The sequence below is a fragment of the Neoarius graeffei genome, chromosome 11, assembly GCF_027579695.1.
Source record: "Neoarius graeffei isolate fNeoGra1 chromosome 11, fNeoGra1.pri, whole genome shotgun sequence".
Lineage (NCBI taxonomy): Eukaryota > Metazoa > Chordata > Actinopteri > Siluriformes > Ariidae > Neoarius > Neoarius graeffei.
This window is the reverse complement of record NC_083579.1, coordinates 11576844-11865201: the sequence shown is the minus strand read 5'-3', so window position 1 is coordinate 11865201 and position 288358 is coordinate 11576844. Positions and strand designations below refer to the sequence as shown.

At 43.2% G+C, this 288358-nt stretch overlaps 4 protein-coding genes across 13 annotated transcripts in view; all 4 read right to left on the bottom strand.

Annotated features, from left to right (window-relative positions):
• peli1b (pellino E3 ubiquitin protein ligase 1b) overlaps nucleotides 1-50327 on the bottom strand; it is a 159088-nt gene extending 108761 nt beyond the window's left edge. Inside the window, exons 1-2 of one of the 4 annotated variants that reach the window (XM_060933422.1) lie at nucleotides 50000-50327; nucleotides 42944-43074 (exon numbers count right to left, since the gene is read on the bottom strand). The gene's annotated coding sequence lies outside the window, so the exon portion shown is untranslated. Of the gene's footprint in view, nucleotides 1-38799; nucleotides 38950-41718; nucleotides 41779-42943; nucleotides 43075-49999 lie in introns of those variants that run through there. The other 3 variants (XM_060933423.1, XM_060933420.1, XM_060933424.1) reach the window with 3 other exon arrangements.
• Nucleotides 50328-75965: 25638 nt separating this feature from the next.
• On the bottom strand, nucleotides 75966-200338 carry abch1 (ATP-binding cassette, sub-family H, member 1). 2 transcript variants are annotated; one of them, XM_060933418.1, is made up of 20 exons: nucleotides 200044-200338; nucleotides 180341-180489; nucleotides 174461-174620; nucleotides 171978-172132; nucleotides 165053-165160; nucleotides 158930-159023; nucleotides 149574-149648; nucleotides 149245-149422; nucleotides 149064-149160; nucleotides 148758-148926; nucleotides 122724-122824; nucleotides 120391-120461; nucleotides 120240-120289; nucleotides 113491-113547; nucleotides 100167-100237; nucleotides 97368-97456; nucleotides 97024-97127; nucleotides 84108-84267; nucleotides 81977-82081; nucleotides 75966-78658 (listed from the first exon to the last, which is right to left on the bottom strand). In XM_060933418.1, exons 2-20 carry the CDS (start codon nucleotides 180469-180471, stop codon nucleotides 78552-78554), a joined length of 2082 nt encoding a protein of 693 aa, XP_060789401.1. In that variant the 5' UTR covers nucleotides 180472-180489; nucleotides 200044-200338; the 3' UTR covers nucleotides 75966-78551. The 2 variants fall into 2 exon arrangements, with proteins under 2 accessions (XP_060789401.1, XP_060789402.1); XM_060933419.1 differs by lacking the exon at nucleotides 200044-200338 and adding an exon at nucleotides 181654-181723.
• Nucleotides 200339-226339: 26001 nt separating this feature from the next.
• Nucleotides 226340-277673, bottom strand: aftphb (aftiphilin b). 6 transcript variants are annotated; one of them, XM_060933412.1, is made up of 10 exons: nucleotides 277516-277673; nucleotides 262423-264051; nucleotides 261252-261376; nucleotides 260892-261012; nucleotides 257071-257127; nucleotides 256797-256889; nucleotides 253369-253402; nucleotides 236495-236587; nucleotides 231721-231844; nucleotides 226340-227296 (listed from the first exon to the last, which is right to left on the bottom strand). In XM_060933412.1, the coding sequence occupies exons 2-10, from the start codon at nucleotides 264016-264018 to the stop codon at nucleotides 227164-227166; spliced, it is 2376 nt and encodes a 791-aa protein (XP_060789395.1). In that variant the 5' UTR covers nucleotides 264019-264051; nucleotides 277516-277673; the 3' UTR covers nucleotides 226340-227163. The 6 variants fall into 6 exon arrangements, with proteins under 6 accessions (XP_060789395.1, XP_060789396.1, XP_060789397.1 ...); XM_060933413.1 differs by having other exon boundaries at nucleotides 253369-253399; XM_060933414.1 differs by lacking the exon at nucleotides 236495-236587.
• A 2006-nt stretch (nucleotides 277674-279679) lies between these two features.
• LOC132893762 (uncharacterized) lies at nucleotides 279680-281268 on the bottom strand. The gene is made up of 2 exons (XM_060932892.1): nucleotides 281185-281268; nucleotides 279680-280986 (listed from the first exon to the last, which is right to left on the bottom strand). Exons 1-2 carry the CDS (start codon nucleotides 281218-281220, stop codon nucleotides 280051-280053), a joined length of 972 nt encoding a protein of 323 aa, XP_060788875.1. The 5' UTR covers nucleotides 281221-281268; the 3' UTR covers nucleotides 279680-280050.
• Nucleotides 281269-288358: the final 7090 nt, after the last annotated feature.

Genomic DNA, 288358 nt, shown 5'->3' with positions numbered 1-288358 from the left:
GTGTGTGTGTGTGTGTGTGAGAGAGAGAGAGAGAGAGTTAGACTGTAGATCTGCGTTTCTACTTAAATAATATATACACAATCCACACGGGCCGGGACGCGTAATGTAGAATTAGGACAGCGTAACTGACAGTCTGTCCAAATCGCACTGCTTCGTTACACACCCTTGCTATAAAAACACATCACAGTGCACTTTTATCTAGGAAATGAATCACCATACAGTGTTAACACAGCGTGACAGTCCTCAGTCTCGTCCTCAGTCTGGGCCAGGTGTGATAATATCATGGTGCACATTCACAGAAAACAGTGTTACACAATGAATAACTAGTATAAATTTGACATTCTCTCAGCTCTCTCTATTGTGAAAACTGTAGGCTTGGGTCACTCCCAAAAGTGAGGGAAAAAAAAAAAAAAGTTATGAAAAATTAAAGTCGTCACAGGAATGTCAAGAACGTGACCAGCTGTTTCGCTAAAACGAAGCAGTCCAGCAATGAGGAAATCATACCTAGATATTGAGGATTTAGACATCTCTGCACAGACGTACTATGTATAGATGGACGTATGGATGTATGCACGGACAGATGGATGGATGGACGAACGAACAGATGGATGCATGTAGGTACAGATGGACGGTTGGATAGACAGCTGTATATATGTATGGATAGATGGATGGATGCATGTATTGATGGACAGACATGTACGTACGTACGTATGTATGCATGGACAGACGCATGGATAGACAGATAGACATGGATAGACTGATGGCTGTATGGATGGATAGACAGATGTATGGACGCATGTATGTATTGACAGACAGATGTATGGATAGATGGATGGACGGACGGATAGACAGACGTGTATGTATGCATGTACAGACGTATGGATGGATATGTACATACATCCATGGATGATGGATAAACAGTAGGGTAACAATATGCGTATCGAAATCGCGATATGCAGAGCCACGATCCGTGACGCGATACAAGAAGGCAGAATCGCGGTACACCCTTTCAAACTTCTCCTCAGCCCAAAAACAGAGGCGCTTCCAAACTTCAATTTATGAATACTTTACTTTTTATTTAAATTACATTTTAAACTTACTTAAATTACTTTTATTTTTTATATCTATTAGTAAGTCGTTTTTTCACCAACCTGCGACAATCTTCTGCGAGTCACGCAACGTCCACACTCGCCACTGGCAGAGCATTCATTTCTTTTAAGTGGGCGCCATTCTGGTTGCGACGCGGGGAGCGAATCTGTAAACAAGCAGCTCATTGGCTGGCTAGGTGTGCCACAAGCTAATCACAATCACTTGACCGGAAAGGCATGCAGTGTTGCCAGATTGGGCGGTTTTAGGTGCTTTTTGGCTGGTTTTGAACATATTTTGGGGTGGAAAACGTTACAGTATCTCGCAACACCGAGCATCTGCTTGGGCGGAAGCCTTCTGCGGCAGTTACATTTTGACACGAGCAATGTTTCACTATAAAAATTCTGTAATTTCCATCTGTTTTCCGCGATCACAGAAAATCATTGGCCCTATGAGAGTGAGAAAGCCACCCCCCCAAAAAAAATCATAACGGATTTACACGATTTGGAAAAATGACTTTTTCAGAACCGAAAAAAGACAGAGCTTCCGGCTCAACAGTATTATTTTGAGAAATAAAACAATCTTTGGATATACATTTGTTCATTTTTGCATACATATTACTCATTCTCTGCAGTGGTCTGAATTATTTGTTATTAAATAGTTAAATGTAAGTAAGTAAATGTTAAGTCAAATTTACTACTTTAAAAAAACATTTAAAAAAAAATTTTGGGTGTATCGAATCGTGGGTCAAAAATCGCGATACGAATCGAATCGTGAGTTGGGTGTATCGTTACAGCCCTAATAAACAGATGTATGGATGGATAACACGCTTCATTATTTTTGGTAAAATACATTTAGGGTTTCTTAAAGCTGAGGTACCTTAAAGTGCATTATAGGCAGAAAAACCCAACTGTGTCCAAAATGTATTTGGCTAAATCGCTGAAGTTCATCCACAGCAGCATCTGATGGGTTTTCCTGGACCGCCACACATTTCTATTCGTTCTGGTCAGCTTTTACAGAGTTCCTTTAAAGATACGACCTATTGTACTGGAACGTTCAATACAAGACTCTTGGTTTCATACACTAGACTACACACACTATTTTTCATGGATGCAAACGGCACGCCTTTTGGCAGATGCCGCCTTTTTCACGGCTGTCTGCGTAACTTGTGTTACGTTGTGCGTGCAGTGAAGTGCAGCCAGCAGCAGATAATGGCGCGCAGCCAATTGGCTTTACGTGCACAGCTTTCTGATTTACTGTTTTCTTCTCATACTTACACTTCGTATGTTTCATGGACTGTAACGGCATTTGCTTATTTAGTAATTTTAATACAGAATTTACTTTGATGAAATTATAATCAGACACTCCAACGCCCCCCCCCAAAAAAAAAATCGGATCTGCACGATTCACACAAGTCCCCCAGACAGCCGTGAAAAAGGCGGCATCCGCCAAAAGGCGCGCCGTTTGCATCCATGATTTTTAGACTATTTTGCATAAAATACAGCTTATATGATGTGTATTCAACATTTAAACTTCAATCAAGCTCAAAAAGTACCTCTCTCTTCATCTCCCAATCAGAAGCAGCTACAGGGGTTTAAAGGTTTAAATAATATGCTCCTCTTCGGCATACCGTCCTTCATGAAGTAACATGCGAGCTCCTCCGTTCAGCACTTCGGCTTTCTGTAAACGTTACGATGCTGAAGGTCAGCGAGAGGTGGACCAAAATGTTACGTTGTGCTGAATCCAACAAATACACACAGACCTCATGTACGTTTAGCCTGAGAGAAGTTCTCAGTGATGGGAACCCATTCTTATCTAATGAGCATCTCCCTCTCTTGACAGATATTCTGCGTGTTTTTACACTGCGAGCTGTCGTTCCGCAACCAGAGGTGAGCGTCAGCATCGAGAGTGACGTATTTGCATGTGGGAAATATAAATACCCAGATCATACCAGCGATGCTTACAGAACAGCAGTGGGTGAACTGAGCATCATATGAGCATGTGATCACTTCTGTTAAAGAAGTGAGTCACCTTTATGGGAAGGAACAGCCTTGATATATAAGCAATTACACGTTCGTGTTGTTTAGCCGAGCGGCTTTTCAGGGGAAGATAAAGTCCGTCACAGAAAACTGCATTCGCTTGGGGGGGGGTAAAGGAGGAGAGAGAGGAGCATAACGAGAAAGAAAGGGAGTGGAGAGACTTATACGAAACATGTTTGTGCGATCAGAAATAATGTTGGAGGAGAAAGTGAAGAGAAGTCGGAGGTGACTCGAGGCAGAAAGGTGCACGGATCTTAGATGCTCAAAGTTGCGCTGCTCTCAGAAAGAAGAATGTCAACGTCAAAAAACATCACATCCCTGTTCCGTCGTTCCAGCTGTCCCTTTGACACAAACGTCGATTTCGTCTCTTACTACCATTCGCTCCGGCTCGGAGACAGAACACAGACCCCGCCGTTCTGTAGTCGAAGGTTTTATATAGAACAAGAGGAGGAATAAAAGTGTAAGATTTATGCCTTGAACAGGCTGTGTAAAAGAAAAAGGGTTTCTCTTGGTGTCTCTCATGCCAACCTTTAAAGTCACACAGCAAACCCAGTCAGACCTCCAATTGCTGATGGGTAAGCACATTCGAAAAACAAAAAAAACATGAAAACAAAACCTAACCAATGTGTGCCATCAAAGAACGAGAGAAACATTACAACGGAAGAAAGAAAGCTCTTTGTAGTAGTTAGAAGAGCTCGGTGGTTTCCAAGAGGCAGCTCCAAAAAACAAACAAGTGCATCGGACCTCCCACAACACATATCCACAGGTGTGTGTGTGTGTGCGCGCATTTTTTTTGGTTCCTTATTCAGTTGCCAGCTAGCAATCCATTATGAGAAGCCAAGATAACTACACACACGCGCAAATCCACTGCCTCTTGAAGGCAAAAGACCTGAGTGATGTCTTCAAACAGGATGTTGAGAAAAACGCAAATAACAAAACTAAAATACATGAACCGCGCAGGGCGGCACGGTGGTGTAGTGGTTAGCGCTGTCGCCTCACAGCAAGAAGGTCCGGGTTCGAGCCCCGTGGCCGGCGAGGGCCTTTCTGTGCGGAGTTTGCATGTTCTCCCCGTGTCCGCGTGGGTTTCCTCCGGGTGCTCCGGTTTCCCCCACAGTCCAAAGACATGCAGGTTAGGTTAACTGGTGACTCTAAATTGACCGTAGGTGTGAATGTGAGTGTGAATGGTTGTCTGTGTCTATGTGTCAGCCCTGTAATGACCTGGCGACTTGTCCAGGGTGTACCCCGCCTTTCGCCCGTAGTCAGCTGGGATAGGCTCCAGCTTGCCTGCGACCCTGTAGAACAGGATAAAGCGGCTAGAGATAATGAGATGAGATGAACCGTGCACCCACGAACAAAATCACAAGAAAGTCCCTCCAGTTCACGTTTAGCTTCACTGCACTGTCCGGTTGCTTTCTTGTCACTTTTGCAGACCATTCTGCTGGAAAACATAAAACTAACACGCTTGGGGGGGGCATTTTAATCAAATTATAGTGTACTTTTCCACAGGCCTTCCTCATGGACTAATACCTTGCTGTGGCAGGAAGGCTCACGTGCCTCAGCGACCCCTAGAGCTGTACTGGCGGGAGCGTATGCTCCTGGTAGGGTTGAAGGATAGAGGCCTTCAGTGAGGTTGAAGGGTAGAGGCCTGACTAAAAAGTTAGTCCACCCCTACAAGCCAGGTGGAGTTGTTTTAAGGCGGACCTAGGGCTGCACGATTATGGAAAAAATGATAATCACGATTATCTTGATCAAAATTGTAATCACGATTATTCTTGATGTTAGGGAAATCACTTAAATTTTATTTCACTATATTCAAACAATATGAACAGCTTTCAGTGCAGAATGAAATTTAAAAGAGAAATTCTGATTTCCAAATGACAAATAAATGAAATTTATCCAAGAAATTACCAAAGGATAAAGGAACTGAAAACTCAATTGCAACAATTACATAGCATTATACTGAGGCCTACCAGTTTTTAGCTAGAAAGACCAGCCTATCAACATGCTCTGGCTTTAAACATGAGCGAAGGCAGGTCACAACATTACCTCCAGCGCTAAATAGTCTGTTGTTCCGACATAGTTAGCTTTTCTCTCTCACCTCAATCTGTTACCTACTCTCTATCACCCCTTGAAGAAGATACCGCTGCACTGAAGCTCTGCGCACTTGGCTTGCTTGCTTATTTAGGCGGAGTAATGAAACCTTACATGCGTCGGTTCGCCCCCTAATGGTTTGGCGGAGTACTGGTCAAAAAGTGCTTGATCAGATATGCAGCAGAGCTTGCATTTTAAATGGAAATAAATCGCGATTTTCATTTAATTTAATCGTGGCAGCCAAAATCGCTATTTTCGATTAAATTCGATTAATTGTGCAGCCCTAGGCGGACCACAACAATAAGTGAATCCAGCACTTCGCTGCAGTCTCCCTAAGGATCCCAGTTGTCCTGGAACTCCTCCTTGCCACTGGAACCTTCCTGGAGAGATCAAGATGGTGCAGATGCTACGGATTGTGCAACCTTCTCATCACCTTCAACAATTCTCTTTGCACAGGTTTCTCTCAAATACATTCTCTCACAGAGTACTACAAATATCTTCATCATTGCAAATACTGTATTTGTGAACGAGGAAATCAATCACCGTGTTCAAGTTGCATCTGCTGCCTTCAGGTGTCTCCGGTCAAGGGTATTTCTGAATCGAAATTTGCTCCTAAGAACCAAGGTCAGTGTGTACAGGGCAGTATGCCTCTCCATTCTCCTATTTGGCGCCGAATCATGGACACTCTACCGACGACATTTGAAACAACTGGAAAGCTTCCACATTAAGTGCCTCCAAAAGATCTTTGGTATTACACGGGAAGACAGAATACCACATGTGGAAATTCCCCGTCGTACTCGACTACAGAGCACTGAAGCTCAGATGGCTGGGTCATGTTATTAGAATGTCTGGGAATCGGCTTCCGAAGATTATCCTGTTTGGAGAACTCGCAGAAGGAAAACGTTCTATAGGAGCGTCCAAGAAGAGATATTGTGATTACATCAAGCAATTACTGAGTAACTGCGACATTCCATTTAATGAACTGGAGATTTTGGCGAGCGATCGTAGTACAACCCCGATTCCAAAAAAGTTGGGACAAAGTACAAATTGTAAATAAAAACAGAATGCAATGATGTGGAAGTTTCAAAATTCCATATTTTATTCAGATTAGAACATAGATGACATATCAAATGTTTAAACTGAGAAAATGTATCATTTAAAGAGAAAATTTAGGTGATTTCAGGGGTCGAAATTTACTTTTGAAATGTACTGTACTTGCCCTCAGAGCAACCAACCCCAAAAATTTACTTGCCCGCATGCATGTATCAGTTGCCCTACTTTTTTTGCAGGTTGACTGGGTAAGTAATTTGCATAAAAAGCAATCTGGATGTATATTATAGAGCAGGGGTTCCCAAACTTTTCCATGCCAAGGCCCCCCAAACAGCATTAGCTTCTGGCCGGGGACCCCCTTTGCAAACCCACAGACAATGCTACAAAATATGTAAAGAAACATCAACTTTTAGAATGTTTTCTCTCTTTTATTCAATATTTGTTTAGCATAAGAACATTATTAACTAACATGTTTTCAACACAAATATTTTCGCACGGCGGCACGGTGGTGTAGTGGTTAGCGCTGTCGCCTCACAGCAAGAAGGTCCTGGGTTCGAGCCCCGGGGCTGGCGAGGGCCTTTCTGTGCGGAGTTTGCATGTTCTCCCCGTGTCCGCGTGGGTTTCCTCTGGGTGCTCCGGTTTCCCCCACAGTCCAAAGACATGCAGGTTAGGTTAACTGGTGACTCTAAATTGAGCGTAGGTGTGAATGTGAGTGTGAATGGTTGTCTGTGTCTATGTGTCAGCCCTGTGATGACCTGGCGACTTGTCCAGGGTGTACCCCGCCTTTCGCCCGTAGTCAGCTGGGATAGGCTCCAGCTTGCCTGCGACCCTGTAGAAGGATAAAGCGGCTAGAGATAATGAGATGAGAGATGAGATGAGATATTTTCGCACTGAACAATAAACTGTATAACCTCCTGTAGTACCTGATTCAACTCGTTATCCATCCTTTTTGCGACCAGTGCCTCGCGATGGAGCATGCAGTGTGTGGCCACTACATGCCGGGCCTTCTGCTTAATGAGAGCGGTCACTCCACTGATCTTCCCGGTCATTGCCGCGGCTCCGTCCGAACACACCCCCACACAACGGGTCCAGTCCAAGCCGTTAGACTCGATGTAATCGTCCAAAACTTGAAAAATGTCTTCCCCAGTAGTTCTTCTTTCAAGTGCTTTACAAAATAGTATTTCCTCCACAAATCTTTCCTGTGAAATAAATCTGATGTACACAAGCAGTTGGGCCTCATTGGATAAATCTGTGCTCTCATCCAGCTGAAGCGCGAAGTATTCGCTGGCTCTCACCTGCTCCAACAGCTGAGCAGATACGTCTTGAGCCATGTCACCAATCCGTCGGCTCACGGTGTTACAGTATCAGAGAGTAGGACAGCATCAATTTTTTAAAATTTTTTTTGGCAGCATCCTCACCAAGCAATTCTCGGACAATGCCTTTGGTGGCTGGTAAAATCAAATCTTCAACTGAGTGAGGTTTTTTAGCACGAGCAATGCGGTACGAGGCTAAAAATGATGCCTTCAGGGCCCACTCAGGGACAGTAGCTTGCTGGGTTTATGCAGCAGATTGCCTGACCAAATGCTCTTCTTTGCGTCTGAAGAAATCTACTGTTTTTTTCGGCATCTGTCGGATGTTTTTGTACCAAGTGACGCTGAAGTTTCGAAGGTTTTAAGCACTCGTTTGACAGGGTCTCCAGACAGAGGTCGCATTTCGGGCAATCGTGGCCATTTTTCTGTACGGCTGTAAAGCCATACTTAACGTATGCTGCCTCATATTTTTGGATTTTAGTTGGCCAGGACTTCTTAGTTTTTTTTTTTCGCAGCAGTGTCCTCCACAGCAGGGCTGTTGGATTGTTCCTTCGGTCTCTTCTTCAAAAACCTGTCCATTTTGCGCTAGCAATATGCTAGCTTGAGGAGCAAAGCAGCTTGATAAATGGCGCAAACCGCAACGTCACAGGCAATCGGAGAGATGAGCATGGCAAACAACGTTTTGATATGATGTATTATTAATAATTATATTTTATAATGATTAAAAAACTAATTACAATATATTTAATAATTTTAAAAAAGTATATTTTTTTGCAATTTTATCATCGTCCCTCCAACTTTCTGAGGCCCCCCTAGCGGCCCCCACTTTGAAAACCACTGTTATAGAGTATGCAATAACATATTTCAACTTGTTTTGCCATTGTTTGATTACTGATTGATAGAAATAAAGTTATAACCCTCATACGTGCTTGGTGTTTATTTCATCATGATGAACAGTAAAACAACTAGGTATAACTAGTAGTATCTTCTATTAAACATGCTAAACAGTCAGAAAACATCACGTCATCATGGTCAAGTGTAACTGATCAAATCAGAATTAAAAATCAGTCCAAAAAGATGCTTCGTTCGTTCTAGCCTACGTGACAGTGGCGCCTCGTGTGAATAATCATATCATGTAGCGCCATCTCGCGAATGGAAGCGTCAACTATCGCAACGCACCAAAGTCAAAGACAAACAAAAGGGAAGACGGGAAAAATAAAGTTTTACTTCTGTTTCTGTTAGGAATCACAACAACTTAATTTTTCTGGGTAAAACAGACATTCAAACATAGTTGTCCGACGGACAACTAGTGATAATTTTATTGGTGCCCGAGTATGAGAATGACTTGCCCATGTCCGTCGGTACATGCTTAATTTTGACCCCTGGATTTTAAATTTCATAACACATCTCAAAAAAGTTGGGACAAGGCCATGTTTACCACTGTGAGACATCCCCTTTTCTCTTTACAACAGTCTGTAAACGTCTGGGGACTGAGGAGACAAGTTGCTCAAGTTTAGGGATAGGAATGTTAACCCATTCTTGTCTAATGTAGGATTAAAGTTGCTCAACTGTCTTAGGTCTTTTTTGTCGTATCTTCCGTTTTATGATGCGCCAAATGTTTTCTATGGGTGAAAGATCTGGACTGCAGGCTGGCCAGTTCAGTACCCGGACCCTTCTTCTACGCAGCCATGATGCTGTAATTGATGCAGTATGTGGTTTGGCATTGTCATGTTGGAAAATGCAAGGTCTTCCCTGAAAGAGACGTCGTCTGGATGGGAGCATATGTTGCTCTAGAACCTGGATATACCTTTCAGCATTGGTGTCTTTCCAGATGTGTAAGCTGCCCATGCCACACGCACTAATGCAACCCCATACCATCAGAGATGCAGGCTTCTGAACTGAGCGCTGATAACTTGGGTCGTCCTTCTCCTCTTTAGTCCGAATGACACCCCGTCCCTGATTTCCATAAAGAACTTCAAATTTTGATTCGTCTGACCACAGAACAGTTTTCCACTTTGCCACAGTCCATTTTAAATGAGCCTTGGCCCAGAGAAGACATCTGCGCTTCTGGATCATGTTTAGATACGGCTTCTTCTTTGAACTATAGAGTTTTAGCTGGCAACAGCGGATGGCACGGTGAATTGTGTTCACAGATAATGTTCTCTGGAAATATTCCTGAGCCCATTTTGTGATTTCCAATACAGAAGCATGCCTGTATGTGATGCAGTGCCGTCTAAGGGCCTAAAGATCATGGGCACCCAGTATGGTTTTCCGGCCTTGACCCTTACGCACAGAGATTCCTCCAGATTATCTGAATCTTTTGATGATATTATGCACTGTAGATGATGATATGTTCAAACTCTTTGCAATTTTACACTGTCGAACTCCTTTCTGATATTGCTCCACTATTTGTCGGCGCAGAATTAGGGGGATTGGTGATCCTCTTCCCATCTTTACTTCTGAGAGCCGCTGCCACTCCAAGATGCTCTTTTTATACCCAGTCGTGTTAATGACCTATTGCCAATTGACCTAATGAGTTGCAATTTGGTCCTCCAGCTGTTCCTTTTTTGTACCTTTAACTTTTCCAGCCTCTTATTGCCCCTGTCCCAACTTTTTTGAGATGCGTTGCTGTCATGAAATTTCAAATGAGCCAATATTTGGCATGAAATTTCAAAATGTCTCACTTTCGACATTTGATATGTTGTCTATGTTCTACTGTGAATACAATATCAGTTTTTGAGATTTGTAAATTATTGCATTCCGTTTTTATTTACAATTTGTACTTTGTCCCAACTTTTTTGGAATCAGGGTTGTACATGGAGCAGGCTTGTAGTCACTGGAGTTGAATACTTTGAGACCCAGAGAGTCAAACTTTCACAAGACCGGCAGCAGCAACACCAGTGCCGTAAAAAAACAGGCACATAATCTGGATGATCCAATGTGGACATGCCAGTTCTGTGAGAAGCAATGCAAATCCAGAATTGGCCTGTTCAGTCACGAGAAAAGTCATAGAAGAGATTATTTATGAGAGATGTCGTCAGTAATGGACAACCATAAGCAAGTAATTTTCCACAGGAACAATTGTTTTCTAAAAAAGGTCAGTGCTGAATGGTGTTGTGACAATTTAGTTAACCTACTCTACAAGCATTCGAAGAAATGTTCTCGCATCTTCAATGTGATGACATCAAGACTGACAGCATACGAAGATCCTTCACAACAAAAATTAATCGTCTTCGAATTATGAACTACTGGAACAGACTTAAGGCTCTCAACTTCTTTTCCTTACAAAGGCTCATGATGACATATCGCTCAGATCGTACATCTTGATCTGGAAGATCCGGAACATCCTCATCCCTAATCGTATCAATATTGAGTTCAATGAATCTGCTAGAAGAGGAAATGACATGTTTCAGACCTCTGATGATAGTTAACTCCTTCATCGGTCGCACCAGCTCTCGACAATGCGGTGCCAGCGAACATCAAGTCCATCCCGACCCTGATGAGGTTCAAGACAGAACTTGAGTGGCTCAGATCATTTCCTGACACCCCACCTACACCCGGGAACCTTGGAGCAAATAGAAACTCTGTTGGAGTGGGTTGGTACGGTAGTAAGTGTTGCTAAAGCACTCAGCTTTACTTAGCTATGTCACCTAATGACTATGCCCCTCGAGTCTCTTCATAGATGCATTGACCAAAATGGATGTCTCACAATTTTCTTCAGCTGAACGCAGATAAAACTGAAGCAATTATATTTGGCAAAAAGGAGGAAAGGCTTAGGATTGCCACTGTTCTTGAAACTAAGGGGCTTAAAGCAAAGGATACTGTCAAAAACCTTGGTGTCCTTATTGACAGCGAACTTAACTTCAACAGTCATATGAAAGTGGTAAAAAAAGTCTGCATTCTATCACCTAAAAAACATTTCTAAACTCAGGGGTCTCATGTCAAAACATGATCTAGAAAAACTTATTCATGCTTTCATCTCCAGTAGGGTTGATTACTGCAATAGCCTTTTCACAGGTCTTCCAAAAAAGACCATCAAAGAGCTTCAACTAATCCAAAATGCAGCAGCAAGGGTTCTTACAAGAACAAAAAGGGTAGTCCATATCACTCCAATCCTAAGGTCTCTGCACTGGCTCCCAGTGAGCTATAGAATTGACTTTAAAGCATTACTTCTTCTATTTAAAACATTAAATGGGATGGGACCCAGCTACCTACTGGATATGTTTCAATTATATGCACCAACTAGGTCTCTAAGATCACAAGAGAAAAACTTGCTAGTAATACCAGCTGTCAAAACGAACGTAGATTTTGTCTGCGGGACGATTTTATTTGGTGATCCTCGTAGATTGTGTCTGCGGGACGATTTTTGGTGATCCTCGTGGAAGAGCCACGGGAAGAGCGTGCTTTATCCTCGTAGATTTTGTCTGTGGGACGATTTTTGGTGATCCACGTGGAAGAGCCACGGGAAGAGCGCGCTTTATCCTCGTAGATTGTGTCTGAGGAACGATTTTTGGTGATCCTCGTGGAAGAGCCACGGGAAGAGCGCGCTTTATGAGTTAAACCCATAATAATAATTAATCTCGAGACTGATTAACTTTATTTCATTTTATTAATTTAATTTCTACTATTGTTTAATTCTTATTATTTTTCTTCCCCAATTATTTTATGTAAATTTTATTTTCTATTGTTTACTGTTCTGCTTTTACTTCTGTAAAGCACATTGAACTGCCACTGTGTATGAAATGTGCTATATAAATAAACTTGCCTTGCCTTGCTAGCTGCTACCTTGGGAATCGGCGGTGGAGATACGAGATGAGATACGCTTGGCCTGAGTGATCAATCTCAAAGCCGATCCAAGGTATCCAAGGTAAGGTAAAACGTTACTGGTTCCAAAAAGTACGAAGCTCGTTCCGTACAGAGACAATGTCCAGCTTGGAAATACATATACCAATTAGCCATCAGCGTATAAACCAGCACTCGAGACCAATGAGAGCGACACTCTGCTCAACCCTGACAGAGACTTGGGGATAGTAAAACACGGTACAGATAACGTAGCTTAAATTTCACGACATTTGTGAACAAACGGCTCCTCGAGGTCATTTCTGTGTTACTTTGTCACAAGGGTTTTGGGAATTTTTGGTGTTTAATCAAATTTTTTTTTCCCACCCAATATAGCAGGTATCCAGCTGACAGGCGATGAGTTCACGCCATCATGAGCTGTCCGTTATCCGTCCGGCATCGTCCACGTCAGAGGTGGACAGTAACGAAGTACACTTCTTGAGTATCTGTACTTTGTAGCGAGACAGAGATTCAGACTACCTGATTAATCACAAACATGCTCTTTTTTTTTTTTAATTACCTTGCTCCATGGTGCCAAAGCTGTGCAACTACCGGTACATGACACAGAAAACTGCCACATCTCCATTGAAGCGTTTCACTTCCTGTTTACAACCACCCCTACCACCTTGTATGATGGGCACGTAGTTCTGAAAACCATCAAAACTTCAAAGCGTTTAGAAGTTTCGATCTGTCCCCAAAAGCACTTCTGAGAAAGCAGAAAACGGATCTGGAGCTTTGGCTGATCTAAATCGCATGTACTTAATATTCAAAAAGACTGCTAAATGCTGTTAGGAGTGCAGTTAGACCGTTAACTGTGCGTCTCCGCATGTTTTGAGCAAGTGAACATTTCGGAGATGAAACCGTAGATGTATTCAAGGGGACCGTTTTATTAGCCCTCAGAGCCCACTTTTAGCTCATTACTGCTGTCTCCTTTCATCTGTCCATCTTTCTCTGTTTTTAAAGCCTTATGCCTACAGAAAAATAAACTGCATATAATTTGTCCATTTTGTGGGCCTTATATCGATCGGAGTCAGCAGGAGAAATATGTAGATGAGAGTATTTCATGTCAGTTCCTCAGTTCCAGCCATACAGAGAGAGAGGACAAGGTTCAACATCCTTTTATCAATTCTTTTTTCTTTTAGAAATTTGTGATCCTGTGTTCCTCTGTGTGTGTGTGTGTGTGTGTGTGTGTGTGTGTCCGTCCGTGTCCACCACTATGTCTGATGAGGGGTTAGTATGCATGGGCCTCAATGCGCGCGCACACACACACACACACACACACACACACACACAATACTGCTTCCACCAAAATCAACAATGACTTACAAGTAGATAAATGAGTAGTGAGAGTGGTGTGCGTGTGTGTGTCCCTTGTAGTGTGCAAAAAAAAAAAAAAAAGAGAGGAGATTGAAAGAGCCCGTGATGTAGGAAGAGAAGAAAAAAAAAGATGGAGACAAATGATATCAGGAGAGAATAGAGAGGTGTGTTTCCCATGTGATTTGGAAAAAAAGAGAGAAATTGAAAGAGAGCACGATGTAGGAAGAGAAAAAAGGAGATTGAGAGAATGATGTAGAGAGAAAAAAGAGAGATTGAGAGAATGATGTAGAGAGAAAAAAGAGAGATTGAAAGAGAGCATGATGTAGGAAGAGAAAGAGATAGAGAGAATGATGCAGAGAGATGCATGTGTCTCCTTTGTGGTTTGGAAAAAGAAAAAGAGAGAAACTGAAATGGAGCGTGATGCAGGAAGAGGAAAAAAAAAAAAGATGAGAGAGTGATGTATGGAGAATACAGACAGACAGACAGAGATGGTGATGTAAGAAGAGAAAAAGAGAGATAGGGAGAGAGGTGTGCATGTGTCTCCCTTGTGGTTTGCGCAGAACGCGAACAAGCGAGACAGAGAAAGAGGAAATAAGAGAACCCAAGTGATATAAGTAAGGTGGCAGGGAAACAGGAAGTAATATCCAGACCGTCAACGATTGTGTAGCTCACTCCAGCCCCATGAGAAATCGAATCTGGGTGCAAGTTATTTGCCCCCGAGGTCGCCCTACCTTCATGCCAGAAAGAATCAAAATCAGTGAAGAACTGAGAGAGAACTGATGTGTGGAAACTGCTCATTAGGGATTGATTAATTACTCCATATCTTCATTATTAATTGCAATTATGCAAATTTGCATAGAAGCCATATGCACCCCAGCCAGACCGACCTTCCAGCCAAAAAGAATTTTTAAAAAATCAGTGAAGAATTGAGACAGAAGAAGCGATTTTCGTGAAATGTGGACGCCGCCGGACAGACGACAGATGGCTCACGATGGCAGAAACTCATCATCCGTCAGCCGGATGAAGTAATAATGAAGAGTTCGTGCTGAGGCCCAGCTCACCGTTCAGGTGTCGGTCGGAGCTGAAAAGTTAATCCGAGCTGATTCTTATAGGGTGTTCACACGGCACATATTTGCATCGATGCTGCACCGATGTATTTTGTTGCGATATATCTTACACCGGTGTAAATTTTGCGCAGCGTTCACACGTCACAACCCTGCTTACTAGAGAGAAGCGTGTTAGCACCGCTGCAGCCCCACTTGCGGTCACACGGCAGTTTCTGCGACCGTGTTATAGTAGCAAAAACTTTATTACTATCATTTCCTTTGATAGTAATAAAGTTTTGATATTTCCTTTTATTACTATCATTTCCTATCATCATTTCCGATAGTAATAATGCGGAAATGAAATATGCGCATGCGTGAAAATGTACTTCTTTTTCCCGGTTGTCATGGCATCACCAAGCGTCGGGAAAACAACGTGGATGAAGACACCAGTGTTGCCAGATATTGCTGACGTTTTCCATCCCAAAATATGTTCAAATCCGTCAAAATGCACTTAAAACTGCCAAATCTGGCAACACTGGAAGACACGCAGTTCTGGTGTTGATATTCGCCATTTTGGAAGCGCAAAATACCAGGATGCAAGTTATGCAATGCCCGTATGTAATCAACTCTCCTCACGCGTAGCGAGTCTACCCCTGTAGCGTTCAGACGGCCCATTTTATATCGCTGCTGCCCCGCAAACTAGCATTTACTCCGGAGTAAATTTCTTAAACCACCTCCCGAGCAGGGTTAGATTTGCACCGGTTTAAGCAGCTTTCAGGGGCTACACCGGTATAACTTTGTACCATGTGAACGCTCTACCGGGGCAGCCCCGGTGCTACACCGGAGTAAAAGTTGCCGTGTGAACACCCCTTTAGACTCGTGCTGAACTGTGATATGAAGCTCTTTTCACACCCACACTGGGAACATGGCTCCTTCAACAGGAAGTGAGTAAAAAAAACAATGCCAGAGTCGCAGATCGATAGATAAACAGTTCTAAGGAAATCAACACGGATACTTTAAAATCCAGTCGCTACACTGGGAGGAGGCTGTCCCAGATAAAGCAGGCAACACGAGGGCAACAGTCTTCCTGCACTTCTTTCAAAACCCCAGAACTGCTCATACCCCTTTTCCACCAAATCGGTTCCAGGGCTGGTTCACAACTCATTCAACTTGCGAGCCAGCTGAGAACCAGTTTGCTCTTCCATAGTTCGCGGTGCTAAGGGAAGCCACGTCATAACAGGGAGTGCAGAATTATTAGGCAAGTTGTATTTTTGAGGATTAGTTTTATTATTGAAAAACAGCTATGTTCTTGATGAACCCAAAAGACTCATAAATATCAAAGCTGAGTATTTTTGGAAGCTGGAGTAGGGCTTTCTTAGTTTTAGCTATCTTAGGAGGATATCTGTGTGTGCAGGTGACTATAACTGTGCATAATTATTAGGCAACTTAACAAAAAACAAACATATACCCATTTCACTCATTTATTTTCACCAGGGAAACCAATATAACAACTCAACATTCACTAATATACATTGCTGGCATTCAAAAACAAAAAAAAAAAAAAGTCAGTGACTAATATAGCCGCCTTTCTTTACAAGGACACTCAAAAGCCTGCCATCCATGGATTCGGTCAGTGTTTTGATCTGTTTGCGATCAACATTGCGTGCAGCAGCAACCACAGCCTCCCAGACACTGTTCAGAGATGTGTACTGTTTCCCCTCCTTGTAGATCTCACATTTGATGAGGGACCACAGGTTTTCTATGGGGTTCAGATCAGGTGAACAAGGAGGCCACGTCATTAATCTTTCTTCCTTTAGACCCTTTCTGGCCAGCCATGCTGTGGAGTACTTGGATGCGTGTGATGGAGCATTGTCCTGCATGAAAATCATGTTTTTCTTGAAGGATGCTGACTTCTTCCTGTACCACTGCTTGAAGAAGGTGTCTTCCAAAAACTGACAATAGGACTGGGAGTTGAGCTTGACGCCATCCTCAACCCGAAAAGGTCCCACAAGCTCATCTTTGATGATACCAGCCCATACCAGTACCCCACCTCCACCTTGCTGGCGTCTGAGTCGGACTGGAGCTCTCTGCCCTTTGCTGATCCAGCCACGAGCCCATCCATCTGGCCCATCAAGACTCACTCTCATTTCATCTGTCCATAAGACCTTAGAAAAATCAGTCTTGTGATACTTCTTGGCCCAGTCTTGACGTTTCATCTTGTGTGTCTTGTTCAGTGGTGGTCGTTTTTCAGCCTTTGTTACCTTGGCCGTGTCCCTGAGTATTGCACACCTTGTGCTTTTTGACACTCCAGGGATGTTGCAGCTCTGAAATATGGCAAAACTGGTGGCGAGTGGCATCTTGGCAGCTTCACGCTTGACTTTCCTCAGTTCACGGGCAGTTAGTTTGCGCCTTTTTTTTCAACGCGCTTCTTGCGACCCTGTTGACTATTTTGAATGAAGCGCTTGATTGTTCGATGGTCACGCTTCAAAAGCTGGGCAATTTTAAGAGTGCTCCATCCCTTTGCAATATATGTCACTATTTTTGACTTTTCTGAGTCCGTCAAATCCCTCTTCTGACCCATTTTGCCAAAGGAAAGGAAGTTGCCTAATAATTTTGCACACCTGATATAGGGTGTTGATGTCATTAGACCACACCCCTTTTCATTACAGAGATGCACATCACCTGGTATGCTTAATTGGTAGGAGGCTTTCAAGCCTATGCAGCTTGGAGTAGGCCAACATGCATAGAGAGGGTAATGTGGTCAACATACTCATTTGCCTAATAATTCTGCACTCCCTGTACGTCGCTGTATACGTCAGTTACGTCACTACGTTTGCATAAACCTTGGCGCGAATATCGAAGCAAAAACAACACGGAAGAAGCAGCAGCAACAACAATAAATAATAGATGACTGCGCGTTTGTACAGCTGCTGCTTCTCGTCGCTTAAAAATGGCGATCTTTCGCGGTCTTGTTATTGTTGTTGGTCTTAACAACTCCGCCCCCCCCCGCTGACGTAAGCGGTTCTTTCCTCTGGCCCAGCAGAGAGTTGGTGCTAGCCTGGAACCGGTTTTTCTGGCCCCAGAGCCAGTTCTTTGTCAGTGGAAACAGAAAACCCGGTTCCAAACTAAGCACTGGCCCCGAACCAGCCCTGGAACTGCTTTGGTGGAAAAGGGGCATCAGTGTTTCTCTTTAGAGAATGGTTGGTGTAACGGTGTGTAATACACGACTGAGAACACACCAGGTTTACACACAACGGTTCACCTGGAAAGATGAAAGAACCGTGTAACTTTATCAAAATGGAAGTTGAGGAACTTTTCATAGCTCTTTTAACGTAAAAGAAAAACTTAAAAAGGGGGAGGTGAGCCTGCTGGAAAGATCCGTTTGTTCTGCAGAGAGAGTTAAAGCACTTAGGAACACGTGTGTGTGTGTGTGTGTGTGTGTGTGTGTGTGTGTTCTTGCTAACGTTAAATAATCTTGCTCTCAATCTCACAGGTCCACAGAGAATACAGACACGACTGCTGTTCTACCTGCTCCCCGTTTCCTCTCACAAACTCACTGCGTTTCTGTTTATCGTACATGTTCTCAGAGTGAGAGTTAACTGCACCTGGCTGTCATCGCGTTTATCCGCCGTTCTGTCAGTGTCAACAGTGCAAGTCGGGAAAAAAAAGCTAAATAAGAACCATACTTATGTACTATACGAGACAGTTTTTGATTTCCATAATGAATCCTACTTTAAAAAATCCATTTTGCGTTCCAGTCACCTGGATTCTCTCGCTTAGCGAACGAGAACGTGACGTCATATAACGCAAACTGGGACATAGCTCATGACAAAACTTTCCAAAGATGGTGCAAAGCTTGAGAGAATCTAAAAGAAACCTCATCCATGTATTGAACAGCCACAGCTAGCACGTGCAAAAAAAAAAAAAACCGCAAAACATCCACTGTTGTCGATATAGCTATTATTATTCTATCCACATTCACTGGATATGAGCAATCGCATGCTCTGATTGGCTACTCTACGACCAGGCTATCAGCTCATATACTGTGAGTGGAGAAAAACAAAAATGTCAGAGTGTATCAAGTCAGATATTTCACTTTATCAACTATTTAAAAAAAAAAATAGCTAAAAGAATATCCTTGACTTTCAAGTGACGTCAAACTAAAATTGAAACCCGGATGTCGGCCATGTTGGTGGAGATACAAATGTATGGAATCAATTTTGTGCCAAAATGTTCATCCAATATTTTTGAAATATCAAACAAAAACGACAAATCAAAATACAAAAAAAAAAAAAGTCAATTTTTTTTAGACTGGCAAACAAATTGTGTAATCGTGCAAAATATCAGTCTATTACTCTTCAGAAACCTTTTATTTTTGTTCCGCGTCTTTCTCAGTTTTGTTTGACGTAATTTATTTTGGTTGCGATTCCAGCTTTCTCGTTTGCGCTCCCTGACTTTTTGCTTGCAGTTTTGGCACAAACTTCACGTGTGGGTGGGCTGTCCAGGAATGCATTCCCATTGGCTAACTTGTGTTTGACTGACAGCTACGCTCAGCCATTCCCTACTCGGATTCTGGCGGACTGTTTGACGAGTGACCGATCCATTGACGGTAAACAAGGATCGAGTGGACTTCAGTGGCGACTATGATATTGAATTTACACTTTGTTGAATTAATTCAGTATCATAGTCGCCACTGAAGTCCACTCGATCCTTGTTTACCGTCAATGGATCGGTCACTCGTCAAACAGTCCGCCAGAATCCGAGTAGGGAATGGCTGAGCGTAGCTGTCAGTCAAACACAAGTTAGCCAATGGGAATGCATTCCTGGACAGCCCACCCACACGTGAAGTTTGTGCCAAAACTGCAAGCAAAAAGTCAGGGAGCGCAAACGAGAAAGCTAGAATCGCAACCAAAATAAATTACGTCAAACAAAACTGAGAAAGACGCAGAACAAAAATAAAAGGTTTCTGAAGAGTAATAGACTGATATTTTGCACGATTACACAATTTGTTTGCCAGGCTAAAAAAAACTGACTTTTTTGTATTTTGATTTGTCGTTTTTGTTTGATATTTCAAAAGTATTGTATGAACATTTTGGCACAAAATTGATTCCATACAAATGTGGGGTCAAGCGACATCCCATACAAAACAGTCACGCGCATGTAACTCTCGGTTTTTCCGCTGCTTTAAGTGTTCTTTTAGCTCTGCGATATCTTTGTGCTGTATACGATTGTGGTCACAACAGGACTTGTGGCCGTGGCATGTTCCGATTTTTTAGAATTCTGTCCATGATTCGGAAAGAGGGCGAGGAAACTCTGAGGCTTAGTACGGAGAGGAGACGAGGGGGATCAGGACACTTCGTCCAAAGCCTTTTACAGACACGTTATCAATTATTTTAGATTTCAGGTGTTCCGGTGTTGGTGAACGAAGCCCCCGTGAGAGCGCTGCTCTGCGCTTAAAGATTTAACACGATCCAGCCGGCTTTAAAAATTAATAACTCTGCCAGGGGAGCTCGCTCGCAGCGAAGCCAAATTTTACAGGCGCCTCTCTCCAAGACTCCTCCTTCGAAAAAGCATGGTCTCGGGTCAGTAGGACCGCGCCTCCGCCCGGGATTCGTGAACAAAGCCCCTACAAGAGCGCTGCTCAGTGCCTTAAGGTTTAATATGATCCATACTATAGCACTCATTTGCTTTACAAAAAATGTGTTTTGCTTCGGTTAAAGTCCATTGAGAAGTCCTCCTTTTTTCAAACAAACAAATACCTGAAATATATTTCAGGTATTGATTGTGCGTATGAAAAAGGCATTGGATGAAATGACCTGTATTCGTATTCGATGGTCAGTAGAAGTGTCTTTATCGTCAGAAAAGTCAGACTTTTTAAAATAATATGGGTCAAAACCCACACCTATCTATCTTCGCTTGACTGTTCAAACTGTGGTAATACTGAGAAAATTCAGCATTGTTTACAGACACGCTTTCAGCCGCTGCCATCTGAGTTTCTTTGTATATCCACCATCATGGCGGACGCTCATGACGTAGCACATTTTGATCACATGGCTGCAAGCCATCTATAGTCCCCCCCCCCCCCCCCCCCCAAAAAAATAGGAAAGTTCGGCGTGACGTCAACAAATGGTCATGTGACGTTTTGGTTGGCAAGAGGTTACCGTATTTTCTGGACTATAAGCCGCTACTTTTTTCCTAGGTTTTGAACCATGCGGCTTATACAAAGGTGCGGCTATTCTGTGGATTTTTCTTCCACCGCTAGGGGCGCTCTTCTTCTTCTTGGATTTTTATGGCTGTTGGCAACTTAACGTATGAGGTGCATTACCGCCACCTGCTGGACTGGGGTATGGTTCAAGAGCCTATTCTACAACTAACCTGGGTGACTTTAAAAAAAAAAAAAAAAAAAAAAAAGAGAGCTAGGGGCGCTCTAACCGGAAGTAGAATCAAAAATAAGATAGACGAAAAATCAATGCAAAGAAGAATTAGCAGATCTTTAGCAGATAGAACACGCACGACAAATTACTAACTGGTAATTATTTTCAAATCCAGTGAAGATGATTAAAGTGACTTGTGGTTTCAAACACAGGAGAAATGAAGGTAAATAAATACCGGTTATTTTCTCTTGGTTCTGTTTCGTTTTAATCAGCAAAGTTGCTGCCGTGTTAAAAGGCACTGTTCGGAAAGAATCTGTTCAGGTACATACATGTACATTTACAGTACAAAATCGTTCTGTACATGCAGTAAATATCTAATTTTTCAACATAGATATCTGCGGCTTATAGCCCGGTGCGGCTTGTATATCTTTTTTTTTATTTTTTAAATAGAGCGGATGCGGCTTATATACAGGTGCGCTCTATAGTCCAGAAAATACGGTATTTATAAATGGCCGATCAGAGTTATCAGGTCATTCACACTTGTACGTTAATTAATTATAGCCCAGGTCACAACCGGACGTACGATTTTTTGGCCGTGCGATTTTTGGCGTTTCCCAAATCGCTGTGTTTTTTTTTGTTCGTGGAGAAAGACGCACGTTGGCCGTAAGTTTGTCTTGCAACCTGAAAAAAAAAAACGTCAGCGCCCGTAGAGTTTGTTTGACATGACAAAGAACCTCTGCGGCCGGTCTGCGGCTCGAAAATCAGCACGTCACACGCGCGCCCTCCGTGCGTTTCTTGCACGTAGACCGGCCATAGGAGCACGTACAGCCGGTTGTGACCGAGGCATATGGTAGTATTGTGTTATCGGCTGTACGTACAGATTTGATAAGAATGATCCCAAGAGGTTTTACCGCATACCAAAGAAACCTGAAGCTTGCCGAAAACTTTGGATCGCAGCAATTAAGCGTGACAAGTGGGAACCTACCGACAACGACCGTGTTTGCTTTCGACACTATATCTGGTAAGACACATGATTTTTTTTTTATTATTTTGTTTTGCAGTTTAATATTATGATATTAGATAAAATTCCTCATCAGAAATAATTTGTTGTTTTTTGACATTGCTTAAATATCAACCAAAAGATGAGCAAAAACGCACGAACAGCTGATTTGTATGCAGTACACGAGTACGATTTCCGCAAACGCACTCGCGGAAAATTTATGTACTTTTTGCAATATAAATATTTGACATTAGAAGATTGGTCGAACTTTTCATGATATGTATTTGACGATAAATAGCATAACCTGGATTTAAAACACTGCTTGTGCATTCTAAATGTAGAACTTGAAGTTTAGTACTGTACTGTATATCTTTGGTGTGTGCGTGTGAAGCAACAACATTAACTTATGTTTCAAAGATTATATTGTGCCTATTTAATCTTTATGTCTTTTTATTATTAGGCACAAAAAGCAAATGATGAAAGCAGTCCAGACTACACTCCATCTGTAAATATGGGTTACCATGCTAAACGGGTCAACAGCAGTATGCAAGGTACCAAAGAAATCTTATATCAAGCAATTATAACCAGCTAAAAAAATATATATATATATATATATATATATATATATATATATATATATATATATATATATATATATAAATGAGTATTTCAATAAAACAACTGAATAACACTTATTTGTATGCATCAAGAGACTTGTAGGCTTTCATTGATTCTTTTGTGTATATTGAAGGCGTGTCAATCACATACAGGTAGATTATCGCCAAAGGTCAGGTCAGGTGCTTGGATTTGGGTCCCATTTGTCCGTAACTGCGTAAGGATCAGGCAAAACTTTGGTGCCACTGTTGTACAGAAGCTTTGCTGCATATACTTGCTTAGCATCAGCTGGCAATGAACTTGCATACTGCGATAAATCGCTACGAAAACTAGGTGATGATGCAACTTTGTCGGCCATTGTGAATGGTTCTTGCCAACCAATTTTATGCGCAATATTACATCGCGCTCTAGTTTGGCGAACTTTCCTAGATCTCCTGTTCCACACTCCAGCCCAGTTGGTGGCGGTAATGCACCTTTAAATTGGTTTGCCAACTGCCCAAAAAACAACCCTAACAAAGAAAAACAAAATGGCCGAGCGTGCTGCTGAACCAAAATAAAAACTCGACTCGAAAACATCCCCCCCCCCCCAAAAGCAACAAAATATGGAATGAAAATATTTGATGGTAAGTTTTTTTTTTTTTAAAGAATTATCATTATTGCATTTTTCACAAACTGCTCCTGTCATTTTGCCGGTTTGTTTACATTCATCTTTAAGCATTAAAACGTGTTGAATTTTTTTTAGCCTAGTTCAAAAGCTCAAAGTTGTTTGAAAATTACAGAGCTGAAATGTCCAAGAAAGAATTAAATAAACATCCAAAGCTGTTCTATACCTCGGCACGACAGCGAGATGGCACGTTCTACAAAAAAACCCCAAAAAAACACTAAATTCAGTTTGTGCAGCCATCAATAGGTTTTTAAGAAGTCCGCCGAAGGGGAAATTATTGCGTCGGACGCTTTGTATAAAGTTCTTATTTATCGAATTTGCAAAAAAATAAAAATTCTCTGCATCTCAAAATCCAGTGAATGCGGATAGAATAATAAAACTATTATTCCGCTCAATCTCGTCGTACATGGCTTATAGCTCATGTACGACTCGATTTTGTGGAATAACTGTTAAATGCTCCAGATGTATAAGAGCTACACAGGCGACTATGTAAGCAATAGCACTTACGAAGCCATTACATCCTCACATGCCTCATAGCTAGGGTGGGACATCATGACAAATAATTAAAAATAAATAAATAGATAGATCGCAATAGTTAAAGATGGCTCAATGGTATGTGGAGTTTCACACATACAGAGACTCAGATTGTTGGCGCGCTATGTTGGCGCGCTAAGACGGACTATTTCGAACATCAGACATTTTAGCCCGCAACAATCACAAAAAAGGCCCGCGGAATCTTGGGGGGACTGGTATTACTTGACTTCATGGTCTCAATATCGAAAATCTTGCACAAATATGCAACTTCCAACATAATTATCTGGATATTCAACAGATTTCAGCATCGGATGAATTTGTTTTGACCGCCGCCATATTGAATATACAGTACGTTGGACCCGTTCGTGTATTTCCGCCGCCCCGTTTGTAGCGTCCCAAGCGAGTAAAACCTGATCCAAGTCTTTCGCTAGGTGGCGTCTTACGGTCTATGTACGAATATTCGAAAGAGACAAGAAAACATGGATAAGAAAAAAAAGAAACACATCTATTTTGTCATTCTTCGGCAGAAAGAGAGTACATTCACCTGAAAAAACTGATATCCCTGATACCCAAGGTAATTAGTCATACTAGATTTACAACAACTACTACTGCAACATCAACTACTACAACTACTACTACTACTACTACTATAGACCTACACCAAACTGAAAACAAGTTAATAAAATAAATTATAATTTACAAGCAGGAGATAATATAGACGTGATATATAGTGGCCTGTGGTTGAATTCCAAAATATTGCCACTGATTAAACAATCTCTCAATATATTTGGTTGAAGCATTGATTTTTGTCATCTACATTGCTTCATATGGCTTCTAATACACAAAAAAAAAAAAAACAGAATTGAGAAGGAAAAAAAACAGCCCCTGGGCTGCCCCCAGCTGTTCATTGGGCTCGCTTCGCTCACTAGGTTCGCTTCAACTGACGAATAATCACTGGGCCCCCCATTGTAGAAATGGGACCCTGTTTTTTCCCCAGGAGGGGCCCTGTGGGCCCCTTGACCTGCAAAACAACCTGAGTCTCTGCACATACTGTATATACGAGTAACAAAACAGTTGCTCGGCATTTAAATAAAAAAAAAAAACCTGTGAAAACAGACTGTCCTACAAAAATTGGACTCTACAAACATTGAAAATAAAGGCCAATTTATGCTGACAACCCAGTCCTCGCAGACGGTGTCGCAGACAGTGTCTGCGTAGCCCCCCCACCTTCGCAGACGCTCTGCGCGCACCTCCCAAAAATTGTGACCACCGCAGAAGCCTCGCAGACAGCGCCGCAGACAAGAGGGCTCTGATTGGTCCACTCTACATCCGCTGTACACGCTCTTCCGCTTCCCTACTTTCCCAGTTTTTGTTTTCACGACCGGCATTTTTAAAAACACGAGCGAAGATGGAGCAGCACGAAGAGTGGTTGATTGAGGAAGTACGTACATCTATACGACTCCAGTTCTAGTCATTCTAAAAAAAAAAAGTTCTAGTCATTATAAGTAACCGGAGGATAAACACTCCACTAACCACACCCACCAACTACTCCTAGCGATTTCGCGACTTCGCGCCCCCTTGTGTTGTGGCGGTGAATAACATTGCGCACGCCTATTACTCCCCGCTCAACAATAAATTACAACTGTCTGCGAAAAGCTATCTGCGAAAGCCTTGTCGCAAGAGCATGCAGAGGCCTTAAGCAAACATAAAAATAAAAACAAAAAACCCATATACATTTAACTAAAAATTCAGTAGACATTTAACCTCTAAAATCTAACTGCTGCTTCTAATAAGATTTTATTTTTTTCGCGGTCCAATTGCACTCTGATTGGCTGGCGAGCGGGTCCGTATCCTACGGTATGGACGCCAGTTACAGACCTCTGGCGACTCGCTCGTTCGCAACAACAAACATAGTAGCATTTTTTGTCAACATTTATCTTTTTTCCTAAGATTTATTTATAAGATTATCAAAAATCTTATAAATGTTTGCCAGCATTTCTCAGGAGAATAGCGTTAATTTTACAGCATGGATAGCGATAACGACAGTGTTCACTGCGAAAGCGAGTTTTACTACCCTAAGGAAGAAGAAATAAAAGAAAACATTTCAGGAGAAAGCTAAAAACCTCTAACTGTTGCCAACGCAGAGCAAAAACATGGCTGAATCCTGAATGACTCCTATTTGTATAAATAGGGGACTACATAGGCAGCAAAATGTAATTTTTTTTCCTGCCATGGAAGTGCACTTGTATACCGAGGAGGAAGCAATTTGCATTACAGCCGTGAATGAGGATTCAAAATGGCGGCTCGGCTTTCCCTTTCGGGCGCTCTCATTTTAATTTACCAGCTTAAGGTCGGTCTGTATGGTGAAATACCGTGACCTCGGCCCAGAGGGCCTCAGTCAGTACTTTCAAGACCTCAGTCACGGTATTTCACTATACGGACCTCCCAGCTGGTAAATAACAATTGTTAGAAAAATACTGACTACATCCACAATATCTCAAATTACACTGCAATGCACTTTATTAGCTGTGACTATTAGCAATTACATTATTAGCTACTTATTAACTGAGCAGGAGGTCTTTAAGGGAAAATACCAGACGGCTTGGTATGTACAGAAAGACCTCGCGTTCAGTTAATAATGAGTTTATTATCTGGCTTTTTTCATTTCTAAGATTAAAACAGATGGTCATGATAATGACACGTGACGCTGCTTTCAGACACGTCATATTTGTAACGTAGTTGAGTCACGCGTGCAGAATAAACGGCTAGCGGTTTCAAAACTGAATTTCCGTTAGCGGTTACTGAATGCTCTTCCGTTGCTCATTTCGTGAATAACTCCGTGGCTCTTTGTCTTTCGGCAGTTTTTGATTCCGTTTTGATTTCCAATTCATCTTTTTTTGTTGTTTTGCTTTTGCTTGCTTTTTGCAACATTGAAAGCCAGTCCCTTGTAAAGAAATTCCATCATCACCCACAGGCATTATGGGACAAAAATACTGCCAGCCAAGGAACCAAAGTGCACGATTTTACCGGAAGTAGCTCATGCCATATAATAAACTGGCATACTGCCCAGCCTTAATTCATAATCACTCACAGTAGAATTAGGAAAAGGCTGTGTGCTGATTAGATCCACACATCTACTTATTAGACTTCACAAATCTCCGAGATAACACTTTGTATACTCAGTAAATAATATCAAGATTTAGGGGTTATACCTGGACATCACTGCCAAATTGAATTACTCTCACTGAGTGAACAGTTCACAGGCACGAACATAATGAGCACTCATCTCTAAAAGGTTATTAATAACAAAAGTACAGGGATATTTATTAATAAATGTGTCTTGATTTAACTACTGTTGTTTGAAATTGTGCCTTATGGTTTTGTACAAATTTCAAAGCTCCCAAGACCTCACAATTTCCTTCACCAGACCTGAAAGGCATCGGAAAAAAAAAAAAAATAGATAGATAGATAGATAGATAGATAGATAGATAGATAGATAGATAGATAGATAGATAGATAGATAGATAGATAGATAGATAGATAGATAGATAGATAGATAGATAGATAGATAGATAGATAGATAGATAGATAGATAGATAGATAGAGCGCAAAGAGACTGCTGCAACAATAGTGCAATCCATGGTTTGGGAAATAATTGGGATATTAAAAATGTACGTGTGGGGCGGGGATGCAACTCATGTAGGGAGTTGAAAACATCTTCATGGTGGTTGCCAGATTGGCTGGACTGCCTCTGTCTTATTCATTGAGATCCAGCCTCAATATGATGCAGATTTCAACATCCACAGTCCGGATATTAAAAATTCACTTTGAAAAATTCATTTTAAATGCTGGTCTCCTTTAATAGAACCACCAGGAATTGGTGAAACCTAATACACACTGCTAGCCTAGTAAACTAGACCCACCCGCCTAGCGGCCAAAAATATTTTTGCCTAGCGAGTGGGTCTAGCCTCGCACCATATAAACAAAAACACCCCGGGCATCAAATCGTGCCCGCCAATCACAACGCAAGGTTTTTGTTTGGATTCTTTGGGCGGGCTTTTGCAGGAGTGACGACAAAGCTGCGCGACGCTGGAGAAAGCGCAACAGGAAAGATGGCTACGGCTATTGAACAGCGCGCGTTTGACTCCGCTTTGGAATCAGTTTTAGAAGAATTAGACTTGGAGTTTTCGTTGAAACATGAGCAGGAAGAGGCTCTCCGCTCATTCCTTTTCAAGAAGGACGTTTTCACTGTTTTGCCGACCGGCTATGGCAAAACTCTGATCTACCAGCTGGCTCCACTGGTAGCCAAAAGGATGGGCTAGTTTGTGCAGTACGAAGAATTAATAAACAGCTTTGAAACATTACTTTTTGATTGTTTCTTGTTTTCCCGTTATTTTAAATTTAAGGGAAATTATTTCACCAAACACCACTAAATAAAAACTCTCAAAAACAGTTTAACCAAACCCTTGGGAAAAAAAAAAAAAAAAAGAGTTATGTGGTACAGACTCCAAACTTGTGGTCATTATCTCCAAACTTCTTAATATCTAGAACCTGTTTATTAATTAATACACATTTTGAAAAATTATTTATTTCAAGGTCTCCCCCACTGCTTTCTGTCGCTCTGACTACGTCACAGTCACTGTTGCGCTGATTGATCAGAGCGTTGGCCTATACACACAGAGACAGTTTGAAAGACAGCGGTTTGTTCCTCCTACCCGCTTCGGAAATGTCTACGGATCGAGGCCAGACTAAATATTCACATTTAGTCTGGCTTGCCAAGCTAACACACTGCACCAACGTAATGAATGAATACTGCAATTAACATGAGTAATGACTCCCACTACAATCATATAAGTAGCACAGGTACATTTATTCACCAACCACAGTGATGTTTATCTTAGAAACCAATCAGAACAAGTTTAATGGTCCCATCATTCTCACGCATGCACGCTCACCTCACTAAAACCCTGTCAGTTGGGGCCCGAGACAAAAAGTGCCTGTCTATCAGAAATGGGTGAAACCCATAAGGACACACATTTTCCCTCTCTCTCCAAGTTACTGATTATAGAAGCAGAAGAGCTTCAAAACTACTGCAGGTGCTGAAATAAATTAAAAAAAAAAAAAAAGAGAGAGAAATGCATGCACACAGATACGTCACACACCTGCACTTGTACACAGTAGGCCCGAGAAGGTGAGAACATCATGTTCCAAACACAGAAGCGTACATAACATCTGTTTGTCACTTCTGTTGAAATTTCTCACCCTCTCTCACACATACGGTACACACACACCTATCAGTGGATAATCAGAAGGCAACGGTGACAACCAGCAATGCACTCCACTCTCTTGCTTCTGCCCCAGGAAAGGAAAGGTCCTTGCACAATACAAAGGGAATGAAACAATGCAGAGAACAGTGGTGTTTATACACGTCCCAATAAAGTGAAAATGAGGAGAGAAAAAAAAAACAAATAGCTGCCATTCTTTAAAACACCAGTGCTCTATTGCCCCTTTTCCACCAAAGCAGTTCCGGGGCTTGGGGGGGGGGGGGGGGGGCGGAGTTGTTAAGACCAACAACAACCGCAAGACCACCATTTTTAAGCGACGAGAAGCAGCAGCTGTACAAACGCTAAGTCCTCCATTATTGTTCTTGCTGCTTCTTCTTCTCCATGTTGTTGTTGCTTCAATATTCATGCCAAGGTTTATGCAAATGCAGCGACGTAACTGACGTGGCTCCCCTTAGCACCACAAGCTATGGAAAAGCAAACTGGTTCTCAGCTGGCTCGCAAGTTGAACGAGTTGTGAACCAGCACTGGCCCCGAACCAGCCCTGGAACTGATTTGGTGGAAAAGGGGTATATGGGGAGACCAAATAAGGGCCAAGATCAAACTGAAAGCAGGGTTTCTTACACATCTATATTGTGTACAGATGCAACACAAGGGCACACACACCAAAAAAAAAAAAAATCCACCATACTTCCTGTTGTCTCACTGATGCACATGATGCAATCAAATGTATCTGAAGGCATGGTTATAGTCATACATCACAGAAAAGAACAGTGTTACTTTAACATGGTTCATTTGGGAGGAGGACCCCGAGAGCAACGCCTGGTGGTTCATTTGGGAGGAGGACCCCGAGAGCAACGCCTGGTGGTTCATTTGGGAGGAGGACCCCGAGAGCAACGCCTGGTGGTTCATTTGGAAGGAGGACCCCGAGAGCAACGCCTGGTGGTTCATTTGGGAGGAGGACCCCGAGAGCAACGCCTGGTGGTTCATTTGGGAGGAGGACCCCGAGAGCAACGCCTGGTGGTGCTTGGGGAGGAGGACTCCCCCTCCCCCTGAGAAGAATGCTTGGTGGTGCTTGGGGAGGAGGACCCCCCCCTCCCCGAGAGGAACGCTTGGTGGTGCTTGGGGAGTAGCAAGAAGGTTCTGGGTTTGAACCCAGCGGCTGATGAGGGCCTTTCTGTGTGGAGTTTGCATGTTCTCCCCATGTCTGCGTGGGTTTCCTCCCACAGTCCAAAGATATGCAGGTTACCTTAATTGGTGGCTCTAAATTGACCGTGAGTGTGAATAGTTGTTTGTGTCTCCATGTGTGTATCAGCCCTGTGATGAGCTGGCGACTTGTCCAGGGTGTATCCTGCCTCTCACCCATGGTCAGCTGGGATAGGCTCCAGCTTTCCCCCTGCGACCCCGCACAGGATAAGCGGTTACAGATATAGCAAACAAAACAAACAAGATCAGCCCTGCCGATGTTGTTCAGCCATGCTCATCTCCTCTCCGTACTAAGCCTCAGTCTTTCCTCGCCCTCTTTCTGAATCATGGACAGAAGTCCATAAAATTGGAACATGCCACGGTCATGAGTACTGTTGTGAGCACAACTATATACGCAGCACAAATGTATGGCAGAGCTAAAAGAATGCTTAAAGCAGTGGAAAAACAAAGAGTTGCGCATGCATGACTATGCTTTGTATGGAATGTCGCTTGACCCCACATTTGTATCTCCACCAACATGGCAGACATCCGGGTTTCTGTTTTGCTTTGACGTCACTTGCAAGTCAAGGATTGGTGTAATGGTCAGGAGTGCACAAAATTTTGACCATGTTATATAGTGCATCACAACGGCATTGCGTTGGGCAATATTGCGTAGAGCAATCCTAAGATCAGTCACAAGATTATTCCACAAGTATATGACAATGACTTTTTTTAAAATCAAGTTTTACTTACTAAAATAATTTTAACATGGATTTCTTTTAAAGCTTACATGAAGCCATGGGGAAGCCATGACCTAAAGGTTTGAGAAGCAGTTCTGGGACCAAAAGGTTTGCCGGTTCAATTCCCTGGCCCAGCAGGGATGGCTGAAGTACCCATGAGCAAGGCACCGAACCCCCAACTGCTCCCCAGGCTGCTCTAGATAGGAACGTCTGCTAAATGCCAGTAATGTAATGTAATGAAGCAACCTGGTTAATCCTTAAGGCCAATTTATGCTGACAACGCAGTCCTCGCAGATAGCGTCTGCGTAGCCCCCCCCTTCGCAGACGCTCTGCGCGCACCTCCCAAAAATTGTGACCACCGCAGAAGCCTCACAGACAGCGTCGCAGACAAGAGGGCTCTGATTGGTCCACTCTACATCCACTTCCACACTTTCCCAGTTTGGTTTGTTTTCACGACCGCCATTTTTAAAAACACGAACGAAGATGGAGCAGCACGAAGAGCAGTTGATCGAGGAAGTGAGGAAGTACGTACATCTATACGACTCCAGTTCTAGTCATTATAAGTAACCGGAGGATAAACACTCCACTAACCACACCCACCAACTACTCCTAGCGATTTCGCAACTTCGCGCCCCCTTGTGTTGTGGCGGTGAATAACATCGCGCACGCCTATTACTCCCCGCTCAACGATAAATTACAACTGTCTGCGAAAAGCTATCTGCGAAAGCCTTGTCACAAGAGCATGCAGAGGCCCTTAGTAGAATCTCAGCAAACAGCAAAAACTGAGGAAAAAAAAAATTCTGGTTTTGGCCAAAATACAGTTTAGGGTTTTCTGTACAACACATTTTGAGACCGCAACTTTTCAACCCATAATTGGGGGGGGAATTTTAAACATTTACTTGTTACATGTATATTAGAGCACAGTGAAATTCTCTCTGCTATTAACCCATTTGGGGATGTGAGAACACACACGTACTCGGAGCAGCAGGCAGCAGTGCTGCAGCATCCATCCAGGGAGCAGTTGGGGGTTAGGTGCCTTGCACAAGGGTGCTTCAGCCATTCCTGCTGGTCCAGGGAATTACCTTCCACCAATCTGATGTATAAATGCTGCATTTTCTTTTTAGGCCCTGTCCACACGGCAACGGATTCAGGTGACTCCGATACAATTGCTTATCGTTTAGGCCTGGCGTCCACACGGCACCGGCGTTTTGGGTGCCCAAAACGCAATCTTTTTGAGAACGGGTTCCAGAGTGGAAAGATCTGGCAACGTTGCCGTTGTGAAGTCGTCTGGATGAGTAGAACGGATTTGTTTACGATGACGTCACAACCACATGACTGTGAGTGCTTCACGCCGGGTAGAAGTGTAACGAACTTGATGCGAGTTGTCAACAAATCCTATAACTTGGTTCATGAAACGCGCTTACAAAATATTTTCACTGTGAATATTTATTGTGTAATGGTGCAAAGTGAGAGAGAGAGAGAGAGAGAGAGAGAGAGAGAGAGAGAGAGAGAGAGAGAGAGAGACTCTGCCCTTAGGGCAGAGTCAATCCCGCCAGCAAAAATAGGGGAAAAAAAAAAAGGAGCGATCTCACCTCTTCAGATGTGGATTTAAGTCCTACAATACATTCCTCAAAAAGGGCGTAGAAGAAATTAATCCATCAACGTGTATCATTCAATTTATTCCGGACCATTAAAGACGCCGCCTTCCGCGTAGAATCATACGTCATCCTCGTCGCCATATTGGAGAGGTCAAAGCGGAGAATAAAGATTCATGTGCTGCGTTTAACTGTACCAACAGGTTTACCGTCCAAACGAGATCATATGGGATTACCTTTCACAGGTGAGAAACAACAAATTAATCCATCAACATGTATCATTCAATTTATTCCGGACCATTAAAGACGCCGCCTTCCGTGTAGAATCATGTCATCCTCGCCGCCATTTTGGAGAGGTCAAAGCAGGGAATAAAGATTAGCTGCGTTTAACTGTACCAACAGGTTTGCCGTCCAAACGAGATCACATGGGATTACCTTTCACAGGTGAGACTGGAAAAATACTTTTCATTGTATTTGGTCATTATAACATAATTTTACAAACAGATTTTTCTGACTTTGTGGCTAATATGAAGTCTCGCGCATAATAGTTTATACGCATGCGTCCTTACTTCTATTGTTCTGGTGTCTCCGAAGGGACCGTCTTACAGCGCCCCTAGAGGTGTGGCATGTGTATTGCATCGTTTTGCATGCCTTAGGCTACATCCACACGACAACAGCAACGAGATGTTATTTTAAAAAATATCGCGTCCAAATGGGCAACAGTCAGTAAAATATCAGGTCCATATGGCAACGCAACGCTTGCTGAAAACGATGCAATACACATGCCACACCTCTAGGGGCGCTGTAAGACGGTCCCTTCGGAGACACCAGAACAATAGAAGAAGTAACGACGCATGCGTATAAACTATTATGCGCGAGACTTCATATTAGCCACAAAGTCAGGAAAATCTGTTCGTAAAATTACGTTATAATGACCAAATACAATGAAAAGTATTTTTCCAGTCTCACCTGTGAAAGGTAATCCCATGTGATCTCGTTTGGACAGAAAACCTGTTGGTACAGTTAAACGCAGCTAATCTTTATTCTCTGCTTTGACCTATCCAAAATGGCGGCGAGGATGACGTATGATTCTACGCGGAAGGCGGCGTCTTTAATGGTCCGGAATAAATTGAATGATACACGTTGATGGAATAATTTGTTGTTTCTCACCTGTGAAAGGTAATCCCATGTGATCTCGTTTGGACGGTAAACCTGTTGGTACAGTTAAACGCAGCTAATCTTTATTCTCCGCTTTGACCTCTCCAATATGGCGGCGAGGATGACGCATGATTCTACGCGGAAGGCGGCGTCTTTAATGGTCCGGAATAAATTGGATTAATTTGCTCCTCTACGCCCTTTTTGAGGAATGTATTGTTGGACTTAAATCAACATCTGAAGAGGTGAGATCGCTCCTTTTTTTCCCTATTTTTGCTGGCGGGATTGCACCATTACACAATAAATATTCACAGTGAAAATATTTTGTAAGCGCGTTTCATGAACCAAGTTATAGGATTTGTTGACAACTCGCATCGCATCGCAATGAGATCATTGGCACTACTGGTGTTAAGAATCAGACCATTTCATAAATGAATATTTTGCTGTAGAGCTGCAGTGTTTGTACAATTGCATGTTTTTGCTTCACTATTACTGTCACTATTCTGCTTCCTGCATTACTACTGTGAACTAACACTGAACATAATAATAATAATAATATCCAAGCTCGTGTTTCACTCTCACTAGTGCTCTGTAAGGCTTTTTCCTGGTGATATTCGTTACACTTCTACCCGGCGTGAAGCACTCACAGTCATGTGGTTGTGACGTCATCGTAAACAAATCCGTTCTACTCATCCAGACGACTTCACAACGGCAACGTTGCCAGATCTTTCCACTCTGGAACCCGTTCTCAAAAAGATTGCGTTTTGGGCACCCAAAACGCCGGTGCCGTGTGGACGCCAGGCCTAAACGATAAGCAATTGTATCGGAGTCACCTGAATCCGTTGCCGTGTGGACAGGGCCTTAATCTTACCCAAACATTGTTTAACAAACAGTCAGTCTGTTTACAACTGACTACGATTTCCTCACACGATGAATGTCACGCTTTAGTCAAGTTGATGATCATGAAACACAACCTAATGGTTGTGATACATGCGAAAAGGAAACATCCTACAGCTCAGATTCGTCACAACTACATATACTACCAAGTTTCACCACGTGAAGGGTTTTCCCAGGCTGCCACACTTGCACGAAAAGACAGAAATGTACTTTTACTGCACTCTTGGGGTTTTTTTCCCCCAGCTACATTTTTCCTTCATTGGCTGAATATCAAACAGCGTGCACTACATGCTCGAAGGCGTACGAGGTGAAATACATTACAGCCTGTGCAAGATATGCAGGTCTCGTATTGTCTGCAATACAACTGAAGCAGCGAAATGCAATAACCTCTCACTGTTATTTATGTTGAGGGGTTTTTTTTTGTTTTGTTTTAGGGGCGGACAATATTTGCTCCGAGAGCAATATCCAATATTCTGACTGTTTCAAGTTCAATCGAGGACCCCTGTACAACACTCATCTTGAAACTAGTTTGGCAGTGTGCCAGCTCACACACCACACACTCGAAAATAAACAGTTTGAGCGAGACTCTTTGATTGAGGAAAAGGAGAAAAGGCAGCGCGTTTACATGCTGCTTCCGTTTTTGCTGTCGTGTTCTGTGGCTGTGCGGTGCAGCGACAGCGATACCGCTCATTAGGATCGGCGCTCGGAGAGCAGCGGAAGTGCTGTTATAAACAACACAACACGTGTTATCGCTGATCCTCTCTGTTAGTTGCTGTGCTTCTGTGCTAACTTTTAGATCAATTTCCAAAAAAAGATCAACAACAGGTGCCTTCTTTAAACTATTATTGTCATAAATGTACTGGAGAAGAAGAATGAACAAGACGGCATCAGTGCACCATGTGAAATCATGAATAGTGCTTTGATGAGACCTTTTGGATTTTAGTCTCCGTAATTATAAGCGCAGACGGTTGAGATCCGTTTGACCTGCCCTACCTACCTCGGGTATTTGGACAAAGAGTCATCTGATTAACTCGGCCCGTCTGGATTTAGACACGTATCTTCTTTCTGTGCCAACGCTGACACCGAATCAATTAGGTCAATGAGCCAGAAACCATTGTGGCCTTTACTAGAGAAACAACCATCAGCTAAATGACACACAAACCCAACACATCTAATAAATGAAAATATATTTTTTTGAGGTCTGGTTTCCATCAAGTCCTGCGCTCTGATTGACTGGCGAGCGGATCCGTATCCTACGGTACGGACCCCAGTTACGGACCTCTGGCGACTCACTCGTTCACAACAACAACAAACGTAGTAGCAATTTTTTGTCAACATTTATTTTCACATTTCTCAGGAGAATAGCATTAATTTTACAGCATGGATAGCGATAATGACAGTGTTCACAGCAAAAGCGAGTTTTACTACCCTGAGGAAGAAGAAATAAAAGAAAACATAAAAACCTGTAACTGTTGCTAACGCCGAGCAAAAACATGGCTGAATCCTGAATGACTCCTATTTGTATAAATAGGGGACTACATAGGCGGCAAAATGTAGTTTTTTTCCTGCCATGGAAGTGCACTTGTATACCGAGGAGGAAGCCATTTGCATGACAGCCGTGAATGAGGATTCAAAATGGCGGCTCGGCTCTCCCTTTCGGGCGCTCTCGTTTTCTGTTAGAATTTGGTAAAGAAAAAAATAAATATATTATTTACCAGCTTAAGGTCGGTCCGTATGGTGAAATACCGTGACCTCGGCCCAGAGGGCCTCGGTCAGTACTTTCAAGACCTCGGTCACGGTATTTCACGATACGGACCTCCCAGCTGGTAAATAACACACACACACACACGTATACATATATACACATATATATTACGATGAATACCAATAACAAGACTAAATGCTACTTCTTTTTCCCCCAAAAGGGTGTGAGAAATTAACCCCACCTTAATTTGGGCCCGAGCACTGGAGGCGCAAGGCCCTATTGTTTTCCTAAGGATTATTATTATTGTTATTATTATTCAAGACTCGGCCATTTTTGAGGTGGTTCCCATTAGCGAAAACTCATGAAACTTGATACACACCAATCCTGGCCACTGCTACTCAGGGATAGAGGCTTGGCCCCAGGTGCGTCCAGGGAACTCCATAGCCCCCCCATATCATTGAGACTTTTGCCCGGTATATAGTTTCACCTAGCCATGTCAAATCTGGTAGGTGTGTGGCAGGCTTGTAGTACTTGAATCCGACTCGTGCCCTAATTTTAAGGACTCGTGACTCGACTTGGACCTGAGCACTGATGACTCAGACTTGGACTTGTGCATTAATTGCATTCGGACTCGTAAATTGGAGACGAGGACTTTATTTTCTGCAACATGCCATAATAATTTGCCATAAGATATTTATATCTACATTAATTTTATACTAATTTTGCGCAAGAGAATGCACATTCACCTGTTCATACGTCATGTTCAGGAACAAACTAACGTTAATGGCGCTAAAATGCCTGGATGGAACACCCCTAGGATTGTCCACTTTGCTTATACAGACTTCTTGTGCAGTGGGGGAAAAAGAAAAAATGCACTGCTATGTGTTCCATATGTAGAACTATCGAGGAGACGACGGGGACGACCTCGAACTTCAATCGTCATTTGGCAAGACTCCACCCAGAGAAGGAAGTGACACGCTATGTTCATTGCTCGGTTGATAGCGGGGTTTGCTTGCTGAGTGATGAACTCTAGTGTTAACCCGGTCTCGTTATTTGCCCTGTTGATAGTGGGCGGGGCTTGCTGAGCGACGAACAAGCCTTTTATCTGTAGCCTATTAACTAAAATGGGGCAGTCGAGCAGGAACGTCAGTCCAACACAGTAGCAGAGACGCTTTCACATAAATGCAGCAACAGCCACCGTCAAATAGTGTGGGTGGAGTCTTGAGTACATGTGTGTCAAGCCACGCAAATAGGAAATGTGTGCCTAAAAGCACAATCACTGGTGGTGCACACGTCAGATACCCAGGCGTTTTTAGACATCTCAGATGCGTGCGCGTTGTATGATGACCATATGTGACAGGTTGCCGAACTGGAGGTGCTCGGGCCCCTCATCACCGCTTGCAGCTATATTTAAAGTGCATATCACGGGTAAATTTGGAGCAAGATCAATGCAATTCTCCTATTTTATATTAAACTTTGGTCAAATGTCTGTCACATTCTGCATTCTCTGCAATTTTTTTACCTTGCGCAATACCAGAAAAATTCAGTTGAAATCAAGCCATTTGAGGCGAATTGGTCCGCCTCTGAAAAAACTTTGCATTTGGATTTCCCGGGAAACGTTGATTTTCGTGACGTCGCGTGCGGGACGCCACCTTCTGAATCCTTCGTCAGCGCTGGCTTGTTTATGAAAAAAACGACCTGGTGGTTTTCTGCAAATTTCTTCAACGTTATCACGTAATTATTAAAATGGTTAACAGATGTATCGTAGGAGGGTGTAGCAACACCAATCTTGATGGGATTAGTACTCATCGTTTCCCAAAAGACCGGACAATGAGAGAGAAATGGGAGCGCTTGGTCTACACAGGCTGTGCACTGAAACTGCGCAAGCTCGCGCAGCCTGCTCGCACTTCCGCAGGTAACGTCACGAATCTGGCTCCAGACTCCCTTGGGATTTTTCCAGACATTTTATTTTTTTTCTGCTGTAGACAGATGACCTTGTGCAAAATTACCCTTCTGGATGAGTGTGTAAAGGGACATACTTTCATATAAAAAAACCCCACTAAATTGGTCCAGAATATGCACTTTAAACCTTGCGTTTAATTCAGGATATTTAACAGATTAGTGTCCGGGGGGGTGTTTCTACAAACGAGACCCTTCTCCATCAACTACTCAGCTCTACGCTTGCACTTGGTTAGGCTAGTCTCAAACTGAGAATTTAGTTTTTAAAATTACGCAACAAAATGTTCAAATCCAGCCATTAAACTAACTCTCTTACCTCTTTTTAGATCATCCATCTCGCAGGACAAGTCCAATGGGATACTGCCTTGAACAAACCCAGCTGCAAAAGCTGCTCGGCTGGCTTCCGGTTTTGCTTTTTATCCTATGCTACGTTCACACACAATCCTCAGTCCGTATTTCTGAATTCCTACAAAAGTGGATGAGACGATTTCAGTCAGAACAGCGTCGAGTTTCTTAATAAGCATCAGGTCAGCGCTCTTATCCATTTTTCACCACGGAAAGTGACACCGTTGGCTCGGCTCGTGTTTATTTCATTGGATTGGAGGAGAGCGAGAGAGAGAGGCATGCTCCTCCTTTAAGGCTCTGGAGTGTAAAGCTGAGCGATAATCGAAATTTATAAATATCAGAGCTGACAGGTTATGTTTCATTGACGTTTCGGAAAATCCGATACTGTTGATGTTTTGTGTGCAGCTGTTGTGAGTGCAGTCAGTCGACTGGTGAGCAACATTAATAAAAGTAGGATTGATGTGTCAGCTGTGTGTTACGCTCACTTTTCTTTCAACTACAGCTCTGTGAGATCTCATCAGGACAAAGCAATCCATCACGATCAAGGGTCGCACCCAAAAAAAAAACCAAGTGTTTCAGCGTGCATCATGGGAAATGGACGACTCCTAAACTAATCAATCGTTCACGAAACGTTCAAGTCGTCCTCTTTTTATGCCATGTTAAGAACAAAAGCAAGTGCACCAAATGTTCAAAACTTCCTCTTGCCTTTGTCACTTTATTTACCTCGTCACTGCACCTCCCTGGTGTTTCCTACCGCCTCTGTTCCTCTTTTCAACATTTAGATACATAGATCAATCAACTTTAATTCAGCAGGGTGGCCCATTCAGCACAGCTGGTATCCGTAGGGGCCCTGCAAAACCATACCGATCCACAACTTCAAAAATGTTACACAATGCAAAACTACACTAATGTACTATTTCAAATACATTACAACAATCTTTAACGAGCACTCTGAGAGCACAATATCCCCCGCTGGCAACTCTGGTAAAATGTGGCTGAATTGAACGAAATTGCAATATGCGTATTACCGACATATAACAAAAGAATCGGGTCAGGTTTCGTGAAATTCCTACAAAAATTGTGAGAGGAGTTGATTTCAGAAGGCGAGTACCCTTCCCGGGACGGACGGACATCGCTACGACAATCTCCCTTCGGGCCTTTCGGCCAGCGGGGGATAAAAATTGTGAGAGAAGTTGATTTCAGAAAGCAAGCACACCTTGATGAAATTGCCAAAGTACAAGTTTGTTAATAATCAAGGGTATAACTCTAGGAAAATTTGCCCAAATTAAACAAAATTTCAATATGCGTATAACTGTCATATAACAAAGCCTTTTGCCAAGTTTGGTGAAATTTCTCCAAAAATTGTGAGAGAGGTTGATTTCAGAAGAACGTACACCCTCATGAAATTGTCAAAGTACAAGTTATTTAATCAAGAGTCAAAACTCTGGGAAAATTTTCACAAACGAAATTAAACCGCAATCTGCGTATTACCGTCATATAACAAGGGCTTTTACCAAGCTTCGAGAATTTCGTCCAAAAATTGAGAGGAGTCGATGTCAGAAAGCAAGCACACCTTCATGAAATTGTCAAGGGCTGGAACTCTGGTAAAATGCGACCGACTTGAACAAAACAATATACGTACTACTGACATACAACAATGCCTTTTGCCAACTGTGGGTGGTAGAAATGGGCAACTGGACTTGCTTGAAAATTCTTGAAAACATTTCACCTCTCATCCAAAAAGCTGAAGAAGCCTTTTGGACGAGAGGTGAAACGTTTTCAAGAATTTTCAAGCAAGTCCAGTTGCCCATTTCTACCACCCACAGTTTACTATGACCTGGATGATTGAGAATCTTCACAGACATGCCTTTTGCCAAGTTTTGTGAAATTCCTCCAAAAATTGTGAGAGGAGTTGGTTCCAGAAGGAAAAAAACACACTCTAACGAAACTGTCATATTACACATTTTGTTAATCAAAGGCTGTAACTCTGGTGGCCCAATTTAACAAAATTGCAATATGCATATTAGCAACATATGACAAAGAATCCTGCCAAGTTTCGTGAAATTCCTCCAAAAATTGTGAGAGGAGTTGATTTCAGAAGGTGAGCACCGTTCCCAGGACAAACGGACAGACGGATGGACATGACATAATCCCCCTTCGGGTCTTTTAGCCAGCAGGGGATAAAAATCTCATTAACATGATTAATCCAAAAAATTCAATTAAAACCAACACCATGGTCTCGAGAGAAAGAAAAAAAAAAAAAGGATATGAAACTAACAAAAATATAATCATAATATAAATGAGACTATGAAAAATATGACCTAATGAGCCTTTAAGTTGATTTAGAGACGATTTAATATTTGCTGGCAATGAATTAAAAATTATTGAACCCAAATAGCTAAAAGTTCGTTTACCGAGCGTGAGCTTAGGTTTGGGTAAATCCAGGTCAGATTTACGTTGAGTGTTATAGCCATGAATACTTGAGTTCCTAGTAAAATAAATCGCTAAAATATTTAACAACTAAATTATAAAAAGACATTTAAATACTAGCAAACATTTATGAATTTTTCTAATTCATTTCTATATCTCATCTCCCCATAATTCCTTATAATAACGCTCCGTTTCTCTTCTCAGACTCTGTGTCCATCCCGTGTCCTCTCGTCTCAATTCCTCCTCAGTGAGTGCGTTTACATGCACATAGAGAAAATCGAATTTCTGCCGTAGCTCCACTGAAATCGAAGTTCTAAATGCCATGGAAACGCCTTAGCTCGGCTGAAATCGAAACGAACTGGATTTCTCGTAATCGAGCTACGCGACCTAGATTATGCGATTGTAGCCGAGCTACTTAGTGCATGTAAACCCTATCGAGCTACGTAGTCGAGCCACTTACTTCCCTTCCGCAAGTGACGAGTGACGAGACCACAAGCAGGAAACACAACAGCCTCGGTCGGCATGACAACAGTAGTAGTAGCGAGCAGCAGAAGAGGTCAGGAGGAACAAGGAGACAAAAAACAAACAATTGAACTTTTTGTGTTTATTAAGACATAAGTTAAATTGTAAGCAAAAAATGGACTTTAGAAAAATATACAATTGTGCAAAATAAGTTGTCTTACAAAACAGTGGTCTGCGCAGGACAGTTTGTAGCCAACAGGTGGCAATGACGTGGTGTGAATGTAAAGTGGACCAACACGATGGGGCGTGTAGCGCCACCTGTGGCTCGGGTGCACAATGTACCTCACACAATAGCTCGATTTCCTTGTGTGCATGTAGGATTGGATTTCTCTGGCACCCCTGCTGGGACCCTTAGCTCGATTACCGACAGTAGCTCGATTTGGATGTGCATGTAAACGCACTGAGTGCGTCATCCTCCTGTTCTCTGCCTCCTTAACCATGTCCCTGTTTCCTTTTATCCATGCCCTCTTCCTCTTCAGTGTTACTCCCTTCATATCCACTTCACCCTCGTCATGTCCCTTTCTGCTTCCTGTTCACACGTTTCTTTATGCCAGCCCCTCCACCCTGTATCGGTCTCTGTCTCCTTAACCCGGTCTCTTTTTGCCACCATTGCTCTTCTTTTTCTCAGCATACCCTTCCTGTTACTCCCTTCATCCTGTCCTTATATCCACTTCACTCTCATGAGACGACAAAAAATAAGTTTAAAGTGAATTTAAATGTTCCTAAAGCCCACTTTTTTCTTTGTACAAAGCAAAAATCGTTATGTTGATTGACCATCTGTTTTCAGACCATAGCTGATCCAAAAGGCTATAAATTAATGGAAAATCAATAAAATCAGCCAATTTTCGCGGAATCTGCCGAGACTGAACCGGAACATCCCGAAGGGGTATGTGATGTCACACGTGTAGCAATCCAGATATCAATTTCATTCCTGTGTACAGCCGTGGTTAGACCAGTCTCGATATGAAATCACGTTTTGGAGAGAATTCTGATTAGTGATTATGCGTCAGCCCTGTGATGACCTGGCGACTTGTCCAGGGTGTACCCCGCCTTTCGCCCGTAGTCAGCTGGGATAGGCTCCAGCTTGCCTGCGACCCTGTAGAAGGATAAAGCGGCTAGAGATAATGAGATGAGATGAGATGAGATGAGATTGGGATTCTTACATGTTAGACGAAAGGGCAGAAGATTATTAAGGATATTCCAGAGTAAATGGTTCTCTTTTCAAACCCCCAAGACGAGAAACCGATGCCAGGTCACTCGGTTCACGACAGTCCCGCTCGCCGCCGATAGCGCACTACCAGCCAGAGAGAATTGGAAACACAGATTAGTTTGTGGATTTTTATTCTAAGCTGGCCACTGCAAAATACAGGGAAAAGATTTACACATACCCCAATAAATGCAGAAATATAATCTTTAAAACGTACACTTATTCAGTGTAATTACTGAAATATGAAGCGGGCGATAATTGGGGAATCGACGAACTGTCCAAATGTCAGATCAAATGTCATTTATTAAATAAATGGGTTTGTTTTTGCGCCAGTAATTCCCATGTGGTCGTTCTGGTGGTGGTGAACACTTGATGAATCAGATTTATTATTAGTAGGCGACACAAAATCTGCCTGCTTCGTTTGCACAAACCTCACCCACTGTAGCTTTCATGTCATTTCTTGGAGATTCGTGAACTGAATGTCCTGTTGTATATGGATTTGAACATCCAAACACAAATCAGCACTTTCCCAATGTTATTTTTGTCAGATTCCATAAACAATATCCAATTTCAGCACGTAAACAAGCAGAGTCAGATGAACCGAAATGACCCGGATAACCGCGGTTCCACGCGTGACGTCGTGCAAGATTAGCCCTGAAGCAAGGCTACTTTTTTCTGTGACCCAGACGCCGCGATTTATTAATAGTTTTGTGCAGGATAATAACAAATAATTAATATTATTTTCCCCCCTGCTTTATTAAAGGAGAATTGAAGTCATTTTTAAACTTGCTTTATTTCTTAATTAACGTGTTATTCAATTACGTTTTCGGTTTTAGTAACCTTATATCGTGACTCGTATTGGCAACTAATTGCAGTTAAATATTATACTTATCGGCCTATTCGGTTTTTAGCCGTGTTGAATTTAGTTTGTTTGGTCCACGGCAGGCGTCGCTTATCCGTGCAATCTTCACGAGCCTTGTGCGAGACTTCGAAATGTGAAGTGTCAGTGCCGCCATTTTGAAAACTGTTTTCCAAATGAAATATCGCACAAAAACGAGTTTAAGTGACAATTACTGCCGACTTTTTTCAAACCTTCCTGATCGCCATCAAAACAAACAAAACTTCCGGCTTGATTACATCAGCATTCGAAAGAGGGCGCGCGCGTCTTTTGACAACGTTGGCAGATGCTGCCCTGTGTCCGAAATCACTCCCTACTCACTATGTAGTGAGGACACCATTTTGTAGTGCTGTCTGAAACCTTAGAGAGGATTATTTACACCCTATATAGTGCACTCAAAGTATCCCACAATGCATCACGACAAATAGTGTACAACGATGGTCACTAACCAAAGCAACAGATCTCATCATGCACTGCGGTCGCACTGAAAGAAATCAAATTAAAAGTCTCAGATTTGATTTAATAAAAGGTCGTGGCAAAGAAGAAGGTATTCAGACTTGATTTAAACAGAACTGAAAGCTGCAGGTACTTTGTATTGATTAATGTGGGAAATGCGCTCAGTATAATATGGATTTATCACAAAAATACATGCATGTGTTTATTATTTTGAAAACCCACCAGCCGACTGATCCGGCACGTTTTAATTGTGCGACAGTAATGACGTAAATACCAGCGCGACTGAGTAGTTTCCGAAAGAGAGTTTTTTCATTTTACCAATGAGCTCACTATATAGTCCTCTATATTGTAATTCCCTATATAGAGAGTAGGGAGCAGTGAACGAGTGAGCGATTTCAGACACAGGGTTGGTCACTTTGATTTCCGCTGTACGTTTTACTTCCATCCTACGATGTCTCGCACAGGTCTCGACGAATTGCGTTTATGGCCTTTGCTTTGACATATGGACTGATGTATTACAGAGCATGTTTCAAACACTCATAACTTGCTATAGCCGTGACCAAAATAGCTATCAAAAATGCATTCCTATATTTAATAAAATGAGATAAATAGAATTTTGATGATAATAATAATAATATTTTAAAAAAGCTTGCCCTCAGTTCTCCTTTAATTCATTGTGGTTGTTACTAATGATGTATATTCATTTGAAAGCATTACAATAAGGCATTACATACACTTTAAATAACCGTTTCAGACCTGCCAAAGTTTACGAAAACAGAATGCAAAAATATATCAAACACAGCAGTCGTCTTTTTTCCTCTGATAAAAATGGCAGATAAGGATGTGAATTGAGAAATGATTCAGAAGTGTGCATGTGTTTTGAGCTTTTGGGTCTTTAAAATAAATAAATAAATAAATAACCTGACAACTGGGGTCATGAGGAAAAAGTTTCAACATCTCGGTCTTACACCTCGTCCTCTTCTCCTCACGTCCTTGTACCCAGGTGCTCGTTTGCTGATGTTAAATATGAATAATTCAAGTTGAGCTTTTACACAAAGCAGGCGATGGCGTGCCATCCAGACGGCCTGAGGTCAGGGGAGGGGAGGGGGTGTCAATAAAAGCAATACAGTCCGTCATGTCAACGCAGGACAAAAGGTCCCATTCGCCGGGCCAGATGCCGGGCCGGGAGGCTTGATCTGTCTATGCAAATCACCCGAGGCACTTCGAGTCAACAGAACAATGGTCCAACGCAAGCAAGCCAGAATGCAATGCAAATAGCGATAAGCCAAATCAAAGAGCAATTTGTAAAATGCGTCACTGCGTCGCTTCATAATACAACGCCGTGATCATCATAATAACAGTCATTGTTCTAGACCAAGTTCAACAGGTCTGTGCCAGGAAACAAAGCCAAACTTCAAATCTGTGCACTGAAGGAGGAGGGGGGAAAAAAATCAAAACTTTAACACGAGATTGGAGTGTTACAGAAAGACGACACAACCGTGAAACTCATCTGGAGCAAATCGTTTTAAGAGAAAGCGGAACAAAAGCACAGTTTGTTCCCACAGGCCAAATTCAAGATAAACTGGGGGGGGGGAATAAAAAAAATTTAATTTCACAACTTTCAGAAAAGCATTACAACCTTGAATCACAAAAAAATTCCCACAAACCCAAATCCCTTTAACCCTTTCACCGCTACATCGATCTGGAAAATATGGAATCTTTCAACACGACAGATCGAAAACGTGATCTCGTGTATTGGTCGCCATCATCACAGCAGACCGCGAATCCGGTCTCACCCTCGTGTCTTGTACATGTCGAACGCCCCAGGATTTCCAACGTCATAATTTAAATAAGCACAATGTTATGTCACTTAGAACTACGCATCTTTCTTTCAGTAAATATTAGTTTACAAGATGCAAATTTCCTTATTAACATTTAATTACAAGGCAAAATAAAATTGCACCTAATTTTAAAAAGTATTAGATTTTATTCGATCCACATTCACTGGATGAGCAATCGCGTGTTCCGATCGGCTACTCGAATACTATATCATCAGCTCATATACCGTGAGTAGAGAAAAACAAAATGGCGGCGCATGTTGCTGAACCAACCGAGGATGAAATAAAAACTCTACTCGAAAACACCCCTCCAAAAAAAAGCAACAAAATATGGAATAAGAATATTTGATGGTAAGGACATATCTTTTTTTTTTTTCAACAATTATTATTATAGCAGCATTTTTCACAAATCGCTCCTGTCATTTTGCCGCTTTGTTTACAACCCAAGCGGAAATTATTTTGTCGGATGTTTTATAAATAAAAATTTTTATATCAAATTTGTAAAAAATAATGCTCTGTTTCTCTAAATCCAGTGAATGTGGATAGAATAAAACAGTTATTCCACTCAATCTTGTCATACATGGTTTATAGACAACTCGGTGCTACACGCCTCGTCAGCTATCAGCTCACGTACGACTTGATTTCGTGGAATAACTGTTAAATAAATATTTTATAATAGAAATTGCTAAAATGTCAAACTAGGATAAAATGTGTTTCATTCAAATAGCATCATTTGATTTAATATACACCTGGATGGAGCAAGTGAGAAGAAATTTATGAAATGATTTCTAACACGCAAATTGTTATTATGGTTGGTTTTTAGCAATGTTTAGGCCAGATTATTATTATTTTAAAGATAATCGATCAAAAATTTACCTGTAATTTACATTTGTACACCTGTGTTTCGTTTACTGTCATACGCCTTACATATTCTCTAAGCAGAATTCCTCTCGAAGCAGTTTCCAACGGTAATAAATACGTCACTAAGGCACACACTTGAGTTCACTATAGATTTTCTTTTAAATTTGTGTACTGGTTTATATTATACAGACAAGTGTTTTACTGAGAAATACGCCACTCGTATTTTCTATCCGAGCTCCATCCGGGACATAGAGAACCAAAACCGTGACATAAATCTCTATACAGGTACATCACTTGTGAGGAAATCGATGATAAATTTGGGGACTTTGTTTGTGAATGTGTCGATATAATAATAAAAAAATAAAAATAAAAATAAAATAAAAAATCACACGTGTTGAAAAATTCACATTTTCATACGAAATACATCGCGGATCTGAGTGACATATTGAAATAATATTGGCTGGCGCTGAGTGGTAGATCAGATATATTCCATTCAGCTAGCATGATACTGAACAAGTCGAAGATGAGTAGCTGAATGGAGCATATATCTGATATACCACGAAAAAAAGTCAGCCAATATCATCATCCATACACATTCCTTTCAGGTGTTCAACATATCTTTCTCTTTCAAAATTCTCAAAATCTTCTGTATTTAACGAAATAAACCTGGCGGCCATGTTTGTTTACAAATTGTCACAGTCGCTTGCTAGCGCGGAAGTTTTACGTCTGACACATGACGTCATGTTGTCTTGACAACCATGCAATATCGTAAACCATATTCAACGCTCATTCTCCATTGGGCAGAGTGACGTAATACACGTACGATAAGCGATACGCTAACAATACTGCATCAAATCAAACCAAATGAAGGGAATAGAACACATTTTTATTCCATCGAAAAAAAGTGTCCTGTATGTATGCATGTATGTATAATAATTCCTGATATCTCACTCCGACGACATTACGTAGCGTGTTAAGCAGTCCGTATACGAAGTCACACACTGATGAAAAGGTTCAAAGGAACGTTCCACCCAATTAACATCCTTACTTTTTAACATTTAACAGCATCGAAGATTCATTCTGTAACGACGAAAACATCTTCAGCGTTCCCTACATGACACAACGCTGCTTGATTAGTGGCGTTTCATCTCATCAAAACATCTCTAAGGGCCTCTGCATGCTCTTGCGACAAGGCTTTCGCAGATAGCTTTTCGCAGACAGTTGTAATTTATCGTTGAGCGGGGAGTAATAGGCGTGCGCGATGTTATTCACCGCCACAACGCAAGGGGGCGCGAAGTCGCGAAATCGCTAGGAGTAGTTGGTGGGTGTGGTTAGTGGAGTGTTTATCCTCCGGTTACTTATAATGACTAGAACTGGAGTCGTATAGATGTACGTACTTCCTCACTTCCTCGATCAACCGCTTTTCGTGCTGCTCCATCTTCGCTCGTGTTTTTAAAAATGGCAGTCGTGAAAACAAACCAAACCGGGAAAGTAGGGAAGCGGAAGTGCGTGTACAGCGGCTGTAGAGTGGACCAATCAGAGCCCTCTTGTCTGCAACGCTGTCTGCGAGGCTTCTGCAGTGGTCACAATTTTTGGGAGGTGCGCGCAGAGCGTCTGCGAAGGTGGGGGGGCTACGCAGACACCATCTGCGAGGACTGGGTTGTCAGCATAAATTGGCCTTAAAGGCCTCTGCATGCTCTTGCGACAAGGCTTTCGCAGATAGCTTTTCGCAGACAGTTGTAATTTATTGCTGAGCGGGGAGTTATAGGCGTGCGTGATGTTCTTCACCGGCACAACGCAAGGGGGCGCGAAGTCACTAGGAGTAGTTGGTGGGTGTGGTTAGTGGAGTGTTTATCCTCCGGTTACTTATAATGACTAGAACTGGAGTCGTATAGATGTACGTACTTCCTCACTTCCTCGATCAACCGCTTTTCGTGCTGCTCCATCTTCACTCGTGTTTTTAAAAATGGCGGCCGTGAAAACAAACCAAACCAGGAAAGTAGGGAAGCGGAAGTGCGTGTACAGCGGATGTAGAGTGGACCAATCAGAGCCCTCTTGTCTGCGAGGCTTCTGCAGTGGTCACAATTTTTGGGAGGTGCGCGCAGAGCGTCTGCGAAGGTGGGGGGGCTACGCAGACACCATCTGCGAGAACTGGGTTGTCAGCATAAATTGGCCTTATGTCCACAAGCCAAGACTCTATTGGAACTCAAAGCCTTCTGGGACTTGGAGTCCAATGTGTTTTTGCACCAACGTCTCGACTGCTTCTCTGGAGTGAGAGATGATGATCTTACTCTTTTGTTTGTAAGAGTTAACAGCGAAACCCAATTGTTTTAACATTATGTTGGAGATGATCTTGTTTAAGAGAAGGAAAAAAAAAACAACTGCCCCAGCTAGCAGTAACAATGTCGCCCTGTGACGTCATCACAGGACACTTCTCACAAATAAATAAATAAATAAATAAATAAATAGGAACAGATTCACTAGAAACACAAATATAATGAATATTTCAGTTTTTTAAAAAAAACAAGTTTCAGTCTGGTTTTCCTTCAATATTAAGAACTAAGAGTGTGTTAGTCACAAAATAGGTTGTTTGTTTGTTTTAATGAGGGGCACACAATACCTTCACCGTGCATAAAACAATAATAATATTTTAAAAGTATATACACAAACACACTGACACTGAGGGAAAAAAAAGAAAAAAAAAAAAAAAACTTTTTGCTCCACAAAATCATCCCAAACAAACAAAGCATAAGGAATGATTAGCATACAACACAAAATGCTATTAGCATCTTGCATTAGCCAAAATAATTTCCTTGTGAGTTCAATTTAATTCAATTAAAATTTTTTGATAAGGATGTGGCTGCACCAAATTAACACCACACACCTCGGTTAGAAATAACATTCCCCCCCTAAATCAAATAAACAAACACAAACAAACAACAGTTCACAGGACACTTACCCTGACAACGGGGTTTGGGTTTGTTTTTCCAGAAGATTCGATTCGTTTCGTTAAAAAGACTCGGAACCGGTCCGTTAGCTCCAGTGGTTTCGAATAAACACACACACACTGTGTGCTAGCTAACAAAGCCACCTGCTAACAAACAAAGGCAGGGGTGCGAATATTTATAGTAATTTTTTTCAGGGTAAAGAAAATGACAGGGAGGATTAACGGACTGCAGGAATAACGGCCGGTCTCGCGCACTAAAATTCAAAAAAACACAGTTTTCAAAATAACTGACACGACGCTCGTGCGCCTCATCTCATCTGGTCTCATCTCCTCTCTCAGGTTCTCAGGTCTGAACATAAACAGATGGTGGTGTGGCGTCTAGTAGTGGGCGGGGAAAGAGGCCGCTGCGTCACTTACGTCTTGGCATGCTGGGAAATGGAGTTCGCTGGAAGAGCTGTGCAAGCTACACTCTCAGAAAATAAAGTATATTATTGTAACTTTAGGAATACAATGGCTTGTTACTGGGGCAGTACCCTTTAAGGTACTTATTTGTACCCTTTATATACTGCTTGGGAACATATATATACCTTTTTGGCCCTCGAAACCTTGAGGTCCAATAATGAACCCTTGGGGGTACATTCATCATCATCATCATCTTGGGTTTCCCTGGCCAACCATGAGCTCTCGCCACATGCTGCTGTCCAGCATGCATGCCCTCAATTCCAGAGTGGACTCAAGACCGGTGTCCTGCTTAAGTTGGTCAACGTATGTTAGAAATTGACACCCCCCACGGTTCCCAGAGTACCAGTGGAGTTCGCTGGAAGAGCTTCGCAAGCTACACTCTCAGAAAATAAAGTATATTATTGTAACTTTAGGAGTACAATGGCTTGTTACTGGGGCAGTACCCTTTAAGGTACTTATTTGTACCCTTTATATACTGCTTGGGAACATACATATACCTTTTTGGCCCTCGAAACCTTGAGGTCCAATAATTAACCCTTGGAGGTACATTCATCATCATCAGCAGCAGCATCGTCTTGGGTTTCCCTGGCCAACCATGAGCTCTCGCCACATGCTGCTGTCCAGCATGCATGCCCTCAATTCCAGAGTGGACTCAAGACCGGTGTCCTGCTTAAGCTGGTCAACGTATGTTAGAAATTGACACCCTCCACGGTTCCCAGAGTACCAGTGGAGTTCACTGGAAGAGCTTTGCAAGCTACACTCTCAGAAAACAAAGTATATTATTGTAACTTTAGAGGTACAATGGCTTGTTACTGGGGCAGTACTCTCTAAGGTATTTATTTGTACCCTTTATATACTGCTTGGGGAGGTCCAATAATGAACCCTTGGGGGTACATTCATCATCAGCAGCAGCATCATCATCTTGGGTTTCCCTGGCCTACCATGAGCTCTCGCCACATGCTGCTGTCCAGCACGCATGCCCTCAATTCCAGAGTGGACTCAAGACCAGTGTCCTGCTTAAGCTGGTCAACGTATGTTAGAAATTGACACCCCCCATGGTTCCCAGAGTACCAGTGGAGTTCGCTGGAAGAGCTTTGCAAGCTACACTCAGAAAATAAAGTATATTATTGTAACTTTAGGAGTACAATGGTTTGTTACTGGGGCAGTACCCTTTAAGGTACTTATTTGTACCCTTTATATACTGCTTGGAAACATATATGTACCTTTTTGGCCCTCAAAACCTTGAGGTCCAATAATGAACCCTTGGGGGTACATTCATCAGCAGCAGCAGCAGCATCATCATCATCTTGATTTTCCCTGGCCAACCATGAGCTCTCGCCACATGCTGCTGTCCAGCATGCATGCCCTCAATTCCAGAGTGGACTCGAGACCGGTGTCCTGCTTAAGCTGGTCAACGTATGTTAGAAATTGACACCCCCCCACCCCCCGCGGTTCCCAGAGTACCAATGGAGTTTGCTGGAAGAGCTTCGCAAGCTACACTCTCAGAAAATAAAGTATATTATTGTAACTTTAGGAGTACAATGGCTTGTTACTGGGGCAGTACCCTTTAAGGTACTTATTTGTACCCTTTATATACTGCTTGGAAACATATATGTACCTTTTTGGCCCTCGAAACCTTGAGGTCCAATAATGAACCCTTGGGGGTACATTCATCATCAGCAGCAGCAGCATCATCTTGGGTTTCCCTGGCCAACCATGAGCTCTTGCCACATGCTGCTGTCCAGCATGCATGCCCTCAATTCCAGAGTGGACTTGAGACCGGTGTCCTGCTTAAGCTGGTCAACGTATGTTAGAAATTGACACCCCCCACCACCCGCGATTCCCAGAGTACCAATGGAGTTTGCTGGAAGAGCTTTGCAAGCTACACTCTCAGAAAATAAAGTATATTATTGTAACTTTAGAGGTACAATGGCTTGTTACTGGGGCAGTACCCTTTAAGGTACTTATTTGTACCCTTTATATACTGCTTGGGAACATATATGTACCTTTTTGGCCCTTGAAACCTTGAGGTCCAATAATGACCCCTTGGGGGTACATTCATCATCAGCAACAGCAGCAGCAGCAGCATCTTGGGTTTCCCTGGCCAACCATGAGCTCTTGCCACATGCTGCTGTCCAGCATGCATGCCCTCAATTCCAGAGTGGACTCAAGACCGGTGTCCTGCTTAAGCTGGTCAACGCATGTTAGAAATTGACACCCCCCACGGTTCCCAGAGTACCAGTGGAGTTCGCTGGAAGAGCTTTGTAAGCTACACTCTCAGAAAATGAAGTATATTATTGTAACTTTAGGAGTACAATGGCTTGTTACTGGGGCAGTACCCTCTAAGGTATTTATTTGTACCCTTTATATACTGCTTGGGAACATATATACCTTTTTGGCCCTCAAAACCTTGAGGTACAATAATGAGCCCTTGGGGGTACATTCATCATCATCATCATCATCATCGTATCTTAGGTTTCCCTGGCCAACTGTGAGCTCTCACCACACGCTGTTGTCCAGCAAGCATGCTCTCAATTCCAGAGTGGACTCGAGACAGTTGTCCTGCTTAAGCTGGTTCTCATGTCGCATGCAATGGGCAGCCAGTTTCAGCCTACGGGATCTTATTTTTGCCAAGAGCATGGGTAGGTTTCCATACAGGTCCACGTTACATGTCATGTTGATGTCAGGTTAGAGTCCTGGAGGACTTTGATACTGGTAACACTGTAACCCAGTACTACCTGCCGCATGGACGGGTGGTCGGCGTCTAAACTGTCTCCCCCACTGGTGCAATACCGGTGAGGAGGGTGGCATGACACCCAGCAGGATGAAAAACAAGACCTGTGAAAGGGCAGATAACCTCATCCAGAGCCAACAGCCATCATGCAAACCCTGGGCTGGGTAGGAGTGGCGACCCCCATCCGACACTAGCTACAGAAAGTCAATATGGCTCAAATCCACAAGACAAATCCTACCGTATATGGCTACCAGCTCTGGGAGTGAGTAGGAACAAGTGCATGCCCCAAGAGGCTGAATGATGCTTTACCTCCAAACCCTAATCAGTGTGGGCGAGGTAATACCGATCAATGTACAAGTCCCAGAATTAACCTTTTGTAATGTAAGAGGAAGGGAGTACATTAGTGTAGATTGTACCTTAGGGGACAGAAATGGACTCCTACTGTACCCCTATTTCTGACAGTGTAGTGACTGTTTGTATGATTAGTATTATTTTTGTGGGGACCAGAAGATCAAACATTTCCATAATCAAAATCTTAACCTGAATCAACATTTTAAGGAGACCCAAGTGGCTCACTTCACAATGAGCTGGCCTAGTGGTTAGCATGTCCACCTCTCGACCAGGAGATCACGGGTTCTACCGCGAGTTTGGTTGGGCCATACCAAAGACCATCAAAAAAATGGTATCTCCTGCCATCTGGCAAGGCACGCTGCAATACAGATGTGAGTAGGGAGTTAAACTCTTGCGGTTACCAGAGGACTGTAACTCTAACTATATAATAAGCAAGAGGCGGAGGGCTATAGATTAGAATTGCACCCATGCACTCCTTTCCTCGTCAGCTAAGATTGGCTCCAAGCTCACCCATCAGTAGATAATGGCTGGACAGTGAACAACTAGACAAGACAAGAGAAACATGTTGAGTGGAAAAATGTGGTGATGGTACAGGGGTTGTCTTTCTTCACATTTCTTACAACTTGTGAGGAACTATGATCAAGCACCGCTGGGTGGTTAAGAGGCTAAACACCTTGGGTGAGACCTTAACCCCCAGCCTACTGATCAGAAACCCAGAGCCTTTAACCACTGAGCCACCAACAACCACTTAGCCAATGTTACTGTGCTCAGATAGCATTACTGCAACTAGCAAGCTAATCTGGCTAGCTTTCATAAACTCGGTTATAGTCTGGAAGTGCCTTCAGTGTACTGATGGGCAATTAAGTCTATGGGCAAACCTAAAGTGTCCTCCTCTGCGAATCGGAGTTCAGCTGATTGAGAAGATGTCATCACTGCTGATTGGGAAAGGTTTTCCACCTTTCTGGTGGTAGTTGGTAGTTGTGCCACCACATTATCAGGACTTTGCTGTTTCCATATTTAATTTGATGACAGAAGATGCATTGTCGGAGGAGACAAAAAATCTTCTTTGGAAATTACTCAAAACTAGTTACAACCATAAAACACTTAGGAGGTGTGCTTAGGAGGTGTCCCTCACAGTCCAAAGACACACAGGTTAGGTTAATTGGTGGCTCTAAATTGACCGTAGATGTGAATGTGAGTTTGAATGGTTGTTTGTCTCTGTGTCAGCCCTGCGATGACCTGGCGACTTGTCCAGGGTGTACCCCGCCTCTCGCCCATAGTCAGCTGGGATAGGCTCCAGCTTGCATGCAACCCTGTAGAACAGGATAGGCGGCTACAGATCATGGATGAATAGATGGATGGATGGATGGATGGATGGATTGATGGACGGACTTGCTTATGAGATTTTATTAGTATTATCTACAGTGGTGCTTGAAAGTTTGTGAACCCTTTAGAATTTTCTTTATTTCTGCATAAATATGACCTAAAACATCATCAGATTTTCACACAAGTCCTAACAGTAGATAAAAAGAACCCAGTTAAACAAATGAGACAAAAAGATTATACTTAGTCATTTATTTATTGAGGAAGATGATCCAATATTACATATCTGTGAATGGCAAAAGTATGTGAACCTCTAGGATTAGCAGTTCATTTGAAGGTGGAATTAGAGTCAAGTGTTTTCAATCAATGGGATGACGATCAGGTGTGAGTGGACACCCTGTTTTATTTAAAGAACAGGGATCCATCAAAGTCTGATCTTCACAACACATGGTTGTGGAAGTGTATCATGGCACGAACAAAGGAGATTTCTGAGGATCTCAGAAAAAGCGTTGTTGATGCTCATCAGGCTGAAAAAGGTTACAAAACCATCTCTAAAGAGTTTGGACTCCACCAATCCACAGTCAGACAGATTGTTTACAAATGGAGGAAATTCAAGCCCATTGCTACCCCCCCAGGAGTGGTTGACCAACAAAGATCACTCCAAGAGCAAGGCGTGTAATAGTCAGCGAGGTCACAAAGGACCCCAGGGTAACTTCTAAGCAACTGAAGGCCTCTCTCACATTGGCTAATGTTAATGTTCATGAGTCCACCATCAGGAGAACACTGAACGACAATGGTGTGCATGGCAGGGTTGCAAGGAGAAAGCCACTGCTCTCCAAAAAGAACATTGCTGCTCATCTGCAGTTTGCTAAAGATCACGTGGACAAGCCAGAAGGCTGTTGGAAAAATGTATTGTGGACGGATGAGACCAAAATAGAACCTTTTGGTTTAAATGAGAAGCGTTATGTTTGGAGAAAAGAAAACACTGCATTCCAGCACAAGAACCTTATCCCATCTGTGAAACATGGTGGTGGTAGTATCATGGTTTGGGCCTGTTTTGCTGCATCTAGGCCAGGACGGCTTGCCATCATTGATGGAACAATGAATTCTGAATTATACCAGCGAATTCTGAAGGAAAATGTCAGGACATCTGTCCATGAACTGAATCTCAAGAGAAGGTGGGTCATGCAGCAAGACAACGACCCTAAGCACACAAGTCGTTCTACCAAAGAATGGTTAAAGAAGAATAAAGTTCATGTTTTGGAATGGCCAAGTCAAAGTCCTGACCTTAATCCAATCGAAATGTTGTGGAAGGACCTGAAGCGAGCAGTTCATGTGAGGAAACCCACCAACATCCCAGAGTTGAAGCTGTTCTGTACGGAGGAATGGGCTAAAATTCCTCCAAGCCGGTGTGCAGAACTGATCAACAGTTACTGGAAACGTTTAGTTGCAGTTATTGCTGCACAAGGGGGTCACACCAGATACTGAAAGCAAAGGTTCACATACTTTTGCCACTCACAGATATGTAATATTGGATCATTTTCCTCAATAAATAAATGACCAAGTATAATTTTTTTTGTCTCATTTGTTTAACTGGGTTCTCTTTATCTACGTTTAGGACTTGTGTGAAAATCTGATAATGTTTTAGGTCATATTTATGCAGAAATATAGAAAATTCTAAAGGGTTCACAAACTTTCAAGCACCACTGTATATATACTCACCAGCCACTTTATTAGGAATACCCAACCACCTGCTGTTTGATGCAGTTCTCTGTTCAGCTGATCCCTTGATGCTTCAGATAATGCAGATACACATCAAGAGCTTCAGCTAATCAATGCTCACTTTATTCAAACATCAGAATGGGAAAAATGGTGATCTCAAAGTGTGACTTTCTTTCTGTGGCATCATGGGTGTTGGTTTGAGCCACATTGACTGGTCTGAGGATTTCAAAAACTGCTGATCTCCTGGGGTTTTCACACACAACACTCTCCAGGGTTTACACAAAATGGTGTGATCATCAAGTGAGTGAGCAACAGTTCTGTGGGTGGAAACAAACACCTTGTTGAGGTCAGAAAGAGGTCAGAGGAAAACGAACAGATTGGTTCGAGCTTTTTTGCCAGGAAGGATATAGTAACTCATAGCAACTCTTTGAGACTTTTTTTTGAGCAGAAAAACATCTCAGCATGCAACAGCAGAAGACCACATTAGGTTCCACATTCCTATTAAAGTGGCCAGTGAGTCTAAAACTATACAAGCTGCTTATGAAGAAAGTTAAGAGCCTTAGGATTTTCTTTACAAAAATTTACACAAAGTCGGTCTGATGAAGCTAATTTGTTGTGCTGCATTAATCAATGTATGCTTCACTCTAAACATGCGCTGTTATTTTGTTCATTCTCATCTCATTATCTCTAGCCGCTTTATCCTGTTCTACAGGGTCGCAGGCAAGCTGGAGCCTATCCCAGCTGACTACGGGTGAAAGGCGGGGTACACCCTGGACAAGTCGCCAGGTCATCACAGGGCTGACACATAGACACAGACAACCATTCACACTCACATTCACACCTACGGCCAATTTAGAGTCACCAGTTAACCTAACCTGCATGTCTTTGGACTGTGGGGGAAACCGGAGCACCCGGAGGAAACCCATGCGGACACGAGGAGAACATGCAAACTCCTCACAGAAAGGCCCTCGCCGGCCACGGGGCTCGAACCCGGACCTTCTTGCTGTGAGGCGACAGCACTAACCACTACACCACCGTGCCGCCCCCTGTTGTTTTGTTTTATTTATTTATTTATTTATTTTTGGGCCATTATCTCTGTGTGAGCAGGTGAAAGCTCATTTTTAGTCCCCATTTGTCAGGGTCTTTATGATGTGTGTTGCACACGGGGCTGTGAAATTGTTTTGTTTTGGTTGGAGAATGTTCAGGCAGCAAGTACAATACGTGTCATATGAGTGGGACGTTGGTGTGATGTTCTTTTTTGTGAATATAGAAAATCGTAGACATGCTCAGACCACCTTCTCATAGTCCTTCAAATCTTCTCATAACACCTCTGATCATATTCAGGTGGACAAATCAAGTTATTAAATGAACAACGAATACTTGTCTCCTGATGAAATTCAAGCTGACAGTCTTCTTCTTCTTCTTTCGGCTATTCCTGTTAGGGGTCACCACAGCGGATAATATCCCTCCATCTCCTCCTGTCCTCCGTATGTTCCTCCGTCACACCAACTGTCCTCATGTCCTCCTTCACCACATCCATAAAGCTCATCTTTAGTCTTCTTCTTTTCCTTCTACCTGGCAACTCCATCTCCAGCACTGGTTAGAGAAGCAGCTTCGAGACCAAAAGGTCACTGGTTTGATTCCGTGGACTAGCAGGAATGCCTGAAATGCCCTTGAGCTGAGCAAGGCACCAAACCCCCAACGACTCCCCAGGCTGCTCTGGGTATGTTGTTAAGAGCATCTGCTAAATGCCTGTAATGTAACATCTCCCTCTTTTTCTTCTACCTGGCAACTCCAGTTCCATTATTCTTTTCCCAACATGCCCTGAATCCTGATGAAATTCAAGCTGGCAATAATTGTACCAATACTTCGACACATTCAGGAGCGACCTCTAGCATTTAAGCTGAATATTTTATATTAAAAATAGTGTATTTTGATGCATTTGGTGTTATTAACTCACTGATTCATTGATTCTGGGCTCCTTCGCTTAAAAAATTTCACTTTAATCAAATTCTGACAAGCTTTCATGTATCACACCTCTAAGTGAAACACTTTTTGTCGTCTCACACCATCTGTTATCACATCACGACTCGAAATATGCTAATCATGCACATACATTAACACATTTGGGCTGTTACAGTTTGTCTTATTTTAAAGTATGTCATGTCTTGTTCTCTTAAAAAAAAGGTCAAAGAAGGACGCTTTCTTTGCTGGAAATTGATTTGCTGAAGTAACTATGATACATGTATGAGTTAACGTGAGCTAGCTATTGAAACCCTAACCGCATTTGTTTAGGGTTTTGTAGTTAACTAAAAGTATGATATCTAGCTAGCTAGACAGCTCGTGTTAGTTCATACAGGTTTCTTGTTACATACTATAGATATCGAGCTACACTATGTAACTAGAAACCTGTATGAATTAATATGAGCTAGCTAGCTAATTAACTTTGCAAGCTAGCTAAACCCGAACAGCATTTGGCTAAGTTAGCTAGCTGCCTTTGTTTATATGTTGTTGTTGATAATAAAGCGGTGGTTTTCATGTCAGCATGGCTCACTTATCTAGTTAACATAAGACCAGAATAGAGAGTAGAACATTTTCTGATTTGTGTGACATAACTTGTGAAAAGCTAACTTATAAAGGAATCACTCAGGTTGGGTTTCACCACATGATGTATTTCCTGATGACTACTTTTATTTTTACTCGAGTGTAAAAGAACAGATGATGTAAGCAATTTCAGTGATGGTTGCTCGGGTGCAAAGAGGTCAAGTGGGTGGAAATGAGGTTTCTTTCTTCGCTTTCCGTGTAGGGGGTATAGCTCATTTTGGATTTGTACACGGGCTTACCGGATATCACCTACTCCCTTTATAGTCCTGCCCAAATGAAACCAGCCAGTAGACAAATTGTTCAAATCCCTCAACTGAAGGATCAAGGTATTTTTATAGCAAATTTGAAAAAGGAGTTATGGATAAGATGAAAATAAGTTGATATTCCACATTAAAAAGGTGAAGGACTGTGTGGTTTAGTTGTTGTTGTTGTTGTTTAATTTTTTTTCAGATGTTCTTGGATTATATTTTATCTGACGAACAATAAATCAGACTTTGTGAAATTCTGCTCTGATCAGCAGAACATTGCGATATTAAATTATACAACTGTCACATTTCACTCTGAATATAGTTACATAAACTGATAGGAACGGCAATAAATAAACAAGCTAACATTCGTTCTCCTGTCAGCATGTTGCGATAAAATGAACACACACACACCACATAACTTCACTGACAATGATAAATTGGTGTAAACCTGACTGCGGTCCATATTTAGGCTACTATAGCAACAGCACCAACATCTCACCAATACATTTATATTGGCCCTATATTTGGGGGTTAGAATGTATGAACACACACACACACACACACACACACACACACGCATTTGTCTTGCTATTCTTATGAGGACCTTCCAGAGGTGCCCTTGAGCGAGGTACCGAACCCCTGACTGCTCCCCGGGCGCTCTGGTGTGGCTGCCCATTGCTCTGGGTGTGTGCGCGTGTGTTCACTGCTTCAGATGGGTTAAATGCAGAGGATGAATTTCACTGTGCTTGAAGTGTGCCTGTGACAAATAAAGCTTTCTTCTTTCTTCTTTACTGTCGATAAACCTAAATCTAACCCTAACTTCAACTTCAAGCAGCAGTAGGAGACATTTTGTATCTTTTTATTATTTATTTATTTCAATAATAGCTGCGGCAGTACTCAATGTCCTCACAAGATCAAGACTGTCAGATATTCTTATCCTTGTGGTTGACGTTTGGGTTACACCAAGCTATAAAACCATGCTCACTCTCACACACACATGATTGTCTTGCGATTCTTATGAGGACCTTCCACTGACATAATCATTACTGTACTGCAATCTAATCCTAACTTCAACTTCAGGAACCAATTGGAGACAATTTGTATATTTATTTATTAAATAATAGCTGCAGCAGTACTAAATGTCCTCACAAGATCAAGACTGTCAAATATTCTTATCCTTGTGGCTGACGTATGGGTTACATGAAGCTATAAAACCATATTCACACACACACACACACGTTTGTCTTGCTATTCTTATGAGGACCTTCCACTGACATAAACGTTACTGTAGCTAAACCTAAATCTAATCTTAATTTCAAATTCAGGAACCAATAGGAGACAGTTTGTAGCTTTTATTTATTTATTTATTTATTTATTAAAATAATAGCTACAGCAGTACTCAATGTCCTCACAAGATCAAGACTGTCAGATATTCTTATCCTTGTGGTTGACGTTTGGGTTACATCAAGCTATAAAACCATATTCACATACACACACACAGGGTGGCACGGTGGTGTAGTGGTTAGCGCTGTCGCCTCACAGAAAGAAGGTCCGGGTTCAAGCCCTGTGGCCGTCGAGGGCCTTTCTGTGCGGAGTTTGCATGTTCTCTGCATGGGTTTCTTCCTGGTGCTCGGGTTTCCCCCACAGTCCAAAGACATGCAGGTTAGGTTAACTGGTGACTCTAAATTGACTCTGAATGGTTGTCTGTGTCTATGTGTCAGCCCTGTGATGACCTGGCGACTTGTCCAGGGTGTCTCATCTCATCTCATTATCTCTAGCCGCTTTATCCTTCTACAGGGTCACAGGCAAGCTGGAGCCTATCCCAGCTGACTACGGGCGAAAGGCGGGGTACACCCTGGACAAGTCACCAGGTCATCACAGGGCTGACACATAGACACAGACAACCATTCACACTCACATTCACACCTACGGTCAATTTAGAGTCACCAGTTAACCTAACCTGCATGTCTTTGGACTGTGGGGGAAACCGGAGCACCCGGAGGAAACCCACGCGGACACGGGGAGAACATGCAAACTCCACACAGAAAGGCCCTCGCCGGCCCCGGGGCTCGAACCCAGGACCTTCTTGCTGTGAGGCGACAGCGCTAACCACTACACCACCGTGCCGCCCTGTCCAGGGTGTACTCCGCCTTTCGCCCGTAGTCAGCTGGGATAGGCTCCAGCTTGCCTGTGACCCTGTAGAACAGGATAAATCGGCTAGAGATGATGAGACAGAGACACACACACACACACACACACGTTTGTCTTGCTATTCTTATGAGGACCTTCCATTGACATAATCGTGACTGTAGCTAAACCTAACCTGAATTTCAACTTCAGGAACCAATAGTAGACATTTTGTATCTTTTATTTGATCTATCTATCCATCCATTATCCATAACTGCTTATCCTATACAGGGTCGTGGGCAAGCTGGAGCCTATCCCAGCTGTCTATGGGTGAGAGGTGGGGTACACCCTGGACAAGTTGCCAGATCATCGTGGGGCTGACACATAGAGATAAACAACCATTCATGCCTACGGTCAATTTAGAGCCACCAATTAGCCTAACCTGCCTGTCTTTGGACTGTGGAAGAAACCCACACAGACACGGGGAGAACATGCAAACTCTACACAGAAAGGCCCTCATCGGCCTCTGGGCTCGAACCCAGAACCTTCTTGCTGTGAGGTGACAGTGCTAACCACTACACCACTGTGTCGCCCCCATCCACAATCCGTAACCGCTTATCCTGTGCAGGGTCATGAGCAAGCTGGAGCCTTCTATCTATCTATCTATCTATCTATCTATCTATCTATCTATCTATCTATCTATCTATCTATCTATCTACAGTACCTCACAAAAGTATTAATCCCCCTCGGTGTTTATCCTGTTTTGTTGCATTACAGGCTGGAATTAAAATGGATTTTGGGAGGGTTAGCACCATTTGATTTACCCAGCATGTCTACCATTTTAAAGGTGATTTTTTTTTAAATTGTGACACAAACAATAATTAAGATGAAAAAACAGAAATCTGGAGTGTGCATAAGTATTCACCCCCTTTTGTATGAAACTCCTAAATAAGAGCTGGTCCAACCAATTCACTTCATAAATCACATAATTAGTTGATTAAGGTCCACCTGTGTGCAATCAAAGTGTCACATGATCTGTCACATGATGTCTGTATGTATAAATCAACCTGTTCTGGAAGGACCCTGACTCTGCAATGCTACTAAGCAAGCAACATGAAAACCAAGGAGCCTCCAAACAGGTCAGAGACAAAGTTGTGGAGAAATATAGATCAGGATTGGGTTATAAAAAATATCCCAAACTTTGAATATCCCACAGAGCACCATTAAATCCATTATAGCAAAATGGAAAGAATATGGCACCACTACAAACCTGACAAGAGAAGGCCGGCCACCAAAACTCACAGACCAGGCAAGGAGGGCATTAATCAGAGATGCAACAAAGACACCAAAGATAACATGGAAGGAGCTGCAAAGATCCACAGTGGAGATGGGAGGATCTGTCCAGAGGACCACTTTAAGCTGTACACTCCACAGAGCGGGGCTTTATGGAAGAGTGGCCAGAAAAACGCCATTGCTTAAAAAAAATCACATTTGGAGTTTGCCCAACAGCATGTGGCAGACTCCCCAAACACATGGAAGAAGATTCTCTGGTCAAATGAGACAAAAATTGAACTTTTTGGCCATCATGGAAAATGCCATGTGTGGCGCAAACCCAACACTCTGAGAACACCATTCCTACAGTGAAGCATGGTGGTGGCAGCATCATGCTGTGGGAATGTTTTTCATCTGCAGGGACAGGAAAGCTGGTCAGGACTGAAGGAAAGATGGATGGCACTAAATCCAGGGCAATTCTGGAGGAAAACCTGTTTGAGTCAGCCAGAGGTTTGAGACTGGGACGAAGGTTCATGGTCTAGCAGGACAATTACCCAAAACATACTGCTAAAGCTACACTGGAATGGTTTAAAGGGAAACATTTAAATGTCTTGGAATGGCCTAATCAAAGCCCAGACCTCAATCCAATTGAGAATCTGTGGCATAACGAAGATTGCTGTACACCAACGCAACCCATCTAACTTGAAGGAGTTGGAGCAGTTTTGCCTTGAGGAATGGGGAAAAAATCCCAGCGGTTAGATGTGCTAAGCTAATAGAGACATACGCCAAGAGACTTGCAGCTGGAATTGGAGCAAAAAGTGGCTCTATGAAGTATTGACTTTTGGTGGGGATACTGTTTTTTCATCTTAATTATTGTTTGTGTCACAATAAAAAAAAAAAAAACAATGTGCACCTTTAAAGCGGTAGGCATGTTGTGTAAATCAAATGGTGCTAACCCTCCAAAAATCAATTTTAATTCCAGCTTGTAATGCAACAAAACAGGACAAACACCAAGTGGGATGAATACTTTTGCAAGGCACTCTATCTATCTATCTATCTATCTATCTATCTATCTATCTATCTATCTATCTATCTATCTATCTATCTATCTATCTATCTATCTATCTATTTTAAATAATAGCTGCAGCAGTACTAAATGTCCCCACAAGGTCATGACTGTCAGATATTCTTATCCTTGTGGTTGACATTTGGGCCACAGCAAGCTATAAAACCATGCTCTCTCTCTCTCTCTCTCTCTCTCTCTCTCATACACACACCAATACACAGACCTGATAGATTGCTTCAGATATGATTCATGCAGGATGAATGTGTTCCCCCCCCCCATACCTTACAGCTGTACAACACCTGGCACAAGCTCAAGAAACTTCAACTGTTTCAAATACCATCCAAGTCTTTGATCTCTACTTACGACATCATGTTTTCATGCCTTAATATTTCTTGAAAGTTCTACACCCCCCCACACACACATCCATAATAAGTAATAAAATCCTTTTTTAAAACTCTCCCTTCTTGCTATAATGACCAAGCTGTGTGTTCCTCCTCCGAATGCTCCAGAGGGCATTTGTTTGAGCCGAAAGATCATTTCAGGATGCGATTAAATGAAAAACATAGCAACAGCTGTGTGCGAACACTGAACTGAGAGGTCGAGAAGAGGGCAGTGCGAGAGAGTAATGTGGAAAGAAAAAGGCCAGGGAGGAGACTGGTGTGACAGTAATTGAATCTCATGGTTAAGAGTTCATATCCTAACCTCTTGGTGTTTGGGAGCGGACCGCGCACTGTTGTCGGGCTGCTCTGGCAACGGTAACTATGTACACAGATATGTTTACTCACTGCTTGTAATATTGCAAACATGGAAGACCTGGGAAAACAGAGTGGCCACATTCCATAAGTATTTTACTTACACAGGTGCACGGTGGTTTGAGACCGCATGCAGCTGGCTGTATTTAATTTTTTTTCTTCCTATGATGGCCAACAAAGATTTGCACAAGATTTTTGTTTTCTAAAATCAGATTACAAACAAACACAAACCGATGCTTTGAGAACTCAAACCTCTTTGGCTGTATATTATTTTTTTTTATAAAATCACAACATGTAACTGACATACAGTACTGCACAAAAGTCTTAGGCACATGGAAAGAAATGCTGGAGAACAAAAACGGCTTAAAAATAATGAAATTAAATGTTTCAACATAAAAAAATACTATAAACAGTAAACAGGAAGCCATAAGAGGGGTGGCACGGTGGTGTAGTGGTTAGCACTGTCGCCTCACAGCAAGAAGGTCCTGGGTTCGAGCCCCGGGGCCGGCGAGGGCCTTTCTGTGTGGAGTTTGCATGTTCTCCCCGTGTCCGCGTGGGTTTCCTCCGGGTGCTCCGGTTTCCCCCACAGTCCAAAGACATGCAGGTTAGGTTAACTGGTGACTCTAAATTGACCGTAGGTGTGAATGTGAGTGTGAATGGTTGTCTGTGTCTATGTGTCAGCCCTGTGACACTTGTCCAGGGTGTACCCCGCCTTTCGCCCGTAGTCAGCTGGGATAGGCTCCAGCTTGCCTGCGACCCTGTAGAACAGGATAAAGCGGCTAGAGATAATGAGATGAGATTATTAGAGATTAATAATGTAGACATTGCACTAGAGAATATAGCCATGCAAATAACAAAGTTATTAATTTTCTTTTTCTTTTTTTTACTTTTTAAACTCTAAATTAGGATAGGTTTTGATTTCTTAAATTTACATATTTACATATTCAGATTTTTTAAAACACAATTTCGTATTTCTTTATAGTTTTATTTTATATGTATCCAGCCAAATTTTAAATTATTAATGTACCTATGTACACAAGTCTGAGCCGTGCCTTTGTTACATTTGCATGCTGCTTCTGAAGTTTGAAAATTATTATTATTATTATTATTATTATTATTATTGTCATCTTTAGAGATTAATAATGTAGGCATTACACTAGAGAATATTTCTTTATTTCGTATTTCTTTATAGTTTTATATATATATATACAGCCAAATTTTAGATTATTAATGTACCTATGTGCACAAGTCTGAGCCGTGCCTTTGTTACATTTGCATGCTGCTTTTGAAGTTTGAAAATTATTATTATTATTATTATTCTCCTAACATTTTTTAGGATGCTATTTCTCTCTCAATTCTCAACCAATCATCGCCAAATTTCACATGAAAAATACCTCTGGGCTGAATTACATTCCTATGACTTTTGGTGGTGATCCGGATCATTGATCCAGAATGATCCATGAAAAACATTTTTTTTCAATCACATCCAACCCTGTCAATTTTCATGCTTTTTCAATCAGGTTTTTTTGTTTGTTTGTTTTTTTTATTTTTGTTCAGGGCAGCAGAGCGTAACATTTCCTCACTAAGCGTCATTCTCTATCGCTTACCGTTCTGGACCTATAGGTTACAGTGACCAGATGTCCCGGTTTGTAACAGCTAGCGCAAATTACTGTGACTTTAGTCACAGTCTCTGTTTAGTTAAGTTTTCTTTTTCAATCTGAAAAGTGGTCTCTTATGGAATATGCTGCTCAGATACAAACTTTTTTTTCTCATCTCATCTCATTATCTCTAGCCGCTTTATCCTTCTACAGGGTTGCAGGCAAGCTGGAGCTGTATCATTTAATTTTGTGCTGGAAAATGAACAAACGTTTGGAACTCTAAAATGTTTTTGTATTGACTCGATAATGTAGAAGTCTCATCTCATTATCTCTAGCCGCTTTATCCTTCTACAGGGTCGCAGGCAAGCTGGAGCCTATCCCAGCTGACTACGGGCGAAAGGCGGGGTACACCCTGGACAAGTCGCCAGGTCATCACAGGGCTGACACATAGACAACCATTCACACCCACGGTCAATTTAGAGTAACCAGTTAACCTAACCTGCATGTCTTTGGAGGAAACCGGAGCACCCGGAGGAAACCCACAGGGAGAACATGCAAACTCCACACAGAAAGGCCCTCGCCGGCCCTGGGGCTCGAACCCGGGACCTTCTTGCTGTGAGGCGACAGCGCTAACCACTACACCACCGTGCCACCTAATGTAGAGGTCATAAAATAGAAATCTATAACAAAGTTTGTATGGAAAAAAGGGGGGGCAAGACTTTTGCACAGTACTGAATATTTCATAATTTAAACAGATTCCAATGGTTGTCAGTGTTCAATGACTTTCTCTCTCTCTGTGTAATTTAATTTATCTTCTACCAATCTACTTCCTTGTCATTCCTTACTGTTAAAGCAACTCCTACTCAGGCTGAGGAACTGTACAGCTATTTATAGAACTGTTGAGTTTAATTACACACGGTTGAGGTATAATTCTGAGCTGTTGTCAGCTCTCTCCACACCTCCATTGATCAGAGGTTGTTTTTTTTTTTAAATAGAGCAGTGTAGGTTTAACCCAACCCTGCTCCTTAAGCCCTACCATCCTGCAGAGTTTAAGTCCAGCAAGCTTGCTCCTGGTGGTGTCTTAAAACACACACAAAACACAATGTTTAAGAAGTCAGGACTCTGGAGTGAGCAAAACCGAGCAATGGCTACTGAATATCTGAAATAGGCATGCAGAGGAAAAACGGAGGGTGTGGGGACATGAGGTCGGATGGCGTGCAAGACAAAACTGTGTAGTCGAAATGTGGTAGATGATGTAGTAGGTGGTCTGTTAAGTGTTCAGTCACTGAGATAGCAATTCTCAGTCTTGGACTGAAGGGATCTCTGGTTTTGTTCCTGGTGATCGACCACCCTGGAGGGTTTAATCCCAATCATTGAATTTTACTTCCAATTCTCAGTGCAGTTGAATTGTAAGAAACACCTTAGCTAACTGTGGAGATCTACTACATGACAGAGTTGCTTTTGGAGAACCATCTCCATGCAGAGTTTAGCCACAACCTGGTTTGGAATCTACCAAGTTCAGAAGCTGCTTTTGGAGATTTATCATAATCCTGAACCCATTCCTCCACCAGTCAGATGTTTAATTCTTGTAATGTTCCAAGAACATGGGGGCAGCCATGGCCTGTAGGTTAGAGAGGCAGCCTTGGGTTCAAAGGGTTGCCGGTTTGATTCCTGGGACTGGAAGGAAAAAAACCATGAAGGTAGTTGAGTGAATGAACAGCACTTACCCCTCTCTCTCTATCATGGTTGAAGTGTCCTTGACCAAGGCACCTAACCCCCAAGTGCTCCCTGGGCTCTGTAGCATAGCTGCCCACTGGTGTGTGGGTGTGTTCACTACTTCAGATGGGTAAAATGCAGAGGAGGAATTTTGCTGTACTTGAGTACATGTGACAAATAAAGGCTTCTTCTTCTATGAAAAAAATTGATCAATAATATAATCCAATATTCTGAAGTCATGGTCTAAAGGTTAGAGGGACCAGAGGGTCACTGGTTTGATTCCCTGGACCAGCAGGAATGACTGAAGTGCCTTTGAGCAAGGCACCTAACCCCCATCTGCTCCCCAGGCTGCTCTGGGTGTGTTGTATGTTGCTCTGGATAAGCCTGTAATGTAAAAGTGGTGGCATTTCGTTCATAGGGGAAGTCCTCCTTCACAACTCTGTACATTTTAAATTCCATTGAAATACCTAGGAGCTCTTTTGAGTGACCAACAATTTACAAAAATGTGACAGATATAACCAGATTGCCCACAGATTTGCTTGCCTTTTAGATGTTGCGTAATCATGGGCAGGATGTTTACCATTCCATTTGGCTCCATCAAGTTATTATTGCATCTAGTGGCCAGAAATGGGAACTGCAATAAGTGCTAATTGAGGTCCATTGGGATAGGAATTACTCTGCCCAGTGCTCAATCTATGAGCATCATCAGCAGAGAGGGATCGGCAGACAAGACAGTTTATTACAGTGTTGTCAGCAGAGTGGAACCGTCAGGGCCTTCTAGGGCTTCAGAGAAGTCCAAACATATCAGCATTTCAAATGTTATGTTTAATTTCTTTCATAATTTCATTATAATTATTCTTTTCTAATTTTTCTATCAAGTTTGCTTCAGAAATGAAAGGGTAACTGTCCTGAAAACATTAAAATCAAGTTACCCAATGAGATTGTTTTTTTGTTGTCTCTAGGCTGAGAAGAGTTTAGAACTGCTCACTCACTGGTTAGAAATTCACTGCCAGGACAGAAGGCCATGGCAGTGCATGTTTATGTAGGAAGTGACAGATGAATTAACCAATCAGATTTTGATTTATAATAGGAGGGACCAAAAATGTATTGCCCTTGGCATTCTCGAAGGCCAATCCTAGCTTTACCGCGAGTCGGCGCCATCAGTGCAGCAGTGAAGTCATGTTCCAGCCAGTGTAGCGTTCATCAGGAGTGTTAGCGAATGCTAATAAAGCAGTCAAGCCAGTGCTATCTATCGAGAGCAAGTAGCACAGGCTAACGACCAAGAAACTAAGATTTCTGTCTTCGGATTCTTTTTTCACGCAGCTTGCTACAGTATTTTTCACTCAGACTTAAGTATTCATTTCCCTGTGTAATTTACTGAGTTATTTATAAAATCAACATTGACAGCGGCGGCACGGTGGTGTAGTGGTTAGCGCTGTCGCCTCACAGCAAGAAGGTCCTGGGTTCGAGCCCCGGGGCCGGCGAGGGCCTTTCTGTGTGGAGTTTGCATGTTCTCCCCGTGTCCGCGTGGGTTTCCTCCGGGTGCTCCGGTTTCCCCCACAGTCCAAAGACATGCAGGTTAGGTTAACTGGTGACTCTAAATTGAGCGTAGGTGTGAATGTGAGTGTGAATGGTTGTCTGTGTCTATGTGTCAGCCCTGTGATGACCTGGCGACTTGTCCAGGGTGTACCCCGCCTTTCGCCCGTAGTCAGCTGGGATAGGCTCCAGCTTGCCTGCGACCCTGTAGAAGGATAAAGCGGCTAGAGATAATGAGATGAGATGAGAACATTGACAGCTACACACAATGAAGCAATCTGACAGCCTGTCACTAATCCCTTACAAAATCCTTTCCCCTGTTGCTTTTTTGGTGTCTGGCTAAATTTCGGCTGAGCTCAAGTCACAGCTCTAATAGTAACAGGTCACCACTGGTTGCCAGGGTTTCATTTTTTTTTTTTTACACCAAATTTAAAATACTCTACGGTCCCCAAGAGCTTGTTTTCTAGCAATAATTGGAATTAAATCTCATAAATGTCCACAAATGAAAAAGTCCAGAAAGTGTGTACATGATGCACAGAACCACTTCCACTGTAAATTATATTAGGAGAGAGAAAGGGGATTATAGAGTGGATAATGTTTGTGTCTAAGAAATGTATGTAAACCATGGTAACCTTGTTTCCCACGCAAACGTTGAGAAAGAAAAAAAATCCCGTTTCCAGTGCCTGAATTTGTGAGTTAGAATCAAGATGTTTGTGTGTTTTTTCAGATGTAGCTGGCCTGGAAATTAGGCAGAAACCTGACAAACACGGTTAATGATATTAGCTCTTTTGTACCGTATGCACATCTAAAACCGCTAAAAACGAACTGCTCGACGACTGTATGTTCTTGACACTCAACTGCCTATTACTTGTTCACGCTAAAAATCCACCAGACTACAGAGTAGACGGGAGCATAAGTGAAGCATGACAGCCTCTCGACTTAATTTTTAACGTCTTCATACCCCACCGAAATCTATGGTCACGAGCCACTGCTTTTCAAAAGACAACATCTCATCTCATTATCTGTAGCCGCTTTATCCTGTTCTACAGGGTCGCAGGCAAGCTGGAGCCTATCCCAGCTGACTACGGGCGAAAGGCGGGGTACACCCTGGACAAGTCGCCAGATCATCACAGGGCTGACACATAGACACAGACAACCATTCACACTCACATTCACACCTACGGTCAATTTAGAGTCACCAGTTAACCTAACCTGCATGTCTTTGGACGGTGGGGGAAACCGGAGCACCCGGAGGAAACCCACGCGGACAACATGCAAACTCCACACAGAAAGGCCCTCGCCGGCCACAGGGCTCGAACCCGGACCTTCTTGCTGTGAGGCGACAGCGCTAACCACTACACCACCGTGCCGCCCTTCAAAAGACAACATTTAGCAAAAAAAAAAAAAAAGGGTGGAAAAGTGGTAGCTCTTGAGTAGAATGGCTGATTGGCTTTAACGTTGGTATGAAGACTGGTTTTGACTTTTGCTTTAATTATGGAATGCGTCGTCTTATCTGTAATCTTGAAGTTTTGCTCTTGACACTGTTGATTGATGACACTCAAGGCAGCAATTTAGCTAATTATAATTGACCAGAGGACTGGAAAAGCGAAGGTGTGCTCATTTACTATTTAAAAGCCAACTTTTTGTGAGAGCACTTAACATTACCTATTACCGTTTATCCAGAGCAGAGTAGTAATGTTAGCATTTTTTTATTTTGTTTTTGGATAAGGATAAGAAGTGTTTTCCTTTTTAGACTCACATGAACGGTAAGGTAATTAATTAAGGTATTACCAAGCCACGCTGAAAGAAACACACACTTAGCATGTGGGTATGATTTGGGTAAATGTCAAACATGTTTAATGTAAAAGTTGCCCCAGATCTTGGACCAGGGCCACCCTCCCACATTAACATTATCATAAAAAAGTCCAAGACGAATCCTCAGGCCAGCATAAAAGAGCAACGCCTACGACCAGACCAAGAAAAAAAAAAGTTGCAAACATGCACGTGCAGCCACCAAAATAATTTCCAAGAGGGCCAACATGTTCTCACATACAGAGCGGCTCGTTGCGGCTAACCTGATTTAATATGCTTTCATGTTTTTCTTTTCTTTAATCTCCGTTTGATCTTCCACCTCTGTCTTTCATTTTCTCTCACCTCCTTATCACTGGCCTCATTTATATCAGGCTATACTGTATATCTGAATGTGTAAAGAGCCTGGGTTTGGTTATAGTGATCTAACCCGAGATCATCACTCCCACTCCGTATTGCTTTGAGATGGCCGAGTAGGATGTGTTACAGTCTCACAAAACAAAGTGTTTAAAAAGTCTCGTCTCTGGATAGAGCAAAACCAAGCATGTAAGTGGCTATCGAAGAAGATCAGAAATACAGATGTAGGAGAAAGAAGAGGCGCATGGGGACATGAAGTCAGATAGAGTTCAGGATGAAAGCGTGTGCAGTTGGTGTGTTTTATCCGTTCTAATTATTGCATGTTCAAACAGTAGTTCTCAGACTCGGAAATAACTTCCACTCTGCATAGTTTAGCTCCAATAACAGAGTTTAGTTAACTTTTGGGGGAAGCCATGGCCAAATGGTTAGAGAAACAGCTTTGGGACCAAAAGGCTGCTGGTTTGATTCCCTGAACCAGCAGGCCTGGCTCAAGTGCCCTTGCGCAAGGCACTTAACCCCCAACTGCTCTGGCATGAGTGGTGGTGTACCTCGTGTCTGATTAACCAGAGAAAAACTGATGATGTCATTATCAGTTTGGGCAAGAACCCAGCCATAGCTAAAATAAAGTTAATAACATTCTTTACATCTCAGAGCATACTCTACTTCTAGGAAGCCTAGGGTATAAATAATATCAAACACTGCATATTACCAAAAAGGCGTATTTATTTTTAACACTTTCACAGCATGTGTCAATTTTGCAGTGTGAGTTCCTGCTTGCAGACTCGTAGAAAAAAGATTTGACACAGATTTTCCTGACGTCGCCATATTTTCGAAAACCTGCCTATAGCAGCTATGTAAAGTCATATCTTCCATTATTCTATCCACATCCACTGGATATGAGCAATTGCGCTCTCTGATTAGCTACTCTACTACTAGGACATCAGCTCATATACCATGAGCAGAGAAAAAAAATGGCGGATCGTGTTGCTGAACTAACCAAGGACGAAATAAAAACTACTCGAAAACAAAACCTCAAAAAAATACAAAAAAAAGCAACAAAATATGGAAAGAAAGTATCTGATGGTAAGAACGTATCCTTTTTTTTATTTTTCGAGAATTATTATTATTATTATAGCATTTTTCACAAATTGCTCCTGTCATTTCGCCGGTTTGTTTACATTCTAAGCGGAAATTATTTTGTCGGACGTTTTGTGTAAAGTTTTTATTTATCGAATTTGTAAAAAATGAAAATGAAAACGCTGTTTCTCAAAATACAGTGAATGTGGATAGAATAAAACAGTTATTCCACTCAATCTCGTTGTACATGGCTGATAGCCAACTCGGTGCTACGCGCCTCATCAGCTACTGTATCAGCTCATGTACGACTCGATTTCGTGGAATAACTGTTAAATAGCCAGGTATACAGGAAGTGATGAATTATGGACAGGAAATTGGGCTTACTGGGAAAATGTTAGGCTATAATATCTCATCTCATTATCTCTAGCCGCTTTATCCTTCTACAGGGTCGCAGGCAAGCTGGAGCCTATCCCAGCTGACTACGGGCGAAAGGCGGGGTACACCCTGGACAAGTCGCCAGGTCATCACAGGGCTGACACATAGACAACCATTCACACTCACATTCACACCTACGGTCAATTTAGAGTCACCAGTTAACCTAACCTGCATGTCTTTGGACTGTGGGGGAAACCGGAGCACCCGGAGGAAACCCACGCGGACATGGGGAGAACATGCAAACTCCGCACAGAAAGGCCCTCGCCGGCCCCGGGGCTCGAACCCAGGACCTTCTTGCTGTGAGGCGACAGCGCTAACCACTACACCACCGTGCCGCCGCTATAATATCTTATAAATGAAAAAATGACAGTACTAGCCAGTGTCCAATGAATAAATTGCCTTTATTTCCCTGTAATCCCTGGTTCCAACCTTTTGTAGATGTAGTTCTCTGCAGGTTTAGGGCCACATTTGGTCGCTCTTCAGAGTTGCTCTTCACTGGCAGTCCCAAACCTGCTCCTGGAGATCATCTTCTTTATCCATCCAGTGTGTTCTGGGTTGGGTCCCTTTCCTAGGTTTTCTTGGTTAAGCAAATACAGCTGGCTAGCCACTCTTCTGCTGCACTGCTTTTTGGTCATGGACAATTTAGAGTAACCAGTTAGACTAACTGCATGTCTTTGGAGGAAACTGGAGCACCCAGAGAAAACCTATGCAGACACGGGGAGAATATGCAAACTCCACACAGAAAGACCCCTCATCAGCTGTGAGGTTTGAATCCAGAACCTTCTTGCTGTGAGGTGACAGTGCTAACAACTACACCACCATGCCACCCTCTGGAGATCTAGGAGCCTATTTTCTAAGTTCAGTCATGAACCTGCATTTGGAGAGTTATCCCATTCATGGAGCTCTTCCACTATAATCCAATACTTAGAAGACCATATTGAGGGTGGTCGATCTTCAGGAGCAAAGTTGGCCCTTAAATGACTCAAAGTTGGTCCATGATCGTTGATTGACTTTAACTTTGGTATTAAGATTGATCTTGACTATTATGTTAATTATAGAATACTTCCTCTAACCTTTAACCTTGCAGTTTTATGACACTCAAGGCAGCAATTCAACTAATTATAATTAAGAAGTGGACTAGAAAAGGGGGTGGCGTAGTGGTTAGCACCGTCGCCTCATAGCAAGAAGGTTCTGGGTTTGAGCCCAGTGGCTGATGGGGACCTTTCTGTGTGGAGTTTGCATGTTCTCCCCGTGTCCGCATGGGTTCCCTCCAGGTGCTCCGGTTTCCTCCACAGTCCAAAGACATGCAGGTTAAGCTAACTGGTGACTCTAAGTTGACCGCAGGTGTGAGTGTGAATGGTTGTTTGTCTCTTTGTGTCAGCCCTGCGGTGAGTTGGTGACTTGTCCAGGGTGTACCCTGCCTCTCGCCCATAGTCAGCTGGGATAGGCTCCAGCTTGCGTGCAACCCTGTACAGGATAAGCGACTACAGATGATGGATGGATAATTAAGAACTGGGCTAGAAAAAGGGTGTATTTGCTATTAAAAATCCAGCTAATAATAAAAAAAACCCTACATGAAAGCATTTAGCTTCACCTTTTTTATCCAAAGTCATATTACCATTTATCCAAAATAGCAACTGGAACCAAGGAATGTTGGAAAACATTAGCTAAGGTTAACTAAGAAGAGCTTTATATCAGATTACAGCAAACAGTATTAGGTTTTATTCTTGTTTAAAGTTTAACAGTTAATAGTTTAAATTTGTTAGCAATTTCAGAGTTTAATAATTAATAAACTCCATGAAGCTGTCTGATGCTAAAAAGTCACCTTTAAATATGTGATTATTGAGAAATTGTGAAATATATGAAAACGGAGCTGTCCTAAAACGTGAAATGTTAAAAAAACCCAAAACTTTAGATATTCAGTACTTAATATCTGTTAAAACAAGATCACCTGTGAGCTCCTGCTCACTTACATATCCCCCTCGCTCTCGCTTATATCAGAACGCAAGCAATCGAAGGAATAGGGCACTTATTATGAATGTTGACTTCAACAAATAATTAACTCTGAAACAAGTAAGTAAAGAGCAGTGTTCTCCCCAGGGATTTCAATAAAAAAAAAAAAAGCATCCTGGTAAACTGTCATTTTGCTTCTTGAAATAGCGTCAAAATCCACCCTATACGTTTCGTAAATACATTCAATCAGTAAATAGGAAGCTGATGTGCGACAGACCTGAAAATGGTATACATGGTATAGAACCCCAAGCTGAAGCTCGGTACCAAATATCAAGCAGTTGTGATTTGTAGTTGCTGAGAAAAATTTTACGAAAATTTTGTAAATCCACGCTATAGGTTTCGTAAATACATCCAGTCGGTAAACAGGAAGTAGATGTGCGACAGACCTGAAAATGGTATACATGGTATAGAACCCCAAGCTGAAGCTCGGTACCAAATATCAAGCAGTTGTGATTTGTAGTTGCTGAGAAAAATTTTACGAAAATGTTGTAAATCCACGCTATAGGTTTCGTAAATACATCCAGTCGGTAAACAGGAAGTCGATGTGGGACAGACCTGAAAACGGTATACACGGTATACAGTAGAACCCCAAGCTGAAGTTTGGTACCAAGTGGCTATGATTCATGGTTGCTGAGAAAAAGGGTGTTACAGACGGACAGACAGAGGTAAAAAACCAGTATAAACCACCCCCCTTTCGGAGCGGGGGTATAAAAAAAACACACACACACACACAATTAGTTCATATTATGAGACCAAACCCATCGGAGTATAACAGCTTCTTGTATAGACACCTTTATAAAAACCATTCCTTCATAGTACATCTTTCAACATACAGTAAGATGCCACAGTAGTGATTGTAGCTGGCACAAGGCTGGTATCTTTGTGCAGGCAGCCCTGGCAAGCTCTTTTCAGTCCACATGCATTGCCTCCTTGCATTTCTCCTTTTTTTTTCACAGCTCACAATGATTGCAGGTTCGGTCACAAGAATAATGTAAACGTGCACATTTTCCCCCCACAGTTCACAACACTTGACGCAATCAAGATTGTTAAAACAACCTCAAATATAGCAAAAAAAGATCTTCACATACATGATTAGAGCTCTTGAGGTTGATATACAGCACCTCCTTTGGCCAGCATGAGGAGGTACAAGAAAAGATAGCAACATCGCAACATACATTTCTATTTTATATGCAAAATAAAACAAAATAATGGTCGTCTTTAAAACAAAATCCTTCATAAATGAATACTTAAATGCAATTAAATTAAAATCTTAGTCGTTTTTATTTCCTTCCCTGTTTAAGATCAGCTGTCAATCAACTTTGGTGGGCGGCACTAGCTGTTCTTTTTCATGATTTATGGACGATTGGTAAGTCTTGCGAATGCGAGTGAGCTTGTTCAAGGTAACTGACAGTTCAAAGGTCAATGTAGCAAAGCGCTTTGCTGAGTGAAATCAAGAGCATGATCGTGTATCTTTACAGTGCTTGACCAAGTTCGTTAGCAATATTAACTGTTGTTAACTAGCTAACATTATTATGTACATATTACGCCATTTTTAAATAGATCATTACTTGTCGCACTGTTCCAGGCTGATTTCGATTAATCATCATGATCTAGACCTGTCAAGAAAATGAGCTCGCGTACACAGAAACATATTTCAATGTAAGCTTGAGGTAATAAGGATGTTTTTCTGTCCTTTAGCATGTTTTACCATTGACAATACCGTATTTGTTGCTGTCCTGTGAGTTTCGCATAATCCTACTGGACGAAAGTTATAGCGGCGTTCCGTATCTGAGATTTTAAACTGGGTGATCTGGCCAAAAGATCATATGACGATATTTTGGACTACAATCATGATCCATGATCTGAATCCTGATTTAGTTGAACTCATGTGATCACATGATTCGTTGTGCCTGGATACAAAGCCGGTCACTTTAACTCACAACTCACAAATCTCTTCTTGTTCTAAAGTTCTGACAGGAAGTGATTCGTACCGGTATTTCCGCCGCTTCTTTCAAAATGATGGTCTACTTGGCGCTATTCTTCGTCCACCATGTTGTCTTCTGTTTACAAAATAAGCTACACCTCCAAGATGCGTAGCACGTCCGCTGAGCGTTGTCCGAATTCTGCAACAACCAATCATGCTTTTGCGAAGTCCATGTGGAGTAGGAATGTCTGGACAGCGCCGCTGTCTATCCATCTATCTATTGATGCAATTTATACCATTCCTCTGAAAAGCAGATTGTATTCTGAATTAAGATCGTCCACAATATAAGATCATTAGATCGCCCACCCCTTTTCAAACACTGACAGAACTTTGTCTTTGGTCGCAATGGGACCGGTGGTCATCACGTCACATGCGTTCTAAAATACAATATGAGATAGCAAAATTGTCAAGCGTAAAGCTTTAGGCCCTACATAGAGGTCATCTGGTTCCGATTGTGACTCAACTCCTTATCTGGAAGACATGAGGGAAACGAACGTACAGTCTTCACCCATGACTCGTGAACTTCGGTCCTGAGACCATGTGCTTTAGAAATATTATTGATCTTATTCTGTCAGAAGCTAATATTCACAGCTGATCCCACTCACTGAGTCTGAATGACAGGTGAGCTTATCATGAAATAAACACCACAAATAACAAGAACATAACTCACACGTACGGTAAAGCCCATGAATAAAGCAACTAAAGGGTTAAACTTGATTATATAATACTATAAAATTGACTATATACTGTAATACTTCAACATTACAATACGATAGCTGTGAATGAACCAAACGACACAAACAGAAAGCTTTAAAATGCATCCAGATGATGGATTGTCCATCCAGAAGACGTATGTCAAGGTTTCTGAGTTCTTGAAGTTCAGGAAAGTTCAGCACAGGGTGACGATCAGTACTTCATGTGATTGTTTTTGGCAGAGTCTTGAGTGTAGTCAAGAGCGTGGTCTGTACTAATGAGAACACGCGCATATAATAGAAGTAAATTCCATGAATGAACATATCATTGAATTTGAAGTATTACACTTGCTGGTGGAATGCTATGGATGCAGAAACAGAATCCATTCTTTCCCTGAGGTGACTGGTTCTGGTTCTGGTCCTCATTTAAAAAAAAAAAAGAACCTGATCGGCTACTCTGACGTAGCCTTCAGGTTAAAGTTGAACTCTGACCGGCAGCCTTAGGTGATCATTATTCTTCCACTCATGAGAGCTCCTTCATTTAAAAAAAAAAAAAACGAGAGTGAGAGAGAGAGAGAGAGAGAGAGAGTGAGAGTGAGAGGAAGGCCTGGTCTTCTCCACGAAGCCTAGGACTCGCCTGATGCCTCTCTCCATGATCTGAAGCTCCTTCACGTAGCTGGCGTCCCTCAGGTCCTCAGCTTGAGGATGATGGTGGCCAGCATGAGGAAGAACGTGTTCCAGCCGAGCGTGACGGCGAAGCCGCGCCACACCATCATGCGAGACAGACCCCATCCTGAAGAACATCACAAGCACTCACGTTTCATATCAGGCTCAAATCCACAATGTCTCACAATGTTTAAACCCAGTCAGAAGCATTTGCCATGCTTGGAGACAGTGTTGTAGTCGAGTCGCTAAACCTCGAGTCCGAGTCCAGTCTTGAGTCCCCAGTGTTCATGTCCAAGTCATTAAAGAAAATTTCGAGTCAAGTCCTTGATAGTTCTTCTACATATGGAACACATTGCAGTGCATTTTTCCCCACTGCACGAGAAGTCTGTACGGTATAAGCAAAGCGGACAATCCTAGGGGCGTTCTCTCCAGGCATTTTCGCGCCATTAACGTTAGTTTGTTCCTGAACATGACGTATGAACAGGTGAATGTGCATTCTCTTGCACGAAATTAGTATAAAAATGAATGTAGATATAAATATCTTATGCCAAATTATTATGGCATGTTACAAAAAATAAAGAAAAAATCTGACTCTTCGTTTCCAATTTACGAGTCCAAATGCAGTTTACGTTAGAGTCATCAGTGCTCAAGTCCAAGTCAAGTCACGAGTCCTTAAAATTAGGGCACTAGTCGAACTCGAGTCCGAGTCCCGGACTCAAGTACAACCCCGATTACAAAAAAGTTGGGACAAAGTACAAATTGTAAATAAAAACGGAATGCAATAATTTACAAATCTCAGAAACTGATATTGTATTCACAATAGAACATAGACAACATATCAAATGTCGAAAGTGAGACATTTTGAAATTTCATGCCAAATATTGGCTCATTTGAAATTTCATGACAGCAACACATCTCAAAAAAGTTGGGACAGGGGCAATAAGAGGCTGGAAAAGTTAAAGGTACAAAAAAGGAACAGCTGGAGGACCAAATTGCAACTCATTAGGTCAATTGGCAATAGGTCATTAACGTGACTGGGTATAAAAAGAGCATCTTGGAGTGGCAGCGGCTCTCAGAAGTAAAGATGGGAAGAGGATCACCAATCCCCCTAATTCTGCACCGACAAATAGTGGAGCAATATCAGAACGGAGTTCGACAGTGTAAAATTGCAAAGAGTTTGAACATATCATCATCTACAGTGCATAATATCATCAAAAGATTCAGAGAATCTGGAAGAATCTCTGTGCGTAAGGGTCAAGGCCGGAAAACCATACTGGGTGCCCGTGATCTTCGGGCCCTTAGACGGCACTGCATCACATACAGGCATGCTTCCGTATTGGAAATCACAAAATGGGCTCAGGAATATTTCCAGAGAACATTATCTGTGAACACAATTCACCGTGCCATCCGCCGTTGCCAGCTAAAACTCTATAGTTCAAAAGAAGAAGCCGTATCTAAACACGATCCAGAAGACATCTTCTCTGGGCCAAGGCTCATTTAAAATGGACTGTAGCAAAGTGGAAAACTGTTCTGTGGTCAGACGAATCAAAATGTGAAGTTCTTTATGGAAATCAGGGACGCCGTGTCATTCGGACTAAAGAGGAGAAGGACGACCCAAGTTGTTATCAGCGCTCAGTTCAGAAGCCTGCATCTCTGATGGTATGGGGTTGCATTAGTGCGTGTGGCATGGGCAGCTTACACATCTGGAAAGACACCATCAATGCTGAAAGGTATATCCAGGTTCTAGAGCAACATATGCTCCCATCCAGACGACGTCTCTTTCAGGGAAGACCTTGCATTTTCCAACATGACAATGCCAAACCACATACTGCATCAATTACAGCATCATGGCTGCGTAGAAGAAGGGTCCGGGTACTGAACTGGCCAGCCTGCAGTCCAGATCTTTCACCCATAGAAAACATTTGGCGCATCATAAAACGGAAGATACGACAAAAAAGACCTAAGACAGTTGAGCAACTAGAATCCTACATTAGACAAGAATTGGTTAACATTCCTATCCCTAAACTTGAGCAACTTGTCTCCTCAGTCCCCAGACGTTTACAGACTGTTGTAAAGAGAAAAGGGGATGTCTCACAGTGGGAAACATGGCCTTGTCCCAACTTTTTTGAGATGTGTTGTTGTCATGAAATTTAAAATCCCCTAATTTTTCTCTTTAAATGATACATTTTCTCAGTTTAAACATTTGATATGTCATCTATGTTCTATTCTGAATAAAATATGGAATTTTGAAACTTCCACATCATTGCATTCTGTTTTTATTTACAATTTGTACTTTGTCCCAACTTTTTTGGAATTGGGGTTGTACTATGATCCTGCTTGGGGATCCTCTGTATGGCGTGTGGGAGCGGAAATGAAAGATGAAAATGTTTTTCACAGCGACTGAAAAACATTTTTTTTTCAATTCGAATACAAAATTTACGACACATGAAACAAACGGATAATTCCTTACACGCCTAGGGTCATAATTACTAAGCAGCATTTACATCGACCATATGTGTGGCGGCCTGGGAAAATTCTTCACGTGGGGAAATTCTGATGACCGAAAAACCTACAGAAGTTCTCTTTTGCATGTTTTTACATCAATTCCACTGAAATATTGCGTGCCCACCTCTACATCTGTCTACAGGGAAAAACAACATTCAGATCCATTTTACAATTCGTAATTAAAGTGGATCATTTTTACCTAAAGAGGTCATACAATTTACGGCCATGCAAGTGAGTCCGACAGGTTTTTAGTAATAATAATAGTAATAATAATAATAATTTATTTCAAAGCATTTCACAGAGTCTCAATTCTCTAACAATAAAAATAATCATGATATGAACAAATAATAAATTATAACAATAAAAGCATATGTACATTAGCGTTTCCACGTATTAAAAATTATGAAAACAAATTAATCAAAATGAAGATTAGTATTCAAATCGTAAGAAAGTTATAAAGGTTTTTCTTCATGTTTCTGTGACTGTTGCAGTCGTTTTTGGGAGGTTTTATTGTTTATTTCCGAAATTAACCCAGTTAAGCTGTAGAGTGCCAGAGAGAAGATGGAAAAGGTTCAACAGGGTTGATTGGGGTTTCATTTGAGAGGGACGTGCAATGAGACGCTCGGTGAATAATTGAGGACGAGAGACACACGCAGAGAGAGAGAGAGAGAAAGAGTGAGGACAGATAAACAGAGAGAGAGGCGGGGGGGATAGTCAGGGAAGGGTCGATTGTCTGGTGCAACATGAGCTCAAGATCATGGAGCAAAGACGAGACATGAAGATCCTCTTAAACATCAAACATACTATCTGTGTGTGTGTGTTTACTTCCTAAAGCCATAGGGTGTGTGCGTGTGTCTAAGGATAAGATTACCAATAAACATGATGCCGTACCGTAGAGTGCTTTATGAGTGTTTGTGTGTGTGTATATGTGTGTGTTCACCTCGGTACATAATGCATCGCAGGGCTTCAGATGCGTACGTCTGAGGCAACGCCAGACTCAGGTATCGCAGCGGATACGGAATACACTCCACTGGCCAAATGACACCTACAGGGAGTTCGATAAGGAACGAGAGAAACATGTGAGGTGAAGAGGATCCAAAAAAAGATAAAGCGCATCCTTCCGTGCATGTTTGTCCATGTTGACACCGCACAAGGTCATAACCTCAGACTTCCTCCTTCCTCCTCAGCCTGTCATCTTGAGGCTTTTAGTGCATTTCCGTTGTGCTGAGCGTCCCCTCCCTCCCTTCATCCCTCCCTCCCTCTTTCCATTCCTCATCACTCGATCACTCCATCTCCCGATCCCAGTGGACCAGCCCAGATCAAATTGCACTAATTGTCTTTCCTCATCAATTAGTGAAAAAAAAAATATAAATCTTCCACCAACATTAAAGCAGCGGTAAGAGACTTTCCTGGAAATTTACAGTTTAGCTGAAACTGAGACTGGGTTTGAATGGATGCGTCATCGCAGGAATATCAATCTGTATCGATCCTGGGGTTCATTTTGAAAATGGATCCTCGTGCATGTAAAAATGATTATTCCCAAATGTTCGCCTTGAAGAAACCTCCAGGTTTTTTTTTTTAAACCTAATCTCTACTGACCTCACATGCGGTGTATGTTGCATTACCATGGAATTTCGCTGTACTGGAAAAAGAACAGAAAAACTACTGACATAAAACTCATGTATAATGGAAATCTACTGTATGGGCAGGTGCTTTATTCTGTCTATAAATGTTTACGTGAAATTTTTGGACATTCTTAATTCTTCGGTCAAAGCTGAAACATGGCCTTGACAATGCCATTGGGACTTGCTGGAACATTGGATATAACTTAATAAAAACACATTTGATAAGACTCTCTCTCAGGTCTCCCTCAGCTCTCTCTCAGTTCTCCCTGACTTCTCCCTCAGTTCTTTCTCAGCTCTCCCTCAGTTCTCCCTCACTTCTCCCTCAGTTGTCCCTCACTTCTCCTTCAGTTCTCCCTGACTTCTCCCTCAGTTCTTCCACAGTTCTTTCTCAGCTCTCCTTCAGTTCTCCCTCACTTCTCCCTCAGTTGTCTCTCAGTTCTCCCTCACTTCTCCCTCAGTTGTCTCTCAGTTCTCCCTGACTTCTCTCTCAGTTCTCCCTCACTTCTCCCTCACTTCTTTCTCAGTTCACTCAGTTCTCCTTCAGTTCTTTCTCAGCTCTCTCTCAGCTCATCCTCAGTTCTCCCTCACTTCTCTCTCAGCCCTTTCTCAGTTCTCCTTCACTTCTCTCTCAGTTTGCCCTCAGTTCTCTCATTCTATGACTTTTTCTGTTTGAGAGTCAAGGTTTCATGATACACATTCAAATTGTGTACCGTAAGTACTTATTTTTCATTCAAGTGAAACATATATATTGAAATTCTCGTCTCTGATCTCATCTCATTATCTCTAGCCGCTTTATCCTTCTACAGGGTCGCAGGCAAGCTGGAGCCTATCCCAGCTGACTACGGGCGAAAGGCGGGGTACACCCTGGACAAGTCGCCAGGTCATCACAGGGCTGACACATAGACACAGACAACCATTCACACTCACGGTCAATTTAGAGTCACCAGTTAACCTAACCTGCATGTCTTTGGACTGTGGGGGAAACCGGAGCACCCGGAGGAAACCCACGCGGAGAACATGCAAACTCCACACAGAAAGGCCCTCGCCAGCCCCGGGGCTCGAACCCAGGACCTTCTTGCTGTGAGGCGACAGCGCTAACCACTACACCACCGTGCCGCCCCTCGTCTCTGATCTCTCTTATAAAACAACTTCCTGATATCACTGACATTACTGCGTGGAAAAAAACCCCAAACACATCTTCACTTCATGTTGTGAAGATGTGAAGAAACCACAATTCTAAATAGTTTTTTAATTCGTTCATATGGAGCATCTGCTATAGAAGATATTATGCACGTTAATATACAGTAAATGGGTAATGTTTCTTGCAGCTGGAACGATTGTCCGAGTTGCAGTTAAAGAAAATTAATCAACACCTTCTGACCAATCAGAATCGAGAATTCATCATAGACGTGATGTTATCCAAACTGGTGACATGGCATCACATACCACTGATGATGAGATTGGGGTAGAAGATGCCGAGAGCGGCCTGATTGGCCGATTGCTCGTCATCAATGGCGGAGGAAATGACCAATCCAAAGGAGATTCCAGTCACACCCTGGAGAACAATCAGGCAGATGACTAGGACCAAGGAGCCCTCGTTGGGAATCTGAGCAAGAGAGATAGAGAGGGTTTATATTATAAGGCTGAATGAACCTTGTATTGTTTAAGAATGTATTCTAAAGAACCATGAATTAAAATAATTGACCTCATGCCTTCACTGAATTAGTATTTGAGTGTGAAAGTGTGGTCTCAATACAACTCTACAAATCACTCAACATCACTGCATTACCCACAATGCCATTCAACTACCTGATGATAGCAGTACCAGTGAGATTCAGACCACTGTGATGAGAATCATGCAGCAGCGCTTTAGCCCTTAAGTCTGTCTAGCTCCTTCACCTCTTCACCTGGACACTCTGCTCAAACAGATCAGCTTCCAAAGCTTCACCTTTCATACCATTACCTCCATCAACACCATCACCATCATGCTCGCCGTCTCGTAAATCACTAACAAGCTGAGCTGAGTCTCTGCCTTCAATCAGTTTTGTCCTATAGCTGCACTGCTTTCTATTCTGGGACTCTGAGTCCAGCAGATGCACCACCATCTCGACTACTTCTTAATAATATGATACTGAACATCATTGTTGGAAAATGATCGTCAAAGTCCTTCCCATGCCAGGACTTGGTCTTCCCAGACAGTCTCCTATCCCAGTACTAACCAGGCCCTTAAGGCACTTTGAGCGGCGTTGATCTCCATTTCCGTAGCCCTCGGCCTCTTGCCTATACAGCTAGGGTTACAGTGGGGGGCTAGTCCTCTGGTAACTGCGAGAGTTTGACTCCCCACTCGCATCTGTATTGCAACATGCCTTGCCAGTAGGTACCATTTTTATGATGGTCTTTGGTATGACCCGACCTTGAGTAGAACTCACAATCTCCCAGTCAAGAGGCAGACAAACTAACCGCTAGGCCAGCTTGCGGTGAAAATGGTAGGCATGAAAAGAAAAGAAAAGAGAAGAAAAGAAAAAAAACATCCAAAGCCCTTTGGCTCTTCTAAAAAACAAAACAAAAACAAGCTAACAGACATCAGAAACTTCTCAAAAGGAATAATGAAAATACAACACCATCCAACGAATTAGCACCATAATCACGAAAAACATAATTCTTTCATTATGAACATATTTAATGTGGATCAGGTTGGAGTTTCACTTGAAATTAATAAATATGGAATATTCTAGCTATTTGAAGGATGATATGTATTTATGACTATGAGCTGGCCTAGCGTGTCTGTCTCTTGATTAGTAGATCACGAGTTCTACTTGTGGTCGGGTCATACCAAAACCATCATAAAAATGGTACCTACTGCTGTCTGGCAAGGCACACTGCAATACAGATGTGAGTGGGGAGTCAAACTCTTGTGGTTACCAGAGGACTAACCCCCCACTGTAACCCTAGCTGTATAGGCAAGAGGCTGAGGCCTATGGAAATGGAGATCGGCACAGCCCTATGTGCCTCAAGGGCTTGGTTAGTACTGGGTTGGGAGACTGCCTGGGAAGACCAGGTTCTGGTATAGGAAGGACTTATGATGTATTTATGAAAAAGGTTTCAGGCAAATTCCTATTGGCTACATGGGCACAAAACTTTTTTGGTTTCATTTAATTTATTTAGTTTAGTTCTCAGGGACCATGTACGATAAAGATTACTCTCAAAAGAGATGCGAGTCTGTGCACCAGTTAGTATGGTCAGAACTAGATATGATTACTGTCTTTTTCTGATTGGCTCCATCTGGTGTAGATGGGACATCATGCATTTTTTTTTTTGACCAAACTATAGACCCTTCCCACTGACGTCACCAGAAACCGGAAGTAAACAGACCCTGCGCCATATTGGAAGACCAACAAACTTGTGATCAGGGGGAAATAACGGCAGCGCGCGGAATTTAAACCCACGAGGCACTTGATTCATCATAAACCTACAATGGTAAACTTTTGTGCTGTGTTAGGGTGTTCCAACAAAGCTGATGGGAAAGGTGAAAAGAAGTCTTTCTTCAGAATACCAGCTGTGATTGAGACACAAGGGGAGCAAACTAAGGAGCTTTCTGCCAGGAGACAGAGAATAAGTGCATTACTGAGTGTCTGTGAGCAAAGGAGAGCCTGAACGTTGCAACCTCCCTATTGGCTGTTTATTGGCTGGTTGTAAAAATGTATCAATTGTTGCCCTTCATCGCAGACTCGAGAGACGAGACCTGATGAGTTAAGGCCCGGTCCCACTGGCCGATGGACACAAAACATATGCAAAAAGGACACAGCGGACGAGCAAAATTTCGGGGGTGGCTCTATCCGTTTTCATCCGCTCCAGAAATGGACAAAATTGGCGAAAATTGGCGAAAACAGAACGGAAAAGAACGGACGTGGGTAGTATATAGCGGGGATGTTAAACGCATGTTCATAGGAAGCCTAGCGGATGAAAGCGGATAGAAGTGGATGACAGCTCCGAAGGGGTTACCGGTGATAACTGAGAAGCGGACGCATAGCAGAAAGAGCGGATGAAGGGGATGCATCACGTACGCCTAACGGAAACAAAGGGGATGTTGCGCGGATGTATATCGGATGCAGACCGTTCACTGCGCATGCGGGGGGTATGAATTGCGTCTGCTCCGCGGATATAAAGGGATGCAGCACGCACGCCGTCAGCATAAAGCGGAAAGACGTGCTGGCGGCTACATCGATACATCTCTACTACTAGATGATTTTCTCCCCCTTTTCATACAAAATATCGATTGTCCGCTAGGTGTCCTTCTACATACTCTAGACATACTCCGGACATCCTAAATATATGAGATACATCCCAGATATAAACGCTTTGTCCGTTTTGAATACTTTATATACGAGATGCATACGCTTACATCCTTTCTATTTCCGTGCTACTAACGATGAATAGACGTTTCATGTACCTTATCTTTCCTCCCTCTTTCCGTTTTCAGCTGCAGTGGATGTGAGTTGCGAGGATGTCCAGAGGATGCAGAGAGGATACAGCAGACGTTTAACGGATGATAACGGACATAGAACGTTTGTTGCTCGTATATGTCGCGGATTTACATCGTACACGGCGGAAAGTTCATCCGTTCTAAAAGTTTTGTGCAGCTCAAAACTTCTTGCGCGGATGAAATCACAGTGGACGGATGCTCGATGGATAGAGCGTTTGAAGCACGTATGCAAGGAGTACACAACGGATGCATAGCGTTTTCCAACGGATGGCAAAGATTTTTTTACGTTTTACATCCTCTTTGCATCCGTAAGTGCAGTGGGACCGGGCCTTTAGATCGTTGGTAGCAGGACAAAATGTCTGGACACAAATTGGGTTTTCAGAAAAGGAAAGAAAATAAACGCAGGGTCGAAAATACAAAAAAGGAGGCAGAAAATGCAAAACGAGTTTTAAGGTAGGACAAATGGTTACTTTTCTGAGGCAGCCCGCCGTGGCTGCCTGCAGGCTTATTTATTATAGCCCATTTAGTTAAAATAGTTGATCTAAAATGTTTATAGTTATAGTTATGTGATGGTTGTCCTCAGTGTTCGAACTATGCCGATATTTTCGGGGGGTCCCTTTTTTTCCCCGGGGGGTGCTTGCGCTTGTCTCGGAGCGCAGATCTCCAAACACATGAGAAGCCTCTCTTACGCACATATCACGCGGACTCCACACACGCATCGCATCTGAAGTCATAACTCATCAGGGGAAATCGTGTCCGCATTGGCATGTTCAAAAAACAACCTCGCGTCAACAATGATACCACACGCAAGAACAAAAAAAAACAGTCAGGCTACTCAACAACCAACCTGGCAGCAGCAGTCGTTGTCATATCGGTTTATTTTATCTTTGATGTAAACACAACACTTCGGATATGCAAATGCTTCCCGTTACACACGATTGCTATGTCAATAAACATCATTTTGCCAATATTTTAGAGACCCCCCAACCATGTTTTCAAGGGATCTCATGTCTGTTTCAGGGGATCTCGGATCCCCCGAGTACCCCCGTAGTTCGAACACTGGTTGTCCTGATTTAGACTGGTGTTTTTTTTTTTGGGGGGGGGGGGGGGGGGGGGGTGTTTGCGCGATGTTGCGTCCAGATTAGGGCAGAACCGGCCCTGGCTACATTTCAGGTGTAGTTTGTTTTATGTATGTATGTACTTGCATAGATGTGTACTTGGTCTTCCAATATGGCGACTACCGAAATCTCGCGGCGCGATGACGTCATGCAGGAAGGGTCTATTCCTTAAGGTTGTCAAAGCTTGACTTTTCAGATTGTTGTCATTAAAACAATCCTGGTTTTGTCATCTTTTGCTCGTCAAATGTGTCCTTGGTACACAATTAGTTGCACATGGCATGTGCCAAGATCACAAACACTGAATATTTCAGTTATATATTGTATTTTGTGATATGATGGCCATCAATCACTCTGCTAGACTCGATGGTGGAAGCCACGGTAGCCATGATGGTAGTGATGGAAGACGCCGGTAAAACCAATGGAGGCAGCAACGTATGACCTTATGGCAATGATGGTAGTGTGTACAGTTTTCACGTCTGCAGAACGGCATAGCTACGACAAGACTAAATAAGTCACATGCCCTAGGCAAACATTTATTTTTCTGTAGAATGTTGTTCCATGGGCGGCACGGTGGTGTAGTGGTTAGCGCTGTCGCCTCACAGCAAGAAGGTCTGCGTTCGAGCCCCGTGGCCGGCGAGGGCCTTTCTGTGCGGAGTTTGTATGTTCTCCCCGTGTTTGCGTGGGTTTCCTCCGGGTGCTCTGGTTTCCCCCACACTCCAAAGACATGAAGGTTAGGTTAACTGGTGACTCTAAATTGACTGTAGGTGTGAATGTGAGTGTGAATGGTTGTCTGTGTCTATGTGTCAGCCCTGTGATGACCTGGCGACTTGTCCAGGGTGTACCCCGCCTTTCGCCCGTAGTCAGCTGGGATAGGCTCCAGCTTGCCTGCGACCCTGTAGAACAAGATAAAGCAGCTAGAGATAATGAGATGAGATGTTCCGTGAATATTTTCAGCTTGATGGTTGCGATGAAATGCTACAGTAGCCTCTGGCAGCCCACGTATGGCTCCAGGATACTCACGCATGCCTTCATGCTCCAACACTTGATCCACGGCAATTTTCAACACGACCAAACTTTCCGGGGATGGAGGCCATGCCCTCCTGATTGTCAAGGTAGCTCTCTGGCTCTCACATATTCCAACGGAAGGGCCCGGAACGCATGCCACTTGACCCCCGGAAGGCTCAAAATCATCTACCGGTGTCTACTGTGAAATGATTCTGAGGCATTAACAAGCTGCTCAAGATGGGTGATACTTGTATAAACATAATCAGTCTTTATATTTGAATTATACCATGCTAGTCCTTTAACAAGAACACAAATGGACACCACTTTTTGACCAAAAGGGTATGGGTTCTTGAACCGGTTCTGTTCAGGATCCTTTGAACCTTGGTGCCAGCTGGTGAACCAGCCCACATTTCCACCAGTTTTGAGGAGAACCATTATAATGAAACATGTGTCATCAACAGAGGGTGTTGTACAATTTGCAATGGGAGTAAACAGTAGTCACAAGATGGCAAATCGCACTGATTACCTTTGAGCTTTTGTTCTGTCATTGAAGATTTTCTTTCCATCCAAAAAACAAGTACAATATGGACCGACTACTAATGATTAGGAGATGTAGAAGCTCTCCAAACTAATGACACGCCCACTGATGTTTGTCAGGAATGGAAGCGACAAATGGATGTAAAAACGGCAGAGAGTTTATTCATGGCAAAGCTGGCAGACAAATCCAAATCGTAGAACAAAGGGATAGTCAACAAACAGGCAATGGTCAGGCGAGGCCCAAACAGGATATCACAGGTGAAGACAGACAGCGTAAACCAAAATATAAATGTCACTAACCAGATAAACAGCATGAGTAATTAGGCTTGATAAACTCAAGCAAGGGAACCTTGAGCATTTACTTCACAAGGTTTGTGTGAACTGAGAGTCCTTTTACATACAGTGGTAATACGACTGTGATTCGGAACAGGTCTGAGTGATGATTAGTACTCCGGAGACTGAGAGTGGTGTGGGGCAGTGTGATTGTTGTAATCCACGGCGGCCATGTTTGAAGGCTGCTGCGAACTCAGGGAAGTGGAGTCTTGAGTGTGAGCAGGTACAGACATAACAATGTCATCATGGTTAATGTCGCGCTGGAAAAACTAGCTATCTTTTGGTTCCAGATGGGAACCAACTTTTCAGGTTCAGAACCAATGTAGTTTTGGTCGAAATGCTCCAAACGGTCCAATGGTAAAATACTCAGCCATTGGGGTTGTACAAGACAGTGCATACTTAGTGCCAGTCCCAAGCCTGGATAGATTGGGGAGGGTTGCGTCAGGAAGGGCATCTGGTGTAAAACCTATGCCAAGTCAAATATGCGGAACAGATCTGCTGTGGCGAATCCAAACATATGGGAGCAGCCAAAAGAAAAAGATGATGAAGAAGCAGCAGCTTTGAACGGTCCAAAATTTGGTGCATGAACCAGAACAGAATCCGTTCCCTGTTGGTGTAAAAGGAGTAACAGGTGCTTTTGGACTGGAAGAACTTAGGTGCTTTTGGACTGGAAGAACTTTTTCATAGTTCTTAGAACTGTTGGAGGACTTAGTGTCCGCACTGAGAACGGCTGTACACTTGTTTAGCTTCTACTTCAGGATAGGTTCTCTCCCAGCACAAGACAAACCATGAGTGACGCAAGTGTACAGTGAGTGATCCAGATGTAAGTGTACATTGAACATGAACATGAGCCAATGCAGCACCGTCAACCACCATTTTTAAAAATTCGTGTAAACGACAGCTCTTAAAGTTCATGTTAAATAATGAAGAAAAAAATCCCGGCCCAATGGCCTGACACAGACATCCAGGCTTTATTGAACGTATACTGTATGCGCTGAAGGAAAAAAGCCCTTGAAAGTCTGTAGTTATTGGGGTACTTCCCCAGTGGGTAGTTCCTCTCAATAAATCCGTAGAACTGTTTGGTCTGAAAGTGCCTATTAATGAATCCTGAAATCCTATGGCACCCCCTGTTGGATGGATGAAAAACGTGAAGTGCCATTATGGGTCAAGCCCCCTCCAAAAGTCAGTCATGTTAACAGCACTATCATCATCCAGATTAGAGTACGACCTTTATATTATTCCTAAGTGTCTATGAAACGCATTTGAAGTGAACATCATGTCGATTACACCACAGCACTGCTGAATTCTTGATTCTGATTTATCAGTAAGTATTAATTCAGTTCCTGCAGCAGCTCTGACAATAGCTGCAAGACTCATTTTCATACACTTGTCCTAATACACTGTCAGGCTATACAACAACTTACATGAGGATTTGTATGGCGGATATGTTTATTTACAAGGGTACTTCAAAAAGTTCTCGGCCTCTCTCACCCAGAAAACGTCACAGGAGAAACTGTTCTTGCATTATTTTTCAACATAGTCTCCTTTAACTTCAATGCACTTGGTCCACTGATGTTCAAGCTTTGCTATCCCTTCATGGAAGGAGGTCACATCTTGAGCCTCCAGACCCTCCTCGATAGCATGGTTGACTTCATCATCATCACTCTGAAAATGGTGACCATACACACATGGGATTTCAGTTTGGGGAACTGATAGAAGTTAGACAGTGCCAGATCGGGTGAGTAAGTTGCATGGGGCAACAGATCAAAGCCACATTTGGCTGCTTCTGCCCCACCACCTGTGCTGCATGGACGGGCGCATTGTCCTGGAGCAACAGCACGTCAGTTTGAAGCTTTCTTTCCTCTCCTTTTTTCTTTAATTGCTTCTTTCATTTGAGTTTTTTGTGGACAGTGATATGTGGCTTCATAGTAAACAGTTATGCCCCAAAACGGGAGTTACATCCCTTGTTTCCGGGTGAGGCCGAGAACTTTTTGAAGTCCCCTCGTAACATTTACAAAAGAAGAATTCAATCAACGGGTGGCACGGTGGTTAGCACTGTCGCCTCACAGCAAGAAGGTCCTGGGTTCGAGCCCAGCGGCCAGCGAGGGCCTTTCTGTGTGGAGTTTGGATGTTCTCCCTGTGTCTGCGTGGGTTTCCTCCGGGTGCTCCGGTTTCCTCCGAAGACATGCAGGTTAGGTTAATTGGTGGCTCTAAATTGAGTGTGAATGGTTGCTTGACTCTATGTGTCAGCCCTGCGATAACCTGGCGACTTGTCCAGGGTATAGAGGATTTCAGCCTACGTCATTGTTTCCATAGCGACGATATTTATGCCGCCATTTTGACGGTCACAAATATGGCGACTACCGGTAGCGATACACTGTTGATCATGACGAAGTCTCATTGTCGAGTATTTTATCCGACCTAGATGACACGAGTAAGAAGCGATATCACCAGAAAATCAATGATGCTGGTGTACGTGATCCGTACACGTTACCAGGCTATCTTTTTCTGGCTTTGCAGCGCTGCAGCGCGGGTGATCTTCCTGACCTGCAGTCAGGCGTGTGGGAAATACCAGGGAAAAAACATAAAAGAAAAAGGAGCGAGATGCAGAAAACACCTTCACTATTCAGCGACATAGGGCATTTACAGGGCGAGCAGAGGGAGAGGTATTTGCAAAAATTGAGGTTAGCAGGCTTAGAGAACGACGTTTACCTGCTTCCACCAGGATTGTTCACTGACGTACGGAAGTACACAAAGCCCTTGTCTTTACCTGACTTCGGCCCACATGATCTGTATACCTATGTCGTTAAAAACCAGGCTGGGTAACATGCCTACATCAGCGGGTCGTCCCTGGAGCCGGTGGTCGCCATCTTATTACAGCTAAGGTTTGTTCACATTTTCATTTACTTTCAGTCCTCAGGATAAACAAAATGTTATTAAATGTCATCGAAATAACTTCTTAGTCTGTTGAGACATGGCCCGTTATAAATTTGCTGTTACCAGGCAATGACCAAGAACTGTATTATTAGGGTCGTTGTAGTTGTAGCAGTGCACTAGCAGCTAGCTGTTAGCACTAGCTAATGTCAACAACATAGTAGCTGGTATGTTACTGTAGCAATGTTTACGTTCAGTCATTTGGATGACTGTTAAAACCTTTCAGCCTCAAGTTTTTCCTTTACTGTATTTACTAGTTTACTGAGCTAGCGCGCTCGCTCCCAGCCTGCCCAAGCTAGCGCGCGCGCTCCCAGCCTGCCCGAGCTAGCGCGCTCGCTCCCAGCCTGCCCGAGCCAGCGCGCTAGCTCCCAGCCTGCCCGAGCTAGCGCGCTAGCTCAGTAAACTAGTAAATACAGTAAAGGAAAAACTTGAGACTGAAAGGTTTTAACAGTCATCCAAATGACTGAACGTAAACATTGCTACAGTAACATACCAGCTACTTTGTTGTTGACATTAGCTAGCTTGACCTTCAAAATGGCGGACACCGGGGCGTCACGTGACCCTGTGACATCACGTCGAAATCCTCTATACTCCGCCTCTCGCCCATATTCAGCTGGGATAGGATCCAGCTTGCCTGCAACCCTGTAGAACAGGATAAGCGGCTACAGATGATGGATGGATGGATGGATGGCTGGAATTCAATCAACACTCTGAGCAAAAATAGTTCCTATTCTTAGGTCCTGAATAGACTATTTATAGCATGATCTAGCGTGCCTCCAGGATGTTCTGTAGCTGTAATTTTTTTAAATAATTAAAAAGTACAACATGTTGTTCTTAATAAATAAAACAGTTAAACTGTTGATCATTGTTGTCGTATAAAAGAAATAAAACACTATGAGATTGGAAAATAATCAGCCCTGGGGTGGAGTTGATTGTTTTCCTAGAACAGCTCGCCATCTATTTATCAAGCCTGTTTTCTCCGACACCACCAACCAGTCTTTTACAGCCCTTTGATACTCATTGTTAGCTTAACAGCTTTATTGAAATAAGTGTTTGTTTAACTTCTGCTGTTTCTACCCTAAGCACACGACGTTAACCTAAAATATAACCCTGGGTGACCTCTGAATTAAAAGCCCTATTAAACGAGAAGAAGAGGGTTTTTAAATCTGGCAACAAAGAGGAGATGAGGAGAGTGCAGAGGGAGCTGAAGAGGGGGATAAGGAGAGGCAAGGACAGCTACAGGAGGAAGCTGGAGGAGCACCTCAAGGGGATCTCTGGCCACACAAAGAACAGTGGGAGGGGCCCTGTATCTGGGGGCCAAGACTGGGCAAATGAGTTGAATCTCTTTTTCAACAGATTTGACTGTGCCACCCCACCCTCCCCCACTCACCATAGTCCTGGCCGGTCTGTGATATCACTCCACCCCACCCCCTCCCCTCATAATACCTCTGACACCAACAGCTCCCTCCTCACACCACATCACCCCCCTCCGATCCCTGCCAGACCAATCCACACACTCCACCCCCGACCTCACTCTACAGGACTCACACCTCGGCTACACCCCTCGCCTCTCCATAACAGCTGATCAGGTGTTGAAGGAGCTGAGGAGGATCAAGCCAAGGAAAGCTGCTGGCCCTGATGGTATCAGCTCCAGACTGCTTAAAGACTGTGCAGATCAGCTCTGTGGGATTCTTCTGTACATTTTCAACCTGAGCCTCAGTCTGGAGAAAGTTCCACTTCTGTGGAAAACATTATGTGTGGTTCCAGTTCCCAAGACCGCGCACCCCAGGGAGCTCAACCACTTTCGGCCAGTAGCTTTAACGTTTCACCTAATGAAGATCATGGAGGGGATTGTTCTCTCCCACCTCTGACACCTGGTGAACAGCGAGATGGACCCCCTGCAGTTTGCATATCGACCGGGGATTAGTGTGGATGACGCTGTCATTTACCTGCTACACCGGTCACTTTTGCACCTGGAGGGCACTGAGAGCACTGTGAGAATCATGTTCTTTGACTTCTCCAGTGGTTTCAACACAATCCAGCCATCACTGCTTAGGGGGAAGCTGGAGGAAGCTGGTGTCGACTGCCACCTGGCTGCATGGATCATCGACTACCTCATTAACAGTCCGCAGTATGTGAGGCTCCGCGACTGTGTGTCTGATGTGGTAGTCTGCAGCACAGGGGCTCCACAGGGTACAGTGCTCTCTCCTTTCCTCTTTACACATCTGACTTCAGCTACAACACGGATAGCTGCCACCTCCAGAAGTTCTCAGATGATACAGCCATTGTTGGACATGTGTCAGAGGGGGACGATCTGGAGTACAGAGAGGTCATCACCAACTTTGTCGCCTGGTGCGAACTGAACCACCTGCGCATCAATGCCAGCAAGACAAAGGAGGTGGTGATCGATTTCAGAAGGACGGTTCCTCAAATTGCACCAGTGAACATCCAGGGTTTGGACATTGAGATCGTGGAGGAGTACACATACATGGGTGTTCACCTCAACAACAAACTGGACTGGACTAACAACACAGATGTCCTGTACAAGAAGGGCCAAAGTCGTCTCCACCTCTTGAGAAGACTGAGGTCTTTTGGTGTGTGCAGGACACTGCTTAGGACTTTTTATGACTCTGTGGTAGCATCAGCGATTTTCTACGCTGTGGTCTGCTGGGGCTGTGGAAGTTCAGAGAGGGACAGGAAGAAACTTAATAAACTGGTCAGAAGGGCTGGCTCAGTCTTGGACTGTCCTCTGGACTCCATTGAGGTGGTGGGTGAGAGGAGGATGTTAGCCAAGCTGACCTCAATCATGGATAACCCCTCTCACCCCCTACATGAGGCTGTGGGGGCTTTAAGCAGCTCGTTTAGTAGTAGACTGCTACACCCACGGTGTAAAGGCCTCTGCATGCTCTTGCGACAAGGCTTTCGCAGATAGCTTTTCGCAGACAGTTGTAATTTATTGTTGAGCGGGGAGTAATAGGCGTGCGCGATGTTATTCACCGCCACAACGCAAGGGGGTGCGAAGTCGCGAAATCGCTAGGAGTAGTTGGTGGGTGTGGTTAGTGGAGTGTTTATCCTCCGATTACTTATAATGACTAGAACTGGAGTCGTATAGATGTACGTACTTCCTCACTTCCTCAATCAATCGTGCTGCTCCATCTTCGCTTATGTTTTTAAAAATGGCGGTCGTGAAAACAAACCAAACCGGGAAAGTAGGGAAGCGGAAGTGCGTGTACAGAGGATGCAGAGTGGACCAATCAGAGCCCTCTTGTCTGCGACACTGTCTGCGAGGCTTCTGCGGTGGTCACAATTTTTGGGAGGTGCGTGCAGAGCGTCTGCGAAGGGGGGGGGGGGGGGCTTCGCAGACGCCATCTGCGAGGACTGGGGTGTCAGCATAAATTGGCCTTAAGAAGGAGAGGTACTGCAGGTCATTCATACCTGCTGCTGTCAGACTGTATAACACCCACAACTTGTAACGTAGCACCAATAACCTGTTTGTCGTTTAATTTGCACTACTTCACCACTACTACCTCTGCCATCTCTCATCGATGCAATTATTATGTGCAATAATATAGACCCTAAACTATTTTTATGCATATATATATACATATATATATATATATATATATATATGTGTGTGTGTGTGTATATACATGTGTGTATATACAGAGTCTACCTGTGATGTGCAATTTTTCAGAGCCTCTCAATAAGGCAATTTTTCTATACTTTTTCACGGTAGATAATGCAAATAGCCCTCTGTATTTAATCCTTCGTTTGTCTAATTTTTATTTCAGTTTTATTTATCTGTTTGACATTTTTCTTGCTACTGTAACACGTGAATTTCCCCGATGTGGTATGAATAAAGTGAATCTAATCTAATCTAATCTAATCTAATCTAATCTAATCTAATATCAAAGCTCTAATCTCATAGTATATTCATAAGACCCACAGTTACCTTAAAGACGAGCAGGATAAAGAGCAGGAGCAGGATGATCTGGACGCTGATGACCAACAGCTGAGAGAAGAGATGTGCCAGCATGGTCTCTAAAGAACTCACGCCTACAGGGGAGCAGAAGAAAGAGGATAGGGAAAAATAATGTGAAAGAAAAATGTAAGTGGAGTAAACAATATGTCACTGCCTCCATCTAGTGGTTTATAGAGGAAATGGATTTTTTTAAAGAAAAGTGTGATAAATTCTGCACTAAAGGCCCTTATTAGTACAAGAGAGCGAGTGAAGAATGAATTTTAAAAAGACTTATTTAGTGACATACATCTCAAATGCCCTGGAAAGTGTCTCACCTGCAACCCAGCACCTGTCCAACAGCCCCTCTTTCCTCTCCAGGACAAAGGACAGAGCAGTGAGTCCCACCGCCAGGTAAAAAGTGATGCTTTTTTTCCGGATGAAAAAAAGAAATGTACGATAACAATATATTATTAATTCATATCGGACATTTTCACCAAAAAATAAGCTGCCACTGTATCTGAAAATGAACGACTCTGCTCCAAAATATGTAGCAACATGCCATCGTGACTTATTATTATTATTATTATTATTACTATAAGTACAAGTAGGTCCGAAAATCTGAGACCACACTGAAAATCTGGGATTCCCCCCCCCAAACACACACACACTTAAAATTGTACATAAACCATTTTTGGTTCAATATTCAATATTTTAAATCTTTAATATTAAAGATTCTCTACTATTTCTCAGCCCCAATTTAAACCTGTTGAAATGTGTGATACTGACCATGCTAGCTGTTTTGTACAAAAGGTCTGATTTTCCTCATGTCTAATCTCTTCTATTGAAGCTTGTGTTCAGACAACGCTGATAGATTTGATCTAAAATGGATCATCAGGTTTCGCACAAATCTGTGGCATCCATGCAACCCGAGTCACACCGTCATTAAAGCTAGACTGCCTTTCAGATTTTACAAGTGTAGGTCATAAAAAGAATTTTCCCCAACACCCAATTATTTTTGTTTAGTGGACCAAAAGCTACTGAATTCGAATCACAGACTTCCAACTTTATTATGTTTTTTAAAATAAAACAATTAATGAATTTAAGGTCATGTGGCCCTAAATTCTCCACTATTTTTTCCTGCTTCACCATGACCCAATTCAAGATACTACATCATGCATCACGTGGTGGGCTTTCCCCGTTCGCGCAAGGCATTGTGGGATATAAATTTAAAACAGGAGAGAAAAACGGAGGACGTGAGTGTGCGAAAGAAACGTGAAAGACTGACTACAGTAACGGAAAGCGAGAAGAAAAGACGTTATGTTATATACAAAGGAAAGAAAACGAATAAATATCGGCGCTCAGTGAGCACCTTGGTGTGATGAGCTGTTCGTTTAGCGACAGAATGATGGAACTGTCAGTGCACAGTCAAAGGTAAACCTGTAGATGGCAGTAATGCAACACTGTGGATGCCAGCTGCCATAAAACCCAAAAGAAGAAGAAGAAGAAGGTAAACCTGCGAATGCGCACACACACGGACTTCCTCTGTCTGCTTGACTGCATGAAGCGAGCGATTTCATGCACATTATTTGCTTTAATCCCCTCAAATTAAATAATTTCCCAGCCGCAGAATGGCCTGTTTTTTTTTTTTTTTTTAAATATTACAGAAATAGTGTGGCATGGTGGTGTAGTGGTTAGCGCTGTCGCCTCACAGCAAGAAGGTCCGGGTTCAAGCCCCGTGGCCGACGAGGGCCTTTCTGTGAGGAGTTTGCATGTTGTCCGCGTGGGTTTCCTCTGGGTGCTCCGGTTTCCCCCACAATCCAAAGAGATGCAGGTTAGGTTAACTGGTGACTCTAAATTGACCGTAGGTGTGAGTGTGAATGGTTGTCTGTGTCTATGTGTCAGCCCTGTGATGACCTGGCGACTTGTCCAGGGTGTACCCCGCCTTTCGCCTGTAGTCAGCTGGGATAGGCTCCAGCTTGCCTGCGACCCTGTAGAACAGGATAAAGCGGCTACAGATAATGAGATGAGATTACAGAAATAAACATATATCACAATGACCAAATTTCAAAGGGAACTAAATTTCACCGATTTTATGACATCAAAAGGCCGTCTAGTTTTACAAACAAACAAAACGGCACAAACCAAATACAATGAAAGTCTGAAATTCATGTAAATATTTAAAAGATTCCACTTTTCACTACTGTTATAGTACTCAAGACCTGTCTTGGTTTCAAGACCACTTTTTGAAGGTCTTGAGCTTGTCTTGGTATCAACTGCATTTTTACTCTATCTCAGATATAGAGGACTCTGGATTTTATTTCAAGACCAGTCAAGACCACAACTATGGGGATTTCACCAAATTGCCTGTGCATTGTCTGATTTATTTGTGAACATGGTTACTGTGATTGGATGAAAATTTTCCTGCGCGGGCAGCACGGTGGTGTAGTGGTTAGCGCTGTCGCCTCACAGCAAGAAGGTCCGGGTTCGAGCCCCGTGGCTGGCGAGGGCCTTTCTGTGTGGAGTTTGCATGTTCTCCCCGTGTCCGCGTGGGTTTCCTCCGGGTGCTCCGGTTTCCCCCACAGTCCAAAGACATGCAGGTTAGGTTAACTGGTGACTCTAAATTGACCGTAGGTGTGAATGTGAGTGTGAATGGTTGTCTGTGTCTATGCGTCAGCCCTGTGATGACCTGGCGACTTGTCCAGGGTGTACCCTGCCTTTCGCCCGTAGTCAGCTGGGATAGGCTCCAGCTTGCCTGCGACCCTGTAGAAGGATAAAGCGGCTAGAGATAATGAGATGAGAGATGAGATTTTCCTGCGCCAATTCAACCTATAACGTGACTCATTGCTAATTTGAAAATTTTCTTCCTGTTAGCGGCTGTCGCCCCTCCACCACCTCGTCACACCTACTGGTCTGGTTCTGGTCTTGAATCGGTCTTGCCCTGCTTTGGTCTTGGTCTTGATTTGGTCTCAACCCCTCAAAGTCTTGGTCTTGTCTTGGTCTCGATACACTCTGGTCTCGGACCGGACTTGACTACAACACTACGTTTCACTCAACTTCAATACAAAATAGCAGTATTTTCACTTTAGTGCTCTCAGACTTTTGGACCCTTATCTATGAGTAGTATATAATTTTACCTCAGAACAGCTCCTGGAGTCACAAATGTAGTGAATGTAGTGTTCTGACTGCCGTATATTGGCTCCTCGAACTAGAAGAGACGAATAATAACAATACAAATACCTCCGACAAAGAATTGCGTCACAAATGCATATTTAAATATCTATAATATCATTTCCTTCAGCATAATCTTTAAAATTAGCCCAGTGTGCTCATATGATGGATTAGTAATTATGAAAAACACCCATGTGTGCTCCATTACGCTTTTTATACACTTTCAACTCAGAAGTCTGTCACACACGTAGTTACTTGGAGCACAATAACATCATCATGTTATTGACGTCATAACAGCTTGATAATTCACTCACTGGCTAGCTAGCATACTAACATTCTGATTTAGATGAAGTCAGCTACATATAAAAATATATTGTTCATGTAATACAGAATTCTGAAGACTAAGTACACCAGTACAGTATGGAAAATAACTCTAGCATGCTAACTACACTACCGTTCAAAAGTTTGGGGTCACCCAGACAATTTTGTGTTTTCCATGAAAAGTCACACTTTTATTTACCACCATAAGTTGTAAAATGAATAGAAAATATAGTCAAGACATTTTTCTGGCCATTTTGAGCATTTAATCGACCCCACAAATGTGATGCTCCAGAAACTCAATCTGCTCAAAGGAAGGTCAGTTTTATAGCTTCTCTAAAGAGCTCAACTGTTTTCAGCTGTGCTAACATGATTGTACAAGGGTTTTCTAATCATCCATTAGCCTTCTGAGGCAATGAGCAAACACATTGTACCATTAGAACACTGGAGTGAGAGTTGCTGGAAATGGGCCTCTATACACCGATGGAGATATTGCACCAAAAACCAGACATTTGCAGCTAGAATAGTTATTTACCACATTAGCAATGTACAGAGTGGATTTCTGATTAGTTTAAAGTGATCTTCATTGAAAAGAACAGTGCTTTTCTTTCAAAAATAAGGACATTTCAAAGTGACCCCAAACTTTTGAACGGTAGTGTACATGGCTTGCTAACTATTTCATGTGCTACATAGCTAGCTCACAGAATTAGCTCGTTTAGTGGCTACAGACAATTTTATCCACCCTTTTTTCCCCTCATCAGATCTCAAAGCCTTCATTCTGTAAAGTTTACAGGTTAAGCTGGTTTTTATTTTTAGCTGAGTAATGGAGAACTAAAAAAAAAAAAAATTAAAAAAAGCAAGTGGAAATGCCTTGAATATATTCAAACTTACAGTATTTCCTATTATAAGATAATAATAAACCAAATAAAAGCTTACTAAAACTATTTCTAGGCTTTTCTTTTTTTCTAATTTCAAGCTCAAAATAGTCTTGCTCGATTGGCAGATAATTTTTGCTATTTTTTAGCATTTTTTTTAGAAAGAAGAAAAATCTGCAAGTCTGAATAAGACAAGAAGAAAATGTAAAGCTTCAACTTAAAGATGAAAATACAAATATCTAGAAATAGGCTTTAATCATCTTATATTCAGTTTATTGCAATCTTATAATCGGAAATTTTGATTTGATAAAAGTTTATTTCAAACATGTAAACAGTGAATAAATAAACAGAAAACAAGAAAAGCAAAACAGCACTTGCAACAAGAACACGTGAAAAGCCACTAAATTAGAAAATAAAACATAAATAATATAGGTAATAATAATATAATATCAAAATCAAAACAAAAGAAAACAAAATAAAATTACAAACAAGGACGCACTAAGCAGTTTTGAGTTTACGTATCCGAAAAGGAGTGGGCTGAAGTAAAACCGTATTTAATCCCACCTGTCTTCGTAAGTCAATATAAACTGATTTTATATATATATATATATATATATATATATACACACACACATATATATTCACACATACATACATATACAACCCCGATTCCAAAAAAGTTGGGACAAAGTACAAATTGTAAATAAAAACGGAATGCAATGATGTGGAAGTTTCAAAATTCCATATTTTATTCAGAATAGAACATAGATGACATATCAAATGTTCAAATTGAGAAAATGTATCATTTAAAGAGAAAAATTAGGTGATTTTAAATTTCATCACAACAACACATCTCAAAAAAGTTGGGACAAGGCCACGTTTACCACTGTGAGACATCCCCTTTTCTCTTTACAACAGTCTGTAAACGTCTGGGGACTGAGGAGACAAGTTGCTCAAGTTTAGGGATAGGAATGTTAACCCATTCTTGTCTAATGTAGGATTCTAGTTGCTCAACTGTCTTAGGTCTTTTTTGTCGTATCTTCCGTTTTATGATGCGCCAAATGTTTTCTATGGGTGAAAGATCTGGACTGCAGGCTGGCCAGTTCAGTACCCGGACCCTTCTTCTACGCAGCCATGATGCTGTAAATGATGCAGTATGTGGTTTGGCATTGTCATGTTGGAAAATGCAAGGTCTTCCCTGAAAGAGACGTCGTCTGGATGGGAGCATATGTTGCTCTAGAACCTGGATATACCTTTCAGCATTGATGGTGTCTTTCCAGATGTGTAAGCTGCCCATGCCACACGCACTAATGCAACCCCATACCATCAGAGATGCAGGCTTCTGAACTGAGCGCTGATAACAACTTGGGTCGTCCTTCTCCTCTTTGGTCCAAATGACACGGCGTCCCTGATTTCCATAAAGAACTTCAAATTTTGATTCGTCTGACCACAGAACACTTTTCCACTTTGCCACAGTCCATTTTAAATGAGCCTTGGCCCAGAGAAGACGTCTGCACTTCTGGATCGTGTTTAGATACGGCTTCTTCTTTGAACTATAGAGTTTTAGCCGGCAACGGCGGATGGCACGGTGAATTGTGTTCACAGAAAATGTTCTCTGGAAATATTCCTGAGCCCATTTTGTGATTTCCAATACAGAAGCATGCCTGTATGTGATGCAGTGCCGTCTAAGGGCCCGAAGATCACAGGCACCCGGTATGGTTTTCCGGCCTTGACCCTTACGCACAGAGATTCTTCCAGATTCTCTGAATCTTTTGATGATATTATGCACTGTAGATGATGATATGTTCAAACTCTTTGCAATTTTACACTGTCGAACTCCTTTCTGATATTGCTCCACTATTTGTCGGCGCAGAATTAGGGGGATTGGTGATCCTCTTCCCATCTTTACTTCTGAGAGCCGCTGCCACTCCAAGATGCTCTTTTTATACCCAGTCATGTTAATGACCTATTGCCAACTGACCTAATGAGTTGCAATTTGGTCCTCCAGCTGTTCCTTTTTTGTACCTTTAACTTTTCCAGCCTCTTATTGCCCCTGTCCCAACTTTTTTGAGATGTGTTGCTGTCATGAAATTTCAAATGAGCCAATATTTGACATGGAATTTCAAAATGTCTCACTTTCGACATTTGATATGTTGTCTATGTTCTATTGTGAATACAATATCAGTTTTTGAGATTTGTAAATTATTGCATTCCGTTTTTATTTACAATTTGTACTTTGTCCCAACTTTTTTGGAATCGGGGTTGTATACACACACACACACACACATATATATACACACATACATATATATACACATACACATACATACACTGTATATTATTACTTCAACTATTCAGATATCAATTCTCTATGACTATATCATATAATTAATTATACATGTATATCCATATGTCTACAAATAAGTTTACTACGAATACCACACTCACAATGGAAAAGAGCAAAATAAAAACAAAACAAATAGACGATGACTCAGAAAAGAACAAAATTAAAAAATACACAGTAAACAGCCAGTTATGATTAATCCCCTTCATCCTTATACCTCGTGAAAATAAAATTTTTGTACATCTTTTTAAAACGCTTCATGTCTGGACATCCCTTGAGGTCCTCATTTAAACTGTTCCACCGCTTCACCCCACAAACAGAAATACAAAAACTTTTCTTGGTTGTGTGCACCCTATAATTTTTAAATTTAAATAAACCCCTTAAATTATAACTCCCTTCTCTTTCAGTGAACAGTTTTTGAATATTATGTGGTAGTTGATCATTGTTTGCTTTGAATAATATTTGTGCCATTTGATAACCCACCAGATCTGCAAATTTCAATATTTCTGACTGTAAGAATTATGTATTTGTATGATCCCGGTAACCAGCCTTGTGTATAATCCTTATTGCTCTTTTTTGGAGAATGAATAATGAATGTATTGTATTTTGTAATTATTGCCCCATACCTCTGCACAGTAACTTAAATAAGGTGAAACCAGGGAACAGTAAAGAATCCGGAGTGAACTGTGATCTAGAAACTGTTTGACTTTGTTTAATATTGCAATACTTCTTGATACTTTGGATTGTATGTTTTTTATATGTGGTTTCCAGCTGAGTTTTTCATCAATAGTTGTTCCAAGAAATTTGATTTCCTTAACTCTTTCTATAATAACCCATCTATTTGAATATTTATTTGTGTGTTTGTTCTGTTGTTACCAAATAATATTACTTTGGATTTGTTCAAGTTTAATGATAATTTGTTACTGTTGAACCATATTATTAATTTACTTATTTCTGTGGTGATCTCCTGCAATAGTTCCATTAAATGATCACCAGAAAAGAGGATATTTGTATCGTCAGCAAACAAGACAAGCTTCATTACTTTAGATACACCACATGTGACCCCTCACCGAATCCAGGGACACATGTCGGCCGAAACGAATCCGAGATAATTGCAAAAGAAGCATTTTTTTTCGAAATTTGTGATTTTTGTTTTTTTCCATCATGTGCAAGTTGAGATATTGAAGAATGCAATCAGTATTTCAGATAATAGATTGTTTTGTTGGAAAAGCATACATTTTTTGTTGCAAATTGTCTCGTTTTTGTCAAGACTGTAGCCTGCTGGGGGGTGTGGGTAAATTACCATATGGGCCATTCACATGATGATTTAAGTCTTTTTTTTTCCCCGCAAATCAGCTGTATGATCCAAGCTGAGCGCATGGCTACTTAACTGCATACAGGCATGTAATTTCACTATGGAATGAGTTACTAAACAGAGCGCAGAGTAGCTGACACACCGCGAAGCAAACAGACACAAGGTATTTACATCGGAGATAACCATTTCTAGCAAAAAAACCCACAACCTCGTTTTCCAGATTGAATGGAACACTTGAATGATCGGATGATACACGGACCGTTCTAGGATTACATTCCATCGGAGGCATTGGTGTGTGCAAGGCGCCGTTTCTCTTTCTGATGGGGTAAGTTTATTAATCTAAGGCTGTGTGGTTATTTTTGCATGTAACGGAGAGTGTTGTGGTTTGGTTAAGCCTAGGTCACAACCGGACGTATGATTTTTTGGCTGTGTGATTTTTGGCGTTTCCCAAATCGCTGCGTTTTTTTTTTTTGTTCACGGAGAAAGACGCGCGTTGGCCGTAAGTTTGTCTTGCAGCCTGAAAAAAACGTAAGCGCCTGTAGAGTTTGTTTGACATGACAAAGAACCTCTGCGGCCGGTCTGCGGCTTGAAAATCAGCACATCACACGCGCGCTCTCGTGCGTTTCATGCGCGCTCTCTGTGCGTTTTTTGCATGTAGACCGGCTGTAGGAGCACAGTACGGCCGGTTGTGACCGAGGCTTTACATGAAACTAGTGTTGTGTTAGTTGTGTCATCATCGTGCTATCTTTCTTTCTTACGGTGTGAGTAATTTTTCAACCACAAAACGTTAAAGTATACTTTAGGACTTATTTTTGTATTTCATAATTGTGTTGGGCATACTTTGCATGGAAGGAAAATTGATGTGGTGATCTTTGTTTACATGAAAGTGGCATCATGCTAGCTAGTAGGGGGTAGAGCTTTCCTTAATGTCATGCAAATGAGCAGCATTATGTGCCCGCCCTACACCCAGAGTAGCTGAGATGGAAAACTTTGAGGGCGACTTTCTCCCTTTTCTGTTTTAAGAAGTATACACTTTCAAAAGGCCACACATTCTTCAAATATTGTCAGATCTCCACATGGAAGGCATCATTGGAAAGCTTAGAAACTGTACTTTCTGACTCTGTCAATAACTCAAAATGCCCCTGGGCCGACATGTGTCCCTGGATTCTGTGATCTGCCACATATGTCGTTGATATATAGTATAAAAAACTTTGGTCCTAACACTGAGCCCTGGGGAACACCACAAGTTATGTCCAAACATGAGGAAGAACAATCTCCCAGCTTCACAAACTGTCTTCTGTTACTTAAGTAGCTTTTAACTCAGTTTAAAACTAAACCCCTGATGCCATATCGTTCCAGTTTTTTTTTATTAATATGTCGTGATTTATTGTGTCAAATGCTTTCCTTAAATCAATGACTATTCCAACTGCATGTTTTTTCTGCTCTATGGAATTGGTGATTTCTGCAATTAATTCTATTAAAGGCAGTGATGTTGATCTATATGCTCTAAATCCATATTGACTGTCACTGAGTAGTTTATGTTTGTCAATGAATTTATCCAAACGGTTATTGAAAAGTTTTTCGAGAATTTTTGGAGAATTGCGGAAGTATTGAGACAGGTCTGGAGTTTGTGAAGTGGTGTTTGCTCTCAGATTTGTACAGAGGAATGACTTTTGCTGTTTTCATTCTGTTTGGAAATGTACCGGTTAGAAATGACAAATTACATATATATGTGAATGGTTTGGATATTCCATCAATAACATTTTTCAATATCATCATGTCAATGTCATTACAGTCGGTAGATTTTTTTGTTCATACATTTCCCAACAATATCAACAATTTCTTTTTCTTCCACTGCTGTAAGGAACATTGAAAAAGGATTATTATCTATCAAATTGCCCAGATTTTCAACAGACGTTCCTGGATCTGGGATTTGTTCTGCTAAGACTGGTCCTACATTTACAAAGTAATGGTTGAAGCTATTAACTACCACATCCATATTATATTCATCTTTGTCATTATTAAGAAAGTACCTTGGATAATTTATATGTCTTGACCCATTTTTTATAATACTGTTCAAAGTGCTCCAAATTCCTTTGATATTATTTCTGTTTTTGTTTAATAATTTCTTATAATATTCTTTCTTAGCAGCCCTTATAATATTAGTTAATTTATTTTTATATTTTCTATATCTATCCTCTGCCTCTTTAGTTTTCTGCTTTATGAACTCTCTATACAATGTATTTTTCTTTTTACAGGCATTTTGTGAACCCCTTGTAATCCATGGACATACTGTATGTTTGACTTTTTTACTGTATTGAACAATTGGGCAACTTTTATTATATAATGATGTAAATATCCTCAAGAATTCCTCATATGCTTTATTTATGTCTTTTAGTCGGTATGTTTCATCCCAGTTTTGTGCCAGCAAGGCATTTCTAAGGGCGTATTCACACCTACGTTGTTTGGTCCGGACCAAACGACCAAACGAACCAAATTTCCCTTGGTCCGGACCTTTTGGGTTGGTCTGAATACAAACCACCGAACTCTGGTCCGGACCAAACAAGCGGACCGGGACCGAGCTGCAAGGTCGGACTCGGTCCGGACCAAAGGAACCCTGGTGCGGATCTTTTGGAGGTGTGAAAACAGACCGGACCTAATCCGACAGTTTTGCTTTTTTGTACCTCGGGAGCTTCCGTCGTTTGTCGAGCATTATGGGAAACAGAGTCTTGACACTCTACTGCAAAGTGCAAACACTGTTTCGGTTGTCAAGGGTCGTTCAGTCACCAGTGGTAGGCGAGTACAAAAAATGAGTAGGGGGCAAACGTGGGCCGAGGAAGAAACGCGCACCCTTGTGGATATATGGGCAGATGTCCACATATCTGAGCTTTTGGAGAGAACACACAAAAATGCCGACATGTTTGCTGTATTCAGTGAAAAAATGAAGGAGAAGGGGTTCACGCGCTCCCCAGAATAATGTCGGCTAAAAGTGAAGAAACTCCGTCAGACCTACATTAAAATCAGGGACATTCTTTCAAAAAGTGGCGGTACTAGCGACGCAAAAAAGAAATTCATCTATTGCGTGAAGAGCCAGAACTGTCACAACATGATGTGCGCTCATCAGCGCTATCCTCCGTAGCCGCCTTGCCCTTTGTCGTCGTTGTTGATAAATTACTTGTACAACAGCATAGTAATCGCACAGTTGTGAAAACAGTAAAAACTGGAAAAAACATATAGCTTTGATGACATTAAAAAGAATAACAGCACGGAAAGCCTCCATGACTATTTTTGAACTTAACGCTTTGTGCGCGTGTCGTCTCTGACCAATAGCTGAACGACCTCAGGGCGCGTGGCTTTGTTGACAGATTTTGGTCCGCTTACTAAAATGTACAGTGTGAAAGCGAACCACACCAAAATTAAAAAATAAACAAAAAAATTGGTTCGGACCAAAGCAAGTGAACTATCGAACTATCCTGGTCTGAATACACCCTAAAAGTGTTCATTGATTCCTCTGATCTAAGTCGTCTGAAAAGTTTTGTGTTTTCCGGTTTATTATTCCCAATTTTTGTTTCATAAACTGTGAAAACTGGTAAATGATCACTGATATCATTTATCAATGGTCCACTTATTAAATTGTCATTAAAACTGTTAGTGAATATATTGTCTATTGCCCCTTTTCCATCAAAGCAGTTCCAGGGCTGGTTCGGGGCCAGTGCTTAGTTTGGAACCGGGTTTTCTGTTTCCACTGACAAAGAACTGGCTCTGGGGCCAGAAAAATCGATTCCAGGCTAGCACCAACTCTCTGCTGGGCCAGAGGAAAGAACCGCTTACGTCAGCGGGGGAGGCGGAGTTGTTAAGACCAACAACAATAGCAAGACCGCGAAAGGTCACCAATTTTAAGCGACGAGAAGCAGCAGCTGTACAAATGCGAAGTCATCTATTATTACTGTTGTTGTTGGTGCTGCTTCTTCTTCTCCGTGTTGTTGTTGCTTTGATGTTCGGGCCAAGGTTTATGCAAAACGCAGTGACGTAACTGACGTATACAGCGACGTAACTGACATATACAGCGACGTAATGACGTGGCTCCCCTTAGCACCCCGAGCTATGGAAAAGCAAACTGGTTCTCAGCTGGCTCGCAAATTGAACGAGTTGTGAACCAGCACCAGCACTGGCCCTGAACCAGCCCTGGAACTGATTTGGTGGAAAATGGGTACATGAGGGTGGCTCCGTGTGAGGTGATTCTGCTGGGTCTAGTAATTTTCGGGAATAAGGCCATACTGTACATTGTGTTGATAAAATTGTCTGTCATTTTGTGTTTATTTGGATTGAGCAGGGCAATATTGAAGTCTCCGCATATGAAGACTGTTTTGTGACTCACTTTTGAAAACATTTCCTCTATCCAGTTGTTGAAGACCTCAATACTAGAGTCTGGAGCTCTATATACTGTATACACACAACTAACAATTACATGTTTATGTTTCTCTCTGCAAATTTCAACTGTTATGCATTCCAGTGTGTTGTCAATTACTGTTGATATACTTTCCATCACACTGAATTTCAAGGCCCTATCCACAAATATGGCCGCTCCCCCTCCACTCTTGTTTTGTCTATTTATGTAGTTGAATTCATAGCCGGGCGGCACGGTGGTGTAGTGGTTAGCGCTGTCGCCTCACAGCAAGAAGGTCCTGGGTTCGAGCCCCGGGGCCGGCGAGGGCCTTTCTGTGTGGAGTTTGCATGTTCTCCCCGTGTCCGCGTGGGTTTCCTCCGGGTGCTCTGGTTTCCCCCACAGTCCAAAGACATGCAGGTTAGGTTAACTGGTGACTCTAAATTGACCGTAGGTGTGAATGTGAGTGTGAATGGTTGTCTGTGTCTATGTGTCAGCCCTGTGATGACCTGGCGACTTGTCCAGGGTGTACCCCGCCTTTCGCCTGTAGTCAGCTGGGATAGGCTCCAGCTTGCCTGCGACCCTGTAGAAGGATAAAGCGGCTAGAGATGATGAGATGAGATGAGAATTCATAGCCCTCCAGCTCAAAGTGTGTGCCTTTGACGTTATGTATCCAAGTTTCAGATATTGCTACGATGCTGAATGGATGCGAAAACTGATGTAGATATTCCTTGATGAGATTGAAATTTGCATACATGCTTCTGCTATTGAAGTGGATAACTGAGAGTTTGCCATCTGATTTAATGCTCCGATTGAACTGTTGGTCAGTGTAATAATAGCAGTTGTTGTTAATGGCAGAGAAGAAATTATTGTCCGGGTCTATATCATATTCCAAGTCCTGTGATTTGTAATCAGTGTACTCAAATGATTTTAGTTCCAGTAAATCCTGCTCCGTAATCCTCTGAGATGTGTGGCTTATGGTCCCACTCATGATGGTCACTGATACTTTTCCAGGTCCTCGATGTTTTTAACAACCAATACTCTGGCCTCCTCAGGTGTACCGTTAGGTTAATAAACACCTTACAGTTTGTAGTCCAAGTGTTCTGAATTTTCCTCTGTTTCTTTAAGACGCGTGCACTCCTGGCTATATCCGCATTTTGTTTGGTCAGATGCTCGTTTATGTAGACGTTGGATCTCTTTAACTTGTACCCTTGCTTTAATAGTGTGGTCTTATGTTTCCTGCTGACAAACCTCATGATGATGGTCTGCTTGTCGCTGGTGTTCCTCCTTGGTAGCGGGTGGCAAGCCTCGATGTTATCGCAGCCTAGGCGAATTCCCTTGGACTGCAGGAAAGCAGCTACCTGCTGGTCCATGGAGCTCACATCCAGCTCCCCGGGCTCCCCCCCGTTGATAGCGTTCACCGCCCGAGTGTATGACCGAGGTTTTACCTAGAGCCCGGTGACGAAAATGTCATTCATTCTGGAGTATTGCTCCAGGTCGGCCACTCGGCTTTCCAGGTAGGCAATCCGCTTGTCTTTCTCCACATTCTGGATCCGCAGCGTTTTCACTTCCTCCACCAAGTCCAACATGCTCTTCAGCTGCAGCCTGACAGCAGAAACTTCTTCAGTTATGAAGTCGAGTGAATTTTTTATGTGTCATCGACTTCCTCAGCAGTGGGGATCTTCTTTGGACCCATGTAGCCTGGTAGCAAGTTGCTGGGACAGCCAGCTTTCGCCGGTCAGCTGTTGATACTTGATCAATTTGGACTGTACTCAAAATATTCAAGATATTTTCATTTGCGGAGATTAACAATTCTCATTTTGCTGTGTGTTATGAATGCATGAAAGTTGAGCCAAACCTTACGATCACACCAAACATGCTGAGAGTGTTAAAATGACTGGAAGTCATTCCCTTTCTATGTGATCCAGCGTCTTTTGGCAGTGGGATAGTTGGTGGCGTGTTTTGGGTGGTGGAGGCTTCAGGATAAAGTTGAGCTTCAGGCAACTTCGACTGTAAGCTGGTCTAGTGGTTAGCATGTTTGCCTCTTGACCAGTAGGTGGTGAGTTCTACTTGTGGTTGGGTCATACCAAAGACCATTGTAAAAATGGTATTTCTACTTGCTACGATATAATTTTTTTGCAGTGTAGTAATACAGAGCTGTTGATGGATCGTGATTTTTTTTAGTTCTCCATTTCTTAGCAAGAAATAAAACCAGCTTAACCTGTAAACTTTACAGAATGAAGGCTTTGAGATGTGATGGGGGGGAGAGGTGGATAAAATTATCTGAAGCCACTAAATTAGCTAATTCTTTGAGCTAGCTAGCACATGAAATGCCGCTTTTCCACTACCAACGCGGCTGAGTTGGGCTGAGCCGTGCCGTGCTGAGTTGGGCTGAGTCGAGCTGAGTGGGGCTGTTGGAGTTGCATTTCGACTACAACCGCGCTGAACCGTGCTGGCTGGAAGTGGGTGGACACATTGGGTGGAGTTAGTGAAAGTGGGTGGACGTCACGTGATGTCGTTAGGCGGCGCAAACAGTGACATCAGTGAGCTTTTAAGCGGTAGTCTCACGACCCGGATAGTAAACAATAAACATGGAGGACATGGAGTCGTTAGTGTTGCTGGTCTTGGTGCTGTGGCTTGTTGTCACCGACAACGCCAACAGATACTGGCAAGAGCGTATAGATGAGGCGAGTCGCATAAGGCTTCAGAAATTCTCGTAATTCTTCTTCTTCCGGGTTTACGGTGTTTACAGATCCCAGCGTGCTCGCGGGGCATGTGAGGACACTCCTCCTCACCAATCAGTGCACAGGGGAGTGTCTCCTCACGCCCCTAGCCCCACTTGGCTCGGTTTGGCTCGCTTCAGCCCTACTCCAAAACCGTGCGAGTTTTGGGTGCTGAGTAGGGCTGAAGTGAGCTGAGTCGTGCTGTTCTGAGGTAGTCGAAACGCGAGCCGTGTCGGGCTGAAGCGAGCTGAAGTGAGCTGAAAAAGGGTAGTGGAAAAGGGCCAAAATAGTTAGCAAGCCACGTAGTTAGCATGCTAGAGTTATTTTCCATACTGTACTGGTGTACTTAGTCTTCAGAATTCTGTATTACTTGAACAATATCTTTTGATATGTAGCTGACCTACTGCCATCTGGTGAGGCACACTGCAATACAGATGTGAGTAGTGAGTCAAACTCTTGCGGTTACCAGAAGACTGGCCCCCCCACTGTAACCCTAGCTATATAATAGGCAAGAGGGGGAGGGCTATAGAAATGGAGATAGACGCTGCACCTCAAGAGCTGGTTAGTACTGGGACAGGAGACTGCCTGGGAAGACCAGATCCTGGTGCAGGAAGGATTCTGGCAACTTTATGGTGATGAACTATGACGTGGTTCAACGGCATTTCGAAGTGCTCCAATCTAAAGAACCTCAAAGATTTTGTTTCCGTTCAAACTGTTCCCAAGTAGCTAACCATGGAGGAGAAACTGAAATTGTGGTGGTGGCTTTCCTCTTTATTTATGATGTATCCTTGTTTGCATACAGGATTTTCTTTTTTGTAATGTAACAAAAAAAAAGTAAAAGTCTACCAGGCCTCCCTAATGGTATTGTTAACCAATTTTTAAAAATTATAAAAAATTAATTATAAAATTATAACATTTTAAAAAAATGATTTTTATTAAGATATAACACTCCGGTTGACATGTTTACTTTGAGGCACTTTTAAATAAACTTTGCAAGACGAAGCATTCAGAACAACCTTGTAGCCGCCTGTTTCATCTACGTCACAGCGCGTCCACGAAATTATCAGTCATTGGGCAGCCAGAGCGAGGTTTGATGCTCGCCTCGTTTAATGTGAATGCACAGGGGAATTGTAAGCATTGGCATAAAACTATTATACATACACACAATAACACACTCACCGAAATACAGATATTCATGATTACTATTTATTTTGTCTTTGCAAGTGGGAAACTTCAGTCAGATCCAGGCTTGTAAACATGTCATGTCTTCTCTTTAACACCAGAAGACACTATCGATAACACATAGTACACACAGAGTGAAGCAATCTTACCTTGACTGGAACAGACACTAGGTAGGCCTGACTGCCCAGCTTACTTTCAACGAAAGCCTGAAACAGAAACACACACACACACATATATATATCAGACTAGGCCTTTTTACTAAACATATTAAAGACCCACAATTATCATTTCTAGTCTGTACTAGAAGTGAGTATCTCACAGGACTGGGGTCCCAGGAGACCTAGGCCCTGTCCACACGGCAACGGATTCAGGTGACTCCGATACAATTGCTTATCGTTTAGGCCTGGCGTCCACACGGCACCGGCGTTTTGGGTGCCCAAAACGCAATCTTTTTGAGAACGGGTTCCAGAGTGGAAAGATCTGGCAACGTTGCTGTTGTGAAGTCGTCTGGATGAGTAGAACGGATTTGTTTACGATGACGTCACAACCACATGACTGTGAGTGCTTCACGCCGGGTAGAAGTGTAACGAACTCGATGCGAGTTGTCAACAAATCCTATAACTTGGTTCATGAAACGCGCTTACAAAATATTTTCACTGTGAATATTTATTGTGTAATGGTGCAAAGTGAGAGAGAGAGAGAGAGAGAGAGAGAGAGAGAATAGCCCTTAGGGCAGAGTCAATCCCGCCAGCAAAAATAGGGAAAAAAAGGAGCGATCTCACCTCTTCAGATGTTGGCTTAAGTCCTATAATACATTCCTCAAAAAGGGCGTAGAAGAGCAAATTAATCCATCAACGTGTAGCAATCAATTTATTCCGGACCATTAAAGACGCCGCCTTCCGCATAGAATCATACGTCAGCCTCGCCGCCATATTGGATAGGTCAAAGCGGAGAATAAAGATTCATGTGCTGCGTTTAACTGTACCAACAGGTTTACCGTCCAAACGAGATCACATGGGATTACCTTTCACAGGTGAGAAACAACAAATTAATCCATCAACGTGTAGCATTCAATTTATTCCGGACCATTAAAGACGCTGCCTTCCGCGTAGAATCATACGTCATCCTCGCCGCCATATTGGAGAGGTCAAAGCGGAGAAAAAAGATTAGCTGCGTTTAACTGTACCAACAGGTTTGCCGTCCAAACGAGATCACATGGGATTACCTTTCACAGATGAGACTGGAAAAATACTTTTCATTGTATTTGGTCATTATAATGTAATTTTACGAACAGATTTTCCTGACTTTGTGGCTAATATGAAGTCTCGCGCATAATAGTTTATGCGCATGCGTCCTTACTTCTTCTATTGTTCTGGTGTCTCCGAAGGGACCGTCTTACAGCGCCCCTAGAGGTGTGGCATGTGTATTGCATCGTTTTCAGCAAGCGTTGCGTTGCCATATGGACCTGATATTTTACTGATCGTTGCCCATTTGGACGCGATATATTTTTAAATAACATCTCGTTGCCGTTGTCGTGTGGATGTAGCCCTAGTGAGGGTTTATATTTCATGTAGCTAGGAATGAGTAGTGTTTTGCATTCACATGGTCAGGAGCAGGTTCTCAGATATGAAGAAAGGTCAGGCAAAGGAAGTATCAGGCATTGCTCAACACATTTACTTCATTCGCTGATTAACTCTCATTTTTACACCTTTATCCAGAGCAACATACAAAAATGAAAGCTACACTGATGCCACTGAGCAGATGAGGACCAAGAGCCCAGCAGTGGCTGCTTCACAGCACTAGGATTTGAACTCACATCCTTCTGATCTGTAGTCCAACGACTTAACCACTGAGCTGCCACTGCCTTCTTTAGCAACCTTTATTCTATCCACATTCACTGGATATGAGCACTCGCACGTGCTGATGAGCTACTCTACTACTAGGATATACTCATAAACTGTGAGTAGAGAAAAACAAAATGGCGGAGCGTGTTGCTGAACCAACCGAGGACGAAATAAAAACTCTACTTGAAAACAAAACATACAAAAAAAAAAGCAACAAAATATGGAAAGTGTTTGATGGTAAAAAATGAGCTTTTTTTAAAAAATAATTATTATCGCATTTTTCACAAATTGCTCCTGTCTTTTCGCTGGTTTGTTTACATTCTAAGCGGAAATTATTTTGTCGGACGTTTTGTATACATTTTTTATTTATCAAGTTTGCAAAAAGTAAAAATAAAAATGCTGCGTTTCTCAAAATCCAGTGAATGTGGGTAGAATAAAACAATTATTCCACTCAATCTCATCGTACATGGCTTATAGCCAACTCGGTGCTATGCGCCTCATTGGCTATCGGCTCATGTACGACTCGATTTCGTGGAATAACTGTTAAATATTTGTTCAAGGTTGCTGTAGTGTAAAATGATTTATTTACAAAGCTTTTTGTAGCTCACAGTCCTACTGTATAAGCAGCCCTTAAGGGCCACCAAGCCAGCAGAGGGCGCTGTATACACACTTCAGGTGCTGGATGTTGTGTACTGCCCCAAAGGTTCAGAAACAGCTTAATTTTTTTTATACATTTTTTAGAAAATAAACCAATTATCAAATATCATTATCAAATAAAAAAATGATCTGAAGGAGTAGCCAGGATTGGTCAAGAGTGTTTACAGTAAAAGGGTCATTCCATGTCAATTCACACACCCTCCCCAGTGACACCTCTTCAATTTGCCTGATATTTATTTTCTTAGTGCCTTATGATGTCAAAAGAAAGAATCCAAAATTTTAGCTTCCTAGCTGGAACGGTTTTTGAATTTTGGCCCTTCAAAGTTTGGGTGCCACGCCCACTTTTGGGGTCCGGGAATTGTACACTTAATTTGCAAGCATTTTTGGAGGCCCATATTTTTAGTTCTAAGGGGAATATAGACCTGTAAATTGCTATATCTATGCATTCTGGCCCTGTCTATCTGATTCTGCACCTAAAAATAGCACAGGTTTACTAACTTTAGAGATATTAACCCCTTAAAAGTGGATTTTTTTAATGACACAATTTTTTTTTTTGACATTTCAGGGGTCCATATCTTGGAAAGTTTTTGTGCTGATAGGGTTTAAACTGATTTATCATCATATTTGGGAACTCTACTGTGTACTTAGAGAGTTTCAGGGCACTCAGAGCTTTGGTGGGGGTACAGGAGGGACCCAAATATGGCTTCGGGACAAAATTACCATTTGGTACGCCCGACTTCAGGCCATTAGTTGGCCATGTGGGCACATGATGACTGGAATGAACCTTTAAGTCTATCAACAGACACCTTTTATCAAACTTTTAAGCCAATAAAAACTTTGATTATCCAACTCCTTCAATATAAACTAAACATTTGTATATGGTACTATTTTTGCATATTTTCTGAAAAATCCTAAGTCCGGAAAGTAGGTCAACTGTTGTTTTAACTGCCAATTCAAATCAAAAGGTACTATAACACATTCAAATGATAAAATAATAAGATTAAAACAAGGATAATATCACTGAACACATTTGAATATATAAACTGACAGTTTACATTTATTAACCCTTTGCACACTGTACACACACACGTAACTTAAACTACACTTACTTAAGAATAAATTAGTCATGTGATCAGATCAGACAATTTTAATGAGGCATGGACGCCATTTCAAAAGTCAAAGTCCTTCCCACACCTTACAGTACCTGGTATTCCTAGGCAGTCTCCCACTCAAGTACTAACCAGGCCCAACCCTGTGGCGCATCGGGCGGCACCGATCTCCGTTTCCATAGCCCTCGGCCTCTCGCCTATTACATAGCTAGGGTTACAGCGGGGGGCTAGTCCTCTGGTAACCACGAGAGTTTAACTCCCCATGCACATCTGTATTGCAGCGTGCCTTGCCAGATGGCGGTAGGTACCATTTTTATGATGGTCTTTGGTATGACCTGACCATGAATAGAACTCACGATCTCCCAATCGAGAGGCGGACACGCTACCACTAGTCGGTCCCATGGACGCCATTTACTGCTGTAAAATACATGTAGGCACAATACAAAACGATTCAATTCAATATAAAACCATAACCAGGCTTGCTGACTGACACTGACAGTTAAGCATGAATGTACTCTATGGCAGTCATCATTTAGTGACAAACCAATCTTGCAAGTATTTTGTTCCATCTTCCATGAGCAGGGGATTTTTTGGTTAACAAACTGACACCAGTGGTTAGCGCTGTCGCCTCACAGCAAGAAGGTCCGGGTTCGAGCCCTGTGGCCGGCGAGGGCCTTTCTGTGCGGAGTTTGCATGTTCTCCCCGTGTCCGCGTGGGTTTCCTCCGGGTGCTCCGGTTTCCCCCACAGTCCAAAGACATGCAGGTTAGGTTAACTGGTGACTCTAAATTGACCGTAGGTGTGAATGTGAGTGTGAATGGTTGTCTGTGTCTATGTGTCAGCCCTGTGATGACCTGGCGACTTGTCCACGGTGTACCCCGCCTTTCGCCCGTAGTCAGCTGGGATAGTCTCCAGCTTGCCTGCGACCCTGTAGGACAGGATAAAGCGGCTAGAGATAATGAGATGAGACAAACTGACACCAAATATTGGTGCCTTCCCCTCCCTACAATGACCTTATTGAAACAATCCTCTTTTTTCTGTGAATTCAGTTTAGATATTTATAAGCAAGCAAATACTCAGCTTGGGAGCCTTTGTGTGATGTCATAGTTTGTTACAAATTAATTTTACTTTGTATACAAAGTAACTGTTACAAAAGTGAAACATTTGTTTACAGATATCTCTTTGATTTTTTAATGCTAACTGTTCATGAAAATACCAGTGGGTTTGTGTCATATGCTCAAGACTTTGATATTGAAACAACCAATTATTGTAAGTAATGAACACATAGCATAAAACTGTTAACACTTAGATGTCTTTATGATCAATACTTTAAAAACAATTGTATAGAAGAAAGGTATGTATCAAAAATATATAGAGTTCCTCATGAATACCCTTGCCCCCTTCATGTTTATAATGATTATAATAAAATAATCTTTATATATAATTTCCCCTTTTTACTAATTGATATGCTAATTTTCCCCACATGAGTGGCTAGGGGCCCCTTCCCCTTTTCTTAAAAAAAACAAAACAAAACCCTGATGAGTCTAGGTTTAACTTCCAGATTGGATGTCAGAACAAATGTAGTAAAGCAACCAGGATGTTTTTCTTGGGATCATCCCCTTGTTTGCATCTTTCCCTTTCCTGTTTGAAAGATGCATTTAACTATTAAGTGTATAGTGGTCAAAGTTTGGTTGGATACAGGGAAAGGTGTCAAATGTAAAAAAAAACAGCATCGTGAAACAGCCGGGAAAGGGTTTATCCCTTGTAATTGTCAATATAACTAATGGGGTATTGGGTATAAATATCTTCCCATAGATTAAAATCACTATATGGGTGTGCTTTTACTACCTTAAACATGAATAGGCAGTCAAAACAACAGTTGACCTACTTTCTGGACTTAGGATTTTTCAGAAAATATGCAAAAACAGTACCATATACATATGCTTAGTTTATATTGAAGGAGTTGGATAATCAGTTTTTATTGGCTTAAAAGTTTGATAAAAGGTGTCTGTTGATAGGGCTAAAGGTTCATTCCAGTCATCATGTGGGCGTACCAAATGGCAATTTTGTCCCGAAGCCATATTTGGGGCCCTCCTGTACCCTCACCAAAGCTCTGAGTGCCCTGAAACTCTCTAAGTACACAGTAGAGTTCCCAAATATGATGATAAATCAGTTGAAACCCCATCAACATAAAAACTTTCCAAGATATAGACCCCGGGCGGCATGGTGGTGTAGTGGTTAGCACTGTCGCCTCACAGCAAGAAGGTCCGGGTTCGAGCCCCGGGGCCGGCGAGGGCCTTTCTGTGCGGAGTTTGCATGTTCTCCCCGTGTCCGCGTGGGTTTCCTCCGGGTGCTCCGGTTTCCCCCACAGTCCAAAGACATGCAGGTTAGGTTAACTGGTGACTCTAAATTGACCGTAGGTGTGAATGTGAATGGTTGTCTATGTGTCAGCCCTGTGATGACCTGGCGACTTGTCCAGGGTGTACCTCGCCTTTCGCCCGTAGTCAGCTGGGATAGGCTCCAGCTTGCCTGCGACCCTGTAGAACAGGATAAAGCGGCTAGAGATAATGAGATGAGATGGGGGATACAGACCCCCAAAATGTCAAAAAAATTGTGTCATTAAAAAATCCACTTTTAAGGGGTTAATATCTCTAAAGTTAGTAAACCTGTGCTATTTTTAGGTGCAGAATCTGATAGACAGGGCCAGAATACATAGATATAGCAATTTACAGGTCTATATCCCCCTTAGAACAAAAAATATGGGCCTCCAAAAATGCTTGCAAATTAAGTGCGCAATTCCCGGACCCCAAAAGTGGGCGTGGCACCCAAACTTTGAAGGGCCATAACTCAAAAAACGTTCGAGCTAGGAAGCTAAAATTTTGGATTCTTTCATTTGACATCATAAGGCACTAAGAAAATAAAAATAAGGCAAATTGAAGAGGTGTCACTGGGGAGGTTTTGGGCATTTGTGTGAATTGACATGGAATGACCCAAATGTCAGGTCAGAATTCGTTTAGCATTATTTAAAAAAAAAAATCCTGTGTACAAGACTATTTTTGGGTTTTCTTCCATTTCCTTGTCTACCTTTCTTAATCTACAGACTCCCTGTGGTCACAATTATGGCAATCATCATTATTCTAAATTCCATCCATTTTACAGATATGTATCATGGAAACGTCAAGTTTAAAAATAAGAAGAAGAAGAAGCAGAAGAAAGAAAAGAATAAAGGCAGAATGATGACATTGCGATGTACACTAATCAGTTTTGCCTGCACTATGGCTTAGGTGTACCTGAAACGCTTCATGCAGCTTCTTTTGTAGCATTATTCCTATCTGTCGATCTAAAAACAAGAAAATACACACAAAATAAAATTATTCACAAGTATATTTTCAAATCTGTGTCAAATCACACGATGACGTCAAATCAGAACCTCAAACTCACTGGTCAAGTCGAGCCACACGTGGATGGACCCCCCTTCGACAATGTCTCTGGAGACTTTCGGTTGTAATATCCTGTCCACACACAAACAAATTATTCAAAATGACACCCAGGAAATTATTCATGATTAATCAGGGGCTGAAAGAATCCAAAATCCTGGAGGAATACACGAGTCAAAAATAAACTTAATATATTTTCTTCAAGACGTACTTCATATCTGAATTTTGCTTTTGCAGTTTCAAATTGCAGCTATCTAGCAAATGTTGCTAAGACCTAAGTGAAGCTAACAGTTTAGCACTGTGTAAAATGCATGCCAAAGCCAACACACATGCCTCGAATGACAATGAGCCTCATTTGTCATGTTGTGCATACATGTTTTCACTGGACTAAAAATTCTTGCCAGAGTTAGTTACAAAAATCATTGATAAAGGCCAGTCAGTATACTGGATTTACATTTAGCCACGCTCACAAACATACTCAGCACAGTAACTCATCAGGACCTCCAATTTGAAGCCAATCGAGGTTCACATAAGGAGCTCTTATGGGATAGTTAACTGTATTCTTATGAATAGTACATTTTGTGTGTAAATCCACCTGCAAACAATTTATAAACAAACTAGAAGGGCACTCGGTAGAGAGCATACCTCCACCAAGCTACATGTTATCAACATCAAAAACAAATCACTTGGCCTGAGGATAATACTAAAGCTGTCCACCAAATTTCATCCAAATCCATTCACTACTTTTTGAGTTACATTGGGAATGGACAAAAAAAACCTTGGATCTGCATACATATCTGGACCCTGGATCCACATACATATCTGGATTTGCATCAAAATCTAAGCAATTGTTCCTTGGCCCATGGTCCACCTTTCCTCCAAATTTCACCAAAATATGTTCAATACTTTCTGAGTTACATTGGGAACAAACAAACGGAAGCGAAAACATAACCTCCTCCAACAAAGTTGACAGAGGTAATGAGTTCATATACAGTTTGAAAAAAGACGCTGACTGTTTACACATACAAATGAAAAAGTGGCAGTAGGTTAGCTTCTGAATCGCTTCTAACATATGAATTCTCCTTGAAATGAATGGCTTAGCTTCCCTTGTAGTTTCAGTGGAAAAACTAGAAGGGCACTCGGTAGAGTACATATACCTCCACCAAGCCACATGTTATCAATGTCAAAATCAAATCACTTGACCCTAGGATAATACTAAAGCTGTACACCAAAGTTTATCCAAATCCATTCACTACTTTGAGTTATGTTGGGAATAGACAAAAAAATCCTGGATCCTCATACATATCTGGATCCTGGATCAACATATATGTCTGGATTTGCATCAAAATCTAATCAATTGTTCCTTGGCCCACGGCTCACCTTTTTTTCCAAATTTCACCAATATCTGTTCAGTACTTTTTGAGTTACATTGGGAACAAACAAACAAATGTAAGCGAAAACATAACCTCCTCCAACACAGTTGACAGAGGTAATAAAGAAGCAAACTTCAGACACCAAACAGGGGATACATTTTTTAAGGGATTTACAATACGAAAGACAGAGAAAGAGAGAGAGGAGAGACTGGACTGACCTGCTTTTCCTCTCTTACACTGATTCAACCAAGAAGCTATGCAGCCTCTCCCAACCATTACCCCCCCCCCCCCCCCCCTCTCTCTCTCTCTCTCTCTCCCCTCTGTGCTACAGTCATCATCACCTGACTCTGTTTGTGTGAGTTTTCAAGTATTTTTAGAACATTAGTAAAATGCCTTGCGCAGGTAAAATGTGAGATAATAGCATTTAAACATCAGCTATTACGTATTTTCAAATGTCTACGGCAAATTATTTGTTGCTGTTGGACCATAAATACCAACAAGGCCCTTGAAGAATGCAAACTTAAAACTAATTTTTTTCATTTCATTTACATGTGCATATTTGGCTGATTCTTTGATCCAAAGTGACTTCAGAATCCACATCAAGCACAAAGCTTGTGCGTCTGAGCCAGCATTGTTTTCCAAAGTTCTTGGATTTGATTTCATAACTAACTACTTTCTAGGACTTTACACACTGAGCAACTGTTAGTTTTATTTTCACAATGCTAACTGATATCTAGAGGCTTCCATTTACAATCAACAATGCTAGCATTTATGTCAATTTTGCCTTAATGCCAGTCATACGTCAGATGATTATATCATTTAAGAATTTCAGGCTAATATCAGTTGAAATTAATCCTAAGTGACCTGTTACTGTATGTCTAGATATGATTTATACCTTTTTATACAACACTTGACACATTGGTTTGGAGTTGGATGGCGTGTAAGGTTTTCTTGAAATCCTCACCTCCTGGTCAGGTAACTGGTGAAATTCTCTCCAAACTCGATGATGCCCCAGTACTCCCCGTTACGGATGCCTTCAAAAGCCGCAGAATGGGAGACGTTCACCTGGAGGGATGAGAGTATAATTTTAGACTATGTCCCAACAAAGAAAGACCAAGGAAATGTCCAACTTCTGGTCAAACACACCAGTCAGTTTCAGCAAGTAGAACATGACGCCAATGGTACTGACAGAGATATCTACACTAGCAACAAGTCTAATATTTCTTGTTACTAATTTGTATGCCAGAAATACCCTTACGATATACTTCAAGGAGGAAGTAAGCTATTGAAGAAAATCTATTTCAGACAGTTATCCTTGCTGTGACCTTAACTCTCTTCTTCCTTGTCCAGCACCGTTGCCAGGTCAGGGTCCATGTGGACCCTACTGATGCACGTCATATTAATTGGAGCATAATTTTGCCCTTCCTGCTGCAACCCTCCCATTTCTGGGCTTGGAAAACAACCATTCACACCTATGGGCAATTTAGAGTAGCCTAACTGTATGTCTTTGGACTGTGGAGGAAACCAGAGCACCCAGAGGAAACCACACAGACATGAGGAGAACATGCAAACTCCACATAGAAAGGCCCCTGTCGGCCACTGGGCTTCAATCCAGAACCTTCTTGCTGTGAGGCAACAATCCTAGCCACTACACCACCGTACCGCCCCCATGACCTTAACTCTGTCTGGATCAATTCCAAATCTACTGTTTATCTCCTGGTTACAACAGTAATTCCATATATTAATTCCGAGTTAAGTATAAAATCCTACTACTCACCTTCAAAGCCCTCCATAACCTTGCTCCTCCTTACATCTGTGACCTTCTGACCCCTTATACTCCATCCTGCTCTGTCAAATCTTCTAGCCATAATCTCCTTGCTGCCCCCTTGCACCAAGACTCTCTACCCTGGGTGTCAGGGCCTTCAGCGTCATGGCCCCCAAGCTCTGGAATTCCCTCCCTCAACCCCTCCGTGACTGCTCTTCCCTTCCTTTCTTCAAATCTCATCTCAAAACCTTTCTGTTTCATGAACACTTCTCCTCCTCCACCACTGCATAAACTTACCTACCACTCTTTACCAAGTTTTTGTAGCGACTGCCTCGTAGAGGTGAAGCCACTATTGGCCCTTTTCCACTACCCTTTTTCAGCTCACTTCAGCTCGCTTCAGCTCACTTCAGCCCGACACGGCTCACGTTTCGACTACCAAAAACCAGCACGACTCAGCTCGTTTCAGCCCTGCTTAGCCCCTAAAACTCGCACGGTTTTGGAGTGGGGCTGAAGCGAGCCAAGCCGAGCCGACTGAGGCTGGGGGCGTGAGCAGACACTCCCCTGTGCACTGATTGGTGAGGAGGAGTGTCCTCACATGCCCACACACGCCCCGCGAGCGCGCTGGGATCTGTAAACACCGCAAACCCGGAAGAAGAATAATTATGAATTACGAGAATTTCTGAAGCCTTATGCGCCTCACCTCATCTATACGCTCTTGCCAGTATCTGTTGGCGTTGTCGGTGACAACAAGCCACAGCACCAAGACCAGCAACACTAACGACTCCATGTCCTCCATGTTTATTGTTTACTATTCGGGTCGTGAGACTACCGCTTAAAAGCTCACTGAATCAGTGACATACAGAGCATCGTGGACGAGTTCGCGGAGCGCAAGGCTCGTCGTATGCCCTTCAAATAATGCGCGCAGTAGGCTATTGATGTTTTATTATGAGCCATGTACAGTATGTCGCCGAATGTTTTTTTGTTTGAGTTACATGTTCGTTTGAAGGACTTAATGTACAAAATAACATAGTTGCACCCCGGAGTGTTGAAATTGGTAAACACAGTGCATTCAGTGAGGTTTGCACCGCCCTCCTTTTATTTCTGACTCTTCCTGTCACCGTTGCAACCTCTGAGCGCTCATTCGTATGCCCTTCAAATAATGTGCGCAGTATAGGCTATTGATGTTTTATTATGAGCCATGTACAGTATCCTAATGTTTTTTGTTTCTGAGTTACATGTTCGTTTGAAGGACTTGATGTACTACTAAATAACATAGTTGCACCCGGTAGTGTTGAAATTGGTAAACACCGCAGTTGCGGACATTTTGTAACCTAAAATGATGTTATGATAAGCTTTAATAAAGGGCCCGGTCATTTGCCCCGCCCCCGGCCCGGCTCTGACTTGTTCCGCCACTGTCACTGATGTCACTGTTTGCGCTGCTTAACGACATCACGTGACGTCCACCCACTTTCGCTAACTCCACCCAATGTGTCCACCCACTTCCAGCCAGCACGGTTCAGCGCGGTTGTAGTCGAAATGCAACTTCAATAGCCCCACTCAGCTCGACTCAGCACGGCACGGCTCAGCCGCGTTTGTAGTGGAAAAGCGGCATATGTCATTGTGTTGTAAGAATGTAAGAATGAGTGTAACAGTAGCGCATGAGCATGCACATCACAATCACCAGAATGGCGAATCGTGATCTCGCGATACAAACAGTTGATCTCGCGTTATCAAAGGTACACAAGAACGACTATGTCATTGTGTTGTAAGAATGTAAGAATGAGCGTAACAATAGTGAAACTTCATAACCAATCAGCACTTATCCTGATCAAGTTCAATTACCCGTTCTACTTCTTGATAAACTTCAGAACCAATCAGAACCAGAAACGAAATAAGAGAAACCTAGTTATAACTTCGTAGTATCAGAAGATAACGCTGGTTACGAATGTAACCGTGGTTCTATGACTAAGTGGAAGACCGCCAGGGCAGTGCTGAAAGCATTAGTGGAAGGATCTTTGCATCCGCGCGTTTCGAGAATCGCATACAAAAGTTGTCATCTCATGACGTATGACACGCCTGCCTATATAAGGCAACATCCCACGTCATTTGGCCTCAAGATCATTCTTGCGCAATCCGAGTGACCAGAGACCCTGGCGGTCTTCCACTTAGTCATAGAACCACGGTTACATTCGTAACCAGCGTTCTATTTCCTTCACTCCAGACCGCCAGGGCGGTGCTGAAAGCACTAGTGGAAGACGAATACCAACCCAGTCACGAGGAATTCAGAAGAGCATCACCACCTTCTGGAAGAACAGCTGCACACAGCAATGGCATGGTCACAACATTTAGCCTGTAGTACTGGGCAAATGCACATGTATTGGACCAAGTTGCAGCAGCACAAATGTCAGAGAGTGGTACGCCCCGGAGAGCTGCCCATGATGTTGCCTGAGCACGCGTCGAATGGCAGCGGACAGGAGAGGGCACAGTACGTCCCATAGATACATAGGCATGGGTGATTGCCTCCATAACCCAACGGGAGAGCCGCTGCTTGGACAGAGGTCTTCCTCTCGGAGCACCACCAAAACAAACAAACAATTGGTCTGTCGTACGAAAGGCTGCCGTCCTATCAAAATAAAACCTCAGAGCCCTGACAGGGCACAACTCTGCACGTAAGTCCGTCCTGTCCGCCGGTATAGCAGTCAACAAAATCGGCTGGTTGCTAAACTGGGGAGATAAGACTTTCGGGAGGAAAGCTGGGTTAGGCCACAATGAAACACTGTCAAACATAGGGCCTCAATGAAGACAAACAGTACTCACTGAGAGGGCATGTAGCTCACTCACACGCCGGGCTGTTGTGATGGCAAGGAGAAAAGCCGTTTTAACAGATAGCCACTTAATGTCAGCTGCTGACAGGGGCTCATAAGGAGGCAAGCAAAGGGATTCGAGCACAGTGTTCAGATCCCATGACAGACTCCGCACAAAATGAGGAGGATTAAGACAAAATGCCCCTCTCAAAAAGGCTACCACCAGCTGGTGGGACCCAAGTGAAACACCTCCAACCTCTGAACGGTGGGCTGTTAGTGCTGCAACATACACCTTAAGTGTAGATGCAGCCCTGCCAAGCTCTAAAAGGTGCTGCAGGAAATCTAAAGTCTGTGGAACAGAGCAGCTTAAGGGGTCGATGTTGCGTTCCGCACACCAATCACAGAATACCTTCCACTTGCCTGCATACAAGCGTTGGGTAGATCCTGCACGTGCATTCACCACAGTGTTCCTGGTCCCTTCTGAACACTCCAGTAGTAGCCATGGGGCCCCAAGGGCCACACCCAGAGCTTCAGGCGTTCGGGACATGGGTGTTGAATCCTGCCCTCCATCTGCATCAGCAAGTTGGGCCTGCTGGGCAGTTGACAAGGGGGTCCCACTAGTAGTGACAGCAGGAGCTGGAACCATGGCCTGGATGGCCAATGAGGAGCTATCAATAGCACATGGTGACTGTGATCGTACACACGGCAGAGAGTCCTCCACAACAGTGATAGAGGGGGAAAGGCATAAAGGATGGCCCTCGGCCAGTCGTGGGCCAGAGCATCCTGGCCCAACGCTGCCGTTTCTTCTCCCAGGGAAAACCATGTTGGACAATGAGTTGTCTGACTGCTCGCAAACAGGTCCACAGTTGCTCTCCCATAGGTTTTCCAGATCTGTTCCACTGTGTCTGGATGCAGTTTCCAATCCCCTTGAGACACCTTGCCGCGTGACAGAGCATCTGCCACACTGTTTAGGCGTCCAGGTAGATAAGATGCTCTTATGGAAAGGAGGTTGTCCTGAGCCCATACTAGGAGACTGTGAGCCACCTGAAGCGCAGCTACAGACCTTGTGCTCCCCTGATGATTGATATAGAAAACAGTTGCCACATTGTCTGTACGTACCAATACATGTTTGCCCCGTAGCACTTCCTGAAAGTGGCGCAACGTCAGAAACACCGCCATCAACTCCAGTGTGTTGATGTGGGACGTGTGCCACGGAGCAGGCCAGGTGCCGTTCACACCTTGCCAACGCCAGACTCCACCCCAACCCATGACGGAAGCATCTGTCCGGATAACCTCCCACCGTCCCGGTGGGGGACCAAGTGGAACTCCACGAGTGAGAAAGTGTGCCTGGGACCAAGGTCTTAGCGTGAGCATGCAATGGCGTGTTATTCTCACCCTCATATGTCTGTCTCGCACTGGACACAGACACAGTTGAAGAAGCCATCTCTGAAAAGCCCTTAGCCACAGAAGACCCAGAGGAATGACTACTGAGGCCGCTGTGAGTTTCCCCAACAGCTGAAGGAGAGAAACATAACGCTGAATTCCCCCGACATGAAGGTGGTTCACTCCAGTGAGAATTGAACTTATTCTGTCTGGCGTGGGACTGGCCAGCATAGTGTTCGAATCCAGGGCAAGGCCGATGAAATGTGTTGCCTTGACTGGGACCAGTTTGCACTTCCTCTGGTTCACCCTGAACCCCAGAGCCGTAATGTGTAGTAGCAACTGGTGAGCATTGTTCCCTGGCCTGTTCGGGCAATGCCACACAAAGAAGCCAGTCGTCCAAGTAAGGGAGCACTCTTATGCCCTCCTTCTGAAGGGGTTCTAGTGCTACTTGGACACATTTCGAGAACACCCTTGGTGCCAGAGAAAGTCCAAAGGGGAGAACTCTGAACTGAAAAATCTTTCCCATGAACGAAAAACGAAGGAAGCGCCTGTGGTCCGCGGCAATGGGTATGTGAAAATACAGTAGGCGTCCTCGAGATCTACGGTCACAAACCAGTCCTGGTTTGTGACTGCTTGCAGTACATCTGTTGTTTGTAGCATTCGAAAAGGAAGCAGCTTCAAGAAACGGTTTAACCTTCTTAAATCAAAAAATCGGCCTGAACCCGCCGTCTTTCTTTGGAACGAGAAAATAAACTGAAAAGAAACCCCCTGGGTGAACAATGGGGTTGACCATCTCTATGGCTCCTTTTTGTAGTAACAACTGAACTTCTCTCGACAAGGCTTCTGCCTGTCTTGGATTGGTTATAACTGTCTGCCTCACACCCAAATGCATTGGTGGCCGGCGGGGGAACTGCAGGCGGTACCCTTCTGAGAGGGTTGTGAGTAGCCATTGGTTGGTTGTTATTTCGCGCCAACGTGCTAGCTGGCTGCCTGTAAAAACTCCTGCCACTGGCCCTGACCTGTCAGTGGTCTTGTCTACATTTTTCGGAAGGGATGGGGGGGCGATGACGGCGGGGAGGACCCGTCTGTCGAAAAGGGCGAAAACTCACGTGTGGCTGAGCGCCACCCTGCCTGGCCGAGGGAGATGAGGGAGGTGGGGGATTGGGGGCCTGCTGCTGGGGTTGATGGGGAGACCTTTGTGCAGCTCTCGGGGCCACATGCCTAAAGCGTGAGGCAGAAGGGTTTGGCGGAGTTCTGAAGGTGGGTGTTACGCCCACATGACAGGAGCGAGACTCTGTAACAGACACACGTCTGTCAAGGGCCTCTTGTGCTGCTGGCCCAAAGACCTGTTCAGGTGCCAGTGGGAGGTGCCTCAGGTTGTTCCTGCATACTTCTGGCAGAGACGATTGAGCCAGCCACACTTGTCGATGGGCTTGCAGCAAGGTGCCCAAGGTAGTGCCACACTGGTTGGCAATGACACCCATAGCCTGCAGTGCAAGTTCCAGTACATCAGCCGCCAGTGGGTCTGCCGATGATGTGTTGAGTGCAGCATAACAAGCAAGTGTGCCAGTGAGTCAGACACCCTGCCAAGAAAGGCAGTAGAGTTGTAAGCACGAGAAAGTAGCTTGTCTGTGCGGCAGCACTCAGCGTTAGGGCAACGCACCTGCTCCCGAAGTGCTTCATCGGGAGACACAATGAGCGAAGCAACACTTGATTCGACTACTGGCATGCTACCCAAGCTAACAGCACCGGGGTCCTGCATCGCCGCAAGCATGCGAGACATCTGGTCTGGACGGGCAGGTTTCATAGCAGCCTCCAGGGCAGAGGCCACCACAGAAGTAAAGTCATGACACTGTGGAATTACCAGAGAGGCACGCTGAACACGGCGCAGGAACATGTTCTCAGGTCCGGTAGGAGGCGCCGGGGTGTCCAACTGCAAACGTGCAAGCAAAGCCTTCAGTGTGGCCTCCACCGAACCCACCACTGAGGCAGACTCCCCAGATCGCCCAGAGGTAACATCACTGCCCGAATCACGGGGCTCAACACCTGGCAGGACTTCGCTTGGTGGCTGCGCCGAGGAAGAAGGCTGACTGAAAAAGGTGTCTGAGGCAGCCACAGACATCACTTCCTCTTGGTCAGGTGGCTGAGAACATGAGCCAACGGGTGACAAGGAGGCAGGCAGTGCAGGCTGTTCCTCTACAGTACCTACCTGTGCCCCTGCTGTGGGGGGGGCCTTGCAAGCAGAGGCAGCAGACGCTCCACTGTAGATGAGAGCAGTTCCACTTTACGCTCCAACTCAGAAGACCTAGATTTTTTTGTGCTGTTTTGCATGCACTAGAAACGGAGATCGGCGCCGCCCGATGCGCCACATGGCGCGGGGAAGGGAAGGACTGCATGCACTGGTGGTGAAAGCCTATGCTTACGCTGTGTCTGAGAATCCGAGAGCAGAAAACTGCTAGACGCACGTTCCATACCAGCCAACCGCGCCTGTCTAACAGTAAGCGGCATTAACGCACAGGAAGGGCATGGATCAGACATTGCCTCCCTTAGATGTTGCATGCCAAGGCACTCCGCGCAGTGATCATGTGCATCCAGCACCTCCATTAGGTTGGGGCAAGTGGAACACCTCACTGAATCCATCTCAGTGTCTACTCACCCATGTTTTTTTTTAGAAAAGAAGCAAGGTGTAGCGCTGCTTGCTAGCCTGGCAACCAAGGCTAGCGAGTTCGCAAGTGCAACTTTACCGCTACAGACAATGATTTACTAGCAAACAGAAAACCGATGCTCACGTTGTAAGTACACGTTAACGTTATTGGCAACCAATTCGCTAACTCACTCAACACTGACAAACCTGCCGGCAACCAAACAGTTTGTGACAAGACCGATATAATAGCCATCCCTGAAAACTTGGCATCCAAGATTCAGTGATTATCGATGCATAAAACAACCTCAAAATAATGTTAACCAAGTTACTTTAGCGACCAAACAGCTCACGTGGAGTCAAGTCCCACTGAAGTCCTCTTCAGTCACGAGCTGCACTGTAGATTGTCGCAGGTATTCCCACAGTTAACTGATAACACACACAGAATTCCAATAGAAGAGATGCAATTCCAACGCGAGAAAAAAGAAGAGAGGCCAAATGACGTGGGATGTTGCCTTATATAGGCAGGCACATCATACGTCATGAGATGACAACTTTTGTATACGATTCTCGAAACGCGCAGATGCAAAGATCCTTCCACTAGTGCTTTCAGCACCGCCCTGGCGGTCTGGAGTGAAGGAAATAGAATCGGTGGACAAAAAGATAAACGAAATTCACCTCATGGTTCGCCAAGGCTACTGATTCGATATCAAATAAGTGGTGTTTATTTTAAAAAAATTACCTTTTGATTATCACAGCTTTTGTTTGGTCATTCTGAAAGGCCAAATGAAAGGTTTTGTATGCTTTCTGGCAGATATTTACGCCAAGAATTCCAGCCATTCAACAAAAACTCGAGAAGACAGCGAAGACAACGTTGGAATCTTTTGAGCGAGCCGCTCAGTTTGCAATTACAAAAGTCCCATGTGGGAATAAATCAGCTCCTTTGTGAAAACCAAGAGTAAGAGTTAAAAGTATAATTGGTCAAACTTCTGCTATTCACTTAATTTTTTTATTTAATTTTTTATTTTACAGTCTTTACACTACACTTGTGAAACTCATTAGTACTACAGTAAATAATGCTTCTAAGACAATTCATGAGCAAGTGCTTACTTACCATTTTGAAAATACTGTAGATATTGTTCCTGCACTGTATTTTGAACAAAACACAGTAAAAAAAATTGGTAACCAAAATACTCCAAGCCCTGATGCTGCTCACAGCTTGGTGATGCTTGCAAGGGATGAGGCGAGTATAATTGATAACATATATATATGCTATATTTACTGTATGGCCATGAGATCAGGTGGCACGGTGGTGTCGTGGTTAGCACTGTCACCTCTCAGCAAGAAGGTCCTGGGTTTAAGCCCAGCGGCTGGCAAGGGCCTTTCTGTGTGGAGTTTGCATGTTCTCCCCGTGTCTGTGTGGGTTTCCTCCAGGTGCTCCGGTTTCCCCCAAAGACATGCAGGTTAGGTTAACTGGTGGCTCTAAATTGACTGTAGGTGTGAATGTGAGTGTGAATGGTTGTTTGTCTCTGTGTCAGCCCTGTGATAACCTGGCGACTTGTCCAGGGTGTACCCCGTCTCTTGCCCATAGTCAGCTGGGATAGGCTCCAGCTTGCCTGCGGCCCTGTAGAACAGGATAAGCAGCTACAGATGATGGATGGATGGACATGGGATCAGAAAACAATTTTATTTATAAGCAGTAGCCACATGTACTCATATATTGTTTTCTTTGACCTATGTAACGCAACCTTGAGTTTGAGAAAGGTGCTATATTATTATTATTATTACATAAACATTCAACCTACAAACATTCAATCACTATTTCTTGAGATATCATGTTAACGAGAATCTTGCACAGACGCACGGGCAGACACCCAGAAAACATAATGCCTCCACTACTTGGTTGGCTTCTAAAGGGGATTCTGAGTGGCGCTACAGAAAAGCATTCACCTTAAAAATGAGGAGATAAGAACAGAAGGCTGAATCCTGATGATGATCTTTCATATAATTCACTCACTCACTGTGGCAAAGCTCATTCCATTCGAGCTCAACTGTTGGGCAAACACATGTCAAACCATTATGCAGTCATACATCTTTACGAGATGTCAATAAACTGTTGTGGTATTTTGGTTGTTGACTTTACAATAAAATAGTTTTGAGGCTTGGGCGCCAGGAGAGTAAAATCAGCCATGCTCTGTGGGTAGGCGGGATGGTATACTCTCTCTCTCTCTCTCTCTCTCTCTCTCTCCCTCTTGCCGATGTCCATCACAGCGACACTCGCCAAGTGTACATGTCTGTGAGGTTGTGTATGTGGAAGAAGGCAGACAGTACTTTCCTCCTCGAGTATTGCCTCGGTCAGGCCCGCCGACAGGGGGGGACAAACGGGTATGTTGTCCCAGGCCCAGGAATGGGGGGGGGCCCAGAACTGGGCTCTCATGAAGTTGCGATTATTTTATTTCATTTCAAAATGTGTTGATTTGGGGGAGAAATGTGCTATATTTGCATTCAATAAATGATTTCTAGATCTTTTGCCTTTATTGTCTTTGAAAAAGACGTCAAGAACCCCCTACCACCCCTAATGCAAAAATGGCTTGGTCTGACTCTTTCAGCCCATCCCTTCTGTGCGTGTGTGAGAGAGCGAGCAGCCCCTCCCCCAACCCGCGCGCTGCGAGCAGAGTGTCACAGGATTTTCTCAGTGCGCTCCCTCCAAACAACGGGGATATACATGAAAACGGAAGGAAATATTCACAAAATTCTTTCACAGTGAGCACCACAAGGCTCTCCTGAACACACTGTTGTAATTTTTTTGTCTGTAGTGTAAAAAATGAGGACACTAGAGCGAGTTAAAAACGAGTGACTTTTCTGCCAAGTTTATAATGGCAGTCTATGGGGAAGCGCGGCTGTCCTCTCCTTACTTTCAGGCTTCTCATTCAAAAACTGTAAGTCCTATCGTGTAGGTAGACACATTGTGTGAATCAGGACAAGTGTGGCTACTACTTTTGAGAAAATTATGTGTGTGGAGTGAAAATTGGGGCTGAAAACACAGTTTAAATGAGAAAGTTTGAGCTATTTTTCCAAGCTCTCTACACTCTAACTTAACGAGCTCCACTGGTGTGTAACGCAATAGACACCCATTATAAAGCCAGACTTTCTCAGGCTTTATAAGGGGGAGGAGGGGTGGAGACGCGGGGGCTGGGAGCATGGCGAGGGCGGGCGTGTTTCTTTTCAAAATATGGCTTGCGGGAACCGTTATTCCAAAATCTCGTACTCCACCTTTAAGGGGAAAAAAACGACATCGTTCGATCATAGCGCTTCGACAATCAGCGTGCGTGCCATTTGCCAACATGCACAAGTCAGGAGCACAGAAAAGAAAAGAGAAAAAGAGAGGAAGAAACCAAGAGACTCAGGGGCTCACTGCATAAATATTTTAAAAAAGATTCGGATGATGCAGCAGGTACTAGCAAAGGCAGTGGGGCAGCTGAGCCAGGTAAGACACAGCCAACTTTTTCCAGCCCCGTAAAGTAACCCCAACCAAGGCACGCAATTCATGTTACAAACGAGGGGAGAGCAAGTCACACTGAGCACCATATCAAACGCACAGGGCACTGAATCATTTCATAACCACAACGGCTTAATAACATTGTGTTTCATATATCTGATTGAAGCTAAAAATATTCACATTAGCCCGCAATCATATCCCGCCGTTTCTCGAGCGGTGTGTTCTTCTCTGCTTTTCACACTGGACAGTACGCACGCACAGTGTTGGTAACTCGCCAGCGCCCCCTATAACGATCCCACAATTTCCTTGCGCACTCCACCCGGATGTGACGTGAAGTGGAACTGCTTTAACTGTATCGAGAGCGCCTCGATTCGCTCTCTCATGTTCTGACTACTGGAGTGGTCGGACGGACTGTAGGCACGCAAGCTACAGTGTTGAGACTAACCGCTATTGTCTGAGAACAGCCTGTTCAAATTAGTTTCGGCCGAACTTTTGAACGACCCGCTAAGTTTCAGCGATATAGTGGTTTCGATTCTAAACCTTTGCAAAGTTTAACTACAGTTAAGTAGTTTTCCACGCTAAGAGGCATTTGCGGACAGCTTCGCTCCTCTCAGCCTTTTTCTCGTCGACGCATCACCGGAGGTTTCTCCTGAAGCACCGTGGGCCAGCTAGGCCTTCATCTCCCTGCTTCGTTAGCCGCGGTTGGACGCAACGCGCCGCTAACCTCCTCTCCTCGGACTGCGACCCTCAGCGCGGACATCGGAGAAAGAACTTCCATCGCATTGAGTAGGCACTTGGGCAAATTTTTAATTTGTAGCTTATTCAGATGGTTGTTAGGGTCATGTTTAAGCTTTGAGCTATTTAGCATACCCGCTCAGACACGGAAGGTGTTTGTTTGTTTTTATTGTTTGTTTGTTTGTTTTTATTGTTTGTTTTGGTTCTGTTTTTTTTCTTTGAACTTGTTAGACAGGGTATCTTGCATGATATCTTTCCTTAACTCCATTGCTAGCTTCCCTATCTGATTAGCAGCGCAGCGACAAGTTTGTTATTTTAAGCTCCGAGGCTAGACCGCTACAAGGCCTAGTTCTCTCCATCCAACACATATACACACTCTCTCACACTCTTTCTCTCTCTCTCTCTCTCTCTCTCGCGTTGAGTTCTTTGCCTAGATAGTCTGTTGGAAATTGTTGTTAAGTGCAGTGTTTGGATCCAGCTGTAGCGTGGTCAGATTCTCCTTAGCAACTTATTGCTAGCTACCTCAGGGTGATACGCTAGCTGGTAGGCTTGTGTTCTCGACTAGGCCTGCAGGCGCCATTTTTCCGACGCCATTTTGATACCTTCCTCATTGAGTTACCTGTGATACGACACCTAGGCACTGACCGCCATTTTGTTTAAGCATTGCCAGAGTGGCTAGTCATTAGCATCTGCCCACAGATACCTACACAAAGCACACATTAGCCACAGAGCTAATCCTTTGTTCTATTTAGCTAACATTCCTTTGTTTTAGCTAACATTCCTTTGTTTTAGCTAACGACAAGCTAGGTCACACACACACACACACGCATCGGCTTGCCCTAGCCTCACACACGCACACACAAGGGATTCTTTTCTTTTTCCTTCTATCTCTTTCTCTCTCTCTTTCCCTCAAATTTATAGTCCAGGTGTAATTGTTCCATTGTTTTGTCTTGTTATTACCTTTGCTGACATTGAATGTATTTTGAGTTTATTATTATTAGTGAGTAGTAGACAAATAAAAGCTAATAAAATTGAATTGCATTTTACTTGTTCCTGTTGTTTATTCACAAGGTCAACTATTTAGAACTCCTTTTTCCTTCAGAATTTAGCTTTTGTATACAACTGGGTTTCCCATCTAATACAGAACTACCATTAATCTTGAATGTAACCATTCACGGTGAGTATTAAGATTAATAATTTAAGATTTTATGAGACTGATCTTTATTTATAAATTGATTAATTTAATTATCAATTATTACATAATTTATAATTTAATTAATCCCAATTCCACCTACATTAAAGTGGTGCCCCGTGTGAGGCATAGTTTAATGACCTTGTGAATTTCTCAACAATAACTTGTAAACTGCTGTATACCCAAAATCAACTGCCAAGGTATAACACAGATGACTTTAATGGTGAATCATTAACAGTGTGTTAATCACAGAACTGAAATTCAGCTGCCAACCACAGTTAGCTGATAAACTGGTTTAATTGATTAGTACATTAGAGTAATATCTAATCCAAGTACTTAATTAATATTATTAATAATAATAATCATTATTGTTAACTAATTATTAATTGAGCTAATTAATACAAGTGAAACATTAGTGAAAACAAAGTAGCTAAGAAACCACATCAATTATTTAGCAACTTGGATTGAATTAAATTCTAACCTAATCAACCCCTAGTATTAATTTCCTTTAAGTTAATTAATACATTTCGAACAAAATGTCGCGTTCCCCATCAAGGGAGTCAGAAGGGCCCCTCCTCTCTCTCTTCGACGTTGTAGGCGATTTAGGCCAAGTCCTGGAGGATAGGAGAAATTACTTCTGTGATCTGGACCAAAAGGCTCGCTTTGATGAAATACACATAGCCGTTAGGGAACTTAAGGAGCGTACTATGACTCTTCCAGAAGGGCTACCCAAATTGTTCATGATCTACTATAAGGAAATGGAACATGTGTGTATGACCCTCGAACAAGAGAAAAGAACACTAAAACGACAACTGGCCGAAGCTCAAAGGAGAGCAGAAAGCGCGGAGAGTAGCCTCGTGGGCCTGAGAGCCACACAAGATGAACTAAAGCGCGAAATAGAATACCTCAGAGAAGAAGTGACGCAAGCACGTCGCTCAGATGAGGGATCGGCCAAACCCTCCCAAGAACAGAGTTCCGCTCTGGAGGAGGAAGAACCTGAGCTTAGAACGGTAGATCAGACACCGCACTCAAGCTCAACTCGCGTGAAAGTCGTGCGATCGCCACCTCGTGGCGCTGGGAGTTTTTACTTTACTCCCCACTACACCCCCTCGCGCTTCAATATCGCTGCAGCCTCTAGCCCGCAGAAAACGCCGCGCTACGTACCCTCGGACTCCTCTGACGGAGAGGCCGCCTACAAGCCGAAACGCAGACATAGGCGATATGAGAGCAGCTCAAATAGCGAAGACAGCGAGGACCCCTACGGGTCAAAATCAAAACGCCTCGTCGCAGAACGCAAAACTAGGATCCGCCAAATCGACGCCCTTGCGAAAGACATAGAGCGTTTTGAGCCGGAAAATCATAGACACCGAAGCGTTAATGATTATTTCCGGGAAATCGAGCGTAGCCTCCTGGACCTGCCAGAGGCTACGTCGCATGAAAAGGCCAGACTAGTCTGGAAAACTTTAGGTAGTGGCGTACGAGCATTCGTTGAGACCTTACCGCAGTCAGTCCTCGACAACTACAAGAAGATACGCAAGTACTTGAAAGAGGAATACTCGTTGTACGAGGACGAGACTGCTGCGACGATGGGTGCCATTCTGATCAGACAGAAACGAAGCGAACACCCTCGCGAGTACTACCGTCGGCTCCGAGCAGCGTACTTTCAGGGCAGAAGCGAGCCCGGGCTAGAGGAAGATCGCAACTTCAAGTCCCTCTTCCTCCATAACCTTCACCCGTGCATCCGTAACCAAGTAACACTCGCGTGTCGCCAGCGCCCCCATACTATGAGAGAAATGCGTCGCACCGCACAACTAACGTGGGAGACGTTCGTCCGACCCACGGACCGCCACGAGGACGATCCCAGAGTCCTCAGCCTATATGAGCAGGAAGATCAGTCCTTAGGCCTAGAAGGGGGTGAAGCCCCAAACCGCGGGCCCCCTTGGGCGAACCCAAACCCCGGCCACCAGACGTCGAGTCAACCCAAAGGTAACTGGAAAGTTCGACAAGCTGGAGCCAAGGGGGAACAGGGCCCCAACGCCAAAGGACAAGGTAACCGCAAACCTGGCAGTCACGGCCCTAAATCTCAGAATAGCGGACAGTCAAGGCCCCATCGCAACTCCTCTCGAAGGGAGCGGAGCCCTAAGCTAGCTACCGCTAAACAAGCCAACCAAGAGCCACTTGGGATGGCAGAACTGAGGGCTGAATTAGCACGGATTAAACAAGCCAACCAAGAGCCGCTTGGGATGGCAGAACTGAGGACCGAATTAGCACGAGTTAAACAACTGCTGAGCAATAAGAACAGGAAGGGTAAGCCGAGCAAGGACAGGGACGAACCGTCAGCATGACTAGGCCGGGACCCATCCCCACCACCACCGCGTGTCTACCTCGTGGGGTGGGGAAAGGACCCCTGCCCAATAGGCAGCGATGAGTTGAAACCACCCCCTCCGTTAGTGAAGCCTGACCCGCAGGATGCACCCCTGACGCAGTTTCTTGGAGATTTGGTTAGGAAAGGCAACGCCAAGCGTATCTATACCCCAGTTGTGGTAGAAGGCAACGTTTCCCTCCAAGCTCTCTTAGATACCGGGTCAGAAATCACCCTGATGTGTTCCAAAGTCTTCGCAGAAGTTTCTGATGCGCGGCGCGCGCAAGGTAGACCCATCAGAACCGAACGTTGTGACGTCAACTTGGTTAGCTTCACCCAGAATCAAGCCCCAGTAACAACCATTGCATGGTTAGAACTCACCTTCCAGGGCATGTCCATCACTCACCCCACTTACATCTGCTCTGTTGGGGTAGAACCGTTCCTCATTGGCCAAGACCTACTAGATAGGCTAGCGCCCCTCATTGACTGTCGTCGTGGGCAACTGTGGGCCCAGGTCGCGTCCCCACAGACCCCAGATCCTCGTCGTCACGATCGAGCCTGTTGCGATGAAGTTAGCGTGGAGGCTACTCCACCGATAGCTGAGTCAGGGCAGGTCCCCGAGAACCTCGAGACCACTCCGCTCCACCCTGAGCCGAGTCAAGACGCACCAAACTCAACCGACACTCCTCTCAACCGCAACGCGCTTGATGGCCACCCGTCTTTCCTTTGCTTTCTTGGCGAATCTGCCCCAACCAGGTACTACCCCTGGATATCTGGCAACATTATTGTCAACGGCGTCACGGCACCTGGCGTCAGGTTAGCGCTTTGGTCAGAGAAGTCAGCCATCAGCCAAACGTGGTTCGACATAGTGCGTCAGAGCACTCCTTCCCCTGTCTTTGTGCAGAAGAGCCACCGGCTACTGTCAGCCGAACAACCCCAGAGCCCCATCAAAGCCACAGGCGTCTGCGCCGTGTCGCTCGCCATCGGTCAGAGAGAATTCCTTCATTTCTTGAGTGTCGTCCCCGGACTTCCTGACCCACTGGTCATTGGGGCAGACATCTTGGTCAGACTGGGAGCCCAACTGGACCTAGTCAACCGGGTCATCTGGACCCAAGCCGACGCTGCTAAGCACCCGTTCCAAGCTGACCCGGAACAAATGCGGTCAGGACAAACGATTCCCCAAGCCTGCCATGTCACTAGCGAATTTGACATTGTCATTCCCGCTAGGACTGCTGGTTCCCCTCTTAAGCTGGTCATCATGAAAGACCAACAGTTTCGTAGCCCCCAGGCGTTCTTCCAGCCTCTCAGATTCTTCATGGAGCTCGATTTAGCCGTGTGTGGGACTCCGCTGCTTGAAGTGAGTCATCGTTCCGCTTACCTCCTGGTTCAAAACTCCACGCGGGACGCCATCACGATCCCCGCCCGTCGGCCTTTAGGCCTTCTGATAGACCAGGCATTCCATGACTTTGAACTCACCATTCCAGTCATTGGTGAGCTGCCAACGCCGGACACTCATTCCGATCCAGTGGAACCTCCCTGGATCACTCTTCCTTTCCACATGATCCGCGTCGAACCTCACGACATGCTTTGCGACGAGCGCATAGTCATGACCAAAACTGACACCCCGAAACACATGCTGGTGTACGCTCTTGCCACGCAATCGAGCAACGACACCCCTGCAACTGAGGTCGTCGATTCAGCTCTAGGTGAACCGTACCCAGGCTTCGAACGAGAAGTTCAACAACAGCTGGTGAAAGCTGACAGCCTGACCACGGACACCCAGAGACGACAGCTCCGTGAACTGTTCTACGACTTCAAGGCGATCTGGGCGCGAGATTCCAATGACTGCGGAGTCACGGACATCCACACCGTCCGAATCCCAACAGATCCGAACGCTCCACCGACGTTCGTGCGGCAATACAAAATCCCGTTAGCCGCATACGACTCAATACAAGAAACACTGGACACTCTGCTGGAAAAGCAGATCATTCGTGAGTGTAACTCGACTTACAACTCCCCCTTGTGGCCGGTGCTGAAACCGAACGGCAAGTGGCGTCTCACCATTGACTATAGGCAGCTGAACAAGCAAGTGCCCTTGTCAAGATGGCCCATGATCCATCTGGATCAAGAACTTGCCAAGGTGAAGGGTGCAAAGTTCTTCTCCACCGCCGACGTGGCGAGTGGATTCTGGACCATGCGCGTGGATCCAGCTGACCAGCACAAGCTGGCCTTTTCCTTTGGGAACCGCCAGCTAACTTTCAACCGATGTCCGTTCGGCTACGCGAACTCCCCCGCTGAATTCAACATCTTCTTGCATAAGGCAATGAGCGATGCCGCAGCTCGTGGCAACTTGATCTATGTCGATGACATCCTCATTAGGTCACAGACTTTTGATGCACACCTCGAAGAGATACGCCATGTTCTGTCCCAGCTGTCCAGAGCAGGAGCGAAGCTCTCTGTCACCAAAGGGCAGTGGTGTCACACCAAAGTTGAATACGTTGGACTGTGCGTCGGGCCAGATGGCATTGAACCCCAGTCAGGGAGGGTGCGGGCTATCCAAGATATCAAAGCCCCATCCAACGTACCCGAACTCAGGAGCTTCTTAGGGGTCTGCAACTACTCCCGACAGTTCATTGAGGACTACGCGGACATAGCACGACCGCTCACCGAGCTCCTCCGGAAGGATAAACCCTTCCAGTGGAGTGACCCTCAAGAACTCGCGTTCAAGAGCATGAAGCAGAAGCTCTGCTCCGCTCCCTGCCTCGCATATCCCGACAAAGACAAACCGTTCTTCTTGGAGGCTAGTTTCTCCACCCACTGCCTGAGCGCTGCACTGTCACAGCAGCATGACAAAGATCGCCGTGTCGTAGCATACGCCAGTCGGCCCCTCAGTGCTGTGGAGTTTAAATTTTCAGACTGCGAAAAAGCCCTGCTGGCCACGGTCTGGGCCGTTGAACACTTTCGCAGTTACATTGGTGGCCAGAAGGTGGTGATAGAGACCAATCATCAACCGGTCTTGTTCTTGAACAGCCAGAGGCTGAGAGAGGGAAGAGTTTCGAACAGTCGCATCGCAGCTTGGATGATGGCACTACAGGGCTACAACGTCGAGGTGAAGTACGCCCAGAACCACAAGATGGCGCTTGACCGAGGCCTGGCGGAATGCCAGCATTGCGACTGCGAGAATAGTCCGGATCAAACCGAACTAACAACCGTACCTGCTCTCCCCTCCGACCACCACTACTATGACGAGAACGTCTGCAAAGACCTCCCCACCGCTTACATAGATGGATGCTCATTCCATCATGAACGCAAAGTCCAAGCCGGTGTCGGTATCGTATGGGCGAACGGCCCTATACAAGGGAAATACCAACACCGACTTGGGGCTAAGACTAGCCAATATGCGGAGGTAGCAGCCGTGCTCATCGTCCTGCAACAAGCTGCCCGTGAGAACATCAAGCGGTTAGTCCTCTGCTCTGATTCAAATTATGCCAGGCATAGCTTCGTCTCACACTTTCCCTCGTGGAAGGTGCAGGACATGAAAAACGCAAGGGGCAAGGAAGTGAAACACTCCGAACTCTTCCTAGCATGCGATCGACTCATAACCGAACAGGGAATGTGCGTCTATTGGAAGAAGGTGAAGGGACATTCTCAAGTCCCAGGACCTGACAAAGTCGGTAACGATGAGGCAGATGGCCTCGCCAAAGCGGGAGCCGTAGACGGCCCCCTTTGGGAATTCCAGCCGTCATGGCTTCCCGAGACGCCACGCCATAACGTAACCGCGATTACTCGCCGACAGGCTAGAGCAGGTCAAACTGACGCAGTACCCCAAGCAGGAACCGTGCAACTCGGCCGACTGCCCCAGGACGCCGACCTGGTGTCTATGCAGGAAAGGGATCCCGTGATCCACCAAATCCGTAAGTTCCTTGCGGACCCCGTGGCGTCCCCAATTTCCCCACAAGAGTTGCAACAGTCCCGAGACTTAAATCACCTTCACAATCTCAAAAACGGCTTAAAACTCGAGAAAGGACTCCTGGTGTACACACCACGCAACCAGGGACCTCCCCGGTGGGTCGTGCCCACAGATCATAGGGGGGTCATGTTGCAGTACGCTCATGACAGCCCGTGCGGGGGCCATAGGAACGCTCAGGCGACCTACCAGACACTCCAACAGATTGTCTATTGGCCCTTCATGATTCAGGACGTTACTGAGTATGTCAAAGGGTGCTTGATTTGCTGCCAATTCCGACCAGCCCAACCGTTGAACCGCGCCCCACTGCAAAGCAAAGGCATCTCATTCCCCTGGTCTAATCTCCAGATAGACTGGGTCGGACCAGTGCCGAAATCGGCTCGAGGTAATAAGTATCTCCTGACCGTCACTTGCGCGTTCACGAAGTGGGTGGAATGCTTGCCCGCCCCAAACGAAACCGCAGAGACCACCGCTCTCCTTCTTATGAACCATGTGTTCAGCCGTTGGGGCTTGCCCCTATCCATTGATTCCGACCGAGGTACTCATTTCACCGCAGAGGTCATGAGAGTGTTGTGGGAGATGCTCGGAGTCGAGGCAAAATTCCACATCGCGTATCATCCTCAGTCTTCTGGTCAGGTCGAACGCGCCAACCAAACCATCGTGAGCATGCTTCGCAAGTATGTTAGCCACCATGGCAAAGATTGGGACATCAAACTCCCTCTGGTGCTGATGGCCATTCGGTCCACTCCTCACCGCACCACCGGAGTCACCCCGTTCGAAATGATGACTGGCCGTGAAATGGTTCTTCCCTTACACCTCCTCTACCGACCAGAGGACCTAAGCGTCGCCACTGCGTACACCGCACACCAGTACGTCACCGACTTGCAACGCCACTTGCAGGCCACATTTGCGTGGGCCCAGGAACACCTCGAAAAGAGTGCAAAAGGACAGAAAGCTTACTACGACAGAAAGGCGACACACCGTGAGTACGAAGTAGGCGACAGAGTCCTATACTTCAATTTCACCAAACCGGTAGGAGTAGCCAGGAAATTCTTACCCCGTTGGTCCGGCCCTTTCGAAATCGTCGGTAAACTGTCCCCCGTCGCCTACCGCATCAAAACTTCGAAGCCCAGCCAGGCGCCTTCGTATAGATGGGTCCATAGCAACCAAATAAAGCTTTTTGAGCAGTCCACACTCCATAGGGGGGTGGACAAACAGTAAGTTATAGCCTGCCCAACTTAGTTGCATGCCTCTCAATCCATAAGCGTGCATCTATAAGTAACCACCCTTGTTACCACTCAAATCGGAATAACAAACTCCTGTATGTTGCAGAAATCCAGGGTAGACTACTAACTCAACAGGAGGAGCTGCAGGGCCTAGGCAAAACCCTGCAGGGAACCATACTAACCGTTAACATGCATTCTACATTAATCAAGAACACAGTACATGCCGTAGACAGGCTAGCAGCAATCATGAGAAGCGAAGTCAAGTACGTCCGAGTAATCCGAGACCTAATGCAGGACCTGATGAGAGAAGTAAGTAGCTCTCTCAGCACCCTGAGTGGAGGTAAAATCCCACCATATTTGATACCCCTCAGCATGGTTGACAGCATACTCCGATCTACTACCACGACTAACGTTTACTCATCACAGATTCATCTGGCTTATAGTCTTGGCAGTGCTATCCCCATTTTTGTGAACCCTCAAAACCTAGAAATAGGCTTCATCCTCAATCTCCCCGTTATTGAACGGCAAAACATATACAGAATCAAATCTGTCCTTAATGTAGGTTTCTGGAACAACGACGTACACGTACGTTTGCAGACACCTTCCACCATAGCCTATCACGATGACAACCCCTCTATCTACCTCGTCCCTAATTTAGACATGTGCACCTCTACCAAAGATATCCACTGGGTCTGCCCCAGCAATCCCTTTATCCGAGACACCACAGACCGTCTCTGTGGATTGACAAAAGTCCCCGAGCAGAAGTGTGCAGGCAAATTGTCTATTAAAGATGAAGGAATAGGAACTAGAGTAGAAAGAGCTGGTAATCGGTGGCTAATCAACACTCCCCAAACTGAGATTCTGGTATCATATGATCAACATAACACTGCCACTAGAATGAAGATCCCTAACGAAACCTCTCTCCTAAGTGTCCCACTAGGAGCCACTGTTCACGTGGGTGACATCACCCTCCATCACCTTAGCGCTGACCAGTATGAGACCGAGATAGAAATGCCCGATGCCTTCCCAGGTCACGAACTTGAGATAAACTCCACCCTCCAAGCACAACTACTGCTGGAAGGGACCAAAACCGTGCAATTCGATCTTAAGCCCACTGGCATCGCTACCACTTTCTTGAATAACCGCGCAAACCCTTCGTCCGATCAAGGATCTTTAATAAGCCGAATTGCGCTGGGATTTCTAACTAGCGGTTGGGTTATCACAGTCTTCATAGCCATCACTCTACATAGGTACATACTGACACTACACCGCAAACTGGACAAAATGATCTACGCACCTGAGAAATTAGATCGTGGCATTGTCCGATTCTCCATCAGGCCTAAGGCCTCCACTAACTTTCTTGAAGAGTAGGCTTGCTAACACGCTAACTAACCCCTCTTTTCCATTTTCCTTTATGGAGTTTTGATTATTTTTGTTTGCTGTGTGAAATATTGTATGTAGAAGGTAGTTAAGTAGCCATAGTGTAATTGTTTTCATGTCCAAGTGCCTATGCTTTCATGCCCAAGTGCCTATGCATCTTATGGACTGTATGAAATGAATTGAACTGTTGAACTGTGTCTGAAAGACTTTTCACAGAAAGGACCCTTGGAACTACCTCATTGTGGAACTACCTCATTGTGGATTACTAGGGACCGTGGGTCGCAGACTAAACACCATGTGCCCATAGGGTATCACTCCTTTCAGCGCCTATGGCCAAGGGGGGGAATGTTGGTAACTCGCCAGCGCCCCCTATAACGATCCCACAATTTCCTTGCGCACTCCACCCGGATGTGACGTGAAGTGGAACTGCTTTAACTGTATCGAGAGCGCCTCGATTCGCTCTCTCATGTTCTGACTACTGGAGTGGTCGGACGGACTGTAGGCACGCAAGCTACAGTGTTGAGACTAACCGCTATTGTCTGAGAACAGCCTGTTCAAATTAGTTTCGGCCGAACTTTTGAACGACCCGCTAAGTTTCAGCGATATAGTGGTTTCGATTCTAAACCTTTGCAAAGTTTAACTACAGTTAAGTAGTTTTCCACGCTAAGAGGCATTTGCGGACAGCTTCGCTCCTCTCAGCCTTTTTCTCGTCGACGCATCACCGGAGGTTTCTCCTGAAGCACCGTGGGCCAGCTAGGCCTTCATCTCCCTGCTTCGTTAGCCGCGGTTGGACGCAACGCGCCGCTAACCTCCTCTCCTCGGACTGCGACCCTCAGCGCGGACATCGGAGAAAGAACTTCCATCGCATTGAGTAGGCACTTGGGCAAATTTTTAATTTGTAGCTTATTCAGATGGTTGTTAGGGTCATGTTTAAGCTTTGAGCTATTTAGCATACCCGCTCAGACACGGAAGGTGTTTGTTTGTTTTTATTGTTTGTTTGTTTGTTTTTATTGTTTGTTTTGGTTCTGTTTTTTTTCTTTGAACTTGTTAGACAGGGTATCTTGCATGATATCTTTCCTTAACTCCATTGCTAGCTTCCCTATCTGATTAGCAGCGCAGCGACAAGTTTGTTATTTTAAGCTCCGAGGCTAGACCGCTACAAGGCCTAGTTCTCTCCATCCAACACATATACACACTCTCTCACACTCTTTCTCTCTCTCTCTCTCTCTCTCTCTCTCTCTCGCGTTGAGTTCTTTGCCTAGATAGTCTGTTGGAAATTGTTGTTAAGTGCAGTGTTTGGATCCAGCTGTAGCGTGGTCAGATTCTCCTTAGCAACTTATTGCTAGCTACCTCAGGGTGATACGCTAGCTGGTAGGCTTGTGTTCTCGACTAGGCCTGCAGGCGCCATTTTTCCGACGCCATTTTGATACCTTCCTCATTGAGTTACCTGTGATACGACACCTAGGCACTGACCGCCATTTTGTTTAAGCATTGCCAGAGTGGCTAGTCATTAGCATCTGCCCACAGATACCTACACAAAGCACACATTAGCCACAGAGCTAATCCTTTGTTCTATTTAGCTAACATTCCTTTGTTTTAGCTAACATTCCTTTGTTTTAGCTAACGACAAGCTAGGTCACACACACACACACACGCATCGGCTTGCCCTAGCCTCACACACGCACACACAAGGGATTCTTTTCTTTTTCCTTCTATCTCTTTCTCTCTCTCTTTCCCTCAAATTTATAGTCCAGGTGTAATTGTTCCATTGTTTTGTCTTGTTATTACCTTTGCTGACATTGAATGTATTTTGAGTTTATTATTATTAGTGAGTAGTAGACAAATAAAAGCTAATAAAATTGAATTGCATTTTACTTGTTCCTGTTGTTTATTCACAAGGTCAACTATTTAGAACTCCTTTTTCCTTCAGAATTTAGCTTTTGTATACAACTGGGTTTCCCATCTAATACAGAGCTACCATTAATCTTGAATGTAACCATTCACGGTGAGTATTAAGATTAATAATTTAAGATTTTATGAGACTGATCTTTATTTATAAATTGATTAATTTAATTATCAATTATTACATAATTTATAATTTAATTAATCCCAATTCCACCTACAACAGTATACTATGTTCGCCCCCAGCCCTGCCCGAAATCCCCCGTCCATCGCTGCTCCTTCAAGAGCACCCCAATTGCGTGAGTAGAGACTGGGATAAGAGAGGTGGGTGTGTGTGTGGGTTGACCCGGGGGGGCCCATTCAGAGCATTTTGTCCCGGGCCCAGCCAAAGCTGTCAGCGGCCCTGGCCTCGGTCACAACCGGCCGTACGTGCTCCTACGGCCGGTCTACGTGCAAAAAACGCAAGAAACGCACGGAGGGCGCACGTGTGACGTGCTGATTTTCGAGCCGTAGACTGGCCGCAGAGGTTCTTTGTCATGTCAAACAAACTCTACGGGCGCTTACGTTTTTTTCAGGTTGCAAGACAAACTTACGGCCAACGTGCATCTTTCTCCACGAACAAAAAAACCGCGGCGATTTGGGAAACGCCAAAAATCGCACGGCCAAAAAATCGTACGTCCATTTGTGACCTAGGCTTATGTTACATTGCCCTGTGATGCAGCAGGAGCAGCAGTTTGAAAAGATGCACTTTGTTGGATTCATGTGTTGCAAAGGAAGCACTGGGTGGTGGGTGGGAACTGGCAGATGACCAAATTAGGGAGAAAACAGGGCAGGCTTCCTTCCATTCATTTGTAATATAAAGCCTGTTCCAGTGCCCTCAGCTGATCGACAGTAAATATACATAGTACACTGAACCAACTGTGAAGTGAGCTATAAAGGATAAATGCACTGAGACCACAAATGACCTCAGTTCTCTTCTTTACTCAAATAGATGGTGTTTCTTTGAGGTTTCATTTTTCAGTTCCTGAAAGATCAGGTCTCATCACGAGGGTGTGGACATAACTTCGTTTTGAGAACTGCTTTACTATGATACTTTTTCACCGGGCTGAAGTGTAACTCTATACTTCCTCTTCTGACAGAGGAACTGAGAGCGAGAGATTTTGAGTCGGTGTAAAGTTATAGTTACTTATTATACATATAGGATGCTTTTTCAATGGAATAAAAACATGTTCTATTCCCTTCTAGCAGATTTCATTCATTTGGTTTGATAGCATGCAATACTGTTAGCGTATCGCTTATCCTATGTGTATTGTCACTCTACCCAGTGAAAAATGAGCGTTGAATATGGTTTACGATATTGCATAGTTGTCAAGACATCATGATGTCACACTTCGGAGACATAAAACTTCCGTGCTAGCGAGTGACTGTGACAATTTGTAAACAAACATGGCTGCTAGGTTTGCTTCATTAAATATGGAAGATTTTGAGAGAATTTTAAAAGAAAAAAAATGCATTGAACACCTGAAAGGAACGTGCATGTATAATAATAATGATAATATTGGCTGGCTTTTTTTTTCATGGTATATCAAATATATTCCATTTAGCTGCCTGTCTTTGACTCGTTCAGTATCGTGCTAGCTGAATGGAATATATCTGATATACCACTCAACACCAGCCAGTATTATTTAAATATATACCGGTAGATATGAAGTCATGGCCTAATGGTTAGCGAAGCAGGTTGGGACCAAAAGGTTGCTGGTTCGATTCTCTGGACCAGCAGGAATGGCTGAAGCGCCCTTGAGCAAGGCACCTAACCCTGAACTGCTCCCTGGGCTGCTATGGGTATGTCAGGGTCCTGTTGTACATCGCTCTGGATAAGAGTGTCTGCTAAATGTATAGCCACCCTAGATATTTTATTGATAATGGATAGATGGTTGGACAAACAGAGTTAATAATTCTATCGTTAATTCTTAGTATGCACAGATAACTGTTCACTGTAATAAATGATCAGTGATTAATTTAAATAACTTATTTCAGCATTATCTACTTAGCATAGAATTGATACCAATTTTTCTAAACCAGTGCTATCATGATTCATTCATATTGAGGTGTGATACCGTATATCGAACCAGCTGTTGGTACCTGGTGGATGCTGGTGTTGTCGAGGAAAGAAAGGAGAGAGCGGCTGTAGGCGCTCGAGCTGGTTTCGTTATTCACCACAGCCACATCAATACCCTTGGGATCACCGCCGATACACAAACACATCAGACAGATTTGAATCACAGGCAAGAGGAACTGAAAACACAGCGAACTGCATGCAGAGAAAAAGAGAGAAACTGGCTTAGAGAGACAAGAATAGTTTAAAACATAAAATATTCGTTGGTTGAATTTTTACCCGATCAGAAGAGCAGTAAAATCTTTTACAACATAAATGCTTGCAATAATTACCCTGGATTTCTCCTCATTCGCACCATGGTCTTGATCGTCAATGCTACGATATTTCGCCATTTTGGAATGACGTGTCGTGCTTTCACCTTCCAGTCCGCTGTATACACACATATACACACATAAACACACACATACAACAATGCAGCAATGCAGTGTGTCTAAATGTGTGGTTTTTAATCACCTTTAGGTTTGGGGATATCTGATGCTGCCGATACATCCTTCCCCAAAATGGGCTCTCTGCACTCATCCTTCAGGTTGTCTGGAGACAGGCTGTTACTGCGGACAGGACCCTGAGAGCTGTCCTGGGACCCCATTTGATCAGAGTCTTCACAAAGCTGTAGAAAAGCACTCTCCAAGGTCTGATGTGCATATGCACAAACACACACATATTTTAAATAAGCTAAATATTTATGATATACTGTATTTATACTTTCTCGATATTTTGTCTATTGCTTAATGTATGGTCCAAATGAAGATCTGTGTAATGTGCGTTTATGAGGACGAACTCACGGCTGCGTTGTGCTGCTTCATGATTGCCTCTGGTTTGGCTTCAGCCAGCAGCCTCCCATTCCTCATTAACCCCACCTAAGCATGATTTAACACCATCATTAGAGTTTAGTGGGATTTTAAGGACTTAAGTAGAATGTATATGGTATATTTCAAGAAGAAGAAGCAGTGTTTATTTGTCACATGTACACTCAAGCACAGCGAAATTCCTCGTCTGAATTTAACCCATCTGAAGCAGTGAACACACACATGCTCACACAAGTGAGCAATGAGCGCACACCCACCCAGAGCAGTGGGCAGCTATGCTACAGCACCCAGGGAGTAGTTGGGAGTTAGATGGCTTGCTCAAGGGCACTTCAGCCATGATACAGAGGGAGGGGAAAGTGCTGTTCATTCACTCAACTCCCTTTACATTTTTCCTGCCGGTTCCAGGAATTGAACCGATGACCCTTTGGGCCCAAGCCTGCTTCTCTAACCTTCAGGCCACGGCTGCCCCCACTAGTGTGTAATAATCCTACATTTTATATAAATTTGGCCAATTTTATGTCTACAGCATTAGTGTGTGAGTGGAATTTTTTATTTATTTCCTTAAATTTTCTCCCAATTTGGTCATTAGCTCGCTCTATCCTATCACACAATCGCTAACAACTAAGGAGATTGAAGGCCAGGATGTGTTTCCTCTCTGACACCTAAAAGCTACCACATCATAGCAATGTAACAGGGCAGCTGAAAAAACTCAAAGAAAAGTGCCATCTACCTTCTTCTGCATACATAAGCTCACAGAGGCTCATGATTGGCTAGTACCACGATGACTGACAGGGGAGACAGTGTATGCTATCCCCTTCACCCTGAGAGCATGGCCAATTTTGGACTGCCAGCTATGGATGGCTGAGGCATCATTAGGATTTTCTGTTGCATCACTCAAGAGCCTCCAATCACAAATTATTTTTTAAAAAAATTACAGAAACTTGTTTGTATAGATCATGTTTTTGATACAAAAACCAAACAAAAAACAAGAAAAAAAAACATCATCAAGGTTGTCTGGGATTTTTCCTGCAGTTTTACATGCAAAAGCAAATTATGATTGTGCTTTCTACTGTTTATACCTTCCACGTTTCTACTTTCATTAGCTTTCCTTGAATGAAATAACCAGGTGTCATGCACTACATTTCATCCTAATTTGTTAAAACACAACCAGGCAGCTTAAAGTTTCATATCAGGTGACATGGAGGGGGGTCCACATGTGCACCATCTAGACTCTCCACTGGTGTTCCACAAGGCTCTGTGCTTAGTCCTTTACAACTCTCTCTATATTGGCTCTCTTAGTGAGGTCATATCCTCACATGGATTTTCATACTAGTGCTATGCTGATGATACTCAACTCATCTTCTAATTCCCTTCCTCTACACTACACGGATCTCAGGATTTCTGGCAAATATCTTGTAGTGGATGGCGTCTCACCAACTGAAACTAAATCCAGCAAGGCCTAACTGCTATATCCCTGCAGATGTAGCCCCATTTCTAGATTTCCTTGGAAAGCCCTTGGATTGCTTAATCAGGCAATGAACACAAGCTTGGCGTAGTTCTGGACAACCATGTATCCTTTCCCCTTCATATTGCTGACACCCTGTCTCAGGAAAAATCAGGTGTATCCCACCATTTCTACCCACAGGGGCTGTTGAGGTACTTGTTCAGTCCTTTGTCATGTCAAGATTGGACTACTGCCTCTTGCTCAGGGCAAGTCTGCCCCTGTGTTCTATCTGACCTATGCATGACTTCCATCTTGCAAAGTTCTCCCACATCACCTCCACTGGCTTTCTTGTTGCCATTAGGGGTACATCTTTTGTACCTTTATTGAATATCTTTAAAAACAATTTACAAGGTACAGTATATCACATGTGGGTGGTATGGTGGTGTAGTGGTTAGCGCTGTTGCCTCACAGCAAGAAGTTCCTGGGTTCGAGCCCAGCGGCTGACAAGGGCCTTTCTGTGTGGAGTTTGCATGTTCTCCCCGTGTCTGCGTGGGTTTTCTCTGGGTGCTCTGGTGTCCCCCACAGTCCAAAGACTGTGGGTTAGGTTCATTGGTGGCTCTAAATTGACCATAGGTGTGAATGTGACTGGTTGTTTGTCTGTATGTGTTAGCCCTGCGATGACCTGGTGACTTGTCCAGGGTGTACCCTGCCTCTCACCCATAGTCAGCTGGGATAGGCTCCAGCTTGCCTATGACCCTGTACAGGATAAGTGGCTACAGATAATGGATGGATAGATATATCACATGCACCTTCCCAGGTACAAGCTACACACTAAAGGTAGAAAAAAGATGCATCCTTGATGCACAAGGTTGAGTACAGATGGATACCTTTTCTGAAAGTGTACCATGGCTTGACTTGACCCTCCATAACTTCCAATGCAACGGTTTTGATAGCCAGGTGATGGAATAAACTTCCCATGATGTTCCAATCATCTGAGTCACTGTGTCTTCAAAGAAGACTCAAGACCTACTTGAGATTTCTTGTTGTATTGACTTCTCCTTGATGCTGGGATCAGACTACACAAATTCAGACTGATTCCCACATGCTTTTGTTGTGGTTGACAAATTTCCAGCATCCGGCCCGAATACGAATGTCAGGAGCGATGAACGGGGTTGTAGTGTGACAATCAAAGAACAGCAATGTGGCATCTGGGACGCCCCATAACACCCTGAATGAAAAGTCAAGCATGTCAGAATTTTTTATATTTTCTTGTCTAGTTCGACAGCTCCTATGACGTGTTCCTTGATAGCTACGATTGACAGTTTCTCGACTCTCCTCCCTGATGATATGCAAGGCTGTAAATGATGATTGGTAGGGGTCAAACTTGTAGTGTTGCCAGTCTCCTGACCAAGACACAGCAATAATTTATAGCACCATGATTGCCTAATCTGAGATGATGACCATCGTGAAAGACAAAAATATCATATAGTCTGATCCCAGTATGACAAGGTGTTTGCTTGATGGTATTCTTATTACATTACATGAAAGGCATTTAGCAAATGCTCTGACCCAGAGTGATGTACAACACCCAGAGCAGCCTGGGGAGCAGTTGGGGGTTAGGTGCCTTGCTCAAGGGCACTTCAGCCATTCCTGCAGGTCCAGGAAATCTAACCAGCGACTTTTGGTTCCAAAGCTGCTTCTCTAACCATTAGGCCATGGCTTCTTCTATTAACAATAAAGAACCAGACTACATACACAAAACAAGTGTCTGCCCTTTCTGTGCTCCCACAAAGAATTCAGCTCAGCAGACAATTCTGTGCTGTTTGTGTCATTTAAGTATGTGTTCGTGTGTTATGTAGGGATAGGTTTCTTCATAAGGTTTCTCCACGGGGTCATAAAGAAAAGTGTGTGCATCATGTGTGAAGACATGTTTAGTCATCAGAAGAAAAGGTACATGGTGTGACTGTGTGTCACTGGTGCTTTTTGAGGCAAAGGAAAGTTCAAAAGACGTATTTTTCCCTTCAAGGCATGTGATCCATCATCTCAGTGCAAACCTTATCATCAGAAGTGACAATCATGGCTAATGTCACTGTGTTACGACTTAAAAAACAGCAGGGTAATACTTCATGGTGCGGAAAAACTAGACAGCACTGCTCTTAGGCATCTACAAGTTAATGATTGTCAGTAAAATGTCTCATGTCACAAACCAAAATTAAGTTATTTCAGATCTTGTCTGGAACTTCAGAAGCCATGATGATCTTCATTCTTATGTGTTTTTTGTACATGTAAAGCCAAAGCATTTAAATGGATTAGTGTAGTAATGGTAGCAGTCTAAAAATTGAAGTTTATATGAGGGGATGAGGAAGAAGACAGGAAAAGGGTTTAAAGACCATTAGCAGCTTTCTACTCAGGCCTAGTGAGACTGAAATGATATAAAGGCAAACGAATGTACAGTATATCAGCAGCTGTGAGGTGCTGTTTGCTTCTCAGTTTGCATAAAGTTAAACTGCCTAGCCCTTTCTGTTTCACTTTGTCACTGTAAATCTGGTTCAAAAGGGCTTTCAGATAGCCTTGGTGCTACCATTAGTCTTGGTATTTTGTCAACACCCATTCCTCAGGTTATGTTCATAACTATGCAGTAAAACAGAATTTTACATAGGCCCTGGTTACATTACAGCTCACGATGGGTTTGCAAATACTTGGAAATTAAAAATTGGTAGCATCGCCACCAACTGTGCGATGCATAGCAAATGTTCTCAAAGTTTCGTGAGTTGTTTTTTGGTGTGTCTCCGCCTCGTGAGTAGCCAAAAACACAATGCAAAATGTCAACGCACGCATTGAAATTTGGTGGCGATGTTTTCGTTGGGGGGCGGCATGGCAGTGTAGTGGTTAGCACTGGCGCCTCACAGCAAGAAGGTTCTGGGTTTGAGCCCAGTGGCCGACAGGGGCCTTTCTATGTGGAGTTTGCATGTTCTCCCCATGTCTGTGTAGGTTTCCTCTGGGTGCTCCGGTTTCCCTCACAGTCCAAAGACATTAGGCCAATTGGTGGCTCTAAATTGACCGTAGGTGTGAATGTGAGTGTGAATGGTTGTTTGTCTCTGTGTGTCAGTCCTGCGATGATGTGGTGACTTGTCCAGCGTGTACCCTGCCTCTCACCCATAATCAGCTGGGATAGGCTCCAGCTTGCCCGTGACCCTGCACAGGATAAGCGGTTACGGATAATGGATGGATGGACGTTTTTGTCGGCAAACGAAGCAGTAAATACTCGCAGATGGGTTTGGGAATATTTTCTGAAGCTTGGGGAAGCATTGCCACCAAATACCTGATTTTCATCAATAACCCATTGCAAAGCATCGCGAGCGTAGCCTTAGTAAATATATAAACAATACCTAGTGTAGCTATTTCGATAAAGCTTTCAGTACAGAAGTATGTAATGTTGGTTGTAGTGACAAAACTGGGAAAGCTTATAGTATATACTCAAAAAAAAAAGTCAAAGTCCATCCCGTGCCAAGGCTTCCCAGGCAGTCTCCTGTCCCAGTAATAACCAGGCGCTTAAGGTGGCACCAATCTCCGCTTTTATAGCCCACAGCCTCTCACCTACTATACAGCCAGGGTTACAGTGGGGGGCTAGTCCTCTGGTAACTGCGAGAGTTTGACACCCCACTCACATCTGTATTACAGCATGTCTTGCCAGATGGCAGTAGGTACTATTTTTATGATGGTCTTTGGTATGATCCGACCATGAGTAGAACTCACAATCTCCTAGTCGAGAGGCAGACATGCTAACCACTAGGCCAGCTTGCGGTATAGTATATACTCAGCGAGGTGACAAAAACATTTGCTATAGAGTACAGTATGTCACACACAGTATACTTTCTGGATGCAAGCGTCTAGTTTAGCCTGAAGCATGGAGAGTATACCCGTACCCTTGTTAAACCGTTAAATAATTTATTCAAGAAATCGGTTTTCATCACTGTATTCTACAGGTTTTTTTAATTAATGCTAATTCTGTTAATAGCATCATTTCTGCCGTTCCTGTTTGTTTTTTTGACTATACGAATATAAAATTCTCATAATAAGAGTTGTCGAGAAACCAACTTCAGATTTGTTCAATTTGGAAAGCCTGTTGTAGGTTTGATTAGATGGAAAATAAAGACAAATTAATATTACTTAGCATCCGGCTTTTCATGCTAGCCATTATTACATGCATTGTAACCGACCAGCTCTGTTCTTAGTTTATCTAAAAAATACATACTGAACCAAGGGGCGGCACGGTGGTGTAGTGGTTAGCGCTGTCGCCTCACAGCAAGAAGGTCCGGGTTCGAGCCCCGTGGCCGGCGAGGGCCTTTCTGTGTGGAGTTTGCATGTTCTCCCCGTGTCCGCGTGGGTTTCCTCCGGGTGCTCCGGTTTCCCCCACAGTCCAAAGACATGCAGGTTAGGTTAACTGGTGGCTCTAAATTGACCGTAGGTGTGAATGGTTGTCTGTGTCTATGTGTCAGCCCTGTGATGACCTGGCGACTTGTCCAGGGTGTACCCCGCCTTTCGCCCGTAGTCAGCTGAGATAGGCTCCAGCTTGCCTGCGACCCTGTAGAACAGGATAAAGCGGCTAGAGATAATGAGATGAGATGAGACATACTGAACCAAATTTTTACAAGTTGTGTGAAAAGTTGTTTTTCCATACAGCTTTTCTTTCTTCTTCTTTTTTTAGCAACACAATTAATGAAACACTGCTACACTCCGAGCCCTGATTTATACACAGAAATAAATTCCTGGGAATACAATGTCACGTCCACACGCGTTGGCGCTCGGAGTTCTTTCTGATTTTGACTCTGTTTTGTGTATTTGGACTCTACCACCATGGTGTCTTTGCGGCCGCCATTCTGTTTGTGCCTCGCTTGACCATTGCCTGTTTCACATCTTATGTTTCTGTACTATTTAAAATAAAGACTCTTCCTGCAATTACATGACATACTGTACAACCTGATTATGCTTTGTATGTACATTACAGGCATTTAGCAGATACTCTTATCCAGAGAGACATCATACTATAGGACTATGACATACCCACAGCATCTAGGGCACTTCAACCATTCCTGCTGGTCTAGGGAATCAAGCCAGTAACTTTTTGGTCCTAAAGCTGATTCTCTAACCTTTAGGCCATCACTTCCCCAGATAAGCTACCTGATAACATATATGCGCCATTGCAGAATATGGTGCAATATAGTCAATCCTGTAATTTAAGAGATGTATTCAGAGTGGAGTAGGGGGGAGTTAGTAATGAAATTTTCATGCATTGGCATTAACTATGCTGCTTGCAGAGTTCTACACAAGATACAAACAAACAAGGGGAGAAGCTTGTCTAAAATTGATGAGTGAAAATTATCAGTCCCTATTTTCTATACCCTGTTTTTTTGAGGTTTGAAGGACTTGTTTTAAAAGGAACAGTCTAGATGCTATTGTTACCGGTACGTCTGCACCTGAATTCTCATCACACACACCTGAACTCAATCACTTACAATCACCACAGCACACTATAAAAATAACCCTTGTTTTCACAGTCATTGAAACGCTCAGCACATCCTTCATCAATTTAATTTAGCAGATGCTCTTATCCAAAGCGCCAGACAACATACCCAAAGCAGCCTGGGGAGCAGTTGGGGGTTAGGTGTCTTATTCAAGGGTAATTGAGCCATTCCTGCTGGTCCAGGGAATCAAACCGGCAACCTTTTTGGTTCTGAACCTGCTTCTCTAAACATTAAGCCACGGCTGGCCTTGCTTGACTTTACCAAGCCTTTGGTTATCATGCAGGGCAGCATGGTGGTGTAGTTGGTAGCGCTGTCGCCTCACAGCAAGAAGGTCCGGGTTCGAGCCTCGTGGCCGGCGAGGGCCTTTCTGTGCGGAGTTTGCATGTTCTCCCCGTGTCCGCGTGGGTTTCCTCCGGGTGCTCCGGTTTCCCCCACAGTCCAAAGACATGCAGGTTAGGTTAACTGGTGACTCTAAATTGACCGTAGGTGTGAATGTGAGTGTGAATGGTTGTCTGTGTCTATGTGTCAGCCCTGTGATGACCTGGCGACTTGTCCAGGGTGTACCCCGCCTTTCGCCCGTAGTCAGCTGGGATAGGCTCCAGCTTGCCTGTGACCCTGTAGAACAGGAAAAAGTGGCTACAGATGATGAGATGGTTATCATGCTGATATTCTGGTTTCGATTTTATTTGTACTTTGAATTTTTTCTCGTCTTTATCTCTGTGTGGCAGCGGGGGCGTGGTCAAGCGCCGGTCTGTGACAGGAGGGCGGAGTCAGGGAAGGTAAGTGGCAGAATCACTACACCTGACGTCAATTAACCTGTGTTTGTGTGTGTCTTCCCAGTGACCGCGCCCTATTTAAAGAGGGAGAGCAGAGAGCAGAAGAGCGCTCATCCCCGAACAAGACGCCAGTCGTGTGTGTCTCTAGTTGAAAATATTGTTAAACTGAAAAGTATAGCAATAAACGCTAGTGTTGAACCTGATCTCTGTCCTGCTGTCCTCTGTGCTCCACCCACCAACACTGAACGGCTACACTCTGATATTCTGTTTGTGCCTCGCCTGACCATTGCCTGTTTGTTGACTCTGCCTTTGCCTATTGTTTTGGATTTGTCTGTCAGCTTTGTCGAAATAAAACTCTTGGCTGCTTTTAGGCCCGTCTGTCGCTTGCATTCTTGACAACTACAGAGAAACTCTTACCTTCATAGGGGAAGCCATGGCCTTATGGTTAGAGAAGCAGCTTTGGGACCAAAAGGTTGCTGATTTGATTCCCTGCCCCAGCAAGAATGGCTGAAGTGCCCTTGAACAAGGCCCCTAAACTGGTCCCCAGGCTGCTCTGGATATGTTGTACATCACTCTGGATAAGAGCATCTGCTAAATGCCTGCAAGATACTACCTCTACTTGAGAAAAATCTGTGAACATCAAAGGTGAGAACTGTATACATAAATTTTATTCATCTGAATGAGCTGTTCAGAATTAAAACACCTGCATAATATGGAGAACTTTCCCCTTGAACTTATAGTAAGTCACTCAAATTTGTAGCCCATACGGTCCTGAATGAAAGGTTTCAGTCAGGCCAAGTTTGTGCAGCCAGGCTATGATAGCATATCCTAATTAAAACAGCAGGTAGGTTGAGGTTAAGTCCATAAATCGCAATACGAAATCTGAACAGGAGACAGGAGGCTGTAATTTTAGTGATGTTTCAATTAGACAAGGACCAAAAGTTCATCAAGTTCAAATCTTAGAATCAAAACCAGAGTCAAATCCAAAATTTCGGGAATCAAACGTCTCTTGGCCTCTCAGCAAGACCTTGGCCACCGATGTTCTTGGCTTCGAGACCCATGCCTTCAAGACCATTGAGGGGATGCGTTGGTACAACCATGTCTCCAACGAAGAGCTCCGCCAGAGGACTAACCAACCATATATCCTTCACACCATCGCACAGTGCCATGTTTGTTGGCTTGGACACATCCTGCGCTGCACAGATGACCACCCCACAACAGCCATTTATGAGTGTGATCTGCCAGCGGTGGGATGGAGACGTCCTCATGGCCAACCATGCACCTGTTGGAACGATATCATTCATCAAGACCTCCAGCAGATTAATTTGAGGCTGGAGGATGTCCAGGCACTCAGCCAAGACCATAAGAGATGGTGGAGTTCGGTGGCACTGGTGGGCTCAACTCATCCCCATCCTGGCATGAGGTTTAAGAGAAGGAAGAGGAAGAAACATCTTCTGACAGCCCTTACTTGTCTAATATGGCACCAGTGGAGTGCATTTATTCATATTTACTATTATACTGAGACGCCTTTGGGCTCACACTCATCTCTTCTATTAGATTAACAGACCAAAAGTGTATATATCTTACCGTGTTGGCTTGTCTGGCTTCCTCGATATAGTGTGTAGTGATGATGACGGATACCTGTCCTCCTTTCACAATCTCCACCAGGTGCTGCCATATTCTGTAGACATCACATGAGTGCACTTCAGGTGGTGGACAATAACAAAAAAGAGCACAAAAATCTGCCCTTTGCCCTTTACTTTGGCATGAATAAATCACTATGACATAAAACACCAAGGTGGTGTGATATGGCCGGATGCCAAAAAAAAAAGTTGATTATTTTCCGATGACAGCATCCTGAAGTGCTTTATTCCGCTTATACCACAGCAATTACAATTTTTTTTAAAATTAATTAATTTGTGCCTTACTTTTTAATTATTTGTTGTTACATGTAATACTGAGAAACATCCTGATATCAGGAACTACTTTCAGGAGCTATACTGCTATTATAGAAAATTAATCAACACCTTCTAACCAATCAGAATGGAGAATTCAACAGCACTGTGGTGTTTTTCAAACTCTCATTAATGCTGTGTTCAGGGAACAGAATTAAGGACACATGCAATACGACTTTGTCCAACATAAGGACCTTTAAAGGGCTGATGACACGAACATGACTCTATGCAATTTCTTAAATAAACTATACAACATGGCAAACATGTTAGATTTCTGTTATAATTACGTGAAAAGAAGCTGTTGTTACACGAATATCCAACTTTTAATTGCACAGCGCAAGAAAACTGGGTCCGTGGCTCGCGGCCATGTTGTGACGTCAGCGGAAGAACACGCTGCGGTTCACTGGCTGTTCTACTCTGGTTCTACTCAATGGAAATGGCGCATGAAAACCCCGGTGAACTCTCTAGTGCTAGCTCTTCCTCTTCTGGGAGTCTAGAATTGTGTTGATCTCTTCCGAATAGAATCTATGATAGCCTACCCTCTTTACCCTTTGCCTCTCGTTGCTAGGCGGCAGTTACATGAAAGCCGCAAGCTTTCACAAGCAAATACATGACTGATATCACGCCGACTTTATGATTACATTTATGATTATCATGTAGCATCTATAGCTCTACATACCTTTATCTTATGTCGTTTCACAACACATGTTCTGACAGGAGGACTGTCTTTGGATCCGGCATAGCTACTAGTAGACCCCTTCCGGAATACTGGCAGTGTTGCCAGATTGGGAGGTTTCCTGCCCAGTTGGGCGGTTTCAAGTGCATTTTGGTGGGTTTTGAACATATTTTGGGCTGGAAAACCTCAGCAGTATCTGTTGCCAGATACTGCTGAGGTTTTCCAGCCCAAAATATGTTCAAAACCCACCAAAATGCACTTGAAACCGCCCAACTGGGCGGGAAACCTCCCAATCTGGCAACACTGTGTAGGCACTGCTGATGGTAGTAACACATGTTTGTGCTGAACTGAACACCCAAGAGATTCTTTTAAGCTGGGAAGGGTGTCAAAACAATCCAAATCGAAGTGTTCAGAGCACAGGACGGATATTGCTGAGGGCTCCCACTTGTCACGAGTGCGCCTGACTTGCTTCACCCACTTCGCATGCAGCTCGGGATCTCTGGGAAACTTGAATAAACTTACCCCATCCTTGTGGGTTTTGGAGCAAAAGCCGGCAACAGAACGCGAAGGCATAATAACTATATATATATATATATATATATATATATATATATATATATATATAGTATAATAATGTCTAATAAAAATACTAATAATGATAAACTGAACACCTGCCGCATCAACAACAAACTGGTAAGTTAGGAGGAAGGTTCTTTCGCTGACGTCATATAGCTCCTCCTCCTCCTTCGTCTCCTGGGTGCTGCAGCCCCGTCAAATTTGCCCAAATAGCCGCGTTTTTTATCATAACTTGTAAAATAGGCGCCTTCGTGAATTAATATATGGATCATCGGGAATTACTTTTTATGTTATAAAACATCGCCAAAGATGTCAAAAACGTGTCATCAGCACTTTAAAGACAGTTGTCCTTATGTTACCTTCAGAAAGTGACTGACTTTATCTCAGGACCACCGATGCTGACAAAAAAAAGACCCAACAAAACCCAAGGTATTGTCTGCCTGAATGAAATACAGGAACATTCAACAATAGCACCGATTATATAATGCTATAAACTACAGAATATGTTACTTAGTAGGGCTAAAGTACCAGTCAAAAAAGTTTGTACACCCCTACTCTTTCAAACTCTCGCGGTTACCAGAGGACTAGCCCCCCACTGTAACCCTAGCTATGTAATAGGCGAGAGGCCGAGGGCTACGGAAACGGAGATCAGCGCCGCCCTATGCGCCACATGGCGTGGGAAGGGACTTTGACTTGACTCTCTCATAGGGTTTTCTGTATTTTGACCATTTCCTACACTGTAGAACAATACTGAGGATATTACACGGTTGCGCAAAGACATGAAGTTTATCTTCGAGTTGTGAATGTACATATCACGAGTTATTGAAGCGAATGTGTGATACATTTTGCAACACCAGAAGAAAAACTTCATATCTTCAAACCACCGTGTAAATGTTCTTTATATTATATGGACTCATCCACAAAAAAAAAAATTACGTAAGTTAATCAAAAGAATTTTAATTTTGAACCAGTTCGACATTTTGACAACGCGTGTCTAGTCAGCGGGAAAACACTGGGAGTGACATCATTGGAGTGAAATATCGGGAATTATTATACATACAGGACACTTCTGCGATGGAATAAAAACATGTTCTATAACCTTCTAGCAGGTTTCATTCATTTGGTTCAATATCATGCAATATTGTTAGCATATCGCTTATCCTACATGTATTACGTCACTCTACCCAATGGAGAATGAGCGTTGAATATGGTTTACGATATTGCAAGACAGGCGGCACGGTGGTGCAGTGGTTAGCGCTGTCGCCTCACAGCAAGAAGGTCCTGGGTTCGAGCCCCGGGGCCGGCGAGGGCCTTTCTGTGTGGAGTTTGCATGTTCTCCCCGTGTCCGCGTGGGTTTCCTCCGGGTGCTCCGGTTTCCCCCACAGTCCAAAGACATGCAGGTTAGGTTAACTGGTGACTCTAAATTGACCGTAGGTGTGAGTGTGAGTGCGAATGGTTGTCTGTGTCTATGTGTCAGCCCTGTGATGACCTGGCGACTTGTCCAGGGTGTACCCCGCCTTTCGCCCGTAGTCAGCTGGGATAGGCTCCAGCTTGCCTGCGACCCTGTAGAAGGATAAAGCGGCTAGAGATAATGAGATGAGATGAGATGAGATATTGCAAGACAGCATGACATTACATGTCAGAAATGTAAAACTTCCGCGCTAGCGAACGACTGTGACAATTTGTAAACAAACATGGCCGTCAGGTTTTCTTCGTTGAATACGAAAGATTTTGAGAGAATTTTGAAAGAGAAAGATGTGTTGAACACCCAAAAAGAATGTGTATGTATAATAATAATAATAATAATAATATTGGCTGGCTTTTTTTGTGTTCTATCAGATGTATTCCATTCAGCGACTTGTCTTCGACTCGTTCAGTATCATGCTAGCTGAATGGAATATATTTGATATAGCACTCAACGCCAGCCAATATTATTTAAATATGTCACTCGGATTCACGACGTATTTCATATGAAAAATGCGAGTTTTTCAACACAAGATGATAAACTTCATATCTTCAAGCCAACGTGTGATTTTCTTTTTATTATATTGACACTTTCACAAACAAAAAGTCCCCAGATTTATCAAAACCAAATTTATCATCGGTTTCCTCATGAGGGACATATAGAGATTTATGTCATGGTTTTGGTTCTCCATGTCCCGGATGGAGCTCGTATGAAAAATACAATTGGCGTATTTCCCAGTAAAACACTCATATCCATATAATATATGGAATTATGTGGTAAACGCAAAAGGGTTAAAACACAAAATACATTTCATATTTTAGATTCTTCAAAGCATCCAGCGTTTACCTTGATGACGCTTTGTACACTATTGGCGTTATCTTAACCGGCTTCATGAGGTCGTCACCTGGAATGCTTTTCAATTAACAGGAGTGCCTCGTCAAAAGTTAATTAGTGGATGAGTTTCTTGCCTTCTTAATGCGTTTGAGATCAAATAGTAAATAATAAAAATACAAATAATAAAATAGCCCCATTCCATCCACAACTGTAGTAATCCATATTATGTCAAGAACCGCTCGACTAAGTAAAGAGAAACAACATCCATAATTACTTTAAGACATGAAGAAGTATCTTTTAATTAATAAACATAAAGAAAAAACATTGAATTAGAAGTCGTATATCATTTAGTACATGAGTCTGCAGTTTTAGATGTAACCACAAAACGGGAAAAGCTAATTAAATGATCATTTATTTAAAAAACAAAAACATTTCTATCAGCCTTTATTGCATGTATTTTTAATTAACTTATTTTATGAACTTTTATTAAGGGTGTATTCAGACCAGGATAGTTCGATAGTTCACTTGCTTTGGTCCGAACCAATTTTTTTTTAAATTTTTTAATTTTGGTGCGGTTCGCTTTCACACTGTACATTTTAGTAAGCGGACCAAAATCTGTCAACAAAGCCACGCGCCCTGAGGTCGTTCAGCTATTGGTCAGAGACGACACGCGCACAAAGCGTTAAGTTCAAAAGTAGTCATGGAGGCTTTCCGTGCTGTTATTCTTTTTAATGTCATCAAAGCTATATGTTTTTTCCAGTTTTTACTGTTTTCACAATCGTGCGATTACTATGCTGTTGTACAAGTAATTTATCAACGACAACGACAAAGGGCAAGGCGGCTACGGAGGATAGCGCTGATGAGCGCACGTCATATTGTGACAGTTCTGGCTCTTCACGCAATAGATGAATTTCTTTTTTGCGTCGCTAGTACCGCCACTTTTTGAAAGAATGTCCCTGATTTTAATGTAGGTCTGACGGAGTTTCTTCACTTTTAGCCGACATTGTTCTGGGGAGCGCGTGAACCCCTTCTCCTTCATTTTCTCACTGAATACAGCAAACACGTCGGCATTTTTGTGTGTTCTCTCCAAAAGCTCAGATATGTGGACATCTGCCCATATATCCACAAGGGTGCGCGTTTCTTCCTCGGCCCACGTTTGCCCCCTACTCATTTTTTGTACTCTGTAGTCTAGCCTACCACTGGTCTGAATGACTGAACGACTGTTGTAAGGTTCCCTTGACAACCGAAACAGTGTTTGCACTTTGCGGTGGAGTGTCAAGACTCTGTTTCCCATAATGCTCGACAAACGACGGAAGCTCCCGAGGTACAAAAAAGCAAAACTGTCGGATTAGGTCCGGTCTGCTTTCACACCTCCAAAAGGTCCGCACCAGGGTTCCTTTGGTCCGGACCGAGTCCGACCTTGCAGCTCGGTCTCGGTCCGCTTGTTTGGTCCGGACCAGAGTTCGGTGGTTTGTATTCAGACCAACCCTAAAGGTCCGGACCAAGGGAAATTTGGTTCGTTTGGTCCGGACCAAACAACATAGGTGTGAATACGCCATAAGACTAGAAACCATTGTATGTTCTTTAGATCTGTTTTTAAAATGTCATTCCCATGATTTTTTTTTTTTTGTATGTGTGTGTCAAAATTGTGTTTTGAACATTTTGCTGCAACTAAAACATGTTTTAACAAGTGAGGACAAGATTTCACCATTTTGCAGACATCAAAAATGATCTCAGCAGCCGTAATATGTGAGAACAGGATTAAAGCAAACTGGGTGTTGGTGAGTTTATGGTCACGAGAATGACAGCATGAGGGAGTTCAAGTGTTTCAGCAGGAGTAGAGAGGATTAATGCAAGGATCATATGAGCTACTTGAATAATTACGCAAAAGTATGCGAAATGGTACACGTGTCAATGTGTGTGAATTTTTCTTGATTGAGATTTGGGCTTCTAATGTTTATTTTTTCTTACGGCATATTAAAGCTCTCACTCTGAGTGACAGGTGTTTTCAGAAATGAGAATGGAGAGCAGGTTGTAAATGTATTTAGCAGGAGAGAGAGAGAGAGAGAGAGAGAGAGAGAGAGAGAAGGTGAAGTGGTGTAAAATTCTTCGTTATTGGTTTAGAATGTAGTGCAAAGTTCAGGCACTTAGCGAGGGTGAGAACAGGGAAGCTGAAAGAGATGGAGAAATAAAGAGGCTCGTACTTGGCTCGTAGAACAGGATCCACTCCTACTGTGGGCTCGTCGAGGATGAGGAGGCGAGGGTTCTGAAGAAGAGCAGCACTGAGAGAAACACGACGTCGCTGACCCCCACTGCACATAATCAAAATACAACCAGTTAATGACTAATAAGCAACCCATTGCCAACCAATAATAACTTTTTATAATCCAAATACTGAACAGAATTCAACAATTATCAGCAAATCAACAAAAAAAAAAACCCAAAAAAACCACTGAGTCATTTTTTTTATCCAATTATGCAAATAATTGTTCACAATTCACCCTATAAATAGACACCAATCATGTGACTGTGTTATACTATTATAGTTACATGGTATTATAATAATAATAATAATAATACTATAATTATATAATGGTATTATACCACACTGTAGGTACAGTATTTCTCTCTAGACAAGTACTCTTTTGCCGCTTTTCCACTACCAACGCGGCTGAGTCGGGCTGAGCCGTGCCGTGCTGAGTCGAGCTGAGCGGGGCTGTTGGAGTTGCATTTCGACTACAACCGCACTGAACCGTGCTGGCTGGAAGTGGGTGGACACATTGGGTGGAGTTAGCGAAAGTGGGTGGACGTCACGTGATGTCGTTAAGCAGTGCAAACGGTGACATCAGTGAGCTTTTAAGCGGTAGTCTCACAACCCGGAGAGTAAAAAATAAACATGGAGGACATGGAGTCGTTAGTGTTGCTGGTCTTGGTGCTGTGGCTTGTTGTCACCGACAACGCGGACAGTTACTGGCAAGAGCGTATAGATGAGGCGAGGCGCATAAGGCTTCAGAAATTCTCGTAATTCGTAATTCTCCTTCTTCCGGGTTTGCGGTGTTTACAGATCCCAGCGTGCTCGCGGGGCGTGTGTGGGCATGTGAGGACACTCCTCCTCACCAATCAGTGCATAGGGGAGTGTCTGCTCACGCCCCCAACCTCACTCGGCTCGCTTTGGCTCGCTTCGGCTCGCTTCAGCCCTACTCCAAAACGGTGCGAGTTTTAGGGGCTAAGCAGGGCTGAAACGAGCTGAGTCGTGCTGGTTTTTGGTAGTCGAAACGCGAGCCGTGTTGGGCTGAAGTGAGCTGAAGCGAGCTGAAGTGAGCTGAAAAAGGGTAGTGGAAAAGGGCCATTAGTGTGGCTGTAAGGGCGAAACTGGGTGGGGTGGGGGATAAGAGGCTGGAGGAGGGGATGGGGTGGAAATGGGAAGTAGAATGGGTGGTAAGGGTTCTATTTATAGTAATTTGAATAATTAATTTTGTTAAGGTGGCTCTTTTATATTCTCGAATAGCTACGGGTGAAATTTTTGTCTTGGTTTGTTTCAGAAAATCAATACAGTTTGTTAAACGTAAATATACACCAACCAGTGAATATAAAAACTTAACCATTAGAAATAAAAAAAAAACAACTTACAAATCAGAAAGTTTGTAAACCATTTATAAACCAAATATCAACTAAATCCAACATAAATAACTGAGTAAACTGATAAATTAAGCAAAGAAACATCAATACTTTACCAACAACAAATACTCCAAACCCCAATAAACCGCAAATGACCACCAAGGATACGGAATTCTCACCTACTAACCAAAAATCAACCAATTATCAACGAACCAGTGACCACCAAGAATACGGAATTCTCAACTCATCTCATTATCTCTAGCCGCTTTATCCTGTTCTACAGGGTCGCAGGCAAGCTGGAGCCTATCCCAGCTGACTACGGGCGAAAGGCGGGGTACACCCTGGACAAGTCGCCAGGTCATCACAGGGCTGACACATAGACACAGACAACCATTCACACTCACATTCACACCTACGGTCAATTTAGAGTCACCAGTTAACCTAACCTGCATGTCTTTGGACTGTGGGGGAAACCGGAGCACCCAGAGGAAACCCACACGGACAACATGCAAACTCTGCATAGAAAGGCCCTCGCCAGCCACGGGGCTCGAACCCGGACCTTCTTGCTGTGAGGCGACAGCGCTAACCACTACACCACCGTGCCGCCCGGAATTCTCAATTACCAACCAAAAATCAACCAATTATCAACTAATTGAAACAAACCAATGACCACCAAGAATACGGAACTCTCGACTGCCAACCAAAAATCAACCAATCATCAACTGATTGACAACAAACCACAAATGACCGCCAAGGACAGGGAACTCTCAACTGCCAATCAAAAATCAACCAATTATCAACTAATTTACAATGAACCAATGACCACCAAGAATAAGGAACTCTCAACTACCAACCAAAAATCAACCAATTATCAATTAACTGACAACAAACCACAAATGACCACCAAGAATTAAGCATGCACCGATACCGATACTGGCATCGGCATCGGCCCCGATACTCCACTAATATACTCATACTCGTACTTGTCAAACAGTTGCCGATACCATGAACCGATACCAGTGCCGATCCCATGCGCCGATACCAATGTTCCCCGCAGCGCTTTTTGTTCCATTCGAGAGAGAAAAAAAAACTGAAGCATTGTTGAGCTCAGGCTTGAGCATAATATGATGGGCTATACCATGCGCCGATAGTGTTCCGTGAAGTGCCTTTTGCCAGCATCCGTTCGAGGAAAAAAAGCCTCTCCCAGGAAAAAAATTGTAAATCTCAAGCATTGAGCGTAGGCTAATTTCGTCAGAAGACAAAAAAAATTGTTCGACAACAACCCATTTTTCCATGACGAAGATGTGTTTGCGTAGTCATGAAACAGTGCCGTCACAACATCTTTCCCCAACACTGTCATTTTAAACATCTCTCCACACTCCACTCCCTTTCGCTGCCATACGCAGATAGGCCTACGCTAAGATCCCCAACGTTGTCCTTTTTTTAATGTTGGCTATTCGCCTAGGTAAGGGTTTTGTAGGACAGGCTACTCACTAACAAACAAATGAAAATCGGATTTTTGTATAGGTGAATCCAACCGGCAGAGTTTTTAAGTACGAGTCCAACCGGGAGAGTTTAAGAGTGAAGAGTGAGAGAGAGAGCTTTAAGAAATGGCTGATTGAGTTTTCCAACTTGTTTCAGTTGAGGGCAACGCTAAGACCAAGGAAACTGACGTCCCATCTACAGGTATGGAGCTCCACGAGCACGGGACGCGATGTTGCGAATGGACAGCAACAGCGTCTGCCTAACAAGTTCTGCGACTGAACAAGAGCGTGCTCGAGGCATTCAACTCTCCTGCAGCACACAGCAGGATGTGCGCACATGCACATGGGGGGGGGGGGGGGGGGGGGGGGGGGGGGGGCATATTTTAGTCTGCATTACTGGCGATGGAAATTAAATAATACATCGTCGCCGGCCGCCACTGTTATCTTGTGCGCTCTCTGTGATGTTGCGATGGTCACTGCTCCTCCCTTTCATGCCCTTGTCTTGTTGCTAAATGTAATTGGAGTAGTTTAAGCGCACCACCAGAACAACCCTTAAGTCAACCAAGACCGCAATGTTGCGGAAGGCCGATGATAGAGGGGGTAAGTGACCAGCGGAGTGAAATGATCACGCTGCATGTGGTAACTCACTGCTCTCTCCTCCCTTCATCAACAATCGGTCTTACATGTTGCAAGAGTGCAAGTCTTTCTTGACTTCGAAAGTTGGACATTGTAATCTAATCCAAATAAATAGCAGCCTTTTTCAGAAATTGCAGCAGCTAAATATTTAATTCTTTGTGTAGGCTATTTGCAATGAGTGTAGTTTTCTGGGAGTGAATGTTGCGCGACAATCGAGAGAGGTTGCACACGGAAGCGCAGATAGCCTTGTAGTCCACGTTACACTGCCAGCAGACAGCGCCTCTTCATTTCACGGTAGCGCTTCTTTTGCAACATTGTTATGTAGGCCTAGTAGGCCTAGCGCAGCAGCGCTTAGGTTTTGCAACATTATTGTAACAATGTTGCAAAAGATAAGCGCTACCGTGAAGAGGCGCTGTCTGGCTGTGTGACGTGGACTCAAGGCTACTCTGCGCTTCTGGAGCAGCGGAGATTGTCAATGTGAACCCGTGTGCATGATCACTCCAGTTAGAAAACAACATTCACGGGAAATAGATAAAGTAGGCCTATTAAATATTCAAATGCTGCAATATTTGAAAAATTATATTTTAATAACATCAACAGTATCGGTATCGGTAGTACTCGGTATCGGCAAGTACTGAAATGATAGTACTCATACTCGTATCGGTTTTCACAAATGTGGTATCGGTGCATCTCTACCAAGAATATGGAATTCTCAACTACCAATAAAAAAAAATCAACCACAAATGACCACCATGAATACGAAATTCTCAACTACCAATCAAAAATCAACCAATTATCAACTAATTGACAACAAACCAATGACCACCAAGAATACAGAATCCTCAACTATCAACCAATTATCAACTAATTGCCAACAAATGATCAATGAACTACGAGATGATGATCAGTACAGACAAACACGTCATCCAATTACCAAATAAACAATACATTTGCAAAGAAATACCAAGTAACGCACATGATGGTTGCACGTCACTAAAAATTCTAGTGATTAACAAATAAACAATTAATTATCAATAAACTACCAGCCAAAAATAAAATTTACAACAAATTACTGACCAAAACAATCAACCTAATGTCAACAAATTATCAATGAATTACTAACCCAATCCGTAAGCAACCGATTATCAACCGATTAACAACTAAAAGATGGATTTACTGTCCAAAAATTCCCAACACTAAATATCCAACACCACATTAACAATGTCAAATATTAATCTGTCACACACACTCTGTCCCGATTTCACCACCATGTTTCTAATATATTCAGTGTTTTCCTGTTTTCTTTTTCCTGCCCATACTTTATTCTCACCTGTTCCTTGTTCCCTTCATTACCTTGGATTTCATTTGTGTTTTTGGGAAATATTGTTGTTTCCTGTGCAAGTCAGAGCTTAGTTTCACAGCCTGTGTGACCTAATTCTGGATTATTTGCCCTCCATAGCTCTGTCTGCCTGTGCCCCTGGATTATGAGCATTGGCTTGCCTTTAATAAACATACTTATTAAATACAAACCCAAACAACTGTCTCTGACATACTGTATTTCGAATCAATTTTCATAACTGACTTTTATTTGCTCGTAAAAGAATGAACTAAACGCTAAACCTGACTAAAACATTCTATAAACTGGGTCACGTGGTGATATGCTTCAGAGAGCAGAGTATGCAAAACATTGACAATGTGTCTTTGTTCCCGGCTGCTATTTCTAAATATGGTGTACTTGACGTGTTCAGAAGGGATTTACAGTAACAGTTTGATCTCATACTACTGACTTATACATTGAAAAAGCTTTGAGATGGAAAATATAACTTTTTAATACAGTATTTTATAAACAGTCCTATAGATAGTGATAAAGTCTTTCAATGATTATTAAACACACAGCTTCTGAACACACCTTGTTCAAATGCTCTGTGACTGCAACAGATCCTGATCAACTGGATTATGTGTCTAAGTGTAACTTAGCATTAAAATTAAGAACTAAAAGAGATTAAAGATCTACGAAGTGGTCAAAAAAAGCGAACAAAACAAGGCATAATAATGATGGACAAATAGTAAATGATTGGTTCGATATGTATCTTGAAAACTTGGAAGGAAGCGCTGTCGGCCCTCTTCCACATACATGAGTTTAGAGACACCTACAATTGACGAGTGTCTCTGTGCTTGACAGCACCGAGAGGGTATGTTAACTGTCCCACCCAGAGAGCACCACCAATTTATCTTCCTTGACCCATGGATGGGTATGGCATTATCAGGCTCTGAACTCGTGAACTCGAGACTGCTGTATAAGGTGAACAAATTTAAATTGCGCCATGCCACTTGCCCATGAAAGCCCATGAGAGTGAGTTCTGAGTCGGAGGGATGGCATACTCTTACACACCTTGGCTTTCAACACTACCTACAACCCAAATGGCTCAAGGTAGGTAGTTTGGTTGGTAAGTAGGTAGTAAGGTAGTTTGGTTGGTAGGTAGGTAGGCTTGGTTGGTAAGTAGGTCCGTAGTTTGGTCAGTGTGGACGTAGTTAGGTAGTTTGGTTCATTGGTAGGTAGTTGGTTGGTAAGCAGATAGGTAGATAGTTTGGTTGGTGGGTGGGTAGGTAGGTAGTTTGGTTGGTAGACAGGTAGGTTGGTTTGGTTGGTAAGTAGGTTTGTAGTTTGGTCAGTAGGGAGATAGTTTGGTAGGTAAGTAGTTTGGTTGGTGGGTGGGTAGGTAGGTAGTTTGGTTGGTAGACAGGTAGGTTGGTTTGGTTGGTAAGTAGGTTTGTAGTTTGGTCAGTGGGGAGATAGTTTGGTAGGTAGGTAGTTTGGTTGGTGGGTAGGTAGTTTGGTTGGTAAGCAGATAGGTAGATAGTTTGGTTGGTGGGTGGGTGGGTACGTTGGTAGACAGGTAGGTTGGTTTGGTTGGTAAGTAGGTTTGTAGTTTGGTCAGTGGGGAGATAGTTTGGTAGGTAGGTAGTTTGGTTGGTGGGTAGGTAGGTTCAATTGGTAGGTAGGCTGGTTAGGTTGGTTAACAGGCAAGTAGTTCGATAGATATGGATATTTGGTTCACTAAACAGATACAGGTACAGATAGTGACATTAACACCCCTAATATACAAGAATCTAAAATTAACATTCAGCACAATCAGGGCCATAAAAACAGTTGGAAATTTAAAAAAAAACTGGACCCACAAGTTTTAAAGTTTCAGAATTGCACAATGTGGTTTTAAACTCAACAAAACAAGCATGCTTTAAGAAAGAAACCTTTCCTGAGAGCATTTCACAAATTACAACTCCTGAACGTCACCAAGCCTCATAGGAACTACAACTGTGGTTTATATTTAACCCACTTAGATACACTAAACGGAACTGAAATCAACCTGACTCAATGAATCCTTTGTACCTGAGGTTTTTGACGAGGCTACTCTTCTGTGGCAGGTCCAGAAATTCAATGAGGAACTTCATCCGCTCCACCGTCTCTTTGGACGAGAGGCCGTGGATTCGGCCAAAGAACCAGAGTGTGTCGCTGATGGTGAACTCATTATACAGCGCTATATCCTACCATGGGGGAGACAAACGGTCACATAAGCAGTTACAACATGCGCGCGCGCACACACACACACACACACACACACACCAGTAGCATGCGGACTTTACTGCACATTCATACACACATCCTTAAATTACACATTAATGCTGTAATTATAAATGATTTTTGTTTCACTGGATTTGGATATGAAATAGAAAGGGAATTCATCTAAAGGATGAATTAGCTTTGTAATATCCAACATCGCAAGATAAATAGCCATATAGTGTAGAAACTGAACTTACAACCTTCTACCACAAAACCTTAAAGGTCCCATGGCATGGTGGTTTGTTGATGCTTTAAACGGACTCGTGGAGGCTTCCGGATGTTATATCCGCAGCCTTTCTCGAAATGAACCCTCGGCACGTAAATATAGCCTCCTGGGAGAAAGCCCCATTTCAGCGCTTTTCCCAGTGCGTCGTTTTGCTAATGAGAAGCAGGAGGCGGGGAAGGGTAGAGGGTGGGGGCGGGCCATGGGGTGAGGGGGAGGGGCTTGACCAAGCTGCGCACACACATACTTGCTGCTATCGGCGCCTGTAGCCACGCTGCTAAGACAAAACCCCGTTCTCCCTCGGACTCCTTTCGTAAACTCAACGTGACACAGAGAACAGAGAGTGAGAGTGTTCGGAGTGGTAGTTTACGAACGTATAATACCCTAGGCTTGAACACGCACTCCATAACCAAAGAGGATAGAAGCAGCAACTACAGCAACATATCGCTTATCCAACAGAAGACATGCATTGCGGAGCAATAGTCAAACATAAGCTCATAAGTTACAGTCAATTTCCAGACTAAACTCAGTTGAACAGAGCATGCTGCATGCGCTTTAGTTTTGTAGCGCAGATTATCTGGCTAACTGCAGGAAGCGGTTAGCTGCACAGCTAATGCAGCCATTGCTAGGCTAACGCACCGATTTTAAAACACGGCAAAACGACTTAACAGTTATACACTTACTTGTTCGGTGTTTGAGGCTGATGCGGCAGGGATGCTTGGTACGGACCCAGGCTTCAGTGACAGTTGATGTGCAAAACCTGCCCTGTACTGTCCCAAGTTGTGGAAACATCCCTCAGGAAAATGCTTCCGACAAACATACACCGTCTTAGGTAGACTCGACGGCGTATTATTGAAGTAAATAAAATTAAGCCACTGCGTCTTCAGGGGCTCTCCCGTCGGCAGTAAAAACAGACTCCTTTCTGTGTTGTCACATCCATGTACAGCGCAATTTCCATGTTTCGCTCGCTTAGGTGGTGCCATGTTGTGTCCTCTATGGTCTCCTCACTACAACTGGGCGGGGCAATCCATACAGTGGGTGGGAATCCAGAGGGGGGGCGTGGGGATCATCTCCCTTGCTGACGTAGTAAAGGGAAGAGCTTATCAACGCGCCGTTTTGACGTGCCATTCTCAAATGTTGGGCATAGTTTGGTTTACACATTATGAAATTTCTAGCCACTGGGGTGACTTAAGAAGGTCAGAGGAACTCATTTTAACATTAAAAAACCTCAGAAAGTGAAAATTTCATGCCATGGGACCTTTAAGCACTAATCTACAATTACCTGTTTAACCAGAAAAAATGTATATCTGTCAGTCTAAAAAGATTTGTGTGTACTTGCATATCAGTTTACGTGTTTGTTTATTTTTTGTGCACGTGTTAATTGTGTGTATGAAGTGTTTTAATGCATTTCTTCATTTAGGTTAGCTTCCACACACAAACATAACATTTAGAATATCTCTGTGGAATAAAATGCATTTGTTTCTAGTGCACATTCACATCAATGCACACGCATTAGTACTTCCGCCACTCAGTGGGGTGTAACCGCAGCGACTTCTGCCTACGGTGACATCGCGTGCATATGTCCCTCTTCTTCATCCTCTCATGTGAGACTGAGGGCAGAGTGGATGCTACAGTGACTCACTATCACTTCTTGAGGTACAAAGTGGTATTACGAGACAGATGACCTGTCCTGTCTCGGGGCTAGCTGGTTAGCATGCTAACTTTACTACTATATATATCTCTGCAACACCACACACAGACATCTTTGACATCATGTCAAAACTTATTTCTGCAGATTTTTTTTGATCATTTTTAAACTAAAATTCTTACATACAGCACCTTTAATTAAATGGCATAAAAACAGTGATGATAATGATAGGCCTACTAAAATTGTAATAACTCCATACTGTACATACGGATTTGTAAAAACTCCAGAGAGGTTGAAAACAAGAATATTAAAAAAAAATAACAAAAAAATAATTAAAGCATTAAAAAGAGAAGTGTGTATTTTGCATGGTAATGGTCTCACCTGTGGCATGTATCCCACCATCTTTCCAGGCACCTCATGTCCGGGGAACGCTGGTGGCTTCCCGAGCACGCTGATGTGACCTCGAGAGATCTTCAGAGTTCCTACGATGCACTTCAGCAGAGTGGTCTTCCCACAACCGCTGGGGCCCAGCAAGCCGTAACTGATAAAAACATGAGTATTAAAGTTAAACTCATATTCGTGAAACGCTCTCTTTTGTTTTGGGTTTATCTCCCTCCATGTGCATTTTTGCTTGCAGTTTGTTGTAATATCGAGTCTCGTCTCTGCCCCACCCTGTCACTGGTTTGTCTCCTCATTGTATCTCGTGTGTGCTGACCTTTTCCTGCTTTAGTTTCTAATAATTAGTCTGTCTCTGTGTGTCTTTGTTGCAGTGTGAATTTCGTCATTATGTAAGCCTCTGAGCTTTTTTAGTTCCACCTGTGTTTCATTGTTCCTTTCCTTGGACCTTTATTCACTAGTTAGACTTTCTGATTTTGAATTCAACCCAATAGACAATATGCTGGATTTCTGCACTCACCTAAAGTGAGCTATACTGGAGTTCTGGAAAAAAAAACACCACTTGTATTTTTCATACGAGCTACATCTGGGACACTGAGTAACATAGTTTCCAATATCTTCACTCGTGAGTCAATTGATGAATTGTTTTGATAAATTTGGGTACTTTTTCTTTGTGAATGTGTCGATATACTAAAAAGAAAATTAAACGTTGGCTTGAGGATATGAAGTTTATCTTCTCGTGTTGAAAAACTCACATTTTTCATACAAAATACATCACGGATCTGAGTGACATATATATTATTTACCAGCTGGGAGGTCCGTATCATAAAATACTGTGACCGAGGTCTTGAAAGTACTGAGCGAGGCCCTCTGGGCCGAGGTCAGTATTTAAGGCCGAGGTCACGGTATTTCACCATACGGACCGACTTTAAGCTGGTAAATAATATATTTATATTTTTCTTTACCAAATTCTAACAGAAAACGAGAGCGCCCGGAAGGGAAAACCGAGCCGAGCCGCCATTTTGAATCCTCATTCACAGCTGTAATGCAAATGGCTTCCTCCTCGGTAGACAAGTGCACTTCCATGGCAGGAAAAAACTACATTTTGCCGCCTATGTAGTCCCCTATTTATACAAAATTGAGTCATTTAGGATTCAGCCATGTTTTTGCTCAGCGTTAGCAACAGTTACAGGTTTTTAGCTTTCTCCTGAAATGTGTTCTTTTATTTCTTCTTCCTCAGGGTAGTAAAACTCACTTTCGCTGTGAACACTGTCGTTATCGCTATCCATGCTGTAAAATTAATGCTATTCTCCTGAGAAATGCTGGCAAAAATTTACAAGATTTTTGATAATCTTATAAAAAAAAAAAAAGATAAATGTTGACAAAAAATGCTACTATGTTTCTTGTTGTTGTGAACGAGCGAGTCGCCAAAGGTCCGTAACTGGGGTCCGTAACTGGGGTCCATATCGTAGGATACGGACCCGCTCGCCCGCCAATCAGAGCGCAGGATTTGATGAAAACCGGACTGCGAAAAAAAAATTAACAGTTATTCCATGAAATCGAGTCGTACATGAGCTGATAGCCGATGAGACACGGAGCACCAAGTTGTCTATAAGCCATGTACGACGAGATTGAGTGGGATAACTGTTTTATTCTGTCCACATTCATTGGATTTTGAGAAACCGAGCATTTTTATTTTTTGCATGATGTAATTTTCAAACTTCTTTGAGCTTTTGAACCAGTCTAAAAAACATTCACTAAATTTTAATGCTTAAACATGAAGAACATAAACAAACCGATGAAATGGCAGTAGCAACTTGTGAAAAATGCTATAATAATAATTCTTGGGGGGAAAAATACATTCTTACCATCAAATACATCCATTTCATATTTTGTTGCTTTTTTTTTTATATTTTTGGTGGTTTTGTTTTCGAGTAGCATTTTTATTTCGTCCTCGGTTGGTTCAGCAACACGTTCCACCATTTTGTTTTTCTCTACTTATGGTATATGAGCTGATAGCCTAGTAGTCGAGTAGCCAGTCAGAGTGCACGATTGATGGCTCGTATCCAGTGAATGTGAATAGAATAATTCCTGATATTTCACTCCGATGACGTCACTCCCAGTGTTTTCCCACTGACTAGATGCAAGTTGTCAAAATGAAAATGCTTTTGATTAACTTGCAGGTTTTTTGGCGGATGCGTCCATATAATATAAAGAACATTACATGGTGGTGCAAAGATATGAACTTTATCTTCTCATGTTGAAAAATATATCACTTATTCACTTTGCGTCTGTACTTCCTCCGCAAACTGAGGAGAGCAAGAGTCCTGGCCCCCATCATGCACAAATTCTACAGAGGCACCATCAAGAACATCCTGACCAGCTGCATCACCGTGTGGTACGGCGCCTGCACCGTGTCCTGCTGCAAGACTCTGCAGCGCATCGTGAGAGCAGCTGAGAGGATCATTGGTGTCTCTCTTCCTTCTCTAATGGATTTCTACTACTCCCGCCTCACCCACAAAGCCATCAGGATTGCAGGTGACCCCACCCACCCATCTCACAGTCTCTTCAGCCTGCTGCCGTCGGGGAGGAGACTGCGGAGTGTCCGGGCCAAACCAGCAGGCTCAAGGACAGTTTCTTTCACCAGGCGGTCAGGAGGCTCAACTCCCTCCCTGTTCTGCCCCTCCTTCCCCCTCTGACCCCTGCCACAGATTCTGCCCGCACACCCCCTGCCCCCCCTTCAGCATCTGATATGTCACCCTCACAGTTCCCACCCCCAACACACACACACTCTCAACGTTCATTAACACACTGAACTCAGGGACTGCACATTTCACTTTACCTCGCTCATTTGCACTATTCCGCACTACCTCACCTTAACAGCTATTAGTTTATTGTTTATACTGCTTATTTCATGTTTACCTGCTATACCTCAAGTGCCCTTGACTGTTTATTTGCACCAATTTACGTGTGTGTGTGAGTGTTTAGTCTATGTCTAGTTCTTATCTAGAGTGTTTATACTGTTTATATCGTTTGTTTAGTCTATGTCTAGTTCTTATCTACTGTTTAAACTGTTTGTTTTTTCAATTATTCTATTTTTATTTATTGCATTGCTTGTTTGCACCATGGGTCAGAGAGGACTGAAATTTCATCTGTGCTGTATGTCAAGCATGTATAGCATATTTGACAATAAAGTTGACTTGACTTGACTTGTATGGTGGTGAAAAGTGCGATATAAACTTGTGTGAAGTTTAAAAACGGACACTGGGACGGAGACAAGATGAAAAGTCCAAGTACACGCCGCTCCCTGAGTCCTTACGTGTGTCTGTGCATGCACATTTTTCAGCTTGCGTGCAAACATGGTGTGACCAGTAGACAAGTCTGGAGGACATGCAAGAAGCTGACGTGTGTGTGCCGCAGAGGGTGAATGAGTTATTTAGCTCAGAGCTGTGCCTGGAGTTATACATCGATGAAGCAATAGATAGTGTCCCAAGTGTCTGAGTGCACGTGTGTGTGTTAAACTACACATGCTTTACATATTTATAAAACTTCAACCTATCTCAAAAAGTGAGAACATTTCAGGTTTTTTTGTTTAATTCACTGTTTTTGTGCTGGACGGATGCACAAACTCGCTGTTTTATCTCTGCGTAGAGGAAAGAAAAAAAATCCTCAAAATAATGAATTATTCAAATTCCTGATGCAAAGTAAAAACATTATTGGACAATAACAGAACAGGTGTGTTGTGTGTGAAATACAACCCCGATTCCAAAAAAGTTGGGACAAAGTACAAATTGTAAATAAAAACGGAATGCAATGATGTGGAAGTTTCAAAATTCCATATTTTATTCAGAATAGAACATAGATGACATATCAAATGTTTAAACGGAGAAAATGTATCATTTAAAGAGAAAAATTAGGTGATTTTAAATTTCATGACAACAACACATCTCAAAAAAGTTGGGACAAGGCCATGTTTACCACTGTGAGACATCCCCTTTTCTCTTTACAACAGTCTGTAAACGTCTGGGGACTGAGGAGACAAGTTGCTCAAGTTTAGGGATAGGAATGTTAACCCATTCTTGTCTAATGTAGGATTCGAGTTGCTCAACTGTCTTAGGTCTTTTTTGTCGTATCTTCCGTTTTATGATGCGCCAAATGTTTTCTATGGGTGAAAGATCTGGACTGCAGGCTGGCCAGTTCAGTACCCGGACCCTTCTTCTACGCAGCCATGATGCTGTAATTGATGCAGTATGTGGTTTGGCATTGTCATGTTGGAAAATGCAAGGTCTTCCCTGAAAGAGACGTCGTCTGGATGGGAGCATATGTTGCTCTAGAACCTGGATATACCTTTCGGCATTGATGGTGTCTTTCCAGATGTGTAAGCTGCCCATGCCACACGCACTAATGCAACCCCATACCATCAGAGATGCAGGCTTCTGAACTGAGCGCCAATAACAACTCGGGTCATCCTTCTCCTCTTTAGTCCGAATGACACGGCGTCCCTGATTTCCATAAAGAACTTCAAATTTTGATTCGTCTGACCACAGAACAGTTTTCCACTTTGCCACAGTCCATTTTAAATGAGCCTTGGCCCAGAGAAGACGTCTGCGCTTCTGGATCATGTTTAGATACGGCTTCTTCTTTGAACTATAGAGTTTTAGCTGGCAACGGCGGATGGCACAGTGAATTGTGTTCACAGATAATGTTCTCTGGAAATATTCCTGAGCCCATTTTGTGATTTCCAATACAGAAGCATGCCTGTATGTGATGCAGTGCCGTCTAAGGGCCCGAAGATCACGGGCACCCAGTATGGTTTTCCGGCCTTGACCCTTACGCACAGAGATTCTTCCAGATTCTCTGAATCTTTTGATGATATTATGCACTGTAGATGATGATATGTTCAAACTCTTTGCAATTTTACACTGTCGAACTCCTTTCTGATATTGCTCCACTATTTGTCGGTGCAGAATTAGGGGGATTGGTGATCCTCTTCCCATCTTTACTTCTGAGAGCCGCTGCCACTCCAAGATGCTCTTTTTATACCCAGTCATGTTAATGACCTATTGCCAATTGACCTAATGAGTTGCAATTTGGTCCTCCAGCTGTTCCTTTTTTGTACCTTTAACTTTTCCAGCCTCTTATTGCCCCTGTCCCAACTTTTTGAGATGTGTTGCTGTCATGAAATTTCAAATGAGCCAATATTTGGCATGAAATTTCAAAATGTCTCACTTTCGACATTTGATATGTTGTCTATGTTCTATTGTGAATACAATATCAGGTTTTTTTGCGGCACGGTGGTGTAGTGGTTAGCACTGTCGCCTCACAGCAAGAAGGTCCGGGTTCGAGCCCCGTAGCCGGCGAGGGCCTTTCTGTGCGGAGTTTGCATGTTCTCCCCGTGTCCGCGTGGGTTTCCTCCGGGTGCTCCGGTTTCCCCCACAGTCCAAAGACATGCAGGTTAGGTTAACTGGTGACTCTAAATTGACCGTAGGTGTGAATGTGAGTGTGAATGGTTGTCTGTGTCTATGTGTCAGCCCTGTGATGACCTGGCGACTTGTCCAGGGTATACCCCACCTTTCGCCCGTAGTCAGCTGGGATAGGCTCCAGCTTGCCTGCCACCCTGTAGAAGGATAAAGCGGCTAGAGATGATGAGATGAATATCAGTTTTTGAGATTTGTAAATTATCGCATTCCGTTTTTATTTACAATTTGTACTTTGTCCCAACTTTTTTGGAGTCGGGGTTGTAGATTAGTTTTGAACATTTTTTTCAATTTTGGGTGTGTGTGTGTGTGTGTGTGTGTGTGTGAGTGAGAGAGAGAGAGAGAGAGAGAGAGAGAGAGAGAGAGAGAGAGAAGGATCCATACTCACATTTGGCCCTGAGGTACAGTTAGATTGAGGCTGCTGAGGACTCGCAGCTTGCCGTAGGAGCGACACACGTCCCGACACTGAATAGCTGAACTGCAGCTCTCCTCCACATCCTCCAGATCTGCCTTCATCATCTCACACACACCACCACTCTACAAACATATATATTACACACACACACACACACACACACACCAGAAATGATATTAATGTGATTTGATGCACAAGGCCACCTCACATGAACAATGTCATCCTGATGGAAATAAGAGGCGGGAAACGGCACAGCGACTGAAATCGTCTTCTGATTTTAAACATTGAAAAAAAGCAAACCAAACATTTCCATAGAGGCTTTGCACCATCACGTGACCTCATAGCAATGGTAACTACACCGCCATGACAGGGGACACGCTTGTTGTGCTTCATTCAGCAGAGTTAATTGTTATTGATTGGTATGGGAAGGTTTTGCTGCGTTTTTGAATGTGCAAATCGTTCTGAACGAAACAAAGACATCAGATTTTTTTTTTTTATTTACCAGAAGTAATTCATCATCAGGGGTAAAAAGTAGAGAGATTTCTAAACGCAGAAGGGAAAATGGGGGGAAAAAATCATTTAGCAGGGCTTGGTGTCGAATGGAGAGATCAAAAACCCAATGGTGCCCATTTCATTTCCACGAAGGTATGCATTCCAAATAAATAAATATAAAAAATTGCATTTACATCCGGGGATCCTTCAGAGCGCGTTGCACACGTGCCAGTCGTTATGGGAAACACCTGACGCTGATTTGAGCGCAATCAGCACACTGTTTTCACAGAGACTTTGTGACGTATTGCCAGGTATGCGGCAGTAGACGAATCAAAGTGCAGGAAGAGTGTTTATTAACAGGCGTGATCTTTACAAAAAAAACCACACACACACAAACGAAAATCGGAAGCAGAGTCATAAACATGGCTAGAAACAAGCGTGACAGTGATAATGCTCATACTTCACAAAGCCTCTGTGTCCTTACAGTGTGTGCTGATTGTGCTCAAATCAGCATCAAGTGTTTCCCATAATGACTGGGTCCCAAATACGGACACAATGCGCTCCGAAGGATCCCCAAATGTAAATGCATTTTTTAATATTAATTTTTTTTTTTTAATTCTTACCTTTGTGGAAATAAAATGAGCATACCACAGGGTTTTTGACCTCTCCGTTCAATACCGAGTCCTGCTGAATGTTTTCCCCCCCATTTTCCCTTCTACGTTTAGAAATCTTTCTATTTTTTACTTTTTTACATTAAAGTATGATGTAATTTGTAAATTGTAACATGCACTCACCAAGGTGGCTTATTTTTGGCAGATGTTTTTATTTTACAATGCTACCTCATCTATCAAGTGAACAGTCAGCTGACTGCATTTCCTCTGAATAAAACTTTCAGTGACTAAACTGGTTCAGAGTGTTGACACACCCCGATTTCAGCATGACTACCTCCGACACAATTAGGCAATGTATCAGCACATTACATTCAATACATTCAGCTTATTATGTCCAACTTTCATGTTACTATGATTATGCAGCATAGCATAGGTTCATATCAATGCACTCATTCTTGTTATAAATGTTACTGTTTCTATAGAAACAGGGAGTCATATGAGGGACACGAAACATATTCTAAACCTGATGAACTGATTTTAAAAAATCCCTGTGTTATAAATACATATGTAAATATATAAAGTATATAAAACAGCACTTAGCGTAGCGAAATTCCCAAATATGTAATTGATATTCATCATTATTTTGAGAATAGCACCAAAGTAAGAGCATACTGCTGTGATGGGAAATCTGGCTCTGTTCAGTGAATCGGGTTATTTGACTCAGTTCACCAATGAGTCGACGCTTTTGGCTTGCAAACAGCTCCTTTTGTGTGTACAGAGTATACTGAGGTGACATGCTGGATGCTGGCTATTTTTTAAAGCTAGACGGCCTTCCGATTTCATAAAATTGGTGAAATTTAGTTCGTTCTGAAATTTGGTCATTGTGATAGATATTTATTTCTGTAGTATCTCACAAAATATCAGGCCATTCTGTGGCTGGGAAGTTATTTAATTTGAGGGGATTCCCAAGCAAATAATGTGCATGAAATCGCTCGCTTTGTGCAGTCAAGCAGACAGAGGAAGTCCGTGTGTGTGTTTGTGCGCATGCGCAGGTTTACCTTTAACTGTACACTGACAGTTCCATCATTCTGTTGCTAAATGAACAGCTGATCACACCAAGGTGCTCACTGAGCGCCAATATTTATTAGTTTGGTCCTGCGTTTCCTTTCCTTCACATATAACATAACGTCTTTTCTTCTCGCTTTCCGTTACTGTAGTCGGTCTTTCATGTTTCATTTGCACACTCATGTCCTCCGTTTTCCTCTCATGTTTCCTTGCATGAACGGGGAAAGCCCACCACGTAATGCATGATGCAGTATCTTGAATTGGGTCATGGTGAAGCAGGAAAAAATAGCGGAGAATTTAGGGCCACATGGCCCTAAATTCTGTCAGGTATGCGAGGGAGGCGGATGTATGTGCAGAAGTATACAGTTTAATAAAGTGCAGAATATATATACAGTGAGACAATATATACACAGGCAAACAATCCAAAACGGCAGTCTAGATCAAAAACGAGAATACAGCCAAAAGGATTGTTTCAGGCACAAACAATACATCAAAGGCTAAGTGAGGACAAGCACGAGAAACAGGCACAAGGATCGTGAAACAGGAAATCAAGACAATAGGTAGAAAGGCTTGGTAATGCATACTTGCGTATCATAATACTTCACAATGCATCAGCACAGTCCTTAAATAGGCAAACACATAGTTTCTTAATTTAGCTCAGGTGCGACTTGATCACAGCACGCGTGCTGGAGTCCACTCGGCGTGAGCGCAGCCCGAGGTGCACCTTCAGGTGCACGTGCCACAGCATGCAGGACTGACAGAACCCCCCCCAAAGAGCTCCCACTGGGAGCGAAAACCCATCTTACTTGGCCACGGTGGGGGTCCGGGCTCAGGCTCAGGACACGACTTGGGTTAGGCATGGGCTGGAGCTTGGGACTTGACTTGGGCTCTGGGCCGGAATTATGCTCCGACTCCGGACTTGGCTTGGATCCAGAACTGAAGGTGGACTCAAACACCGGGTTGGATTTGAGCTCTGGCAATGACTTGATCTTTGGGCTGGACTCTGGCTCAGGTTTGGGCTCTGGATCTGACTTGGGCTCAGGGCTGGGCTCAAGCTCCGAAGACAATTTGGGCTTCGGCGACGACTCTGGCTCCAGCTCAGGAGACGACTCAGGCTGGAGTTCTGGAACTGGCTTGGATGTAGGGCTGGGCTCGAGCTCAGGAGATGACTTAAGCTTTGGTGATGACTCTAGCTCCAGCTCAGGAGATGACTCGAGCTTTTTAGGAACTGGTTTGGGCTCAGAGCAGGAAGCGAGCTTCAACTCAGGCTCCAGGCTGTATTCGGACTCAGGAGAGGACTCAGGCTCTGGGGATGACTCGAGTTCTGGACTTGGCTCAGACTGTGGACTTGGCTCAGACTGTGGACTTGGCTCTCTTTCAAACTCTGGACTTGGCTCAAGTACAGGCTTGAGCTCTGTCAGTGCGTTGCTTTGGTCCTGGTTAGGACCTGGCAATGGGATGACACAGACATCTTCATGGCGGGCTGAAGCAGAGGTCGTTCTGACATCCTCTGACACAAGTTCAGGAACAGGCTCAGGTTCTGGCCTTAACTCTGGCATCAGCACTGAAGCTGGCGCAGGTGCCGACTCTGGTGCTGGCTCTGACGCAGGTTCTGACGCTGGCTCTGGCACTGGAGTAGGCACTGACGCAGGCTCTGATGCTGGCTCTGGCACTGGAGCTGACTCCGACACTGGCGCTGGCATAGGTTCTGGAGTAGACACTGACACAGGCTCTGGCACTGGTTCTGGAGCAGACACTGGCGCTGACTCTGGCTCCAACTCTGGCACTGGAGCTGACACTGGCACTGACTCTGGCTTTGAACACTGGCACTGACTCTGGGTTTGACTCTGGCACTTGTTCTGGAGCAGACACTAGCACCGACTCTGGCGCTGGTTCTGGAGCAGGCGCTGGTTCTGGCGCCGGAACAGACACTGACACAGGAACAGATGCTGACACTGGCACGAATGCTGGCACTGGCTCAGGTTCAGGCATGGGTTCTGATACAGACATTAGACATTAGACAGACATCTGATACAGACATTCAGGCATTAATTCAGGTGCTGGTTCTAGCTGAGAAACCAGCTCAGGGGAGACAGCCTCCAAGAGGGGCTCAGGAACAACAGCCTCCTCTGCTGTCTCTACATCAGCCACTGGAGGGAGCTCTGGAGTGACGGCCTTCAGGAGGCGCTCTAGAGCAACGGCCTCCTCTACTGCAGCTGCTTCGGCCTCAGGCGTGAAAGCCCCCTCCGAAAAATTTTTATGGGAGTTCTTCTCTAAGAACTCATAAATAAACCAGAGCATCACCTGAAACTCCTATGAGCTCCGGAGGCATGGGTGCTCTAATCTCAACTCGGCCCATTGGCATGCTCGTCCAGTCAGCCAGGAAATCATGAATGTAACCCAGATGGGTTCTGGAGGCTTGGGTTCCTCAAGGTCTGCATAAAAGATGCCACACTGGATGCTGTATCCACATGGGTGATAGTCTCCATTGTAGGGTGTAGGAGTGTAAGCACCGGTACGCTGGCAGAAAAACAAGGCGAGAGGCTGAGATACGAAATTCTGGAAGTGGCGTGGCATGGAGTACTGGAAACCTTCTGCTACATCCATTGTAAGGCGAAGTATTCTGTCAGGTATGTGAGGGAGGCAGATGTGTGTGCAAAAGTATACAGTTTAATAAAGTGCAGAATATATACAGTGAGACAATATACACACAGGCAAACAATCCAAAATGGCAGGCTAGATCAAAAATAAGAATACAGGCAAAAGGGTCGGTCGAGGAGCAAACAGTACATCAAAGGCTCAGCAAGGACAAGAACGAGAAACAGGCACAAGGATCATGAAACAGGAAATCAAGACAATGGGTAGAAAGGCTTGGTAATGCGTACTTGCGTATCGTGATACTGCTGATGCACCTGCATTGCAAATAGTCCTTAAAGGAACAGCCCACCGTATTTCCATAATGAAATATGCTCTTACCTGAATTGAGACGAGCTGCTCCGTACCTATCTGAGCTTTGCGCGACCTCCCAGTTAGTCAGACGCAGTCCGACGCACTGTCACTCCTGTTAGCAATGTAGCTAGGCTCAGTATGGCCAACGGTATTTTTTGGGACTGTAGTTAGATGTGACCAAACTCTTCCGCGTTTTTCCTGTTTACATAGGTTTATATGACCAGTGATATGAAAAAAGTTCAGTTAAAAAAACTGAAATGTAGCGATTTTATATGCTATGGAAAGTCCGCACTATAATGACAGGCGTACTAACACCTTCTACGCGCTTCGGCAGCGCATTGATACAGAGCTCAGATATCAATGCGCTGCCGAAGCGCGCAGAAGGTGTTAGTACGCCTGTCATTATAGTGCGGACTTTCCATAGCATAGAAAATCGCTACGTTTCAATTTTTTTAACTGAACTTTTTTCATATCACTAGTCATATAAACAGGAAAAACGCGGAAGAGTTTGATCACATCTAACTACAGCCCCAAAAAATACCGCTGGCCATACTGAGCCTAGCTACATTGCTAACAGGAGTGACAGTGCGTCGGACTGCGTCTGACTAACTGGGAGGTCGCGCAAAGCTCGGATAGGTACGGAGCACCTCGTCTCAATTCAGGTAAGAGCATATTTCATTATGGAAATACGGTGGACTGTTCCTTTAAATAGACAAACACATCCATCCATCCGTCCATTATCTGTAGCCGCTTATCCTGTGCAGGGTTGCAGACAAGCTGGAGCCTATCCCGGCTGACTATGGGTGAGAGGCAGGGTACACCCTGCACAAGTCGCTAGATCATCACAGGGCTGACACATAGACACAGACAACCATTCACACTCACATTCACACCTACGGTCAATTTAGAGCCACCAATTAGCCTAACTTGCATGTCTTTGGACTGTGGGGGAAACCGAAGCATCCGGAGGAAACCCACGCAGACATGGGGAGAACATGCAAACCCCACACAGAAAGGCCCTCGTCAGCTGCTGTGCTTGAACCCAGGACCTTCTTGCTGTGAGGCGACAGTGCTAACCACTACACCACTGTTCCGCCTAGGCAAACACATAGTTCCTTAATTGAGCTCAGGTGCACCTTGTTCACAGTGCACATGCTGGAGTCCACTCAGCGAGCGCGCAGCCTGAGGCGCGCCTTCAAGTGCACGCGGCACAGCATGCAGGACTGACAAATTCATTAATTGTTCTATTTAAAAAAAAAACATAATAAAATTGGAAGTCTGTGATTAGAATTCAGTAGCTTTCGGTCCACTAAACAAAAATAATTGAGTGTCGGGGAAAATTAATTTTATGACCTACACTTGAAAACGGGGGCGGCACGGTGGTGTAGTGGTTAGCGCTGTCGCCTCACAGCAAGAAGGTCTGGGTTCGAGCCCCGTGGCCGGCGAGGGCCTTTCTGTGCAGAGTTTGCATGTTCTCCCCGTGTCCGCGTGGGTTTCCTCCGGGTGCTCCGGTTTCCCCCACAGTCCAAAGACATGCAGGTTAGGTTAACTGGTGACTCTAAATTGACCGTAGGTGTGAATGGTTGTCTGTGTCTATGTGTCAGCCCTGTGATGACCTGGCGACTTGTCCAGGGTGTACCCCGCCTTTCGCCCGTAGTCAGCTGGGATAGGCTCCAGCTTGCCTGCGACCCTGTAGAACAGGATAAAGCGGCTAGAGATAATGAGATGAGATGAGACACTTGAAAACTCTGAAAGGCAGTCTACCTTTAAGGTTTGAACACAAATTATATTAAGACTGCAGTGCAAAAGTAAACTGTAGTATCTGCATATTTTTTGAAGTTGAGTTTTGTGTATGAAGTTTCGGTGCACTATCTGTTCTATTATATGTGAAAGTTCTGTGGCTCTACCAGTGTTGTAGCTGAGTTACTAAACCTCGAGTCCTAGTCCAGTTTTGAGTCCCCAGTGTTCAAGTCCGAGTCACTGAAGAAAATTTTGAGTTGAGTCCGAGAACTAGACTCCACCCACACCATTTGACGGTGGCTGTTGCTGCCTTTATGTGAAAGCGTCTTCGATACTGTGTTGGACTAACGTTACTGCTCAACTGCCTGATTTTAGTTAATGGGTCTGTCTCAGAAACTGGGTACTGTGGGGGTCCCCCACTAAATATACTCACAGTCAATAAACTATACGGTTTTGAATGGTGATGTTGGGTTTAATTTGAAATAAAATGATGAAAGAAATAATACAGATAAAACTAAATCTTTGATGTGAATATTCAGAATTTGGCAAAAATTCTGCAAATTTGTGGAAAAATGGCGGCTTGATCTGGGACATGATAAATGGTTGACTACATCGCATTCCCTTAAAAAGTTGTAGTCCACTGAAAAGTCTACAGTTATCACTAATTGTATTTTAAGTTGTAACTTTATACACCTAAGGATTGGTGCGCTCACAGAATAATCATAACCGTAATAAAACATCATGCAAAATATTTGATCACCATCGTAACTCTGTTTTCCGCATACCCAAAACCAATACGATCGTGTTTTTTTATCGAAACGGAAAGCCTCAGGGTCAAGGTCACGACCTCACCAAAAGTAGTAACTTAAAATCATTACGCCATATAAAAATTTAGTTATAAATCTGCGATTTTGTTTTTTAAAACGAAAGCTGAAAGTTAGGTATAGAATATGTTTCTTACAGAATATGTTACGATGGTAGCTGGTCTTGTATGAATTTCTGAGCTATAAAATGAGTTGTGGTCTATTTTTTACCGTAGCATGTTATCTGTGTGCGTGGAAGGACACGCATTAACAATTTGCATGTATAGAATGGAATTTTCCACTCCAACAGTTAGAAGTTGATCGTGCTTCCATTTGCGGTCTTTCTGTTACGCGGGTGATCTGTTCGGACGTTATCGCTGAAAAGGTGAGTTTTGACAGTTTTATTTTGTTTTAGTCTTGGAGTATAAGGCAATAGAATGTTTCTTTTTTATCTTAATTTCATATTTCGCAGTGTTTGCGTATTTTTGGCCAATATTTTGCAACCATGGTCAACTTAGATCAAACTTTTGATAGAATCTACGTCCAGTTTTTAAAAAAATATGTCGCTAACTGTTTCAGTATCTCACAGAAATGATAATAATCACACAGTTAGCTGAGAAGAATTGATACTAATTGTGAGCAACTGTGGAATTAACGATTTTATCTTACGTTCGGAACACGGAAGTGGTCAGCTGTCTGAGATCATGCTTCCTTATTATGAGAGGGAACTTATAAACCATAAAGAGTGAATGAGTATGTTTGGGGTTTTTTTTAATATGGCTGAGTGTTTCAATTCCTAACAGAAGTGATAATAATCACAGGATGAGCTGAGAAGAATTGATATTAATTGTGAGCGATTGTGGAATTAACGATCCGACTTACGTTCGTAACACAGAAGTGGTCGGCTGTCTGAGATCACGCTTCTTTATTACGAGAGTGAGCCTATCTATCATAAAATGCAAGTGAGAGGATTTTTTTTACAAGTATGTGTGGCTGACTGCTTCAGGTCCTCATGCAAGTCATGATAATCTTGAATGTTGGCCATATTTAGACAAGCAAAAGCTACAGAGCTTCATGATTATCATTCTGGTCACTTTCGTAATTTGGAAAGGTATGTTGATGCCTCTTTGTTGCACTTGTGATGGATTCTAATTTCTAACATCGACATTGAGATTTCATAGATTTTACTTTATATATGTTGATGAAATATCTTGTGTTTAAATACTTTTTATATTTTAGTATTTACAAAAACAGTTACTATATTATTTTTCTTCTCTTTGTTTCAACATCACATATCGTCACTTAAGCTTGGTCATGGAAGTTTCTGTGCAGTTTCTCTGTAAGGTGAGTGATGTATTTTTATTTCTTTCCCCAACAGATAATTAAGTTAGACCATGAAAGTCAAATACACAGTTACATAAATTGATGGCATACATAAACAACACTCATCTCATCTCATCTCATCTCATCTCATCTCATCTCATCTCATTTTCTTCCGCTTATCTGGGGCCGGGTCGCGGAGGCAGCAGTCTGAGCATGGAAGCCCAAACTTCCCTCTCCCCAGACACCTCGGTCAGCTCCTCGGGAAGAACACCGAGGCGTTCCCAGGCCAGCTGAGAGACATAGTCCCTCCAGCGTGTCCTGGGTCTTCCCCGGGGCCTCCTCCCGGGGGGACATGCCTGGAACACCTCCCCAGAGAGGCGACCAGGAGGCATCCGAAAGAAACACACAAGTTCCAAATACACACAGGCCTGTTAAATAGGGGATGTTTTGGGGATAAACACTAATTGATAATCGGGATGAGCCGGAGGGGATTAGCCGGACTTCAGTTTATATTTGTGAAATATATATCTATTTTGGGCGGCATGGTGGTGTAGTGGTTAGCGCTGTCGCCTCACAGCAAGAAGGTCCTGGGTTCGAGCCCCGGGGCCGGCGAGGGCCTTTCTGTGTGGAGTTTGCATGTTCTACCCGTGTCCGCGTGGGTTTCCTCCGGGTGCTCCGGTTTCCCCCACAGTCCAAAGACATGCAGGTTAGGTTAACTGGTGACTCTAAATTGACCGTAGGTGTGAGTGTGAATGGTTGTCTGTGTCTATGTGTCAGCCCTGTGATGACCTGGCGACTTGTCCAGGGTGTACCCCGCCTTTCACCCGTAGTCAGCTGGGATAGGCTCCAGCTTGCCTGCGACCCTGTAGAAGGATAAAGCAGCTAGAGATAATGAGATGAGATATATCTATTTTAATGAAATTAAAAAGGCAATAGTTTGGGAACTATTTAAGATTAGTTTAGTGTGGGGGCAGTATTGCCAGTTGGCAAACTGAGGATGGGGGAAAGGGGGTTTATGAAATGAATAATCTAGGGGAAGTGCTGCCGAAATGTTTTTTCGCTCATTTGAAAGTAATGCAGAAGTCCACCTTAAAGGGAAAATTAAGTTTTTTTCTTCATGTCCAGTTTAATATCAGTTCTTATTGTAATGACATCAAATTTTTAATGCCGATATATTTTAGCATGCACAAGAATGTTACAGGAATAATTTGCTGTAATTAGTATTTTTCTGTGAAGATTGAGAATGCGGGCAGCACGGTGGTGTAGTGGTTAGCGCTGTCGCCTCACAGCAAGAAGGTCCGGGTTCGAGCCCCGTGGCCGGCGAGGGCCTTTCTGTGCGGAGTTTGCATGTTGTCCGCGTGGGTTTCCTCCGGGTGCTCCGGTTTCCCCCACAGTCCAAAGACATGCAGGTTAGGTTAACTGGTGACTCTAAATTGACCGTAGGTGTGAATGTGAGTGTGAATGGTTGTCTGTGTCTATGTGTCAGCCCTGTGATGACCTGGCGACTTGTCCAGGGTGTACCCCGCCTTTCACCCGTAGTCAGCTGGGATAGGCTCCAGCTTGCCTGCGACCCTGTAGAAGGATAAAGCGGCTAGAGATAATGAGATGAGATGAGATTGAGAATGCTTTGTGACTGTACTAAATCTTTCAGATGAGCTTTCATACACGCATTGCTACCACTTCTTGTTTTAATTAACTATCTTGATACTTTTTTAAAACAACCTTCAATACCTGTGGATTGATTCGAAGTTTATTCAAAATTTTCTAATAAAAATCATTAAGCTGTTTTACTTTTAATCAGGTCAATGGCTTCGTGCCATAGTTCAAGGCTAAGGATACTGTACGTCTTTTAGAGACACACACTCCGAGCCTTACTCCACCCCCACCGCCCAAAAAAAGGAAAACTGCCGCTGAGGCGACACGCGATTGGAAAGACCGACTGAAACAAAATGAACCTGAGAGATGGGCTGAATATATCCAAAGAGGCAGAGAGGCAACAAAAGCCTCCAGAAAAAATTGTTCTGAAGAAAAGAAGGTACATTTTTTACAAGAACCTAAATCAAAGTGTGCATTAGACATATTTTGCAAATGCGTCTATTGCACTGACGTGCGGTCAGGGGCGGCACGTGAGGCAGGGCCTCACCGGTCATCATCCAGCCATCATGAGATGTCTCATCTCATCTCATCTCATTATCTCTAGCCGCTTTATCCTTCTACAGGGTCGCAGGCAAGCTGGAGCCTATCCCAGCTGACTACGGGCGAAAGGCGGGGTACACCCTGGACAAGTCGCCAGGTCATCACAGGGCTGACACATAGACACAGACAACCATTCACACACACATTCACACCTACGCTCAATTTAGAGTCACCAGTTAACCTGACCTGCATGTCTTTGGACTGTGGGGGAAACCGGAGCACCCGGAGGAAACCCACGCGGACACGGGGAGAACATGCAAACTCCACACAGAAAGGCCCTTGCCGGCCACGGGGCTCGAACCCATAACTTTCTTGCTGTGAGGCGACAGCGCTAACCACTACACCACCGTGCCGCCCCATCATGAGATGTAATGAATGTAAATAATGATAACAATAAAGATTTGTCCAATCATCTGTGCTATATATGCCATTTCTGTATGATTCAAATAATTTCAATCATTTTTGCGATCAAAATCGCCGTATTTGCCTATTTCCTATTCAATTGCAGCGAATATGCAGCGACGTGAGGCAGCACCAAGCCGTGCCTCACGTCAGATTGCGCAATCCCTTGTTAACTGGGTTGAGCGCGTGCCTTTTGCTTACTCTGTGTATGCTACCAACGCAATGCTGTATTAAAATGTTTTTTATACATTGTAGACATGTGTATAATATGTCCTCACTTTCCTTATAATATGTAATGTTTTCTACGTATGTGTATCACTTATTTAGCGTTAACAATTTGACATAAAGCCGCACTGAAAAGACATGAGGTGAGGCAGGCAGTAGCTCTGCCGCAGCGCAGAGGGCGTACGTGAGCTCAGTTATTCTTGTTTGGTGGTCACGTAAAGTTTAATTTGGTTTGTTGTTGGCTTGTTCCGATTGACTGCAACAATGGAGGATGTAATAGCTCAACTGAAAGGTTTCTCAAAGTTGGACTTTCTTTTTGAGCTTTTTTCACCTTTATTGAATAGGACAGTGTAGAGACAGGACAGGAAATGAGTGGGAGAGAGAGACGGGGAGGGATTGGGAAATGACCTCGGGTCGGAATCGAACCCGGGTCCCCAGATTTATGGTATGGCGCCTTAGCCACCTGAGCCACGACGTTGTGTGTGTGAGAGAGAGTATCCGCCGTGATGCTGTGCCTTGCGATGGATGGATGTGGCACCGGCCGTGGTGCTGTGTGGCCTGTTCTGTCTGTAGCACTGTGGTTCATGTGTTTGCTCTGTGTATGGTACCCGCTGTGTGGCCTGTGTGGTCCACCGTGGTGTTTTTTGGAGGTAGGCTACTGAACCGCCATTCATTTTTCATTCTTCCTTGGCCAAATATGTACCTTCAAATGTACCTTATGTAAAGAATGCTGCTATGAGATATGAAACTAATCGGTATTTGGCAAATATTTTGGTGCATATTTGAAAATCTGATTTTGAAAAAGTCAGTGCCTCACTAGCCACAAACCTCACCGCATGTCACTGGTCTATTGTTGATATAGAGGTTTTCGACCCACGTGACCGTTGCCATGTCAACAAGTAGACGGCGCCATTTTGACTGTCACAAATATGGCGACTACCGGTAGCGATACACTGTTGATCATGACGAAGTCTCATTGTCGAGTATTTTATCCGGCCTAGATGACGCGAGTAAGAAGCGATATCACCAGAAAATCAATGATGCTGGTGTACGTGATCCGTACACGTTACCAGGCTATCTTTTTCTGGCTTTGCAGCGCTGCAGCGCGGGTGATCTTCCTGACCTGCAGTCAGGCGTGTGGGAAATACCAGGGAAAAAACATAAAAGAAAAAGGAGCGAGATGCAGAAAACACCTTCACTATCCAGCGACATAGGGCATTTACAGGGCGAGCAGAGGGAGAGGTATTTGCAAAAATTGAGGTTAGCAGGCTTAGAGAACGACGTTTACCTGCTTCCACCAGGATTGTTCACTGACGTACGGAAGTACACGAAGCCCTCGTCTTTACCTGACTTCGGCCCACATGATCTGTATACCTATGTCGTTAAAAACCAGGCTGGGTAACATGCCTACATCAGCGGGTCGTCCCTGGAGCTGGTGGTCGCCATCTTATTACAGCTAAGGTTTGTTCACATTTTCATTTACTTTCGGTCCTCAGGATAAACAAAATGTTATTAAATGTCATTGAAATAACTTCTTAGTCTGTTGAGACATGGCCCGTTATAAATTTGCTGTTACCAGGCAATGACCAAGAACTGTATTATTAGGGTCGGTGTAGTTGTAGCAGTGCACTAGCAGCTAGCTGTTAGCACTAGCTAATGTCAACAACAGTAGCTAGTATGTTACTGTAGCAATGTTTATGTTCAGTCATTTGGATGACTGTTAAAACCTTTCAGTCTCAAGTTTTTCCTTTACTGTATTTACTAGTTTACTGAGCTAGCGTGCTCGCTCCCAGCCTGCCCGAGCGCGCTAGCTCAGTAAACTAGTAAATAAAGTAAAGGAAAAACTTGAGACTGAAAGGTTTTAACAGTCATCCAAATGACTGAACGTAAACATTGCTACAGTAACATACCAGCTACTGTTGTTGACATTAGCTAGCTTGACCTTCAAAATGGCGGACACCGGGGCGTCACGTGACCTGTGACGTCACGTCGAAATCCTCTATACACTACCATTCAAAAGTTTGGGGTCACTTTGAAATGTCCTTATTTTTGAAAGAAAAGCACTGTTCTTTTCAATGAAGATCACTTTAAACTAATCAGAAATCCACTCTATACATTGCTAATGTGGTAAATGACTATTCCAGCTGCAAATGTCTGGTTTTTGGTGCAATATCTCCATAGGTGTATAGAGGCCCATTTCCAGCAACTCTCACTCCAGTGTTCTAATGGTACAATGTGTTTGCTCATTGCCTCAGAAGGCTAATGGATGATTAGAAAACCCTTGTACAATCATGTTAGCACAGCTGAAAACAGTTGAGCTCTTTACGTTACGTTCACACTGCAAGGCTTAATGCTCAATTCCGATTTTTTTGTGAAATCCGATTTTTTTGTGAGGTCGTTCACATTAACAAATATATGCGACTTGTATGTGATCCTCAGTATGAACGAAAAGCGACCTAAAAGTGTTCCGCATGCGCACTGCAGGATACGACGACGTCACACGCAGTGAGCATGGCCAGTGTTTACGGAAGTAAAACCGCCCGGTTGCGGTATGACCCATCCAATCTAGCTTGAATAGCTGCATCCCCCCAAATGGAAATCAGCTCCCTAACCTCTGCGTCCTTCCATTGAGAAGATTCAGAACCTTCACAGCCCGAAGCGTCCCTCGCATTGATGTCATGCGCAGGGGCGCAGATACGTTTTTTGAACTGGGGGGGGGACAAAAAACTGGGGGGGGGACAAAGCTGCCAGCAAACCAACCCCAACCCCAACATGCCTGTCAAACTTGTTGTTAGTAACCATAGCAACCAAGCTCGAGCTCGCAACCTGTGCAGTCTGCGCAGCTCAACCAACCGAATATCAGTCTTTGTTTTGTTTTATGTGAGTTGTTGCAACTATATGTATACACTGCCGTGCACCTCAATAAACCGAATGGTAATTAGTCTTTTGATTTTTCCGTGAGGTTTGCCTTATGCAAAGAAAGACAGCATAGACGTTTTTTCCTCCCTATAAGTAGGGGGGACCGAACGAGGTGAATTTAAATATGACTCGTCCCACCCTCTATCTGCGCCCGTGATTATGCACCATGTTGTTGTAACTTTTTTGAGAGACCCGCCGCCTACTTCAGCGCAGAATAGTGACGTTTGTGGCTTGTTGATGACGTGTAAGTCGGATGAATGCGACCTGGCGGTTCAGACTGAAGTCGCATATGAAAAGAGCGGATAGGAATCGGAATTAGCACCACATATCCAAACGGCCTGGGTCGGATTTGAAAAAATCGGATCTGTGTCGTTCATATTGTCAATAAAAGATCAGATACAGGTCACATATGGGCGAAAAGATCGGATTTGAGTCACTTCAGCCTGCAGTGTGAACGTAGCCTTAGAGAAGCTATAAAACTGACCTTCCTTTGAGCAGATTGAGTTTCTGGAGCATCACATTTGTGAGGTCGATTAAATGCTCAAAATGGCCAGAAAATGTCTTGACTATATTTTCTATTTATTTTACAACTTATGGTGGGAAATAAAAGTGTGACTTTTCATGGAAAACACAAAATTGTCTGGGTGACCCCAAACTTTTGAACGGTAGTGTATTTGTCAATAAGAATATGTGTATGGCAGTATAAGTGAATGAAGCGAAGCATACCTGAATATTGCAATTAGTACAAGTTTCATTTTTATGTCACAGGGTTATTCATCATAATGTGTTGAAAAGTTGCCAAATACAAAGCTAACTTTTGTGTGTGTGTGTGTGTGTGTGTGTGTGTGTGTGTGTGTGTGCAGGCCATTCAGAGAGAACAAAGCAGGCTTCGGATGCAGACGATGAGAGCCCGAAAAAAAGCAGAGCAGCCAGAGCAACCTAGATTGACTCGAGCTGCTAAAGAGGAGCAGCATCGTAGCAGTCAGCAGGAGGCGCATTTTGTCACTGGCTGCATCAAAACACAAGAAACGAGAGAAGAAGATGAAAAAAGAGATTGAGGAATATTACAAAAGTGTTTCCTGCCCCATCCCTGACAAGAAGCTTGACTCATCAAAAACCGGCCAGGCCGCATGACTGTTGACGAAGCCCTTGAGAGAAGTCTACGATGACTTTGTTGCCGTGCAACCAGCAGGGTCAACAAAGGTCAGCTTCTCTCGCTTCGCCAAGTGCAAACCCAGGCACGTTTATCCACGGCAAGACTGGCGGCTGAGAATGTGTCTGTGTGAATATTGTACAAACGTTGACCTGAAGCTTTGCACCCTAAATGCCAATCGCTGGAAGGATAAACAATGCTGCTCGCATCAGGCATGGCTACCATGCCATCGATCTCCTGACCTGTGGTCGGGATGACGGAATATGGCAAAAGAAGTGTGCGTACAGGGAGTGTGTAGAGTGCCAAGACCAGACACTGAAGCAGCACACAGCGCGGCTCCTGCAACACCAGCGCCCCTGACCTGGTTGTAATCAAAATATAATTTAACCTTAAGTTGTGAGAATGATTACATTTTAATACAGTGTGTAAATCTGCAACTTGTTCAGATGTGATATAAGTAATGATATCGTCACTGTAAAAATAAACTAGTAAAGAAAAAAAACATGTTTCCATGTTACGTTAGTGATGAAAAAAGCAAATAATTGAATAAATCAATGGGATATTGTGTGACAGTTTCAAACTTTTGTCTGTGTATTACTATTATGCTAATTGATAATTTAGTACAAAATAAGGGGTGTGTCTACATGACATCCTGCAGGCACAACAAAGTAAAGTTTAATAAAATGTATGATAACTGATGAACATTCGAAACTAAGGAGTACAATTTAAAAATCATGATAACAAATATGTTTTTGCTTTTCTGTCCAATAATTGCATTTAAAGAAACAGATATATGTACAGAAAAAGATATTCCTTGGTTATTAAAGAGGGTTTTTAAATGCATACATGTTTCCATGTTACGCGAGTGAACTTCAGAACATCGTTAAATTTTTCCACAGTGGAGGCCAGATAAAGCAAGATGCTATATTTCTTATTAAACATGACAAAAGAAACCTTGAGTGTTAAGTAAATGCAAAAAAAAAAAAAAAGTAAAATTAGAAAATTTATTTTTTGACCATAATGTCCCAAATGAGAGACCAGTTTCTGAGACGGACCCTAATAGGCTACAGATAAAAAGCTAGTTCATCGGTCAGCAAGCCCCACTATCAGCAGAGCAATGAACATAGCGTGTCACTTCCTTCTCTGGGTGGAGTCTTGCAAAATGACGATTGAAGTTCGAGGTCATCCTCGTCGTCTCCTCGATAGTTCTTCTACATACGGAACACACGGTACTGCATCCCCCCCCCCACTGCACGAGAAGTCTGTATAAGCAAAGTAGACAATCCTAGGAGCGTTCTCTCCAGGCATTTTAGCGCCATTAACGTTAGTTTGTTCCTGAACATGACATATGAACAGGTGAATGTGCATTCTCTTGCACAAAAGTAGTATAAAATTAATGTAGATATAAATATCTTGTGCTGAATTATTATGGCATGTTCATACTTGCCAACTTTTCAAAATTCTCATGGGGGAGAAAAGTGCGTGAACGACATTTTCAATTGGACGAGGGTATGATGTGCGGTTGAAACGATAAAAACAGTGGATCCCAATTAATTGCAAACCATTTGAAATTTGTACAATTAAAGAGTTTTTGAATTGTTGATATTGTTCTATCAATTACTATAGGTTATGGGATTCATGTATCAGGCATGAGAGAGCTCAGAGTGAAAAATCTGAAATAATACTCTTGTCTTGAATTTTAATATAACAATAATGAAAGGGAAGTCTGCTTAAATCAGATTTTGAGCTGAAAAATCTCATGCCTGAATATTGTATACATACAGAGACCCACAGAAAATAACACAAGTGATGCTTTAGAAGAATGCTTATCTCATCATCTCTAGCCGTCTTATCCTGTTCTACAGGGTCGCAGGCAAGCTGGAGCCTATCCCAGCTGACTACGGGCGAAAGGCGGGGTACACCCTGGACAAGTCGCCAGGTCATCACAGGGCTGACACATAGACACAGACAACCATTCACACTCACATTCACACCTACGGTCAATTTAGAGTCACCAGTTAACCTAACCTGCATGTCTTTGGACTGTGGGGGAAAACGGAGCACCCGGAGGAAACCCACGCGGACAACATGCAAACTCCACACAGAAAGGTCCTCGCCGGCCACGGGGCTCGAACCCGGACTTTCTTGCTGTGAGGCGACAGCGCTAACCACTACACCACCGTGCCGCCCTGACTGAAAGTTTTTAAACAAAATTTAAAAATGGCACTATAAATACTACCATACTATCAGAATATACTCCACAAAGAAATTCACTTGAATCACTTTCCACGAATAGTCGAGAATACTTGAAATTTCAAGGCAACTGTCTGCATTAAGAATTTTATGTTTTGCCAACGATGTATGCCCATGATAATCCAAACTACGATAACACTGTTATCTTTATTAAGAATTCTTAATTAAGTCAATTTTCAATTCCTCATTCTGCCAACATAGAGTTCTCTTTTTGCTGAACAGTGGCATTCACAGTAGTACAAAAAGGCAATTGAGGATCTCACAACTTTTGGGGGGCTTTTTTTGGATAGGACAGTGTAGAGACAGGAAATGAGCAGGAGAGAGAGACATCAGGAAATGACCTCAGGTCGGAATCAAACCCAGGTCCTCGGACTTATGGTATGGCGCTTTATCCACCTGAGCCACGACAACATGATCTTCAACTAGAGAGAGAACCACATTGCCCAGCCCTTGCATTTGGGAGAGGAAACCCCGTGTCTTGGTCATTAAGAGCATGTGCTGAATAAACACCTGTGGCAATTATGTATTTTCAATTCAGATTATTCACTATTGCATATTTACACATCATTGAGGTGCACCCTATCAGTTTGATGTGGATTTTTCTGTTCGTTAATAATTATTCATATTTTCTTGTCCATTCAATTGTGAATATGGAATTACTTGAACAAAGCATAATTCTATTTTTTAGAATTATCCACATCAAGAAAAATCCACATCAAACTGATAGGGTGCACCTCAATGATGTGTAAATATACAATAGTGAATAATCTGAATTGAAAATACATAATTGTCACAGGTGTTTATTCAGCGCATGCTCTGAATGACCAAGACACGTGGTTTCCTCTCCCAAATGCAAGGGCTGGGCAATGTGGTTCTCTCTCCGGTTGAAGTTCATGTTGTCGTGGCTCAGGTGGATAAGGCGCCATACCATAAATCTGGGGGCCTGGGTTTGATTCTGACCTGAGGTCATTTCCTGATCTGTCTCTACACTGTCCTATCCAAATAAAGGTGAAAAAAGCCCCCCAAAAAATTGTGAGAACCTCAATTGCCTTTTTGTACTACTGTGAATGCCACTGTTCAGCAAAAAGAGAAATCTATGTTGGCAGAATGAGGAATTGAAAATTGACTTAATTAAGAATTCTTAATAAAGATAACAGTGTTATCATAGTTTGGATTATCATGGGCACATCGTTGGCAAAACATAAAATTATTAATGCAGACTGTTGCGTTGAAATTTCAAGTATTCTCAACTATTCTTTTTTACAGTGTGGCCGACAAAGAAATGATTCTGCGCATGCGCAGCAGAAAAATTGTGTCACTGGGTGTAATATTGTAACAATATTGCATGCTCATTCTTCATTGGGGAAAGTGGCATAATACATGTAGGATAAGCGATATACTAACAATATTGCATGCCATCAATAAACCCACTAGAAGGGAACAGAAGACAAAATTATCTAATGGTTCAATCCTAAACAGCTCCATATTCTCTTTATAAATGCACTCCATAGGGCATGATATTCACAACTGAATGCAATGACTTACCTAGTTTAAGGGCGAAGTTTTTTTTTTTTTAACTTAATGGTTAGAGAAGCAGCTCTGGGACCAAAAGGTTGCTGGTTCGATTCCCTGGACCAGCAGGTTTGTTATCCAAAACTCTTTTGCAGCTCTGATCAAATGCAGTAAAGAAACAGTGAGTTATATTCCCTGCACCAACCCGCAGCTCTTCACAGTGACAATGACGGCAGTTTGTCTTTTCTTTCTTTCTTTCCTTCCTTCCTTTTAATTTTTAATAAAGAAAAGACAAATTCCGGCAGCCTGCTGACACGCTGCTCTGCGCAGAGCACGCGCACTGCACCTGCACGCAAGCCTGTTTTGGTTCTTTAGACTTCCCCTCATTGATATGCAAATATATTCGAGTACTTGCATACTGATTGGGCGTCAACTCCCACGACGTCACGCCACTTGTGTTTTCGTTATGGAAGGCCATCGAGGCCAAAATAACGTGGACCCCTGCACTGTGATTGTATGCCAAAGGTGTAAATGCTGTATTATAATCAGTGGCGATCCTAGAGTGATTTACTCCCCGGGCGAAACCCCCTGCTGGCGCCCCCCCGCCCGTCTTTTTTTTTTTCGGGTTTTTTTTTGGGGGACCTTCCCCCCCCCCCCGTCGGGCTCTGCATTACCCAACAGAATGTTAACAGCTTTACATGGTCGTTTAAACATTTCTCGTCGTGTGTTGTACGTCGCGGACACGGCCCGTTATAAATTTGCTGTTACCAGAATGGCAATGATCAAGTCGTAATGTATTACTAAAGTCTTTTTGATGACTAGTACAACGTTCCGCTGGCGGGATTGTGCATATTATGGGGCTACGACAAGTTAGGTACACACACACTGATGACGTCACCTGCGCAACTTTGGTATAGAGGGCTACCGCATGACGTCACCGCGCCGCGAGATTTTGTTAAGCGCCATATTGGAAGACCAAGTACACATCTATGCAAGTACATACATTCATAAAACAAACTACACCTGAAATGTAGCCAGGGCCGGTTCTGCCCTAATCTGGACCCGGGTGCAACATCGCGCAACCCCCCCCAAAAAAAAAAAAAAACACACCAGTCTAAATCAGGACAACCATCACATAACTATAAACATTTTATATCAACTATTTTAACTAAATGGGCTATAATAAATAAGCCTGCAGGCAGCCACGGCGGGCTGCCTCAGAAAAGTAACCATTCAATGACACAACTGAAAGCCTGCAGCCACGGCGGGCTGCCTCAGAAAAGTAACCATTTGTCCTACCTTAACTCGTTTTGCATTTTCTGCCTCCTTTTTTGTATTTTCAACCCTCCATTTATTTTCTTTCCTTTTCTGAAAACCCGATTTGTGTCCAGACATTTTGTTCTGCTACCAACGAACTAACTCGTCAGGTCTCGTCTCTCGAGTCCGCGATGATTCCCGTGGGAAGGGCAACAATTGATAAATTTTTATAAACAGCCAATAGGGAGGTTGCAGCGTTCAGAGACACTCAGTAATGCACTTATTCTCTGTCTCCTGGCAGAAAGCTCCTTGGTTTGCTTGTGTCTCAATCACAGCTGGTATTCTGTAGAACGACTTCTTTTCACCTTTCCCATCAGCTTTGTTGGAACACTCTAACACAGCACAAAAGTTTACCATTGTAGGTTTATGATGAATCAAGTGCCTCGTGGGTTTAAATTCCGCGCGCTGCCGTTATTTCCCCCAGTCACGAGTTTGTTGGTTTTCCAATATGGCGCAGGGTTGTTTACTTCCGGTTTCCGGTGACGTCAGTGAAAAGGGTCTATTGGGCTTCCCCATCCAAAATGTTCACACACACACACGCCCGTCTTGTTTTTTTTTTCGGGGTTTTTTTGGGGGGGACCTTTTTTTGGGGGGTGGGGGGGACCGTTTTTTTTTTCGCGCCCGCGCTCGTGCCGCCCCCCCCGCGATGCCGCCCCGGGAACACCCGGTCGGCCCGCCCCCAGGACCGCCCCTGATTATAATAATAATAATAATAATAATAATAATAATAATAATAATAATAATAAATCAGTGTATCACTAATAATATTTATCATATTATTAGTGTATCACTAATAATAACTCTTTTCCACCAGGGCAGTGCCATTTTGGAGAGGGGCGTAGCACCAAATTCTGGGCCCTATGCACAAGCAGTGGCCATGGCCCCCCCCCAAAAAAAAGCTCAGCAGTTAACAATGCTGAAAGTATCTAACAACAAGGGCGTACTACCAGTCCAGTCAGTTATGTAGCCACACATTAATCTAACAACTGTTAAATGAATAAAAAACCCAATACTATATGTAGGACAGACACTATATGTAGGCTAGGACACACAATTCAATCCATTAATCAAATGATTTATTTACCCAAAACATTACATTTACATTAGTTAGCAACATCTATTGTGATCTTTAAATGGTTATGATATTTAAAGGAAAATAAAATTACAGACTCCTCAAGGGCCCTCCCCCCACTTGGGGCCCTGGTAACTCGGTCCCCCTTTTCCCCCACTACGACGCCCCTGATTTTGGAGCCAGTTCTACCCTGGGGACTTTTCAGAACTGACCCACATTTTGACAGATTTGAGAACCAAATGGAACATTACACATAGCCCTTTTCCACCAAATCAGTTCCAGGGCTGGTTCGGGGCCAGTGCTTAGTTTGGAACCGGGTTTTCTGTTTCCACTGACAAAGAACTGGCTCTGGGCCAGAAAAAACGGTTCCAGGGTAGCACCAGCTCTTTGCTGGGCCAGAGGAAAGAACTGCTTACGTCAGTGGGGGGGGCAGAGCTGTTAAGACCAACAACAATAGCAAGACCGTGAGAGGGTGCCATTTTTAAATAAGCGACGAGATATCATGGATGCAGTAAAGCAGCAGTCATCCATTATTATTGTTGTTGTTGCTGCTTCTTCTTCTTCTCTGTGTTGTTGTTGCTTCGATGTTCGCGCCAAGGTTTATGAAAACGCAGCAATGTAACTGACATATACAGTGACGTAATGACGTGGCTCCCCTTAGCACCCCGAGCTATGGAAAAGCAAACTGGTTCTCAGCTGGTTCACAAGTTGAATGAGTTGTGAACCAGCACTGGCCCGAACCAGCCCTGGAACCGATTTGGTGGAAAAGGGGTAACAGTGGGAGTTGAGGTTAGTACATTACAGGTATTTAGCAGACACTTTTATCCAGAGTGATGTACAACAAGGGGGTACATAACACAGTGCTTCTGGAGCAGAGAGGGTTAAGGGCCTTGCACAAGGGCCTAGCAGTGGCAGCTTGTTAGTGCTGGGGCTTGAACCCATGACCCTCAGATCATTAGCCCAGAGCCTTAACCATTGAGACACCACATCCGTTGAAATGTTACCGTGGTTCGACATCTTGCCGAAGATGGAAAAGAAAAGAAAGAGGTTCATCACACACTTGTGAAATTTCCTCTCTGCATTTAACCCATCTGAAGCAGTGAACACACACATACATACCAAGAGCAGTGGGCAGCCATGCTAACAGCACCCAGGGAGCAGTTGGGTGCCTCACTCAAGGGCACCTCAGCCCAAGGCCGTCCCATATTAACCTAACTGCATGTCTTTGAATTGTCGGGGAAACCAGAGCACCCGGATGAAACCCACACAGAAGATACAAACTCCATACAGAAAGGCCCTCACCAGCCGCTGGGTTCAAACCCAGAACCTTCTTGCTGTGAGGTAACCGTGCTAACCACTACACCACCGTGCCACCCGAAGTGGTTGTGGACACTTACAGTTTTGCTACGATGGCTTAGCACTGCAGTTGTCATGAACAGTCTTGCACTCAAGTCTCCATCAACAAACAGCTGATAACTGCAACAAAATGGACTTCATGCTAAAGCTATAATGAGTTTCCTGGTTACACAGTTATACTTTGTGACGACTGAAGGACACAGTTATAGAAGCGAGTTATTTATGATCATGCTATCTGTTATCACCCAGATGAGGATGGGTTCCCCTTTGAGTCTGATTCCTCTCAAGGTTTCTTCCTCATGTCGTCTAAGGGAGTTTTTCCCTGCCACCATCACCTCAGGCTTGCTCATTAGGGATAAGTAAAGTTATTAAGGATAAAATAATTTGTTCATGTGTTTAAAGTCTTTGTTTTTCTATAAAGTTGCTTTGTGACAATGTTTGTCGTTAAAAGCGCTATACCAGTGGACTGACTTGACTTGACATTTGAAGGTTGCCTGATTGGAGCAATTTCTGATTTTGCTCATATTTTATCAAAATTTCTTGTGGTAACCCCTCCCATAGCCACTGATGTCAGTGCTTCCAGCTTTGGGAGCAGTAATTTTGTGATGCTGTACCACAGTGTTGTAGTCGAGTCACTAAACCTCGAGTCCGAGTCCAGTCTCGAGTCCCCAGTATTCAAGTCCAAGTCATTAAAGAAAATTTCGAGTCGAACCCGAGTCGAGTCCACTGTTGATCCGAGTTGAGTCCAAGACTCCAACTGCACCATTTGACAGTGGCTGTTTCAGCGCCATTAACATCAGTTTGTTCCTGAAAATGACGTATGAACAGGTGAATGTGCTTCTCTTTCTCAGGGAGTGTGAAGTATTCTGTCAGAGATGGTTGGGAGATGGATGCAAGTCTAGAAGGTGTGTTTATTAATACAAGTGAAGACACATAATCCAGAATGGCACGCAAAATCATAAAACGGTGAAACAGGCATAGGTCAAGCGAGGCACAAACAGGTTATCATAGACTCGGCAGAATCAAAGGCGAGAAACAGGAAACCAAACAAGGAAATAAGGCTCGGTAATGTGCCAGCAAAGCAACTCAAAATTTCGCAAAGTAAGTGTGTTTTCACAGTTTTTATATCAGCGCATTGATTGCGTCTTAATCCTGTGCAGGTGCGAGTCGTTTATGGCATACGCATGAGAGTCCGCTTGGCACGCGCACTGTCAAGGCATGCAGGTGTGACACTCTTGCGTGAAATTAGTACAAAAATTAATGTAGATATCAATATCTTATGCCAAATTGTTATGGCATGTTACAAAAAAAAGAAAGAAAAAATCCGAGTCCTAATGCAGTTAACGCACAAGTCCGAGTCATCAGTGCTCAAGTACAAGTCGAGTCACGAGTCCTTAAAATTAGGGCACGAGTCAGACTCAAGTACTACAAGCCATTAGGTTCTAGATTAGGCACCAGCAAAGGGTTATAATACACTTCACTACTACACGGAGTGCAGAATTATTAGGCAAGTTGTATTTTTGAGGATTAGTTTTATTATTGAACAACAACTATGTTCTCAATCAAACAAAAAGACTCATAAATATCAAAGCTGAATATGTATGGAAGTTAGAGTGGGGTGTTTTTAGTTTTGGCCATTTTAGGAGAATATGTATGTGTTCAGGTAACTTTCACTGTGCAGAATTATTAGGCAACTTAATAAAAACCAAATGTGTAGGCATTTCACTTATTTATTTTCACCAGGTACACTGATATGACAACTCCAGATTTGCAAATAAACATATCTGACATTCAAACACAAAACAAAAACAAATCAGTGACCAATATAGCCACCCTTCTTCATGAGGACACTCAAAAGCCTTCCATCCATAGATTCTGTCAATTTCTTTATCTGTTCACGACCAACATTGTGTGCAGCAGCAACCACGGCCTCCCAGACGCTGTTCAGAGAGGTGTACTGTTTTCCCTCTTTGTAGACCTCACGTTTTATAATGGACCACAGGTTCTCTATGGGGTTTAGGTCAGGTGAACAAGGGGGCCATGTCATTATTTTTTCACCTTTCAGACCTTTACTGGCTAGCCACACAGTGGAGTATTTGGATGCATGAGATGGAGCGTTATCCTGCATGAAAATCATGTTCTTCTTGAAAGATGCTGACTTTTTCCTATACCACTGCTTGAAGAAGGTTTCTTCCAGGAACTGGCAGTAGGTCTGGGAGTTGAGTTTGAGTCCATCCTCAACTCGAAAAGGTCCAACAAGCTCGTCTTTGATGATACCAGCCCATAGCAGTACTCCACCTCCACCTTGCTGGCGTCCGAGTCGGAGTGGAGCTCTGTGCCCATTACTGATCCAGCCACAGGCCCATCCATCTGGCCCATCAAGAGTCACTCTCATCTCATCAGACCACAGCACCTTAGAAAAATCAGTCTTAAGATATTTCTTGGCCCAGTCTTGACGTTTTATCTTGTGTGCCTTACTCAGTGGTGGTTGTTTTTCAGCCTTCCTTACCTTGGCCATGTCCCTCAGTATTGCACACCTTGTACTCTTTGACACTCCAGGAATGTTGCAACTCTGGAATATGGCAGAACTGGATGCTAATGGCTGCTTGTTAGCTTCACGCTTGATTTTCTGCAGATCATGTGCAGTTATTTTGCGCCTTTTTTTTCCCCACACGCTTCTTTCGACCCTGTTGACTATTTGCAATGAAACGCTTGATTGTTCGGTGATCACGTTTCAACATCTTCGCAATTTCAAGAGTGCTGCATCCGTCTGCAAGACATCTCACAATTTTAGACTTTTCAAAGTCTGTCAGATCTCTCTTCTGACCCATTTTGCCAGAGGAAAAGAGGTTGCCTAATAATTATGCACACCTGATATAGGGTGTTGATGTCATTAGATCACACCCCCTCTCATTACACAGATGCACAGCACCTGATATACTTAATTGGTAGTAGGCTTTCAAGCCTAAACAGCTTGGAGTGGGACAACATGCATTAAAAGGATGTTGTGGTCAAAATACTCACTTGCCTAATAATTCTGCACTCGGTGTATATGTGTGTGTGCAATTGCTACGTGAGTGCTAAGCATTGTTTGTGTACTCACTTGTATATCATATGTACATCTGGAAGATTAAAATCAAGGTCCACTAAATGGCACATCACAGCCAAGACATTTCTGTCCATCTGTTTCCCAAGTCAGAATGTAATATATATATATATATATATATATATATATATATATATATATATATATATATATATATACAGGGTGCAATTTGCCAAAAAACCAGAAGGGGGGATGTTTTTTTTTTTAATCATGAAACGTCACAAAATTAAGGTAACAATAGGCTAACAGCTCAATAACATCTGATGATATCAAATGAATAACACTAAATGAAAACAAACACTAAACCAGAGATAGTAAATTCATCTTCCTATCTCTCTGACTAAATACACGAACACTAACACAACAAAGTTCGCGTTGCTGTGATGTTTCTCTCCCTCCGGATTAAATGGACAGTGACTCGAAAATCACTAAAATACATGAATACTAAATGAACAGTTTGCTCTGATGGCGCAGTTCACATTGTGCGCAGCTTTCCGATTTAAACTGTTTTTTTTCTCATCCTTATACTTCCTGTTTCATGGACTGTAACGGATTTGCTTATTTAGTAATTTTAATACAGAATTTACTTTGAAATTATAATCAGACATTCCAACGTCCCCCCTAAAAAAAAAAAATCGGCCGTGAAAAAGGCGGCATCCGCCAAAAGGCGCGCAAAGATATTGCAACGCAAAGATATTGTTATTATCTACAATGTATCTATTTGTTGGGGACGTTCGTGAACATCAAAGCTGCCACTTTGGGTCATTTTGAAAGTGAGTGCAATGTAGACCATAGAAAACTGTGTCACAACATGCCTGTCATGTCAACTTTTTTTTTGGTTTGTTTGTTTTATTGACGGGGTTGTCCCCGAGGATTTTTTTTCAGCAGAGATAAAAACCAGAGGGGGGGATGATCCCCCCCAGCAAATCGCACCCAGTATATATATATATATATATATCTCATCTCATTATCTCTAGCCGCTTTATCCTGTTCTACAGGGTCGCAGGCAAGCTGGAGCCTATCCCAGCTGACTACGGGCGAAAGGCGGGGTACACCCTGGACAAGTCGCCAGGTCATCACAGGGCTGACACATAGACACAGACAACCATTCACACTCACGGTCAATTTAGAGTCACCAGTTAACCTAACCTGCATGTCTTTGGACTGTGGGGGAAACCGGAGCACCCGGAGGAAACCGACGCGGACACAGGGAGAACATGCAAACTCCACACAGAAAGGCCCTTGCCGGCCCTGGGGCTCGAACCCAGGACCTTCTTGCTGTGAGGCGACAGCGCTAACCAATACACCACCGTGCCGCCCATATATATATATATATATTTCATTATTTAATGCACAGAAATGTTAAACACACTGATGAGCTCCGTTTCTCTTTAAAACTTCTGCCTCCTGTGTGATTGTTGTCGTGATCTGCATTAAAAATCAAAAACCCTCACTGTACATTCAGACATATTTACTAATCTTGAAAATCTCGAAGAATTGTACTCAGGTAGGTTTAAGAGTTTTTTAAAAATAAAACTAACTGTAATGCGAAACCTGGCTAGTGTTAATACTCAGTAATGGTCTAGAACAGTACATAAGTATGCGGTTTGAGACACAATCCGAGTCTAGTTTGTTCATTTGCTTGGGGACACAGTGGCACAGGGTGCTATACTGCCTCTACTATTTTGTTGGTATTGGTCTATGTGGACGTGTGTCAATTTCTAAGGACGTGCACAAGAGATGCACCAAATGAACGCAGGATATGACCGTTTTGTGTACACGTACACGCAGAAAACAGGTAGTATAAATTAGCTTTAACATGCAAACCGTGATAACATTAGATTACACTATTGCAACACTATTGTAATCCAATAACTGTCCATTATTATGTGCAATTCAAACCTTTCTAACTGCAATAACTGTGCAATACTTTATATGATACTTCAACCATTGCGGGCGGCACGGTGGTGTAGTGGTTAGTGCTGTCGCCTCACAGCAAGAAGGTCTGGGTTCGAGCCCCGTGGCCGGCAAGGGCCTTTCTGTACGGAGTTTGCATGTTGTCCGCCTGGGTTTCCTCCGGGTGCTCTGGTTTCCCCCACAGTCCAAAGACATGCAGGTTAGGTTAACTGGTGACTCTAAAGTGAATGGTTGTATGTGTCAGCCCTGTGATAACCTGGGGACTTGTCCAGGGTGTACCCCACCTTTTGCCTGTAGTCAGCTGGGATAGGCTCCAGCTCGCCTGCGACCCTGTAGAACAGGATAAAGTGGCTAGAGATGATGAGTTTGATCATTTATATTTACACCTGTGTACATATCATTGTTTATCTTGATATTTTTCCACACACTCCTGTAAATACCACTAAAACTACTTACCACCTAACAATACAGACTCAGGAAGCAGCATTAGCATAAAATCTGCACAACTTGACCAAAATTGAGATTTGTCAATAACACACACTCACCAGCCACTTTAATAGGAACTTGTTCTTGAGTCTAAGATCCCTGTTCTTGGAGTGGAACCCAATGTGATCATCTTTCTGCTGTTGCATGCCGAGATGCTTTTCTGCTCACCACGGTTGTAGAGTTGCTATGAGTTGCCAGAGGTGGACAGTAGCGAAGTACATTTACTTGAGTACTGTACTTAAGTACACTTTTTGAGTATCTGTACTTTACTTGAGTATTTTCTTTTTGTGGAAACTTATGACTTTAACTTCACTCCATTTGAAAGACAAATATCGTATTTTTTACTCCACTACATTTCTATCAAGCTCCTCGTTACTATGAAGCAGCTTTGAAAGTGAATGTTTTTTCTTTTCTTTTCTAAAACGTGATTGATTTTTTTCACTGAGACAGCCGATCAGTAATCACTAGGGTCACGTCACGTCCATAGACTGTAGAAAATCGAGTTCAATTACTTCTCAGCAGCATTATTTGAACACGATCACCTGATGGCAGAATGGAAGGTTCTTCTGGAGAATGCACGCACTCGTGGCTCATGAACCCATGTTTCAGTTTTCTGAAAGGAATAAAGATTCGTTTCGTTTAAAATGTTTGCTTTGTTTGCCGAAAATGAACCACGTCAAGGCCTACGAAAACTCGTCGTCCAACCTGCGGAAGCATATTGAGGCCTGTAAATGTTTTATTCCAAGAGAAAGCTTGCAACGAAGTTGTCTGTGCTTTTAAAGCTAGTGATAACATTGCAATAGCTGTGCAGTCTGGTTAGTCAAATGACTTTCTATCGATTTGCCCGCCAAGTTGCCGTAGCCTTGTCCACGGCTAACATTAACACATAGCTAGTTAAACTGGACACTGTTAGTTAGCATGTAAAAACAGAGTTACGCCAACATGAATAACGTTAACTTATCTGAAGTCCTTTCAGAAATATGTTTTAGCATAATCTTGCCAAATAAACAGAATGTAGAGAGGTTTCTTTTCTAGTAGCGTTAGCTACCCAATATGATTTCGAGTTTGAAAAGAGTTTGCTAGCATCTCAGGTGGAGCTTAACGTAAAATCACCATGATGGCACAGCATGCGTTCATTTTGTGAATTCACATTTCTGTCGGCATTAGGTTTTGTAAACGTTGTGGTAATAATACAACGATGTGTTGAGAGAAAAATGTACTTTTAATACTTAAGTATTTTTAAAAGCAAGTACTTCAGTACTTTAACTTAAGCAAAAATTTGACCGGACAAATTTCACTTGTGGCGGCACGGTGGTGTAGTGGTTAGCGCTGTCGCCTCACAGCAAGAAGGTCCTGGGTTCGAGCCCCGGGGCCGGCGAGGGCCTTTCTGTGCGGAGTTTGCATGTTCTCCCCGTGTCCGCGTGGGTTTCCTCCGGGTGCTCCGGTTTCCCCCACAGTCCAAAGACATGCAGGTTAGGCTAACTGGTGACTCTAAATTGACCGTAGGTGTGAGTGTGAATGGTTGTCTGTGTCTATGTGTCAGCCCTGTGATGACCTGGCGACTTGTCCAGGGTGTACCCCGCCTTTCGCCCGTAGTCAGCTGGGATAGGCTCCAGCTTGCCTGCGACCCTGTAGAACAGGATAAAGCGGCTACAGATAATGAGATGAGATGAGAACTTTCACTTGTATCGGAGTAACATTTGACCAGTGGGATCGGTGCTTTGACTTAAGTAATGAAGTTGGGGACTTTGTCCACCTCTGTTATCCTTCCTGGCAAAAAAACTCAAACCAATCTGTCCATTTTCCTCTGACCTCTCTTATCAACAAGGCGTTTGTTTCCACCCACAGAACTGTCGCTCACTCACGCACTCGATGGTGGTTTTTGTTTTTCGCACCATTTTGTGTAAACTCTAGAGACTGTTGTGTGTGAAAACAAACCCCAGGAAATCAGCAGTTTCTGAAATACTCAACCAGTCCATCTGCACAATAAGCAATGTTGTTTTATGTTAATTCGGATTATGCATCTTTCTTTTGGTAAATATTAGTGGATAAAACGCAAATTTCCTTGCGAACAGTAATTCAAGGCAACATTGTACTGAATTTTTGTAAAGATGAAATTTTAAAATAGAAATTGCTAAAACTTCAAACTACAACCCCGATTCCAAAAAAGTTGGGACAAAGTACAAATTGCAAATAAAAACGGAATGCAATAATTTACAAATCTCAAAAACTTATATTGTATTCACAATAGAACATAGACAACATATCAAATGTTGAAAGTGAGACATTTTGAAATTTCATGCCAAATATTGGCTCATTTGAAATTTCATGACAGCAACACATCTCAAAAAAGTTGGGACGGGGCAATAAGAGGCTGGAAAAGTTAAAGGGACAAAAAAGGAACAGCTGGAGGACCAAATTGCAACTCATTAGGTCAATTGGCAATAGGTCATTAACATGACTGGGTATAAAAAGAGCATCTTGGAGTGGCAGCGGCTCTCAGAAGTAAAGATGGGAAGAGGATCACCAATCCCCCTAATTCTGTGCCGACAAATAGTGGAGCAATATCAGAAAGGAGTTCAACAGTGTAAAATTGCAAAGAGTTTGAACATATCATCATCATCATCATCATCTACAGTGCATAATATCATCAAAAGATTCAGAGAATCTGGAAGAATCTCTGTGCGTAAGGGTCAAGGCCAGAAAACCATACTGGGTGCCTGTGATCTTCGGGCCCTTAGACGGCACTGCATCACATACAGGCATGCTTCTGTATTGGAAATCACAAAATGGGCTCAGGAATATTTCCAGAGAACATTATCTATGAACACAATTCACCGTGCCATCCGCCATTGCCAGCTAAAACTCGATAGTTCAAAGAAGAAGCCGTATCTAAACATGATCCAGAAGCGCAGACGTCTTCTCTGGGCCAAGGCTCATTTAAAATGGACTGTGGCAAAGTGGAAAACTGTTCTGTGGTCAGACGAATCAAAATTTGAAGTTCTTTATGGAAATCAGGGACGCCGTGTCATTCGGACTAAAGAGGAGAAGGACGACCCGAGTTGTTATCAGTGCTCAGTTCAGAAGCCTGCATCTCTGATGGTATGGGGTTGCATTAGTGCATGTGGCATGGGCAGCTTACACATCTGGAAAGACACCATCAATGCTGAAAGGTATATCCAGGTTCTAGAGCAACATATGCTCCCATCCAGACGACGTCTCTTTCAGGGAAGGCCTTGCATTTTCCAACATGACAATGCCAAACCACATACTGCATCAATTACAGCATCATGGCTGCGTAGAAGAAGGGTCCGGGTACTGAACTGGCCAGCCTGCAGTCCAGATCTTTCACCCATAGAAAACATTTGGCGCATCATAAAACGGAAGCTACGAGAAAAAAGACCTAAGACAGTTGAGCAACTCGAATCCTAAATTAGACAAGAATGGGTTAACATTCCTATCCCTAAACTTGAGCAACTTGTCTCCTCAGTCCCCAGACGTTTACAGACCGTTGTAAAGAGAAAAGGGGATGTCTCACAGTGGTAAACATGGCCTTGTCCCAACTTTTTTGAGATGTGTTGTTGTCATGAGATTTAAAATCACCTAATTTTTCTCTTTAAATGATACATTTTCTCAGTTTAAACATTTGATATGTCATCTATGTTCTATTCTGAATAAAATATGGAATTTTGAAACTTCCACATCATTGCATTCCATTTTTATTTACAATTTGTACTTTGTCCCAACTTTTTTGGAATCGGGGTTGTAGAATAAAATTTGTTTTATTCACATTGTATTACTTGATTTAATACACACCTGTGTAAAAGCTCGTTAGTAGTGTAGCAAGTGAGAAGAATTTGATGAAATTATTTCTAACATACACAAATTGTTATGATGGATGGTTTTTTAGCAATGTTTACGCCAGATTATTATTCAGATTATTGTTCAGTTTATTGTCAAGAGTCTTACATATTCTCGAAGCAGAATTCCTCTAGTTTCCAATGGTACAGAATACATCACTATATTTTCTTTTAAAGTTATTTACTGGTTTATATTGAATTGAACTTATAAGGTTATATAGTGTACGCTGGTGATGTCCCGATCAGGTTTTTTTGCCCTCCGATCCGATACCGATCATTCGATTTTGAGTATCTGCCGATACCGAGTCCCGATCCGATACTTCTTATAATCCATAAAAAAATAATAAAGACGAGGAAAGAAACGGATCCAGGATGTTCCTCATTTTTTTTTATTTAACACCTTATTTTAACATCCAACAACTCCGTTAGCAAACAGAGCACTTACGTGAGGTAGTTTGAACAATAAATAAATTAAAAACATAACCTTAAAATACCTGGCAGGAATGTAAACAATTTAAAAAAAAAAAAAACTGCCACAGTGCCAGTAATTTGCTTTTAAGAACGCATCTCACAGTGGTATACAGTAATTTCAATTAAGGAAATGAACGTTTTTCTTGATGAAAACAAGCATTTCTACCCTTTCAGGTTTGAGCCTGTTTTTGTCATCCAACACGTTTGCAACAGCACTAAAAACTCGCTGTATTGTGTCGGGTGTTTGTTTTTCAGGTGCCGTATCAGGTTTGTTGTATTAAATGCGGCCCTTTCCTGTCCACCCCTTGAAATTCCAACTTTACATATTTCACAGTTGGCTATGGCAATGTTGTCATCAACTTTGAAATACTGCCACACCGCAGACATGCTTTGCTTTCCGCTTCGAACTGCTTCCGTGTTCAACTTTGCCGGCAACGGGCAGCCAATAACCAATAGTGTCTCTGCTACAAAGTGATGTCATGCCGCACGTGTTGATGTTGCTGTGTTGAGACAAGAGGTCTGGTCTCACTCTGGGCCAATATATTATATAGATATATATCCGATCCCTGATCGGGAGGTAATGCCCGATTCCGATCGAGTCTGAAACCACGTGATCGGGCCCGATTTCCGATCACGTGATCGGATCGGGACATCCCTAGTGTACGCAGTAGGCGGCATGGTGGTGTAGTGGTTAGCACTGTCGCCTATCAGCAAGAAGGTTCCTGGTTCAAACCTCACAGCTGACGGGGGTCTTTCAGTGTGGCGTTCGCATGATCCAAAGACATGTGGATTAACTGGCTACTCCAAGTTGCCCACAGGTGTGAAGGGTTTTCCTATTTGTCTGGCAAAGCCGCAACAGGCCTAACAAGCTGGTGGTGGATGACGCATGCTCAAGATAGACGCCAACTCAAAAAACCTGATGCTTTCTGGGACCTCGTAAGTCGTACAGGCACCAGGGTGAGTGAATGTCTGTTTATTCTATCCACATTCACTGGATATGAGCAATCATGTGTTCTGATTGGCTACTCTACTACTAGGATATCAGCTCACATACCGTGAGTAGAGAAAAACAAAATGGCGGAGGATGATGCTGAACCAACCAAGGATGAAATAAAAACTACTTGAAAAGAATCCCCCACAAAAAAAGCAACAAAATACGGAATAAAAGAAAGAAAGCACAAATTTATTCATCACACACTTGTGAAATTCCTCTCTGAAGCAGTGAACACACACGAGCAATGAGTGTGCACACACATACATACATACATACATACCCAGAGCAGTGGGCAGCCATGCTAACAGCGCCCGGGCACCTCAGCCCAAGGCCGTCCCATATTAACCTAACCACATGCCTTTGGACCGTGGGGGAAACCGGAGCACCTGGAGGAAACCCACGCAGACACAGGGAGAACATGCAAACTCCACACAGAAAGGCCCCCGCTGGCCGCAAACCCAGAACCTTCTTGCTGTGAGGCAACCGTGCTAACCACTTACACCACCGTGCCGCCCCTAAAAGTATTTTATGGTAAGAACGTATCTTTTTTTTTAAAGAATTATCGCATTTTTCACAAATTGCTACTGTCTGTTCATTGATATGTTTACATTCTAAGTGGAAATTATTTTGTCGGACGTTTTGTATAGTTTTTATTTATCGAATTTGCAAAAAATAAAAATGCTCCGTTTCTCAAAATCCAGTGAATGTGGACAGAATAAGACAGTTATTCCACTCAATCTCATCGTACATGAAGAAGAAACCTTTATTTGTTACATGCACACTTCAAGCACAGTGAAATTCATCCTCTGCATTTAACCCATCTGAAGCAGTGAACACACGCACACACTCAGAGCAGTGGGCAGCCACACCAGAGCGCCTGGGGAGCAGTCAGGAGTCAGGTACCTTGCTCAAGGGCACTTCAGCCCAAGGCCGCCCCACGTCAACCTAACTGCATGTCTTTGGACTGTCGGGGAAACCGGAGCACCTAGAGGAAACCCACGCAGACATGGGTAGAACACGCAAACTCCATACAGAAAGGCCCTCGCCGGCCGCTGGGTTCAGCTCATGTACGAGTCGATTTCATGGAATAACTTAAATATGAAGTCTGTGTATTAAGTTACTCAGCGGTGAAAGGGTTAAACCAACATGGCCCCTCACAGCCTCGATAGCGAACAGAGTAGCACTTATTTACTTTTGAATTAATTATACTGTGCATACAAGTACAACCCCGATTCCAAAAAAGTTGGGACAAAGTACAAATTGTAAATTAAAACGGAATGCAATGATGTGGAAGTTTCAAAATTCCATATTTTATTCAGAATAGAACATAGATGACATATCAAATGTTTAAACTGAGAAAATGTATCATTTAAAGAGAAAAATTAGGTGATTTTAAATTTCATGACAACAACACATCTCAAAAAAGTTGGAAAAAGGCCATGTTTACCACTGTGAGACATCCCCTTTTCTCTTTACAACAGTCTGTAAACGTCTGGGGACTGAGGAGACAAGTTGCTCAAGTTTAGGGAGAGGAATGTTAACCCATTCTTGTCTAACGTAGGATTCTAGTTGCTCAACTGTCTTAGGTCTTTTTTGTCGTAGCTTCCATTTTATGATGCGCCAAATGTTTTCTATGGGTGAAAGATCTGGACTGCAGGCTGGCCAGTTCAGTACCCGGACCCTTCTTCTACGCAGCCATGATGCTGTAATTGATGCAGTATGTGGTTTGGCATTGTCATGTTGGAAAATGCAAGGTCTTGCCTGAAAGAGACGTCGTCTGGATGGGAGCATATGTTGCTCTAGAACCTGGATATACTTTTCAGTATTGATGGTGTCTTTCCAGATGTGTAAGCTGCCCATGCCACACGCACTAATGCAACCCCATACCATCAGAGATGCAGGCTTCTGAACTGAGCGCTGATAACAACTTGGGTCGTCCTTCTCCTCTTTAGTCCGAATGACACGGCGTCCCTGATTTCCATAAAGAACTTCACATTTTGATTCGTCTGACCACAGAACAGTTTTCCACTTTGCCACAGTCCATTTTAAATGAGCCTTGGCCCAGAGAAGACGTCTGCGCTTCTGGATCATGTTTAGATACGGCTTCTTCTTTGAACTATAGAGTTTTAGCTGGCAATGGCGGATGGCACGGCGAATTGTGTTCACAGATAATGTTCTCTGGAAATATTCCTGAGCCCATTTTGTGATTTCCAATACAGAAGCATGCCTGTATGTGATGCAGTGCCGTCTAAGGGCCCGAAGATCACGGGCACCCAGTATGGTTTTCTGGCCTTGACCCTTACGCACAGAGATTCTTCCAGATTCTCTGAATCTTTTGATGATATTATGCACTGTAAATGATATGTTCAAACGCTTTGCAATTTTACACTGTCGAACTCCTTTCTGATATTGCTCCACTATTTGTCGGCGCAGAATTAGGGGGATTGGTGATCCTCTTCCCATTTTTACTTCTGAGAGCCGCTGCCACTCCAGGATGCTCTTTTTATACCCAGTCATGTTAATGATCTATCGCCAATTGACCTAATGAGTTGCAGTTTGGTCCTCCAGCTGTTCCTTTTTTGTACCTTTAACCTTTCCAGCCTCTTATTGCCCCGTCCCAACTTTTTTGAGATGTGTTGCTGTCATGAAATTTCAAATGAGCCAATATTTGGCATGAAATTTCAAAATGTCTCACTTTCTACATTTGATATGTTGTCTATGTTCTATTGTGAATACAAGATCAGTTTCTGAGATTTGTAAATTATTGCATTCCGTTTTTATTTACAATTTGTACTTTGTCCCAACTTTTTTGGAATCGGGGTTGTACATACTTTAGATCAATCAATGTAGCTATACTGATATATTTAATTGTTAAATCTGACGATGGGCGGCACGGTGGTGTAGTGGTTAGCGCTGTCGCCTCACAGCAAGAAGGTCCGGGTTCGAGCCCCGTGGCCGGCGAGGGCCTTTCTGTGTGGAGTTTGCATGTTGTCCGTGTGGGTTTCCTCCGGGTGCTCCGGTTTCCCCCGCAGTCCAAAGACATGCAGGTTAGGCTAATTAATTGGTGACTCTAAATTGACTGTAGGTGTGAATGGTTGTCTGTGTCTATGTGTCAGCCCTGCGATGACCTGGCGACTTGTCCAGGGTGTACCCCGCCTTTCACCTGTAGTCAGCTGGGATAGGCTCCAGCTTGCCTGCGACCCTGTAGAACAGGATAAAGCGGCTACAGATAATGAGATGAGAATCTGACGATACAATCAATCACAGTATCGTTAATCATGGCCTTTTGACACTTCTGGCTTTCCATACTGAGAGCTCCATCTCACTGCTCTCTGGCACTGGGATCTGAAATCATCATTAAAACCACAACCTCGGACTGGTCTGTGAGCTCCATGTCCGGTTTAGGTTTGATTGATAGGAGTGTGTGATCTCAAATCTCTCGAGCGTTAATGAGATAGTCCCTGTCTGGGATTTGATCCTAGCCCTTTATTCCACACATTAAGAGTCGCCCTGATTGCACAAATGAAAACATCTAAAACATCTGGAAAGATGAAACGTTACCAGTTTGTCCATCTCAGTGCTCCGGTGAAGAGCGTCGGCATCCCCGCTATTGGCCATGAAGACAGTCGGTGAAGCGCGCGAGCGCACCGGGAACGTCAGAGCACGCAGATGTGCGTGTGTGTGTGCGTGTGTGTGTGGGTTAACCCTTTCAACCCCGAACCGCAGTACAGCACAGCACTCATCCACAGCACTGTTCTGGGTCCTCTTTGAATACATTCAGGCCTGGATCAGAATGAAGTCGAGTGACTCGGGCCTTTTAATGAACCGACTCCCAGAAAGAATGAATCATACAATCAGTGGTTGCATGATCAGAGACTTCTACACAGCAAATTCCTCAGTGTTGAATTAACACTTTCAGAGTTAATTTGTGTCCAATTGGACCTATATAAACACAGTAGGGTGTTAAATCAACACTCTGGGTGTTAATTCAACACTGGGGATTTTGCTGTGTACCACCACGTACAGCGCCCTCCACAAGTATTGGCACCCCTGGTTAAGATATGTTCTTAGGCTTCTAATAAATTCTTCTCATTCATCTCATTATCTCTAGCCGCTTTATCCTGTTCTACAGGGTCGCAGGCAAGCTGGAGCCTATCCCAGCTGACTACGGGCGAAAGGCAGGGTACACCCTGGACAAGTCGCCAGGTCATCACAGGGCTGACACATAGACACAGACAACCATTCACACTCACATTCACACCTACGGTCAATTTAGAGTCACCAGTTAACCTAACCTGCATGTCTTTGGACTGTGGGGGAAACCGGAGCACCCGGAGGAAACCCACACGGACACGGGGAGAACATGCAAACTCCACACAGAAAGGCCCTCGCCGGCCACGGGGCTCGAACCCGGACCTTCTTGCTGTGAGGCGACAGCACTAACCACTACACCACCGTGCCGCCCTAATAAATTCTTTTTTTTTTTTAAATAATATAGGCCAACAATGCAAAAAAAGACAACCTTTAATTCAAGTGCATTTATTCAGTGGGAAAAAAATCCCACATTAAGAAATAATTCTTTTACATGAAATTATGTGTGCCACAATTATTGGCACCCCTGATGTTAATACTTTGTACAACTCCCTTTTGCCAAGACAGCAACAGCACTTATATATATATATATATATATATATATATATATATATATATATATATATATACACACACACACTACCGTTCAAAGTTTGGGGTCACCCAGACAATTTTGTGTTTTCCATGAAAAGTCACACTTTTATTTCCCACCATAAGTTGTAAAATGAATAGAAAATATAGTCAAGACATTTTTCCGGCCATTTTGAGCATTTAATCGACCCCACAAATGTGATGCTCCAGAAACTCAATCTGCTCAAAGGAAGGTCAGTTTTATAGCTTCTCTAAAGAGCTCAACTGTTTTCAGCTGTGCTAACATGATTGTACAAGGGTTTTCTAATCATCCATTAGCCTTCTGAGGCAATGAGCAAACACATTGTACCATTAGAACACTGGAGTGAGAGTTGCTGGAAATGGGCCTCTATACACCTATGGAGTTATTGCACCAAAAACCAGACATTTGCAGCTAGAATAGTCATTTACCACATTAGCAATGTATAGAGTGGATTTCTGATTAGTTTAAAGTGCTTTTCTTTCAAAAATAAGGAAATTTCAAAGTGACCCCAAACTTTTGAACGGTAGTGTGTATATATATTTACCAGCTGGGAGGTCCATATGATGAATTTCACCATACGGACCGACCTTAAGCTGGTAAATAATATATTTTTTTCTTTACCAAATTCTAACAGAAAACGAGAGCGCCCGAAAGGCAAAACCGAGCCAAGTCGCCATTTTGAATCCTCATTCACGGCTGTAATGCAAATTGCTTCCTCCTCGGTATACAAGTGCACTTCCATGGCAGGAAAAAAAATACATTTTGCCGCCTATGTAGTCCTCTATTAATACAAATAGGAGTCATTCAGGATTCAGCCATGTTTTTGCTCGGCGTTAGCAAGTTAGAGGTTTTTAGCTTTCTCCTGAAATGTTCTCTTTTATGTCTTCTTCCTCAGGGTAGTAAAACTCGCTTTCACTGTGAACACTCGTTATCGCTATCCATGCTGTAAAATTAATGCTATTCTCCTGAGAAATGTGAAAATAAATGTTGACAAAAATTGCTACTGTGTTTGGTGTTGTGAACGAGCGAGTCGCCAGAGGTCTGTAACCAGGGTCTGTAACCGGGGTCCATACTGTAGGATCCGGACCCACTCGCCAGCCAATCAGAGCGCAGGATTTGGACCGCGAAAAAAATAATCTATCACATTTCACAAGATGGGAGAATACAGAGAGAGGGATCTTCGACCATTCCTCTTTGCACAATCTCTCTAAATCGTCCAGAGTCCTGGGTCCTCTCCTATGCACTCTCCTCTTCAGCTCACCCCACAGGTTTTCAATTGGGTTGAGGTTTGGGGACTAATACCCCTTTTCCACCAAATCAGTTCCAGGGCTGGTTCACAACTCATTCAACTTGCAAGCCAGCTGAGAATCAGTTTGCTTTTCCATAGCTCGGGGTGCCACGTCATTATGTCGCTGTATACGTCAGTTACGTTGCTGCGTTTGCATAAACCTTGGCACGAACATCGAAGCAACGACAACACGGAGAAGAAGAAGCAGCAACAACAACAATAATAATGGATGACTTCGCGTTTGTACAGCTGCTGCTTCTCGTCGCTTAAAAATGGCGACCTTTCGCGGTCTTGCTATTGTTGTTGGTCTTAACAACTCCGCCCCCGCTTTCCTCTGCCCCAGCAAAGAGTTGGTGCTGGCCTGTAACCAGTTTTTCTGGCCCCAGAGCCAGTTCTTTGTCAGTGGAAACAGAAAACCCGGTTCCAAACTAAGCACTGGCCCCGAACCAGCCCTGGAACTGCTTTGGTGGAAAAGGGGCATGAGATGGCCATGGGAGGAGCTTGATTTTGTGTCTGGTGAAGCATTTTTGTGTAGATTTGGCCACATGTTTAGGGTCATTATCTTGCTGAAAGACCCAGTGACGGCTCATCTTCAGCTTTCGGGCAGAGGCCACCAGATTTAGATTTAAAATGTCCTGGTATTTCAAAGAGTTCATGATGCCGTGCACCCTAACAAGGTTCCCGGGGCCTTTGGAAGAGAAACAGGCCCACAGCATCACCGATCCTCCCCCATACTTCACAGTAGGCATGAGGTGCTTTTCCGCATACTCATCTTTTGTGATGTATTAGTGTGTTTGTTGCCAAAAAGCTCTATCTTGGTCTCATTTGACCAAAGCACACGGTCCCAGTACTGCTTCGCGAACTCCAGATGTTTACGTTTATGCTTGTAAGTGAGAAAAGGCTTTTTCCGTGCATGCCTCCCAAACAGCTTGTTGGCATGTAGATAGCACCTGATGGTTGTTATGGAGACTTTGTGACCCCGAGATGCTCCTCTTTGATGCAATTCTCTAACAGTGAGCTTTGGAGAACTTTTTACTCCTCTTACCATCCTCCTCACTGTGCATGGTGGCAAGATAAACTTGCATCCTTGTCCAGGTTTGTTTGCCACTGTTCCAGTTGTTTTAAACTTCTTGATGATTCCTCTGACTGTAGATATGGGCCGGTGTAGGCGAGCGGCTATTTTCTTGTAGCCATTGCCTGACTTATGAAGGTCAACACACATCTGCCTTACTTGAATGGTGTGTTCTCTTGTCTTTCCCATGTTGAAGAGTGGATAAGAGAAATAGGCCTCTGTGTCACATCATATTTATACCCCAGGGAAACAGGATGTGATGAATTACTAATTAAAAGGTTCCTAGACACTCTGATCAACTTTATAAACTACAGTAGAAATGACAGAAATGCTTCAATTACATTTATTTTCTAGGAATTGTTATGGGTGCCAGTAATTGTGGAACAGGTGATTTTATGAAAAATAATTATTCCTGTCAGGGATTTTTTTTAATTCACTTGAGTTAAGGGTTACATTTCTCTACAATTTTCAGTGTGATATTATGCTTCTGCAATAAAAATTGAATTTATTTTAAGGCTTTTAACATGTCTTAACCAGGGGTGCCAATAATTGTGGAGGGTGCTGTAGGTGCCTGGATGAGGTGGACAGTGACCATCTGAACAAAGTTAAAGGCCCCGTCACACTTATTCGGAATTAGCAGGAATCAAGCAGAGCCAGCCAGAACGAAAAATTTTTCAAAATTCATGCCACATTTGGGCAGGAATTTCAAACTGACCAACATTCTTACAGCTTTGTAAGAATGCCATTCGAATACTTCATCCAGTATCTCACTGGGCTGTGACAGCCTGCGACTAGTTGGAGACACAACAATTGCGATAAAATATGCGAATTCAGTTCTCGCACTTCAGCCAGTATCTCACTTCACGGAAACTGACTTGAGAAGGGTTCGTGACGGCTTTGCGACACCAGCGACGCATTTGCAGCTATTTTGAGAGAAATTTTGTCGCACAAATTTTTTGAACACATTCAAAATTTCAGTGATGAAGGAGCGACTTTGCGACTCATGCGAGGAAATTGAGAAGCCCCGCGAATGTTTCAAGACACTTTTGAAACTCTCTCGCAAATGACGTTCACAATTTGTCGCAAGCTGTCGCAGCCCAGTGAGATACTAGCTTTAGAATGCACTTTGAACCCGCCTTGAATGATTCTTGCACATTCTGGGTGTATTAGCTTTTGAATGCAGTTCAAATGTAGTTGGAACACAGTAGGAATACCTAGAATGCTGTTAGAATGCTGTAAGAATATTAAAAATGCACTTCGAATGCCATACGAGTGTGGTTCAATTGCTGCCCGAATACCACCCGAAGTCTGGTTGGAAGGTGCCTTGAATGCTGCATGAATTCACCTCAAATGCAGTCAGAATGCTCCCGGAATAGCCGCCGAATGTTTCGAACGTCTACGAATTCAAAGAGAATGCAGCTCAAATACTTAGAATGTACTTCGAATATCCCAGAATATATGAAGAATTTTCATTCCGACGGCATTCCGGCTCATCCGAAGCACATTCAGGACATTCTGGCAGGATTTGAAGTGGCTTGCCATTTCGATTTTTCCTTCGAACACGATCAGAATGTTTCGAATGCTGTTGGAATGCCGTAAGAATATTTAGAATGCAGTCAGAATGCAGTTAGAATACACTTCGAATGCCGTTCGATATTTCTCCTCTTCGAATGCACCTCGAATGTTTTGAGCATGAGCAAAACATTCGGGCCGGCCACAAGAATGGGCCTGAATGTTTGGAATGCACTCAGAATTTTTAGAATGCACTTCGAATATCCAGGAATATATGAAGAATTTTCATTATGACAGCATTCCGGCTCATTCCGCCTCTAGCGTGACTATACTCTAATTCTCTTCTTCCTACAAGATAGTAACTTGTGTGCACAAGATTTTTTAAAAATCATCTTATGGGACAATTATCTTATGCACACAAGGTAATTTATTCCAACACGATAATAATTTGTTCCCTTTCGTATGAAACCCCTAAAGCTCTGGTCCAACCAATTCACTTCATAAGTCGCATAATTAGTTGATTAAGATCCACCTGTGTGCACTCAAAGTGTCACATGATCTGTCACATGACGTCTGTATAAATCAACCTGTTCTGGAAGGACCCTGACTCTGCAACGCTACTAAGCAAGCAACATGAAAACCAAGCAGTACTTCAAACGGGTCAGAGACAAAGTTGTGGAGAAATATAGATCAGCGTTGGGTTATTAAAAAAAACCCATCCCAAACTTTGAATATCCCATGGAGCACCATTAAATCCATTATAGCAAAATGAAAAGAACATGGCACCTGACAAGATAAGGCCGCCCACCAAAACTCACAGACCAGGCAAGGAGGGCATTAATCAGAGATGCAACAAAGACACCACAGAGAACACTGAAGGAGCTGCAAAGATCCACAGCGGAGATGGGAGGATCTGTCCATAGGACCACTTTAAGATGTACACTCCACAGAGTGGGGCTTTATAGAAGAGTGGCCAGAAAAAAAAGGTCATTGCTTAAAGAAAACACGTTGGAGTTTGCCCAACAGCATGTGGCAGACTCCCCAAACACATGGAAGAAGATTCTCTGGTCAAATGAGACTAAAATTGATCTTTTTGGCCATTATGGGAAATGCCATGTGTGGCGCAAACCCAACACCCTGAGAACACCATTCCTACAGTGAAGCATGGTGGTGGCAGCATCATGCTGTGGGGATGTTTTTCATGTGCAGGGACAGGAAAGCTGGTCAGGACTGAAGGAAAGATGGATGGCACTAAATACAGGGCAATTCTGGAGGAAAACCTGTTTGAGTTGGCCAGAGGTTTGAGACTGGGACGAAGGTTCACATTCCAGCAGGATAATGACCCTAAATATACTGCTAAAGCTACACTGGAGTGGTTTAAAGGGAAACATTTAAATGTCTTGGAATGGTCTAATCAAAGCCCAGACCTCAGTCCAATTGAGAATCTGTGGCATAACTTGAAGATTGCTGTACACCAACGTAACCCATCTAACTTGAAGGAGTTGGAGCAGTTTTGCCTTGAGGAATGGGCAAAAATCCCAGTGGCTAGATCTGTTAAGCTAATAGAGACATACCCCAAGAAACTTGCAGCTGGAATTGTAGCAAAAGGTGGCTCTATAAAGTATTGACTTGGGGGGAATGAATACCTATGCACACTCCAGATTTTGTTTTTTTCATCTTGTTTGTGTCACAATAAAACAACAATTTTCACTTTTAAAGTGGTAGGCATGTTGTGTAAATCAAATGGTGCTAACCCTCCAAAAATCCATTATAATTCCAGCTTGTAATGCAACAAAACAGGACAAACACCAAGGGGGATGAATACCTTTGCAAGGCACTGTAAATAACTTGTGCACACAAAATTTATTTTAATCACCTTATGGGACAGTTATCTTGTGCACACAAGTTATTATCTTGTTGGAACAAGTTGTGACTATCTGAACCAAGATAATAACTTGTTCCCACAAGATAATGAACTCATGCACACAATATTAAAAAAAAACAAAACACACACACTCCTTTCAGGACAATTATCTTGTGCACACAAGATAATTTGTTCCCAGAAGATAGTAAAAAAAAAAAAACCTCACCTTTAGGGACATTTGGGGCTAGAACTTAACACTGACACTGAAGTTGGGTACCACAGTGTTGACTTTTGAAATACTGCACACTGTCCTTGTTAATTGCTGGAAGGTCTATGGCTCAGAGACTATAGTTCACTTTTTATCCATGCTCTCTCTCTCTCTCTCTCTCTGTATTGTCTCATCTCATCTCATTATCTCTAGCCGCTTTATCCTGTTCTACAGGGTCGCAGGCAAGCTGGAGCCTATCCCAGCTGACTACGGGCGAAAGGCGGGGTACACCCTGGACAAGTTGCCAGGTCATCACAGGGCTGACATATAGACAGACAACCATTCACACTCACATTCACACCTACGGTCAATTTAGAGTCACCAGTTAACCTAACCTGCATGTCTTTGGACTGTGGGGGAAACCGGAGCACCCAGAGGAAACCCACGTGGACACGGGGAGAACATGCAAACTCCACACAGAAAGGCCCTCGCCGGCCACGGGGCTCGAACCTGGACCTTCTTGCTGTGAGGCGACAGCGCTAACCACGACACCACCGTGCCGCCCTCTCTCTGTATTGTTCTCTTCATAATTGTCAATTTCTGACCACAACACTGCTGCTGGCTAGAGATTTCTATTTGATGGACTGTTTGTTAACTTAAAAAAGTTTAAAATAATAATAATAATAATAATAATCGATTCTTTCTGGTAATCGATTCAACTGAATCACTTAAACGATTCACTGAAAAAAGAACCGATTCTGTGAACGTATTTGGTACTGTACCAGCTTAAACAGCCAATGATTACTGACATTTATTTAGAAATATTATTTTTTAAGCTCCACACAGAGGAAATATCAGTCAAAGTTAACACAGAGATTTATTTTATGATACTTTATAACCATAAAACATTTTAGCTTTTAAATACACCAAAACAATCCTTTTACTTTCTCTTAAGCAGACTGCTCAAGTTTTATTTTTTATTACATCTTTTTTCATAGCAACATTCTTACGTGTCAGTCAGTCGTTCAGGTCACGTGCAAAATTCCAACCTCACATACTTAACAGGGATCTGACAAAAATAAATACAGACAAACACACATGGAGACGTATAATTTAATTTATTAGCTTTTTGCCATAGCAAGATCTATACATGTACATACATTATGGCTTGGAAACCACTACAGCTTGCACCAATTACAGTGGCCCCATTGTACAATCTGCATGTCTTTGGACTGTGGGGGAAACCCACACAGACACGGGGAGAACATGCAAACTCCACACATCAAGGCCCCCATCAGCCGCAAGGTTTGAACCCGGAACCTTCTTGCTGTGAGGCGACAGCGATAACCACTACACCACCGTGCCACCACAATGTATGATGTAGACGATATAATAAATACACAGCTGTTTACCTTATGGTAAAGGTTATAAATAAAAAACGCACATCTTTAGTAGCATTCCTGAACAAATGTTCATCGTTGAGTTAAAATGAGAGGCGTTCCAAAACAAAATAAAGGAGACGTCTAATGCTCGTTAGAAATTAAAGGACATTTCGAGAAGTTTGTGATGAAGCAAAAACTTAAGGACCACAAAGCAAAATTCAAAAAGGATACGAAAAGTTGTCAGTATCCGTTAATAACTTAGCGAGTCTTCAAGTAATAAAATGTGCAATTGTCGTTCTTTTCTATTTCTTTCACACGGGTGAAATTTCTGGAGAAATGAAAAGCACTAGTGTTTAATGTTTAACACAACATAACGAAAGGATGAACACCAAACAACACTCACTACACAAAATTTAAAGATGCTTCAGAAGTGACCGTGTGTTCTCTTGTTGTTATTAATGAACCTGCTGTACAGGTTCAGGTGAGGTCAGAGGTCAATGGAGAACAAAAGCCGCAAGGTGAAAAGCGACTGGAGGTCGAAGGTCACTGGTAATTGGCTGCTGGAATCAGGGTGGAGGGGAACATGAGGACTCTTGCGTGCATGAAAGACAGATCGGGGAGGAGAGAGATCACCTGGGCTGCCTCCTGGCTGATCTCTTCATCTCGCTCGGGCTTCCTGTGAGAAAACACACACACACACGTACATACACACACATGTATCCATGCATGCACTGACACAAGGGGTGGAACAATGTGAAAAATGCAGGGTATGATAATAATAATAATAATAAAAATATGTTTAAAATTTTTTTGAAGTGCACACGATAGAGTGCATACCTCCGCCAAGCCACATATCAGCATCAAATTCAAATAATTTGATCCTCGGATAATACTAAAGCTGGACACCAAATTTCATCCAAACCCGTTTGCGACTTTTTGAGTTACGTTGGGAAAAGAGCGCGTATGATACTGAACTTATACAACATCCTGTATCTATACTCAGTGTCCACTTTAATAGGAACTTGTTCTTGATTCTAAGATCCCTGTTCTTGGCTGTCGGACTGGAACCCGATGCGCTCTTCTGCTGTTGCATGCTGAGATGCTTTTCTGCTCACCACGGTTGTAAAGAGTTATTATATGAGTTACTATACGAGTTCCTTCCTGGCAGCTCGAACCAATCTGGCCATTTTCCTCTGACCTCTCTTATCAACACCGAGTGCGCAAGTCTCTCTTGCCAGTACAAAGCCTCGACACTACTGAGACTCCAACAGCGTCTCCACGAGACAGTGCACAGAAACAGGGCCTATAAACCCAGGCTGAACTATTGAGGATCTCGGAGCAACAAGGGCCCTAGAGATGCAGAGTAAAGGCCTGCTGGCATGTGGACATGCCCTAACTCTCATCAACCTTGTCCCAACTATTGGTTAAATAATCGGCCAGATGAAGGTCGTAGTCTTGTAGTACTCGAGTCCGACTCGTGCCCTAATTTTAAGGACTCGTGACTTGACTTGGACTTGAGCACTGATGACTCGGACTCGAGCATTAACTGCATTAGGACTCACAAATTGGAGACGAGGACTCAGATTTTTTCTTTATTTTTCGTAACATGCCATAATAATTTGGCACAAGATATTTATATCTACATTAATTTTTTGTACTAATTTCGTGCAAGAGTGTCACACCTGCGTGCCTTGGCGCGTGCATCAGACAGACTCTCGGGTGCGCTCCGGACAGTGCGTGCGCTAAATGGACTCTCGGGCACTGCAATCAGCGCGCCTGTATAAAAACTGTGAAAACACACTTACTTTGCGAAGTATTGAGTTGCATTGCTGGCACATTGCCAAGCCTTATTTCCTTGTTTGGTTTCCTGATCCCTGATTTCCTGTTTCTCGTCTTTGATTCTGCCGAGCCTACGATAGCCTGTTTGTGCCTCGCTCGACCTATCGCCTGTTTCACCGTTTTACGATTTTGCCTGCCGTTCTGGATTGTTTACCGTCTTCTCTTATATTAATAAACGCACCTTCTGCACTTACATCCATCTCCCAACCATCTCTGACAGAATACTTCACACTCCCTGACAAAGAGAAGCACGTTCACCTGTTCATACGTCATTTTCAGGAACAAACTGATGTTAATGGCGCTGAAACAGCCACCATCAAATGGTGCGGTTGGGGTCTTGTTCTTGGACTTGACTAGGATCAATAGTGGACTCTACTTGAAATTTTTTCTTTAATGACTTGGACTTGAACACTGGGGACTCGAGACTGGACTTGGACTCAAGGTTTAGTGACTCGACTACAACACTGGCCTTGGTTGGCAATTCATCTAGGAGAAAGAAATACTCCAAATTCAAAACAGGTAGATAGGACTCGTCAGTCCTGGCAGATAGCTTATCTAGAGCAGTGTTCCTCAACCACTTTGTTTCTATTTTGCATTTTAATTTCTAATTTAGTACCAAATTAACGTCCTTACATTATATAAAATTATATGATCAGCAGCTTGAGTGAAAAGTAGAATATTTACATCAATTTACGAACTTCCTTCATGGAATGATTTGCTGTAAGGACATGGAGTGTGCATGGACTCCACAACAACGGAAGAGCTCGGACTTCTGACCTTTTGCTACAAATCTGCTTCGATTTAAATAGTGACCTAGAAACAGTGCCTAATCTTTTATTGTACCAGTCAAAAGTTTGTACACCCCATGGGGGAAGAAGCCATGGCTTCACGGTGAGAGAAGCAAGTTTGGGACCAAAAGGTTACCAGTTTGATTAAGCAGGAATGGCTGAATTTTATTTCCAATTCTCAGTGCAGTTGAGTTATAAGGGACACCTTAGCTAAGTGTGGAGATCTACTACATGACAGAGTTGCTCTTGGAGAACCATCTCAGTGCAGAGTTTAGCCACAACCTGGTTTAGAATCTACCAAGTTCAGAACCTGCTTTTGGAGGTTTATCCACCTGAATCCATTCCTCCACCAGTCATGTGTTGAATGCTTGTAATGGTCCAAGAAATCAATCAATCAAAAATATAATCTAATACTCAACAGCCATGAAGCCATGGCCTAATGGTTCGAGAAGTAGTTTTGGGACCAAAAGGTTGCTGGTTTGATTCCCTGAACCAGCAGGAATGGCTGAAGTGCCCTTGAGCAAGGCACCTAACCCCCTACTGCTCTCCAGGCTACTCTGGGTATGTTGTTAATGTCATTCATAGGTTATTTTGTATTTTCTACATTGTAGAATAATACTGAAGACATCAAAACTATGAAATAACATCTAGAACATATATGGGATTATGTGGTAAGCAAAAAGGGTCAAAAAACCAAAAATGTTTGATATTTTAGATTCTTCAAAGTATTACCTCGATGATGCTTTGTACACTACTGGCATTATTAACCAGCTTCATGAGGTCGTCACCTGGAATGCTTTTCAATTAACAGCTATGCCTCGTCAAAAGTTAATTCGTAGAAATTCCTGCTGCCTTAATGTAGCCTGGGAAATCCCATGCTGCTTTGCACAATCGTTCCGATCTGAAAAGACAGTATGGAAACTATAGTCTAAAGGCTCGCCTGAGTTAGGGAGCCAATCAGAGAGTGGGGAGGGGTGGAAAGACGGTAACGCGTACTACTCGGCAAACGGAAGCTTGTAGTTTATTTGGGACCGTTTACGGATCACATTTAACATGGCGGCGAGCGATACGAACCAAACTTTCGATCAAGCTTTGTCTTGCACAAACGGCAGTAATCGTTCGGTGCCATTGTTTTCCTATTTTTGTTTTGCCTTCTCTTTCTCCTTCCTTCTCTTCTTCGCCTCTTCGTCTTCTTCGTCGCTCTAACTACGTCAACAGGTACAACTGCCATGATTGGCCATGTTACGTCATGAACCGCTTGACGAAGTAAAGAGAAACGACGTCCATCATTACTTTAAGACATGAAGTGACTTTTAATTAATAACAATAAAGAAAAAATACTGACTTAGACAGAAGGTTTGTCCAAACTTTTGACTGGTACTGTATATTCAATATATTGAAATTCTTCACAATACCAAAAAAAAAGAAAAACTTCTTTTCATTTCCAGTTTTAAATGAAACAAAATTTCATAGCCTGCCAAAAAAGGAGGTGGTAGAAGGGAACAAATACCAGCAAATCTGTTTGAGCAGGACTAACGTACAAACCGTTAAAAATAGGCGGCCTTTCGGTTTCATAAAATCGGTGAAATTTAGTACGCTCTGAAATTTGGTCGTTGTGATACATGTTTATTTCTGTAACATCTCACAAACTATCAGGCTGGGAAGTTATTTAATTTGAGGGGATTAAAGCAAATAATGTGCATGAAATCGCTCGCTTCGCGCAGTCAAGCAGACAGGAAGTCCGTGTGTGTGTGCGCATGCGCAGGTTTACCTTTGAGCGTGCACTGACAGTTCCATCATTCTGTCACTAAACGAACAGCTGGTCACACTGAGGTGCTCGCTGAGCGCCGATATTTATTAGTTTGGTCCTGCGTTTCCTTTCCTTTGTATATAACATAACATCTTTTCTTCTTGCTTTCTTTCCATTACTGTAGTCGCTCTTTCACGTTTCATTCGCACACTCACGTCCTCCATTTTTCTCTCCTGTTTCAAATTTGTATCCCACAATGCCTTGTACGAACGGGGAAAGCCCACCACGTGATGCATGATGTAGTATCTTGTATTGGGTCATGGTGAAGCAGGAAAAAATAGCGGAGAATTTAGGGCCACGTGGAGATAAATTCATTAATTGTTCTATTAAAAAAACAAATAAAATTGGAAGTCTGTGATTCGAATTCAGTAGCTTTCGGTCCACTTAACAAAAATAACTGAGTGTCGGGGAAAATTCTTTTTATGACCCGCACTTGAAAAATCTGAAAGGCAGTCTAGCTTTAACCAAAGCAAAAACAGATCTGAGTGAAAGATGTTTCATCTGAAGAAAACAAAAAGTCCATTTCATGACAAAATAAATCCTGAACACCACAAAGAGAACATGTTAATTATAGAGATTAAAATGCATGTCGTTCAAGGGGGACATTTCCTTTAAGATCGTATGTTGAGACGTGTGTCTGTGTGTGTGTGCGTGAAGACACACCTGGTCAAAGTGCTATTCTTTTCAACGGTCTCCATCAATCTGGTGAAGGTGTCTGATACATTACTGCCAGTGTTATTGCTCTCTAGTTTAGCAGTGGTCAGTTCATACAGCTCTGGATCCACTCCTACACACACATACACATGTATTTACACCAGAATCCACAGACACTCTTGTTTTATCAGGTCACCTCTTGTTTTGTTTTTTTCCTCTCTCTCACTCACACACATGCGCAATTCAAGCCGAGCTTTCAGCGCAACACTGAGATTAGAACACAAAAGACAGGGAACGACACCCACAGTTTAGCACACCCTTATGAATCAAGCACAAACAACCCACACTCCACTGAAAGCAAAGACTCAAGCGCTCAAGACTCAAGCACTGGAAATGATTCAGAATGCCGAAGGAAGTGTGTTTAGTGTATGAGTAAACCGTTTTCGTTGAGCAAATTAAAAATCACACAAAGGTGTGACGAGATTGGTCCTCCATACATCAAAAACGAGGGCTCTCCATATTCCTAACCATTTTTTTTAATTAAAAATTAATTTGGTTTTGATAAATTCGGGTACTTTTTGTTTGTGAATGTATCAATATAATAAGAAAAATCACACGTTGGTGGAAGATATGAAGTTTATATTCTCGTGTCGAAAACCTCGCATTTTTCATCGGAAATACTTCGCGGATCTGAGTGACATATTTAAATAATATTGGCTGGCGTTGAGTGGTATATCAGATATATTCCATTCAGCTAGCATGATACTGAACGAGTCGAAGACGAGTAGCTGAATGGAATATATCTGATATACGACGAAAAAGTATTATTATAATACATACACATTCCTTTAGGGTCTTCAATGCGTCTTTCTCTTTCAAAATTCTCTCAAAATCTTCTGCAGCCGTGTTGGTTCACAAGTTGTCCCAGTCGCTCACTAGCACTGACGTGTGACGTCATGTTGTCTTGACAACCATGCGATATCGTAATCCGTATTCGACGCTCGTTCTATATTGGGTAGAGTGACGTAATACACACGTAGGATAAACGATATGCTAACAATATTGCATGCTATTGAACCAGATGAACTATTCCCTTCTTGCGGGTTTCGAACACATGTTCTTATTCCATCGAAAAAGTGTCCTGGATTTATAATAATTCCCAATATTTCACTCAAATCAGGTGGAGCAGAGAAATGAAGAGAGGGAAATTAACCCTCTTTCCTGAAAGGGCTTGATCCTAATATCTAGAGCAGAAGAAGCTAGGAAGGGTTCACATCATGAAAACCATCACCAAAAAACCCCCAACAAAACAAAACATGGAACTCTTCCCAAAGTACCACAAGTGAAAGAAATAGTAAGAAGGAGGAAATGAACGAAGGCTTCACAGCAAACCAATCACGGCACTTTATTAAAGATTTAAGAATGTGTGCGCGTATGAATGTACGCTATACCACAGCACGGTTGAACTCTCAAATCTGATTTGCCAGATGTTAATTAGTTATCCATAAAGAGCAGCCCTGACAGTAGTGCATCTCCAAACCAGAGGTCTAATACGTTATTGTTTCTATAGTAACGACTTCCACAGGGACTTGTATAGCGGATGCGCCATGTAAATGAATTTTAGCAAATGTGTTCGTTTAACAATTAGGGAAGGAGTCTCCAGTGTCAGCAGTGATGAAAGGAACCCGAATAGAAGAATCAGAGTCATTTCGGACTTGATTAGAGCTTTAACCTTACGTCTCAAAGTGAAGTTATCGACTTTTCGGTGTTTGAGTCTATAACGCAAGTGATAAAAGGAACTCATTTGTTTCACAGATATTCCGCAACATAAGTTGTAACTATAAATGGATAAAAAGTCTTGTTCTTTAATAAATAAAACTAGCATTCGCTTCTAAATTGCTGTGGTATAAGAGGAATAAAACACTTTGGGACTTGCTGTTAGAAGAAAATCAACTACGGGGTCATGTTGCTCCGCCCCGTCATTAATTATTTTTCTTGATAACAGCACAGATGCGGTGTTTTATTCTTTAGTTATGTCAGGCTGTGTACAGTGGCATGCAAAAGTTTGGGCACCCTTGCTGAAAATGTCTGTTACTGTGAATAGTTAAGTGAGCAGAAGATGAACTGATCATCAAAAGGCATAAGGTAAAGATGAGACATTTCTTTAATATTTTCCACAAGATTACATTTTTATTTCCATCGTTTACAGGCGTAAAATACCAAAAAATGAAAAGGACTTGTAGCAAAAGTTTGGGCACCCTGCATGGTTAATACCTAGTAACACCCCCTTTGGCAAGTATCACAGCTTGGAAACACTTTTTGTAGCCAGCTAATAATCTTTCAGTTCTTATCTGGGGGATTTTCACACATTTGTCCTTGCAAAAGGCTTCCAGTTGTACGAGTTTCTTGGGCTGTCTTGCGTGCACTGCTCTTTTGAGATCTATCCACAGATTTTCAATGATGTTTAGGTCAGGGGACTGTGAGGGCCAGGGGAAAACCTTCAGCTTGTGCCTCTTGAGGGATTCCATTGTTGATTTTGAGGTGTGTTTTGGATCATCGTTTTATTGTAGGACCCATCCTCTTTTTAACTTCAACTTTTTTTTACAGATAGTGTGATGTTTGCTTCCAGAGTTTGCTGGTATTTATTCGAATCCATGCTTTGCAACACAACCCCAAAGCATGATCGATCCACACCCATGCTTCAGAGTTGGAGAGGTGTTCTTTTCCTGGAATTTGGCACCCTTTTTTCTCCAAACATACCTTTGCACATTGTGGCCAAAAAGTTCTATTTTGATTTCATCAGTCCACAGGACTTGTTTCCAAAATGCATCAGCCTTGCTTAGATGTTCATTTGCAAACTTCAGACACTGAATTTTGTGGCTTGGACACAGGAAAGGTTTTCTTCTGATGACTCTCCCATGAAGGTCATATTTGTTCAGGTGTCGCTGCATAGTAGAACCGTGCACTACCACTCCAGGGTCTGCTAAATCTTCCTGAAGGTCTTTTGCAGTCAAACAGGGATTTTTATTTGCCTTTCTAGCAATCCAACGAGCAGTTCTTTCAGAAAGTTTTCTTCATCTTCCAGACCTCACCTTGATCTCCACTGTTTCTGTTAACTGCCATTTCTTAATAACATTACAATCTGAGGAAACGGCTACCTGAAAACACTTTGCTACGTTCTTGTAGCCTTCTCCTGCTTTGTGAGCATCAATTATTTTATTATTCAGAATGCGAGGGAGTTGCTTAGAGGAGCCCATGGCTGTTGATTTTAGGGACAAATTTGAGGAGTCAGAGAATTTATACAGCTTTGAAATCTGCATCATCTGACCTTTCCTAACGAAGAATTTGAACAAGCCACAGCTCAATAAATGTACTCAAATGTATTGGGGTTCTCAAACTTTCGCATGGTGTTCCTTTTCTTTTTTCACTCTCCAGTTGTACAAAACAAAAATAATACACAAATCTTGCTGAAAACGCTGAAATGTATCGTCTTTACCTTTATGCCTTTTGGTGATCAGTTCATCTTCTGCTCACTTAACTATTCACAGTAACAGACATTTTCAGTAAGGGTGCCCAGACTTTTGCATGCCACTGTATATACTAGGGGTGAAACAGTGGTCTACAAAATTAATTTGGAAAACATGCCCAAGTGGACCAATTTGATCTTTTGAAGTACAACCCCAATTCCAAAAAAACCGGGACACTGTGTAAAACAAATAAAAACAGAATGTGAAGATTCGCAAATCATGGAAACGCTATATTTCATTGAAAATAGTACAAAGACAAAATATCAAATGTTGAAACTGAGAAATTTTATTGTTTTTTTGAAAAATATGCGCTCATTTTGAATTTGATGTCAGCAGCACGTTTCAGAAAAGTTGGTATGGGGCAACAAAAGACTGAAAAAGTTGTGTAGTGCTAAAAAAAAAAAATTTGGTTAACTGGCAACAGGTCAGTAACATGATTGGGTATACAAAGAGCATCCTAGAAAGGCGGAGTCTCTCAGAAGTAAAGATAATAATGCTCCTCAATGTAAAATTGCAAAGAATTTGGGGATCAATTTATTCAGTAAGACAATGCCAAACCGCTTTCTGTGCATATTAAAACTGCATGGCTCTGTAGTAAAAAAGAGTCCGGGTGCTAAACTGGCCTGCCTGCAGTCCAGACCTGTCTCCTGTTTAAAACATTTGATGCATTATGAAGCATAAAATACAACAAAGGAGACCCCGAACTGTTGAGCAACTGAAATTGTATATCAGGCAAGAATGGGACGACATTTCTCTTTCAAAACTACAGCAATTGGTCTCCTCAGTTCCTAAACATTTACAGAGTGTTGTTAAAAGTAGAGGTGATGCAACACAGTGGTAAACATGCTCCTGTTCCAACTTTTTTGAAACTTGTTGCTGACCTCAAATTAAAAATGAGCAAAAAAAAAAAAAAAAAAATCTCAGTTTCAACATTTGATATGTTGTCTTTGTACTGTTTTCAATGAACTACACTGTAGGGGTTCCATGATTTGCAAATTATCACTTTCTGTTTTTATTTACAGTTTACACAGCGTCCCAATTTTTTTGGAATTGGGGTTGTAATCTTCAATCGAGACCCTGCCTGAAGAAGTTTGTTGCTTATTAAGTGACTTTTTGTGACATTATTATTTTCAATATCACTGATACTCATATCAAAATATTAATACTGTATCTATTTCAGATCTCCTGATACACCCTGAGTATATACAGTAGGTAATGTCAGTGTGTGCAGCTCAGGACTGTTCATGTCCTCTAACCTGGCATCGGTGTATCAGAGTCACTGTCTGAGCTACAGTCCTCCACCGGCCCAAAGAAATCAAGGTTGAGATGTGTGATGGCGCCCCCCGGTGCTGTGGTGCGTAATGGCAGCACACATGGAGGCAAGTGAGGGATATTAAAAAGCAAGGTTAATGCTTCCAAACACACACACACACACACACCTGCTTATAGACTTGAAGACTCGATATAAAGTTATAAAAATGAGTGAATCAGTTCTAAGGTTGAGAAAAGTTTAGCTTCAGTTTTCAGATTTGGGATTAAATTTGTATCACCGACACATTTACATAGATGAAAGTAATGATTTTAAGTTTTAAAAAATGTTTTTTTTCCTTCCTTCCACTTTTAAGCACTGACTTTGTTAAAACCAAAACAAGTCAAATGATCTACAGTACTGTGCAAAAGTCTTAGGCACCCTATTTTTTTTTCTTCGTTCATTTTCCAGCACAAAATTAAATGTTACAGGGGGAAAAAAAAAAGTTTGTATCTGAGCAGCATATTACATTAGAAGAGAGCACTTTTCAAGATGAAAAAAGAAACCATAATGAAGGCTACTGGGTTTTGGTGCAAAATTAAGAAGCGAGTGTGACAGTCAAAGGCTGTGTCCGAAATCATACACTCGTTCACTACTCCATATTCACTATCTAGGGAATTCTACAATGGTGCTTGAAAGTTTGTGAACCCTTTAGAATTTTCTATATTTCTGGATAAATATGACCTAAAACATCATCAGATTTTCACACAAGTCCTAAAAGTAGATAAAGAGAACCCGGTTAAACAAATGAGACAAAAATATTATACTTGGTCATTTATTTACCGAGGAAAATGATCCAGTATTACATATCTGTGAGTGGCAAAAGTATGCGAACCTCTAGGATTAGCAGTTAATTTGAAGGTGAAATTAGAGTCAGGTGTTTTCAAGCAATGGGATGACAATCAGGTGTGAGTGGGCACCCTGTTTTATTTAAAGAACAGGGATCTATCAAAGTCTGATCTTCACAACACATGTTTGTGGAAGTGTATCATGGCACGAACAAAGGAGATTTCTGAGGACCTCAGAAAAAGCGTTGTTGATGCTCATCAGGCTGGAAAAGGTTACAAAACCATCTCTAAAGAGTTTGGACTCCACCAATCCACAGTCAGACAGATTGTGTATAAATGGAGGAAATTCAAGACCATTGTTACCCTCCCCAGGAGTGGTCAACCAACAAAGATCACTCCAAGAGCAAGGCGTGTAATAGTCGGCGAGGTCACAAAGGACTCCAGGGTAACTTCTAAGCAACTGAAGGCCTCTCTCACATTGGCTAACGTTAATGTTCATGAGTCCACCATCAGGAGAACACTGAACAACAATGGTGTGCATGGCAGGGTTCCAAGGAGAAAGCCACTGCTCTCCACAAAGAACATTGCTGCTCATCTGCAGTTTCCTAAAGATCACATGGACAAGCCAGAAGGCTTTTGGAAAAATGTTTTGTGGACGGACGAGACCAAAATAGAACTTTTTTGTTTAAATGAGAAGCGTTATGTTTGGAGAAAGGAAAACACTGCTGTGGCAGCGGGGGCGTGGTCAAGCGCCGGTCTGTGACAGGAGGGTGGAGCCGGGGAAGGTGAGTGGCAGAATCGCGACACCTGAGGATAATTAACCTGTTTGTGTGTGTGTGTGTGTGTGTGTGTGTGTTTTCCCAGTAACCGCTCCCTATTTAAGGAGGCAGAGAGAGAGGAGAGGGAGTGCAACCCGGGACCAGACAAGTGTGCATGTGTGTGTATGGAAGGAAATATTTAGACTGAAAAGTTGTTAAAATAAATCATTTATCCGCCTCCAAGCATTGTCCTGCCGTCCTCTGTGCTCCACCCACACTCGAAACTCGCTACAGTGGTGCTGAAACCTGGGAAAAAGGTGGAGCACCAACACAGCAGCCCCATGGAATCCTCCCCGTTCGCGGACTTGGTCCACGCCCTCGCCACGGCTCAGCAGAGCCAGCACCAGGCACTTGTCATGCTCCGAAAGGAGCAGGAGCGCCGCTTCGAAGCCCTGGTGCTGGCCCAGCAGGAAGATCGAGAGGCGTTCCGGCATCTCCTCGCGGTGGCGGGGTCCACCAGCGCCCCGGCCGCAGGCCCGTCTCCCCTCACCGTGACCAAGATGGGCCCGCAGGACGACCCCGAGGCGTTCATCACATTGTTCGAGCAGGTCGCCGAAGCCTCGGGGTGGCCGATGGAGCAGCGCGCGGCGCGCCTCCTCCCCCTCCTGACGGGAGAGGCGCAGCTGGCCGCACTACAGCTCCCCGCCGACCGCAGGCTGGCCTACGCCGATCTTCGCCGGGCTGTCCTCCAGCGCGTGGGGCGCACGCCGGAGCAGCAGTGCCAGCGCTTCCGCACGCTGCGGATGGAGGAAGTCGGCAGCCCGTTCGCGTTCGGCCAGCAGCTCCGGGACGCCTGCTGGCGGTGGCTGAGGGCCGAAGATCGCGACGCCGAGGGAATCATCGACCAGGTGGCGCTGGAACAGTTCATCGCCCGCTTACCAGCCGGAACCGCGGAGTGGGTCCAGTGCCACCGCCCGGCGTCGCTGGATCAGGCCGTGGGACTGGCGGAGGATCATCTGGCGGCTGTTCCGGCGGCAGGACAGCGGACATCATCAGCTTCTCTCTTCTCTTCTCTCTCTCTTTCTCTCCCCCCTCCTCTCGTGTCCCGTCCTCTCCCCATTCCCCCACCGCGGAGGCGGGGGCCGGCTCCACCCCAGCCGGCCCGCCGCACCCGTGGTGCCCTCCCGTTTCCCCCTTCTGTGTCTGTCTCTCCCCCCCCTCAGGTGAGTGAGCCCCAGAACACAGCTGCAGAGGGAAGGCCCGGGCCGGTCTGCTGGCGCTGCGGGGAACCGGGCCACCTGCAGCAACAGTGTGCAGCGATGGAAGTGGGGGCGGTGGTGCGGATCCCCGACGCGCCAGAGGCTGCCCTCGATCGGGCCGGAGCGTATCGCATACCGGTAAGTGTACAAGGGGCTACATATCAGGCGTTGGTGGATTCAGGTTGCAATCAGACCTCAATCCGCCAAAGCCTGGTGCAAGACGAGGCATTGGGGGGAGCACAAGGGGTGAAGGTGTTGTGTGTGCATGGGGATATTCACAGCTACCCGTTGGTGTCGGTCCACATACATTTCAGAGGGGAAAAATCGATAGTGAAGGCGGCGGTTAATCCTCGCCTTACCCACTCTTTGATTTTGGGGACTAATTGGCCGGGATTTCGGGGTTTAATGGCACGCCTAGTAAAGAGTGGGTCCTGCCAGTTGACAGGGGAGGGTCCCGGTGTCGCTTTGGCTGGAGCTGCGGTCGCAGAGCCGTCTACGTCATCTCCGCGACAGAGTGAGGAGCCACCGGCCCCTCTTCTTTCTATTGGGGAATCCCTCGTGGATTTCCCACTGGAACAATCGCGAGACGAGACTCTGCGACATGCGTTTGACCAAGTGAGAGTAATCGATGGTCAGACGCTCCAGCCGAACGCCACCCCGTCCTTCCCCTATTTTTCCATTTTGAAGGATAGGTTATACCGAGTGACGCAGGACACTCAGACAAAAGAGCGAGTCACCCAATTGTTAATTCCAAAGAGCCGCCGGGAATTGGTATTCCAGGCAGCTCACTTTAATCCCATGGCTGGACACCTCGGGCAGGATAAGACACTCGCCCGGATAATGGCCCGATTCTATTGGCCGGGGATTCGCGGCGACGTCCGTAAGTGGTGTACGGCGTGCCGCGAATGCCAGTTAGTAAATCCAGCGGCCATTCCAAAAGCGCCCTTGCGCCCCCTACCATTAATCGAGACCCCATTCGAAAGAATTGGGATGGATCTCGTCGGGCCATTAGATCGGTCAACACGAGGGTACCGCTTTATATTGGTTCTAGTGGACTATGCAACGCGATACCCGGAAGCAGTGCCTCTTCGCAATATCTCAGCACGCAGTATTGCGGAGGCCCTCTTCCACGTCATCTCCCGGGTTGGAATCCCGAAAGAGATTCTGACTGACCAAGGCACCTCGTTTATGTCACGGACACTGAGAGAACTGTATGGGCTACTGGGTATTAAGCCGATCCGCACCAACGTGTATCACCCACAGACGGATGGTTTAGTTGAACAGTTCAATCGCACCCTCAAGAACATTATCAAAAAATTCGTAAGTGAGGACGCACGTAACTGAGTTAAGTGGCTCGAACCCTTGTTGTTCGCAGTGCGAGAGGTCCCCCAAGCCTCCACGGGGTTCTCCCCGTTTGAATTATTATATGGGCGTAAGCCGCACGGCATCTTAGATGTCCTGCGGGAAAATTGGGAGGAGGGACCTTCACAGAGCAAAAACGAAATTCAGTACGTTATGGATCTGCGCGCAAAACTCCACACGCTCACCCACCTAACTCAGGAGAATTTGCGGCAGGCCCAGGAACGGCAAGCCCGCCTGTACAACAAGGGAACGCGCCTTAGAGAGTTCACTCCGGGAGATAAGGTACTCGTCCTGTTGCCCACGTCGAGCTCCAAATTAATCGCCAAGTGGCAAGGACCCTTTGAGGTCACACGGCGAGTCGGGGACGTCGACTATGAGGTTAGGCGAACGGACAGGGAGGGGGCGCTACAGATCTACCACCTCAATCTGCTGAAACTCTGGAACGAGGAGGTCCCCGTGGCGTTGGTGTCGGTAGTTCCGGAGAAGGTGGAGCTGGGGCCGGAGGTCCAAAAAGGGTCATTGGCAACACGTACCTCTCCGGTCCCCTGTGGAGACCACCTCTCCCCGACCCAACTCACGGAGGTCGCCCAGTTGCAGGCCGAGTTTTCGGATGTGTTCTCGCCCCTGCCCGGTCGCACTAACCTCATAGAGCACCACATAAAGACGCCCCCGGGGGTGGTAGTGCGGAGCCGTCCTTATAGATTACCCGAACACAAAAAAAAGGTGGTTCGGGAAGAACTTCAGGCCATGCTCGAAATGGGCATCGTCGAGGAGTCCCACAGTGACTGGAGCAGCCCGGTGGTCTTGGTTCCCAAGGCCGACGGCTCGGTCCGGTTCTGTGTGGACTATAGAAAAGTCAACGCGGTGTCTAAATTCGACGCGTACCCAATGCCTCGTATTGATGAGCTGCTCGATCGACTAGGCACGGCTCGCTTTTACTCGACACTGGATTTGACGAAGGGATATTGGCAGATCCCCTTGACTCCATTATCCCGAGAGAAAACGGCCTTTTCCACACCGTTCGGCTTACACCAGTTCGTCACACTTCCTTTCGGGCTGTTTGGGGCGCCCGCTACGTTTCAGCGGCTGATGGACCGGGTCCTCCGGCCCCACGCCACCTATGCGGCCGCTTACCTAGATGATATCATCATTTATAGTAATGATTGGCAGCGGCACCTACAACACCTGAGGGCCGTCCTTAGGTCGCTGAGGTGGGCGGGACTCACTGCCAACCCGAAGAAGTGTGCGATTGGGCGGGTGGAAGTACGGTATCTGGGCTTCCACTTGGGCAACGGGCAGGTGCGTCCCCAAATTAATAAGACGGCAGCGATTGCGGCCTGCCCAAGGCCCAAGACCAAAAAGGGGGTGAGGCAGTTCCTGGGGCTGGCTGGCTACTATCGTAGGTTTATACCTAATTATTCAGACGTCACCAGCCCGCTGACTGACCTCACTAAAAAGGGGGCGCCAGATCCGGTCCAGTGGACGGAGCAGTGCCAGCGGGCTTTCTCTGAGGTAAAGGCTGCACTGTGTGGGGGGCCACTTTTACACTCCCCTGACTTCTCTCTCCCTTTTGTGTTGCAGACCGATGCGTCGGACAGAGGGCTGGGGGCCGTTTTGTCCCAGCAGGTGGAGGGGGAGGACCGGCCGGTCCTGTACATCAGCCGGAAGCTGTCAGTGCGTGAGGGGCGCTACAGCACAATTGAAAAAGAGTGCCTGGCGATTAAGTGGGCGGTCCTCGCCCTCCGTTACTACCTGCTGGGGCGCTCTTTCACTCTCTGTTCGGACCACGCGCCCCTCCAGTGGCTCCACCACATGAAGGATGCCAACGCGCGGATCACCCGTTGGTATCTGGCACTCCAACCCTTCAACTTCAAGGTGGTCCACAGGCCGGGGGCGCAGATGGTCGTGGCGGACTCCCTCTCCCGTCAAGGGGGGGGGTCGGCTGCGGGCCGGACGAGCGCCCGGCCTGAGTCGGGCGGTGGGGGTATGTGGCAGCGGGGGCGTGGTCAAGCGCCGGTCTGTGACAGGAGGGTGGAGCCGGGGAAGGTGAGTGGCAGAATCGCGACACCTGAGGATAATTAACCTGTTTGTGCGTGTGTGTGTTTTCCCAGTAACCGCTCCCTATTTAAGGAGGCAGAGAGAGAGGAGAGGGAGCGCAACCCGGGACCGGACAAGTGTGCGTGTGTGTGTATGGAAGGAAATATTTAGACTGAAAAGTTGTTAAAATAAATCATTTATCCGCCTCCAAGCATTGTCCTGCCGTCCTCTGTGCTCCACCCACACTCGAAACTCGCTACAACTGCATTCCAGCATAATGTGTGAAACATGGTGGTGGTGGTGGTAGTATCATGATTTGGGCTTGTTTTGCTGCATGTGGGCCAGGACGGCTTGCCATCATTGAAGGAACAATCAATTCTGAATTATACCAGCAAATTCTAAAGGAAAATGTCAGGACATCTGTCCATGAACTGAATCTCAAGAGAAGGTGGGTCATGCAGCAAGACAACAACCCGAAGCACATAAGTCGTTCTAGCAAAGAATGGTTAAAGAAGAATAAAGTTCATGTTTTGGAATGGCCAAGTCAAAGTCCTGACCTTAATCCAATCGAAATGTTGTGGAAGGACCCGAAGCGAGCAGTTCATGTGAGGAAACCCACCAACATCCCAGAGTTGAAACTGTTCTGTACAGAGGAATGGGCTAAAATTCCTCCAAGCCGGTGTGCAGGACTGATCAACATTTACCGGAAATGTTTAGTTGCAGTTATTGCTGCACAAGGGGGTCACACTAGATACTGAAAGCAAAGATTCACATACTTTTGCCACTCACAGATATGTAATATTGGATCATTTTCCTCAATAAATTAATGACCAAGTATAATCTTTTTGTCTCATTTGTTTCACTGGGTTCTCTTTATCTACTTTTAGGACTTGTGTGAAAATTGATGATGTTTTAGGTCATAGTTATGCAGAAATAATTCTAAAGGGTTCACAAACTTTCAAGCACCACTGTATATAGAGGACTATATAGTGAGCTCATTGGTAAAATGAAAAAACACTTTTGGACACTACTCCGCCGCGTGGTTATTTACGTCATTACTGTCGCACAATTAAAACATGCCAGCTCAATCAGCTGGTGGATTTTCAAAATAATAAATACATGCATGTATGTATTTTTGTGGACAGCACGGTGGTGTAGTGGTTAGCACTGTCGCCTCACAGCAAGAAGGTTCTAGGTTCGAGCTCAGTGGTTGACAGGGGCCTTTCTGTGTGGAGTTTGCATGTTCTCCCATGTCTGTGTTGGTTTCCTCCCAAAGACCTGCAGGTTAGGTTAATTGGTGGCTCTAAATTGACCGTAGGTGTGAATGGTTGTTTGTCTCTACGTGGCGGCCCTGTGATGATCTGGAGACTTGTCCAGGGTGTAACCCGCCTCTCGGACATAGTCAGCTGGGATAGGATCCAGCTTGCCTGCAACTCTGCACAGGATGAGTGGTTACAGACAATGGATAGATGTATTTTTGTGACAAATCCATCTTATACTTCGCATCTTTCCCACATTAATAAATACAAAGTACTTTGTGTCTGCTGCATCTTTCAGTTCTTTTAAATCAAGACTGGATCCTTTCTTTCTTCTTTGCTGCTGCCTTTTATTAAATAAAATCTGAGGCTTTGGATTAATTCCTCATTCGGCACTCAAACTTTTATTGTTGTATTTTATCTGTCTTATTCAATTTTAGCTTTTTTATATTCTCTTACCATTTATAATTGTACCTGAATGTCTCTTTATAACGTGTTTCTTCCTCCGTCCATTCACCCCAACATACTTTTTTTTTCTTTCAACGCTACCGCAATGCATGATGGTAAATATTGCTTGGCTAGTGCCCCATTGGTTCTACACTACTTTTCATGGTGCATTATGGGATACTATGAGTCCACTATATAGGGTGTAATAATTCTCACTGTACATTCAGACAGCACTACAAAATGGTGAACTTACTACTATATAATCCACTATACAGGGAGGAGTGAGTGATTCTGGACACAAGGAAAGTGTCCAGAAGAACTGTGTCTGGTTCTGTAAGATGCTCAGTAAAACCTACAGCTCGTTTTCTTATAAAACTGCACTCATTGTACCTGAGACTGCTATTTTTTTTTAAAGCAAAGGGAATTTTGTCTCGTACCAAATACTGACTTTGTTTCATTTATTATGGCTTACTGCTTATTGTATTTTTTTCTTGTTGAACCATTTCATTATTTTTTAAAGCCATTTTTAGTCTACAGCATTTCTTTACTTTACACGTGCCTAAGACTTTTGCACAGTACTGTATGTTGTAGATATTACAGCTTGTTGACACATTTAAAGGTTCCTCACTGAGGATTTACATACACCCGCTTAGATTTAATTCAGTGGTGCTGAAATTTCCAAAATGTCTTGTCAAAGCCAAGGCCTCTTAACTTCCTGTTAGTGATCATGATTGACTACAACTGGTACCTTCACTGTGCGTAGCATAAAAAGTTTGTTAATGCATAGAAAAGTTATTGGGAGGTGTAGCTACTTTGCTCAGGTCTGGAAGAAGACCCAAAATGTCATCTTCAGCTGAGAGGAAATTGGTTTGGATGATCAGGAACAACCCAGGGACCTCTAAGGCACAGATCTGCCATTATCTGAAAGTTGCTGGAACATCAGGGTCACTGTCTACAGTCAAGTGAGGTTTACATCACCATGGACTGCACCATGGCTGCTGTCCAAGAAAGAAGCCCCTGCTCTGAAGTTGGCACCTTCAAGCTCGAGTAAAGTTTGTTTTAAATGGGAGACAGGTCTGGACTGCAGGCAGGCCAGTTTAGCACCCAGACTCTTTTACTACAGTGCCATGCAGTTTTAATACGTACAGTACAGAAAGCAGTTTGGCATTGTCTTGCTGAAAGAAGGAAGGCCTTCCCTGGACAAAGAAAAAGCCTTCTGGAGGAAAGTTTTATGATCAGATGAGAAAAAGATTGAGTTGTTTGGCCACAATGACCAGAGGTATGTTTGGAGGAGTAAATGTGGGGAACTGTTTAGTATGGTGAAACAAAGTGGACTGAATAGCTCAGAATTCTTCAGCAGAACCTCAAACCATCAGATAGATGGTTGAAACTTGGACACAGTTGGGTGTTCCAGCAGGACAATGACCCAAACACGTCAAAGCTGGGTGTGAAGGATAAAGCAGGCTAATATTAAGCTTTTGTTATGAATGGCCTTCCCAACGTCCTGACCTCAACCCTATTGAAAATATCTGGACTGTGCTTAAACGTCAGGTCTGTGCCAGGAAACACACAAACTGACTTGAATTCTACTAATTCTGACAAGAAGCGTGGTCAAATATCCAACCTGAATTCTGCCAGAAGTTTGTTGATGGCTACCAAAAGCATCTGGTCAAAGGGAAGTTGATACAAGTTTAGATACAAGATATATTAGGTGTGCTGTATGTAAATTTTGACCCCATATTGCACCAATTTTTTTTCCCTATTAAATGTGTTGTACAATCATTCAGCCACAGAAAAAGAACAGTTCAAAGAGATCATTGAAAGCCCAAAGCTGTAGACCACAAACAGCTTAAAAATAATGAAACGTTTCAACATTTAAAAAAAAAAAGCAGTAAGCCATAATACACCTCCAATTCCCCAAAAGTTGGGATGCTGTGTAAACTGTAGATAAAAACAGAATGTTATAATTTACAAATTATAGTAACCCTATATTTCATTGAAAATAGTACAAATGTATCAGATGTTGAAACTGAGAAATGTTTTTTTTTTTTTGAAAAATATATGCTCATTTTGAATTTGATGTCAGCAACACATTTCAAAAAAGTTGGGACAGGGGCATGTTTACCATTGTGTTGTATCACCTCTACTTTTAACAATACTGTAAATGTTTGGGAACTGAGGAGACCGACTGCTGTAGTTCTGAAAGGGAAATGTCGCCCAATTCTTGCCTGATATATACTTTCAATTCCTCAACAGTTCAGGGTCTCCTTTGTCATATTTTGTGCTTCATCAATGCACCAAATGTTTTAAATGGGAGACATGTCTGGACTGCAGGCAGGCCAGTTTAGCACCCAGACTCTTTTACTACAGAGCCATGCAGTTTTATTATGTGCAGAAAGTGGTGTGGCATTGCCTTGCTGAAAGAAGGAAGGCCTTCCCTGAAAAAATTTTTGTCTGGATTTTGTCTGAAACGTGTATATATCATTCAGCATTAATGATGCCTTCCTAGATGTACAAACTACCCATGTCATGTGCACTAATGCACCCTCATACCATCACAGATGCTGGCTTTTGAACTGTGAACTGATAAGCCAGATGGTCCCTCACCTCTTTAGCCTGGAGGACGTGGTATCCGTGATTTCTAAAAAGAATTTCTACTTTTGATTCGTCAGACGGGGCGGCACGGTGGTGTAGTGGTTAGCGCTGTCACCTCACAGCAAGAAGGTCCTGGGTTCGAGCCCCGGGGCCGGCGAGGGCCTTTCTGTGTGGAGTTTGCATGTTCTCCCCGTGTCCGCGTGGGTTTCCTCCGGGTGCTCCGGTTTCCCCCACAGTCCAAAGACATGCAGGTTAGGTTAACTGGTGACTCTAAATTGACCGTAGGTGTGAATGTGAGTGTGAATGGTTGTCTGTGTCTATGTGTCAGCCCTGTGATGACCTGGCGACTTGTCCAGGGTGTACCCCGCCTTTCTCCCGTAGTCAGCTGGGATAGGCTCCAGCTTGCCTGCGACCCTGTAGAAGGATAAAGCGGCTAGAGATAATGAGATGAGATTCGTCAGACCTCGGGACAATTTTCCACTTTGCCTCAGTCCATCGTAAAAGAGTTTGGGCCTCGAGAAGGAGGCGGTGTTTCTGGATATTGTTTATATCTGGTTTTAACTTGCATTTGTGGATGCAGTAATGAAGTGTTTTCACAGACGATGGTTTTCTGAAGTGTTCCTGAGCCCATACAGTGATTTCCACTACAGACACGTGTCTGCTTTTAATGCAGTGTCTCCTGAGGGCCTGAAGATCACAGGCATCCAATGTCAGTTTTCAGCCTTGTCTCTTGCATACAGAGATTTCTCCAGATTCTCTGAATATTTTAATGATATAATGGACCACAGATGATGCGATCCACAAATTCTCTGCAGTTTTACATTGAGGGATGTTATTCTTAAATTGTTGCACTGTTTGCCCTAGCAGTCTTTCACAGAGCAGTGAACCCCTCCCCCTCTTTACTTCTGAGAGACTCGCCCCCTCTGGGATGCTCTTTTTTGTACCCAGTCATGTTACTGACCTGTTGACAAATAACCAAATTAGTTTTTTTTTCCTTTTTTCAGCATTACACAACTTTCAGTCTTTTATTCCCCTGTACCAAATTTTCTGAAACGTCGTTGCTGATATCAAATTCAAAATGAGCAGATTGTTTTTCAAAAAAAAATAAAATTTCTCAGTTTCAACAGTCGATGTGTTATCTTTGTATTATTTTCAATGAAAAGTCAGGTTTCCATGATTTGCAAATCTTCCCATTGTTTTGTATTTATGTTTTTACACAGGGTTACAACTTTTTTAGAAATTGGGGTTGGAAATGAAACCAAGTCAATATTTGGTGTGAGACGACCCTTTGCTTTTAAATAAATAAATAAAAAAATTTAAAAAATAGCAGTCTCAGGTACAGTGAGCGCAGTTTTATAAGGAAATGAGCTGTAGGTTTTACTGAGCATCTTACAGAACCAGCCGCAGTTCTTCTGGACACTTTGATGGTCGCACTCGCTTCCTCATTTTGCACCAAAACCCAGTTGCCTGCATTATGTTTTCTTTTTTTAAATCTGAAAAGTGCTCTTTTATGGAATATGCTGCTCAGATACAAGCTTTTCTTTTTTAAAAAGCTTTAATTTCATGCTGGAATACAAACGAACATTGGGAACACTAAAATGTTTTTGTACTGACTCGATAATGTAGAAGTCATAATAAACAGGGTGCCTAAAGGAATGAATCTTCATTAGACTTAATAAAGAAGAGGAAAGAAAAGTGCATCATCTTGAAAAGAGATTTCAATAGGACAGACAGACAGACAGACAGACAGACAGTCAAATCAGGAAAGAATAGGGAAAAAAACCCCCAAAAATGTAAGGAAATATGATGCACAATATAAACCTTTTTATTTCACTTATTTTACAAGGGTTGTCCTATGCACAGGTTTTTTTTTTTTCATTAATTATAATTCAAACCTGAGAAATGAAGAGTCCAAAATCGAAAGTTGCACCAGAAATCAAATCAAAAATCACAGTTTATCATCTTTTTATCAGGAAGATTGATTGACGAGCAAGAGAAAAAGGAAATGAAACAAGAAGACAGAACAGTTCAAACACAAACTGTTGAAATTAAAAGATATATTTAAAGAACGACATCTTTTTAACGCTAATGGTCTTTGTAAATCTGAAGGTCTTTGCAGCGAGGTGTGGTCATATTCTGAAGATCTGAAAGATTAAGATTGAAATTAGAGTACGTATAGAACTGTAGATTCATTTCAGAAATACTAATGGATCAAAAAAAAAAACCCTCAAATATTAAGCAGGTCATCTTTTTCCATAACATTTCCACACCATTTTATTTTTTTCATAAAATTAATTCTCTTTTGGATTGGAGACCACAAAGTGCAGGAATTAAATTCGAGTAGCATGGGACACACGAAAAACTTCACAAGTGCATTTTAATATGTTCCAATACCACCACTTGCCCTCCTCTCTTCCCCTTGAGAGAATCCCTATTATAATATTTATGGTTTATCAGGTTAATTTCATTTGATTTGTGTTTCGATAGCAGATAGATTGACACAATGTGAGCAGGAACTTCAGGGGTGGACAAATCAGTAGCCCAGATGCTTGGATCCAGGCTATTGTGTTTTTTTTTTTTTAATTAATCACCGGCCCAGCAGGAAAATAAAAATATTCCTCACTGACTTTTGCAAACCAAGTTTTTCATTTGGTGTACATGTTCAAATATAATACTAACTCAATGCACCTTGACGCTGTAATTATAGCGCATTCTTCTGAACCCCACCTCCTGCTTGACGTCACGCATCGTCCGTTCTGTTAGTCAAACACAGTTTATTCTAGCCACATTCACTGGATATGAGCAATCGCATGCTCTGATTGGCTACTCTACTACTAGGCTGTCAGCTCAATATACCGTGAGTAGAGAAAAACAAAATGGCGGCGCATGTCACTGAACCAACAGAGGACGAAAAAAAAAAAACATTTTTTTCAAGAATTATTATAACATTTTTCACAAATTGCTCCTGTCTTTTCGCGGGTTTGTTTACACTCTAAGTGGAAATGATTTTTGCCGGACATTTTGTATAAAGTTTTAAATTTATCGAATTTGCAAAAAATAAAAATACGTTCCATTTCTCAAAATCCAGTGAATGTGAATAGAATAAAACAGCTATTCCACTCAATCTCGTCGTACATGGCTTATAGCTGACTCGGTGCTACGTGCATCGTTGGCTATCAGCTCATGTACGACTCGATTTCGTGGAGTAATTGTGACTTAAATATCCTTTCACAATCAATCAGGAATGTATGAATAAAATGACAAGTGTCATATAAGTCTCCTACTAATCACCGAGTCCACCCAGTCACCTCATAGTTAAACAGATCAGCGTAAATAAAGATGCAGACAGAACAGGGTCAAAACTTTGGCCAATGACTTGCTGACATTTTGGAGAAATTTTGTTAATTAATATTCACTGAAGGCAACGTGAAGATCGGTGAATAATAACAATAATAATAAAGACGAAGTTGAGGTAAACTTTTAAATAACATTGGCTAGCCTTTTTTTCCATGGTACATCAGTCAACGAGTTCAATTATCATGCTAGCTGAATGGAATATATCTGATATACCACGAAAAAAAAGCCAGCCAATATTATTATTATAATAATACATACAACACTCCTTTCAGCTGTTCAACCCGTCTTTCTCTTTCAAAATTCTCTCAAAATCTTCTGTATTTAACAAAGCAAACCTGGAGGCCATGTTTGTCTACAAATTGCCACAGTCACTCGCTAGCGTGGAACTTGTACGTCTCTGGGGGTGTTCACACGGCAACTTTTACTCCGGTGTAGCACCGGGGCTGCCCCGGTAGAGCGTTCACACGGTACAAAGTTATACCGGTGTAGCCCCTGAAAGCTGCTTAAACCGGTGCAAATCTAACCCTGCTCGGGAGGTGGTTTAAGAAATTTACTCCGGAGTAAATGCTAGTTTGCGGGGCAGCACTGATATAAAATGGGACGTCTGAACGCTACAGGTGTCGACTCGCTACGCGTGAGGAGAGTTGATTACATACGGGCATTGCATAATTTGCATCCTGGTATTTTGCGCTTCCAAAATGGCGAATATCAACAACAACAGAACTGCGCGTCTTCCAGTGTTGCCAGATTGGGCGGTTTTAAGTGCATTTTGGCAGATTTGAACATATTTTGGGCTGGAAAACGTCAGCAGTATCTGGCAACACTGGTGTCTTCATCCACGTTGTTTTCCCGGCGCTTGGTGATGCCATGACAACCGGGAAAAGGAAGTACATTTTCACGCATGCGCATATTTCATTTCCGCATTATTACTATCGTATAGCATGGTCGCAAAAACTGCCGTGTGAACGCAAGTGGGGCTGCACCGGTGCTAACACGCTTCTCTCTAGTAAGCAGGTTTGTGACGTGAACGCTCCACAAAATTTACACCGGTGTAAGATATATCGCAACAAAATACATCGGTGCAGCATCGATGCAAATATGTGCCGTGTGAACACCCCTTCTGACGTGCGAGGTCGTTGTCTTGACAACCATGCAATATCGGAAACCATATTCACCGTTCATTCTCCATTGGGTAGAGTGACGTACTGTAATACACATAGGATAAGCGACGTGCTAACAATATTGCATGCTATCGAACCAAATGAATGAAAGCCGCTAGAAGGGAATAGAACACGTTTTTATTCCAAAAGTGTCCTGTATGTACTGTATAATAATCACCAATATTCATTGAGCATGAGGTGGATAATTGTTTTAGTATAAATACACAGGTGATTATTTAAAAAAAAAAAAACCTGTGTGACAAATTTCAAAAGCAGCATGCAAATGTAATAACGGTGCGACGCAGACTTGTGTCCCATAAAATACTTTGTTTTGAAATCGATAAAATAAAATCACAAGTCCACGTTCCCTTTGAATAGTTTTAGACCAAACTCTGTAGCATCTTTACTGCTTTTAGGAACAGCGTTCTCTTTCATCATTTGTAATTCTTCCTCACTTCCGGTGACGAAGCGATTGCCCGCCGTTTTGCCGAGTCGCTCGAGGTGATTGAGAAATAGTCCGAATCTCTCGACCAATCAGCGTGCACGATTTCCTATAATCGCCTGCATAATTACACTAAAAGAGGATAATAATCATATGCTCGTATTCATACATACCTTTAATCTGTATTAATGCACTTGAACTAGCTGATCGTTTGTGATTAGATCACGTTAGATTAGTGGTTTCCAGGCAACTAAAACATGGGACTGGGCAGCATATCGGAGCTTTGACTTGTCCGGTGGGCTAGCATAACGGATTTATGATTGGTCTACCCCTGATTTGTCAAGAAGTCAGTGTTGATTTAAAAATAAATAAATAATCGCACTTTTAAACCAAGAAAAAACTCTGACGTCTCCGCTAATGTCATTAGTTAGTTAGTTAGTTAGTAAGCCAATGGGATTGTTTGTGGCTTGAAGGAAGCTCAAATTGCCAAGGAAACTCATTATCTAGGGCAAATTTGAATATTAAAAAATTCCTGGTCTCCTTGTGCTGCTCGTGGCCACTCGTGTCTTTGCGAGAAAACGAGGCCAATGGCACCAATTCCACTTTTTTCTGTTTTGCAGAACCTATAGAAGCCATGAGAAGTTCATTCTCTCCGTAAGTACCAAAAACTCTTAACAGTTGACTTTCAGGAGGCGTGCACATGGACCACCGATACATGGCGGATGGATATACACCATCCGCCCGCCATACAGACATTTTGTTTCGCCATTTTATTACTATCCTGAGGCTGACTGATAGTTTGGTGCATTTTCCTTGAACATTTTAGCACCTGCTCAGTGAAATGGCCTCGTTTGCACCAAACCTGATGGAGTTCCAGTGCGGCCTGAGACTCGGTGGTGTACGACTGGAATATGTCGGTCAAAAATATTGCATCTTGACCAAATGAGGTAGTGCATCTCAGGGTGCAGCATAACAACAAGACTGATTACAGCAAAGAGATAAAAGGTAGAAGACATACTACAGCAGTAGGACAAAAGGCTTCTTGTTACACGTCCCCTATACAGAACAGAGGACTATGGCACCTTGTTTTAAGGCAGTCCAGTTTATTCACTAGAGCTGAGAGGAAATGATTAAAGGACATGAGGAAGAGTCTGAAATTCAGCTGTGTGAGAAAGTGATGATCTGCGTCCAGTCAGGAAGAAATGGTGGAGCAGGATGGAGAGGAAAGAACGCGGACGACGATAATAAAGGATGAAGGAAAGCAGAGAAAGGAAGCTGGATCAGGAGTAAGATTTCTGTCGAGAGTGACGGGTGGTTTTGCGTTGCGTTACAGAGAAAGAAGCTCGGCGCTGAGACGTACCGTCATCTTCGAGGCGTAATGAGGACACCACCTGCTGGAAACACACAAACATTTTATTTTATTGCAGTTGAATCATTACTGTCAATTCAATAAGAAAAGAAAGTAAGTTGAACATTATATGTTGTGCTCTCCAAGCGTCTATGCTACACTAGGCATATCAGACGCTCGCTGGCCATGCTGTGAAAACTGTCCACGCAGACGCTCATCCAAGTTTCCAAATCTGTCATTGCTTACAGGAGAACTGAAGGCAAGTTTTTTATGATCAAAATTCTCTCATTTTATTAAATATAGGAATGCATTTTGATCGCTATTTTGTCGCTGCTATAGCAAGTTATGAGTGTTTGAAATATGCTCTGTAATATATCAGTCCATATGTCAGAGCAATGGCCGTAAATGAGATTCGTCGAGACCTGTGCGAGACATCGTAGGATGGAAGTAAAATGTACAGCGGAAATCAAAGTGACCGACATCTGCCAACGTTGTCAAAACGAACGTAGTCAGAGCGACAGAAAGCAGTGGGGGAGACCTTGAAATAAATAATTTTTCAAAATGCGTATTAATTAATAAACAGGTTCTAGATATTAAGAAGTTTGGAGATAATGACCACAAGTTTGGGGTCTGTACCACATACACATTTTTTTCCAAGTGTTTTTCAAGGGTTTGCTTAAACTGTTTTTGAGAGTTTTTTATTTAGTGATGTTTGGTGAAATAATTTCCCTTAAATTTAAAATAACGGGAAAATAAGAATCAATCAAAAAGTAATGTTTCAAAGCTGTTCATTAATTCTTCGTAATGCACAAACTAGCCCATCCTTTTGGCTACGAGCGGAGCCAGCTGGTAGATCAGACTTTTGCCATAGCCGGTTGGCAAAACAGCGAAAACGTCCTTCTTGAAAAGGAATGAGCGGAGAGCCTCTTCCTGCTCATGTTTCAACGAAAACTCCAAGTCTAATTCTTCTAAAACTGATTCCAAAGCGGAGTCAAACGCGCGCTGTTCACTAGCCCGTAGCCATCTTCCCTGTTGTGCTTTCTCCAGCGTCGCGCAGCCTTGTCGTCACTCCTGCAAAAGCCCGCCCAAAGAATCCAAACAAAAACCTTGCGTTGTGATTGGCGGGCACGATTTGATGCCCGGGGTGTTTTTGTTTATATGGTGTGAGGCTAGACCCACTCGCTAGGCAAAAAATATTTTTGGCCGCTAGGCGGGTGGGTCTAGTTTACTAGGCTAAGCGATCGGGAAAGTTTGAAAAAAAAAAAAAAGTAGGCAGTCATCGTCATGTAAACTCGTTTTTGTGCGATATTGGAAAATGTTTGGAAGACAGTTTTCAAATGGCGGCACTGACACCTGGCTGACACTTCTACACGTTTCGAAGTCTCGCACAAGTCTCGTGAAGATCGTGCGGATAAGTGATGCCTGCCGTGGACCAATTTCGACAAACTAAATTCAACAGGGCTAAAAACCGAATAGGCCGATAAGTATAATATTTAATTGCAATTAGTTGCCAATACGAGTCACAATATAAGATTACTAAAATCGAAAACGTAATCGAATAACACGTTAATTAAGAAATAAAGCAAGTGTAAAAATGACTTCAGTTCTCCTTGAACTCTTGAATATTTTCTATCGTGAATAAGATCATTAAAAAGCTTATAATCTCTGCTTTCCAAAAGAAATGTATCTGGTTCAGATCCGTTCAGTATTTTGGGAGGAACGGCAGGTTGAAGTTGGTACAAAAGAGTAAAAACTCTGCTCGCGGGACGTCGGGAAACTGCCGGTGCTTTTCTTTTTGAGTCATGGGAAAGCGGTCAGACTTTCTCTCTCTCTCTCTCTCTCTCTCTCTCTCTTTTCTGATCAGTTTCTGACTGGATTACTTGTGAATATCAATCAGATAACTTTTATAGGGATGCTCTTTAGCCATCACTGTTTCTGATGAAGTATTCAGGAAATTTTTCCGTCTGCTAGTTTTGATGTTATGATTCAGGGGAGACTTTGAAGTGACATTTCCATTGAAAATCTGACACAGTCACAGTGTTCATTGCAGATTTTCAACAAAAACAGACGAGACGGATTTTGTTTGTTCTTTCACTCTTGCAAACTAAATCATGAAATGCTATGGGGGTCCACGCAAATGGCACTGTGCACACGTGTAAAAACGATCACACACAAGACTCACAGGCAGGGGTGTAGTGGGCATGGTACGCAGGGGTACGCCGTCCACCCACTTCTCCCGAGGTGACAATTCCCCTGCTGGAAATTGTGAGAGGATGCAGTGCGCGAAGCAATTCGGTCACGCATGTTTGCTGGCCGTGAATGTGTGGCCTGCTATGACGCTACAATGATTGTGTGTGTGCTTGAGACAGCAGCCCCTCCCCTCTCTGCTCCCTCACTGGCCCCAGTCGGCATGGCGACGGGCCTGAGCAGGAGCGCTGAGTCACACAAGATCTTGTCAGTTTTCTGCTGTTTTTTGCTCAGGAGCAGGCCCCGAACAACGACGAATAACTCGAAAACGAAAGCAGCTATTCACAAAATTCTTTCACAGTGAGTGCTAGAAGGGTCTCCTGAATACACTGATGTAATTTTTTTGTCTGTAGTGTTAAAAATGAGGACACTAGAGCGAGTTAAAAATGAGTGACTTTTCTGTCACGTTTATAATGGGTGTCAATGAGGCCTCTTGGCTGCACTCTCCTCAGTTTGAGGCTTCTCATTCAAAAACTGTAAATCCTATCGGTTAGGTAGACACATTGTGTGAATCAGGACAAGTGTGACTACTACTTTTGAGAAAATCATGTCTGTAGAGTGAAATTTGTGGCTGAAAACACAGTTTAAGCGAGAAAGTTTGAGCTATTTTTTCAAGCTCTCTACACTCTAACTAAACGAGCTGCACTGGTGTGTAACGCAATAGACACCCATTCAAAAGCCGGATTTTCTCCCGGAACCCACATGGTGTTTGAGCCGGGACTGATCCGAAAGTGTAGAACCTAGCAGAAAAGTTGAATGCCAGATCCACAGAGGAGGAGAAGTTTTCCTACGTTTTAGAGTTTGAATCACGTCTCTAGGTGAAAGCATGCCAGAGCAGCGGATGTTTGAAAAAGTGCTTTTCTTTCAATTAATTCCATAGAAATGAATGGGGTGGAGCCGGCCCCCGCCTCCGCGGTGGGGGAATGGGGCGAGGGAGAGGAACAGAAGGAGAGAGGGAGAGGGGAGGGGAGACATCACGAATCGCGTACCCCCACTTTAAAAATCTCCACACCACTGCTCACAGGTGAAATGTCCGTCCACAACCTCGGACTTGATGGTTTATACAGTTCACTGCTGCACATACTACTATGCTCTCATATATAACACTTTTTTTTTTTTTTTTTTGCGTGTTACACTCTTGTCCATCACTGACTCGATTAAACTGCATGATTGTTTGATTCTTTCCTCCGTACCCGAGTGCATAGAGCGGATCTTCCCTGACCAGGTGAAGATGCAGAAAAGGTGGAGGAAGGTTTCACAGGCTCTTTGGTGGGTTCAAGCATTCCCTAAGAGAGAGAGAGAAAGTGATTAAACATTTGAAACTCTAATCTGTATAATTAGCTCAGAAAACATTTCAGAACCAGTAAATCGGCAACTACGATTCCAACTATGCCGGAAGTGTTTTAGACTTTCGCGATCAGTGCATTAGGATCATTTGTGGCATGATTAGTGCTGGAATTAACTCACCAGTCCAGCAGCGAACATTGGTACGATGACAGGCTGCTTGTTCTGACCAGTAAACAACTGCAAAAGACAAACAAACAAATAGTGATTTCAGATCTTACCCTCTGGGGTCTGAGGGTATTTTCTGGCACTCTAATGATTTTGTCGTCAATTTCAACAATTCTAAGCAGTATTTTCAAAGTCATATGACTTTTTTTGTATTCAGCACAAGTTCAGGTACAATAATATCCATGTAGTATGTATGTCACAACTGTACTTTTAAAAAAAATACCAGATAAATGAAGATGTTGTAAAAAACAGTTTTAGGTCTGTGTTGGAATGTGTGTGTGTGTGTGTGGGGGGGGGGGGGGGGGGAGCTTACCCATTGTGTCGAACAGTTTTGGTCACTTGAGCTGATTCTGTTCAGTCTGAGGAATGGATCAAGCACAAAAACTTAAATCTGCTCCATTGATTTGGACAATTAACTGGTCATCAAAAATGTATGTCCTCTTGTTCTGGGATAAAGGGTTGGCAGTGGGAGGGGGATTCAATGAGAAGGGTAAAAAAAATTTCCATTCCATTCAATGAGAAGAGTGAAAACCCCTCCAACTGCCAACTCTTAATCCCATCAGGTCAAGTCACAATGGGTAAGGTCTCCCCCACCCAGTTCTAAAACTATCTTCTACAACAGCTTCATTTATCTGGTATTTGACTCTATTCAGTGTCTCTTGAAATTAACTCTTGTACCATTTTACACAGTTCAGAGCCACAACCAACTCTGTTACACAATTACTCTGCAATTTTGCTCCCACTCCAAATTTTACTCTCAAAACTCAAAATCGAGCAAAATTAACTATTTTGAGGAAAATCCTTTAACTCCGGAAAAATTGCTCAGTCATTTTTCCTGTGTATGCACTACAGCGCACGCATATCAACTGATCTGCTCATCAGAAATAGAAGAAATATTTACACTTACTCGAGCTGATCTCTGGCTGGATCGAGTCGAAGTTTTACAAAAAAAAAAAAAAGAGGCACCGCTCATCAGTGTCGCAGTTCTCAAGATTGAACCGAATCGCTGTCTTGAATCATCCAAAGCACATAAAATCCGTGTGCCATCTCTCAACAAGTTTTACCTCCAAATAACCTAAACTACGTCTGACAGATTTTTATCCTGTTTATGGTGGGCGTTCCCACCACGAAAGAGAAACCAATTGAAACCGAAAGAGTGAAAGTGATCATGCAGTTACCATGTGAATAGTCTTTTATGAATGTGTAATTGCGCACTTAGTACTATGACTCCGGCATGACTGAGGAAGGTGACAAGTTTTATCTAATCATCTAATTTAGGTCATTTAAGAACTATAATATTATTTGGCAGTGGGCACAAAGGAAAGTGTAAAATTTCTGTCAATATGTTCATCATAAAAAACTTGAAGTTATTTATCCAAATACATGACCTGTTCATTCTAAACCTGTTGAGCTTCGCTGGTGAAGCTCTCGACCCCAAAAGGTTAAACTGCAACATTTTCAAGATATGATTTTTAAAAAAATAACAATAATATCATCCTTCATTAATAAGTGAAAAATGGTTTCTTCTGATTAGCTATAAAATTTTTCTCTCCATGCTTCCACGGAAGATGGTCACATTTTTCTGCTCTCCCTCCTTTTTTCCCTGCTTGTGCTTCTGTGCCTTGTCTCGTCTGCTGTACTTTTTGAAGAGACTCTTCCTGCATTACTTTCTAAACTAAAAAAAGCATGGAATTGATAAACTGGTCTCCTAACGAAATTGACAGTTTTCTCGACGAGAAATTTGGGTTCGGGGGAACCTGTCTGTCCTGCCGGAACGTTTGTGGCTGGTTACACGATGGACACGTGGGAGCGGTGGCGGGTCATGTGGCTGGCGATTCTTTCTGTGGAGGACACTGAAGATATTTACCTATTCGGAACCATGATTACAGGACTTTTGCTGATTGGATTAGGCATTTCCCTGGTATATCGAGGAAATCAGACAATGGTGACAACTGTTCAAAGCCCCACAAAGCTACCCGATATGATTGGAGTGGTGGGCAAAGCTGTTGGCACTCAGACTGTGGACATTCAGAACTTTAACCACAAAATGGTTGTTATCTCAGAGCAGCTTTCAGCTTTGCAAGGAATACGTTTTTCGGAGATCAATTTGAATAGAATGGATGGAATGGACAAATATGGACGAGCGGTGTGGACGTGCAAAGACTGTGTCTGGAAAGACCAAACATTTGATATCTTATCGACATTCGGCGCCCCGAGACAGCACTGGCCTTGGTTTAGGCCGTTGCTGGGGCAACATTTCCCCCTGAAGGTCACTGCCGGGAGACACTCTCGCCCTCGCATTCCTTCTCTAACTCTCCGTGGTTGCCATTTTTACCCCCAGTGTGACAAGCGGGTGCGTGACCAGCGCCTTCATGGCTGCAGGAGCGGACGGCTGCTTGCTTGCGCTAGATTACCCCCCCCACCCCTGATTCCCCCCCTCAAGTCCCGTGTTTAAAGTGTACTTGTGTTGTTGTGTGCTTATGTGCAAAAGGTTTTTAAATGTTTCCACACTGTACTCCTGACAGGAGCATTGGGGGGGGGGGGGGGGGGGGGGGGTGTTCTTTTTTCCCTTATCTCTCCTCATGTTGCGTTTCCTTTTTATCTTTATCCCTGTCTTCCTGTCCTGTCTACCCTATGTCAATTGTATGTTGTATATGTACGGACAGGTTGACGGCTAATTTCGCTGGTACATGTGACTAGTGACAATAAAGGGCATCATCATTATCATAAGCAGTTGGGAGGACGTTGGATAAGAGACACAGGACCAAACATACCAAGTCGTAGGACAGAATGAAAATTAGCACAAGTTTTATTGAAATGTAACATCATGATAAGACCCAACGGGGTGCGAACAAGAAAGAGTTAATTTCACACCAAGATTTTTTTTTTAACCATTTCAAAAATGGATGTGTCTCATTAATGGATTATACACTCTTGGAGAGATAATCAAATTATATATAAAATGTACTGCCTAAAAGCGGAGCTCCCGAGGAGTGTAAAATGTGTTAGTAAATAATCCTGTGTTATAGTTTTAAAATAAGTGCTGGATAAAAACCTATCTATCTATCTTATGTAAATAAAAATACAAATTTTGTTCTCTGGTGGTCAAGTGTTTATGAGATACGTTGCCTTGCATTTACGACTGGGTTCCCTGTGGTGGTACACCGACGTCAGTCATACTTACGGACGTCGTACGGTCGCAAAAGCCATCAAAAATCAGGTTGAGTCATTACCATATTCTCTGACGTATACAGCGTCACTCTGCACACTCGGAGCTCCGCTATAATGCTTTGTACTAGTTTTCAGAACTAAAACCAAAAACGGTTCTTGATGGCCGTTTGACCAAAATCCCAAATAAAGAAGCTAATTTGCATGTGCAACCTGATAGAATAAATAATTAAATAACAACAAATTTGGTAATGAAAACAATATTTGAACTAGAAGGTCGGTACGCGAGGTAGAGTGCATACCTCCGCCAAGCCACATGTTCGGATTTACATCAAAATCTTATCAATTGTTTCTTGGCCCATGGCTCACTTTCCTCAATAAAATATACAACAAAATATATTCATTCTGCTCTCAAACAAGCTTCCGCACATTTTTTTGGGTAGTATTAATGCATGTGTGTTAAGCCTGTCCAATATTTTTACACTTTGAAGTACAAAACACCCCAGAACCGCATATTCACAAAGGTGTTCAAACTTTTAGAGAGAATTCTAAATAAAAGGTTCACTCTGCAAAGTATTTGCAGTGATCTGAAAGTGTTTTCTACATACGATGTTGTAGATTCCCAGGCAGTCCAGCAGAACTCGGTTGCTGTGTGAGCCGACCCATTGCACCTTGAGGCCGTGGGCACTGTGAATGTCCAACAGGTGGCGCCACATGACTACAGATGCCCTGAAACAACACGGGCAAGAAAGAGGAATGAAGTGTTCTAATCCCTGCACTCATCTGCTTCTGCGGATGCAGAAATGAAATGCGATATTTAATAAATAAATGCTTGCAGAAAGTATGAAATGATGGTACTAATATTGCACATCAAGAAGTTAGAATTATTGACTACAAAAAGGAATCAGGAGTGTTACAATTTATCAGAATGTGCAAATGTCGCTTTTGGCTGAACATGGGTATAACACCTGATCTCCTCATGGTCCTGGGGTTCCAGCAGAGCCTGGAGGGTCGGCACATCGGAGTTCTCTGGAGCCATCGTCGAAGGGAAAGTGCTTTCAAAAAGATGCTGCAGTTTGTGACTCAACCCAAACTGACAGAACGAGAAAATGATGTGAGAGGAAGGAAGTGAGACCAACAGAATAATAATAATAATAATAATAATAAATAGGGTCATCTTTCTCTTTATCCTTTATATCTTTTATTTTATTTTTAAAGCTATTTTAGTCATCAAGCCTGCGACTGAAACACGCTCTAATTACTGCTAATTTTCGGCTTCTAGGATTTTTAAAAAAAAATACATTTTAGCTTACACAGTAAGCAACTCCATGTCTTAATCTAACACACATTATTTTCGAAAAAGGACCAGAAACTGACAAGGTGGACCTTAAAATATTAAGTTTTATGATCTTTTATGGAGAATATATACTGTTCTCTCATTCTGTATCATTATTTTGTTCTCCTTGTACAGTCAACAAGAGTATTTGCCTCTACTACATCACCAAGAAGAGTCTGGTTTCCCCTCACATCATCTGACATCATTTACACACACCATAGTGTGATGGGGAGGTAGACGTACTAATTTTAATTAATAATACATTTAAAATTGGGCGAACCCAGAAGGTGACCGCGAGCTGGCCGAGTGGTTAGTGTGTCTGCCTCTCAACCGGGAGGTCGTGGGTTCTACTTACAGACAGGCCATACCAAAGACCATCGTAAAAATGGTAGCTACTGCCATCTGGCAAGGCACGCTGCAATACAGATGTGAGTAGGAAGTCAAACTCTCACAGTTACCAGAGAACTAGTCCCCCACTGTAACCCTGGAGGCTGAGGGATACAGAAGCGGAGATCGGCACCACCTAAAGCACCTTAAGGGCCTGGTTAGTACTGGGATGGGAGACTGCCTGGGAAGACCAGGGCATGGCACAGGAGGGACTTTGACTTTTTTTGAAACCCAGAACGTGGCGTTACCAGTGCTTTAAAAATGTAAATACTCACCCAAAACTTATTTTCAAGTCGTACATATTTTTGTATCGACAATTATAAAGTGCAATGACAATTTTTTTGCACTTAAGTCTGCATTGCAACTTTAAGAGGGGGCAACCAACAACAATTTCCCCCAAAATTTCCCCAACATACCAAAACATTGTCAGTCTGGAGGCTTTCAGTAGAGGGTGCTGTTGCAGTACTACTTTGCTGTTCCTCACCAAATGCTGCCCATGACTCCTGCTGTACTTCAGAGTCCTCATGCTGCCCAAACTCTGCCCAACTTTCACCTGTAGTGCCTGCTAGGCTTCCAAACGGAGCTGAACTAAAATCTGCAAAGCTATCACTTGGGGGGAGTTCTGAACACATCATTTCATGATTATTATTGTCCTCCTCCTCATCTTCTGCACCCAGCTCCTCTTCCTCCTTCAAGTCCTGCAGGGTGTCTGTATCTACAAACTCATCATGCGAGGAGCAGTCTGATAGCGCAGTCACGAAGTCAGCAAATCCTTCCTGACTCATGGATTCAGTCTGGCTGACATCTGGAAAGCCCTGAGTAGCGACACTGAAATCTCCAAAGTCCTCATCCAATTCAACTGAAGACCCAACTACAACTCTATTAACTTCTCTCATCACCGGCTCTGCTTCCGCATCATGGACTATCCCCACTGTTGGGTCAACAACAGGCAAACGCAAGTCCTCAGAATCTTCTTCCAGTTCCACTCTTCCAGGAGCCACAAGGGGTTCTTTAACCACTGGGCTTACTGGAGTCTCATTATAATTCTCAGCATTTTCCTTAAACTGTGCCTCAGACATTGGATTCTTCTCTACCACTGGTGTCAGCGATGCATCAGCAACCTCTCCAAGATCTTCAGACCCACCCGGAATCTGTATTTCGCAAAAGGAAGTACTGGAAGAACCAGAAAGATAAGAGAGCGCATCATCTTCCATTTCCTCCTTCTTCAATTTTTCCTTTTTGCTTTGACCCTCACTTGACAGACTGGAATCGACTTCCTGGGATTCAGTTACCCCCTCTCCTGCCAAAGTGTCCCGAGCCTCAGATACCCCTCTCCGGGAGATGTTATCCTCCAACAACTGATGAGAATCAATGGGACCCTCTGCTCTAGAAGCTTTGTTAGTTTCTCTGCTGGAATCCTCTGCACTAGATGCTAGCACAGATTCTGCACTGTTTGCAGTAGTTACTGTAGGCCACTCCGGGTCTTTACTGGTGCAAAGTGTGAGGGGTCCATTACTAAGGCAGTGTCCCACTTGATCTCTGTGCTCATCTTTGCCACCCAGTTTAAAATCCTGAAGCTTAGAGGTACTATACTTTCCTGGAACAGGGACCATAGAGAGCACCCCCTGGGAGTCAGAGGATAAAGGGCCATTAAGGAGAACTTTCGATGCGTCCACTTTTCCATTACCACGGTCCACAGCAACATCCGTCTTGCATCCCAGTGACTTAGGATTTGCTGCTTCCTGTTCCTTCATTATTTCTTCAGTCTCTTCAATTGCCAAGTCTTTCCCTGTCTGACGGACACTCTGCGTGAACAGGTCAGGAGGCAAGGTATCCGTCTCATACGACTGATTGAATGCAGCGGACGTGTCGTACTCTGAAAAGCCAGAACTGGAGGACACCCCACAGCAGTAACCTCCGAACTCACCAAAGTCGTCTTCGTCTTCCTCCTCTCCGTCCTCATCCAGTGGAGGTGGGGAGGAGGAGTACATGCGGACAACATCAGGCTCCATGATCCTCTAGTGCCACCTAGAGGACACATAAACCTAACAAAGAAAAGGAAAACAAAGGAATAGATTCTGAGCCTGGCCTGGATGTTGCAACCAGATCAATGGTGCAATCATTATTCTTAAGCTAACGTTATGATATATTCCAAAAGTAAACGTCAAAATAAATGTTTAACACCATACTCTATGAAACAGACACAGGGTTAACCACAGCATCAACGCCCAAAAGGCTCCAGACCTTTAACACCTGTCTAAGTAGTATTTGCACCAACCAATCCATTACTACTACGATGACTTTCTCGATAATATTACATTGAACATTGGTAGTTGTTTTTAAGAGCTTGCATTTAAGACTGCTGAAATTTGAGCTACCACAACAAAAAAATAAATTAGCACCAGAATCACAAAACACATCAGGTGTTTCAGATGGACATTTCCTTTATAGATCTCATTCATTGGTAAAATGTACTCTAGTACAAAAACTAATGGTAAAGCTGACCATTGCATAAACACTTCCCTCATGATCACTGGCATGATGATAGAACCCTACAGCCATGTTGCTTGACCCCTGTGCAACCACAGGATACGTAACGAGGTCAGCACAAACAGCTTGTGTTACACAGTCTCGCTGTCTGTTCAAGCAACTCGCCAGATGCACCTTGATTTCAAAAGAACAGAAAAGCTCTAGAAAGACTAAAACACAGCGCATGCTACATTTTGCTCGTACTGGCCAATAATATAAATAATTCATTTGCACACTGGTATCCTTTTCGGAGATTGCCATGGCAGAGGTGTACCAGTACACAAATTTTAGCTTTAATATGATACTGTGGTGTCTCCCTACAATACACTTTCAAGACAGCAAAAATAAGCATTGTCTGAGTATGCGTCTTAGGTTTTCATTTTCAACTGATTAGAATAATAATGAACATTATAAAAGTACAATAACAAACATATAACCCCAATTCTAAAAAAGTTGAGACGCTGTGTAAACCGTCAATAAAAACAGAATGCGATAATTTGCCAATCATGGAAACCCGATATTTCATTAAAAACAGTACAAAGACAACATATCAAATGTTGAAACTGAGAAATTTTATTGTTTTTTGGAAAAAAAAATGCTCATTTTGAATTTGATGTCAGCAACACGTTTCAAAAAAAGTTGGGACAGGGCGTGTTTACCACTGTGTTGCATCACCTCTACTTTTAACAACACTCTGTAAATGTTTAGGAACTGAGGAGACCAATTGCTGTAGTTTTGAAAGAGAAATGTTGTCCTATTCTTCCTGATATGGGCAATTCCATGTAAATGTCAACCTCACCATGCAAAAATAAAGCAACATGTAATACATCAAAACCACTCCCAGAGATATCACCTAGGCCTGTATTTTGCAGATGTGAATAAGTTGAACCAATTTGTAACCAACCTAATATGTCACTGTCAGTCTTTCTTTCTTATAATGTAAACCCCAAGCTAAAATCAACTTTGATCATGTACAATTCTATATTATTGCCACAAGCCACAGAAATGTATGCTAAAATCCACAAAACAGCAAAACAATAGCCATCCTAAATATTATTTAAGAACTTTGATAGTTTTAGCTGATATTTAGAGAGTTTTTCAAAGGATTATGGTGGTTAAATTGCTGATTTTCTAAACATATGCCATGTCTATTTCAGACGCGTCACATCCATAACGGAATTTTGTCACATCCATAACGCTGACTTTTCCTTCCGAAACTCTGCATGAAATCCAAAATATTTTAAACAAAGATTTTTTTTTAATATTCACCTTGGACCCCTCTATCAAATGGATATCTCCATTTCGACATTAGGTTTACAATTTCACAGAGTTTGATAAAAATGTACAGTCACCCAAGAAAAGTGATACTTTTTCTGTCACATCCATAACGCATCTTTTATTGGCATTTTCTGGCATGCCCTAGATGTACTATGGGAATTGTTCTTGTTCTATCACTTCTCCAGTATGGTACAGCCTTAAAATGTGCAACACCTGTTTAAATACTGGGAGACAATAAAACATGCACTGGGTCATTTGTTGCCATTTTGAGTTCAAGTGTCACGTCCATAACGCTGGAATTGCTCATATACAGTTTCAGTTGCTCAACAGTTTGGGGTCTCCTTTGTCATATTTTGCGCTTCATAATGCACCAAATGTTTTAATGGGAGACAGGTCTTGACTGGAGGCAGACCAGTTTAGCACCTGGACTCTTACTACGGAGCTGTGCAGTTTTAATACAGTTGGGTCCATAAATATTTGGACAGAGGCAACATTTTTCTAATTTTGGTTCTGTACATTACCACAATGAATTGTGAACAAAACAATTCAGATGCAGTTGAAGTTCAGACTTTCAGCTTTAATTCAGTGGGTTGAACAAAATGATTGCATAAAAAATGTGAGGAACTAAAGCATTTTTTAAACACAATCCCTTCATTTCAGGGGCTCAAAAGTAATTGGACAAATTAAGTAATTGTAACTAAAATGTTCAATTCTAATACTTGGTTGAAAACCCTTTGTTGGCAATGACTGCCTGAAGTCTTGAACTCATGGACATCACCAGAATGCTCTGCCAGGCCTTTACTGCAGTGGTTTTCAGTTGCTGTCTGTTTGTGGGCCTTTCTGTCTGAAGTATAGTCTTTAACAAGTGAAATGCATGCTCAATTGGGTTGAGATCAGGTGACTGACTTGGCCATTCAAGAATATTCCACTTCTTTGCTTTAATAAACTCCTGGGTTGCTTTGGCTTTATGTTTTGGGTCATTGTCCATCTGTATTATGAAACGCCGACCAATCAGTTTGGCTGGATTTGAGCACACAGTATGTCCCTGAATACCTCAGAATTCATCCGGCTGCTTCTGTCCTGTGTCACATCATCAATAAACACTAGTGACCCAGTGCCACTGGCAGCCATGCATGCCCAAGCCATCACACTGCCTCTGCCATGTTTTACAGATGATGTGGTATGCTTTGGTTCATGAGCTGTACCATGCCTTCGCCATACTTTTTTCTATCATTCTGGTAGAGGTTGATCTTGGTTTCATCTGTCCAAAGAATGTTCTTCCAGAGCTGTGCTGGCTTTTTTAGATGTTTTTTAGCAAAGTCCAATCTAGCCTTTTTATTCTTGAGGCTTATGAGTGGCTTGCACCATGCAGTGAACCCTCTGTATTTACTTTCATGCTGTCTTCCCTTTATGGTAGATTTGGATATTGATAGGCCTACCTCCTGGAGAGTGTTGTTCACTTGGTTGGCTGTTGTGAAGGGGTTTCTCTTCACCATGGAAATTATTCTGCGATCATCCACTACTGTTGTCTTCTGTGAGTGTCCAGGTCTTTTTGCATTGATGAGTTCACCAGTGCTTTCTTTCTTTCTCTCTCTCTCTCTCTCTCAGGATGTACCAAACTGTAGATTTTGCCACTCCTAATATTGTAGCAATTTCTCAGATGGGTTTTTTCTGTTTTCGCAGCTTAAGGATGGCTTGTTTCACCTGCATGGAGAGCTCCTTTGACCGCATGTTTTCTTCACAGCAAAATCTTCCAAATGCAAGCACCACACCTCAAATCAGCTCCAGGCCTTTTATCTGCTTAATTGAGAATGACATAATGAAGGAATTGCCCACACCTGCCCATGAAATAGCCTTTGAGTCAATTGTCCAATTACTTTTGGTCCCTTTAAAAACAGGGTGGCACATGTTAAGGAGCTGAAACTCCTAAACCCTTCATCCAATTTTAATGTGGATACCCTCAAATGAAAGCTGAAAGTCGGGACTTTATGTCCATGTCCATTATATAACTATAACTTGAATATGTTTCAGTAAAGAGGTAAAAAAACAAAATTTGTGTCAGTGTCCAAATATATATATGGACCTAACTGTATGTGGAGAAAGTGATTTGGCATTGTCTTACTGAAAGAAGGAAGGCTTTCCCTGAAAAAGATTTTGTCTGGACGGCAGCATATTGCTCTGAAACGTGTAGATATCATTCAGCATTAATGATGCCTTCCCAGATGTACAAGCTCCCCATGTCATGTGCACTAATGCACCCTCATACCATCACAGACGCTGGATTTTGAACTGTGCACTGATAAGCTGGATGGTCCCTCACCTCTTTAGCCTGGAGGACGTGGGGTCCATGATTTCTAAAAAGAATTTCTACTTTTGATTCGTCAGACCTCAGGACAATTTTCCACTTCGCCTCAGTCCATCGTAAAAGAACTCGGGCCCAGAGAAGGTGGCGGTGTTTCTAGATATTGTTTATATCTGGTTTTAACTTGCATTTGTGGATGCAGTAATGAACTGTTTTCACAAACGATGGCTTTCTGAAGTGTTCCTGAGCCTGTACAGTGATTTCCACTACAGACACGTGTCTGCTTTTAATGCAGTGTCTCCTGAGGGCCTGAAGATCACAGGCATCCAATGTCAGTTTTCAGCCTTGTTTCTTGCATACAGAGATTTCTCCAGATTCTCTGAAGCTTTTAATGATATTATGGACCATAGATGATGTGATGCCTAAATTCTCTGCAGTTTTACATTGAGGAAGGTTATTAAATTGTTGCACAGAACGGTGAACCCCTCCCCATCTTTACTTCTGAAAGTCTCCGCCTCTCCGGGATGCTCTTTTTATACCCAATCATCTTACTGACCTGTTGCCAATTAACCTAACTAATTTTTTTCTAGCATTACATAACTTTCAGTCTTTTGTTGTCTTTGATCCAACTTTTTTTGAAACATGGTGCTGACATCAAATTCAAAATAAGCATACGTTGCTCAAAAAACAAAATTTCTCAGTTTCAACATTTGATATGTTGTTTTTGTACCATTTTCAATGAAATATAGGGTTCCCATGATTTGCAAATCTTCACATTCAGTTTTTATTTGTTTTACACAATGTCCCAACTTTCACTAGCGTGACTTACAAAAGGGACGTGTCTGAAACAACATTACTGTTAGCTTGTTGCACCATCAGAGTCATGCAACTCTCTGTAGCCTCAGACGTGTTTTTGAACACTGCATTAGTTCAGTGCAAGAGAGTTTGCTGTGTGTCCGCGGTATATTCACTATATGTTTGCTGTATCAACACTGGTATGTTGTTCACACAGACAGAGGATGTGGCACACTAATGATTCGGTCCACCAGATTTTAAAGTTTTGGCACACTGTAATATCCCAAGCAGCAGATCTTAACATGTACGGGGAGTCTTCCAGCCTTTGTTTGGTGCTTAATGTAGGCACTAATAAATGTTCATGCCACTGTGTTGGTTCTGAAAAAACAGCATGCTTAGGAGAGATCTTGCCTGAATCAAGATTAAGAGGAAGTTACTTTTGCAGAAGAGGAAGCATGGATTTCCTTTCTGAGAAATACCTTCATTTTTTACCTTTTATGATACGGCCTACTGCAACACAGATGTGTAATTGAGAGGTTAGAAAATCACTGCTACTTCATCTTATACTATTAATCTGAGATTACATGGTGTATAAAATGACGTTTGTAGAAATAGTCTTATACGTAAAACAGTTATTCCATGAAATCGAGTCGTACATGAGATGACAGCCGACGAAGCGCATAGCACCGAGTTGACTATAAGCCATGTATGACGAGACTGAGTAGAATAACGGTTTTATTCTATTCATATCACTGGATTTTGAGAGAGAATTTTTATAAATTTTGCAAATTCGATAAATAAAAACTTTATGCAAAACTTCCGACAAAATTTCCGCTTCGAATGTAAAAACCAGCAAAATAACAGTAGCAATTTGTGAAAAATTATATAATAATAATTCTTGGGAAAAAAAAAATACGTTCTTACCATCAAATACTTTTATTCCATTTTGTTTTCGAGTAGTTTTTATTTCGTCCTCGGTTGGTTCAGCAACACGCTCCGCCATTTTATTTTTCTCTACTCATGGCATGAGCCGATATCCTAGTAGTAGAGCAGCCAATCAGAGCATGCGATTGCTCATATCCAGTGAATGTGGATAGAATAAATATAATCAGGTAACAAGTATAAAACATTAGATGCATGTTTAAACTTTGTTATAATTTTCCCCCCGATGATGCCACAGCCAATCATGGGCATCCATGAACTCAAGTATGTGGCAGGAGGTAGATAGCGCAATAGTGTTACGTTGTCCTGTGATGCAGTATGAGCAGCTATTTGAAAAGTAAAAAGTTCTTGCTTTATGTGTCTCAGAGGAAGCACGTTAGCCCAGTTGGTAGCTGTTGTATGATCGTCCGGAGCTGATGTAAACCAAGGCCGAATCCCATTTCACCCCTTGGACCAACCCCTTGGCCCTTCCCCTCCATTTTGCGCGTTCACGTGAAGGGGTAGGGGTATCCCAATCCCAGTTAACGCGGAGGGGTAGGGGAAGGGGTAGGGCTTCTGTACCCCTCCAAACGGAGATTTTCCTGGAGCTGACTCCGAACGAAGGGGTTTGAGTGATTTCCCACAATGCCATGCGGATTTCAGCGAGATTTCATGCGGATTTCAGAAAGATGGCGGTTCCCGCGGCGAAAGATTGTCATAAATGTATTTTCTCCATTATTTACGTGTTTTAAGTTGTTATCCAGAGGAAACACGCCGCTTGATTCGCTTTCGAGCTGAGAATGAGCAGCGATTTCTGAAATCCAAGCTGCTGCTAAAAAGCTTTGGGAGTGAGTATTGTTTTCGGTTGCTTGACTGCATACATTTTGTTCTGTTATTCTCGCTTTTATTGTTTACATGAGTGTTCTGACACCTCATTCTGTCGGATGTGGTGCACGAAGCGCCAAAGATATCCCATTCAGTGGTGTTAGTTAACAAATCACACCCTGCCAGCAGAGATTTCTGGTTCTGCCTCTGGCTCTGACTGTAGCGGCTGGTCGCAGCCAATGACGCATTTGGTCGCGTTTTGCTAACGTAAACGCTGACGGAGGTACACGATGACGTATGCGATCGTTGAAGGGCTATCCCAATACGTAAGGGTTGAATTTCAAGCCCTATCCCTTGTAGCTCAGTTTCAAGGGGAAGGGCCAAGGGGAAGGGGGAGGGGTAGGGGTAGAAATTAGAATTGGGATTGGGCCAAAATTCAGCCCTTCGCTGGAGTGGCAAAGGTCTTAAATAAGCCAGATCAGAGACAGCCCATTTATTATTTACCTGCTGAAATGGCCATCTTACGATAAGACTCGTGAGGAGACTATGCTTCATCAGGTGTCAGATACAGCAGAGGACAAAGTCGTAATACATGTAAATGATGCACGATCATAAGATGAAAATATTTAAACCACCGGGATACGTTTTAGAAAGCTCTTCAAGTCTAGTCCTGATTGGAAATAATATGCTTTCCGCAGATTTCCGTTCACAGTGATGTTTCATTTGGAATTTTAATAAGAATTTGACTGATTTGAGGGATGTTGTTGACAATTACGTACGTCTCTGCCAAAAACCAACCCGCACACGGTTAGAAAGAGGAAACTGATCTCAAGTAAACCAATCCGTCTCTTTGTCTTCACAGATGCTGAAACTCAATCCACAGATCCAACTGACTGGATCTCAAACCAGCCTCTTTTGCTACCACTAAACTTATTTGATTCACAAGTCAAGTGCCAAATCGAGTGTACGGTTATCCTGTCAATACCCAACAATGCAAATGTTAGCATCCCCCATGGCTGCTGGGTAAGAATGGAGAACAAGAACAAGAAGAAGGGTGTGGATCATTATTTGAATGAGGTTGGAGGCAGGTATAGAAGCAAATGAGCAAGCAGCTTATTAAACCTGATTAAGATCACATTTAGAAAGGCAGATGCAAACTTTTGAACAGCTCTTGAGATTTTTCAGCATTAATATCTTAATCTGTAGTATGTGAGCATTTGTGTTGCTTGTGATAACGATGGTACAACCCACTACACTAAATTCATTCATTCATTCATTCATCTCCAGCAAGCACCTTCATCCTCATCAGGCTTGTGGTGGACCTGGAGCCTGTGGGCTGATTTACACCTGTGCAAATTTGACTTCTAATCAAGCGGTGCTTTAAAATCTGCATCAGAGTCTCAGGGATTTTCGTGATCATGTGGCAGCAGAGTAAAGCAAAGCATAAAATCATGCAGATACAGGTCAAGAGCTTTGGTTAATGTTCACATTAAACATCAAAAAGAATGTGATCTCAGTTAGGCCAAGTTTACATTAGACCGTATCTGTCTCGTTTTCTTCGCGGATGCACTGTCCGTTTACATTAAACCGCCTGGAAACGCCGGGAAACGGGAATCCGCCAGGGTCCACGTATTCAATCCAGATCGTGTCTGATCCGGTGCTGTGTAAACATTGAGAATACGCGGATACGCTGTGCTGAGCTCTAGCTGGCGTCGTCATTGGACAACGTCACTGTGACATCCACCTTCCTGATTCGCTGGCGTTGGTCATGTGACGTGACTGCTGAAAAACGGCGTGGACTTCCGCCTTGTATCACCTTTCATTAAAGAGTATAAAAGTATGAAAATACTGCAAATACTGATGCAAATACTGCCCATTGTGTAGTTATGATTGTCTTTAGGCTTGCCATCCTTCCACTTGCAAGTGGTAAGTGATATGCACTGAGATCACACACACAGCGGCTTAGTCCCGAATCACTGCTCGTGCGCTATACTCGCGCGCTCTGTGAGCTGCGCAGGGCCGGAGTGCGCACCCTCCAGAGGGCACTCGCTGTTCAGGGCGGAGTGATTTGGAGCGCAGGATGCCTGCGGAGCCGAGCGTATCCGTGTATTGGTGTTGCTGTGTGCACGCGAATCGTGTATTGGTGTTGCTGTGTGCAGGCTAATCGTTTTAAAAACGTTAATCTGATGATCCGCTGATACGGTCTAATGTAAACCCCACCTTACTTTCATCATGGCATCATCATCGTCGTTGTTGTTCGATGCGTTTGTTGGTTTGCACATGCCAGAAACCACGGATCTCAACTTGCCTGGTGGAGGTGGTCCCTGGTGAAAAACTTCACTTTATTGATGCTATTGTCACATAACTTGTGTTCCTGATAGGTTATGTTGAACATTCAGGAAAAAGCAAACAGATGGCAACATAATATCCTCATCAATCTGTTTGCTTTTTCCTGAATGTTCAACATAACTTTGTGTTCATGACGCGTTATGATAGCATCAATAAAGAATTGTTTTATTTGGAATTGAATGTGTGTGTGTTTTTTTTTTTTTTAAAGATTCTTGTAGATCTTGTCAAGAATATTTAAAAAAAAATCCTTGAAGATCTTGACAAGCATTCTAAAGATCCTTGAAGACCTTGAAAAGAACTTTAAAGATCTGGACAAGAATTCTAAAAGATCCTTGAAGATCTTGGCAAGACGTTAAAAGATCTTTGTAGATCCTCGAAGATCTTGGCAAGAACTTTCAAGAGCTGGACAAGAATTCTAAACATCCTTGAAGACTCTGGTAGATCCTTGAAGATCGTGGCAAGAAAACTGAAGATCCTTGAAGATCTTGGCAAGACATTAAAAGATCTCTGTAGATCCTTGAAGATATTGTCAAGAACTTTAAAGATCTTTGGAGATCACTGAAGATCTTGGCAAGAAGTTAAAAGATCCCTGAAGATCTTGAAAAGAACTTTGAAGATCCTTGAGGATCTTTGTTGAGATCCTCAAAGACCCTCACAAAGGACTTTACAGATCCTTGAAAGATTTTCACCAGGGGTGTTACCATGTGGGGAGTGTGTCCTTGGTGCATGCCAAGTGCCAATGGGGCATTATGCTGTAAATATCAATATAAAATTTGAATGCTGCAGCAGATCTGAATATTTCTGCAAACCACACGCATCAATTTATAGCAACAATTTACCCATCATCTAAAAACCGCTTCCATGAATATGACAGTGAGTTCGGTGTACTTCGGCAACCTTCCCAGTCTTCAGATTTGCCTTTAGCAGAGTGCCTCTGGGATGTGGTTGAAAGGGAGCTGAGCAAATATGTGATAAAACCGCATCGACTTGGAGCAGAATCTCAAAGGCTGTGTGTTCTTATGTATTGTGGAATCCTTAACATCTCATCTCATTATCTCTAGCCGCTTTATCCTATTCTACAGGGTCGCAGGCAAGCTGGAGCCTATCCCGAATGCTTAACATGAAGAAAGAAAACTGTTCCTAGAGTAAAGACCGTGTAACCCAGTATTAGTGTGGTGTTCTTATGAAGAAATTAAAACGTACATTGGATTAGAGTCTGAACAACACGTAGGGTACACAGTAATATTATAAAAAGCAGAGAATGTGAGAATCATTTTAATCCCTACAGGTGTTTAATGATGATGTTGCACCACCTGGTACATTCATACCTACACACACACACACACACACACACACACACACACACACACACACACAGTACTGGGCAAAAATCTTAGGCACATGCAATGAAATGCTGTAGAGCAAAGATGCCTTCAAAAATAATGGAATGAAATGTTTCAACATTAATATATATTAATGTAAACAAGATTTGCCGAGACCTGTGCAAGACATCATAGGACGGAAGTAAAACGTACAGCGGAAATCAAAGTGACCGACCCTGTGTCCAAAACCGCTCAGTGCTCTCTATATAGGGAATTACAATATAGAGGACTATATAGTGAGCTCATTGGTAAAATGAAAAAACTCTTTCGGAAACTAGTCCACCGCACTGGTATTTACGTCACTACTGTTGCACAATTAAAACATGTCGGATCAGTCGGCTGGTGGGTTTTCAAAATAATAAATCCATATCATCCTGAGCGTATTTCCCACATTAATAAATACAAAGTACCTGCATCTTTCAGTTTTTTTTTTTACATCAAGTCTGAATACTTTCTTCTTTGCCACTGCCTTTTATTAAATCAAATTTGAGACTTTTAATTTGATTTTTTTCAGCACAACCGCAATGCATGATGGGACCTATTGCTTTTGTTAGTGACCATCGTGGTACACTAGTTTTCGTGATGCATTATGTGATACTTTGAGTGCACTATATAGGGTGTAAATAATCCTCACTAATGTTTCGAACAGCACTACAAAACGGCGTCCACACTATATAGTGAGCAGGGAGCGATTTCGGAAACAAAAGACGCGCACACCGTCTTTCGAATGCTGACAATCAAGCCAGAAGTTTTGTTTGTTTTGATAGCAATCAGGAAAGTTTGAAAAAAAAAAAAAAAAAAAAGTCAGCAGTAATCATCATTTAAACTTGTTTTTGTACAATATTTCGTTTGGAAGACAGTTTTCAGAATGGCGGCACGGACACCTGGCTGACACTTCTTCACGTTTAGAAGTCTCGTACAAGTCTCGTGAAGATCGCGCGGATAAGCGACGCCTGCCGTGGACCAAACGAACTAAATTCAACACGGCTAAAAACCGAATAGGCTGATAAGTATAACACTTAATTGCAATTAGTTGCCAATACGAGTCATGATATAAGGTTACTAAAACCGAAAACGTAACTGAATAACACGTTAATTAAGAGGTGGCACGGTGGTGTAGTGGTTAGCGCTGTCGCCTCACAGCAAGAAGGTCCGGGTTCGAGCCCCATGGCCGGCGAGGGCCTTTCTGTGCGGAGTTTGCATGTTCTCCCTGTGTCCGCGTGGGTTTCCTCCGGGTGCTCCGGTTTCCCCCACAGTCCAAAGACATGCAGGTTAGGTTAACTGGTGACTCTAAATTGACCGTAGGTGTGAATGTGAGTGTGAATGGTTGTCTGTGTCTATGTGTCAGCCCTGTGATGATCTGGCGACTTGTCCAGGGTGTACCCCGCCTTTTGCCCATAGTCAGCTGGGATAGGCTCCAGCTTGCCTGCGACTAGGGATGTTAACCGATGACCGTTTGACCGGTGGTTGACCGAATCAATGTCAACCAGTTAATTTTTTTTTTTGGTTGTCGGTGAAAAAAAAAAAAAAAATCAATTGTTTTGAAGCTGCCGATTTTGGAGCGGAGAACCTGGAATTCTGTGTTTGTAAACGCTTGGGGCGTGCCATGAAGTGTAAGGACGACAGCTGACAAATCAGAAACACCCAATCAGTCATGTCCCGCCCTCCTGTCCCAGTTAAAGACAGCTGACAAATCAGAAACATCCATTCAGTCATGTCCCGCCCTCCCGCCCCAGTTAAAGACAGCTGACAAATCAGAAACACCCATTCAGTCATGTCCCGCCCTCCCGCTGCCACTCTGTGAAAGAAAAGTGTAGACACAGGCTTTTTAGCTTACAAATTACTATTCTGTTTTTTTTTTTTAAAATTATTATTAGAAGGCACATGGAGTTTAGTCCTGCCTTGGCCAGTGCATTCTGAAAGTATGTTTCGGTCTGTAGCCAACAATGCATGTTATTGCAGATCATATCTCTCCACGCAAACTAAAGCCGCAGATGCCGACTTTTTCACGGCTTTTTCATGGACTGTAACGGCATTTGCTTATGTAGTAATTTTAATACAGAATTTACTCTGATGAAATTATTCAGACACTCCAACGCCCCCCCTAAAAAAAAAAATCGGATCTGCACGAGCCGTGAAAAAGGCGCGCCGTTTGCATCCCTGTTTAAACTTGTAGATTAACTGACTTTAACCGACTAATGAGGCTCAGTGGTCGGTCAAGATTTTTTTTTAGTTTTCGCCATCCCTACCTGCAACCCTGTAGAACAGGATAAAGCGGCTAGAGATAATGAGACGAGATGTTAATTAAGAAATAAAGCAAGTTTAAAAATGACTTCAGCTCTCATTTAATTGTGTTGCAAAACCAATGTTTGGACTCTAAAATGTTTTCGTACCGACTCGATAACGTAGAAGTCATGAAATAGAAATCTATAACTCGTGTTATAGAACGTGTTGGTTCAGCAACAAGTTCCGCCATTTTGTTTTTCTCCACTCACGGTATATGAGCTGATATCCTAGTAGCAGAGTAACCAATCAGAGCACGCGATTGCTCATATCCAGTGAATGTGGTTTTATTTATTTACACACAGTAGGAAGAGTGCATTATGGATATCCTGTATCTCCTCGGGTATTTAATTCGGACCCGAGCCTTCTGTAAGGTCAAATAAGGTTCAGTTACAGAAACACCAGCAGTCTCGGGTGTTTACAAAACACTGACGAAAAGCCTGCACTCGTATTAGGACAAATCCCACCTTCTGAGCCAGGATTGGCTGGCTCCGCCGCCGTTCGTGCGCTTCGATTGGATACCGTTTCCAACTCGCGTGCAGTCTGCTGCAGAGCTCTGAAATGTTAACCAATCCTGACGAGGAGGCGGGTTTTATCGGAATACGGGTGGGGAGGGAAACAGTCAAGTAGCTAATTTGCTAATTCGTCACAATTCCATGAATGTAAAATAGCAACAACTGTTTTAATATCTATTAACACCAAGTTAAACAATTAACTGTCAAGTTAAATAAGTATCATATTAGCTCTCCAGCGAGCTCTCTGTCTAACATTAATGTCACCTGTCAATAATATAAACATGAAAAATGTAAATAGAGAGCTGCAGCTTCACGCGCTGACACTCTTACCTTCATTTAGCTTTGAGACATAATGACGACATTTTCACTAAATTAACAAAATAAGCGCAATAATCCACTTTTTCCCCTGAAAGCAGACCGTAATTAGTCGGTAAAGTTCATTTCTGTCCACCTCTAAAATAGGTCTCTTTTCCCAGCATGCCATAGTACAGCAGGTTTTCGTTGCTAAGGAGGGGGGGGGGGGGGGGGGGGAGAGATACTGATGTTAGCATCGCATATACGTCAACACGTCCGCCATATTGGAAGGGACGAGACACAATGGAGAAATCCTGGTCAAAGCTGATAAATCTTGTAACCTGCTTCATGTTCAATCGGTTTTCAAACGATTTGCTTTGTTATTGACGTCTTACATTATCGTATGTGATGGTAACATAAATATACCTGATATTCAGATTATCCCAATTGCTGAAAACTTCAATTAAAGTATTAGGATGTAGGATACTGTAAGTGTTCAGTTCCACAGAAATAATTAAAGGTGTATTCAGACCAGGATAGTTCGATAGTTCACTTGCTTTGGTCCGAACCAAATGTTTTTTTTATTTTTTCATTTTGATGCGGTTCGCTTTCACACTGTGCATTTTAGTAAGCGGACCAAAATCTGTCAACAAAGCCACGCGCCCTGAGGTCGTTCAGCTATTGGTCAGAGGCGACACGCACACAAAGCGTTAAGTTCAAAAGTAGTCATGGAGGCTTTCCGTGCTGTTATTCTTTTTAATGTCATCAAAGCTATATGTTTTTTCCAGTTTTTACTGTTTCCACAATTGTGCGATTACTATGCTGTTGTACAAGTAATTTATCAACGACGACAACAAAGGGTAAGGCGGCTACGGAGGATAGCGCTGATGAGCGCACATCATGTTGTGACAGTTCTGGCTCTTCACGCAAGTCGCTAGTACCGCCACTTTTTGAAAGAATGTCCCTGATTTTAATGTAGGTCTGACGGAGTTTCTTCACTTTTAGCTGACATTGTTCTGGGGAGCGCGTGAACCCCTTCTCCTTCATTTTCTCACTGAATACAGCAAACACGTCGGCATTTTTGTGTCTTCTCTCCAAAAGCTCAGATATGTGGACATCTGCCCATATATCCACAAGGGTACGCGTTTCTTCCTTGGCCCACATTTGCCCCCTACTCATTTTTTGTACTCTGTAGTCTAGCCTACCACTGGTCTGAATGACTGAATGACTGTTGTAAGGTTCCCTTGACAACCGAAACAGTGTTTGCACTTTGCGGTGGAGTGTCAAGACTGTTTCCCATAATGCTTGACAAACGACGGAAGCTCCCGAGGTACAAAAAAGCAAAACTGTCGGATTAGGTCCAGTTTGCTTTCACACCTCCAAAAGATCCGCACCAGGGTTCCTTTGGTCCGTCCCGAGTCCGACCTTGCAGCTCGGTCTCGGTCCGCTTGTTTGGTCTGGACCAGAGTTCGGTGGTTTGTATTCAGACCAACCCAAAAGGTCCGGACCAAGGGAAATTTGGTTCGTTTGGTCGTTTGGTCCGGACCAAACAACGTAGGTGTGAATACGCCCTAAGATAAGATAAAACCTGCCATGGGGCGGCACGGTGGTGTAGTGGTTAGCGCTGTCGCCTCACAGCAAGAAGGTCCGGGTTCGAGCCCTGTGGCCAGCGAGGGCCTTTCTGTGCGGAGTTTGCATGTTCTCCCTGTGTCCGCGTGGGTTTCCTCTGGGTGCTCCGGTTTCCCCTACAGTCCAAAGACATGCAGGTTAGGTTAACTGGTGACTCTAAATTGACTGTAGGTGTGAATGGTTATCTGTGTCTATGTGTCAGCCCTGTGATGACCTGGCGACTTGTCCAGGGTGTACCCCGCCTTTCGCCCGTAGTCAGCTGGGATAGGCTCCAGCTTGCCTGCGACCCTGTAGAACAAGATAAAGCGGCTAGAGATAATGAGATGAGATGAGAAAACCTGCCATTTCTGAGCAAGTGTTTTACTGACATATATTCATAACTACTACAACACGATTTGAAATACAGTAGCTCGTGTTTGTGTGCAGGTTCTGTGGTTTCCTTCCACCTTCCAAAACCAAGTTGATACATGTTATTGGCAGGTTGTCACACGTCTGATGAAAAAAAAAATAGCTACTTCATCATAAAGTCAGCCTTTTGAACTCAAGAAAATGAAACTCGCAGAGAATGAAATCACAAAGAAGCTTTTATTCTTCTCATTTTGCACAGACATGATCATTTGTGCCCTCGTAATAAATCCAGAAGAGCATCATTCACAAATCACATGCATGATACTGAATTGTTTTTGATTAAAATGATTACAAAACATTACACAGTTGTGATTATTTCTGACTTGATAGAAATTAGATAGAAATATGAAACCATATGTGGTTAAACATGACAATATGAGTATTTTTTGTGCTGTGACATAATGTGTTTCGCAATTTTTTTGCCTGAACTTCATCCACTTCACTGTTTAACTGCCACTTTGAATCGTTCACAATCACATGTCTACCTCCATTTTTATACAGTATCATCGCTCTCTTCTTATTTCTCCTCCACTTTCAGTTCTTTTTCAACTCACTCACAATTCTCTGAGCTTCCAAGAAGCTTTCCTGTCTTTCTTTGCCTTTAGGACCTTTGTTCCTCAAGAGATTTATCTCCGAGCCAAGTTCACAGGCCTCGAGGGCTTCAATAAGCCGTTCACTGGGGATTTTCAGGACCTTACGAGGTTTAGTATTTTTTGGCAAGTGAAAGACTAAACTAACCTGATCCCAGACATAAAACTGATGATAATCTAGACTTTGCACTTCTCCTGAATCAAACTGATACCGGTGGATTTCACAAATGGCTTGTGCTTTCCAGATAATTTTCCCGTCCTGATAATGAACCCACTCACTGGTTTCAAGAAGCGGATGTTTTTCAAAGCGTTCGTTATCCTCAGGACTGTGAATCAGCACAATGTACACAATCTTCTGTTCGTAGGTGACGGTCTCATACATCCTGAGAACCGGCTCTTCTCCTCCACAGTTCTGTTCCTTGTACCAGTGCATCAGATCAGTGAGGGGGAATGTGAAGCGATAATTACCGTATCTGGATTTCTCAGGTTGGAACGAAGGTGATGTGGTGAACTTCTCCAGAAATGGCTGCTGCACATTCAGCTCTGCACATTGATTTCTCATGTAACGTTCCTCTGCTGCTCTTATCTCCTCTTTGTTAATTTTTAAGTCCCACCATGAGAACACACTTTCAGGAGCCATGAACTGCTCTGACTCCAGTATCTTCTTAAATCCTGACTTGTCAGTAACATGAGCTACATCTGAAACCCAGAATTCAACTGGAGTTGGGTAGGGTCGGCGTTCCCTTTTGATGTACCTCTTCATGGGATTCTTAGGGTCCGTTGTTTGTATTAGCTCTCTCAGTCTTCGTATACTTACATGCTGCCTTGAGATGTAGCGCTCATCTATGAGACGTGAATTCCGTCGCTCTTGGATGTTAATCTACAAATATATGCAAATCTCACTGAAAAATAGCTTATGTACACAATCTTTTTCACATGAGGTCTTTAGAATGATGATGAAGATCTCAGTATATATAGTTAATACATTATTCATATGGTATATAGCATGGTTACAATTATAGTATATAAAGTATACTGTTATAGTATATAAAAGTTATATTGGTTTTTAGTGTCATACCTTTATTTCAGGTTGCTGTATATTCACATTTGCCATTTTTCAGAGAGTGGATCAGACAGCCAAGTGAAGTAACTAATGACTGTGATCCTACCAGCGCCGCCTTTATATCGTGTACTCAATCCCCTCCCACGTCTCCCAGACATTCTGTGGAAATATAAACTTAAGGGCTGTGTTGAGGTGGAGCTTGTGGTCTGACACATTAAGAGAAAGGAAATAGTGTATGCACAGAGAGAGGGAGAATGTCCTTATAGTTTCTCTGACTATATTTTCCATTTCTCCCATTTGTTTAAGAACAAGTTTTCTTTCAATCTTAGTGATAATGCTAATTTCTTCCTTTCTTGGATAATATTTAAAGACTTATTTAGCAGCTGCAAGGAGAATCTTAACCAAGTATCGATCCCTCTTTAATATTCCTGGTGTAAAGTAGCTCAGATATTTAACAGTTATTCTATGAAATCAAGTCGTACATGAGCTAATAGTTAATGAGGCATGTAGCACCATGTATGATGAGATTGAGCGGAATAATTGTTTTATTCTATCCACATTTGCTGGATTTTGAGAAACAGAGCATTTTTATTTTTACTTTTTTGCAAATTCAATAAGAACTTTATACAAAATATCTAACAAAATTTTCGCTGAGAATGGAAACAAACCGGTGAAGTGACAGTAACTATTTGTGAAAAGTGCTATAATAATAATTCTTGAAACAAAAGATACATTCTTACCATGAAATACTTTTATTCCATATTTTGTTGCTTTTTTGGATTTTATTTAAAAAAATAAAATCAAACAGTCAACACAGCAGCTATGTGTTGCTGTGTGGACTGAAACAATGTGGACTTAAATGTCTAAGTCCACAAAGCAACATGTAGCTGCTGTGTTGACTGATTTTATTTTTTAGGTGGAAAAATGACCAAAAATCATCTTGATGATGGTGGGAAATTAATAAATGAGTTTATCAGGAACGCCATATGAGTGTCAGGTCAAGTCTGGACTGACTGATTTAGCATGGACATTTAGACAGACAATAATAATAATCCTATTACTATTATGACTTAGTTGTACCACTGCATGCCTATAAGATGTGTAGCAGCAGCTGTAGTAGTAATAATAAATAGGGGCATTAGGAATAACAGTAGGGGCAGTAGTAATAAAGCTCGTAATAGTAGTAGTTATAACAATAAAAGGAAAAACAAAAGGGCAAAAAAAAAATTGTGTCATTTGTGTTCTTTCAAAGAGAGAAACCAATATCGAGAGAGAGAGCTGAGCAACCCAGTTCTGTGTGTGTGTTAGAGAGCAAAAATACAATTGTTGCAGCAAGAAACTGCATTGAGTAAATTGACAAGGCACACTTGTTAAGTGAAAAGCATTCCAGGTGACTACCTCATGAAGCTGGTCATACCAGTTATGCCAACAGTGTTAAGGGTGGCAAGATGTGGTGAGTTAGGATCCAATAGCAGAACACAAACCAGAAAATCCAATGCATAAAAAATGATTTAATTAAAGTCCAAAAAGAGTCAACGAACAAAAATAGCAAAAATAATCCAGACAACAATGAGGTAGACAAAGACAAAGTGCTAATATGAAAAAACATGAAAAATAGTTCTGACAAAAACTGGACACAAAAAACGTAGTGCAAAAAACAAAGGACTGGAAACCCGAGGTTTAAGCTGTGATACATGAAAGGTGGGGTGAACACGTCGCATGGTGAGTGGTAATGCCAGTCTAATGGAACATGGGTTGATTACCTTCTTGATGAGGAAGGGTCCAAGGAACCTGGGTGCCAGCTTGTGAGAGACGGCCCTAAGTGGCAGGTGGCGTGCGGAGAGCATAACTCGTTGACCCACTCGGTAGGTGGGTGCCTTGGAGCGACGTTTGTTGGCCTGCTTCTTGGATGCGAGTGCAGAGCGAATGAGTCTTCTCCAGGCCAATGCCCACGTTCTCCTGCAGTGGTGTATAAAGGCCTGGGCTGATGGTATGGTGACCTCCTCCTCCTGGCTGTGGAACAGTGGTGGTTGGTACCCTAGTGAGCACTGGAATGGAGAGAGACCTGTGGCAGAGGAAGGGAGAGTGTTATGTGCGTATTCAATCCAAGGTAGGCACTTGGTCCAAGAACTGGCATCCCTGGACGCCATGCACCTGAGTGCAACCTCCAAAGCCTGGTTAGCCCATTCTGCCTGGCTGTTGGTCTGTGGGTGGAAGCCTGAGGAGAGACTACAGGTGGCCCCAATGAGTTTGCAGAAGGCTCTCCAGAACTGTGCAGTGAACTGAGGACCCTGGTCAGAAACTATATCAGTGGGCAGACCAAGTAGGCGGAAAACATAGTGGATGAGTAGTTCTGCGGTCTCTTTGGCTGAGGGGAGCTTGGGCAGAGGAATGAAATGTACAGTCTTAGAAAAACAGTCAATGACAGTGAGGATGCATGTATTGCCACCTGAGTTGGGGAGTCTTGTGATGAAGTCCAGGGTGATGTGAGACCAAGGTCGATGCGGAGTAGGAAGGGGTCTTAGTAAGCCGGCAGGGGGTTGATTGGCTGTCTTGTTCCGGGATCATGTGTCACAGGCTGCCATGAACTCCTGGACATCCTCCTTGATGGATGGCCACCAAAAGCACTGCTGGATGAGAGCCAGGGTTCGGGAGGCTCCCGGATGACAGGCCAGCTTGGAACCATGACCCTACTGCAGCACCTGAGTTCGCACATGAGAGGGAACAACCAGATGGTTATGAGGAATATTGTTGGAGTTACCTTCACCAGGGTCCTGCTCCAGGGCCTTCTGCACGAGTGTCTCAACTTCCAGACTAGCGGCTCCCACCAGGCAGCATGGAGAAAGGATGGTCTCGGGTGGCTTGGACTCCTCTTGGTGGGAAGAGAACATCCTGGACAGGGCATTGGGTTTGCCGTTCTTGGAGCCTGGGCGGTAGGAGAGCATGAAGTTGAATCGGGAGAAGAAGAGAGACCAACAGGCTTGACGAGAGTTGAGACGTTTGGCAGACTTGAGGTACTCCAGGTTTTTATGGTCGGTCCAGCCTAGGAACGGGAGGTCAGACCCCTCGAGCCAGTGCCTCCACTCCTCCAAGGCTAATTTCGTGGCCAGTAGTTCTCGGTCGCCGATGTCGTAGTTTCGTTTGATTGAGGATAGCTGGCGGGAGAAGGAGCATGGGTGGACCTTGTTGTCGTTGGCCCTCTGGGATAGGACAGCTCCGACCCCTGACTCAGAGGCATCGACCTCGACGATAAACTGCTTGGTACATTCGGGTACAGTGAGAATGGGTGCTGTGGTAAACCTGTGCTTGAGACTAGAAAAGGCTTTCACTGCTTCCTCCCCCCACTTGAACTTGGTCTTGGTCAAGGTCAGGGCTCAGAGAGGTCCGGCCACTGTGCTGAAGTTGCAGATGAAACGCCTGTAAAAGTTGGCGAACACCAGGAAGTGCTGGAGCTCTCGTCTCGAAGATGGGGTGGGCTAGTCAGCGACTGCCTCCAGCTTGAGGGGGTCCACCTGGATCTTGGCTGGTGAAATGATGAACCCCAGGAACAAGACAGAGCCTTGGTGGAACTCACTCTTCTCTGCCTTAACGAACAGCTTATTCTCCAGCAGGCGTTGAAGAACCTGCTGGACGTGACCCTGATGTTCCTCCAGGGAGCGAGAGAAAATCAAGATATTGTCCAGGTAAACAAAGACAAAGATGTTAAGAAAGTCCCTCAAGACATCATTAACCAATGCCTGGAATACCGCAGGCACATTAGTCAGTCCGAAAGGGACTATGAGGTACTCATAGTGGCCTGTGGTGGTGTTGAAGGCTGTCTTCCACTCGTCCCCTTCGGTCAGCAGGGGACAGGTTCCGAGCATTGCCCACCAGGGCCCCTTGATTCACTGGTGGACTCGTCCTTTTAGTGGGCAGGCTCGGCAGATGTGTCCCTGCTGACTGCAGTAGAAACAAGCCCCTGTGCTCCATCGGTGCAGTCATTCCTCTGCTGAAACCCATACCCGATCTACCTGCATGGGTTCGATTGACGAGGCGAGTGGTGGAGAGGGGTTGGAGTTGCGGCAGCTCCTTTCTCTCCTGCGTTGTTGGACCCGTGCATCAATACAATCGGCAAGGTCTATCAGGCTGGAGAGGTCCGATGGCAGTTCCCGCAAGACGAGCTCATCCTTGATGGCATCGGATAAGCCATGTAGGAATGCGTCGACCAGGGCACTTTCGTTCCAACCACATGATGCTGCCAATGTCTGGAACTCGATGGCATAATCCGAGGTAGATCAGGACCCCTGCCGCAGCTCCATGAGCTCTCTTGCCGCCTCCCGGCTGGACAGAGAACAGTCGAATGTTCACCTTATTTCCTCAGAGAATTCCTTGAAGCTGGAACAACAGGGCGCGTCGGTGTCCCAGACCACCATCCCCCATTCCCTGGCCTTGCCGGTGAGGAGCGTGATGGTATAGGCTATCCGGGAGTATTCTGTGGGGAAAGCCAGAGGTTGAAGCTCCAAGATCAGCGAACACTGACAAAAAAGATCTGCAGGTACCTGGTTCTCCACTGTAGGGCTGAGGCGAAGGGAGTCTTGGTTTGTAGAGAGCAGCGGTGGCAGGAGGTATAGAAAGAGATGGCTGGGCAGGAGTAGGCATGGCTTGGGAGTGCTGGAGTTGTGTGGCTAAGAGGTTGAGTGAGTCAGACAGGGTGGCCAGGTTCTGAGTGATCTGCCTGAGTTCCTGTTGGTGGTTGTTGTCCAGAACATACTGTTAAGGGTGGTGAGATGTGGAGAGTTAGGATCCAATAGCAGAACACTCATCTCATCTCATTATCTCTGGCCGCTTTATCCTGTTCTACAGGGTTGCAGGCAAGCTGGAGCCTATGACTATGACTATGACTATGGGTGAAAGGCGGGGTACACCCTGGACAAGTCGCCAGGTCATCACAGGGCTGACACATAGACACAGACATCCATTCACACTCACATTCACACCTACGGTCAATTTAGAGTCACCAGTTAACCTAACCTGCATGTCTTTGGACTGTGGGGGAAACCGGAGCACCCAGAGGAAACCCACACGGACACAGGGAGAACATGCAAACTCCGCACAGAAAGGCCCTTGCCGGCCGCGGGGCTCGAACCCGGACCTTCTTGCTGTTGAGAAACAGATAAGACATTCTGGCAAAGTCCCCTTCTGAGAACGGCCTATTTATACACAGCAGAGCAGACCAGGAAGTGAATGCCAGCAAGATGGAACTCCTGTCCTGGACCTGGATTGCGCTGAACTGGGAGATAGTAAATCTCCAGAGTGGAAGTCTGGGGCGGATCATGACAAATAGTGTATAAAGCTGGCAAGGTAAACAATGGCTACTGTGAAGAATCTAAAATGTGAACCGTTTCATTCAACACGTTTTTTTAAATTAATTAAAAAAAAAAACATGGCTGTCTACATTTCCTCATTCCCTGAGCTACAAGAGTGTGACACTGGTGCCAAAACCTGGGATTGAAGAGAAAACACCATCATGGATTGAGTCCGCACCAGTCACCATGATCCTCCAGATCACTGTCAGCAACCACCAAGCTCAACATCAGGCCCTCGTCATGCTGTGCGCAGAGTATTAGTAGCGCTTCTGGGCTCTGCTCCAAATTGAGAAGACTGCAGTGACTATGGCCTGCCCGAGACCCAAGGTCAGAAATGGGGTGAGGCAGTTCCTGGAGCTGACTGGCTATTACAGAAGGTTTGTACCTAATTTTTCAGGCACCACCAGCCTGCTGACTGACCTCACTAAAAAGGGGGCACCAGATCCAGTCCAGTGGATGGAGCCATGGGAATGGGCTTTCCCCCAAATTAAAACAGTTTTGTATGGGGGCTCGCTGTGGCATTTTCCTGACATTTCTCTCCCTTTTGTCTTGCAGACTGATGCATTGGACAGAGGGCTGGGGGCCGTTTTGTCACATGTGGTGGAGGGGGAAGAGCACGCCATGCTGTACATCAACCACAAGCTCTCAGAGCAAGAGAAAGCACAACACAATAGAGAAAGAGTGCTTCACCATCAAAACAGGTGGTCCTCACTCTCCGATACTACCTGCTGGGAGGCCCCTTCACTATCTGTTCTGACCATGCCCCACTCCAGTGGCTCCACTGGATGAGGGATGCCAACAAACGGATCACTTGTTGGTATCTGGCTCTTCAGCTCTTCAAGTTCAAGAAGGTCCAGAGGCTGGAGGCACAGATATTGGTGGCAAATTATCTCTTATGTCAGAAGGATGGGGGGAGTCAGCTGCAGGCCAGATGGCTCCCTGGCCTGAGTTGGGTGGTGGGGGTATGTGGCCCCCCAACACACCCCAGCGGGGGCGTGATCAAGCATCAGCTGTGAGTGGCAAGGAGTGAGGTAGAACCAGCAGGTAACACGTGATGAGATTCATCTGTGTTTGTGCTTGATTACTGGCAATTTATTTGTACATCTCTCTTTCAGAGAGAGCAGCCAGTAACAAGGGTGCAGCACAGTGGTGTAGTGGTTAGCACTGTTGCCTCACAGCAAGAAGGTTCTGGGTTCGAGCTCAGTCACCGACGGGGGCCTTTCTGTGTGGAGTTTGTATGTTCTCCCCATGTCTGCGTGGGTTTCCTCTGGGTGCTCGAGTTTCCCCCACAGTCCAAAGACATGTGGATTAGGTTGACTGGCTACTCTAAATTGCCCAAAAAGTGTGTGTGTGTACCTACCACCCGACGAGGGTTTGGGTCCCTCTGGTGTGCTATAATCACCCAAGAGAATTCAGGGAAGTGTGTGTTTCTAAAGTGCAGAAGGCAGAAATAACATCATTGAAAAGTAGACTTAAATAAAGTACACTTTAAACCCTCACACCTGTCTCCCATTTCTTCATTCCCTGAGCTGTAGGTGTGCTCCAGCAAGAAAATCCACTAATTAACTTTTGACGAGATAAACCTCCATCCATCCATCCATTATCTGTAGCCACTTATCCTGTTCTACAGGGTCGCAGGCAAGCTGGAGCCTATCCCAGCTGACTATGGGTGAGAGGCGGGGTACACCCTGGACAAGTTGCCAGATCATCACAGGGCTAACACATAGAGACAAACAACCATGACGAGATAAACCTGTTAATTGAAAAGCATTCCAGGTGACTAGCTCATGAAGCTGGTTAAGATAACGCCAACAATGTGCAAAGAGTCATCAAGGTAAAGAAGA

What these genes read in the sequence shown, in the direction of transcription:
- LOC132893762 (XM_060932892.1), bottom strand. Translation starts at nt 281,220, where the DNA reads ATGGCAAATGTGAATATACAGCAACCTGAAATAAAG. An exon ending in TACAGCAACCTGAAATAAAG is followed by an intron (nt 280,987 to 281,184) that starts GTATGACACTAA and finishes ATATATTTGTAG; the next exon opens with ATTAACATCCAAGAGCGACG.
- aftphb (XM_060933412.1), bottom strand. Translation starts at nt 264,018, where the DNA reads ATGGAGCCTGATGTTGTCCGCATGTACTCCTCCTCCCCACCTCCACTG. An exon ending in CAGGACCATGAGGAGATCAG is followed by an intron (nt 261,013 to 261,251) that starts GTGTTATACCCA and finishes GTGTTGTTTCAG; the next exon opens with GGCATCTGTAGTCATGTGGC. An exon ending in AAGAATAGCACTTTGACCAG is followed by an intron (nt 227,297 to 231,720) that starts GTGTGTCTTCAC and finishes GTTTTCTCACAG; the next exon opens with GAAGCCCGAGCGAGATGAAG.
- abch1 (XM_060933418.1), bottom strand. Translation starts at nt 180,471, where the DNA reads ATGATGAAGGCAGATCTGGAGGATGTGGAGGAGAGCTGCAGTTCAGCT. An exon ending in ACTCCAGGAGCTGTTCTGAG is followed by an intron (nt 97,457 to 100,166) that starts GTAAAATTATAT and finishes CCGGAAAAAAAG; the next exon opens with CATCACTTTTTACCTGGCGG. An exon ending in GGACAGGTGCTGGGTTGCAG is followed by an intron (nt 97,128 to 97,367) that starts GTGAGACACTTT and finishes GCTCCCCTGTAG; the next exon opens with GCGTGAGTTCTTTAGAGACC.